Source organism: Hippopotamus amphibius, chromosome 17 (assembly GCF_030028045.1).
Source record: "Hippopotamus amphibius kiboko isolate mHipAmp2 chromosome 17, mHipAmp2.hap2, whole genome shotgun sequence".
Lineage (NCBI taxonomy): Eukaryota > Metazoa > Chordata > Mammalia > Artiodactyla > Hippopotamidae > Hippopotamus > Hippopotamus amphibius.
In genome coordinates this window covers 26,291,099-26,578,493 of record NC_080202.1, presented here as the reverse complement: position 1 = coordinate 26,578,493, position 287,395 = coordinate 26,291,099, and the positions used below count along the sequence as shown (strand labels likewise).

The following is a 287,395-nucleotide window of genomic DNA, read 5'->3' as shown; positions in this document are numbered from 1 at the left end:
CCAATGCAGGGGGCACGGGTTCCATCCCTCGTCGGGGAACTAAGATCTCACATGCCAAGCGGCAAAAATATAAATTCAAAAAACCCAAACACTTAAAAAAATAAAGGCAATAGCAGATCCCGCACAACATCCCTGAGTGGCAGGCCTTACTGAACCAACCTAAGCCCCCACAGGTTTGGTGGCAGACGGACTTTGCGTGTTGCTCACAGGATGGGAAACTGCATGCATGTGCCTCGAGTGGGCCTCAGGCTGGGTCAGCTCCAGACTTCATTTCCACCAAATGGTAACCTCGCTATTGGGTGCTGGACCGTGGAAGGGAGGGAGGGTGCAGGTCATTGCCAAGCAGTCTTACTGCTGGTCGGTCAGCCCACGTGGATCCGGAAGACATAAACGATGGCCCTTTGTTTCAGGTTCGTGGGGCATCGGCTAAGCTGTTCGGGATACACGGATAACTCGGGGTCCAGCTCCTCAAAGGACACAGGGCCCCCAGCCTCAGCTCTTGGCTTTTCGTGTCTACCCCTCTCAAAGCTCATAAGGAAAACCCCTCCATCTCTTTTGAGGCTCCTTCTTCTCTTTTTAGCCCATTCCCTTCCCCCTCCTTCTGGGTTCCATTTCTGTTCAATCCCTGGCCCATGTGTCAATCACAGGGTTCCCCTGCATTTGATGACTCTGGGACCGGAGACGGTACAAGTCACAAGCTTGGATCCTGGCAGATGGACTCTGCTTAGCAAATCTCTTGTGTGTTATAAGAGCAGCTCTGGTTTCTTCTCTGAGGCTTTAACACTTAAGAGCTGCATTTATCTACCTGTAAGAGAGACTTGATCAATGTGGCCTAAACAAGATGGAGATTTCTATTTCTCTCATGTTACAAAAAAAAAAAAGAATAAAAGATAAGGCAATCCAGAACGGATCTGGTAGCTTCCAGACTCCTTCTAGGCGTCTGTTCCCCCATCCTCAGCATGTTGCTTTCCAAGGCAGCTTCATTGTGGCTGCTGGAGCTCCAGCCATCATGTTTGCATTCCAGACACCAGGAAAGAGAAATAGCCAAAAAGCTTCCACTTACATCTCATTGGCCACATGTAGCTGTGAGGGAGGCTGGAAACTCATTTGTCAGCTAGACACACTGTCCAGGATCTTGATACTAAGGAAGAGTAGAATGGAGAGAGAGTAGAGGGTTTGCCACAGAGGCAATCAGAGCAGTGGTCAACAGAGGAGGTGCTGGAATCAGATGCCACGGGTTCAAATGCTTTGCTCCAGCTGTGAGAGCCTCAGCAAGATACCCAATCTCTTTGTCTTTCTCTGTCCTCCTGAATGTAATGGCAGTGACCATGGTACATTAGCAAAACTATTATTGTTTAATTGTTCAGAAGCTACAGTGCTCTGGTGCATGTGAAGTGCTGGTTACTGTTATTCCTCTGCCTGTAGTTACATTACTGATGCTCCAACTGTCACCCTGCCTGGTATCCACCTTGCCTGTCCGACCACAGAGAAGGAATTGTGCTTGGGGTCAGCCGAGAATAAAGGAGTAGACAAAGTCTGCAGTGCCTCTCTTATAATTTCTCACTCCCAGGGCCAAAGGAACTCAAGGCACTTTGGAAGATCTCTTCAACTGCCTCTCCCTCTTCCCACTAGAAGGGCAGAGGTGCAGGGAATACAAGGAAGTCAGGCAGAAGGATGCCGCCCAGCCCCCATCGTTTCTATGCATCTCAAGCCCCAAGTTCGGTATTAAAAATGTCAGCCTCCCACCTAGTCAGAGTCAAGCCCATTACGGGGGCTTGGGGCATCCACCTGACACTTGCTCCAAGAAATTTACAGAACAGGGGTCAGCAACTAGAGTCTATGGGCCAAAACCAGCCCAACATCTGTTTTGGTAAATAAAGCTTTACTGCCACACAGCCAACATAGCATTTCATCTTCCATATCATCTGTGGCTGCTTTTGCATTACGACAGCAGAGCTGAGTAGCTGCAACAGACACAGGTAGCCCACAGGCCTAAAATTCTTACTCTCTGACCCTTTCCAGGAAAAGTTTGCAACCTCTACCCTAGAAAGAGCAAAGAAACACATTTGTAAAGATTACCAGCAGGTGTACATACTCAGATATCCACTGAATCAATGTATGTAAAGATACAGAAATGGGCCTGGAAGAACTCAAAGCCAACAGCTGGAACTGGATATCTACATGGAGACGGGGGGCAAGGGCAGAATGAGGATATGGTACAAGACAGCATTAGTCTGATCTGTACCATTTTGTTTTACGAGGAGAATAGACTTGGGTAGTTAAAAACTAATTTTTAACAGAGTACATTGATGGCTGGAAAGAGGGTTCCATGTTTAACACTCAGAGACTCCTAATAAAGTATAAATTAATGTAACACTTTGGGAAAGCAATGTGGCAAAATATATCAAGAGCCTTAAACATGCTTGTATGCTTGGCCTCATAATTTCACTTCTGGGAATCCATCCTAAGGCTATAAATCCAAATGTCGAAAAATTTTATGCACAAATATGTCCATTGTGAGCTGACTTATAGTAGCAAAAGGCTGGAGCCATTTAGATAGTCAGTCATATCAGAGTTAAATAAATTATGATACATCATATGGTAGAGTATTACATAGTAATTAAAACAACGTTCACAACGAGTTTGTAAGTAACTTGGGGAAATGCAGAAGTGAGTGACTAGGACACAAACTTGAGTACAGTTTCATCACGCTGTATTTAAAAAAAACTAACATTATTACCTGGGCATCCGCAAATGGCAGAACAGTCATCTTTGGAGGAGTGGATGATTCATGTTTCTCTTCTTTATGCTCACATATATATCTTGTTTTCTAGAACATCCTGGTGTCATTTTCATAACAGGGAACATGTATATCATCTTAAACTACTGGGGCTTTTGAAAGATTCGTTGTAAGCCAAATGGATCAGAGGTTCCATGGGAGTAGAGAGGAGGAAGTGAGAGTTAATCACCCCATTGCTGTAGAGTCAGGAAAACAAAGGAGAGGAAGGGGAGAGATTTACACTCCACTCCACCAAACAGATAGGTCAAAAGCATGCTCTGTGGACGCAGCTCAACCAGATGCCACCTTCCCCTGCTCCATCCTCTGCTGCTGAGGACCTGGTAGGTGGGGGATTAAAGGGCTGGCCTCTTTCCACTCTGCGGGCTGAGGTTTCCATTTCCTCCAGAATCAGGAGTCAAGCTCATCAGCATCTCCTCCGTGGGTACCAGCAGAGAGGGAGGCAGAGGGCAGACAGGAAGCCTGGGCTGGGGGAGGGGAGGGTCCATTCGTTTTTCCCTCAAGGGGCCTCTGAGGGGCCTCTGAGGCACAGAGATCCCTGCCTTCCGGACATTTTCTTCTGGCTCAGACCCTCTGCCCAGTTCTGAGACTCCCAGGCACGCTCTTCCTCGTGTTCTGTTTTCTCTTAGCGGTAACTACATCTGTTTGGGCCTCTCTGCCCTTATCCTTAGAAAAAAGACAGGAAGATAATACCAAAGCTGAGTCCTCAGTCCATGCAGGGTTTTAGGAGGACTCCAAGGGGCCAGGTCTTCTTGAATGCAGAAAATGAGGCACCCATATGGGAAACCCCTCAGGAAACATCTATAACCTGGTTCCCTCCTGCAAATTACAATCCCTCCGCTTTGGAGTCAGATGGAACAGGCCTCAAACCCTGGCTTTCCCTGACTTAGCTACGTGACCTTAGGCAAGAGATCCACAGTCTCTGGGCCCCAATTGCTTGTCTGTAGATTAGGGTGGGGGGTGATCTTCCAATGAGAGTTGTGGGGAACATCACAAATGATTTTTTAACGTGCCCCAGGCAACAGCTGGCACATAATGGGCTCTCATAAAAGATCATTCTTATTTATCAAATTACATTTTTTGAGCACCCTGAAGATGTGAGGGGGCAGTGCCCTGGGCTTAGACACCAATCTAGAAAGGATGATTAGTCTTGTACCTTTTCCAAAGAAAAAAAGAAGCATAAATTTCTTTAATAATATCCAATGTACTCAGCCTTCAAGAAGCAACTGGAATAATGCAGGCCTGCACCCCACCTGCCATCTCCCCCACTGCCCCAGCACAGGCCTTCCTGAGCACAAGGGCCTGAAGCACTCCCTCTCTCCCTGGGACCAGGAGAGCAGTTACCATCAGAGCCATTCATTTGGTAATTAATCACGTAGGGACCTGTGACCCCTCTTCTACTGTGGTTGGAAGTGTTGCTTACCCCGTTCCCTGGCGCTGCACTTCTCACATGTCTGTATCTCCTGTCTTCAACTAGACTACAAGCCCCTCAAAGAGAAGGCTGCTTCCTCTACTTCTTGCTCTGTTTCTCTCTTCAGTAGGAATTGATACTTATCTGCCCCACATTAGATTTTTGTGTTTCTTCAGGTTTAGCCCACAGAAAGTACAGCTATACTTGGCTGGTGCCCGGTAGAATATTTGCATCTCTAAACACATCAGAACAGCCCTGCGATGGGCTACTTCCACAGGCGAAACGCGAGGAATCTACAGGTGGGGGCTTTCTGTGCCCCTCAAAGTGTGGCTCCCTGATTCTGAGCAGAGGGTGGGGGTGTGGGGGGTACAAAGCCAGTGCTGCCAATCAAGGGCTAGACTTGTGTCTGGGGCGATGCCAGGACACGGGTCGCTTCCTGCCGCCCACAGTTGCTTCTGGGGGTCCCGGGGAGCGGCTGCCCCAGGAAAGCTGGACTTATTCAGCAAGCGTGGGGGCCAAGGGGCCACGCCGCCACGCCGAATCTGGAATCGTTCAGAAAAAGGAGCATCCGGTTGTTCCTCCTCCTCCCTCTCATCTTTGCTCCCTGGTCTGGGCTTGTGGGTCCCCGAGAGGGCTGAGTGCAGCTCCCAGTGGGAGCAGCTGTGTCCCCGCCTCCCCCTGCGCCTGGGGCGCCTCTGGTCAGGGCAGGAGCTGTCACATGCGGCTGACAGCTGTGGAGGCGCCGGGGCTCAGGCGCCCACCACATGGCTTCCTTTTTGATTCTGGCCCTCCCCTGGGCTGGCTGCTCCTCCCCTCCCACCAGAGCAGCAAATGGCCAGTGGGGGTCCTTGGAGACCTGGCGGAGGAGGGTGGGGAAGGGTTAACAGCACCTGCTCCCTGTCACCCTTCTTCCCGTGACATTCATTTCAAAGTCACAGGACAGTGCCTCCCTCTCTTTGTTGCATCCCTGCAGATAGGGGAATCTGTCTTTCCCAACTGGGAATTCATACTTCAGTGGTGCTGGCGGTTGGGATCTCAGAAAGGAACTTGGGAAAGAAAGAGGGTATTTGTTGAGTGCCAGCCAAGTATCAGAGGGACACTACCCCAGGCTGGGCTAGACCCATTAGCCAGACTACAGGGCAGAGCTGGGGACCTCATCTTGGGTCCCTTCTCTTCTACCCCCACTGTTTTAACATCAATACCGCCCAGCCAAGGGCCAGCACCGCCCACCTCCATCCCACTCCTGCCCCAGGACCCATCACCGGCGCAGAGGTTTTTCAAGAATCTCCACAAATGGGTTCTTCCTGATCCTGCAAATTGGCTAATTAAGCAGCAGCAATGAGCTCTGATGGGGAATGAGCCGCGGAGCAGGAAAGCCAGGCTGGTCAGGCACGGTGGGTTTTCCTCTCGGCATCCCCGCAGTCTGGAGCGGTGACCGATTTTGTTCACCTCTCGTGACGGGAGAGCGCCCCCTGCTGCCGAGCCCAGCCCGTGTCGCACAGCCCGGACACTTGGAGCGCATCGTCGCGGAGAAGGGCTGCATCCGGGCAGAGCGGGCCATCCAGGGAGCTGCACAGCGGGCCTGGCAGAAAGAGGATGCCAGCTCTCCGTACCGACGTCCGCCTGCAGCGGCCAAGGCCTGGACCAGCCCCTCTTGGGCGGCAGTTCTCTAGCGCAGCGTGATTCAGAGTCTGGGATCTGGTTCAGAACCTGGCTCCAGGACGCCCTGCCCGCTGATCCTAGGCAAGTGGTTTAACCTCTCAAGCTTCAGTTTCTTCCTCATTAAACTGAGCTAATCAATAGGATGTATATCACAGAGATGCTTTAAAGAGATAATGAATGTAAAGCACACAGTCAGCTTTCAATAACCTTAACTGTTATTGACTCAGCTGACACCTCTACAACTACATGAGAAGACAAAAACAACAAGATCCCATAGACAAAAGCCAGGGGATTTGTTTTCTTTTTTCAAAGCATTTTCATCGTTAAATGGATCTGATCTAGCTCCATGGGCCTATTTGAGGGAAACAACTTTGCCTAAAGGGGAAATAAATGCCAGAGACATTCACAGAAACATCAACCACAAACAATTACTAAACACATTGATCAATGCTCCAAGCTGTACAATAAAGAAAAAGGAAAAAAAGTTATGTTTGGGGAGACTCTGGCCGGCATTGTCAATTTTTTCCACTTGGCTGGATTATAACCACTAACTACAAACATGCTGAGACATCTCCCATAGAGAAAATAAACCTGACTCCACATCTCCTCCAAGTTAGCCCCCCCACCCCAAATTTCTTTCCTTCCCTATATAACCAAACTTCTGGATATGCACTCAGGGACTCTACTTCCTCTCCTTCTGTTAGCTCTTGAACCCAGTTAATCAGGCATTGTGCTCACCGCTCACTCCATTTTACCTGCCCTTATCCTGGTCACCAGTGACCCTCATTCAGCTCAACCAGTGGTCCATTCTCAGGTCTCATCACTCCACCCTATAGTAACATTCCCCTAGTTGATGGACCCCTCCTTCCCCTTGGAATACTTCCTTCCTTCCACTGCCCCTGGTTCTCCTCCTGCCTCCCTGGCCAGTCATCTTTGGCTGGATGCTCATCTTCCCAGCCTCTAAATATCGGGACATCCTTAGCTCGGTGACCAGGCATCTTTCTTTCTTTCTTTTTTTTTTAATTATGGTACATCTTTATTTTATTTATTTATTTATTTATTATTTATTTATTTGTTTGGCTGTGTTGGGTCTTTGTTGCTGTGTACAGGCTTTCTCTAGTTGCGGTGAGCGGGGGCTACTCTTCACTGGGGTGCACAGGCTTCTCAGTTCTCTTATTGCACAGCACGGGCTCTAGGCGTTCAAGCTTCAGTAGTTGCAGCATGTAAACTCAGTAGTTGTGCCTTGCGGGCTCTAGAGCACAGACTACGTAGTTGTAGCGCATGGGCTTAGTTGCTCCGCAGCAGGAATCAAACCCATGTCCCCTGCATTGGCAGACAATTCTTAAGCCCTGCACCACCAGAGAAGTCCCCAGACATCTTTATTACACTGACTCTCTAGGCGGCTGCCACTAGCCCTGTGATGATGCCCCTCTCCCTGAACACCAGACCTGCGCATGCAGCAGCCTCTTCATCATCTCCACTTGGAGGTGCTATAGTCACCTAACTTGTCATGTCCAAGTGGAACTCCTAATCCCCTCTTCTCCATCTTTCCCATCTGAATAAATGACAAGTTCATGTTTCTAGATGCTCAAGAGAAAAACACTGTGGCCATCCTTGTTGCCTCCCTTTCACCCACACCCTATATCAGTCCATCAGCAAATCCAGTCAGTTTCACCTCCGTGATGTAACCAGAATCTGACCCCTTCTTGAATTCTCCACTGCTACCTCCAGTCCAAGCCACAGTCATCTCCTGACTGGTCTTCCAATTTCTACTCCAAATATTTCCATATCACAGCAGACAGAATCTTTTACAACAAAAGTTAAATCATGTCACTCCTTTGCTGAAAACTCTCCAAATTTCTCCGTCCTCACTAAGATTAGAATAGAATGGTCCACAGGACTGCACATGACCTTGCCCCTGGCTTGTCTTCTGACTTCACCACCTATCCCATGTTCACTTCACCTGGACCACACTGGCCTCTTGGCTATTGCTGGAATGTGAGGAGCATGGTTCTGCCTCAGGGCCTTTGCACTTACTGTTCTCTCTCCCTGGAAGGCTCTGACCCCAGGCCACCACGGAGCTCCTTCCCTCACTTCATTTAGCCTCTGCTCATCCTAGCAGAGAGGCCTTCCCCAATGACTCTAAATAAGACAGAAATGCCACTAACCCCTCCTCCTTACTTTGATGTATTCATTGTCTGTATCACCACTTGACATATAAATTTAATAGCTATTTTCTGTTTCCTCCAACTAGATGCTTGTTCTGTGGAGCAAGGACTTTGTTTTGTTCACTGCCGTATCCCCACCCCACTTCCTAGTTCAGTGGCCGGCACATAGTAGCTGTTCAGTAAATACGTGTTCACTGTGGGAATGAGTTCGTCCACATCAGCTACCCCTTCCTGTGATTAGGAGGCAAAAGACACAAGGTTAACCTCAGCCCTAATTCCAGAGATAGATTCACGGCCCTGGGCTTTGTCACCAGAACCTACTAGACAAGGCTTCATCTAGAACAGGAGCAAGAACACCTCGGTCTTCTCAGCCTCAAATATATTGATTATGTAAGGCTTGAAGATTCTAAGACAATATGGCCTCTTTCACTTCTGAGTTGGCCAGTTAGATTTTGGTTTTTTCCCTTTTTTCCAGCATAAGAACAGGGACAAACTTGTGAAATAATCCACCTCGGATTTTCTTCTGCTATATCACATCATCAGTCTCTGTCATTCATTGTCCCAGTGATACAATCAAAGAAATGAACATTTTGGATAATGCCAACTGGTTTACCTTCTCTAGCTTCAAATGTATGTTCCTCTCCTTAGCTCTGACTTATTCTTTCATTCAACAAACTTTTGGCTGTATAGATAACTATATGAAAGACATTTACCATTAACGTGTGAAACACTAAATATCGGTTTTTACAAGGTGAAAGGTTACTGGGGGGGAGGGGTGATATAAAAGGTGGGTTGGGGTGGGGCTGAAGGCAGCTCATCGGTTGGGAAGTTAATGCAATAGCGCAGGCAATACTCAGGCGGAGCGGTGGTGGGCGGCAGGGCAGCTGCTGTGGGGTGGACGGGACAGAAGAGAGGTCACAGGAGGGCAGGGAGAGGCGTGAGTCCAGGGAAGCTCCCAGGTTTGGGGCCTGGATGGCTGAACACCCAGGAAGATCGTTTGCCCTCCCTTCCTGCTTTTTCTCCCACACCTTCCAGCTCCACTGAATTGTCCAGTTTATGCACAGACCCAACCTATCAGCCTCATCACATGTCCATTCTGAGCCTCAGCATCTTCATCCATAAATGGGGGCAATGGTAGTCGTTTCTGCCTACGTGTGCAGTGAGGAAGAAACAGTTAATCTACGTAAAGGGTTTTGGAAGGGCCTGCGACAGAATGAGCACCGAGGGAACATTAGCGACAGTCACATCACCGTCGTGATCGGTGCCATTGTCACCATCAGCAGCAGCAGCACCACCCTCGCTTGTTTCCCCACCTCCTACCCTGAACCACGGTGCTCTTTTCTATCTCAAGGAGCCATCACTATGTTCTTGGGCTTTCTTCTCTAGACCGACGCACAGTCTAACCTCTTTTTCCAGATTCTTTTCTGGCATTCTTCAAGATGCCCAAATTTCTGTCCAGGAGGAAATTTCTGCCACAAGACTTTCACTCATTCTCTAAGTAAGTTGAGTTAAAATTGAGGATCCCTCCCTCAGCCCCACAGCATTCCTTTCCTTCTGCAGCCAGGGCCACTCTCCCTCTCCCTCGGGCAGCAGAACGAAGCAATAGAATCGGGACGGAAACTTCATCCCCCGGGCAGAGGGAGCAGGCGCTGCCAACCACCTGACGGCTCCGGTTGAAACCTGCTTATTTCTTTTTCCGCTCTCTAAATGCTCACAGATGTCTGTCTGCTTTCCTCTGTTATGTGCCTTCCAAAAGAGGGGGGAGATCAGATACTTGTAAATATTTTAATCTCTCTTTTTTTTCTTTCTCTCTTAGTATCAAAAGAAACAGGGGGTGGTGAGGGGATGTTTTCCTCCTTGCGGGTGGAGTTGAAGTTGGCAAAAGCTGAAAACAACTTCATTTCCTATCCTTGGGGGATAGGAATGGTGAATTAGCTGACCAGGGAATTAGCATGAGCTCTTAACCCCTTACTCGTGCTCCATAGACTCTGAGAAGCGTTGGAAGAAACCCAAACTAGACAGTCACCAGCATAGACACAGACTGAAGTAAGAACCAGGCAGGGTCCAGCATGGGCCGTTGGTTTCTGAATTGCCGCAGGAACTTTAGATAAGGGAATTGCCCCCAGGAGGAAAGGGCAGAAAGACCACTGGTGGCCTAAGATGAGACCGGGAGAAGGACAAGGGCAGACCACAAGCATATACGCAACATGGGGCTGCTTCACAGCGTCTTTCAGAAACAGCCAGAAGGCTTAAAATAGGCAGGGGTATAGTCACAGGTGTCAGAACCTTTAAAGTTTATATCTGAGCAGCAAAATATTTATTCTAGAAGGTGTGGTATATGGGACAAATCACTCCAAATTTAAAGACTCACAGCAGGACTCATGCAAAATCTTTGAAAAGCAAATTGGCTAAATGAGTCGAGCCATAAAAATATCCATCGTCTTTGACTCAGAAATCTCATTTCTGGGGTTGGATCGTAAGGAAATTGCTCCAAATATAGAAAGAAAAAAAAAGATGTTCGCTGTAGTGTTATTTATAATAGCAAAAACAAAGCAGCAAAAATGGAAGCATTCCGTCTGCCCATTTATAAGGGAAGAGTGAGAGAACTCTTCTGGGGGAACCATCTGGCAGCATGCCTCATGAAAAACACTTGATAACATGGAAGCATTTTATAACAGTTGGAAATGACAGCTACATAGAAAATTGTGTAGACTACACTTTCGACCATCATCACAAAATATGGGGACTGTAAATTAAAAAAAAACACACTAGTGGAATAAAATAGACAAATATGTATTTATGCTTGTGACTGGGTGATGGGACCATGATTAGATTTTTTCCTTTTTTTTTTTTTGTTTTTTGTTTTTGGTCTTTTTCTCCCCCAAGAGTTTTTATAGGAGCGTTTCACTTTTAAAATGGAAAATAATTATTGGTTTTCAAGTTAGAAAACCCACCAAGAGTTTTTGCTTTAACATCTAGATGAAAAGTTTTACATGGAAGCCACCTTTCCAGAATTTTTTTCATTCCATTGTTAGTGGTGTTAAAATTCTGTCACTCCAAGCATATTAACACATCTTTGCTCCCTCAAAATGCCTGTGTTCCCTTAGCTTCCACGCAGAAGTAATTGTGGTGTACACAGCGGAATATAGACCTGCTTACACAGGAAGACCCAGAGGAAGGTAAGATAAAATCTTCCACTGGGTGACCTGATTTACCTGACACATCGCGTTCTCCTGGTCAGATCTTGCAGAAGAACTGCCTTCTGTATCCCCGGCCAGCAGCCTGCAGAATGTAGATATGAGGGGACTGGAGAAATGGAGAAGGAGGAGGGTCTGAGTATGAGAAATCCTTCCCTTCAGGCCTGCAGAAACAGTCTGAGACCTGTGTGCCAGGAGCCACGGGAGGTGTCAGGCCTGGGCCTGCAATACCACTCAGAAGTCCCCACCCAGCAGCTGCTGCAGAAAAGAGAAACATAGAAACACCCGGCACTCACCACCTTGACTCCTAAAGACACAGAGCTGCTGGCAGGGAATCACTAGGCCGGTATGAGACAGGGAGCCCCAGCGGTGCCACGTGAGCCCCGGCTCTGAGTTCCTGTTGGAACTGGACTGAAGCTGATACCTTCAGTCAGAGAAGAATCATCAAGGCCCCCCAGGGGCCTGGGGTGAGTGAGCCCCTGGCAGGAGGGCATTGTTGCTTAAAGGGCATTTTTTGGCGTCCTGCTTGAGATAGCCTGTAAGACTTGCCTCTTAATTATGACTGTCCTATTTGTGAAAGTGAAAGGAACTTGTTAATAGATGCATAAGGAAACAAACAAAAGGGTGCCACCCTCAGAAGGCCCTCACTTTGTCAGAATCACCCCTGGTTTGGCAGTTTCCACATGGCTTGGAGGGTGCTGGGTCTCTGAACCCTCTGACTTTCTCCCGCCCCACACCCCTCCACATCCCTCCCATCCTGAACACCCACCCCACCTCTGTTTATGTACCTTTTGTTCAGCCAATCAAAGAGCTGGAATTTAACCCTGTGTACCCTTTTTCCCAGATTGAATAATTATCAACTCATGGCCAGTCTTATTTCACCTGCACTGCTACCATTTCCTCTGCACTGCTACCATTTCCTCCTTCCCCATCAATTGTTTTGAAACAAATCCCAAATGTGACATCCTTTCATCCATAAAGTGTTCATATCTAAAAGACAAAGTCTTTTGGAAACCATTGTCCCTACCCCCTGCTCAACTTTAAAAAGTTAATAATTCCTCAAGATCATCAAATATCCAAGGCAACGTTTAATTTTTTCCTGATTATCTCATACTTTTTCTGTCTATTTGAATCAGGATCCAAATAAGTTCCTTATAACTGTGATTGATGGCCATGTCTCAAGACAAAGAACTGAGTTCTGAAACCACAAAATCCAAACTTAGGTCAGCTAGCAGGTGACAGTCTCAGCGGATAGCAGTCATCAAAGCCAAGTATTCATTCATTAACTCATTCAACAAATATTTACCAAGGACCTCGGGCGTACCAGGCCTGTGCACTCTACTAGGATATAATGGTGGCTACGATCATGTCTAGAAACTGCACCATAGAGGGAGTCTGGTGAGGAAAGCAGACATAGGTCAAAGGTTTGCAAATACCACAAATAAATGTGGTATGTAGAAGACTGAGAAGTGCTATGAGGAAAGGTCCTACCGGCACCAGTAACCTGGAGTTTACATAGCTCTAAAGGACAGAACTGAGATCAACAGATTAAGTGTTGGGGAACCAGATCTGGGCACAGTAAAGGGAGGAATTAAAAAGTCACTGAGCAGGAAAAGAAGCAAGAATATGCAATCCATAGTGAAGAGAAAAACCAAATACCACCAACAGATCAAGAAATGACACAGATGATAGAGTTAGTAGACAGGGTGCTAAAACAGCTATTACTCAGTATGTTCAAGAAGGTAGATGAAAACGTGGTCATAAGGATGGACGTGGAAAATATTTTTTCAAAAGACGTCAAATTTTGCGAACGCTAAGTAAAAGAAAGCAGGAGTTGCTATAAAATATCAAAGTGGATTTCAGAGCAAGAATATTTGCAGGGATAAGAGAAGGGTCGTTTTATGCTAATAAAGGAGGAAATTCATCAAGAGGACATAATATTCATAGATATGGGGTTGGCCAAAAAGTTCGTTCGGATTTTTTTCGCATGCTGTTACAGAAAAACTTGAACAACTTTTTGGCCAGCCCAATATTTATACACCAGATAACAGAGCTTCAAGACACATGAAGCATAATGTCCTTGGTCACTGGCAACATAATTGGGTACATAGAAAATCAAAAAAGATACAAAGAATTATTAAAATTCATAAGAAATTTACTGGTCACTGAATACAGGATCAACATACAATGTTTCTCACTTTAGCCATTCTGATGGGTATATAGTGGTATCACATTGTAGTTTTAATTTGCATTTCCAGGGTGACATTTTAATATATTTATTGACTATTCAGAAATTTCCTGTACAAGTCCTTTGCCCATTTTTCTATTGGGTTGTCTGTCTTTTTTCTTTATTGATTTGTAGGAGTTCCTTGTGTATTCTATATATGAGTCCTTTGATAGATATACATTTGGCAAATATGTTCTTCCACTCTCTGATTTGCCTTTTCACTTTTGGTCCAGTTGTAAATTTACTACATCTTTTTGCTTTGCTTCCTGATTCTGGAGCTGAACTCTGAAGATGATATTTCCCCTTTGACAGCTGGCTTGATGATATGCTTTGTCAGTGGAAGAAACTGGAGGCTGGTTGCAGGGCTGGAAGATGAGATACTTTATACCCTCTGTTGTCCTAGTTTCACATGGAGCAGCAAACGGAGCAGCATATGTGGGCCCCGTGGGCCCCGGCTGTTAACCACAGCGCCGGGCTGCCCTTGTGGTTCAGGGACAAGCACTCTCCAGCTATCCTTTGCTGCTGTCATAGCAGACAGGGTGTTCCCGTGGCAGCCGTGCCCCCTCCTCGGAGGTCTAGATCTCAGCTGCTCAGGGCTCCCCTTCTAAGTTTTTTTTTTTTTTAAAGCTCTTTATTGGAATTTAATTGCTTTACACTGTTGTGCCAGTTTTTGAGGTACACCAAAGTGAATCAGCTGTATTTACACATATATCCCCACATCCCCTCCCTCCCGCCTCTCCCTCCCACCCTCCCCATCCTGGCCCTCTAAGGCATCACCCATCATCGAGTTTTAAGCTCTTTTCTTGTTCACTTTTCCCTCAGGCCCAGGTTAGTAGCTGCTTCCTGTGGTCACTACCTTTATTACATCTTAGCATTCTCCTTACCTTTACAAATAGTGACCACCCTTTTCCTTTTTTTTTTTATATTTTTGTATTAAATTTTCCTGTTCATATTGTTGGTGTGTCTCCCGACTGGCTTCTGACTTACACACTCCTGATAGTAGTATTTTGTGAATAAAAGTTCTTAATCTTAATGTGTTTTGACAGCTTTGTCGACAATCAATTGGTCCAACATGTGTTGGTCTAGTTCTAGGCTTTCCGTTATGTTCCATTGATCTACAGAGCTGTCTTTATACCAGGACCACACTGTCTGGATTATGGTGGCTATATGATACGGTCTTGAAATCAGATAGTATTAGTTTTCCAACTTTATTCTTTTCTCAGATTTGTTTTAGCTATTTCAGGTCCTTTGAATTATCATATAAAATTTTAGAAACAGCTTGCGGATTTCTATAAAAATGTCTTCTGGGATTTTAATTGGGATTGTGTTAAATCTATCCATCCTTCTGGGTTGAATTAACACCTTAACAATATTGAGTCCTCTGATCCATGAACTTGGGCTGCCATAACAAAACACCATGCACTGGGGGGCTTAAACAACAGAAATTTATTTCTTGCAGTTCTGGAGGCTGGGAAGCCCAAGATCAAGGTGCCAGCAAGGTAGTTTCATTCTGAGGCCTTTTCTCTTAACTTATAGACAGCTGCCATCAGGCTATGTGTTTACATGACTTCTTTCTGTCTATACCAGAGACAGAGACAGAGACAGAGACAGAGACAGAGACAGAGAGCGCGCGCGCACAAGAGCTCCTCAGTGCTGCTTCTCGTATGAACACTAATCTACCAGATTAGGGCTTTCTAACCTTATGACCTCATTTAATCTTGACTACTTCCTAGGAGGTCCCATCTACAAATACAGTCACACTGGGGGTGAGAGCTTCAATATATGGATTTGGGGTGTGGGGGAGAACACAATTTAGTCCATAGCAAACATCACATATCTTCCATTTATTTAAGTGTTTGTTGACGTCTCTTAACAATTTTTAAAACTTTTCAGTGTCTTGCACATCTTTTGTTAAATATATCCCTATGTATTTAATATTTGTGATGCTATTATAGATTATGTTTTTAAAGATTTCAGTTTCCAATTTTGTTGCTAGTATATAAACATACAATTTGGGAGTTCCCTGGCAGTCCGGTGGTCACGACTCGGTGCTTTCACTGCCGTAGCCCAGGGTTCAGTCCCTGGTTGGGGAACTAACAACCCACGAACCTTGCGGTGCAGCCAAAAAAATTTTTTTATTTTTATATATAATATACCTTGTATCCTGAAACCTTCTTAAACTCACTTTTTAGTTCTCAGAGCTTTTTTTAGAAAAACATCAGGTCATCTGTGAGCAGAGATGGCTTTATTTCTACCTTTCCATCTGTATGCATGATTTTCTTTTTGTTTGTTTGTTTGTTTTCCCTTATTACACGTGCTAGAACCTCCAGTTACAATCTTGAACATATGCGGAGAGAGAATTCATCCTTGCCTTTTTTTTAAAGAAGTTTTATTGAGATATAATTGACGTACAATAAACTGCATATAATTAAAGCGTACTATCCTTGCCTTTTTCCCTATATTAGGGAGAAAGTATTCAATATTTTACCATTAAGGATAATGTTAGCTATAGGTTTTCTTAGGTGCCTTTTACCAGGTTGAGGAAGCTTCCTTCCGTTCATAGTTTCTTTTTTTTCTTTCTTTCTTTCTTTTCTTTTCTTTTTTCTTTTTTCTTTTTTTTTGTGGTATCAGTTGCTTATTGCTACAATAATGCTGTGTAACAAGGAACCACAGAACCTCAGTGATATACAACAGTGCTCATCGCTCACCTGTATGGGGTCAGATGGAGGCCAGCTGGGCAGCCCTGCTCTTCTCGGTGAGGCTCATTCACATGTCTGGGAGTCTGGACTGGCCTTGGCTTGTTCCAGACTGTCTTTTTTTTTTTTTTTAATTAAGTATAGCTGATTTAAAATGTTGTGTTCATTTCAGGTGTACAGCAAAGTGATTCAGTTTTATATTATATAAACTGTGTGTATGTATGTGTGTGTGGTCTTTTTCAGATTCTTTTCCATTATAGGTTATTATAAGATATTGAATATAGTTCCCTGTGCTATACTACTGTATACTGTATACTGTCCTTGTTGTTTATTTATTTTATATATAGTAGTATGTATTTGTTAATCCCAAACCCCTAATTTATCCCTTCCCCCATTCATAGTTTCTTAAGAGAAACTATCATAAACGGGGAAATTTTGTCAAATGCATTTTTTTTGTTGAGATGATCATATAATTTTTTCCTTTATTCTGTTAATAAGTTTAATTACACTAATTGATTTAAAAATATTAAACCAACCATGAGTCCCTGGGATAAACCCCAGTAGGTCATGATGTATTATCCTTTTTGTATGTTTCTGGGTTTGATTTCCTAATGTTTTGCTAAGAATTTTTGCATTGATATTCGTGAGGGATACTGTTCTATAGTTTTCTTTCTTAGTAACATCTTTGCTTTGGGTATCAGGTGCTATCTTCATAAGATGAGTTATGAAGTCTTCTCTACTTGGGGGAAAAATTGTATATCACTCGTATTATTTCTTCCTTACTATTTTATATGACTCACCAATTAAGCCATGTGGGCCTTGAATTTTCTTTATAGAAAGGTTTCTCAAATTATAACTTTAACTTCTTTAATAGAAATAAGGTTATTTGAATTTTCTATTTCTTTTTGAGTCAGTTTTGGTAATTTGTATCTTTGAAGAAGTTTGTAAAGCTCTCTTTAGTTGTTGAATTTCTTGGTGTTAATCTGTTTATATTATTTCCTTTTTGTCCTTTACTGTCTCTAGGCTATATGGTGATGTCCCTTCTTTCATTCTTGGTGTCAGTAATTTGTGTCTTCTCAGTATTTTTCGTGATCATTCTAGCTAGAGGTTTATCACTTTTATTCTTTATTTTTTGAAATAGCTTTTATTTCCTTCATCTTCTCTACCATTTGTTCTCTCTTTTTTTAAGATTTATTTTATTATTTATTTATTTTGGCTGCATTGGGTCTTTGTTGCTGTGCATGGGCTTTCTCTAGTTGTGGCGAGTGGGGGCTACTCTTCATTGTTGTGCGGGCTTCTTGTTGCGGTGGCTTCTCTTGTTGCAGAGCACAGGTTCTAGGCGCGGGCTTCAGTAGTTGTGGCTTCAGTAGTTGTGGCTCTCAGGCTCTAGAGCACAGGCTCAATAGTTGTGGCACATGGGCTTAGTTCCTCTGCAGCATGTGGTCTCTTCCTGGGGCAGGGATCGAACCCGTGTCCCCTACATTGGCAGGTGGATTCTTAACCACTGCACCACCTAGGAAGTCCAACCATTTGTTTTCTATTCCATTTATTTCTGCACTCATCTTTATAATTTCTTCCTTCCACTTATTTTAAGTTTATTTTGCTTTTCTTTTTCTTCTTCTTAAAGTGGAGTCTTAAGTCATTCATTTAAACCTTTCTTCTTTTCTAATATAAGCCTTTAAAACTCTAAGTTTTTCTCTAAGCTTTGTTATAATTGCATTCTATTCAGAATATCTATAGATTTTCTATATTGCTTTCATTGTCATTCACTTCAAAATATATGATTTCTTCTTTGACCTAAAAATTATCTAATTGTTTATCAAATATTGGGGTGATATTTCACATATCTCCTTATCACTGAAATCTATTTTAATTCCATTGTGGTCAGAGAACATATTCTACATCATGTCAGTCCCTTTCAGTTTATTGACTCTGTTTTATTGCCCAGTATGTGGTCTCTCTTGGTGAAGATCCCTGTGCACTTGAAAAGGTGCTCTATTCTGCCACTGGTCAGGACAGTGTTCTATAAACATCAATTGACAGTGGTTGATAGTGCCACTCGCGTTTACAGAGCCTTACTGATTTTCTATTTCTTTTATCAACCACTGATCACTGCCAATTATTAGTTCTGTAAGTTTTGGGTTCATATATTTTGAAACTGTTATTAGATGCCTTCAGATTTAGTATTGTTAATGTCTTCTGTTTTTAAACTAGGTTTTCCCCATACAGCTAAAGCAGAAAACAAAGACAACAACCAAAAATACTTGTTACAACATTTTTTCATAAATTCCAATTTTTAAATAGTCATAGAATTGAGTAAAAACAGAGAAGAATAAAAATCAAGCACCTTTAGAGAGAGAAAGCAGCATGACCCTTTTAGAACATCTTTCAACATCATTTTCCATGAATATGATAATATCTTTTTATCACCAAATAATCATGAACATTTTTCTATACCATAATTATTCTTCAGTGTTATTTTTAGTGGCCATGTAATATTCCATATGGAAGACCATAATGAAATTAACTTTCCATTACACTTACAGTAATCTCTTTCATTTTAATCTTATAGCTACCCATTCACTGGAATCTCCTTTCCAACTTCCCCCTCTTTGTTCTATTGCCTTTCCTGTCAGTTTAGGGTAATCCACAGAGTTACTTGGATGAGTTCTCCACCTGCCTCTAAGATGTAGATACGCGTGTTTCACAACACAGGCCCCAGGTGGAACCCTCTGGTTGACCCCTAGAACTAGTCCTCCAACTAACAGCCATTTAGTCCATAAACTCTTCTGAAATGTTTGTTCAACCAATGCTGCATCTACCCAAATGTGCCATCACCCTGCTCCTCCAATACCATTCTAAACACCTTGTTATGGGAAGCTGACTTACTGATTTTTTTGTTAAGGTTGCACCCTTGCAGAGCTGTTTGGCCTCTGTAATGGACTCCACGGAAACCCTTCCTCTGTCCGCTCGCAGACCTTTCAGCAGGTCTGCATACCCACTGCCCCTCTGTGTGCTTTGCTGCTAACAGCTTGCACTGATGATTTTCACAGCATTGACCTTGGGCACTAAAACAACTTCACTCTGGGAATTTCACACTTTGCCCTGGGCAGCCTCTAGCCAATAACTAACTGATCTGAGAACATAAAAGCCCAGCTCTTTGAATTCAAGGTGGTCAGCTCTGCGTTCCCCATGGGATCAGGCTGACTGTGGGACCTGAAATCTGGCTTTCGCTTAGTTTCCTCCCCTTCCCTTCTCTTGCTCCCCTACAAATTTCTCCTGAGAGCAGTCCCTTTATAAATCACTTGCACCCAAATCTGTGGCTTAGGGTCTTCTTTTAGTAGAACCCAACCTAAGACAGCATGCAAATGCCACCCAAAGCATTACTCAAAGTAGGTTCCCCCCAACTCTCACCCACACTGCTAACCCCCACCTTACAAACCACAAAAAGCTGGTACCAGACTTTAAAACAAGTTGACATCTGAACACCTATGCTTGTACTGAAAAAATCATAGGGGTTTCTATTCTCTTTATAAAAGAATTCACAACAGAGTTCTAAATATAGGGAATTCCACTTGTGTGTTTAAAATAAAATTACAAAATTTGCCTCCCCCCCCCCCCAAAAAAACTGACCTAGGGCAACTTTTCCAGAAATAACATATCCTGTATAAAGCAGTGGCCCATATAACAACCCGATAACTGAGACTTTGAAAGCTCTCTCTGTGAAAGTGGCTTTCTCCTGGGGCCCCCTGGTAAGTCTCTGACTCTTTTCCTCAACCTCCTCGCTCATACCCTGAAGGAAGTTGCCATGGTGACCGTGGGCCAGTGACCTCTGGAGTAGTTTAGACTCAGAAGAAAGGGCTTCCGCTGGCTTGGCTAAGAAGCAGAGAGCTGAGATGCAAATGGCATTTTCCTCGGTCAATCGGGGCAAATATTTAACTAGTTTAGCCTTGGAGACATGAAGAAAGTGCTCAAACAACTTCAGATGCACTGGAGCTAACGCTGGTTTCACCCTGCTACCCAGGAGTAGAAGCATTAACAATATACCTCGCCCAGAGCCTAGTTCAGACAGATGCATGCACTTAAAGGAAGGCCATCTTCAGGGAGGCGGATTGGGACTGAATGGCTCTAATTAATTTATTATTGGAGTTCACTGGTACAAAGAGAGGGTCACTACATATGCAAATGATGCTGTTTTTAATCCCAGGACCTAACCGCACTTAACCAAGGAAATGAAAGCTATCTCACGTTTATCTAATTAGCTCATTCGAATAGAAGAGAAGCTGGGGAGGGAAAAATAGGCTTGAATTCAGAAATCCGCCCACATGAATCATTCCTCACGCCCTTAACAGAGACCCTGCTGAACTCTTTCCTCAGTACTTTTAAAAAAAATGTTATTAATATTTGCAATTACAAAAACGGTATGTGCTCATTGTAAGGAGCCTTCCATACCTTTCTTGGCAATGATTTAAAAAGACACAGCCATTCCCCATGGTCTCCCCCTGGCCCCCACTGTAAACTGCTCCTGCTATGTAACCTTATACCACGGTATCATGGGGATTCCTCCAGGTCTGCATATGTGCATCTAATTCATTCTTCAATGCCTCCATAATATTCTATACAAGTCTGTCCTATAATTTTCTATAACACTATAATTTATTCAACATTCACCTGTTGATGGACAATTCTGATTTTATCCATCTTTTGTTTCTATATAGTTACAATCTTGTATACATGGATATATCTATATACATAGCTATCTGTAGATATATATACATCTTACTGTATGTATACAATTTTGTATATCTTAATGTGTATATATATATTATATATACACATACTGATGTTTTTGTTTCAATAGGATATACATTCCCAAAATTGGAATCAAAGGATGTGTTCATTTTTACTTCTAACAGTCACCTTGAGATAGCTTTCCCAAAGGGGCTTAGCAATTCACATACCCATTAGCAATGCGTGAGAGTCCCTGCTTACCCACGTACTTGACAACACTGGATGTTATCAGTCTTTAATTTTTGCCAATCTGATGAGTGAATATGGTATTAATTGTTGCTTTGCTTTGCACGTCCCAGACTACAAGTAGAGCATCTTTTCAAATGTTTCTCAGCCATTTGTGTTCTCTCATCTGTGAAATGCTTGCTCCTATCCTTGGTCCATTTTTTTTGTTTTGTTTTGTCTTTTCCTTATCTGGTTATATATTAAGCATATTATTTATTGTCTGTCATAGGTACCATTGTCAGCCCTTTGACTAAGTGGGACTGGATCATTTTTGTCCCTTCCTTGACAGTTTCACTTGCGAATGTCAGCTTTCACCATTTTTTCCAAGCTAATGGACAAAGGCATGGGACTGGGGAGAAGTATGTCATGACGACAGATCAGAGAGGAGATTCAAGTGACCAGAGCAGTGAGCCTGTGCTGGGAGGCTGCAGAAACCAAGTCGGACAACATTTAGCATCTGTGATACTCATATCTGGTAGAGGGAGAGATGAATGGTTTTTCCAGAAGCCAATCAATTTCTGTTCTGCTGTAAATGTTCCTCCTTCTCTTAGAATGGGCCATTATCTAGCTCACCCCTACTCATCCTTCAAAATTCCGCCCAAACATCACCTCCTCTGAAAAGCCTTCCTTGACCCACCTACAAGCTGACCCAGAAGCCCCTCCCATGTGTGATTCTATTCTAGCTCTTGTTGGACCACATTATAACCCATCAATCTCCCCCTGTAGGCTGAGTGCCCCTTTACAACAGGACTCCTTTTGGAGCTCACGTCCTTCCCCAGGGTCTGGTACATTTATGAGGGCCCTGTTTGTTCAAAGAATGGCTTTGAACAAATCCAGCAAACTTTTATTCAGTACCACTGTTCCAGGTGCTGTGGGAGTGACAGAAGAATTATAACACATGATCCCTGATCTCAGAGTGATTAAAATCTAGCTGAGACATAAGAACACGCTAAAACTGAGACAGCAGCACGTGAAAGTGACCACGCTTAGGTAGAACATTATGTAATTGACACTCTAATTGTTATAGAAGGCCTGGGCTGGGGTGAGGGGGTGCAGGGAAGAGTTAGGGAGGACATGGGACTTGATCTGGATGTTTTTGATGGGAGGGTGGGATTGGGGTGGGGAGTAAGAAGAAATAAGGGCAGTCAGGCAGGGCAGCAGTGGGCAAAGGTGTCAACTGGGAAAGAGCACGTGGTGATTGTGAAGCAGCGAGGAGGCTAAAGGGACCAGGGCAGAGAGTTTGTGCTGGGAGGGGGAGGAGAAGGCAAGCACGCGGGACAGCATCTAGCTTCCCAGGGCAGAATTCCTGCGTTATTATGCGTGTGCACACTGCCTCCCCCAGACTTGCTGGCTGATTTTGGCTCTCTGCCATGTGCTCTAAAGATGTGTTCACATGTCTCTCTCATTAAATTGTAAGCTCCTGGTTTGGACTGTGGTTTGCAGAATAATGGCCACCCACCAAAAGATGTCTGTGTCCTAGACCCCAGACCTCTGAATATGCTGTATTACCTGGCAAAGCGGAACTGAGGTGGCAGATGGAATCAAGGTTGTTAATCAGCTGACCTTGACACAGGGAGAATAGCCTGGATTATCCAGGTGGGCCCAATGTGATCACATGAGTCCTTAGAAGTGGCCCAGGGAGGCAGGAGAGGAGAGTCAGAAGGAGCTGGGACTGTGGGAGAAGGTCAGAGCAACACAGTGTGAGAAGGATTCAGCTCACTGCTGCTGGCTTTGAAGATGGAGGAAGGAGGCCACGAGCCAAGGAGTATGGGCAGCCTCTCGAAGATGGAAAAGGAAAAGAAACCAACTCTCCCTAGTGCTTCCAGAAAGAAACAAATTCCTACTGACATCTTGATTTTACCCAGTGAGATCCATTCCAGACTTCTGACTCCAGAAGAGAATAAGAGAATAAATATGTATTGGTTAAGCCACTAAGCTGGAGATAATTTGTTGCAGCAGCAAGAGGAATCTAACTCGAGAGGGACCATGTCTTATCTGTATTTACATACTCACATAGCCTGGCTCGGTTTATGGTGGTGCCCAATAGATGCTTACTTAATGCAGCTGCATAAAGAATTCCTCCTGACTCCTGACTCCCGTCCCTCCCAGAAAACACAAAGCAAACGCTATCAAACACACCCCTGGGCTCAGCGCCACGTGCTCTAAGTCCATCTGCTCCTCAGCACAGATTTTGCTTTTGCTGTTATAAATAACACCAGAGCAAACATCTCCTCTGTTTTGAAACCATTCGCTTGCCCTAAGCAGAATTCCTGGGTCAGATAATGGACATTTTTTATGGCTCTTGACCCATTTAGCCAACTTATTTTCCAGAGAGTTCGAGCTAATTTACACATCCCCTTGTAATTAAACACCATCCTCTACCACAACTGGACCCAGCAGGGCCCTCATGCACAGCCTCCTCCCTGCACATTAAACTTGTCCCTGCTCTGATGTCAACTGTATAAATTCTTGCCCCAGAGACTCAAGGGGGCCTCCCACACGGAGCAGAGGTCCTGCTATGGTGGCAAGAGCAACTTCTCCGCAGCCACGAGAAACATTCCTTAGGGATAAGGCTGGTCCAGGAGGGAGGAACTTGACACATCCCTAGCTTATTTTTAGTCAGCAATTACAACAAAAGATTTTTTTAAGAGTTACAAGAAATGATCTGCCTGCGTTCGGAAAGCTGGTAATTTTCCAATGTCCCCAGATAGGTAGCCTGGGAATTGCAGCTGACTGACCCAGAGGGAGAAACTGGTTGATTTAAAGGTCTGGTTCTTTTTCCCCTTTGCAACCTACTGGGCATTGTGTTTGGGGTTTGGTTTTGTTTTTAACAAGTTTTTTGTTGATTGTGCTAATAAGAGCATCAAGGAAGCAAGAACAAGATTAGTCATTTTTCCACCTGCTTCCAGCCAGCAGGACAGAGACAGACCTGCAGGCTGCATCTTCCCTTAGGAATGACTACCTCCTGACTTTAGGGAAGAAAAAGTCCCATAAACCAAACTTTGCTTGTCTCTGCTTCCTCACTCACAGGAGTCTTCCTGGGCTCGGGTGTAAGGATCGCATTCAAGCCTGAGGAGGCCACCAGGGTGGGGCAGGCCTGCCAAGGCCTCCTAGAGAGTTTGGAATCAGAGGCTCCCGGGAAGGGGCCGTTCCTGTCTCAGGCTCGCTGATGTGAGCAGGCCGCCTGGAGGCTCCCCCCTCCCTTTCCGCTCGCCCTCCACTCTCTGTCCTCAATCCGGCCCCCATCTCTGGTGAAACAGGGCCTATGCAGCCTAGCCTAGGAGGGCAGAGGACTGTCCAAAGGTACCTTGGTTTTGCCTGAATGTGCTTGATCCAAAGCATGGGAAAAACCTTGGGAGTCTGGAGATCTCCACTGTAGTCTTGGCCCCTCCCCAGACTTCCCTTGTGACTTTGGGCCTCAGGTTACCTCTCTGTGAAATGGCCAAGCAATCCTGCTTCCCAGGGAACAAGCACATGCCCCAGGAGAAAAGAGCAACAAATGTTTCAAAATCCGTCCCTGATGTGGCTGCTGAAACAGCTCACAGAGCAAAGCCGTTGTCCCAGACCCTCCACAAGGCCTCTTCCTCCCGCTGCCCCTGCCCCCCACCTGCACCCCGACGACAGAGCAGCCGACCTCCAGCCTCCGGCGGGCCTCAGGCCACTTCCCAAGCCATAAATTTCCTCTGGCACTTTGAGGCTCCCCCAGGAGGATTCATGAGACCGCAGCAGGAAATGAGGAACATATTTTTAAATCAGAAGGGGAAGCGATGTCTTTGTGTCAGATAAGTGGCCTGGATCCAGGGCTGAGCGACGGTGGCGCATTTCCCCTCGCAGACAGCAGGTGCTCTTCTAGATGTGGTTATGGCAACAAAATAAATGATGGATAATTGCTTTTGTGACAACTTGCCAATTAAATTAGACTCAGCAGAATAACATAATGACAATTTGTTATGCTCCGGTGGGCACTAACATACCAATCATAATTAAATGCTATGACTGAAATAGAATACCGCTCGACGCAGGAATATATAACCCCAATTCCCTCTCCACGAAACATTATAGGTTGAGGCTTGATTTTAATTTCGGGAAGATAATGGCATTAGTGCATATCCAAGTGGGTTTGTGGAGAGGCCTGCGGTGAGGGGAGATGGGCCTGGGTGGGAAGACTGGGCCTGTAAGGAGATGCCCTGGGGGATGCACTCCAAGGTCAAGGGGAAGAGGGGAGTGGCCCCTGGTTGTGAAAACAGTGCTTCCTGGGCTGGAACTGTGCCTGGTCCTGTCCGCCCAGCTGGGGAGGCCCCTGCGATGACTCTGCAGTGACAGGGACTGTGTTGCAGCATTGCCAAGCCCCACTCCAGAATGTTCCAGGGGCAGGTTCTTGAATGAGAAGCCCAAGCTCACACTTTATGATAAAGGGGCGCTGAAGGTGTGCCAGGCATGGACCCAGTACTCTTCCCCCATAAGGCATTTTCTCCTTAACTAAAGTGAGGAGCCACCCTCAGAGAAGAGGGACTTACCCAAAATCACAGTTTGTCCATCCAAACCCAGATTGTCTGCCTTCAAAGCCCCTTTCTCCATGTTTCCACCACACTCCTCTCTCCTCGTACTTGCGAGCTGCACAAGGCAGTTAGGTCACTAAATATGAGGGAAGGAAACTCAGGGGAGAAACATAAAAGGCTGAGTGGAGATGAAATGTCTGCTCAGCTCACCTACCCTGTCATGTACAGCCCCACCTTCCTGGTCACAGCTGATTGGACCAGGAGGGGACAGCTGACCCAGCCAATCACATTCTCCCTCTGGGGAATTTGCAACTGAGCTACCTCAGTTCCATGAAATGGTCATGTGGGTCTCCCTCCCTTTGAATGCTATAATAGAATAGACTGGTGGCTTATAAACAACAGAAACTTATTTCTCACAGTTCTGGAGTGTGGAAAGTCCAAGATCAAGGTGCTGGTAGACTTGGTGTCTGGAGAGACCAACATCCTGGTTCATTGCCATCTTCTGGATCTTCTGCCTTACATGGCAGAAGGGGCAAGGGCGCTCTCTGGGATCTCTTTTATGAGGGCACTAATCCCACCCATGAGGGCTCCACCCTCATGACCTAGTCACCTCCCAAAGGCCCCACCTGCAAACAGCATCACTTGGGGGATTAGAATTTCAACAGATGAGTTTGGGAGGACACAATCCTTCAGTGTATAGCAACATCGATTTTATAAGAGCTTCTCTATATTATAACATACACACAGTACATGCAACACTTAAAGGCTATAGCTCAACTATCAAAAATTTGACCTAAACTGGATATTCTGATAATATTAATTATATATTCAAATTTTAATTGATGTATTAATCTCAAACCATTCCATAAAAGATTGGAGGCTTTTTTAAATCAAGTAACTATGATATTGTTTGCTTTTTTAAAGTTTAGAATGGAGTTCCATAGAGATAAAAAGGATGGTTGAAATTTCTCTCTTATTCTCTTAAAAATCTTTACTGAGCTTTCTTTTAACTTAATAATGTAAAGACAAATTATATAATACTAAAATGTTTAAAATAAAAATCCACCCTCATGAAGCCTACTCCTCAAGTATGACCACTCACATCAAGTTAGTGTGTATCCTTTCTTCCCTGCCTGCACCACTATTTGAATGTGAATATGGACCTGATGCACTTATGAATACGCTGATAGGATATTTGGGATTTGCTTCAAATAACCCATGGGGGGGGGTAGGCAAGTGAATGGGATGGAAAATGAATAACCAAGAGTTGAAAATTGTTGCAACAAGGCTTTGGGACTGGAGGGGTTTGTTATACACTTTATTTTTATGTGCTTGAAAGTTTCTAAAATAATAGCTTAAAATTTTAATAATTCTTTTACTATTTTAACTATTTAAAAAAATGAGGGACTCTCCTCATGGCACAGTGGTTAAGAATCTGCCTGCTAATGCAGGGGACATGGGTTCAAGCCCTGGGCCAGGAAGATCCCACATGCCACAGAGCCACTGAGCCCGTGCGCCACAACTACTGAGCCCATGTGCCACAACTACTGAAGCCTGCGTGCCTAGAGCCCGTACTCTGCAACAAGAGAAGTCACTACAATGAGATGCCTGCACACTGCAATGAAGAGTAGGTCCCGGCCTCTGCAACTAGAGAAAGCCCACATGCAGCAACAAAGACCCAACGCAGCCAATCAATCAATCAATCAATAAACCTTTTAAAAACAATGGACTTATACTTTATGTAATAATTTTCACTTTGTTTTTTACCTTAGCTAACTGCTTATTGTGGACAATATTCCAAATCTCTACAACACAGATCAGCCCTATTCTTCCTAATATTTCTTTTTTTTACTTTCTGGCTGCACCATGTGGTATGTGAGATCTTAGTTCCTTGACCAGGGATCAAACCCGCACCCCAGCAGTGGAAGCATGGAGTCTTAACCACTGGACTGCCAGCGAAGTCCCAGCCCTACTCTTTCTAACAGTTCTCCATTCTATGAAAATTCCACAAATTAAACTCTCTCACCCTGAAGGATTTTGCAGTGTTCTTCTACAATAATTAATGCTAAGTAAACCTACTTAGGCATATATCTCATCTCTCTTGAAGGAGGGTTTCTGTATGATAAATTTCTAAAAGTATAATTTCTGGGTCAAAGGGCAAATGTATTTTAAATTTGACTGATATTGCCACATGCTTCTTTTAAAATGTTACAACAGCAAAAATCAACAAGTGGGACTATTGGATTGACGAAAAATTTTGTTTGGGTGTTTCCATAACATCTGACATAAAAACCTGAACGAACTTTTTTGGCCAACCCAAGACATCAAACCTAAAAGCTTCTGTACAGCAAAAGAAATGCTCAGCAAAGGGAAAAGGCAATCTACAGAATGGGAAATTTTTGCAAGTCAAGTATCAGATAAGGGGTTAATATCCAAAATCTATAAAGAACTCATACAACTCAATAATACAAAAACAATCTGATTTTAAAATGAGGAGAGGAACTAAATAGACATTTTTCTGGAGAAGACATCCAAATGGTACAAGAAAAGATGCTCAACATGACTAAACTTCAGGGAAATACAAATCCAAACTACAATGAGATATCACCTCACACCTGTAAGAATGGCTATCATCAAAAAGACAAAAAATAAATGTTGGAGAAGATGTAGAGAAAAGGGAACACTGTTGGTAGGAATGTAAATTGGTTCAGCTACTATGGAAAACAATATGGAGATTCCTCAAAAAATTAAAAATAGAACTACCATAAGATGCAGCAATCCCATCTCTGGGTATTTACCCAAAGGAAATGAAAACAGGTTATCGAAGAGACGTAAGCACTACCACGTATATTGCACACACACAAAAAAGTTATAGCAAGTTTCAGTTTCAACTACGTATGCCTTTTTATCTGTATCCTTCCAAACACACAGTATTAACAATCTGGTTAACTTGGGTTGCCAGTTCTAACAGGGACAAATAGACTTCATTTTGCTTTGATTTATGTTGTGTCCAGTGTTGCTAACGTTGCACGTTTTTTCATGGTAGACATGCCACATTTATTCCTTCTTCCATGAATTGCCAAAGAGCCCTTGCTTGTTTTATCATGGTATTTCTTTCTCTTATTGATTCATAGCAGCTCTTTGTGTATGATAGATGTTAACCTTCTGTCTAGTGTATATGTTTAAAACATTTTCTTCCCATTCTTTAACTTCTGTTTGTGGTATTTTCGCCTTTCAGAAGTTGTGGTCATTGTTTCTTTTATATAGTCAGAACTGCACTCTTTCCCATCCATCTGCTGAGTTTCATGTCATGTTCAAAAAGGCCCTATATTTTCTTCTAGTACTTTCATAGCTTTAATTTTTATTTTTATATTTTTAATTAGTGTGGGATCTGTTTTGAGTATGGTACCAGATAGAGAACTAAATTAAAAATTTCCCTGAAATTCACAACCTATTCCCAACACTGACTATTTAATAATCCATCCTGTTTTCATTGATGTGAAATGCCATCTTTGTCATATACTTAATACCCATTCAAACACAGGTTTTTTTCTGATCTCTGTTGTACTCCTCTGGTCTAATTGCCTATTTATACCTACATTATGTTGTTTTAATTATTGTTGCTTTATAATACATTCGATAGCTGGCAGATACATCACATTCTGATATTTCAAATTTTGTTCACTATTCTCATGCAGTTATCCTCCCTGATGAACTTTATTTTCAAGCTGTTCAGAATAAAAACTTCAATGGGATCTGATTAGAGTTGCCTTAAGTACATGGTTGGGAAGGATGGTCCAAGACACTCTGGGTAAAAGAGAAAAACAAAAACTATCCATGGATGCCCACACATTCCCAGGATGCCATGGCTAGAATCCTGTAGGCTGAGTTTCAGTCCCAGAATGATCCTGCCCACACCCATGTCCTCCTCCACTCAGCATTCTCTCTATTCAACCATTGCTTTTTCTATTGGGCTCTAACTCTGATTTCTACGTGTATAAGAGTTATGTGTTTCTCTGTCCTTCCAACCACTTCTTGTTCTCCTAGCATGTTATGGTCATTCTATAATCTGCTCCCTCTTATGGGTGCATGGTCCCACCAACTGAAGCTGGCCTGTAGGGTCAGGATTAGACCATATCTTCGGTGCCATAATCACAGAAGGAAATAGGAATGTTCTGTTCTTCCCTCCTTTGACTTCGTTTCCATAATGCAGAGATCATGGGGTAATGATCACGGGCTTAAGAAATATTCTGGAGTTATGTTGCCCAACATTCCACCAGTTTCAGAAAGAGGCTGACTTCATGGTGACTGGGAAGTTTATTCTGATCAACCTGAAATTTTGACCATTTCCTGATATTAGATTTCCATGGGCGTTTGACAGGCCAGGACAAGGGTGAGGCAAGTGCCCGATCTGCACTTGTACAACCTTGAGAGTGAGTGATTCAAGTCTGGGCTCTATGTGCCTCACTTGCCTCACCCTCGTGCCAGGCCTGGAATTTGATCCCTGCGGTGGATACTGTGGTCCTCTGCCCAGACCCCGTCTGCACACATCCCAGCAGTTGGGACTATCAGTGAATGATGACTCACAGCTGCATCCCTCACTGGGAATTCCTCTGGCCACAGGGAACTGCCTTGCTCAAAATCACATCCCTTCCAGGGGGCAGCCTGTGGCCAAGGACTGGTTGAGGCAGGGATGTGAATGACCTGCCTTCATGTCCCTGAAGAGCTGCCCCAGCTCCAAAGCCTCAGTACCCACCACCAATCAGGGAGCACAATGTTTGGTAGGCCTTACTGTGTTCTGAGGGTACCATAGCCCATGCTTTCACCGGGTAACACAGAAGTGTGCCAGCTTGGAGCAGAAACCAGGGCAGGAAAGGGCTCTGATCAGGTTCAGACGACCCTGCCTCTTTCTCTATATGACCTGGCAGGCTCCACAGAACTAGAGGATCTGTGGTAGGAAAAGATGTCACATGGAGTTCCTGGCAAGCCCCAGGAAGAAAATAATATGATAGACCCCTACGGTTATGAAGCAAGACAGGACATCTGCAGGAAGAACTACACACCAATTGAAAAGCAGTTTCCAGATGTTACAGAACCTGGGAGAGATGACATTCCGACCAAATGATACCAAGTGACCAGACAGGCCACTAGAACTGCCCATCGTGAGCTTGGTTTTGTCAGATCCACCCAGTCACAGGCAGGCCCAGCAGCGATCATCCTAAGATGGAAGTGGTACCTTCAGGATCAGCACAAGTGAGCTGCAGGAACAGGTAGCCCAGATCCCAGATAGTGCACCGGTGTTGCCCCAGCCCCAGGCTTGTGGCTGCACAGGGGTCCTGTATGGCCAGCTGACAGAGGAGGAAAAAAGCCAAGCCAAGTTCACACATGGGTCAGCTCAGTATACGTCAGCGCGAACCACAGCTGCTGGTTCTCGGTGGAGGCAGAGAAGAACACGTTTGACACCCAGATGCGCCCCTGGGGCATTTCTTGGTGTTATCATACCCAGTTTTAATGATAAATGGATAAGAACAGCAGCCAAGGTGTGACACAAGTGTGGTACCCAAAGGCCCTCAGAATCCTCAGGAATGAGAGTCTGGGTCACTCCACCAAGCAAGCCACTTAGACCAGCACAGATGCTGGCCATGGGTAAAAATAATCTAGTACAGGTGGTGGATGAGGGGCATTTGAGTATCAGAGTCTTGAGATCAAATACAGCATCGGGGCTGCAGTTTGTCCCATTAACCCTTCTCTTGTGGGTTTCCCTAGGAAACAACCCACAATCCTAGAGAAACCACCAGAGATGGGGCAAACTTACTATGAGAAGCAAGTGAGTCTGAGCAGCTCAAAGGATGAACTGTCATGGATATTGTCCGCCAAGATCCCCCCCTTCAGGGCCACCCACCCGTCTCCCATCTGCTGAGAATATGGGCTGCTTATAGCTCAGGGCTTCATCCCTCACTGGAAATTGCTTTACCCAAGGTGCATCCTGTCCCTGGGATGGCCCTGGCCAATGACTGGCTGATGGGGAGAAGCAAAGGCCCAGCCCCCTTCCCAAGGGACAACCCTGATGGGCCATCTCATTTGCAGAGCTCCCCATGCAATTAGCTGAAGTCTCCGAGGCAACCACACTGGGAGCCTGGTCCTGCCTTCCTTGCCCCCTTACAGGTGTATCTCCTGAGAATGCTCCTAACTAGGATTTTGCATGCAGCTCTCCATCTCAGAGTCTGCTTCCTGGAGACCCAACCTAAGACATCCCCCAAGTGTAGGCTGAGATATTGGAAAACTCAAATGATGCTGACTTATTTCTTTGAAACAAGGAAACCCAACAGTTTCACAGCGACCTACTGAGCCTTGGATCAATCTTTAGGTTGGTTGCTTGCAACCTGTGCCCTCTCAGGGGTTAAAGGAAATTATCAAATTAAGAGAACGCAGCCTGAACCACACTTTATTGGTGACTTCCACTCCTGTGCCCTTCCTCCTCACTTGAAATCATACGACTCGGGAAAATTTTAACTACTAATAGTAAAGCCTTCAACAAGACAAGGACAAATCCAGGGACCTCTGTTACGGAACACAACCAAGCTTGTCCTTCCAAAGGGAAGGGAAGAGATATTAGCATTTAGGATGTCTACAGGGGGTTCAGTGCCATACAGGAATATTCTTAGTAAGTGACAGAGAAAAAAGTAGAAAACTGGCTGATTGACAGACAGCTCAATTTTTAATCTGGACATCTTTAATAAATTTCTGCAATGCAGGATTATCAATCTTATCTCACCTGGATTTCTACCCTTCACAAGGAGATGGCCTTGATTTTAGAGGCCAGAATAAGTGGCTTCTTTATCAAAAGGTTCCCTGTAAACAGCCAAGCCTGAGCAGCACTGAGCCAGTCCCCAGGAGCCAATTCTCATCAACTTTTCATGGTAAGGGAATTTTTCTGAGTAATTACACACAGGAGATCACTCTCTTTACGTAAAGCCTTCCTGGATTTAAATGAAAGCATAATGCAAATGCCAGCTTCACCTGGATGTGGTAATGCTATTCCGGGAAGTTAAAGTCACAATGGCAAGTGCCCTGGGTCAGCAGAGTGCAAAGCTCTTTCCATCCTGGATCTCATTTGACTCTTTCAACCCCTTGAAGCAGATGCAGTGCTGTTATTATCCCCATTTTGCAGATGGGCAAACCAAGGCTCTGGGAAATTAACCCATTTGCCCAAGATTACAAAATGTTGTAAGTATCAGAGCTGGAAACTCAACCCAGTCTGTCTGAGATGGAGCCCGTGTTGTTAACTATGATATTATACTCTGATATCCTAAGAATTGTTAGCAATGTCATCTATACATCATAGCATCACAGCCACTTACATTTCAGAGTTTAACACTCACGTATCCAATTTAATAGCATATTTTCTATGATGATTTATAAACGTGAGGTTGTATACCCCCCCTTTATTTGTGGGAGAGGGCTGTGGTATATCGTTTGTTGTCTATTTTCAAGATTTTTCAGTCAATTTGTCTGTAAGTACTTCTTACTTCCAAATTAATAAAAATTCAAATTATATTTTTCAAGTCACAAATAAGGGCCAAAGGGAAGTTCTATATTTGACATTCTTTACTGAAAATATACACACTGAGAATAAGATGATGTCTTTCCTAATGTTCCCGATACCAAGCTGAGTGAGATTTCCATATTGAATTCTGCTGCCCAGAATTTCTTCCTTCTTTGGGAGATGACGGTTGAGGGTGGAATGGGAGGGGAGAACGGTGGATAGACAGCTGCATATTTGCCCTATAACAGCGTCTCATTTACCATTTTCTGTGCTCTGAAGAGATCTTCAAGTTTGTCTTTTATTTATCTAAACACAGTAAGGAAGAAAAGTCATTTATTGTCTATAGTCTGATGGTTTTAAGATCTAAAGTCTGTACAGATCTGTTTCCATTGCCTGTTTTTGCTGCTTCTCACTCATGGCGTCAGGTTTCCTTGTGTGCCTGGTTCTCATCAACCACAGTCCAGTATTTTAAAAATTATTTATAGGGATAACATGAGGCGTAATGTCCAGAGATCTGCTTCTGTAACGTGTTGGAGCCATACCCAGTCTGGGCCCACCTTAAACCACATCCAAGGCTGAGACTTCCTGGAACCTGGGTTGTAATTCTGCATGAAGTGTACTTCACTTCCAGGTCACCCCGGGGTCCCCGCATGCTGTGGAGAGGACTGCCTTCCGGCCTCCATCGCCCTCTCTTCCAGTTGCTGCCAGGCCATCAGGATGAGAAACGCTCAGGGCGAAAGCAGCCCCTGTGCTCATTCACCTGTCTGGCTCCTATTCTTCTGTCTCTGTCAACCTAGTCGTGCTTACTCTCTTGCCAGCAATTTAATACTATTTAAGAAGACTTCAAAAACTATTTTATGCAGCTATTATAGTTGTCTCCCATGGGAGAGCTGGGCCAAATAGTTTCACCCACCATTGCTAGGAAGTCTCAACCTACAAGCTTTTCAAGAAATAACCAACTCAGACCAAATTTGAGACCCTACTAATACGGATGTTTGATTTATGTGTCTTTATATACAATAATTACTTCAACAAACGCATCCTGAATTGTGCTCACTTAGGTCTGAGGTCCACAGAGCACTGGTTTAAGGTCCTCAAAGGTGGGGGGGATCTAGAGGTGGGAGTGGAGATGGTAAGAGTTACCTAAACCCCCGAGCAGCTGTGCAATCTTGGCCAGTAATGCTGGCTCTTGGCTGGTTTCCTCATCTGGAAAATGAGAAGAAGAAGAATACTGCTTGTCTCACAATGTTGTCATACAGATTAAATGAGATTCAATAATACATACAAAGCCTTTAGCACAATGTTAAGTGTCCGAGAAACATGATTACTATTATTATTATCCCTGAGATGCTAATGTCCTCAGACACAGGCACACACACACTCACCAGACCTCCCCCTTCCCCACACGTGCACGCAGATCAAGGCGAGAACCACTGCCTTAGTTAATGATGATTTGAATAAATCACTCAGTTCCAGTGGTCTGGTTGCTAAGAACATCATTCTGAAGGCCTTGAAGCTAGGCCTCCTGGATTTTATCTCCCCTGAACTCATTCTGTGGCCTACAAATTGAAAGGATGGCAGTAACTCAGATGTGGGATGGGCCTGGAGACTCCCCCCAATAAAAGGTACCCCTGCAGCCTTGTGGCAAGTTGTGCTGTTGTGAGAAAGCAGAGGGCTGTTTGGAAATAATCAAAAATTCTCTCAGGAAGCCCAATTATATTTTTACATCAAGAATCAAAACGCTGGTGCTGCAGACTTCAACCTGTCATTCACAGAGCTTTTATCCTGTAATTAAGCCAGATCTGCTGCTGGGCTAATTCTTCCCTGAATGGCACCACCCTTTGAGCCAGCCCGTGTGTCGGCAGAAGACTTCACTCTGATGATCTATTACACCAATACATCACCGCGGTGAGCTGCCTCCTTAATGATTTATCCATAACACACCATCAGAGTGAGGCACACTCATAATATATTGCTCAATAAGTCTGCGGTGGCCAAGGGGGGAAGCCACAAACAGCGGCCGGGTCCATGCCCTTACATGGCTGGTGTCAGCGCTTGGGGCCCACGCTGGGCACTCCCTTCCTAAGCAAATGTTTACGTAGGTGGGAGGGCTTCCATGCCAATAAGCTTTTAAAACGTGAAGAACCATGACCTTAAGAAAGTCCTATAAATCCAGAACAGAAAAGCCCCGCAGTCAGTAGGGGGATCTACCCTCCTAAGCCCGTCAAATAGGCAGAAAGCATTTTCCTTAAGCTCTTACTCAGTAGAAGGCCAGGGCCACTGTACTGCACAACTCCAGGGGGTGCCGTTCACACAGCAGTCTGTGCAAATGGTGCCCCGGGGGTTGTGTGACAGGCAGCCTGAGCCACCCCTCGCGGCAGCCCTGTCGGAGGCCTTGGTTAAGAGCAGAGACTCTGGCATCACTGCCTCCTTTGAATCAAGGTTCTGGGAATAATGGTCCTACTTCATGGGGTTGCTGTGAGATTGTACACGAGAATGTAACCAGGGTACCTATTACGTAGTGAGCACTCAGCACATATTAGCCACGACGGACAGCAACCTTAACAGATCCCGAGAGCCAGGACACCTGCAGGTCCAGGGATATCAGGCAGCCCCTGTGTATTCTGACCTCCATTCTGTGGGGCCCTAATTCTTCTGTATTTAGATCCTGCTTCATTCAGAAGGAAAAAGGAAGATGAATGGACAAAAGAATGCTTACAGAAATGCATATGAGGATAAAAATGAGTAGATGGGGACATTTAGACAAAGGCAAAGAAAGATCAAGCAAAGCTGAAGCAAAAGTAGTGCACAAAACACCACCAAGAGTGGGCCAGGGTGGCAGCAGTGGGCACACTCGCCTACTAAGCACAACTGTTCTAGCAGTTTGGCATTGCCCAGAAAGCTAAAGACGGGCACCCCCTGCAGCCCAGCAGTCCCACTCCCAGGTATATACTTTAGCTCAGAGGACCTCTTTCTTGCACAAAGAAACATTTACAATAATGTTCCCTGCCACACTCCAACACAGCTAAAAAACTGGAAACAACTTAAATGTCCACCAACAGGTAAATAAATAACAGCCAACTCTTGAAGAATACACACTATGTACCAGGCATATTTTAAATGCTTCACATCTACTACCTTATTTCATCTTTACATCAACTCTATGAGGTGTGTGCTATCATTGGCCCCATTTTACAGCTGAAGAAACTGAGGCAAAGAGAAGTTAATTTACCCAAGGTCACAGAAATAGAAAGTGGCAGAGCTGGGGTTTGAACCTTGGCATTCTGGCTCCAGAGCCACGCTCTTGAACACTACAGCATCATTTGTCTAGTCTTATAATAGCGTACCACACAGCAATGAAAAGGGAATTAACTACATGTGTCAACACAGGTAAGTTTCAAAATAACATTCTTGAGTAAAAAGAATAAATTACAGAAGGATACCTATACATAGTATGAAACCACTTATAGAATGTTTTAAGACATGCAAAATAATATTGTGTGTTTGGGGGCTCCCCTGGTGGTCCAGTGGTTAAGACTCCGCACTTCCAGTGCAGGGAGTGTGGGTTCGATCCCTGGTCGGGGAACTAAGATTCCACATGCTGCACAGTGCAGCCAAATAAACATAAATGATAAGCAAATAAATATTGTGTGTTTGTTACAGGTGCATACATTGGGAGAAAATTATTTTTTAATTTATTATTTTTTTAAGTGGGAAGGATAAACACCTAGTCCAGGAAGCTATTTACCACCGGCGTAAGGCATCAGGGCTGGGTACACAGAGGGCTTCACTTGTGTTTTCTCAGTTTTGTTTCTGAAACTGAGTGGTGGGTATGTGAATGTTTGTTACATAGTCTCTGTAATTTCTGTATGCCTGGAACATTCCATAGTAATCGAGCGAATGCCATCATAAGCTCCTACATCAGAGCTGCATGTGACTGATAATTTAACTCTGAGTTTCCTCACAGCCAGAGCTAAGGGGGAAACTAAGATATCAAATTTTCCAAGACCACAAAAGTAAACTTTGGAACAGTGGTTCAGAAGAAGCACAGGTTTTCTTTAAATCAAGATGTGAAATTTCTCCCATGGGTCTTCAGAATGGAAAGATGGTTAGTAACATCCCTACAGAAGAAAAGTGAGGGGCACCATGCAATCATTTTCTAGCGTCCCGCAATGCGTGCCAGTGTTTCATGTCAAAACAGGACTTGGAAGAAGCTGCTCTGTGAGGACCCATCTCCATAGCTGGCGTCTGGAACTTTTCCAGAGGAGCAGGTCTGTGAGGAGCAAGAGGAAGGGACTTCCCTGGTGGCTCAGTGGTTAAGAATCTGCCTGCCAGTGCAGGGGACACGGGTTTGAGCCCTGGTCCGGGAAGACCTCACATGCCAAGGAGCAACGAAGCCTGTGTGCCACAACTCCTGAGCCTGCGCTCTAGAGCCTGTGAGCCACAACTACTGAGCCCACACACAGCAACTACTGAAGCCTGCGCACCTAGAGCTCGTGCCCCACCACAAGAGAAGCCACTGCACTGAGAAACCCGCGCACCACAAGAGTAGCCCCCACTCGCTGCAACTAGAGAAAGCCTGCGCGCGGCAACAAAGACCGTATGCACCCAATAAATTAAAAATAAAATTTAAAAAATATATAAGACATCAAAGGATAAATTAAAAAAAAAAAAGAGGGAAGCAGGCAAATGCTGGGGCTGGAGCCTGGAGGCACATGAGATAACCTTACCTGTGGGCAGGGCTCTCCCTCACGCTCCTGCTGCCTGTGCTGGGACCCTCTACCTGCGAGCCGGGGCAGCTGTGGCCCTGGGTCGGAAGCCTCTGCCCTTTGCCTGGTGCAGCTGATGATCCCTCTGACTCCTCAGACCCCGCGTCCATCCAGCTGTCTGCTGACACTTCTGATTCTTATCCTCATTTTACAAAGTAGAGAGTCGAGGCGGTTTTGATGGAACAAGAAATACAGCCGTATGCATTTTATGTAATGGTGATACTGTGATGTGTAACAAAAAATATGTATTGGTCTCTTTCCCCAGCTCCTGACACAGGGCTCCTGAAACCCTAGTAATTTCCAGGGTGACAGGGGTGTATTTTGTTCTAAGGAGGCGACTCTAGGTGGGCTCTTTGATGGCTCCTGGATGTGAGCCAGTCACCAGAAAGACCAAGCCACCATTAGAAGCTTGGAATTTTTAGCTCCACCCCCCATTCTCTTGAGGAGGGAGAAGGGCTGAAAGCGGAGTAAATGATTGATCGCGCCTATGCGATAAAGCTTCCGTAAAATCCCAAAAGTATGGTGTTTGGAATGCTTCCAGGTTAGTGAACACGCGGAGGCACCAGGAGCGTGGCGCCCTGGGGAGGGTACGGAAGCCCCATGTCCCTTCCCTGTACCTCGTCCTGTGCATCTCTTCCACCCGGCCGTTCACCTGATCCTTTATCACATATAAACTGGTAAACATTGTTTCCCTGAGTTCTGTGAGTCTTTCTAGCAAATTAATCAAACCCAAGGAGGGGGTCGTTGGAAGCTCTGATCTATAGCTGGTTGGTCTGAAGCACAGATGATAACCTGGGCTTGTGACTGGCATCTGAAGTATGTGTGTGTACATGGGAGGTGGGGGTGGGCAGTCTTATAAGACGGGGAGGCTGGACTCTTAACCTGTGGGATCTGATGCTGTCTCTGGGTAGACAGTGTCAGAACTGAATCAAATTATAGGATACTCAGCTGGTGTCTCAGCGAAGTGCTTCTTATAGGGGAAAACCTCCACGTAGTTGGTGACCAGAAGTGAAGTGTTTTATGTGAGTAGTAAAGGAAACTCACAGGAAGAAACACCCAGGAGGAAAGAAACACCCAGGTTTTTCCCTACATAGGAAGGTGTAAAACTGAGTTTTTCCCCTATAGTGATGCCCCAAAGATAAAGGAACCATATTAGTTTCCTAGAGCTGCCATAACAAACTGCCACAAATTGAGTGGCTTAGAACACAGGAATTTATCCTTTCACAGTTCTGGAGGCCAGAAGTCTGAGATCAAGTTGCCTACAGGGCCATCCTCCCTCGGAGGGCTCTAGGGGAGAATCCCTCCTTGCCTCTTCCAGCTTCTGGTGGTTGCCAGCAAGCCTCAGCACTCTTTGGCTTGTGGTTATATCTCTCCAATCTCTGCCTCCGTCTTCCCTCTTTGTGCGTGTCTGTTTCCAAATATCTCTCTCCTTATAAGGATGCCGGCCATTAGATTTAGGGCTCACTCTAATGCAGTATGACCACATCTTAACTTGATTACATCTGCAAAGACCTTATTGCCAAATAAGGTCACATTCACAGGCACTGGAAATTAGGATGTCAACATATCTTTTGTGGGGGGAGGGGGGGTTACAACACAACTCCACCCAAAGTAGAACCTTAATGAGTGTTACTATACAGAAGAACCAGGTGGAAATATACCACAATGGAAAGAAGAGAGAATCTAAGTTAGCTGAACTCTCATCTATCATAGCAGGAAGCCCAGACACTGTGACTGCAGTTGGTAAACAAGAAGTGGTGGTGTAAACTATGATTTCTGGGAAGATAATCACCCGAGGTACTAAAACCAGTAGTTAACAGTGGTTGACCCCAGGGACAGACCTGGGGTAGGAGGAGGCTAAGAGCCTGTTCAGGGAACTGTGGGGAAATCTGAATATGGACTGGGTATAAAATTACTTTTTTTGGCTTTTTGAAACTTAAAAGCTTTTGCACAGCAAAGGAATCCATAAACAAGACAAAAAGACAAACCTCAGAATGGGAGAAAACATTTGTAAATGAAGCAACGGACAAAGGATTAATCTCCAAAATATACAAGCAGCTCATGCAGCTCAATATCAGAAACACAACAACCCAATCCAAAAACGGGCAGAAGAACCTAAATAGACATTTCTCCAAGGAAGACATACAGATGGCCAACAAGCACATGAAAAGATGCTCAACATCACTAATCATTAGAGAAATGCAAGTCAAAACCATAATGAGGTATCATCTCACACCGGTCAGAATGGCCATCATCAAGAAATACAGAAACAGAAGCGAGAGAGTAGCACAGACATATATATACTACCAACTGTAAAATAGATAGTCAGTGGGAAGTTGTTGTATAACAAAGGGAGTCCAACTCGAGGATGGAAGATGCCTTAGAGGACTGGGGCGGGGAGGGTGGGGGGGACTCGAGGGGGGGGAGTCAAGGAAGGGAGGGAATACGGGGATATGTGTATAAAAACAGATGTTTGAACCTGGTGTACCCCCCCCAAAAAAATAATTAAAAAAAAAAAGAAAAAAAAAAAAAGATGATTGAACTTGGTGTACCCCCCCAAAAAAAAAAACTATCAACACATTAAACATATCTCCCCACCCCCCCAAAAAAAATAATAATAATAATAAAAAGAAATATAGAAACAATAAATGCTGGAGAGGGTGTGGAGAAAAGGGAACTCTCCTGCACTGTTGGTGGGAATGTAAATTGATACAGCCACTATGGAGAATAGTATGGAGGTTCCTTAAAAAACTAAAAATGGAACTACCATATGACCCAGCAATCCCACTACTGGGCATATACCCAGAGAAAACCATAATTCAAGAAGATACATGTACCACAATGTTCACTGCAGCACTGTTTACAACAGCCAGGACATGGAAGCAACCTAAATGCCCATCAACAGATGAATGGATAAAGAAGATGTGGCACATATATACAATGGTATATTACTCAGCCATAAAAAGGAATGAAATTGAGTTATTTATAGTGAGGTGGATGGACCTAGAGTCTATCATACAAAGTGAAGTAAATCAGAAAGAGAAAAATGAATACTGTATGCTAACACATACATATGGAATCTAGAAAAATGGTACTGATTTTTAGGTACTGATGAAGCTAAAGTACTTTTAATTACCATCCAATAGGCTTCATGATGGTATTGTGTTGATGTAAGAAAAGGTCTTGTTTTTCAGAGAAGCAGGCTGAAGCTTTGGGTGAGGGAGGTCATGCCTGCACTTGCTTCAAAATACTTCAGAAAAAATATAGACAAGCAAATATGGCAAAATATTAATAAAGGTTAAGTCTACATGATGAACATATGAAAGATCATTACACTATTTTCTCTACCCTTATGAGTGTTTCCATGATCAAAATTTAAAAAGTGAAAAGATTTTAAATAAGCATTTAGTAAGTCTTGGAATGTGCTTGCTCGCCCCAACTTTGAGGCTCTTCTCGGACACACAGACCCAAAGAATAGGCCTTCTGAGGTCCTGTAGTTCAACCCCTTATTTTACTAATGGTTGAAAAGGTTTAATGATTTCCAAAGTCACAGCCAATTAGCAGATGAGCTGGGGCTGAGCCAGCGTCTCCAGGAGCCTCAGCCTGTGCTCCATTTACTGTCTCAAGTCATCTCTTACCTCAGTTTTGGGCTTAAAGGAGCTATTTTTAAATGTCAGTAAGCAGTGGCGGCACACGCTGTTCTTTTTTTGGTTTGTGTTGTGTTGTGTTTTGTTGTTAAGGCAGACATCGCCTATGGGTCACTGAGTTCTCATACATACGAAATTTTGATTATACCCTGAAAGTTTTATTCTCTTCAACGTGACACTAAAGTACATTCAAGTCCTTTAGATCTTAAAGTAACCCCTTTGGGGTTTGGCAATGCGTGTGTCAGTTGAGCAATAGGCATCTGTCATCTGTTTGTCATAAATATTAATTATAAATGGCCAACAGCTCAGGGGAACAAAGTCTTGCAGATGACTTTTTTCCCAAATTCAACCTTCTTGACTTTACAGGTATTCAAAGTGATTCTTTTCAGAAGCCAGTCTCAATTTGATTTTGATTACTTCAGTAATCAAAAGGGAAGGAATAAACGGGTCCAAGCTTAAGAACATGCTGGACTGGAGGTCAGGTTGCCCAGGCCAGGAGAGACACGGCTGGAAAGCTGCAGGACTGTGGAATATCCTGGTGTCCTTATCTGCCTGGAGCTCAGGCTACCAGACCACTCCTACTCATCTGGCCTGTCCCCCACAGCCCCTTCCCCTTCTCTTACATCCCAAAGTGGGAAAGTGAGGGATGGGGCAGTGTTGCCAAAGACAGGTTTGCCTTCTTAGGATTTAATTTAGAATTCTTCTGAGATGAAGCCTCTTGTTCTAACCTCAGGGGCGTCACGCGTGTGGCTGGATGGGGAAACCCGGAGCCAGGACTCAGGCATAGTCACAGAGGCAAGCACGGCACCGGGCTTGGACCCTCCCTCTGCCCGGTCCGAACTGGAGACCCTGCCTTGCTGGGAGAGGTGAGAGTCAGCCGAAGGCTGGCAGCAGTGACAACACAAGTCCATTGTCCCTTGAATTATACCCTCAGGGGGCTGGAAGTCTTGAGGAGCCGAAGTGACACACATGCCAGGGCAGGCAGATGGATCCCAGCGGGAAGCCAGGCCTGGGGAAGAGGAGGAGCCCCAGGAGAGCGCAGAGGCCGCGCCCCTGCCGTGAGCTGGAGCAGGGCCATCCCACCTCACGTGGCAGGAGCCAGGGGGAGTGGGGAGAAAGCTCAGGATCCTCCTCTCGCGTGTTTAATATTCTGGAGATAATCCTGAGCATGTCTAGAGTTTAAACTGAGCATCTGGGAGGGGGTCTGCAGAACAGTGGGTATCTCCTGCAGAATTCTTTAGCAGGAGAGGCTGGGCATCCTCACCTGCTGCTCTGCGCCTCTCCTGAGGCCACAGTCCCCAGCTCTGCTCTCCTGGGAGGAGCCCAGCACTGAGGCTCCACACCCATTTCCATCTTCCCACACCTTTATTTCATGTAATTGTAGAAGGCTTGAGAGTTGACAAAGTTCTGCCACACCAGCACCTTGTTGGCATTCTGCCCCCCAAAGCATGCTTGGTACCAATACGATTATCCCCACGGTCTAGATGGGGAAGCATTCCTTTGTTCATTTGTTCATTCAACAAATACACTTTCGAGGACCCATTAGGCTCCAGACCCTGTGCTGGGACTGAATGTCCCAGCTTAGAAGGGTTAAGTGATCTGCCCAAAGCTGCAGTCACACAAGGAGCACCAGGATCTGAACACAATTCTTTGGACCGAGACCTCGAGAGGAAAGAAGCCAGAACTCTTCCTCCCAGCACACCTGGGTGGCACCCTAAGCCCTGTACTCCTCTGGCCTAGCATCCCGGGTGACCAGAGGCAGAGGGGTCCCACAACCCACCTGCAGACCAGCCAGGGTCAAATGAAGTGAGGGGGGCACAGGACAGGGGGAAGGACATGAATAGATCTTTCTGGCTCTCCAGACCTCACTGCCGTCCAACCCAGCAGCTCAGCCCTGGCACCCACCACCCCTGGGCCCTTCACTGGGAGGAGCACCAGAGGCAGTTACAGAAACTCCTGCCCCAGTTGCTGAGCAGCTCCAGGTCCCAGAAACAATGTCTCTGAGGTTTTCTTCTGCTGGGCCTCTAGGCTGTGACTCTCTGGCTTCCCTCCAGAGAGTGGAATGCAGGGGGGTACAGTGGGGAGAAAGAAAGGAGAAAAGTTTACCACAAGGAGGGCAGGGGAGCAACAATGAGGAAAGAAGGGACAGAAGGAATGCCATTAAGGCACCAGTTTCTACACACACACACACACACACACACACAATCTGCCTAAGACATAACTAAAGAAAAGCAAGGTTTTCAGTGAAACCTACCAGCATTGGGTAAGTTCCAACAGTGGACAAGTTCCCAGGATGGTCTTTGGTTTCCTCTTTTGTCTCTTTTGATTGATTGATCGGTTGATTGATTGGGTGCTGGAAGGCTGCAAGAAGATAGAGGAGATGGTAACGACTGGGGGGAAGGATTGAGAAAAGATAGATGGTTAAACAAGTGGCTGGTGAAAAGGTACATGACACCATTTTTTGTTTCTTCTGCACTTTGATCTAAAACACGTTCATCTCCACCCAGTGGGAATCAACCGTTGTGGAGGCCTCCAAGCAGGGAGGGCAAAGAACATCAGATTTGTTCACGCTCATTTGCTCCGTATCACAACTCCAGGAGGTCGATGTGAGTATTCCTGTTTTACAGATAAGGACATTGAGGCACAAGCTATTCATTCATTCACTTCCCTAATGTCACAAGACAAAGCAATCTATCAGGGTTTCAAAACCAGGTCTGTCTCTCCAAAGATCTGGGTTTTTTCCACTGCTCTGCGCTGCCCCCCTGCCTGCACCGTTTTCTCCCTCCACCCTCTGCAGCAAATTCGCAGATGTGTCACTGACTGGAGAAGGTTAGAGAACACTGCTCTGAACAGAGTCTCCAGGGGCTCAGCACCAGTTAGGTCCTTCCCCTTCTGCTCCTATTATGGTACAGACAGTGCTGTCCCCCCCCCCCCCCCGCCCCCCCCATAGGTCTTTGTCATTTGTCCTGTGGCCCATCCGCTCCCATTTCTACCCTATCCCAGGCACCCCAGGACCTCAGCTTCCTAAATCTCAGCTAGAACATCATTTTACAAGGACACTCACCAACCTTGAAAGGCAAGGTACCCCAAGGCAAGGAAATACGATTGTAGCCGATCGGCATGAGAGTACAGCGCCATCTAGCGGTGCTGGGGCCAAGGTCCCAGGCGGTGACATTTTCAAACAATCAATATCTCATTATTAACCATAATCACAACCTGTTTACGTTAGAAGAAATGTTCAGCAGCAAGGGATGCACATGCACTTTTCTGCATGTTTCAAGAGGTCTGCGATCCTAAATGCCACAATGACTATTAAACAGTGTCCTGCCCACGAGCAAACAGGAGGGAGCAGAGATTGATTGTATATCTTTTTCATCTAAGCTGCTCACCAAAAACAAAGCATCCATTGAAGCCACTGACCTTTCACTAACTGCTGGAAGGAAAATGCTTGATAAATAATAAATAGACCACTCCTGGATGTTGCTTAGAACCATCTTTTAATTAAAAGAACTGAGCAACTAAAACGTCAGGTGGCTGACATTTAAGTTCCAGTCCAGGAAAAGCATCAGTCGAGGGTAAAACTATACCCCAAATGTAATTTCACTGTCAGCTAGCATTTCACGAAAATCCCTTGTCTGTAATCTGCACCGATGGTGGGGGTGGCGGCCATGGCGGCGGCAATCGTAGGGGACATAGCACTTAACTTCCTGCCTCCTTTGCCTTCCCCTAGCAACCTTCTCATTTTCGTGCTGCAGCAACAGACACTTGTCTGGTTCAGCATCTCCACAGAAACTGCTCCAGTGCTGGGCTCATCCAATCAGAGACCCGCTTGCCACACTGAGCCCTACCTTAGGAGTGACAGGAAAGCCATTTCTTGTCTTTTCCACAGGAGGGCAGGTGCCCTTCCTCCATCAGCCAAGGTGACCTCAACCAAGTTGCTCACTGAACCTGCTCAGGCTCCACCTCATCGAGCACCATTAAAGGCACAAAACGCATGATTAACCCAGGCAGCCAGTCCTCCACCTGTTGGCTGTTCTGGAATAGAGCTCAGGAATATAGTGACCAGGAACAAAGTGATAACCTTGCTCCCCGCCCCCCACCCCGCCAACACACACACAACTCACCCTTCCTTGTTCCTCGCTCCACAGCGCCAGCCTTCCTTCCTTAGCAGAGCCACACTGTGTCGCATGCCCCAGCTCCTAGGTAGTCAGGGAAACAGACAGCCCGGTTCTGAGCCACGCTTGGTCAGAGCTGAGAGCCTAGGACGGAAAAGGCCACACAAAGCTAGTGTGCCTCGTCTGGATGCCCAAGAACAGAGGCAGGCACCAGTGCCAGCTTCAGAGAAAAATTGTATCATCCCACTTGAATGACTTTAAAAAAAGAATCTGTTGAGTGTTTTCAAGTGGCAAGCCATCATTTATTTAGGGAGAAGGTTATCATTCTAAGAAAATCAGGAATCCTTTGGAGGCAGTTTTTCTATAATACCACTTTCACTATCAGGAAACAGGACATTAAATGTTATACAGATGGTCCCCAACTTACAATGGTTTGACTTACGATTTTTCAACTTCACAATGGTACAAAAATAGGCATTCAGTAGACACCGTCCTTTGATTTTGGAATTTTGACCTTTTCCCAACATAGCAATATGCACTATGATACTCTTTTGTGATGCTGGGCAGGGCATTTCCCACTCAGCCACACAATCACGAGGGTAAACAACCGATACATTGACAACCATTCTGTCTTTCACTTTCAGTACAGTATTCAACAAATTACATGAGATATCCAACACTTTATTTTAAAATAGGCTTTGTGTTAGATGATTTTGCCCAACTGCAGGCTAATGAAAGTGTTCTGAGCACGTTTAAGGTAGGCTGGGCTAATCTCTGATGTTCAGTAGGTTAGGTGTATTCAATGCATTCTTAACTTATGATAATTTCAATTTATGATTGTTTATCGAGACTTAACCCCATCATAAGTCGGGGAAGACTACACAAAATTACAAAAAGATTTGTGCTTGCCTTTTAAGGACACACAATCAAGGATGAGGTCTACCAAAGAAAACAAAGGAAGAACTCTATAAAACCCGGTGAATCTGGGACCACGACCATTTACATGAGCCTCGCTATTTAAATGATGGAAGATGCAGGACCTGTTTCCTCTGCTGACTTTCTCATTCCCCATCCTGGCTCAGCCCCCACAGCCTGTATCTCTCTACCCTCCCCTTGTGGAGCTCATTCATTCTCCTGGCTTCAACGCTTACCTGTGCAAAGGTTTCCTCCCCATCTTCCGGACACCTAGCCCATCTTTGTTTGCCACTTGAACGTTGCGCCTTGACCTCTAACTCAGTACACTGAAAAGTGAAGCTCTCTTCACCTTGCTGTTAGTGATGTCGCTATTCTTCTGGTCACTCAGGTTTGCAAACTTGGAATCCCTGCCTCCAAGTGGGATGGCTGCAGACTCCTTGAAGGACATGTCTCCTCTTCCCTCCCTCCCTGTCCACTCCCCCAAGCCCCCTTCTTTATGTCACATCTGGGAGAATCTTCCTCTGATCTGACACTGTTTTCACTATGCATTACTTCCCTGCTCAAACTTCCTTATACCCACTCAACTCCTCTGTATAGTTACTGAGGCGACCATGATCTGATCCCATCCTATCTGTTCAAACTTGTTTACCACTGCTCCTCAAGAGGGTAAAAAAGGCACCTGTCACACATGCTCCAAGTGAGTTTTGCATTCATTATCTCGAGTAACTCTCACAGTACTAACCAGAAGCCAAAGAGGCAAACGTGATCCCTATTTTGTAGTCAGAGACCATGACAGGCATAAAGTCATACCAGTAAAAATTGAACAACTAGAACTAGAACCCGGACCTTCAGACAGTGTCCAGGTTCACTGTCACCTGGACACATGCCTTCCTTGGCTTCAGCTCAGCAAACTCCATGGAGGGTCTACTCCTGATTTAATGCTCAGTGCATACAAATAAGAATTTCTGCCCTTGTTCACACTCTGAACAGGGAGAGGATAGTTACCCCTGGCATGGAAGACCAGGGTCAACCAGGCAGGAGTACAGTGGGCCCGGGGTGCTGACTGCAGTGAGCGCAGCCTGGAAGGGTCTCAACAGGGATTTGCGACTCGATTCGAACGTTGGTGCGTCTTCCGAGCACAGACAGCATTTGAAAAGGGCTGTGAAGGCAGTTTCTAATCAGTGTGGTGGCAGGGAGGTGCTCCTGGCAGAAGATATAGCACGCACACTTCACCTGCCCTTGAAGGCTCTCCAGGCACAGGTCTTAGACTAGTCCAGGGCTGAGCACTCTCACTGAATCTCTACACTTTCGTAATTTAAAAGGATTCCTGTTCATCTTGTTTTGAAAGTCACTCTTATCTTCCCAACTAGATTTTAAGCTCCTTAAAGCCAAGAATGAGGTCACATTTCTACTGTCTCCAAACACTACAGGGACCTGGTGATGGCTTTTACCCACGCTGACTATGGGCAGAGTTCTAAATTCCCTAAGGAAGCTTCACACCTTTGACCATGTTTTGTTTTTTTCTTTTTAAAGATTCCCCATCCCAGCTTTCTCAGAAGCCTAAACTTAGGTCACCCACCTCCCAAGGAGCTGCCCGTGGGGAGGGGGGCAGCTACTCAGGGATCCTTCTGTTTGGGGCGCTGGGGCTCCTGGGTTCTCTCTCTGGCGGTGGAGGGGAGAAGGGAGAGGACAGAGCATGCTCCCAACCCAGCCCCGCAGCATGCAGACCTCTGCTCATCTCGTGACATCCGACCTGGCTCTTTGTGAACCGGCACCCGCCACCCAGCTGCTGCTGGTGACGCCCCGTTTTGATCACCGAGGTTCAACCTAAAGGTCTGCGAAGCGTCCATACAAAGGATCCCTGAGATATTAAGTGGAAAACAAGGTACAGAACAGTATCCATGTGTCCCCTTGTATGCACTCAAAATTATTTCTGGAAAGAAAGGGGGATAGTGGTGGCCTAAGGGCAGGGAAAATGGGAGGGCCAGAGGACACGAGTGGGAAGGAGATTGACTTTTCACCTGTAGATTCTGAACCCTGGACATGAATAACTTTTTCTTTATTTATGCAACAAGTAATTTTTGTAAATGTCTTCGTTACTATGACAAAGAAACCACCTTTTAAATCCCAGAAAGATAAGGTTTAGAGAGGTAATGAGTAAGCCCCGAGAACAGAACCTTCTCCTCCACCTGCCGAAGTCCTCCTCCCAAGACCTGGCCTGGTATTTGGCGCCCAATGGTTGCCTAATGTCGAATGGATGTAATTTACTTCCCCAACTAAATGTAAAGCATTTCCTAAACAAGAGGAACTGTAAAACAGTTATAAAGGTGGGGGGGGGGGGGACAGAATGGCTGAGAATGGCTTTTGCCTCAGGTACTCATTGACCTTCCATTACTGGAGCGCCATGTGCAAGGTGTACAGGCAGGGTGTGGGCCTCGCCCTTAACCTGCCAAGAGACAGAAGAGACTGTACACAAGGAACAGGAGAGAAAAGCTACACAAGTTTTACAGAAAGAAATTTCTGGAGCAGCAAATTACTGATAGCTGAAAACTAATAACTGAAGGGTGTTTCATTTAATTAGTTAAAGATAAGACAATGAAAAAAGCAGGAGAGCTGGTAAAAACCTGTAAGCTCACCCTGACACCAGGGAGGCAGGCAGATGCCGGTGGAGCGCAGCATCCCTCTTAGCAACCCAGTTACCTACAGAGGTAGCAGCTGAATTCAGTCTTCAGCTGCATGTGCTCATTCATTCACTCAGCAAATCTTTCCTGAGAAAGATTAATCAGGAAAGATTAAATCCATGAGATTATAGTTTTGGCCTTTGTCTATCATCAATGATAGGTCCTCACTTTTACTGCAAAGCACAACTCAGGGCTTCCCTGGTGGCACAGTGGTTAAGAATTCACCTGCCAATGCAGGGGACACGGGTTGATCCCTGGCCCGGGAAGATCGCACATGCCTCGGAGCAACGAAGCCCTCAAGCCACAGCTACTGAAGCCCATGCGCTTAGGGGCTCCGCAACAAGAGAAGCCACTGCAATGAGAAGCCCGTGCACCACAAACAAAGAGTAGCCCCCACTTGCCACAACTAGAGAAACACCAAATGCAGCCAAAAGTAAAATAAGCACCAGGAATTCTTTGTTTAATATCACCCTAACAGGGCTTCCTAGGTGGCGCAGTGGTTGGGAATCCGCCTGCCAATGTAGAGGACATGAGTTCAATCCCTGCTCCAGGAAGATCCCACATGCCGCGGAGCAACTAAGCCCGCGCGCCAAAAAAAAAAAAAAAACAAATATCACCCTAACATAAAAGTTCACATAACTGCTTCTTCAAACCATGATACAGGGCTTTATGACAACCTAGAAGTGGGAACCAAAAGAAGGCAAACATGATGCCTTAGCGATCAAGAAACATTTACACAGTTCAACTGTTAAAAATAGTACAACACTCATGTAGTGAATCCAGTTTGGATGTCAGTATACACAGTATACAAGTTCTTCAAGGAGGCGAGAGGCCTTTCGACTGTTCTCCAGGTGCCTCCAAATGCTGGGCCTGTGGAACTTCTTTCAGAGCCTGGTTCTCCTCCGACGCAGTTTGGGGTTTCACACCCATGGGTTCGGATTTCCGGGAAATGTGACTGCCATCCTGTTGCTTAAAAGTCCAGATATAAGTACGTCACACAGATGTTATCACTTTCACTCAATTAATCAGCTGAAGCTATGTGACTAGGCACATTCTATCACTATCAAAAATTTAACATTAATACCTCAGGTCAAATTTGATTACAACAAATAATAAAAATGATGAAAATCTCTATAGAACCATGATTTTAAAAAGCCCTCATGACAACTCACTTGTTCCAAGCAGCCGTCCTTACTGCAAAATTCTAGTCTATTCAACCTAACAGTATCTGACCTGGAGCCACGGCTGGGGAAAGAAAACCAAGCCTTCCTTTAACCTCTGACAAATGGACAACCAATCCTAGTAACAGTTTTGATAATAAAATACTCACAGTCCTTGCTTCTCCTACTCGTCTTAAAATGACACCTTCTGCCAGTAAAGCCTTCCCTGCTTCCACAAATAACTTCTCTTCATCTGTTTCTCCACATTTCTGTAGCTCAATGTACTTCTCCACAAACCTAGAATTCCAAGCAGTCACAGCTTCAGTCTGTATACTGAGAGTTTTCAAGACATGCTATCATACAGTACCAAGTATTCCCTTAAGGGAACTGCCTAGGGAGTTTGGGATTGACATGTACACACTGCTAGATTTAAAACAGATAACCAACAATGACCTATGGTTAAAACATAATAATAATAAATTTTTTAAAAAAGAGAGATCTTCCTAAAGGAACATCTTTTTCCTCAAGCAGAATTCAACAAAACTCCTCAAACTGACAACTAAATCCTAAAAAAAGAAAGGTAATCAAAGACTTGTAGAATGGCTTACCGCTGACAGGTAGACTTGAATTTTGGATTGAACAGATCAAAAGCTTTTTGACCAGATCCATAGGTAGAATAAAATTTCCTAGAAAATACAAAACAACACAATATAAATCTCAATTATAGATCGTGGCCAAGAATGGAACCAAGAATAACTGCTGGGCCCTGAGGAATTGAGTAGAACATGACCTACAGACCCTAAGCCAAACAGCTTTTCTTTGTTTTAAATAAGCAATGCATGCACATGGTAAATACGTCAAATGTTACAGAAAGGTCTTCTCCTCAGCTCTGTACCCCAATTCCCTAGTTCCCCTCCCGGTAAGCAACACTAACCAGTTTCCTGTGTACCCAGGAATGTTCTAGCAATATACAAGCACACATGCATCCATCGTTCCCTGTCCACAGCCATTGTTTAACTGCAAGGATAGTAAACACATCTTGCCTTTTTACTTAATACTTCTCAGAGATCATTTCCCATCAGTGCATGTAGATTGTTTCTAGTCCTTTTCTACTTTAGACAGTGTTGCAATGATTACCTTTATATTTCTTAGTGTATTCTGCAAATAAGTCTGTGGAATAATTTCATAAAAATGGTACTGTTGGGTCAAGGTGTGTGCATTTGTAATTTGGCCTTCCAAATTGCCAAAATGCTTTCCAAAGGGGTTGTGCCATACCAGGACTACCCATTCCAGTAAGGTAGGAGGCCTGTATTTCTCCATACCCTGACCAAATTATATTTTCCAACTTTTTGATCTTTTTCAATTTGACAGGTGAAATATTATAATTCATTGTAGTTTTGCTTTTCTTATGAAACAGATTGAACATCTTTTCATGTCTAAAAGCCAATGAATTTCCTTTTCTGTGACCCGTCCATGTTCTTTGCCTATTTTTCCTTTTGGTCTTTTTCTTTCTTTTTTTTTTAAGTAATTAATTACTTTTCTTTTAGCTGCTCCAGGTCTTGGTTACCGCACCCAGGCTTCTCTCTAGTTGTGGCGTATAGGTTTTTCTCTTCTCTAGCTGTAGCACACGGGCTCCAGGGTGCATGGGCTCTGTAGTTTGCAGCATGCAGACTCTCTTAGTTGAGGCACACAGACTCTCTAGTTGTGGCGCACGGGCTTAGTGGTTCCACAGCATGTGGGATCTTAGTTTCCCAACCAGGGATTGAACCTGTGTCCGCTCCACTGCAGGACAGATTCTTTACCACTGGACCACCAGGGAAGTCCCTGGTCTTTTTCTTATTGCCTTATAAGCAAACTTAACAGCAGTATAAACAGGAAACTAGCCCTTTGTCATACATGCTGCAAAACTTTTTCCCAGTATGCCAACTGACTTTTGATTTTGCTTTATGGTAGTTTTTGTGTGCAGAAAATTTTAATATTTTCATCTATGGCTTCTGGGTTTTTATATCATGCTTGGTAGACTTTTATCACTGAGATTATTTTTTAAATTATCCCATGTTTTCTTCTAGTATTTTTATGATTTCACTTTTTACATTTAGGTTTTGATAAACCCGGAATTTATTTTGTTCTTATAAGTTCTTAAAAATATCAAAAACACCAAAAACAAAACAAAACAAAAGCCAGAAAGATAAAGGTTCAAAAAACTATTTAAGTACAAGGTGTTATTATTTTGGCATTAACAATAATAAAAGAGGAAGCAATAAAATATTTCACATTCTCCAATGACCATCACCCAGTTCCACTGCTATGCACAAAGGAGAAGCACAAATGATTTTAATGCATACACGACCTTGAAAGCACCCTGACCAAGTGCATGCAATGGACCTGAGCAGAAAAGTACTGAAAAAGTATTTAATGCCCCAAAGATGTCTGAAAATTTCCAAGCAGAGCCAGAACATACTTCTTCTCCTACCTCAAAGGAGTGCTGTGGGGAGAAAAAGAAGATTCCTCCAATGAAAGGTGCCTGGACCTCAACAGAGAATATAAGGACTTAATAAATTGTTTTTTTATATCCAGGAATAGGGGTAAGAATAAGAGATATGTATTAATTTCAATTAGGCCCAATCTCTGATCTTAACATTTAAAGAGCTAAGAAACTGTACACATTCTGGATATTAAAAACGAACTGACATCAGTATTTGAGGGAAAAGGCTTTGTCTGTGAATTCCCAGTAAGCTGACCTCCTTGAGCCTCATCGTTCTCATGACTAAAATCGAGGCGAGGAGACCTATCTTGTGGGGTTAGAGAAAGACCTAAACGAGATAACGTTTATTAAAGGCTTAGCACAGTGCCAGCAGACAGATGTGCAGAAACAGGTAGCTATAATTGCAAACATCAATCAATTGCTGAGGTCCAGAGTCTACTTCTCCGAACTTCTGCTTCTCTCACATGGCGGGGGGAGGGGCACTGATTCCCTACTCTGGCTAGCTAGACAAGAACGTCTCCACAGGGCAAGCCCTGACTCAGTTCCTACTTAAGCTGCCAGTCTGCTGACTAAACCTTTCCTTCTGAAGTTCTGCTGCCTCCTGCCCACCATACGGGCTCGGCACTCACGCTCTAATCCGATCCTCTTGGTAGAAGATGTCCTGGACGGGAGATTTAGCTTTGCCGTATCGCAAGCGGGGCCTCCGGAAGACCGGCTCCCTCAGCGGGGGGAAGGCGTTATATACGTCAAACCAGAGCGGCTTCTCCTTCAACACCCCAGCCCGAATCAGGTCCCGCGTCCTGAAGAAAGGGTAAAGATCGAAGGTCAGTCGGTGACAATAGGCTGTCGGAGCCCCCGAACCAGCGCAGCCGCAGCCTGAGACACCGGCGGGGTCGCGGAGTCCGGAAGACAAGCGCAAGGAGGGCGGAGCAGGAGGTCCCCTACCTACAGGTGCGATGTTTCCATCCAAACCAACCTAACTGCTCGGGGGTCAATCCTTCCACCTTCTTACGTGCGTCCCACCCTCCTCGCCCCATCCCCTCCCGTCAAGGAAAGTACGAAGACGGTCCCAGGCCCATCAGCCCCTTCCTCCCTTCCTCCTCCTAGAGACGTCCACTCGGGGAACGGAGAGGTGCGATCTTGAACATGAGAGCTAAGAAATTCAAGGGGAGACGTAGTCAAGCACAATTCTTCAGAAATAAGAGAGAGCACAGAGAGGCCCAGCCGGGCTCAGACCCACCCAAGACCTTGGCCCACCCCGGCTCCGAGCACGCACCGCGAGAAAATGCTCCCCACGGTTTCCAGCCGGCTCCCCGCCATGATCAGCGCCTCGGATCCTGCGCGGCTCCTCGTACCGGAACCGGAAGCGCCTGCGGCAGGCAAAGCGGGTGTAAGTCGCGGGCCGAGCCGCGGATCGCTGTGCTACAGCCGCGGCCCCAACGGGAGGGCGGAGCCAGGCAGAAGCAAAGGATGGCCGAATCGGCGCGCCCTAGGCTGCATGCCAGGTTCAGACAGGAGCACTCGATAGCCTAGCCGCCAGGGAGGGAGCGAGCCAAAGCCCGGCAGAAGCAATAAATGACCGATGTTGGGGAGGGGTTAATTGTGGTGGTTGCTTTACACTTGCTGGCCTTACTTACTGAGCCAACTCAGCTCGGGAAGACGGGGCCGAGCGGAGGAAAGATGATGGGGAGGGAGGAGGGAGGTGCGGCCTAGGTCCTGGGGGAGCCAACTAGGCTAGGAATTCAGAAGGCAGAAATCAGAGGTCACGAGCTCTGGGCCCGGGCTGCGCGTAAAAACCAAGGCCCGGGGAGGGACGTCACTTGCCCAGGGTCACCCTAGAGCCCAAGCCGCCGTCCTCCGTCTCCTACGTTTAGCGCTCCCCACTAAACCCTTTGGCCCTGGAGCGCCACCTGCATCCGCTCTAATAGGGATGCTGCGGGCACCTAGTGTTTTCTCCCCGGGAGGCGTCGCTAGCTAGCTGCTCCTTATTGGAGCTTAAAAGTGAAAGTGTCCGGAACAAACAAATTCGCAGAAGGAAACTCAAAAATCTGGGGAAAGTAACCTCTTAGGATAACCTTTTGGCACAACAGTCATGCTTTGGGTAAAGTATCCCATAGAAATTAAAACATAATTTCACGATGGTATTTGTGCCGAGATCGTTATTGCAGCATTGTTTGTAATGCACCCTCCCATCCATCGAATGGGAAATGGCTGGAAAATTACGCTTCATATAATCCATGGAGTCTTATGCAGCTGTTGAAATGAACGAGCTAGAGCCATACGTATTGACCTAGATGAATGCCCGTGACTTATTGTTAAATGAAAAAGGAAGTTGCAGAGAAGCGTCTTTAATCAAGAGAAAAAAAAAAACTTTTACACGTGTTCGTGTTTGCATGAGGATAGGAACTATGTGGAAGGGTACCCAACGGCTGTGAACATTATCTCCAGTGAGATTGCAGGAGGGGGAGGGAGGACTTTTTTTCTTTATGTATCCCTCAGAGATTGGCCTGTGAAGAGTTTCTATTCATTTTTGAACTTTTTCATCCAGTGAAATCTTTTGAATCACATACACACAAAATATCTCCTGGGAGCCCATTATCTTTGTCAGCAAGAAAGAGTGTCAAGTCATCCCAGAGTCCCCCCTGCTCTCTGGGAGGCTGGTGAGGCAGAGGAGAGGGATGTCTGATGAGCAGTTACTGCTTGTTTGTGTTATCTCAGCGAATCCACACACCTACCCACAAGTGGCTGTTGTTTTCCTCATTATAGATGAGAATGTGAAGCCACAGGGGGTTAAGTAACTTGTCTGATAGGCAGCTGACAGAGCAAGGCTTCCAGCCCCTGCTGAACGCTTAGCCCTGCCTCTGGCTGGAGACTGGTGGGCTGAAGAAGTCAAACAAAACTGGCCCCAGGGGCAGGGGAACAGGGTGATCTGAGGCCGGGAGCTGAGAGGTGGGTTTCCCTGCTGCCTCAAGACCCTCTGGAACAGGGAAAAGAGAGCACAGCTCTGGCCACTGGGCCAAGCATGGAGTCCTAGGCAGGTCTACGAGACTTTGCTCTAGGGAGAGCAAACACACTCCCAGCTAAATATAGTCTTCCCAGGCTTCAAAACAAGTTTCTAATTCTGTCCAAGTCAGAGCTAGCTGCCAGCGCAGACCACAGACACACTTCCCTTCTCCCACTTGGGCCTGCCCTATAAGCCACTGCTGTTACCCAGTTACCACTGCTAAAGAATTAGAAGGGTTTATTCCAAGTTCAGGGAGGGGAGCCAAAGACCCAAGCCCTGGATGGGGGAGGAATTGCAAGCTGGCAGTTTTCTCTCTAGATCTTCTTGGGGAAGTCCCTTCCTCTTCTGAGCCTTCCAAGTGTCCCCTCCAACATCCTATTTCACGCTTCTGTGACTGAGAGCAGAATGTTGGTGGGTAGAGTAAGGGACCATGGAGAAGTGGGAGCAAGATGGACTGGGAACCCTCTGAGCCTGCAACAGGAAGTGTGCACCCCAGGGAGCAACCGTTCATCATGTAGGAGAGAGCTGGGGGCGAGCAGAAGGGGCAGTAGAGGTTTTCTATCGTCTCACCTGGGCCTCTCAAGGCTGCAGGAAGCTGATGCGCTCATGCCATGCACTGCACCAGGGACCTGGATTATCTCCTTCAATAGTTGAACTACCTGGGGCCATAGGTCATGTCCTGACAATCTTACAGATAAGGAAATAGAGCGTGTAAACTCCCCAAAAGGTCATATTCCATCCACTATACCACTCGGCCCCATTTCGTCCCAATGCATCACACTGTAGATGTACCCACTAATCCTGTCATCTTGGGCACTTACATAACTTTTCAAGCCTCGGTTTCCCCATCTAACATCTGGCAGTGTCAACTATCTGAGTGGCTTGTTGCCAGAGTAAAAGCGATCATTCATGTAAAGCACGAATCACAGTGCCTGTCACGTAGTAAGTGCTTGTGAGTAACAAACAAGTCTAATGGCTGTGACAGCATCACGTTTGCCATTGTGTCCTGTAACCCACTGGTTGCCACCTGGGACTGTAGAATTTTGATGATAGTTCATAGATTGCCTTAATGTTTTATTTTCTTATTAAATGATCCATTCATCCTACAAACATTTCGGCACCTACCTGACCCTGTGCTGAGTCCTGGAGAAGCTGGCTGTCCAAAGGGGGGATACAGAGAGGCAAATGCATAATTAATAAGTTATGTGCTGAATAGCTTATTGACTATTGGTTGGCTGGGGCTGCCATAACAAAATACCACAGGCTGAATGGCTTCAACGACAGAAATCTATTCTCTTACAGTTTTGGAGGCTGGAAGTCAGAGATCAAAGTATTGGCAGGGCTAGTTTCTTCGGAGGCCTCTCTCCCTGGTTTGTAGATGGCTGTCTTCTCCTTGTGTTTTCACACAGTCTTCCCTCCATGTGTCCGTGTCCTCTTCTTATGACTCCAATCATATTGGATTTGGGCCCAAACTAATGACCTCATTTTTACTTAAATACCTCTTTAAAGATGCTATCTGCAAACACAGTCACATCCTGAGGTACTGGGGGTGGGGACCTCAATGTACGAACTTTGGAGGGACACCATTCAGCCTACAACATTGATCACTAAGTGCTGGCACTGAGTAGCTTCCATTTGCCCACCCAGAGCCACACCCACTCTGTGTCCTTCTTCACCCTGCTCTGCACCACCTCCCCACCCCGAGGCTGACCTCTAGGACTGCATCCTCCAACCCCTTGCCTTCTGTTTCCTGTTGGGTTCCCATTGGTGACACCAATGGGAGGCATTGGCCAGGGACTGGGAAGAAGGAGGAGACAGAAGTCATTCCCACCCCTCCTCCCCATACAATCCAGGACCAGAAAGTCATAGCTCCGCAGGGTGGCCTCTTCACACCCAGCTCTCTCCCCAGGTTCCAGTCACTGTCTTCTCCCTTCCCTTCAGGCCTAGATATGGCCAACTGTGCCCCCTCTGTACCAGCCATAGGGTCTAGGCCATCCCTGTGGCTTCTCTACACTCTGCCCACATCTTTGTAAACAGTGCCCAGGAGTTTGTCTGACAAAAAGAACAGGAGCATCTCCAGTAGCGGAAGAGCTTTGGCAAGTGAAACCCCCAGCATGTTGATGAAATCACAAATACAGCTACTCACCTTTGGCACAGAGCAAGGATCAGGGAGCAGTTAGGTGTCGCTTTAAAAGAGAAGGAAAGCAGTAATATATATTCAATCCACAGGACAAGCCCCAGGGGGATGAAGGGCACGGAGGGAGGTCTTCAAGGAAGAGGCAGGAGTGCCCCCTCTCGCCTCCATGCTGTTTGCCTCCTGGCCCAGACCCTCCCTCCCTGGAGGCCCGCACTTCCTTTCAGCAGTCAGTTGGGAAGGTGCTTCTGCCCCAGCACACACTCAGCCAGACTGGATGGATGTGCCCCCAGGACCTGCTTGCTCCCTAAGCTTCTCGCTCTCACTTTCCAGGCCTGGTGTTGTAACTCTGCTTGTCTGAGTCCATTTAACTGGGCCTCTTTGAGGCAGCAACCAGGACTCTTATCTCTGCCTCCCCACAGTCAGCCTGGTGCTTAGCCCAGAGCTGGCTCTTAGAAAGAATTCCCTAGTTGAACAGCACAGAGAAATAAAACCAAGTTAGGGCAAATGAGGATGCAGTGATCTCAGCCCTCCTTTGCTGCCCTCCTTCCTGGAGGCCTTCCCCGGCTACACCCATAGGGACAAAGCTGTGGTGGAATGGAAGCACTCCGCCACCCCATCACACCCCTGGTCACTTCCAGTTTTGGCTGTCCTCTCTACCTCACTGATGGATAGATCCCTTTTATAAACCTCTGAGCCTCAGCTTTGTCTTCTGTGAAATGGGTGTGATCCTAGCACCCACCACATAGCCTTGTTGTAAGGAGTCAGTGGGTTAATACCTGCCGAGTGCTCAAAACCATGCCTGGTATATAGAGGTTGTTCAACAAATAGGAGTAATGATGATAACAATTTCTGACCATTCCATGCCTAAGAGCAATAGATCACAATGCATTTAATCACACCTACAACTGAATCACACCTAACAATTTTCAAGGCATTTTTCTCTTTTTTTTTTTTTTTTTCAGGGATTGAACCCAGGCCCTTGGCAGTGAAAACGTGGAGTCCCAACCACTGGACCACCAAGGAATTCCCTCAAGGCATTTTCACATGGCTGCCCATTCATTTCTTCAGCAAACAGCAGCCTTGCCCCCAAGAAGAATCCAGCTCAGGCAGAGGAGAGACAAGCACTTTAGCCTACCTGCCCTGGGAGGTCTGTATCACTGTGGCTCCTGTTGTAGCCAAGGAAACAGGAGCCAGCTAGGCCTGGCCTTTTGTTATCAGAATTAAAGGCCAGTTGGAACCACGCTGCGGAGTTTTCCCAGCAGAAGATGAGGCCCTTGAAGGCACACATTTCAGGGCTGGTGTAGGCCCTTCTTTTCTTCGGGAAGGCAATTTAATGTGTACCTGAAGCTCCTGGGGTTCTTGGAAAATGCAGATTCTGACTCATTGGATCTGGGGTGAGGCCTGAAATTCTGCATTCCTAAAAAAACTTCCAGGCTGACTCCAGTGCTGCTGATCTGCAGATAGAGTAATTTGACTCACCCAAGTTTGCCCCGAACTTTCCTGGTTTTAGCACTCAAAGCTCCACGTCCAAAGAAAGCACTCAGTCATGGAAAACCAGGACAGCTGGTCACTGTATCCACAGACCACGCTTTGAATGACAAGGTCAGAGCAAGGCAGGCTCATGCTGAGTTTGTACTGAGCTTCACAACTCCTCACTACAGAGTCCCTGGAATAATCCTCCTGTACGGATAAAGAACTGTGACTCTTTATAAAAATGAAAGGCAGGGTAAATGCTGGTTTTGTGGGGTCTGAAGCTTATATAATCTTAGTGGCCCTTTTAAGAAAAAAAATACAAAAATATCCTTGCTTTGCAAATTTTACCAAACATAAGACCATGTGAACAGAGTAAATTCCTCTGTCTGTTTGACTTCAGGCCAAAGAGGTGCCCTGGTCTTCCTTCTTGGAACATGGTGTTTGGCCCCTCAATGGCCAGCAATTGACACGTCTGAGAGAACCACCAGGTGGCAGTAGAGCTACACAGCCCCACTCAACACCCCCCACCACCACCCCACCAACAACTCCAGAAATTTCCAAATCTTCCTCCAGCTGGTCTAGCCAACTAATCCAACAAATATTAATCTATGCTGTGATAATGGGCAAAAGGGCTTCATGGGCTTCTCTCTCAATAGCATATTTGCCATTTAATGGAAATGATAAGAGATTGTTTTTAAAACCAGATAAAGAATGCTAATAGGTGACTTCCGGGCATGCTGTTGGAGACGTTTTTAAGCAAGTGGACTTCTCCATGCTCTACAAATTGCATTTATGCAGGGGTTGTAAGTCTTATCACCTCTTTCCCCACCCCAATATATAGCTTAGTGTTTAGGCACCAGCTCTGGAGTTCAGCTGCCGGGGTTCAAATTCAGGTACTACCACTTACTGACAGTGATACTGAGTAAGGACCTTAACATCTCTGTGCCTCAGTATCCTGATCTGAGAAATGGGAGTATTAATACTGATTTCATGTAATAGTTGTGGGATAAAATGCTGTGCATAAAGCACCCCAGAAAAGTGACTGCTATACAGTAAGCACTGATAAGCGGCTCTCAGCAGCAGCATCCCACACTTTGCCTGCCTGATTCAAACCAAGTCCTCCTGTGTTTCCTCCAACTTCACCTTCTACCTGGTAGAGTCTACCATGTGCTTCAGAAGAATAGAGGGAGTGTTGAGACCCCAGCATGGTAATAACCAGGCCAGTTCTTCTGGGCACAGCATTCCCCAGACCCATGAGCTCCTCTCAAGCTGGGACTGAGCTCTGAGGACACCAAAGTATACAAAGGGGGAGGGGCACTGGCTGGACTAGACTCCAGATAGCCCGGCTCAGCATTTTTGCAGAAGATAAACCTGCAGGTATCACCTCGTGGATACCAAGAGCCCAGGACTTGCAGATGAGCATGGTGAGAGGGTGGATGGCTGGGGCGATCACCTGGCCCAGCCTGACTCCTTCCTGGGTTCTCTACACACTGTTCAACCAGGAGCAGGGCTTCGTCTTCTGCACTCCTGTTGGACCTGGTAAGCTTTTGCCTTTTTTCCGCACACCCCCGTCTCTGCTTCCAATCACCTTCAGCCTCATCTACACTAATAGGCATAATAGTGAGTGGTTCTCAAACTTTGCCACATATTAGAATCACCTGAAGAGCTTTTACAATCTGATTTCCAGGCGAAATCCGAAATCAATTAAACCAGAATCTCTGGGAATGGGACCCAAGCATGAGAGATGATTCCAGTGTACGGCGAGTTTGAGAACTTACTGTGTGTACAAGACAACTGAGGAGGTTGTTAAAATGCACATTCTGGTGCAGTAGATCTGGAGCAGAGCCGGAAATTCTGTTTCTCACAAGCTCCCGGATGATACAGGTGCTGCTGCTCTGCAGAACTGTGGTTCTCAAACATATCGGAAGCATCTGATGGGTTTGTTCAACTACACCCCAGGTTCAGATTCATGAGGTCTGGAGTAGGACCCGATAACATACATTTCTAATAAGCTCATGAGTGATGCCAGTGCTTCAGGTCCATAGAGCACAGTGTGAGCTGCAGAGGGTATAGAGGACCGAGCACAGGTTTTGAAGGCTGGGCCCTTTTCTGACTTCACACCTTGCTAGCTCTTACCTAAGTGATTAACCTTTCTGAATTGTCATTTCATCATCTGTAAAGTGGCCTTTTTTTTTTAAGTGGCCATTACTGGGAAAGATTAAGTGGGCTAATATGAAACACCTGACAGACTGCTTAGTGTGGGCGTCCTCAAACTAGGTTGTAAACTTGATGGTGAACTTGAATTACCTGCGGTGCTTTCAGACAAACCAACGTACAACTGTTGATTTAATTGGTCTAGGGTGTTGAGCATCAAAATTTTTTAAACAACTCTGGTAATTCTACTCTGCAGCCAGTACTAGGTCCTGGCATAGCACCAGGACTCCCAAACTTTAGTGCATATTGGAAGCACAGACTGCCAGGCTGCACTTCCAGAGTTTCTGACTCAGTAGGTTTGGGGTGGGGCTGAGAACTGGCATTTCTAACAAGGTTCCAGGTGCTGGTGCTATGCTCAGGTGGAGGGGAGTTACACTGATCCACAGCTATGAGGAAAGAATAGGCAGAGCAGGGGTTAGAGGATAATCTTGGTTTGCTGAGGTCCAAACACCAGGTCTGGAACATCACTAGCTGTCCAGGAAGGTCAATTTACAAGCCCACCTCGGTCTACCTGGGCTGGGGGCAGGGCAGGGTTGGGCGTGGAAGCTTTTCATAGGTGAGGCAGGAGGAACCTGCATGGTTTATCCAGAAGGAGAAGGGCCACTGAACTCAAACGAGGCATCAGGGGAAGGGGAGTGACTTGGCCGGGGTGACTCCGAGGCCAGAAACAAGCTGTGTGGGTTGGAGCCACGAGGCAGGCCACAGCCCAGCACAGGAAGAACTCTGTAACCTTGAAAACCGCCCTGTCTGAAAAGGGCACCAGCTTCCTCCTTTGGCAGTGAGCTCCCTGGCGCAGGAGGTAGTTCAGCAAAGGCCGGGAGTGGGGAAAGCGAGAGAGGTTGGAAATGGAGGATCTCCGCGGGCCCTTTGAAGTCCAAGATTGCACATCCCGGCAGCTCCAGGCGGGCCGTTACTCCGGCAGCTTTCTGTTTATTTAGGGAGGGGACCGGCTGGAGCTTTCGCAACAGACGGGTGCTTCCCGGGCCTGTCAGCAAGCGGTTTACTTTCCCAGGCAAACAGGAAGGCGGGCAGCGCCAGCAGGTGGGCGAGGCTGCGGGCTGCGGCCCAGGTGGCACCTGAGAGCGCGCGGCTGCGGGGAGGCCGAGCCGGGCCCCGCGTGCGCTGCGGGCGGGGGGGGCGGAGGAGAGGAGGGTCAGCCCACGTGCCGCCACGTCAGAGCACCAAGAGCACACCAAGTCTTTATTACACGAACTCCTATGAAACAGCTCCAAGAAAAAACCCACACGTAGAACAAACAGAAACAGAAACACTGACAAAGCCACACACAGGAACGGGGGCGGGGTCCGGGGGCTCCCCCTCTTCTGCGCCCCGTCATCGAGGGCCGTCGGGGATGGGGAGGGCGGCCGCACTTCCGCACTCGGTTGGGATGCCGCGCCCGGCCAGGGCCCCCTCCGGCACCGCGGGGAGCCCGCCACGCCCTCATTATCTCGGGGTGACTTACAGCCACCAAGCCCCGCCAGGCTCGGCGCCCGCTCCCAACACCCCAGCGCTGTGCGACTGAGCTGGCTCCTGCTGGGGCCAAGCCTCGTGCCTGCCCAGGCTTCCCGGTTCTCCCGAGGTCAGCGCCTCCGCCTCTCCAAGGCCGCAGGGCCACAGAGGCCGGGCTGCCTCCCCCTCCCCCCTCCCCCCTCCCGTTGGCAGTGGCTGGTGCCTGGTCAGGTTCATACGACCCTTGTTTTCCTCCTGGCCATTCGCCCTCTCACTCTCGGCTAGAGTCACCCAGCAAGCCCTTCTGCCCCAGGGGCTCTGGCCTGGCTGGCGGCGGCATCTTCTTGCCCCTCAGTCCTGCACCTTCTCAGCGTTACTAAAGAACTGGCTCCTGCCCACCCTTGGTGACAGCAGAACTTCTAGTCCAGCCGCGGAGTCAGAGCCCCTGGAGACCCCAGTGTCGTGGGACTCCAGGGTCCCATCCAGAACTGGGTTTTGTCTTCTGCCAGAGTAAAGACTACCTCTGCCCAGCTAGACTCCTCCAGCTCCGGGGTGGCCAGCCTCCCCATCCCTGCTGGGGGCCCTTGCCAGCCCCCAACAGAGGCAGCCAGGGGGGCCCAAGCAGTCAGGAGATACCTCTCTGCAGTGGCCCATCACACCTCAGAGCGGGCCCAAGTGACCGCATAGCGCTCTCTGACCCAGAGCTCTGTGCACGGGTGTGCCGAGGGCCGGCAGCCCTGGGGAATGACTGAGGTGCAGGAGGCCATGGGAATAAAGGGCCCAAGATGCCCAGAAGGGAGCCGGGGATAGGGCAGGGGATCAGGCAGTGTCTGTGGCCCTACAGGAGGGGGCAGGGGTTCCCCCAAGCCTCTGGTAGGATCATCCTCCTCTTTTGGGTACTCCAACCTTTGCCAGTTTTCTGGGGTCTTTTTTCTTTTTTTCTTTTTTCTTTTTTTTAAGAAGAGGGGTTAGATCCTGCATTTCCACTCATTTCCCATAGAACAGCCTGGCTACAAAAGGGGCTGTGGTTGCCTCCACCCTCAGGTCCTTCCTCCAATCACAGCATGCAACTCCGAAGTTCTAAGTCCCTTGGAAAGTGGCAGTGGCTGGGCTGGACTGTGGCCGGAGAATCACTGGGCCTCAGAACTCAAGCACCATCTGTCCGGCTGCAGCTGGGCTCTTCAGCTGGGGGCCGGTTTGCTCTCGGGCTGCCTCCACCGGGTCAGATGGTCTCCGGCGAGGAGGAACTGCTGGCATCTGGCAGGAAAAAAGGGACGAGAGACGTCTTTTTCAATGGAGCCCAGGGGTCTTTCCTCACCACTGGTTCCTGGAGAGATGGTTTTGGGCAGAAGCTTCCAAAGACAGGAAGCCTCTCCTTTCCCCAGGGACTCTATGTCAGCCTTGGAACACTGCCTGGGGTCACACCCGCCAATCCAAGCTCCTAGAAACGTTCCAACTTGCAAAACAGCCTGGACTCTGGAAGCTAGAGGTGGAGTGGGGGGTCTGAAATGCTGGGGTGGGGAGTGGGGGGGGGCAGCAGTTGTCTGTGAAGGGCTGAGAGTTGTGCCTGGGTGCCTGGCCTGCTCTCTGATACACGGGTAGCTCAGCTGAGCTACACCAAGGGCACCCGTAGGGGCAGAAAAGTAAAATGGGATCAAAATTTGGCAGGATCCCCACACCAAGCTGAGGAGCCTTCACTCAGAAGACCCATTCAGAGAGGAAAAGAGAAATGGAACTAAAGTGGTGTCCTGGTGATGGGTGAACACAACAGGGGCGGTGAAGACACCAGCAGCTGTTACCCAGGTGATGAGAGTCTGCCAGGACAGTGATGGGAGGAATAAGGAAGAGAAATGAAATGGGGACATCAGGAGTGGGGATTGTCTGGCCTTCAGTGAGTTGACAGCCAGGGCTAGAGAGACCATCGTGGGTACCATAGCTGGGGCTATGCAGTGGATCTGGAGAACTAAGATGGAGATTCAGATTTGGGAGCCAACTGCGCAAAAGTACTGCTGCTGCTGTAAAAGAGGCTGGTGGCACAAAGGCTAGGGAGAGTGGGGAGTAGGGAGACTTAGAAGAGTGAGGCGGAGCTAAGAGGGGAGCTGGGACTGAGGAGCAATGGGAGCCCAAAAGTGCACACAGAATCAACGGCAGAGAGGAAGGGGACCCAGGATTCCTGGGGCCACAGGAGCCAAGGGGAGACGACGGGCACTGCATGCAGAAGACAGCACCAGATGATGCAGAACAGGAAAAGGCCCCGGACCTGGCAGGTAACCCTGAGTCAGTCTGGGGGTGGGAGGAAGGGCGGCCAGCCGGCAACGGGTGAAGGAGGATGCCACGTTTCTGCAAATTGGGTGCTGATGGAAAACACTGAGGTCTCTTGATTTTTAAGATGGGGAGGAAGAGGATGTAGACTTGAGGAAGGAGCGGGAAAGGGAAAAGCTGGAAGACTCAGGAGAGAAATAAATGATGAGCAAGCTCCTGAAAGGGGTGGCTTTGGGCTGGCACGTTTCCCCTGGGGACCAGTGGGAAGAAGGTGGCAGCGACACTGTGTAGGAGGGGGGTCCTTCCCCTGTCTGGCTTTATTTCAGCATTCCGGATACATGGGAAGTGTGGGTGCAGCAACGTGGGTGAGGAGAGCCTCAGAAGGGCCTGGTGGAGGGCGGTGAGTCAAACAGAGGTGACATGGAGGCCAGCCGCCCAGGCTGAGGGGAGAGGGCACCTGTACTGTTCCTGGCTCTGTCCTCCGCACCCTGGTTTCTCCCCTCCGCTACAGCTACCCTGAGGGTAGCAAGTATTTCTCCATGGCCTGAAACAGGGCCATACCTGCCACACCGTGAGCTCGAGAAAGCCCTGTAAGTGGCTGATCACTGGAACCAGGACAGTGGTAGGGGCACAGGGTGGGCAGGCAGCTTCCTGATGGGAGAGGGGCTGGAAGAGGGACAGTTCCATGGAGCCCTGGAGGAGGTGTTAATATTACCTATCTCTTCCCCAGGGATGCACCAAGAAAAGAAGAGGAAAAGCAGCCTGGAGGCCCAGGCCTCCAGCCAGAAACAGAGCTGCCTTGAGAGGGGCCGTTCCCTTGTCTTCTCGCCCACCAAACCCCAAGCAGGCGACAGGAGAGTCCCTGTGTGGACATGGCCGGGGTGAGGCCATCTCAGTTTTTCTTAAATTGTTCTCAGTGTGCTGTGTGCATCCTGGCCTCTCTTCTCAACCGTACTATAAATTACTCAAGGTCAAAGCTGATTTTTCTTTTCCTGCTCCTAGCATCTGCCACAGGCAGGTGTGATTATCTTTTGTCAAATGAATAAATAATGCAAAACACTAGCTCCCACGCAGAAGCCCACGTCCCCTGCCACAACAACGAGGGGAGAAAACGCGGACCTGCACCATCTAGTTGCCTGAGCCTGGTGCCCCTGGATCACAGGGCAGACAGCTGGGGGTGGGGCAGGTGCGCCTCCAGGCCTTACCTCTTACTGTCCTTCCCTGAGTGCTTCCTCCACCTTGGGCACCTCCTGTCGCCTTCCCCGGAAGTCTTCGTCTGAAAAGCAGAAGAAAGTACCTCACCCTCTACCCTGCGGGGCTTCACTCAGGCACGTCCCCCAGGCTGGGCAAGACAGCTGACCAACTCTCTCCACTCTTGTTTGCTGGGACACACGCCGATCCCCGGGGGTCTGGTGAGAGGCAGCAGGGCACAGTGCAGGGTTCGGACTCCTGGGTGCTGCTCTGTCTCTATCGATGAGCTCTGAGACCTTGGACAAGTTCTTCCCTGTTTCCTCATCTATCAAATGAGATGGGGACGTTGGACTGTCCAGAGGACCTCCAGGGCCCTTCTAGCCCTTGTTTCTGGATGTCCCCTGACCATCAGAGGGCTCCTCTGCTCTGAGGCATGAGGATCGGGGCTCAGCTGTGAGCCTGGGAAGGTCTGAGGCAGTGTCTTCTGGCCCCCATGCCTTCGGGAGGGACTGAATGAACACTGAAAGGCCTCTGGGCCCCAGAGACGAAAACGGCCCAGTGCTAGGTTCTCAAGGGGAGGCCCCTCCCTGTGGGTGGGTCTGTCTGTCCCCTCACACCCCAGAGAATATTCCCCAGAAAGCAGCACCCGGCACTTTGTGCTCCAGATAAAGATCTAAGTGGAGATCTTGACCCAGAGCACACCCCCTCCACCAGGGAAAAGGGGCCGGTCCCCCTCGCAGGAGTGGAAGGAAGGGAGAGGCAATACGGACCAAGTGAGGGGACCTATTTCCTTGGGTCATCTGCTCACCAACCCTGATGTGTCCCCCAGGTTGGCTGTCCCCTCCCTGGCAGGTGGGGTTCACCTGTGAAACACCCAGGCCCCCCTCTTAGAGGACCACCCGTCACAGGCAACTCAGAGCCCCAGCTTCCTTGCCCTCCCGCCTCACCACAAGCGTGGCCCTCCACGTCATCCAGGAGGTTGGCCGTTGACGCCGCAGCCCCCAGCCTGCCGGGCCATTCAGGAAAACTGTCCCAGGGATGGCTGGGCACGGCCGCAGTGCTCCCGGTTCTCCCCTTCCCTGGCCCTGGCCTCCTACCCCCTGCCCCAAGCCCAGGAGGCCTCCCCCACACCAGCCTTATCCCCCCAAACTCCCCAATACCTCCTGCAGGCTCCTTTTCTTGGGGTCAGCCGAGCAGCCAGGCTCTGACTCTCTCACCTAGCTCCCATCTCTGGGGACAGAGAAGGAACTTTCTCCCTGTTCTCCTTTGGCTGCTCAGCTTCTAACATCCTGGGCCCTGTCTAACAAGCATGGATAGGAATCTGGGTAAAATTGTGGAAAACCGTATTTTTACTGGAGGAACTAAGCGTGAGAAGCCAGGGCCAACACGCGTGAAATGAGGAGGTGGAAACATCTGTGGATCAATCCAACTTAAGAAGTTAGGGAAAGGTTTGCTGATTTCAGTGGAGGAACCAAGTTTTCTCCCAAGAGGCAGACGACGCCAGACAAAAAGCTAAAACGTAGTGGACAACTTCAGAGCCTACAGTGGGCCTGCACTGGCCTGCTCCCATGCCTGGCGGTACGGGTCAAGATGGGCGCCAAGAGACAGGGCGGAGGCAGGCTGGCAGCAGGGCCCATGGCGCAGAGGGGAGGGTCACGGGGCCCAGCCCCACTCCTGGGGGGGGTGCAGCCTCAGGGAGGCCAGCCTGGGCTTCCGGCGCCCTCAGCGTCCACCGCCGCCACCCAGTGCCAGGCTGGAAAGGATACGACTGATGCTTCAACAAGTGTTTCCTCTTGGACTTCCTCATCTTGGTCTTCTCCGAGAAGGCCCTGGCCAGTTCGAACAGCTTCCTCCGGGTGGCTGGGGGCAGAGAGACCTGTGAGCCGGCAGCCACAGCAGCAGGTAGCCGCCCCCCAGGACTGGGGCAGGTGGGCAGGCTGGTGGGGGAGGGGAAGAGGTGACAGCAGTCGCAGACGGGATCAGGCTGGTGCCCGGGCCGAGTGAGGCTGCCATCTCGGGTCGGCCTGCGGGGGCAGCAGCACAGGCCGCTGAGAGCCCAGCCAGGGACCGCAGCCAGCAGCCGAGATCTGGGTATTCCTTCTTCCCCAGCTGTGACAGACAGCTACGCATCTTGGCTTTCCTTCCTGCCACCTCCCCGTCTCCCCTCTGCACCTCCAGGGCTGGTTCTGGGATTTCCATGACTAATCTGAGATTTTCCCTGAAATGGAGCCTGAAAGGATGGCAGCCTCATTCACGCACGGCTGTGCGTCTGCAGGGAGGGGCGGGGGATGGGAAGGCGAGACCCGGCTGGCAGGACTTTGCGGGAAGGGGCCACTGACCCGGCAGCCCTCCCACCCACAGAAAGTGGACTGAGCTCGGACCTCCCCACTCAGTCCCACCCAGTCGAGCCCCCTCAAGCCGCAGAGAATGTGAACTCTACAATGGGGTGGGGTGGGAGGGTACGTCCAGTATATTATTATTTTTCTGCAGACAGCTGGCTCAAGAGGATTTAAAACTTAATTTGTATCCAGACTCAGCTGCACAGGGAAGTGAGGCAGGAAAGCTGAGGGAGCCAGCCCGTGATTAAAATGTCACTTCGGTTCACCAGGAGTCCGCTGCGCTACAATTCCAGGTGGCGCCCTCCCTCCCTCCCGGGAGGTCACAGGCCCGTCTTAGAAGAGCTGGGGAGGGGCGTGGGCTGGACTCACACTTTCCCATGTGTTTCAGCTTGTCCCTGAATAAGGCATCTTCAGACACAGCGGGGCTGGCGTCGCTGGTTCCTGGAAGGGGGAAGACACCTCTGAGGGCCAGCGGCTGCCCGAGGCCCAGGGTGGGGGCCGGGCTGTCCCCACAGGACGGGGGCTCAGCCCCACCCTTCCACTTGAGGAAAGGAGCAAAGAGCAGGCGTCTTCCCTAACCAGGAGGGAGCTTAAAGCAAGGAGGACACGGGGGTTCAAGGAGCGTTTCTTTCCCCGCCCAAGCCTCACGTTCCCCTTTTCTGCTCTGTGCGCGGAGGGCCGGCTCCCCGCGGGCTCCCAACCCTCCGCCCCTCTGACCACCCGCGTTCCAGGAAGGCCCTTTGGTAGCTTGAAATCAGCCGTGATGGGAGTGTTTACACCATGGAAGCTACCAGATGCTAAGCACTGGCGCTTCCCCTGCACCCCGACAGGCTGTTAAACATTCACCAGCACGTGGTCAGCCCGCCTGACGCATGAGAATTCAGGCGGCAACAGGAGGTGGCTGGGGCACTGAGTAGGCACCCACTGTGGGGACTCCCTTCTCCTTCCTACCAGGGCCTGCCTCTCCCTGACTCCTCCAGACACAGAGTTTCGGACTGGTTAGACCACGAGTAGGAACGAGCACGCGGCTGGTCCCAAAGTCAGAGCCCAGCCGGCCACCCAGCGTCTCCCCGCCCGCTCAGCACCCACTTGGGTCCCTCGCTGCCCTTCTAAGGGCCCCATGCTAATCCCGAGTCACCTTGCCTGCTAAGTCCCTGTGAGTCATTCTGATCCATCTCAGCGGTCCCAGTGTCCACGGTTAATTCGGGATCAAGGACAAGAGGCTGCCGTTAAAGCCCCAGAGACACATCTGGTGGGGCCTAAGCTCCCAGCCTGTGGCTTATGAATCAGGTCCACAGGGTTCTCTCTCTTCAGGCTGGGACCGGCCAAGCTCCCCATCCTTCTGCTCCCCTCCCCCACTCTACCACACGATGTAAGATCTGTTTCGGGCAAAAGCTGCAGATTCTTTCTCGGAGGCGGGCAGCCTGTGTGTGTGTGGCGGGCACTGGCGGACCAGGGGCCACGACGCACACGCACAAGCAGAGCCCAGAGATCAAGTGTGGAGCCGGGGCCTTCGGGTGTCCCCAGCTCCAGCTCGACCCCCGTGCATGCAGCCCAGCAGCCTGCTGTCCACCCCTGGCCCTCCTGCAGCCACGCAGGCGACTCTTGCTTCTCACCACCTTGTCCATGAAGCCTCTAATTCTCTTCCTCCAACACTAGGGCAGGGCCTGGCCCGTGGCAGATACTCCCCAGCTACTGAATGAATGAATCAACGGGTGAACTCTTCCCAGGTTGATCCTGCCCTTCCCCCCTTACATGTTTTTGCCATAATTAGCAGGTGTGTCCTCAGCTTTGCTGGTTCGTCCTATGTGTTTCTGGGATGCATCTCCCGTAAGCGCCCCCAGGGGCAGTGACCCAGTCTCTGAGTCCCTCCACACCCCACCCTCAACACCCTCTGGGACACCACATGGTGTGGTGTGTCCCCTGCTTGCCCCTGCTCCAGGCACCTCTAAGGAGTTCAGCCAGCCTGTGGGCGGATCCTGGGTGTGGCTCCAGCTGCTGGGTTGGTAAGAACCCAGGCCGCTGAGTGCAGGGGCCATCTCGCTTCTCGGTGAGGATGCTGGAGGGGCAGAACCCTCCCCTCCACCCGCTATCCCCAAACTCTAAATATGCAAAGCACAGCTGGGTGTCAGCCCCTACACCCTCCAGGCCTCTCTCTCAGGAAGGCAAGGTTACCTGGGACGGGAGAAGGAAAGTCAAATTCATTTCCCAAGGCCCCGCTGCTGGATGTAGATTTCTGGGACTCGTATTTCAGTCGATCTGGAAAAGGACCACATTCTGGTCAGGGAAGTCAGCTCCCACCCAGGGGCGGCCTGCACTGAGATACAGGAGGTTGTTGGAGGCCAAACCCCCAGCATCCCACACATGCACCCACGAAATATGTACACAGACGACACCTATGGGCTCTCAAAGGACCAGAACTCTCAAAGATATCGAACCCACTGCCCTGACAACCACCTGGAGTGTTAGAATGTCAAAATTAGAAGGACACTGAGATATCAGATAGTCCAGCCCTTCATTTAAAAGCAAAGGTCCCAGGACTTCCTAGAAGGTGGCGCAGTGGTTAAGAATCTGCCTGCCAATGCAGGGGACGCCGGTTCGAGCCCTGGTCCAGGAAAATCCCACGTGCCGCGGAGCAACTAAGCCCGTGTGCCACAACTACTGAGCCTGTGTTCTAGAGCCCGTGAGCCACAACTATTGAGCCCGTGTGCTACAACTACTGAAGCCCACATGCCTAGAGTCCATGCTCTGCAACAAGAGAAGCCACGGCACTGAGAAGCCCGCGCACCACAATGAAGAGTAGCCCCTGCTTGCTGCAACTAGAGAAAGCCCATGTGCAGCAACGAAGACCCAGCACAGCCAATAAATAAATAAATAAATTTATATTAAAAAAATAAAAACAAATATAAGGAAAGGCCCCGAGACCCCCAGCACCTTTGCTGCAGAGCTGGGACCAGCCTTGGACCTCCTCTGTCTCAGGCCAGACTTTTCCCTGCACACCGTGCTTCCTCCCTCAAAGCATGCTGTCAGACACAGACACACACACACACACAGACACACACACACACACACACAACCTCTCCCACAGCCCCCTCACTGTACCCCACCCCAAACACTCCCACCCTGAAGGGGGAAGGCAGCCAGGGTGGGAGAAATAGGGTCCTTGGCCCAGGGACAACTCAAACCCCCAAAAGACTCAAGAGCCCCTGCTCTGACATCCTCTGCTCAGGGAGGCACCCAGTCTGGCACCCACAGACCCAATCACTCTATCCCTGGAGCCCCAGACACACTGTGCTGAAGCCACTGCCTGGCACAGAGTAGATGTGCCGGGGTGGGGGAGGGGCAAAAAAGGGCACCGCTAAGAGGGCACCCCTCTCTCCTTCTGTGCCCCAGGTGGGGTGGTGAAAGGGGTGGCTAGTGACTCAGGTCCCTTTTGGCAGAATTCTGGGGCTCCCACCAGAATAACTCAGCCGCACAGAGGCCACCCTGCCCTCCAGCTCAGTGCCTCTCCTGAGCCCCAAGGCTAAAGCCAACATCACTCCCCCGCCCCCAGGCACCACCTCTTTCCAGGGCAAGGAGGAAGTCGCGGTTGCGCTGCAGCTCCTTCATGAACTCCTCATTCTGCAGGAAGAGCGCAATCCTCTCGTCCTCCAGGTACTGCTTCCAGCGGCTCTCCTGGTCCCGGGGCCCGGGCCCGGGCCCGGCCGTGGCGGGCAGGCCTCCCTCTACACTCGCAGGCTTGGAGCCCCCGGAGTTAGCCTGAGGAGGGGAGCGAGCACGTGGACGCCTACTCACAAGGGTGCGTGCTGCACAAACATCCACACACTCTTCCCAGGATGCTGTGGCTGCATCCCACCGCCGGCACCTCCTACCCAACTTCACAGGCCAGTGCCCTCTCCACTGAGGAAGCAGCGAGGGCTGAAAAGTTACCTTCCTCCCCATCACACGCACCCCTTGCACCCTCCCTTTCCTCCATCAAAACCTGAATAGTCCTGAAGAGTGATCTGCCAACGGCTCAGGGTCCCCAAACTCAAAGCTCTCCCTGCACCAGCTGTCTCAGAGGAGAACTCTCGCAAGGGCCAGCCGCTGCGGAGAGGCTCCCTGGACCTTTCCCGAGAGATGGAAGGAAGGGGCTCTGGTCCTCTGCTGTTGACCACGCCCGCCCACCTCCCTCCATCCTAGGGTGATAGCCGCAGCCAGAGGGCATCCTCAGGGCTGTCCCCTTCCTGGGTGGAAGAGGAAACCTCAAGGCCCAGACAGGAAATGAGGCTTTTGGTTCGCGATCTTTCCCTACACATGCAGGGCAGCAGAAATAGCTCAGCCTGGCCTCCAACAGGAGGGAGTGACACTGGCTAGTATGAACAGGGGGGGCCAGCAGAGCCGCTGCACAGGCCAGGGGCCGGGGGTCCCCCATTACCTGTATGCGGTCCAGCTGCTGGGGCAGGATGCGGAGAAAGTCTTCGGGAAGGTTGCCTAGCAGTGGGGGGTTCCAGTTCCGATAGCGCCTCTGGCTGGCAGGGGGCGCGGAGCTCAGCACGTTGATGCTGGAGGGTGAGAGGTGACACGCGGAGGGAAAAGTCAGGCCCAAACACAGGTGTCTCAGCCCTTCTCACCGGGACCCTGCCCCGATGGGCACTCCCGCTCCAAAGCCTCCCGTCGTGGCCTCCACCGCCTCCGGCACAAAGGCGCAGCCCTCCAGCTCCCCTTCTCAACCAGGCCTCGGCTGACCCCCAGCCTCTGGGCCCGGGCTCCTGCTGTACCGGATGTTCACTGCCTCCAGCCGCTCAGTGCCTTCCAGGTCTCTGGGCCTGGAGAGTTCTGAGTTCCTGGCGCTCGTGTGGGGCAGCGTGGATTTAGACCTGGATGCGCGGGTCTGGCCCTCATGCTTCTGTCCCCAGCACCTAGCACGACGCGAGCTCCTGGCTGCTGGGGGACAGGTATGCTCTGAGTGAACAGACACAGAGCTGCCAGCAGCCCAGCCCAGCCCGGTGGTTTGCTGGGGTCGAGGGACACGGAGCCCTGGGGGGTAAGCGGATCCAGGCTCCAGTTCCGGGGCAGCTGCAAGCCAGCCAGGTGGTCCTGGGTGAGACCCCTCTCCTCTGGGGCTCAGGTTCCTCATCCGCAAACTGCTGCCTCCCTTCCCAGGCGCGTGGGACCCCTCGTGCAGCTGTCTTAAACAACGTGCTGAAAAGGCACGTGGAGATGTGGGATTGGAAGGGTCCTTGTTCCAAGTGGCGCACGGGAGCTGCTCTCCTGGGCCAGGGCAGAGGCCAACACCGAGGCGGGGAGGAGGGGAAGGAGGCCGAGGCACGCGCCCTCCCTGACCCCCAGCCTCCCGCCCTGCCATCCTGGCGTGAGGGCGGCCTGGGGCCCAGCCAGGAGCTCCCCACAGCTCCCCCGGCAGCCTGCGGCGTGGCAACCGCAGGACACGTGTTCTGCTGAATCAGGGAAATGACACACAGAGGAGGCAGCCGAGGGCCGGGGCCGGTGGGGCCGCTCTCTCTGGGGCCTGGCTTTGATTTGGTCTCCAGCGCCAGGAATCCCGCCCGCCCCCTCACTGGAGGGGAGCTTTTCCGGGCTGCCACTGACTATGGAAACAACTTCCTTTCCTTTTCTATTTTGGGCGGGTGGCCTGGCGGTGAGGGGGAAGGGTGGGGGTGGCAGCAGACAGGATACCAAACTGCTAAGTGCGTGGTGGGAGCCAGGGAACCCCGGGCCCCTCTCGCTGTACAGATGCGGGAACGGTCCAGAGAAGAGCCTGCATCACAGCCGATTCCTGGGCACGTCTCCTCCGTCACGCCTCGCCTCCTGTCACTGCTGGCGGCTTCATTTTTCTCCAAGGGCCAGAGCGTCAGGGCAGTGGATGCCCCATCCCCCAGGGACTCAGGGACTCAGAGGACCTCCTTTGATCGACCCTGGCACCCTTCCTCCGGCTTCAGGGTCTTCATCTGGGACGTGCGTGCCCACCCCAATTCAGCCACACCCAGAGCCGCCCAGGAAAGCTGTGGAGTGAGATCCCCAGAGGTGCAGTTGGACCCCTCTAGCCATTCGTTACTGAGAACCCGGGGGGGGGGGGGGGGGGGCGGGGGGCGGGGAGCAAGGAGCGGGAGGCTGAGTGGCCCGTGCTGCTGCGCCCGCGGTCCTGGGCGAGGAGCAGGCCCAGCCCCTTGCCCTGGCACCGGCTGAGATGAGGTCAGCCCACAGCTGCGAGAGCCAGAGCCAGGGGGCCCTGAGCACAGGAGGCCCAGGCAACTCCACTGTGGTCAGAAAGGAATGTCAGAAATGAGCTGAGAGGCAAATAAAAAACTTCCAAGGCTGTAATTTCAACGACAGAACAGCAGGTGGCCTGTGAGGAGGGGTGCCTCTGGGCTTCAGAGCCCATCTTTCATTCAGGAAAGGACAGGCTGGCGGAGGGGAAGGAGAGAGAAGGCTGGGGAGGCACTCCTGGCCCAGAGCTCTGTCTCTGGACCCCTGAACTAGAACTTCATTCCCCATCAGACCCCCAGGCTTGCCCAGGGAATATCAGCGCCCAGAAGGATTTCAGCATAAGCCTTCCAGGCAAGATTTTGGTTAAGACCAGACACTGAGGCCCAGGTGGGGTCAGGCCTGTCCTGGGACACACAGGACAACACAGGATCCTCCTGGTACAGCCTGGGCCCGGGGACCCTGGCATTCCAGGCGTGCTCCTTTGGGATTGCCCCGCCTCTCTGTGCCCCAGCAGGGCCAGCTCCCACACCCTGCTGCATCTTTGGTCTCAAAGGCACCCCAGTGACTGCAGGTGGCAGAAGGCAGCCAGGCCATACCTGCCCCCAAACCCCCACTCAAATCTGATTGCCCCTGGCAGCCAGAGGGAGATTCTTAAAACACTAACCTGGGGACTCCCTAGGTGGCACAGTGGCTAAGAGTCTGCCTGCTAATGCAGGGGACACAGGTTTGAGCCCTGGTCCGGGAAGATCCCACATGCTGTGGAGCAACTAAGTCTATGCACCACAACTACTGAGCCTGTGCTCTAGAGCCCTCAAGCCACAACTACTAAGCCCATGTGCTGCAACTACTGAAGCCTGCATGCCTAGAGCCCGTGCTCTGCAACAAGAGAAGCCACCACACTGAGAAGCCTGCACACCACAATGAAGAGTAGCCCCCGCTCACCACAACTAGAGAAAGCCTACGTGCAGCAACAAAGACCCAACGCAGCGAAAGAAAGAAAGAAAGAAAGAAAGAAAGAAAGAAAGAAAGAAAGAAAGAAAGAAAGAAAGAGAGAAAAAGAAAGAACCAGAAGTTAGGCAGCTAAACGAGGGGGAGGTCGGGAGAACACTGCCTCTATCTGACTCCACAGCTAAGTTCTCTTCCCTGTATCCACCCCAACTCAGCAAAGCCTACATTTCCGGGTCAGGCCTCTGAACCTCAGGCAAGGCCAGCAACTTGTCCAAAGTCCCAGGGTGTGAGCAAGACCTCCTGAGGCTTCGTCTAGTGCTGAGGTCACTTTGCCCCCAACTGGGGCTCCCATCACTGGGCTACACTACCCCTGCCCTATTTTAGCCCATCATACCCAGAGGAGGGGAGGGAGGGTGTGGCTAGGATATCTATGCCAGGTTTATAAGGGGATTCTGTCTCTCATGGGCTCCACTTTCCCTTCTGAAAAACAGGTAGAACTACTCTGCCTAATAGAAACTGAACTTTTTGCAAAAGCATCTTGGGATATTGAAAAAAAATGTCAAAGGAAAATCATTTAGCCCTGGGCATCACGACCCATCCTGGGCTGCAAGTCCTGCCAAAACCTCACCCAGACCTATCTGCTTACCCCCGCCTTGTCCCCGTACAGCCTCCTGGTATCACTTGTGGTGAAGGACCTCAGCTCTGCTCCTGTCCCTGACTCCAAACAATGCTTCCTCCTCCCCCCATAACTTTCTAGGCCTCTATCAGCTTCAGTCAACGGAGGTTTTTCTCATTAGGGGGATGACAGGATACAGCAGGGAAGTACGTTTGTTGGCTTTGGAGTCAGAATGACCTGGGTTCAAATCCCAGCTCTGTCGTCTTAGGGAAATTATGAAACCTTTCTGAGGCTTAGTTTCCTCATCTGTAAAATGGGGATGACAGCAGTGCCTACCTCACAAGTTTTTAGATGGTTTGAATGCGATGGTGTAGGTAAAGAACCGTGTCAGTTTCAGGCATTTGAAGGGCACTAAGTAAATGGTAGCTGTTATTATTATCTATACCTGTATGATCACAGAGTCCACTGTGATCCACTACCCCTGTCTGGGACTCCCAAGATCCCCAGAAGGGAAGATCCACTGGAACAAGTCCCCTGTCCCATCTTGTGCTCTCCCCCCACCCCCATCCCATGCCTGAGTCATTCTCAGGACCAGCAGCCCTAGGACAAAGAGGCACCTGGGCTCCGAGAGCCCACCTCAAACACAGAGCCCAGAAAAACAAGCACTTCAGAGACCCAGGGGACCTGGCTGGCAACCAGCTTCATTTTAAACTTCCAAATTACAGAGTCCCTGATCTGGAAGACGTCTCCAGGGACCTAACAGTCTACTCTTCTGCTTCCAATTATCGAATTACCCCAGAAAAAGAGACTTACTTGCTCCCATTGCTTAAAAATCCCCACAACAATCCTAGAACAGGGATAGCAAATAGATATCCATTCCATCCGCTACTGACGACTGCCTGCGAGTGCTGTTTTGAGAAGAATTCTGAGGTTCTGTCTCCACTTGGCAGGAAAGAGCACAGTGATCAGTTAGTAACGCCTGCCCGGGCTCAGGAGGGGAAGTGTCACTACCCATTCCGTGTGCTTGGTACCCTCACTCCGCACCTCCCTGACTGTAAACTCCCAGAAAGCAAAGGCTGAGTCTTGTTTAACTCTGTGTCCTGTCTGGTGCTCAGCATAGCACCTAGCCGAGAGTAGGAATTTAGCGGATGCCTGCTCTTGCAATCCTTGCAGTTTGAAGGTTCTCCTTGATATCTAGCTCAAATGCCTCTTGCTGCCATAGAAGCCTGTTCTTGGTGGAACAGTATACTGAGCGGTCCAGCCAAGTTTCCCGTTGTGTTTGTACTCAATCCCAACGCCTGATCCCCTTCCCCATTGGCTTGTGCTCTGACAGGAGATGGATTCTTACCGGGGAGGTGGAGTGGGGGGAGCCAGAGGGTAAGGCCTGTCAAACACATGCATGTGATAGGCTGGCGGGGAGTACACAGGCGGGGGCTCCTCGTCGGAGCTATCCGGTTCCAAGGTCCTTTCCAAAATCTGTATAAGAGACGACAAAGAAAGAAATATTAACATCCTTCCTTGAACTTAAATAACATTTAGATGAAATCAAGTGTGGGCGAGGATGTATAGTAAGGGAACTCTGCTGCTGCTGGTGGGAGTGTAAAGTGATACGACTGCTGTGAAAAACTGTTTGGCTTCCTGTACTAACACTCAGCACACGGGCTACCTCTGAGCCCACGATTCCAACACACACAGCAGACGGGAAAGCACATGTCCCTGGAGGAATGCTCAGAGCAGCAGGAGCCATCCAAGTAAGGCTCAAAACCAGGCAAAACAAATTCACAGGCAGTGCAGTTGGAGCAGTGTGACCTCTGGGGGTAGGGAAGGCTGGGAAGGGGCAGGAGGGGGATTCCAGGCTCTGTTGATGATTCTGGATCCGGGTGCTGATGAAACTTCCCTGAGCCGCACATGTGGGACTCCTGGACTCTTCTGTCCGTGTGTTACTGTTGATAAATAACTTTAACGTCATTCCTACTTTCTCTCAAAGTACTTCCACAATGATTATCTCACCTGAAGTTCAAACAACTTGGCAAAGTAGGCTATGGATCATAACCCCCATTTCACAGATGAGGAAACTGAGGCCCGGGCTGGCTGATCAACATGTCAAAAGCCACACACTGTTTCTAGAACTGAGTCTTTATTGATTTTTTTTTCTAACCTCTTTATTGGAATATAATTGCTTTACACTCTTGTACCAGTTTTTGAGGTACACTAAAGTGAATCAGCTGTATTTATACATATATCCCCATATCCTCTCCTTCCTGCAGCTCCCTCCCACCCTCCCTGTCCTGGCCCTCTAAGGCATCACCCATCATCGAGTTGATCTCCCTTTCTTATACAGCAACTTCCCACTAGCTATCTATTTTACAGTTGGTAGTGTATATTTGTCTACACTACTCTCTCATGTCGTCCCAGCTTCCCCTTTGGCCCCCCCCAACCCCGTGTCTTCCAGTCCATTCTCTGAATCCGCATCTTTATTCTTAACCTGTCACTGGGTTCATCAGTACTATTTTTTTAGATTCTATATATATGAGTTAGCAGACGGTATTTGTTTTTCTCTTCCTGGCTTACTTTGCTCTGTATGACAGTCTCTAGGTCTATCCACCTCATTACATATAGCTCAATTTCATTCCTTTTTATGGCTGAGTAATATTCTGTTGTATATATGTGCCACATCTTCTTTATCCATTCATCTGTTGATGGGCATTTAGGTTGCTTCCACGTCCTGGCTACTGTAAACAGTGCTGCAATGAACATTACGGTGCATGTTTCTTTCTGGATTATGGTTTTCTCTGGGTATATGCCCAGGAGTGGGATTACTGGATCATATGGTAGTTCCATTTTTAGTTTTTTAAGGAACCTCCAAACTGTTTTCCATAGTGGCTGTATCAACTTACATTCCCACCAACAGCGCAGGAGAGTTCCCTTTTCTCCACATCCTCTCCAACATTTGTGGTTTCCAGATTTTGTGATGATGGCCATTCTGATCGGTGTGCGGTGATACCTCATTGTGGCTTTGACTTGCATTTCACTAATGATTAGTGATGTTGAGCATCTTTTCATGTGTTTGTTGGCCATCTGCATGTCTTCTTTGGAGAAATGTCTATGTAGGTCTTGCGCCCATTTGTGGATTGGGTTATTTGCTTTTTTGGTATTAAGCTGCATGAGCTGCTTATATATTTTGGAGATTAATCCTTTGTCAGTGGCTTCGTTGGCAAGTATTTTCTCCCATTCTGAGGGTTGTCTTCTTGTCTTGTTTATGGTTTCTTTCACTGTGCAAAAGCTTTTAAGTTTCATTAGGTCCCATTTGTTTATTCTTGATTTTATTTCCATGATTCTAGGAGGTGGGTCCAAAAGTATCTTGCTTTGATGGATGTCCTAGAGTGTTCTGCCTATGTTTTCCTCTAGGAGTTTTATAGTGCGTGGCCTTATATTTAGATCTTCAATCCATTTTGAGTTTTTTTTGTGTGTATGGTGTTAGGAAGTGTTCTATTTTCATTCTTTTACATGTAGCTGTGCAATTTTCCCAGCTCCACTTATTGAAGAGACTGTCTTTTTTCCATTGTATAGTTTTGCCTCTTTTGTCAAAGATAATGTGCCCATATGTGTGTGGGTTTAGCTCTGAGTTCCCTATTCTGTTCCATTGATCTTCCTTTCTGTTTTTGTGCCAGTACCATACTGTCTTGATCACTGTGGCCTTGTAGTATCGTTTGAAGTCAGGAAGCCTAATTCTACCAACCCCATCTTTCCTTCTCAAGATTGCTTTGGCTATTCAGGGTCTTGTGCGTTTCCATACAAACCGTAAGATTTCTTGTTCTAGTTCTGTGAAAAATGCCACTGGTAATTGGATAGGGATTGCATTGAATCTGTAAATTGCTTTGGGTAGGATAGTCATTGTCACAATGTTGATTCTTCCAATCCAGGAACATGGTATGTCTCTCCATCTGTTTGTATCATCTTTGATTTCTTTCATCAGTCTTATAGTTTTCTGTATACAGGTCTTTTGCCTCCTTAGGCAGGTTTATTCCTAGGTATTTTACTCTTTTTGTTGCAATAGTAAATAGGAGAGTTTCCTTAATTTCTCTTTCTGCTCTTTCGTTGTTAGTGTATAGGAATGCAAGAGATTTCTGCACATTAATTTTGTATCCTGCTACTTTACTAAATTCTTCTATTAGTGCTAGCAGTTTTCTGGTAGAGTCTTTAGGGTTTTCTATGTATAATATCATGTCATCTGCAAAAAGTGACAATTTTACATCTTCTTTTCCAATTTGGATTCCTTTTATTTCATTTTCTTCTCTGATTGCTGTGGCTAAAACTTCCAAAACTAAGTTGAATAATAATGGTGAGAGTGGGCACCTTTGTCTTGTTCCTGTTCTTAGAATTCTTTCAGTTTTTCACCATTTAGAATGATGTTGGCTTTTGGTTTCTCACATATGGCTTTTATTATGTTAATTTCCTTCTATGCCCATTTTCTGGAGTTTTTATCATAAACGGATGTTGAATTTTCTTAAAAGCTTTTTCTGCGTCTATTGAGATGATCATATGGTTTTTATCCTTCAATTTGTTGATGTGATGGATCACATTGATTGATTTGCATATATTGAAGAATCCTTGCATTCCAGGGATAAACCCCACTTGATCATGGTGTATGATCTTTTTAATGTGCTGTTGGATTCTGTTAGCTAGTATTTTGTTGAGGATTTTTGCGTCTATATTCATCAGTGATATTGGTCTGTAATTTTCTTTTTTTGTGACATCTTTGCCTGGTGTTGGTATCAGGATGATGGTGGCCTCGTAGAATGAGTTTGGGAGTGTTCCTCCTTCTGCTATATTTTGGAAGAGTTTGAGAAGGATAGGTGTTAGCTCTTCTCTAAATGTTTGATAGAATTTGCCTGTGAATCCATCTGGCCCTGGGCTTTTGTTTGTTCGGAGATTTTTAATCACAGTCTTAACTTCCGTACTTGTGATTGGTCTGTAGAACTGAGTCTTTAACTTGGACATGGAAGGGACTCTATAGCAAGAGTCCCTCCTTCAGATGCAATGCCTGCACACCCAGGTTGGATTCTCAGGGCAGAGAGCAACAAAGGGAGGGCCCAGGCTCTTCCTCCTGGACGCTTCGCCTCACCCAGGAGCCAGAGAAAGCGGCAGGAGAGGCCAAAGGCTGGGCAAAGGCCAGGATTCCTGCCATATGGACTGACCTGAACCCTTCCACAGAGGAGTCTGGAGCAGGAGGAAGCCATCAACCTGGAGAGCCCGGATCACACAACCCCCACCCCCCTCCTCTCCTCCCTAGCTCTGTGCCCATCTCCTCCAAGACCAAAGAACATGGGAAGAGCTTGGAGGTTGTCAACTGGCCCAAAATTTGAACCCCAAGTGAGCTGGCAGAAATCACGGCTAAGATGCCTCTGCACATGTGTGCCTGAGCCCAGCCACCCCCAGGCACCCAGTCTCAAAGGGACACCATGGCGGGTGGGCAGGGGGGTGAGTGAGCACGCACATGTAGGCATACGCGTGCGCACATGTGCGCACACACACACTGCCACACTTTGGAAGGCAGCTATGCTCACCATTATACCACCAACACACACACTGCCCCGCTCTGTACACACACAGCCAGCCTGACCCAAGGAGGCCTCCTGCTCTGGAATGCACTAACGTTCTTTCCCTTGAGGCGGAAAGTATTTAAACAGATGCTTTTGCAGAAAAAGAAGAACATAGCTGCTTTTCGGGCCACCGCTCTCCTAACCCCAAATTTCCACGAGAAAAACAGAGAGAGAGAGAACACTGTAAACTCCAGTCCTGTTCACGGACACACAACGGCACAACCTCTGGTACCCGGCACACAACTGTCCTAAGGGAGAGGGTTCCAAGCCGGAGCCTGTAGGCCAAACCCCTTCCCCTCGGTGGCTGGCCTGGCGGGTCCACACGGAAGCTGGTCTGAGTGAAATGGGTGAGGAGGGCAGAGCTCGGTAGGAACTGTTCCCTGAAGGAAGCCGCTTGGGGTTCCTCTGACTGTGGCCTGTAGCAGTCACCCTTCAGGCTCAGAGAGACCAGGCCACCACAGCTGCACAGGGGGGCGTCCCCGCCTCTCAGCCACTCCTGCTCCTCAGCACAGCCTCCTGGGGCTGCAGGAACCAGACGTTCATCAGAGGCTCCTGGAGCAGAGTGAGGAAACGCCAAGGAGGCAGACAGCAGGCCAGGCACACTCGGGAAAGGCTGATCCCTACAGTCTCCGGGGAGAAGTAACCCCAGCCATGCTTCTGGCCTCCCTCAACCCCTCCCCCAAGCCCACCAGCCACAGTGAGGTTGTTCTGGCTCTGAAGGTGCTGAAGTTTTTGGTTCTGTGGCCTCCTGGCTTAACTCCGTGTGGGTGATGGATGCCTGCCAGGTGCTCTGGGGGCCAAGGTCTGGGCCATTTACCTGACAGGACATATTTCTCTGTGGCAAGGATACCCCTCGGGCAAGCCCACCATCCATCAGACCCCGGAGAGGGGGCTTTTTCCAGTCAGCAGTTATTGTCATCCCAGCTGCTACTCATAAATTTTCTGCAGCACTTTCTGCTGGCTCAGGAATGGCCTGCCGACAGGCCCAGAGCTCCAAAGATGGGGGGCTGGGGAAACAGCCAAGGAGGGGTGCTGAGACAGGGTTTAATCTGGAAAGCAAGATTTTTAGAAAAACAGAAGCACACACAGTGCAGGCGTATCTAGGGCATCAGGAAAGCTTTGCGGAGGGTCACAGGGCTGTGGCTGTCACGAACAAAGCAGGAAATATGATCCTACCTGCCAGAACAAATGAGACTGTGGAAGGGGTCAGTGTTTGCAGAGAACTTTCCTCCCAGCTCACACTTAAAGGATGTATCTGCAAACACACACACACACACCTTTTCACAAAGAAGATCTGTTTTTTCCAAAACTCCCTCCGTTGGCTAATCGAGGCAGAGCCAAAGAGTGCTCTCCCAGGGAAAGAGACTAAAGAAAGCTGTGCAAAAACAGCAGCAACATTTATTCATTCAACAAACATCCCCAAGTGCCTGCTATGTGCAGTGACTGTCCTGGGTGCTGCGGGTGACACAGGGATGAGCCACATGTCATTCCTCCCAGAGCTTCTCCTCCACCGGGAGAGAGAACTCCCAGGCGGCACCCCTGCAGGAGGAAGAGCAAGTGGGCTTTGCCTTGCAGGATGCCTCTGATTAATGGAGAATGGCCACCTGCAGGGCTGTGTTGGGGACTCTGAGGCCACATCTGCGTGTACGTTTCTCACTGTAAACGGGGGTAGTAACAACGCCACCTCACAAAGTTTATGAAGATTCGATGAGATGATACATCTAAAAGCATGTAGGACGATGCCTGGCCCAAGCTGGACTCAGTGAAGAGCAGCGCTGAATCCGATCTGCTGGGTCCTTCTGTCCTGACCATGGCTGCTGTCCCAGGTGCCCCTGCAGGCAGTGACCCTCTCACTGAAAGGCTCTGGGTGCCCCCTCTATACCCAGCACTGCAGGTCCTGCTGAGACTGGGGGCCCAGGGGGGTACTGACCTCTTGGAGGGACCAAGGAGGCCTGACCACACCCAGCAGATAGGCCTGGATGCAGGGTGGTGGTTCCTCCGCCTCCAGCCACCTCCCTGGAGAAAGGAAACAACTGCGAGGGTATCCCTCACACCTCGGTCAGAGCAACTGAACTCACAAGTCTGAACTCACCCCTCTTCCGTGGCTCCGCACACTCTAGAACACACGCCACTCTTTCTCAGCCACAAGGCCTCCTGCTCTCTGCTCACTCTAGGATCCTGACAGAAGGTCCTGCTGCCAGTTCCCTAACAACTCCTGCTCTATTTCACCTCTGAGCCTTTGCACAAGCTGTTCCCTCTGCACGCACACCTTTCCTGCACTCTTCACTCGTCCTCTGGGAAGCTTCCTTCCTCTCTGCTGCTTCCATTTCTCCCGTCCTAGCACTCACCCGTCTGGGCTGCCATGGCCTGACACCTGCTTCTCGTCCCCACTGGACCATGAGCTCTGTGAGGGCAGAAACTCTGACTGGGCCAGAGTGGATACCTGGAGGTTCCAGTGGAACCAGACAGCTGCAGCCTGGAAGTGGGATTCAGCATGTCGGGGTGGAGCCCATGTGTCTACATTTCCAACAAGCTCCTTGATTCTGATGACTCCTGACCCAGGGTCTAGTACTGTGCCTGGCACAGCTCAGCGTTTGTTGAGTGACTGCATGATTTTTGCCCATAAAATAAGGTCACGGGCTGACTTCGGTACCGTTTCCCTAGGAGAAATAAGGCTGCTTGCTAGGTAGCACCCAGACAGGAGTATAACCCAAGTCCTCTAAGAGGTTCAAACAGTTGTTGGTGCCCCGGGGAATTATCGGGGCCGCGCCCCTACCTCCGGGGGGATGCTGTCCTCCGAGTCCGAACTGTCCTCGTAGACGCTGCCACCACCCGCCTCCAGGTTCATCTGCAGCAGCTGGTCGATGGTGGCGTCCACGGCGCCGCTGTTGGCGCGCAGCACGCACTCGATGATGTCGTAATCCATGTTGGGGAACATGGTCTTGAAGTCGTCCATGGCCTGGTTGAACTCGAGGCGGCGCACCTGGCGGGCGGGCCGGCTGTTGTTGAGCTCCTGCGAGGCCGCCGCGCTGCCCCCGGCCCCGCGCGCCCCGGCCGAGCCGCCGCCGCCGCCGCCGCCACTGCTCCGGCGGAACAGGCTGGTCATCTTGCCGAGCCGCTGGGGGAAAATGTTTCCCGCCGGCGCCGAGCCCCTTCCCCGGGGTCCCTGCGCCGTCGCTGCTCGCTCGGCGGGCTCGGGAAGCTCAGTCCCGCGACGGGCGGGGTCCCCGGGTCAGGAGACCAGGGCGCGGCATCCGGGCCTGGGCCGTGCGGGGCTGGGCGGCGGGTCATCCACACGCCGGGAGCATCCTGCGGCCGGCTCCACGGACCGGGCCACCTGGAACCGAGGGAGACAGAGTCAGGGGCGGAATGCAACGAACTCGAGCTCAGGGTGGCGACCAAGGGAGTCAGGGCGACCCCCGCCGCGCCCACGGGAGGCCAGTTTCTTTCTGCTTTGTCTCCAGCTGCGGTGATTAAACAGCCACAGCTCCTTACCAGTTAGCAAAGGCTTACATCCTATGTGTTCCCAGCCGGTTAACTCCTGACACCACTATGAGGTGGGTGCTAGTATCTCCCTTATGCAGATGGGAAAGCTGAGGCACAGCCCTGAGAGAGTGGAGGAGGCAGGGATTTGAACCCAGGACCAGGGCCCCTGAGCCACTGGTCTCAACCGCTACACACACTACCAAGGACTCTGAGTGACGTGACTTGGGCAGGAGGGGCTCTGTATAGGCAATGTCCTCCCCATCTGGTCTCCAGCCCCATCCAGTCTCTAATTTCCCCATCTCCCCCACATCAGGGCCCAACCATCACCACATCCACTTTGTGCAGAGCTCCACTAAACGTGCCACAGAACACGGGTGCCAGGTGCAGCCCACTCAGAACCAGGCCTGTAAATCACTTCCAAGATAGCATTTCTGTTAATGCAGGTCACTGAGAGTTTAATGTGTCTAAAAACATCAAGTTCTTTTTCATGCTTATCCCAAGGTGTACAGTAATTTTGCTAATTGTAGAAAAGTGACAGCTTCATTTTAAGGACTGTTCCACCAAAGGATATTCTTCAGTCCCTTGCTAGTACGCGGGGTCATCACATTGACAGCTGAGAGAGAAACGCTGGTGTGAGCAAATCCACTTGCAGCCATGATCTCAACAGTTAACCAGTGATGGAAGGAAGACCAGACCAGAGGGTGTGGAAGGTGCAGTGGAAGCGCCCCCGCCCCCCGCCACGCCCCGAGGCCAGAATACCACTGATTCCTTCTGTCCCGAAAGGTCAGTCCCCTCACAGGTAAAATGGGGCTTCATACTGTCCCCCAGTGCCTTCCAGTGCCACCTTCCAGTGCTGAGAATCTTATCTCCTTCAAACCTCCATCCCCTTTGAGGGATGGGGAAATTGTCCAGGGCTCCTGCTCTGGGGCTTGCTGGGTGGGTGTCTGCCTAGTCCCAGGGAGCCAGACTGTGTTCCAGAACAGGAAACTGGAAGCACATGGGCCCCAAACAGCCTCTGGACACTGATGTTACAGAACCATAATCCCCTCCCACCTCCAGAGAAAACCTGTTAACACACTGGTATGTCTACATCGAGATACTTTTTTCTATGCACATACTACCATATGTATGAATTTATTTTACTGAAGTGTGATCAAACCATAAATTCTACTGTGCCACTTGTTTTTTCCACTTAATAATTGATTGTAGCCACTTTCGCATGTTGGAAGATAGAGATCTACTTCATGACTTTAATCCCTGAGCAGTACTCTGATGACTGGGTGAGATACAATTTATTATCCAACCTCCTCCACCCCATCTCTTCCCAGAGAAGCAAGTTGCAGCTCAGAGAGGCTGCACAAGAAAGCACAGAGGAGTGATCTCAAATGCTCAGTCCAAGAAATGTGTTATGAGAATGAACACAGGAAAGTAGCCAAGTATGACATGGCCCCCCACAGCCGGCTTTAGACAACACAACCCCCCACTCCCACACCTCCCACCACCCCTGACACACTGGAAGGTCAGAGGATGCTGCCAAAACACCCTCCAAAGTGGGGCTCCACCCTGGTAGCTGCCTTTGTTCGGGGTTCTGAAAACTTGCCCTGAGGCTTCTAACAAGGACCTGAGGCCAGGAGGCCCCAGAAGCCAGCGCCCTGGGCTGCAATCTGCTATCCTGGTGTCATCACACATAGGGATCAAGCCACCTTCGCCCTCCCCCTCAAGTAATTTCGTAAGAGAGATTGAGAGACCCGGCTCTCACTTTGCCAAGGGTAGCCCCCTGGAGAAAGAGGCCAGGACCTGATCCACCCCTGACAGAGGAAGAAGGAGGAGGATGGGGTCCACATTTTCCCCATTAGCAGCCCTCTTTACAGGTCCCTTGGGCTCCAGGCCACTCTGAGTGTTGGGAAGCCCCCAAGAGGCATTCTTGCCCTCCTACTATTTAAGTAAGTGCCCTGACCCAGCCTCAGCCTCAACTCCTGCTCTGCCACTCCCTTGTCCTCTCTGTGCCCAATCCCTCACCTGTACGAATGGGGCTTCAATGAGAATGAAACAGGATAATCCTCAGCACAGTGCCTGGAACATGGTTAGCTGCATGACTGTTTTGTTGTCACTGCCCCAGAAGGCTGGCAAAGAGCCAGGAGCCGTTGGTACGCCAGCCAAACTGCTCCCAGAGTGGACAGGGTGGGGGATTCTAGGGGACCCTTCCAGCAAGTGGATATCAAGCCCCGGTCTGTCAGCCCTCGGGAAGGAGATACTGATGCTCACAGCCCCAGGGGAGGCCGGGCTGGCCCAGGTAGCTGCAGACCCCACAGCCCCAGAAGCTGCTTCCCTTTACCCCGGGTGCGAAGCCTTGAAAAGGGGCATTTGTGTGTCTGCCGTAACATGTAAACGCCGACATCTCTACAGCCTGCTCCACATTACAGATGAAGAGGTGAGACCCAAGACCAGAGGTGATGCCCAGGACACAAAGCCAGGAGTGGCAAAGCCTCGACTTTTTCATCAAAGGGTGTTTCTATGGATGAGGAGAAAGTGGCTCAGAAAAAAATAAGGGGAAATGCAGGAAAACAGGATGCAATGTACAGAAATGCCACTTTCACAGGACTCTGCAAGCACCCACAGACTCCCAAAGCCAGGCTGCCTGTAATTAACACCAGGCGGGGCTGTGAGGACCTCCACTTCTCAGAGGACCAGCCCCCCACCCCTCTCTGAGCGCAAGGGCAGAGGCTGAGGCCAGGGCTGAGGTTTGGCCAGCGTGGCTGGGAGCGAGGACTGTCTTCAGGGTCAGAGTCGTCCGTGCCAGGCTGCCTTCTGCAACCAGCACCGCTCAAATGAAAAGCAGTTTAAAACACATGAAAAAATTAAGGCAGGCAACTTAGGTTTACGAGCTTGTGCCAGGCACTTTCACATTTAATCTTTTTTACAACTCTAGAGATAGGTGTTATCGTCCCTATTTTATAGCTGTGGAAACCAGTTCAGAGAAGTTAGATGACTTGCACAAAGTCACACAGCCAGTATGCAGAGAGGCCAAAATTAGGAACCCACTAAGAGCCAAAAATGCCAAGTCAGGCTTGCAGGGCTAGGAGCCGAGAAACCTCAGAAAGGCTCAGGAGCCTGGGCACAGCCTGGCTGACATTCCAGCAGAGGAAATGTGACCCAGACAGCACGGGGTGGGGGGGGGTGGGGGGGGGGAGTCTGTTGGCTCTGCCCCAGAACTGGCTCTGTGACCTTGGGGAAATCACTCCTCCACTTCTCTGAACCCCGGCTACTGGCAGGGAAACAGAGGGAGATAACCCCTGACTTCTGAAAAAGGAAGTGAATTAAACCTGCTGAACCCCTTAGACATCTCGGAGGCTGACTCAAAGGCTTTCCTGAACTCCCAGGTTGTGAACAACCTGGGGATTGGGAAGCAGAAACCCCACACCTGTCCTCCCCCAGGTCCCAGGGAGCCAGGCCTTCCACCTCCCCAGAAAGGAATCCAGGCCTGGCAGCGGCGGCAGACAGCCAAGCTTCCCTCCAAGCATGCGTAGACAGCCAAGGCCTGAGTCACTCCCTGCCTGGCCCAGGGAGGTGGGCCAGCTGCCCGAGAGTCTTTCTCCCGACTTTGCCCAAGGTCATCCAAGCCAGTCTCCTGCAGGGCCAGGTGAGGGCCCACATAGTGGATGTGAGAGCCCAGGAGCCAGAATCCTGGGTTCCAATTCTGCCTGGGCCTGGTAAGGCTGTGTGACTTGGAGAAATTATTTCACTTCTCTGAACCTCAGCTTCCTTGTTTGTCAAGGTTGGGATAATACCTACGCGTAAGGGGTGTTGTGATAGAACTTACACAGATGCCTGAGCATAGGAAGCACCGACGAGACAGCTTGGTGTGGCCTCCGGCCCAGGTCTTGGCCCTTTTCCTGAGCTATACTCACACCTTGAGCAATCTTATCCAGTCCTATGGCTATAAATACTATCTACACGCTGAATATTGGCTCCTAAATTTCTCTCGCCCTCAGGTCTCGCAGGAACATGCGCTTCAACTCCACACTTGCACAGCCAACCTGCTGCCTCCACGTGGGTGTCTGACAGCAGCTCCAACATAACTTATCAGGTGGACAAGGAAAGAAGGGGAGGAAAGAAGTCGGAGCGCAGCAGCTGTGGGTTCCCTTCCCCTCTCTTCCTCCTCCAGCTTACCATGGCGGGGTGGGCGTGCTTTCTTCTTTTCTCCTCTACGTTCTCTTTTAGACCTCATGACAAACCTCTCATTTACTCAGGGTGTGCATTATTACCCCACTTCACAGACAAAGCGACCAAGGCCAAGGCAGCCCAGTGACACAGTTAAGATGCCCCAGCCCTCTGCCACCTGGCCTGAGGGCCTCCTCTCTGACACACAAGGCTGATGGCAGGCTGGTCTTCTTTCCAAGCCAGTGACAGCTCCAGAGTGCAGGAGGCTGACCCTCCAAGACCTGAATGGATAGTCTGCTGCCTCCAGGGAGGACCAGGACTCAACCCCAAAAGGTAGGGGTTAGAACTGGAGGCCTCAAGAGGAGGTGCGGGGCCAGGACCCCAGAGGTCCCACTGGCCAACACTTTTCTCCATCTCCCCCTCATTCTTCTGGAGTGACTACCCGAGGCCAGCTCTGTCCCTGCACGCCCCCATCTCCCGCCTCTGAAAACCCCCAGGGATTGGGACAGACCGGATCTTGTGATCTATCTGTAACTGCTGGGATCACAGCCTGCAGAGGGACTCGCTGTCCCTTCTTGCCTAAGATCTGGGCCCAGCCCAAAGGCACCGCCATGCCAGGCCACTAGGTGGTGTCCCAGGGCTCAGGCCACAGCTGCTCCCGGGAAAGGGAATACGGAGCCGCTTCTCTCCAAGAACTCAAGAATCAGCCCCACCCCCACCCTGGGGCTGACTAAAAGGGAGAGGAGCTACCCAGCCATCCCAGAGGTCTTAGGATCCCAGACTGGAAGAGTTTCCAAATAATTTATTCCCAAGGTGGGAAATACAAGGCACACATGCCACTAATTTCTATCCTGTGTCCTTGGCAGACATCACTAATCCACCCAGGTATTGTCCTATGGAACCCACAGCCTCAGAAGCCTTTTCAACCCAGTGCTCTGGGCAAGCCACCACCAAGTGATTAGAACTGGCAAGCAAGATACACCCTGCTTGCCAGCCCTTTCATTTCCCGTATGAGAAGACCAGGCCCAGGCTTATTTTGTCTCATTAGGAATCCAGGCTGCAAAAGCCAGCAGGGCCAGAATGAGGTCATATGACCCCTGGGATGCTTGTGTAACCATGGTTCAGTCCCCGGGAAACCTCAAGTGGGTAATGGCAGAGTTAATGGAGAGGCTGCTGGGCCTGGGGCAGCTGGATCCCTGTCCAATTGTCACCTCAGACGCGATGGGGGCAGGGCGCAGGGACGTCTGCCCGAGCTTCTTGGCTTCTGAGCTGGAGAGGCCCCAGAAGGGGAGAAAGCGGTGGGGACAAGAGACAGAGAGAGGCTGTCAGGGTCTGTGTGTGTGTGTGTGTCCGAGTGTGTAAGTGTGTGTGTACGTGTGTGAGCACCCAGCTTGGGGGGGGGAGGGTTATGGGATGGGGGGCAGCCCTGACAGAGGCGCCTTGTCCTCCAGTGCCGCACAGGCTTGTTTTCTTCCCAAGCTATTAATGTCACTGCAGCTTCAAAAGCCGGGTGACCTTTAAATGCCGAGCCTCCTGCTCTAGCCCAAGGCGCGGAAACGGCTTAATGGAAACTCAAACGGCCACAGCTGCTGGGCCGCAACAAAGCCAGCCTCATTCCCGAGGCGCCCGGAGTGGCTGGGCAGCCACACCTGTGCCCCCTCCCGGGGGAGGGGGTGTTAGGAAGGGCAGAGAGGACCCTCAGGCATGCCACTGGGAAAAGGAGCCCTGGCTGGACCAAAGAGGAAGAGGAGGACAGGACGAAGAGAGGGAGAGACAGACACAGTTCTGCCACGCCCGGCTGTGTGACCTTGGGTTAGCCACTTACCTCTGGGCCATATCCCATCAGTTAGTCCAATCTAAGCCTGGGGCAGAAAAAAAATCTGCCTCCCTCAAAAATATCTTTTAAAAATCTATAGAAGAGGGCAGGGTTGGGGGGTAATGACTTTGAGAGATTGGGATTGCCCTACATACAGTACTAATAAGAAAAAAATATCAAATGATACACTTTAAATGTATGCAGTTTATTGTATGTCAACTGTATCTCAATAAAAGTTCTTAAAAAAAATCTATAGAAGAAAAATTGGGAAAAAAAAGATATTTTCTTTCCTAATTTTTCTCTATTTCCACTTCTGTGGCCAGGTCTATAGCCAGTGGGGGCTGTTGGGTAGGGACTAGCGCAAGAGGTTTCAAAGGAAGTTAATAAGGTCCCTCCCCTATGAAAGGATTGGCCCCAGAGCCTCAGTTCTAAGGACGCCATTGTGCATCTTTGTTCCTGAGGCCCAGACATTGGGCTTGGCTGCTGTAAAAGGGCTGAGAAGTCAACTCTGCCTTTCAGTTGAAAAGGTCCAAGGTGAAACTCCTCGGGCATGAGGGGCGTGTCATTTGTTTGGCTCATCTTGGTAAAATGATGGTAATTATAGCGATAATGACAACATGACACTTAGCGCCTGCTTCTTTCCGTACCACCACTATTCCCAGTGCCTTATGCATGTTAATAACCCTTTTCATCCTCTCTATGGCCCTAAGAGGTACATATTACCAATGCTATTTCCACTTTATAGTTAGAAAAATGCAGCACAGAGGAGTCGAGGAACTTGTTTAAGGGCACACAGCTAAGTGGCCAAACTGACATTTGAGCCCAGGAGATCTGATTCCAGATCTCACACTCCTAATTCATCTGGCCTGACCACCTTTCTGCATTCCTGAAGCTGAGCACAGAGCCAGGCACACAGCAAGAACTCAGTAACTGTGAATTGAATTGAGTCCTAACGGGGCAGAGTTGCTCCTGGAGAGGCTGGGGGTGCCTGGAGCTCATGTCCAGGGAAGAAGGGAGGAGGAAGGAGTCTGCCCGCAAAGTCTACGAGAAGGAAAGACAGAACCATGGCAGTTTCCTTACAAAAACCTTTTCACCACTCCACTCAGGTTGTCAGTTGCCTGGGCAACCAACTGTTTTCCATCGCTACCTGAGTAGTTGGGACTATTTCTACAACAATCCCTCTTTCTCCATCAACAAACGCCACCAGCTCAGCCAAGACACTCAACCCAGGCGCCTGGGAGGAGATCAAACCTCGGTGGACAGAGGGGAAGCTGCTCCCCTCTGCCCCATGCGGGGGCTGCAGCCTTGGGGAGCCCCTCTGGGCTGGCAGGAATGTATTTGTACCTGGGACCAAGTGCAATGGCTCAAAGTGGGAGAAGGGGGCACTGGCAGCTCAGGTGCAAGGCAGTGAGGCTGGGCTGGCTCCAGGCATGAGCTCATGCTGGCCCAGGTCCAGCTCCTTGGGAAAGAGGGGCCAGCTGCCCCTCCCCGGGCCTCTCCTTCAGGCATTTAAGCTGAAGGCCCCTCCACAGGCTGGGCCTGCACGGTCTGGGGCTGAGCCCTGAAGTCTGGTCAGAAACAGGAGATGTGTCTGGGCCCCTGGGACAGGTGGTCAGTCAGTGATGCCACACAATTCAGTATCTGAGCATGTCCAGGGAGTCCAGAACAAGGAACCAAGATTGGGGGGGGGGGGGGATGCTCAGAGCAGAGAAGGGTCCTGGAAACAGGTGTCCCAGCTCCTGTCCCCTTTTCCCACACTAACACACCTTTGCACCCACCCACATATTTAATGGAGTACTATACAATGGTAGACAAAAATGAGGCATCTCTGTCTCTATGCCCAAGACCCATTGCTTCGGGGAACAATACATGTCATGGAACAGTGAGTATAGTCTCTATACTCTAGTGCATTATGCTGTGTATATGTCTGTACATATGGAGAGGGAGAGGGCTCTGAAAGGATTCATAAGAAACTGACAATATAGGTTTCCACTGGGGAGAACTAGGTCATAAGAGACAGATCAAGGAAACTTTTGTCTGTAAATCCTTTTGTGTCTTTTAAACTCTGATTCATGTTCATTAATTTAAAACTAAAATAGGGACTTCCCTGGTGGCGCAGTGGTTAAGAATCTGACTGCCAATGCAGGGGACACAGGTTCGATCCCTGGTCTGGGAAGATCCCACATGCTGCAGAGCAACTAAGCCCATGCGCCACAACTACCTGAGCCTGTGCTCTAGAGCCCACATACCACAACTACTGAAGCCTGTTCACCTTAGAGCCTGTGCTCTGCAACAAGAGAAGCCACCGCAATGAGAAGCCTGCACACTACAATGAAGAGTAGCCCCCGCTCGCCACAACTAGAGAAAGCCGACACACAGCAATGAAAACCCAACACAGCCAATAAATAAATAAATGAATAAATTAAAAAGAAAAAAAGAAATAAAAGTTTAAAACTAAAATAAGCAGGGACTTCCCTGGTGGTCCAGTAGTTAAGACTCTGCATTCCCAATGCAGGGGGCCCAGGTTCTATCCCTGGTCAGGGAACTAGATCCCACATGCTGCAACTAAGAGTTCACATGCTGCAACTAATGATCCTGCATGCTGCAAGTAAGACCTGGTGCAGCCAAATAAATAAATATTTTAGAAAATAAAATAAAATAAGCAAATAACCTATAAAGAATATAAAAATGATATCACTGCCAGTGATTTGCTATGTTATTTTTGCATATGCATATTATCTACAATGGACATGAATTACTTTTACTTAAATTAATTTATGTAATTTTATTGGCTGTGTTAGGTCTTTGTTGCTGTCGTAGGCTTTCTCTAGTTTCGGCGAGTGGGGCTACTCTTCATTGCAGTGTGCAGGCTTCTCAGTGCTGCGGCCTCTTGTTGCGGAGCACAGGCTCTAGGCACATCGGCTTCAGTAGCTGTCGCACGTGGGCTCAACAGTTGTGGCTCACAGGCTCTAGAGCACAGGCTCAGTAGTTGTGGCACACGGGCTTAGTTGCTCTGCAGCATGTGGGATCTTCCCGGACCAGGGATCGAACTTGTGTGCTCTGCATTGGCAGGCGGATTCATAACCACTGCGCCACCAGGGAAGTCCAAGAAGTCCAGTAATTAAAATTACTTTCTAATAATAGTTATAGCAAATATCTATGAGTACTATGTGCCACACACTTTCTAAGCACGTGGCATGCATTATCTCATCAAAGCCCCACAGTAAAGCAATTATTATACCCATTTTACAGATGAGGAAACTAAGAGTCAGAGAGTTTAAATAACTTATGTAGGGTCACACAGTCAGTGACAGAGCCAAAATGTGAATCCAAACAATCTGTCCCCAGAGTCCATGCTCTTCTTAACCTCTGCCTTTTACTGGTCTCTGATTTTAAAAAACCAAACCAAACCAAATCAAACAAAAACTGAATGATGATAGAAAACAATCTTAAGAAAAATGCAAACCACAGAGCCTCCAGGGTTTTAAAACTTTTGTAATCCTTCGAATCCCGACTCAATCCTTCCTGCCCGGAATATCTGGCCAAGCCCTCCCCAGTCCTGCCTGGGTGGGAACCAGGCACCACGGCTCCCACTGCTTCCCCAGCCTCAGCCTCAGGGGCAGGGCCCTGCCCACCTCCTGGTAGGGTTGCTGGGGACACAGAGGTTCCCGGTGGGCAGAGTGACGGCCGATGCCACAGCTGTTTCAGGGGTCAGACCACAGTGTGGGGAGCCCACCGGGGTGGCACAGGGTGGGGTCTAGCCAGGAAGCTCCTCCCGGAGGGGAAACCACAAGTTGGTTTTTACCAGTGCTGAGTCGGGGGTAAGAGCACAGCGGCTAAGGGTGGGCTTGAGTCCGGGGCCAGCCGGGGCTTCCACCATGATCACTGCTGCTTGGGTGCGTGGAACACCTCCGAGTGCGTTTCCTCAGGTGTGGATCAGGGGCACCTGTATCTCCTCAGACACGCTCCTGAGGGGGATCTCGTGCTCTCAGTCGGGGGCAGCTGTCGGTAAGACTGGAGTCAGGCCTGGCGTGATGACCTGGAATCCAGCCCCGAGGGGGAGAGTGTGCAGCGCGAAGGCTCTTCTCAGGGGCCTCCAGAACCTCAGGTTGGGTGCTCCAGGGTCCCTGCGTGCAGCCTCCCATTGCTGCAGGGGGCTGGGGCTGGTTTGACAGGGGCCTGTCCCCTGGGGAGGGGCCCCTTGCTGGGCAGCAGGAGCACAGGCCGAGTGCCCTTCTCAGAGTGCCCTTCTCAGAAGTGCTGCCTCTGGCAGCCGAGGAATGCAGGCCCAGGGCTGGGGCGCAGAGGCTTGGGGAGGGGCCCAGCTTCAAAAGAGCAGGCGGGCAGCCCGGAGGGCCATCGCCCCCCTAGGGCGTGCAGCCGGGACACCATCCGAAATTCCACCAGGCCCAGACAGCAGATGGGATTGTTTAGAGCCACTTACCAGGCCAGGCTGCTCCCTCCCCTCCCCACCCCCTGCACCCCCCCCACCCCCGCACCCCTCCTCTGCCGTGGCTGGGCGCCTGGAGGCCAGCTGCCCGGCATCCCTCCCCACCTGAGGCCCTGCCTCACCTGCAATGCTCAACGCCACGTACCCACGTGCCCACACATGCCCTCTGGAGATGCCACAGTTAGGAAGGCAGGAAGAAACCCCACGTTCTCACTGCCAGATGGTGTGTGTTGCCCGAGGTCAGAGCTCAGTGGCCACAGAGCTGGGGTGTGAACCCAGATAGTGGTCTCCTGGGCCAGCGACCTCCCCCCGTGTGGGGGCGCACCCCTGCGCCCGCATGTCCCACACACACCAGCTCCCTCACGGCACCGTGGGTGCCACAGCTGCCTCAGGCCCCCACAGCCACGGGCCACACTCACCTCCTTTAGATTTTCCTGACCCCTCCCACCCAGTCCAGGCACTCAATCCGCTCCTCTCCTCACTCAACTCAGAAGCTGTGTTTTTCCAGCCACGTTGTCCTACTACACACACACACTCGTGCGCACTAACCGCACCCTCAGCCTTCCCACGGCCCACCCTGTGAGCCCCTCCCTGCACTAGGCTGACAGCAGGGCCAGATGAGGCCCCGATCCCTCTCTCTCTTGCCCAGATGTGCCCAGAATGGTTTTTACAGAGTCAGGTGCACTGATGGTGAGGGGTGAGGTCGGGCTGACCTGATTTGCAGCAAATCTGGCCAGAACCAGAACCAGGAAGTGGCACACCCTGGCCAAGGCATCAGCTTCCTGGTTCCCTGCAGGACCAGCTCCCAGAGGGGGAGTGCAGGGAAAGGCCTCAGCCCACTGGGGCTGGTAGCCCTGGCCCTCAAATCTCACAGTCAAGGGAAGAGGGCAGGAGCTTCTGGGGGGTGGGGTCCCAAAACCAGCCTTCTTTGCTTCCAGGGGGCCTCAGTCTCCAACCCTAGAAAATGGAGAGAAAGGGCTTACTAGGTGGCGCAGTGGTTGAGAATCCGCCTGCCAATGCAGGGGACACGGGTTCGAGCCCTGGTCCAGGAAGATCCCACATGCCGCGGAGCAACTAAGCCCGTGCGCCATGACTATTGAGCTTGAGCTTTAGAGCCCGTGAGCCACAACTATTTAGCCCATGTGGTGCAACTACTGAAGCCCACGCGCCTAGAGCCTATGCTCTGCAACAAGAGAAGCCACGGCAATGAGGAGCCCGCGCACCACAACGAAGCGTAGCCCCCACTCACCGCAACTAAAAGAAAGCCCGCGCTCAGTGAAAAAGACCCAACACAGCCAATAAAATAGATAAATTAATTAATTAAAAAAAAGAAAAGAAAATGGAGAGAAAGAGTCCTTATTCAATCTGATCTTCCCCATCACTGAAACCTCCCAGAGATGCAAACACATGAGTGGGGGTGGGGGACCGATCAGGGCCAGAGAAAGGTACCACTGTGCTAGGTACAAACCATGATGACACCTCTGCAGAAGAAGGTGGCTGCATCCCAGTGCCCCAGGGCTGGAAGGACTTGTGCCCTTTCTGTAGCTACAGAACCAGAACCCTTGCCCTCAAATGACACCCTCAGCAGAAATCCATTCTATAAAGACATTAAGCAGAGGCCTGCCCTCCCCGCTCCCCCCAGCAATTAGTAATCAGAGAACCTGCCATTTACTGAGTGCCAGGCTGTGTTCCCATGCATCGCGTTTATCCTCACAATAATCTAGCACCGCAGACGATAACTTTCTACCATCATCAGAGCCATTTTACAGATAAGGACAAGGAGTCATCGTGTGTGACCTAAAGGTTGTCCAGGGCTGCACCACATCCAAATTGCATGGCCTTACAGGAAAGAGACCAGCGGGCTGTCAAGTCTTCTGACACACCAGTTATTCATATTTGCAACCTGTTTTAAAGCCTAGGTTTAACCAGAGCTGTTTGTGTCTCTGCCTGTTCCCCGCACTGCTCCCAACCTGCTCACGTGGCTTTGGGAAGTACGAATGTGATTTTCTATCAGTCTAAGAAGCAAATGTGCTTTGCATTATAGCAATGTATCTCAGAGGATGGCAGAGACCACCTTCACCAGACTCCTCTGAGGGGTTTGCTAAGAACATGTCTTCTCCACCCCACTATTAAATCAGAATTTCTGGGAACACAGCCTAAGAATCTGCATGTTAACAAGCTCCCCAGATAATTCTAACGTCCAGTAAAGCGTGAGGACCACTACCTTACAGAGTGATGCAGTTTGGAGCCCTATATGCTGATTTTTAGCTCCATCACTAACCAGCCAAGTGACCTTGAGCAAGTCATTTTGCTGCCTGGGTCTTCAGGTTCCCATCTGAAAAATGGGCAGAGAGGACTAAATGATCTCCAAGATCCCTTTCATTCTTGACGTCCCCTGTGTCTGCCCTGAGCCCCCAGATGGTTCACAGCTGTTTGAGCTGAGTTTCATGGACTGTTGAGTCCCTGGAACAGCCAATATACACTGCAGGCACACATTAAAAAGAACGCCTGTCTGGCTGATTTAGGGAGCTCTGAAAAAAGACCGTATCTCTGGCTCCAAGCCCTAAACAAATGGCTTTTGGATTATCCATGCCACCTCCCTGCTGCCCTGAATATCCATTTTCTTCATTCCAGCCTGAGTCAACCAGGATTCTGTGAACATTGGGTCTGCACACCTGGGCTTAATCAACAGTCATCCAACAAAGGCACTGCCAAATCACCGCACAAGCCCAAACTCGTGGCTGCTCTGTCCCTCCCGGGGAAGCCGCCAGCTGGGGATGTGGACCCTGCGCTCCCTTCCTCCCAGCGCAGGATGGGCCCAAGGGCTGGGTCAGAGAGAGGGTGTAGCCGCAAAGGCCCCAGCCTACAAGTGGGTTGCAAGTCACCCAGACTTAAGGGGTGTGAGGTGACAATGGGGAAGGTCCAGCAATTGCTGAGGCCTTTCAAAAGCAGCTGGACATTCCTTAGTCCCAGGGCTCCTCAATGAGCACCACTAAAACATGAGGTATTCAGCTAGTGCTAAAGCACTGCTTGCTGGCGGCAAACATGATTGACTCATCCTTCAAGGTTTATGAATCCTTGACAGAGGAGCCGGAGGGGTATCAGACCCATGGCCCATGGATACAGGATGAATTTGGAGTCACGCTACCTTCATGTGGGGGGAACCCATGTACGTGTGCAAACTAACCAAAGAGGAAAGACTGACAGGAAAGGCAGGAGTGAAAACCCAGCTTCCACAGTGGGAAACATCTGTGCATTACAGCCAAGGTCTGCAGATCCCAGCCGTCTAAAAATCCCAAAATAGATCATTCTCTCACTCTGAACGTGCTGACTGTCCCCAGATTGTACTTTACATGTGCAGAGCACTTGACAGTTTCCAGTGCTGGGGGCAAGTTCCACAAGCCCTTTCCATTCGGCCAGGCTCTAGGCTGGGCATGTGCCCGAGAGCAGGGGCTCACCTGGCCCCATGCTGGGCACTTCACCTCCATGGAATCCTCGCAACAACCCTGTGAGGCAGGAGGTGTTATCCTGCAGATGGGGAAACTGAGGCACAGAGGAATTAAATAACCTGCCTGCAGCCCCACAGCTAGGAAGTGGCCGAGTCAGGATTCTACGCCAAAGCCCATGTTCCCAAGCACTCACCGCACTGTCACCCCACTTATAATGAGGAGCCTCAGATCTCTGCATGGGACAAAGAGGGAAACCGAGACTCCAGAAGGGTTGGGAACATGGGATCACCCTGGAGCAGAACAGAAGCGACTGCACGGATTGGCTTGGAACAGGGACAGAGAAAAGAAGGGGGTGCACCCCAGCTCAGAGGTGAGAGGGCCGGTCCTGCCATGTGGCTCCTCTGCCACAGGGGTCCCAGGGCTGGCAGGACCCTCCCAGCCTCCGGCTCCCACCCCCAGCAGGGCCTCCCTGTCCGGCTCTGGCTCTGGGCTCTTCTCGTTGTGTTTCCATCCCAACCATACTATGCAGCAGCTGAGTGAGTCAGGCCCGAGAGGAGGAAGTGGCCACACTTGAAAATCATTACCATGCAGGGCTGAGCTCCGGCCTTTGTTCTTGAGCAAGGACTGTAGCATTTCACTTTCAGGAAGGAGCTGGGAGGGTGGGGCAGGCTCAGAATTGCACAACCGAAAGCACAGGCTCAGACACAGAGGTCCCACGTGGAAAGACTGCTTAGACGGCCCCTGAGGAAAAGTACAAGCAGATCCACGGCCCTCACACGACAGGTCCACACAGAGAGCGCAGGCCAACGCATCCCCTCTGCTTTTTAAATCAGAGAGGACTTCCAGCAGGGTTAAATCAGGGATCTGTTGTCAACTGGCTTCTAAGTCAGGGAAGCCAAGCAAAGGGAGGATGCGGACAGGCAGCAGAGGGAGGGTGGGAACTCAGGCCTCTGACCCTGACCACTGTGGGAGCCCAAGGTTGGAGAGGGACAATCCCCCCACATCTGGCTGGGAGGGGCAGCCCCAGCTCTGGGAGATGGCCTTCCTACATGCCCCGCTTCCCAAAACACAGCATCCCTCTTCCAACCATACAGGTGTCATGTGCCCCCCACAGCCACCCTGCCCAGGTCTCCCAGATGCAAGGAAAGCACAGCAAACAGCCCTCACGGGCACCCGCAGCCATGAGTGTCCAGGTAAACGTTTCAGGCCTGCAGCTCTTCCCTGAAGGAGTCACATCTCAGCCACCAGCACTGGTGGGAAAGGCTGTGAAGTGAATTAGTTAATTCTGGGACAGGGTGGATGAAAGTTGGAGAGGTGAGAGGAAGGGAAGGGAGAAAAGTCAGTCGACAAGGAGAGATCTCTTTTTAAAAACGTAATACAGAGAATTCCCTGGTGGTCCAGTGGTTCAGACTCTGCTTTCACTGCCAAGGCCACGGGTTCAGTCCCTGGTTGGGGAATTAAGATCCCACAAGCTGTTAGGTGTGATCAAAAAAATAAAAAAGAGTAATACAAACAAGAATAAAACACCCCCTCCGCTCCTCTCCCCACCTCGCAGGGGTCAGTCAGAGGCTAAGGTTTTACCCTGCTCCCCTCCTACACCTCGTTAGAGCTTAACCTCCAGGCCTTCAAGGAAATTGGTAGAAATGAGACCCTTGTCCTTCGTCAATTAGAAAGTAAACAGCCCTCTGGGGAGATCACCCTCCTCTGGGGGGCCCTCTCACACCCTCTGACAACCCCCTGTTCCCTTTGGGGGTGGCAGCAAGAAGTGGAAAGGAACCAACTTGCTGAGGGAAGCTGCCCGCTCCGAGTTGTGGGATGTCTGGCAAGGGCAGGCCACCCACCAGGTCCGGCTCACCCCCCTCAAAGCCTCTCTGTTTGTAAAGGGCTTTCGGGGACAGGAAGCAATAAACAGAGTCAAGCGGCCAAGATGCAGGGGCTGATTGTGCAGTTTATGGCTTTTCCAGGCCTCTTTGTACTCTCCCACCAGCTGCCTGGGGCTCTGCAGAAAAAGGTGCTGGCAAAGGCAGGCTGGTCCTTGGCTTGAAAGGTGGCCTCTTGCCAGGCCTAAGCTGGGTCTTTCCAAGTGTGTGAAGGGACTGCATGCCTTGATGGCCCCACAGGCTCCTTCTCAGAGCCCCAAAGAGAAACCCCGCCCGCCCCATGCTGCTAGCTAGCTCTCCTCTCTCTCTCCCCCTCTCTCCAGCCACAGCTCACCTCTCTGCCCAGCTCTAGGTTACTTCCTCACTCCAGAGGAGGCTAACTGCTGGAATTCCCAGAAGACAGCGTGCGCCAGGCCCGGCTGCAGCTCGGTAAGGCCAGGCGGGTGGCCCTCCTTCACAAAGCAGCTTACAGCTCAGCTAGTTTAGCCGCCCCGAGAGTAGAGCAGCTTGGGAAAAGCTGAGACTGATGGGGAAGGTGGTTCTGGGTTTCATGGCCTCCCCAGTGCCAAGGTCAGCTGGCATTCCCCACACAGGCTCCCATCTGGTGAGATGGTAGCCCAGGTGTGCAAAGCTGTGAGTGGAAAGGGTTTGTGAGAACTGTCTCTCAATACCCAGGAACCGATACATGACACAAGGTACAGCCACAGAATGGAGAGGCATGCAGCCTCTAGGTCTTCAGGTGCAGCATGCAATGACATGAAAAGGACCAAGTGACAGGGCCAGATGTCTCCTGCATTATTTTTGTTGAAATGTCAGAGTGTATGCTTGTATATTTGGAAATGCACAGGGAGGCGTCCAAGTGGATACACACCAAACACTAACTAGCAGTTGTGTAAGAGGTAGGGTTGCATGAGGGGTTTGCTGGTTACTTCGTGCACCTCTGCATCCTTTGAAGTTTTTATAATAAACATGCATTGTTTTTGTAGTTAAAAATTAAGAATTCTTTTTAAAAGGTGCATTGCAACGTACAATGTACAGCTGCTGTGGAAAACAGTTTGGTGGTTCCTCGAAAAGTTAAACACAGAATTACCATACGATCCAGCAGTTCCACTCCCAGGTATGGTCCCCAAAGAATGGAAAGCAGAGATTCAGATGTCTGAACACCAGTAACATTATCACAATAGCCCAAAGGTAGAAACAACACAGGTGTCTGTTCCCAGATGAATGGATGAACAAAATGTAGTCTATACATATTGCAGCCATGGAGTGTTATTCAGACACAAAAAGGAATGAAATTCAGATACATGCTATAGCGTGGATGAACCCCGAAAACATGCTAAGTGGTATAAGCTGGACACAAAAGGACAAATACTGTATGAGTCCACTTTGTGAGGTACCTAGCATAGGCAAATTCCTGGAGGCAGAAACTAGAACAGAGTTTCCCAGGGCCTGAGGGAACAGGGGGTTGGAGAATTATCGTTTAAGGGGCACAGAGTTTCTGTCTGGGATGATGAACAAGGTCTGGAAATGGACAGTGGTGATGATTGCACAACACTATATGCATACCTAAGGCCACCGAACTGCCACCTGAAAACAGTTAACATGGTCAATTTGATGTTCATTTTTTTGACAATGAAAATAAAGACACACATCAGGCAGGATGAGGCACTGGGTCGTAGAAAAGACCGCAAATCACTGGGCAGAAGGGGGCACTCCTTGGGCTGTGCAGAGAGGGCCACCAGCACACAGGAAATCCTGCCTGCACAGAGGGGCTCTGTCCCCATCTGCATGGAGTGGGCCAGGGGACAATGACAGCCCTGTTGATGAGGACTGTTCACAGGGTCTGCAGAGTCACACATGCCACGGGGCTGGGCTGGGGGGCTGGCCGTGCAGGGATACTCTGTGGGACATTTGGAGGAGCTGAGTTATGATACACTAGGAAACAGCTGTGAGGAAAGGTCAGTGTGCCAGAACCCGAGCGTACATCTGAGAGGCTCGCACAGGAGAAGCGGGGAGAGGAGCGCTGGCCGGCCTGCACTGCAGGGGGTGAGGAGGGGGACGGGAGAGAGAGGATGGGCAGGGGGCTGTCCTGGAGGGGGCTCTGGCAGGCAGAAACCACTCCTTCATTCATTCATTCAACAAACATCCCAGAGCACCCTCAGGTGCTAGGCGGTGGGAAAGTGGGGGCGAGGTGGGGAGGAGGGGACAAACAGCGGGTAAAGACCTTAATGCACCTTCACTCCCACCAGCCACCTTGCTCAAAAAATATACCCATATATAAAACAAGAAATTAAAAGCTGTTCCTCATCCCCGCCTTCTTGAAAAAAGGCAAAAATCCCTCTTACTTGAGCTCTTCAATCAGAACAGGAAATCAGATCACAGCTGTCAACACAGGCTGTCCCCCCACCCGCTGCCCCCATGGCTGGGCCTTACTGACGGCAGAGTGCCCGGGCTCCACCCCCAGCCACACCGGATTCTTTCTTCCTAAAGGGGAGGGGAGGGAGGACCACAGGCACACCCGGGTGGGAGACCCGGGATCGCGACCTGGGACCACTGAATCCAGACTCAGGTGCATGGCTTCCTGAGGTCTCACCCCGCTTATCTCCAGGTGTGCAAGGACACAGAGAGGCACGCATGGGGGCACATGTACGGTCAATGGCAGCTCTGCCTCACTCAAGATAAGCATATTTAAACAGCCGACTTTGTCATAAAAGGACCCTGTATCCAGGGCCTTCCTGAAATGTGTAACGTGTGTGTGTGTGCACAGAGGCAAGAGGGGAGCAGGCAGTTCTGAAATACCTCGGCCTGGCCACTTACAGGCTTCTCAGACGCCCGCTCCCTCCGGAGCTGTAGCGCCCAAGAAGGCAGCCACTCGTCACACGCGGCAAGATACATTTACAGTTTAGGTATTTAAAACTGAATAAAATTTAAAATTCGGTTCCTCGGTCACACGACCACATTTCAAGTGTTCAGTGGCCATCACGCTGAACAGCACCCATGTTAGCACATTTCCAGCGCTCCAGGGAGTTCTATCAGACAGTGCTGTTCCAGAACCAAAGGGGAGCCCTCCTCCTCAGCAGTATGAAGCCTGGGTGTACTGAAACTGGGGGACTTCGTTACGACGATCTGGGGGACCAAGGACTGTGGATAACTGATCTCCAACAGAAAAGCCCTTCCACATCCTTCTGGGAAGGGCAGGTCAGCGCAAAGACCTCCTTCTTCTGGGCCGGCAGAGCTAGGGGGAGTACTAGGCCCTCTCCCCACCGGTGACCTCGGCTTCATCCAAGATCAAAAATGGAGAAACGTGACGCCCAGGCAGGGCGAAGCAGGAGTCCAGCTAGAAGCCCAGGTCTGGTTTCAACACCTGCAGGGCCCTGGGCTCAAGGACCTGATTCAGAAAAGGTTCTCCCGTTTGCCCCGCCGGGACGAAGGGGGCACTGAGCGTAAGCAGCGCTCCTCCATCGGCCCCTCTCCTGGCTGTGCCCCGTGGGGGCCCTTGCATGGCCCCCTTGGGCTGCTCCAGAGCAACGGGAGGGAGTCAGAGGAAACGAGCAGCTGAGGCAGGGGCTACGTGTGTGGCGACGAGGGACGGCAGCGACAGGGCTTATTAAAGGAGAAAAGAAGAGCAACACCCGTTCCAGGAACCCAAGGGCGCAGGCTAAGGAAATGAACGGAAAGGGGTTCTGCAAACACAAAGACGCCTGGGTGCTTGAGCCTGTATCTTTGCACTAACCAGAAAGAAATTGGTCAAGGCACTTCCCGCCCCTGCAACACACACACCACACACGATAATAGAAAATGGCTGAGACGCCTTCACTCCTGACGTAACCAATCTCCTCAAGAATTTCCCCAGTTGAGTCAAAGGGGCATCCCCGTTTTTGCCACAGGCTGTCTCAGCTTGGCCCTGAAAGTCAACCAAAATGAGCTGTAAATCTGCCGTCTTTCCTGCAGGCCGCAGTTTGGGGGCTGGGGGTTGGGGGTGGGTGAGTGAGCAGTGGACCCACAAAGGGTAGGAACAGATGGAAATGAAGCCCAAGGGAGGACCTGTGAACAGGGGTTCTGATCCTGGCTCTTCCACACAGATTCCTTGAGCAAGTTCCTTTTTCCTTTTAACCTTTCTTTAAAAAATAAAGCAAATACAGAAAACTACACAAAATACACGTAAGTTTAATGAGTTATCGTAAGGCAAACACCTTCCAACCACTCATGTCAAGAAACAAAAGTCTGCCAGCTGCTCCAAAACCCTCTCCACGTGCCACAAGCTGCTTGCGTGGTAATCACTTCCTTGCATTTCTTAACCCTCCAATGCACATGCCTGGCCACTATACTTAAGTCTTGCATTGTTTGTCTTTAAAGTCTATTTTAATCTACAGGTTCCCCCTTCATCCCTTTTTTCCTTGTAATTTATGAGCTGAACAACCCAGGCTGTTTAACTACAGACTTCCCTACCATGGAGCAAGTTTCCTTTTCTCCCAGAGCCTTAGTTACTGCTTCCTTACCAGCGCCACCCTGCCCATCTTATGGTGCTCCTGTCACAATAAAAAGAGACAGCCTCAAAGCACCCCAGGAAATGCTCATGATATTTTGTTAAGCAAAGGATGCAGGACGCAAGCTGATACACATGATATGCTTTCAACTACATAAAGGAAAGATGCATAGGAAAAAAGAGCAGAAGGAAATGCCAACATATCAATAGTTGTCCTGGATGGTGGTGGAACTCTGTGGCCCCCTTTGCTTTCTTGTATTTTCCACAATTAGCATATAACAATGTGATGGGGGACAAATCATTTTTAAACATTTTAAAGAAAAGAGTGCTCTGGCAGTGTGGCACAAGGTCAAATGTGTCACCAGGCTTGTCCACTCCCCTGCCACGGGACCACTTGGCTTTGCTCTCTGCTCGCTCGGCCACCACCAACCCATCCAGACTCCTCACCCTGCTTCCCTTGATGCCTCCTGGCTGGTCGGCCCGTCTCCTTCCTGTCTCCTCTCTGTGCCACCAACAGAAGAACCTGTCTCAAACACGCCAGGTCACTTCCCAGCTCCTCCGTCTCTTGTGTAAAGATCAGACCCCTTCCTTTTTCTGCATCAGCTGTCACCACACTCAGTGAGCATCAGGGGTCACCTGCAGGGCTTGTCAAACACACGCTGCTGGGCTCCACCCCCAATGCCACAGGTTCAGGGACCCCAGAGCACAGCCTTCCGCGCCTCTCCTCTGACTTCATAAACAAAGCCTGTCCAGCTTTCAAGGCCCAGCGCAGGTTCCTCTTTTCCATGAGGCAGTCTCTGGAAACTTCAGCCGGTATCGATCCCCCTCTGCTCCTCCAGGTCAGCCCTAGCCCTCAAAGTGGATCTGGCAGCCTGGAAGAGGGGAGAGAGCACGGAGGGGCCGTGATGACAGGCAAGGTGGCACTTCCCCGTTTGCTGTCCCCCTCCAACAGGTCAGCTCCTCGGGGCAGCCTCGGGGAGGGACACTTCTCCAGCGCCCCCACGCCCGCTGGGGGTGCCCTGCACGTGGCAGGCAGACAGGCACCTCAGTGACATTCACACACACAGGCTTCTCATCACTCGCTCATTCATCCACCGTGAGGCAAAAAATGCTTAGTGAGGGCCTGCTGTGTTCCAGGATACACAAGATAAAAATCTCTTTTCTCCACAATGCACAAGAATGACAACAGCATGAGTTACGGCAGAAAGGGCTCTGTGAGGAGCCCTTCCAACTGCAGCCCTGGAGACCGCTGCGCACACACGACCTTGGCCCGAGAGGCAGGTGTCCGTGCCGCCGGCAAGCACACGCAGTTGTGGGCGCACCCCTGGGGCAGCCGTGGGAAAGGCTTGGCCGCCGGTCACAGGCTTCGTTGTCCCCCGGCTAAGCCACCCTGGAGTCGGGGACAGGATTTATGGGCAGATATTGTTAGGAGAACAGATGTCCAGGCAGGCGGGCAGAGCAACTGGGAACAATGGTCGTGACTGTGCCGGCCTGGAACCCACCGGAGGGAGGCAAGAAGACACTGCAGGGTCTGAGGCAGTAAGTGTCTGAGAAACAGACCCCCACCCCGATTCTTCAAACACCTGGGGCTCTGGACCTCTAGGCCCTCTGCCCAGCGAGACACTCGCTGAAGAAACCACGGACTGTGTGTGGCAGGTGCTGGCTTCGCTGTGACCTGGACAACGTTTACTTCTTTGTGCCCCAGTTTCACTATCTAATAACACCTTCTTAAAAAGTAGAAAAGCCCGACTTCCCTGGTGGCAGAGTGGCTGAGAATCCACCTGCCAATGCAGGGGACACGGGTTTGATCCCTGGGCCGAGAAGATCCCACATGCCGTGGAGTAAATAAGCCTGTGCACCACGACTACTGAGCCTGTGCTCTAGAGCCCGGGAGCCACAACAGGAGAAGCCACCGCAATGAGAAGCCCGTGCACAGCAACGAAGAGCTGCCCCCACTCGCCACAACTAGAGAAAGCCCGTATGCAGCCACGAAGACCCAATGCGGCCAATAAATAAATAAATAAATTTATTTTTTAGAAAAAGTAGTAAAGCCAAAAAACAGGATGATAGAGATCCCCATTGGAAAAATAAAAGGAGAGATTAAAAACAAACAACAATGCCCCTCTGTAAAAGTAAAAGGAAGTGCAAGAAGATTGGGCAGGGAAGATGCATTGATGCCTCAGTGGGGAAACCCTAAAGGTACTCGGGCATCCCTGGCACCAGGATTCTCAGGTGGAGGGGTGCAGCAGAATCCCAGGGAGCTTTTGAAAGCTCAGGGCCCTCTACTGAACCAGAATCGCCTGAGGTGCACACAATGCCCGTGCCCCAAGCCCCAAGCAAGTCAAAGAGGCTCAGGGGTATTCTGGGCTGCTCCCAGTTAAGAGACACTACCCCAGAGGTGGGCGGCAAATCACTCTCTAAAAGAGGAGGAGGGACAGTGGCTGCAGGGAAAACATTAAGGGAGCCGAGAGACCAGCTGGAGGTGAGAAGAAATGTCAACACTGAGGTGTCCTTCCTTTCTGCTCCCCACTCCAGAGATCTGGCCCTGGAGAGGAAATAACCTCCTCCTTGCACAGGCTGACCAGGCACCCACTGCTTCAGCCACACATGGCCGAGTCCTGGGCTGCTCCTTCCTCTGGCCGCCACACCATCCCAGCGCTTTCCCCTAGTCCTATGTTCTTAACGCCTCGGCTCTAACAGCCTCACCCTGACCAACTGCAATTTTAGGATTCAGAACGCAGAACTCCTCCAGGAAGCCTTCCCAGATGCACTCCTTGGCTTACCCCCACATGGCCTGGGCCTCACTGCACCAGCAAAACGCCAGCACAAGTCACGTGATATTGCAGTTACCAGTGTGCCAACTGGTATTGCAGTTACCAATGTGCCAGTGGGTGACCCTAACTGGCATTTTTTGGTCTTGTTCAGCTCTCTGTCCCCAACACCTAGTCCAGGGCCTGGCATAAAGCAGGCAAGCAATATATGCAGGCAGACCTCGTTTCATTACCATTCACTTTGTTGCACTTCACAGATACTGAGTTTTTTACAAATTGAAGGTTTGCGGCAACCCTGCATCAAGCAAGTCTATTGGTGCCATTTTTCCAACAGCACTTGCTCAGTTCATGTCTGTGTGTCACATCTTGGTAATTCTCAGCAGATTTCAAACTTTTTCATCATTATTATATTTGTGATGGTGATCTCTGATCAGTGATCTCTGATGTTACTACTATGACTGGCTGAAGGCTCAGATGATGGTTAGCATTTTTTTCACAGTAAAGTATTTTTTAATTAAAGCATGTACATTGTGTTTTATAAGACATAATGCTATTACACATTTAATACCCCACAGTATAGTGTAAACATAATTTTTATATGTACTAAGAAACCAAAAAACGTGTGCGACTCACTGTGCTGCGATATTCACGTCCTTGCAGTGGTCTGGAACTGAACCTACACTATCTCTGAGGTCTGCCTGTATATTTATGCTGATCAGGAGAAAGGGAGGGGAGGAACTTTTAAAGCAAACAACGACAAACTTTTTAAAACTCTAGGGAAGTTATAGCAAATATTTTCTTTAGCGCTGTCTATGTGCCACAGAGAAGCCTGAGACACAGCGAGGGAAGGGCGCCCACGGTGGCAGAGCTGGGTGAGAACCCAGGCAGTTTGGCTCCAGAGGCCCTGCTCTCAACCACTCTGCCATGGTACCTGTGGTTCAAAAGGGGAAAAAAGAGTGAAACCTAGAAAAAATAGCTCCCTCTGCAGCCTTTGCTCCTGTGGCTCGGGGGTCACAGCAACTCCAACGGTCACTCTTCGGACAAAGAGCAGCGAGGCACCAGGGACCCCGCTGCAGCCCCTGGGAGAGCCCAGGAGTCAGGGGTCCCAACTGGGAGCTCCCGGAGGCCCAATGAGAAACGGGGACAGGGCACTTCCTAGGTGGCGCAGTGGGTAAGAATCCGCCTGCCAACGCAGGGGACGTGGGTTCGGTCCCTGCCCCAGGAGGATCCCACATGCCGCGGAGCAACGAAGCCCGTGCACCACAACTATTCAGCCCACGTGCTGCAACGACTGAAGACTATGCGCCTGGAGCCCGTGCTCGGCAACGAGAGGCCACCGCAATGAGAAGCCCGCGCACCCCAAGGAAGAGGAGCCCCCACTCGCCGCAACTAGAGAAAGCCCGTGTGTAGCAATGAAGACCCAACACAGCTAATAAAATTAATTAGTTAATTAATTAATTAATTAAAAAAAAGAAACAGGGACAGGGCCGGTACCATCCAGGGCCTTTTTGCACCTGCCCCACCTGGCCCCTCTGGACCCAGGGAGAGACCAGTGAGAGGATGTCCCACCAGCCCAGGGGGCTTCATTCAGGAGAGACTATGAGGAAAAGCAGGACCCCTGGGTGCCATAAGAGTAGACAGGAAAGAAAACGTATTCAGAGTCAACCGGAGTGATTGAAAATGAAGCACACGCCAGGCACTTGGTGAGGTGTGTCCCCACAGGATTTAATTTTCACACCAACCCAACGAGGCAGCTGCTGCTCTCCTTGTCTTACCAATAGGAAACTCGGGCATTGTTCTGCCGGAACAAGAGAGAGAGAGGAGGCAACCCTCCCAAATCGGGTGTGTTTGGCCAAGGCTGAGTGGAGATGTAAGGATCTTTGGGTAAAGCATTAAGGATACTTGCTCTTTGTTCTCTTTCTTAAAGACAGACCAAATAAAATGGGATTTAGGTGGCACTCCAGAAGAAACTTTCTTGACTGCAAAGAGGTGTTAGAGAGAGCACTTCCCGGGAGAGACCCCTGAACACAGTGCATCACTCCAGCAAGCGCCTGTTCTGCAGGCAGGGGACTGGACCTCTTGACCTCTATCACCATGAGAGCATCAGCTAATGTACTCGGAGGTCTCCTCAGACAACTTGGCTCCAGCTCCGGTCTCGTGGGAGGCTTTTGGACAACACAAACCTGAGGTTAAACACATCCTCCGCTAAATTTGACAAGCAGATGGGTGGAAAGTTCCGATATTGAAATGAAGTGTGCAGTTGGCGGATTTAATCAGTGAGTAAAGCTGGCACGAGTGTGGTACTGATTGATAAAAGCCTACTGTTTCGCAAACCCTGACTTGTCTTTTTACCCCCAAGATACGTCTTCTGTTTTTCTTTGCAGTTATTAAATCTGTATGCATGGAATTTAAAACCTCTGCCATACACATATCCACCAATGGGCATTATTACCGTGTCGTGTAGAGGGTTGGTTGTGTCACGCAACACTCAGAATGATGTGTTTAGCCTTGTTTTTCCAGAGTTGTGTTTTTTCAGTCATTTCTTCAAGGGAAAGTAAATGACTTAGTTGGAGCAAAAAAAAAAAAAAAAAAGCCTACTGTTTCGCCTGTTGGAGAACGTAGCTCATCGAGCCAGCAGTGACCGAGATGACCATGAGAAGTGTGGCAGGCAACCCGCTCAGGCAGAAAAGTGCTCAGGAAGCCCCATCCTGCAGGGGCCACCCTCGCCCACTCGCTGCTGAACTGCTGGGAGGTCTGGGAGGACACAGCGCAGATGTGCTGTTGCCCTGGACTGCTCGGGCCAACGCTCTCGCCTTGGCCTGAAGCAGAAGTCTCCCTGCCATGAACAGCCTGGCAACGCAGGGCACCCTGGGCAGGAGGAGGGGGGCGCCTGGGGGCCTGGATCACACGCAAGATGCTCAGTCTAGTCTGGCGAGAGGCTCCTGATTCTGAAGGTTCATTTCAAACCAGGTAACCCACTGGTTTAAGTCAAACACAGAATTTACTATTCACCATAGAACAATCACATGACAGTGATTTTGCAGTTTACCCAGATGTGGGGCTTCCTTAAGGTAAAAGGGGTCACAGTACCAAAGAGGTTCAAAACCTCTCCCACCCTCTCCGCAGAAACCAAGGCCTGGAAAGGTTAAAGGCCTCGTGCAAAGTTCCTGCCAGAGAATCAGCAGGTGTCAGCTCTCCCATCAGCCTCCCGCCCCAAGTGGCCAGCAGCCTCTGCGAATACAGGGGGCCGAGGCGGCCGAGTGTCTGTAAACTACGGCACACTCGCTCCACCCGTGGCCTCAGGACGCACGAGGCACCACCACGCAGGTCAGGCCAGGCACGGGTCCCCAGCTGGAGAACTGACCATGGCTCCCCCACCCTGGGAGCTCCAGGCCACTGCAAGTCCCCCTGCGCGGCCCCCACCTTCCCCGTTGATCCCAAAGAGAGAACGAGGGTGAAGGGCAGAGAAAAACCCCCAGTCGGCAGGCATGGGTTCGCCCAAAGCAAAGGCAACACAAAGGCTGCGCCTGTTTCCATGGAGATGCGATTGGTGAAGCAAAGGAACAAAACAGAGCAAGAAACACAAACCGTCACCACCTTCCGGGCCAGTGTGATCGATGCTGTTGGGCCAGAGCCCTGACAGGAAGACATCGGAAGGATTAGAGGTAATCAGAAGACCAGCAGCCAAACCGGGAGCCCTTGCAGTAGGTCGAGAGGGAGGCAGCAGCTGCACCCCGCCCCCCAGCCCCCAGGTCTACGAATTAGCCTGGCCCCCACTCTTGAGAAAGACTGTGAACAAAAAAATCCCAAACCGGAGTCCAGAGTGAATGACTATTCCCTTTACAAAGGGATTCTCTGCTTGACAAAGGGATTCCTTGAAAGGGCCAGAGCCCAAGGTGGACAGGAGCATTGCTTTGTTTCATTATTGACTTCTCTGGGGCAGAGGAGGAGGAGGAGGAGGAGGAGGGAGTAACTTCCAGCTGAAAGTTTGTTAGAAAAGATGACCAGATTCCTAAGGGGAAGGCATAGAGGGGTGGAGACAAGCCTCTGCTTCTAAAACGTTTGCTGGGAGAGGCCCTCAAGAAATCAAGCCAGGGCAGCTTTCAAGCAGAAGGAGAGAGAGCCGAGTGCCCGCTGCCCGTCCCGCAGGAAGGGCACAGCAGAGGAGGCGGGCAGCAGAGTTTCCAGCAGGTACCCACGGGGTGGACCCCAGAGCCATCAGGCTGCGAGGAAGAGTGTGGACAGTAAGGGGCAGCCTTGTTCCCTGGAGCAAGAAGGCAGGAGGCCAGCGGCGGGCTCAGGGCTCAGCAGATGACAGGGGCTGCTCTGCCCTTTATCAGGTGACATTTATGAAGCGCCTCTCTGCACGTAGTGCCATCCTGGGGAGGGATGCCCTGCCCTTGGAGAGTCTCAACCAGGCCTTCACTCCACTCGGTCTTTTTCATAATTTCTACGGGGAACAAGAAACCAGCCTAACAGCAGCAGGAACATTTCCTGAGCATGATAACTAGCCATTGTCTCCTGGATCCCCTCAACCACCTAACCACGAGGGAGACATTATTCTTATTCCCGTTTACCCATGTGGAGACGGGCACAGAGAGGTAAGTAACTTGCCCGAGGTCACGAAGCTAGTAAGTGGCAAAGCCAGGACGCAAACACGGGTCTGCCCAACTTTAAAGCCTGTGAACACTAGGCTAAATGCCTGCCACATCAGCCCATTTCACAGACAGAGGTGCCGAGGAGGGAAGGCAGGCGAGTTGCACTGAGGCAGGGGGTGGATTCTGAGGACCAGCTCTCCGGAAACACCCAAAGGTTGTTTGCCTTGTGATACCTCCCCCTGGAAGGCCGGCCGGCTGTCTTGGTGGGGTACGTAGACAGCTCTGTGGCCATGAAGTCACTCACCAGGTCCGGGCCTCGGTTTACCTCTCTGCCATACACCCCTGCAGTGCGAGCTCCCCTGCTGTCTCCCTGAGAGAGAGGGATGGGGAAGACACGTGGGGCAAGGTCCAGGGTTGTCACCAGGAAGCCCACGGAAGGAACAGGCTCAGTCCCAGCTCCACCAAAGATCCACAGACCCACAGGTTCCAGAGAGAGCAATGTGATGTTCCCAGGGCCCAGCCCTGGGCAGCATCTCCAGGAGGCCTCTAGGTCAATGGTCTGCCAGCCAAGGTACATCTGAGGAACCTGGGGACTTCCTGACATGGCTGGCCTTCAGGGAATCAATTGCCAAAGGCCCCACTTCCCCATGGTGTCCTTCTAGTATACCGTTGTGCCGGGAACCATCAGAGCCTACCAGTTCTCTTTCGCGGTGGCCCTCCTCAACACTTCCCAAAAGAAAGGCCCATCTCCCAGCCATCCCAACTTTACCCTGGTGCTTCGTCCTGGTAAAAGCCACCAAACGAAGGGAAAACTCAAGAATGCAGCACTCCTGGGAGGAGTCTCCTGAGGATGGACACTGGGACAGGAGCTGGCCTTATTTTACCAAGACCTTCTCTAGATTATCTACCCATCTGTTTACTTTAGGGGTAGAATTAGGAAGCTGACACAGGGACACCTGTTTAACACACTTATTTGAATCAAAAAATGGAGTCAGACTTTTTCTAACACAAAGCATGCTTTGGCTGATGGTCTAACAACGAGGTCCAGCTTTGCCAATTAGGAATTACAGCAGACATTTTCCATAACTGTGTGAGCTGAGTTTGCCGTTCTAGGCTTTGACAAAAACATATTTGAAGTATATGACACACGATAAGCCTGGAAATACATTCTACTTACAGTTATGAGACAAAATTTTATATGTGAATTTTTAAATGTGTAAGGGGATACAGTTTTTCAAAATTCTTTTGACAGGTGTGGGAACAAAAAAAGTTTGAAGCCTGTGTCTTGACTTCCCTGGAGCCACACAGGGAGGCTGTCGCTTCCACACCACCCGCTGGGCCGTGAGAGTAATAGGTTCACAAGAGAAGGCGGCTGCAGTGCATTAGACCCAGAACCTGGGTGTAAGTTTATTTCTGCTACTTCTTAGCTGTATGCATCTGGTTAAGTCACCCAAACTCCCTGAGACTCGGCTTCCCCGTAAGCAAATGGGAATAATACCATATGAGACATATTAAAAATCCTGATGTGATGATGATAGCATTAAATGAATAACGGAGAAGTGCACGAACAGCCCTAAGTTGTAGCCAACCAGCAAGTGTTTGCTGTTTGGCTTGGACAACTTTCTGGTCTCTGTCTCCAGATGATACTAACAACTGATATTCACTGAGCCCTCACTGTGGGCCAGGCACTGGACCAGGTGCTTCCCAGGCCCCAGTTCATTTTGTCTTCGCATCAATCCTACGGTAAGGCATCATTCTTACCCCCCACTTTACAAGCACAGAAAGCTTACACACTTGCCCGGCTCACTCAGCTAGCAACTGAAGGCCCAGTGGGTCTATTTGGTTCCACAGCCCATGCTCTAAACCCTCCCCACTCAAAGTGCGGCCTCCCACGGGTAGCATCTGCACCAAATGGGACCGTATTAGAAATGCAGGATCCCAGGCCCTACTCCATACCTACTGAATCAGAATCTGCATTCTAGCAAAATCTACGGGTGATTCCTAGGCACATCCAAGCTGGAGAATCACTGCTCTAAACCACCAGTCCAGCTGATTTACATCCTGGTGTTATCTTGCTGAAGGTACTACTAGGATGTTTGCTTTCTCCACGTGTGCACACACACAGCTGGCAATTAAAACAAGCAGGACAGTTAGGGATTCCAATAACCCATCAGCAACACATGCAAAATGCATATTTTAAAAAGGGCTGGGCGGACTCACACCATCCACTGGTCAGCAGCTACCTCTGAGGAGTGGCATGGGATGTGGAGCACGGGTGGTAGAAGGGGGGCCATTTGTTTTGTTTTTTTCTTTTTTAGTATTTATTTATTTGGCTGCACCTGGTCTTAGTTGTAGCATGCAGGATCTTTAGCTGCGGCATGCTAACTCTTAGTTACAGCATGTGGGATCTAGTTTCCTGACCAGGGATTGAACCTGGGCCCCCTGCACTGGGAGCACAGAGCCTTCGCCACAGGACCACCAGGGACGTCCCAGGCCATTTGCATTATTTCATAAAAAGAAAGGAGCTGTATACGGGTCATACAATTTAAAAAAAGAAAGCAGTACAGTTCCCCGGAAGGCCAGGAAGCGGGTCTCTAGGAAAGTGTTGGTGGAGGAAAAGGGGTGCTGAACTTGGAGTCAAAAGACCTGGATTCAAGGCCAGGCTCTGCCCCCCATTTGCCTCGGGACCACGGGGCTCTCACTTGGCATCTGTGGGCCTGTGTTTCCCCCACTATAAATGGGGGTCGCCCCACACACCCTTCCAACCCCCCACGGCATGGGTGCAGGGACCAACCCTGCAGTGAAATGCACCAGAGGCCCGTGTGAAGGGCAGGGTGCTGTGGTTCTTGAAAGGAAAAGTGAGGAAAGCAAGCAGTGAAACATTCCCCTCACTCATTCCATTCCCCAAACACAGATAGTCCATGACTTTATAAGGAAGATACACACAGTAACCTGGATTTAGAGTCCGTGGGAGCCCCAGGCTGACTTTCAAATCCTTATTCGAACTTAAAAGTTAGGTTTGGATGTGGTTCAAAACGCAAAAAGAAACGGCTGTTTCTCAGTGTCTCGCCCATTCTCTTTGCTCCTCGCTGGGTTTCTCTGTAGGCTCCCGACTCGGGGAGGCTGTGTCTCAGGGTTCTGCGTGCGTCCCGTTGGGACACAGATGTTCCCCTCTGCTCTGCTTTCCATACATGGCCCCAGCCCCAGCGCTCCCTCCAAGCTGCTCTAAGAGTCCACAGTTTGGCTCACTCTGACCGATGCCTTAGTTTCCCCACTTCTATCTTAGAACTCAGATTTGCACAAGTGGAAAGAGCAGTGAGTCCTCCCCTAGCTTGTCTCATGGGAGGGGTGGAGTCTGGGTCCACAGGGATAAAGGGACTTGCTCAAACCCACACAGTTAGCTTAAAATAAATAGAGCTGGGTCGGGGTCTCTATGACCTTTGGAAATACCTACTTTTCCTTAAGATTTTTCCATGATTTCTTTGCAACGTGTCTGCCACTGACCTCACCCCACTCCCCTCATTCTAAGAGATGCACAAATCTGCAGACTAAAAGCTGCTGTGCTTTTCCTCCAACTGAATGATCCTAAAACCACACAGTCTGAAGGTATCATTGAAGCTGAGCCAGAAAAGAATCCCTTGACAGATTTTCCAAGGAGAACCAGGCCCTCCAAAACCATACTGAGCTTCAGTTGCACTGATGTAATGGCAAAGGAAGCCACTGGGCAGACAGTTTCAGCCCCGATACTCACATGGCCTTAGGCACCTGACCGCTCACCTCTCTGAGCCTCAGTTTTCTCATATGTAAGACAGTGAGGGATTCCCTGGTGGTGCAGTGGTTAAGAATCCACCTGCCAAGGCAGGGGACATGGGTTCGAGCCCTGGTCTGGGAAGATCCCATGTGCCACGGCACAACTAAGCCCATGCACCACAACTACTGAGCCTGTGCTCTAGAGCCCGCAAGCCACAACTACTGAGCCCACGTGCCGCAACTACTGAAGCCCGTGCACCTAGAGCCCGTGCTCTGCAACAAGAGAAGCCACTGCAATGGGAAGCCCGCTCACTGCAATGAAGAATAGCCCCCGCTCACTACAACGAGAGAAAGCCTGTGCGCAGCAACGAAGACCCAACGTGGCCAATAAGTAAATAAATAAATTTATTTAAAAAAAAGTGCAAGGACCGGCACCTTTTGGGTTTAGAAAGAAGGGTCTAGATAAGAATAAAGCCGTTCATACAGAGTAGGAGCTCAATAAACAGCAATATTACCATTGTGATCATCTCGCTCAGGACCATCCATCCCAAAGATAGGGGTCTGTCTAAAGCAGTTCTCCACTCCAGTCGCACATTAGAATCACCCAGGACAGTGTTTTCCTTCTTTGAAAATACTACTGCCCAGATCTTACCCCCAGTGATTCTGATTCAGTGGTCTGGATTAGGACCTAAGGAATCAATACATCTTTCACAACTCTCCAAGTGATTCTAGTGTGCACCTGTGGTTGAGAACTGTGCTCTAAATCCTTGCTTCTCAACCTTGAATGTGCACACAAATTGCCTAGGGGTCTTGCTAAAATGCAAGTTCTGAGTCCGTAGGTTTAGCATGAGGCCTGAGATTCTGCATTTTCAACTAGCCCCCAGGTGATGCCAGTGCTACTGGTTAATGGCCTCACGAGGAATGGCACCTAAAACTCCAGGTCTTGGGCAGATGGCTGGAAAGTTTATAAGATTCTTCTCTGGAAGTCTCAAAGGCCAGCTCTGTCTAGCCAGGCTAGAGCTCTCTTCCTCCTAGAAGCAGACAGCCAACTATATGACCTCAGACTGGGGCACAAGAATCCAGAACCAGAGCTTGTCCCCAGATGACTCTCTCTTTGGCTTCATGTTGTTGTTTTTTTGGTGGTGGGGGGTGAGACAGGGAGGGGCCTGCAGACAAGTGTGGCCACTAAGACGCACTAGCAAGTTAATCACGACACCACACCCTGCATTCACATGGACTTGCCTTTTCAACACCGTCCAAGAGAAAAGCCAGAAAGAAAGGGTCCTAGTTATTTTCACTTGGATTGGCGGGGTGTAGGAGAGCATGGCCCGACTTGGCAGGATGTCCCATCCAGAAGGAGCTGAAAACAATTGCGACTCTAGTCAGCCAGCCTCCTTTGATCAGCGAAGCAGGAAAGCTTCCTGCCTGGAGCTGGCTAGGTAAGCGCACAGTTGAAGGGAATCCAGGGAAACACGAGCAGGGAAGGGGCTGGGTGGACAAGTCCCTCCGGCTTTCAGGATGGTGCATTTTGTGACCCTGAACAACATCAACAAAACGACACTGCCTGGGCACCTACTATGTGCCAGAGAATTTTACAGAAATACTCTAATTTGATCCTCACATCAGCTTTGCAAGTCCGGCATCACTGCTTTCACTGTACAGACGAGGACACTGAGGGTCAGTAGATAAGTGACAATGGAAGTTAGGGAGGACAGAGTCAGGACTGGAAGCCAAGCTCAAAACCCTTAACTCCCTCGATGCCTCAACTTACCCTTTCACAAGGAAGGGAAAGGGGTATAAATCAACAGAGCTGAAAGTGGCTTTGGGCCTCCAGGAACAAAGGATGATGCTGATAAGCATCATGATTATTATTAATCATTATCCCCACCCTCATCAGAAGTGTAGTTAAGAGATACTGGGAGGGATGATGCTGATAAGCATCATGATTATTATTAATCATTATCCCCACCCTCATCAGAAGTGTAGTTAAGAGATACTGGGAGGGGATGTCCCTCCTAGCGCAGTGGTTGAGAACCCACCTGCCAATGCAGGGGACACGGGTTCAGGAAGATCCCACATGCCACGGAGCAACTAAGCCTGTGTGCCACAACTACTGAGTCTGTGCTCTAGAGCCCACGAGCCACAACTGTTGAGCCCACGTGCCACAACTACTGAAGCCCATGAGCCTAGGGCCCGTGCTCTGCAACAAGAGAAGCCACTGGAATGAGAAGCCTGCACACTGCAATGAAGAGTAGCCCCCACTCACTGCAACTAGAGAAAGCCTGCACACAGCAACGAAGATCCAATGCAGCCAATAAATAAATAAATAAATTTTTTTTTTTTTTAAAAGAGAGAGCTACTGGGAGAAAAGTTTGGTGTCTGTCCTGACGTTCAGGTGCCTAAGCCCAGACCCTTGTGGTCCCCAGGCCCTCTGGGGGAGGGTGACCTGCACCTGATGACTCCAGGGTGAGTACAGGAGGAGAAGGCCCGGCTGTGGGATACAGCCAGGGGCCAAAAACCCAACAGCTCAAGGACGGAGACCGAGCTGGATCACAGCTGTGTGTTCCTGGCACCTGGGCCACCATGCCAGGCCCAAGGCTGGAGATGAAACTCAGCTGATGCACCCATGGGCCCTGAGAGCCAACCTGAAGCTGTGCCCCATCGCCTCACCCCTGCATAAGCCACAGGGACTTCCTGAAACAGCCAAGGACCACTCTAATGAGTGCCCTACTTCAAGGACCAAAGGCCAAAGAGGTCACGCTGGGAGTGTCCGTCCCATTGGGCCCCAGGCCCCTCCTCCCAGCACCCTGGCAACTCTGATTAATGTTATACCCATACAACCCCAACAATGGCTCCTGACTGTCACGCTCCATAAAGTTCTGAGGCTTAAAATAAAGACAAGCTGGGGGTGGGCGTGGGGGTGGGGTGGTCAACAACAGGGAATGCGCAGGGAAGCAACAGTATTTAGCCACTGAGAATGTTTTAAAAGCACACCATTTCACTAAAAATGCTCATTCTACAGTGTTACATGAAAAAGCTACACACAGAAGTATGTAATCCGTAAGATTACAACTAATTTTTAAGAATCTATGCACATTAAAATAAAGAACAGAGGGAAATACAAGCAAATGTTATTGGTGGCACTATTTGAAGATCAGAATGATTATTTTTGTTGGAAATTAAGCATTTTCCAGTTTTTCTTTAATGAGAACGTAAACTACACAAAAGCAAAAGGAGCACATTCTTTTTTCTCTTTTTTTTTTTTTAAATTGAAGTACAGTTGATTTACAAGAGGAGCACATTCTGACTAAAGTCCATGTGTCTGAGGCGTCAGGATGAAGACTTGCTGGGAGGGCACAGCCCAGGCCAGGCAGCCCAAGGCAATGAGATGGAACAGGCAGTCCAAGGCCACGGGGCTGCGGTGCTCACGCCTGGGCCAGCAGGCCAGTGGGGGACTCTTCCCAAGGGGGTGGAATTCTCCAGGGAACTTAACGAAAAGCCCATTAGCCCTTAAAGTGCTCTAAAGGATTCTGGTGAAAGAGGCCTACTGAATCAGTCCAGTCAGGTGCTCTGCCCCAGGCAGGGAGGCAGAAGACAGCTGCCACTGAGGCTCCAGTGTCCCTCAGAGACCCCCGGCCGACGAGAATTCCTGCCTGTGCCGAAAAGCCCCACCAGCACAAGCATATAGAGAGCTGAGCTTCACCATATGGGGCTCCGGAGCCTCCTGGGAGTGCTGGTGGGAGGGAGAATGGCAGGTCCCTAAGCCCTGTGCAAATGTGAAGGAGGAAAGGGGTTTAAAATGAAGGAACGGACACCAGCTGTCGCCAAAACAACACTAATTACAGGGGCTGTGCCGCCTGAACCAGGCCGGGTTCTGCAAGCAAAGATCCTCCCAGGGGCCCGGCAGTCACCCAGCCGCCTGTGCTTTGTTGCCTTGTGGCTGGGGCTGCAGGCCTGTCACCCAGCCTGGCAGGGTAGCCCAGGTCCAGAAAGCAGCTTCCACTGGTCCTGCTGAGAAGTCCCTATCCCAGGGTCAGGTGCCTGTGCTGCGGGGCCAGGGCCAGGACACACTGGAATGTGGACAGGACTAGAGAAGCTCCTTCTCTGGAGATTTTAAAGATCTAAGCATCTGGAATACCACAACAGGAAAAGAGGACAAAAAAGAGATGTCCCTGTCCCTTGAAGCTGGGGAAGGGGCAAAGTCAAGTGTAGAGATTGGAAATGCAAGTTCTCTGGGGCCCCTTACTCACAGCTCACGGCAAGGCGCTCAAGTTCACTGTCACTGACGGCGCCCCCCTGCACGTCCTCCTGCTGAGACTGTGGGGCTGACTGAAAAAGGCCCACACTCAGGAAACCAAGGAGGTAGGAAGGGTCTAGGCTTCAGACCTGGGTTTTGTCCCTATTCGGTGGCTTCCTAGCTGTGAGGCTGGGGCCAAGCCCCTTCACTCCCCTCAATTAGGGGTAAGTGGTACCCATCCTCGCTACCACGTTGAAACGTATGTGATGGTATTTCTAAAACTATCAAATTCTAAACAAATAAAAGGTGTCACTATTAGTGCGGCATCATTATAAAGTGGGGGCATTTTGCTTCCCTCTCATGACAACATGCTAATTAGAAGCAAAAACAGACAGGTTAATTTTATTTTCAACCCCTTCACCCGCACACTCTAAAGCAGGACTGGATCGGGCTGCCTCAGGAACACAGCATGGGGCTCCTGAACCAGAGGGGAAAGGGAAAGACAGAAAGGAGTAAGCAAAACCAAAGAGAGAGGGAAGAAGCAAGAAGGCTACAACCCAGATTCCGGCCTCCTGGGAATGAGCCCCACATCCCTGGGAAAGAGGCTGAGATGAAAGGGAGGCGCAGCTGGGGGAAAACCGTGAGAACAGGACGCGATTGTTCGCCAGGACAGGCCTAGCAGCCACCCCTGCTTTGCGCATGAATGTAATTAAGGCTCGGTGGGTGGGGGCTGAGGTTTGGAATCCTTTAGCTCCTCGCCATTCTCCAGAGGCAGCTGAGCCCAAGCTTGGGGCTGGAACTGGGGGTGGCTCAGCTCAAAGGGGGCAGCCGCTCAGGCAGCCAGAGGCACAGCCCTCATTCCTGCCCAAGAGGCACTTCCTCCTCGCCGGCACTGTCCCTGGGAGTTCCCTGAAGCCCGGCCTCTGCCCTGACCCCAGTTAACACTCCCACTAATTGCTGGGGCTGCGGGATCCCGAAAGCCCAGGGAGCAAAAGAGCCAGAGTTAATTAAGGAGAGAAAAAAAAAAAAAAGAGTCTGCTTCTCCATTCTTCCTTTCCCTCCTCCCTGCTCCTCTGGGTCAGGCGTCTAGTTTCAGGGAAGCTCCCGAGGCAGGGATCTTCAGCCCACAGCCAAAACCAACAATGGCACATGGAAATTATTGAACAGGAGCAGCTGGGCCGAGCGGGCTTCTAGGAGCCTTGCTCCAAAGTCGTCCAACTCTCCAAATTCCCCAGAGGTAATGTTGACGGGGCCACTCCCCACCCATCCAAAGGAAAGCCTCATGGTCTCGGTCCAAATACTGTTTGTTCTCAAAAAAGGGCAGCACAAGTTCTTGCTACCAAGGAGGGATTCCTCCAGAGGGCAATGGGGCCTTTTGTAGGCTAAACAGTAATAATGCAACATAGGCGTTTACAAATAGTACCTCACCTAATTTCACAACCACCCTATGAGGCACCCTATTCTTGTCCCAACTTTATAGATGGGGAAACTGAGGCTCAGAGGAGATAATTAATTTACCCAAGTTCAACAAGCCAGCAAGCAGCAGAGGAACGATTCAGACCCCTGCACTTTGACTCCCAAACCTGCCACTCGGATATCCAAGTACACTAGAAACAAGCCTTGTGGAGCTTCTTAGCCAAGGGTCCTTGAGGTTTTGATGAGGTCCCTGGACCTCCCCTCAAAGACATCAAATGCACAATTTAATGTGCTTGGGTGTGCATGTACTTTTCAGGGTGAAGGAGGGTATCAAAGTTCTCTTTAGATTATCAAAGGGGTCTGGGACCCAAAAAGAGGTTAACAAACATGGCCAATGAGGTGATACCCCGATCAATGCCTTGCTAAGCTGACTCCAGAACACAGATCTTCTAACTTGAGTCCTCTGCTTTTTCACTTCGCCTCCTTGTTCTGATGAAACAACCAGGAGGGAAGCTGAATTTCTCCAGAAAGAGAGGATGCAGTGGCAGTTTAGAATTAGGTAATTTAGCACTGAAAATCCACCCGGCCTGCTTGGGAGAGGGTATCCAAGCAGTACACTGTGGGGGAGGGGAGGGAAAGGTGAACAGCTCAGCCCCGCGGATGAAAAGGATTTCCTACCCAAGTGTTTATTACTTCTTTCCATCGTTGAAAAACAAGTTCCAGCATTGTCCTAATTCTGATCCTCTGCTTTGCTTGGATTCACATAGAGGAAAATACATTACCAGCAGCCCCAAACTTTCAGAACTTCACATGGGGAAGAAAGTTTCTCTTCCAAAGTAATTTGCCACACTTTTAAAGACCACTGTCTATCAAAAAACAATGGTATCCCTTAGCTGGAGCCATTGTCCTTTATTTTCAGATGCTCCAAGACAGCAAACAATAACAATGGTGCTGCTGCCCACAACTGACAGCCAATATTCTCAAGCACTCATTCTGTGCTTCACCCACACTTATCGCATTTAATCCTAACGTCAACCCTATGAGGCCGAGGCATTATTCTCTCTGACTTACAGATGACAAAATTAAGACTCAGAGAGGCTAAAGAGCTGCCCAAGAACACACAGCAAGTAAGTGATAGAACCAGGATTGAAACCCCAGTGTATCTGACCCTAAGGATGGGACCCTAGACCAGGGCCACTAAAAGCAGGCCTGCAGACTGTTCCAAACCTGTTAGTCCTGGGCTTCCCTGGTGGCGCAGTGGTTAAGAGTCTGCCTGCCAATGCAGGGGACATAGGTTCGAGCCCTGGTCCGAGAAGATCCCACGTGCCATGGAGCAACTAAGCCCGTGTGCCACAACTACTGAACCTGTGCTCTACAGCCACAAGCCACAAATACTGAGCCCACATGCTACAACTACTGAAGCCCATGCGCCTAGAGCCCATGCTCTAGAGGAGAAGCCAGTGCAACTGAGAAGCCTGCACACATGACAAAGAGTAGCCTCTGCTCACCACCACTAGAGAAAGCCCGTGCACAACAACAAAGACCCAATGCAGAGATCAACTTGATGATGGGTGATGCCTTAGAGGGCCAGGATGGGGAGGGTGGGGGGGCGTTGCAGGAGGGAGGGGATATGGGGATATGTGTATAAATATAGATGATTCACTTTGGTGTACCTCAAAAACTGGTACAAGATTGTAAAGCAATTATATTCCAATAAAGAGCCTAAAAAAAAAAAAGACCCAATGCAGCCAAAAATAAAATAAAATAAATAAATAAGTAAATAAATAAATTTATTTATTAAAAAAAAAAACAACTGTTAGTCCTTGGCGAGATAAGTATGAGAAGAGAGAATAAGTAAGCATTTGGAGAAGTTTCCAGCAATTTGATATTGCGACCACATTCACGCATGTGACGGCAGACTTGCCTCTGAGTAGGGAAAGCATATGGACCAGTTAAGACTTGTGCAGATGGTCGTGCTCATTGGCCCACATATCCGTCCCCAAATGAATGAGATAAATCACCCATCCTTCACCTCAGCGCTTGAGAAGCACTGTCCTAAAGTTCTCTGCAAAGCCAGGCATCTGTGCCGCTCAAACGAGGCCACCCTTTCAGTTGCCCCCTCAGCGAGCAGTCTTCTAGCAAGGCGCTCCTCAGGCTTTCACATGCCCACAAACCATCTGGGGATCTTCTTACAATGCAGACTGACTTGGGCAGTCGAGGTGGGGCCCGAGACTCTCCATTTCTAACCAGGTGGCGTGGGTGCTCCTGGTCTGGGGACCAGACTTCAAGGAGCAAGTTTCTAACTGCACATCACACAGGGGCAGATAAGCCTGGTACTGGAAACTCCACCCGACAAAGCCAGCCAGAGCCCAGCAAAGGGCCCAAGAACAGGCTCACCCCTGGGACTGGCTGTGAGGAGGCAGAAGACCCTGAATGGGACCAGGCCCCTATCACAGGCAGTGCTGGCAACACCCCTTCCCCACCCCAGCCTGCGCCTGAGACACCAGGGGCCCTTTTTTCCTGAGTTGCAGAAATAAGGCCTTAAAGGCAGAGAAGAGCAGCTCTGAAGCATTTGCTACTTATAACCAGACCCGAGAAGAGAGGGTCTTCTGGCTAAACTGTGCTTCCTGCCTCAGCTATGCTCGTGCCACCCTGCGACTGGATCTCAGACAGTGATGCCCTGGGAGAATTACCACACACGCACGTTTGGGTCACCCCAGGAGGGCAGAAATGGCTCCTCAGTGGCCACTCCTGTGGCCAGAAAGGGTCACAAGCAGGGGAACTTCAAGGGGAAATGGTTCCCACTTCCTTCAGGTTACCTGTCCCATTCCCTGGAAGTTCTTGACCGTAGAGACTTTCCTCCTTATTACCAATCTGTCTCTCCTAATTCAACTTATGGCCCAAGGACTGAAGGACTATGTACTTATTAAAGGGGCAATTCACAGGAAAAGGCTCAGGTCTCCCACTCATTCAGGGATTCACTCTTTCATTCAAAAATATTTATGGAGCAACCGCCACGTGCCAGGTACCATGATGGACTCGACAGACGAGGGCCACCCCTTACTCTTCTCTAAGAAGTAGGGAATAAATGACCGAAGGGGCCAGGAAGCCACTAACGCACGCAAGGGGCACTGCATGTTCCTGCAACCAGAGGGAAGGCGAGCTTCTGCACAGGGGCTTTCACACATGCATGGAGTTAAGGAAAGTCAGTCCGAGAACGGGGCTGGGCACTTGAGGACGATGGTACCTGACAGGGGCTCCTTCACTTGACTCACAATAGGGCACAGAAAGTCCTGAGGGTTATTGACACACACAGCAAATGCAGTCAGAGGGGCTTGATGTCCAAACCAAAAGTGCCTGGACAAGACACAAACCCAGCTCTGGAGAGAATCAGGCTGAAAAACCAACCCTGGATCTTAGCTGGCTCTCACATAACCACGAGCCTCTTTCTTCTTTGCAAAACCAAACCGCATTCTCCTGCCTCCAAACCCTGCCATGTGCTATTTCCCTACAAGATGCTCTCACCAATGTCAGTAGTACCACCACCCCTAATTGTGACAGCCAAAAACATCTCCAGACACTGCCCATGTCTCCTGGGGGACAAAATCATCCCCATTTGTGAACACTACACTGGAGGGATGGCCTGAAATTTTGGCTGTGCATGCAAAACACCTGGCGAGCTTCTAAAACTCACCCACGCGTGGGTGCCACCCCACACACATTCTGAGTCCGGTCTAAGATTCTACAAGCAAACAAGAATGTCTGTCACTTTACAGGCCCTCAATGTTCCCTTAATGTGCTGGTTAATTCATCCATTAGACTGACTCTCTCCAGAAGCATGAACTACATCTTCTTTTTCCCTCTCTCCACAAAGCTCCAGACAATGCTGCATGCGGCACCTATTTTAGGCTAATCAGGAGAGTCTGGAACGTTCTTAAGCCCTCTCCACCCCCACTTCAGATGAAGAAGCCACTTCGAATGGCACCATCTCCACCAGATTCAATCGTATATGACGAGAAGAATGTACAACCTTTCAAACATCAGAAGCAGGAGGGGACGGAGGAGATGGGGCAGATGGGAACACAGCCACCTGATGTTGGTGTCCGTGTCCAACCTCTGAAGAGTCCCCCTTCATGCTCTCCCTTGGGTGTGAGGACCCTTAGCTAACTGGCCAGGACGCCTATGTATACTGGATCCCCACCCCCCGCCCCGCCCTCTCTTGACCAGAATGGAAGACGTGAGGCCGGGGGGCCGCAGCAGCAGCAGCAACTCCAGTCCACCTGACTGAACGCTCTTTTCCTCAGGCTGACCATGACTTGAAAATAAGTGCAGGCCCAGAATCAGCTCCTTCCTGAGACTGAAAGGCTAGGCTCTTTCCCCACGCCTCGCTCAGGGATCCCCCGGAGGATCTGGAGAGCTGATCCACAGAGGCCTGGCCAGCGTTAACAGCTACCTGACGTGGTCAAGTTCATGTCCTGCCTCCCTAGCTCCCCACACCTGAGGCTGCCCCCACGAGCCCCCTCTTCAGACAAGGCCAGGGAGAGATGGAGTGTCAAGGGAGATCTGGCTCTTAACCCCTAGCCGCCCTAAGTGGAAATGCATTCATCACTCACACATTCAGTGACAAACGTATAGAAGGTACCTTACAAAGTGATGCCGGTGCTTAGAGAGCAGACATGCCATTCGCCCCAATTTTTATACTTGGGTTAAAGACAAAATGAAGGGAGGGAAATCCAGAGGCCAAGCTCCCCCCAAAACAACAAAGGCTATTCAAGCTCCCAAGATCAGCTCTCTCACTAAAATTCACCGGCTAATACATAAGAAAGTAAATTGCCATGTGGTCACATTACATTTAATGAGTGACTCAGTATTTTTTCTGATATTTTCTTATTTGATTTTCATTGCCAAAAAGATGAGTGAGTCTTAAAGATCTGCTTCAGGTGGCCCTGGCTGGCTTGCTAAAATCCATCTAGGGCACTGATGCCTTCCATTCTAGGGCGCCAGCAGGACAGTGATTTTTTTTTTCAAGCTTCCCTCCCTCCCCTCAGTTACACACAGACACACACACAGCCTGTTGCCTGGAGACTGAACACATTCCTCATGCTTACGTCTCTTTTCATTCTCCAGAAGCAGGAGCTGTGGAAACTGGGGCCTCCAGGAAACAAGCCTGGGGCGGGGAAGGGGGGCACCCCGAGTGACATGTCCTCACCGACAGGCCGCCCCCTCCCCGCTGCCCCCTTTTCCTCCCCGGGTCTGAAAAGCCCGCTGGCTGGAACTGAAGGGCTCCCACAGGGAACAAGGCCCCCTTTGAAAGCCCATGTTGACCGCAGCCCGGCCGGGGTTGCCATGGCCACGGTCCTCCTGGCAGCCCGGAGCCGGCGCGGCGCTGGGACACCCGTCCTGACCCCCAGCCGGGGGACCCCGCGGGCCCCCGACACCCCTCTCCTGCCCCCGGCAGCTGCTGGAAGCGCCAGTTCTCCTCAGATCAGAAAACATCCTCCTGAAGGGGACGAAAGGGGATTAAGGCTCCGCGGCCCTCCCCCCTCCCCCCCCCCACCCCCAAGCAGGCGGGCGGCGCCTCCCTCCCGGCCCCGCCTCCCGCTCGCGGGCACGGGGACCCGCACGACTTCTTTACGTCCTTCGCTGTCGCCGCGCCCGGGGCCCAGCGGCCGGGGAGGGCGGGAGGGGCCGGGCCCGGGCTTGGCCTGAAGCCGCGGGCCGCCGGGTGGCGCAGGGACCGGGCCTGACGGCGGCGGCGGCCGGGCAGCTCCCGCCTCGCCGGGCCCACGTCCCGCCACGACCCGTCCCCCCGGAGAAGCCAGAGGGAGCCGGGCCTCTGAATAATTCAGCCCTCAGATTGCTCTGTGGTCGGAAGGGTTTTTCTTCATTTATTTTTTAACTCTCCAGGATCTGCCGTTTCACCATGGGAAGAAATTTAATCCCAAACCAGGATCTGGTTTGAGACCCAGGGCCTCCCAGGACTGCAGGGAAGGGGCCACTGAACTTCCAGAATCCAGCCAAGCGCCCGCCCAGCGCCCCGGCTGGGAAGTGGCTGCGGGGCGGGAGGAGGAGGCAGGCCTCCAGGGAGGGACTGAATTACTAGAAAGCCCCGAGCATCAGCCCCCAGACTGCCTCTCGTGAGCGATCCCCAGCCCCTTCCAGCTTCCTGTCCTCCCTCCCGGCTCCCCACCCACCCCCCTACAGCCCTCACCTTCACTCTCACTCCAGACGCCTGAGCACATGGTATGACCACGGGGCCACAGGTCCCTGGCATCGGCCAGCTTTGGCGTCCGTTAATCATATTAGCTGCTATTTTACTGAGCTCCCAATTCATATAACCCTAACAATAACCTTATGAGGCAGGTACAATGAATATCCTCCTTTCACAAGTGAGGAAACAGGCTGGAGGAGGTTAGGAAATGTCCCCAGGTCACACAGCTAGCAAGGGAAGAACGAGGATTCACGCCCGTCGGTCTCGTTCCAGACCCCATGCCTTAAGCCCCATGTTACGCGGACTGCGCACATGCTGCACACCCAACACCTTCAACCAGCAGAGCTAGCTCAGCCCGGACAGGGGAAGTGACTTGCTCATAATCACACAGCCCCCTGGGGCAGTGTCGGACAGGAGCTGAAGTGCCGTAATCTGGGATAACATCCTTTCCACAATCACCGTTTCAACTACAGAGGCATCCATATTTACACAGGTGAAAGCACACGCAAAGTAGTCCCTCTTTTACAATGTTATGGTCTATGGTCAAGCTATAAACGTCGCTTGACCCCTGGCAATGCCCCATGCTGGTCCTGTGCACTCCCTCCAGTCTCCGCTCCACACCCTCCCAACAAACAGCTCCCCTGTCTCCACCAAAACTTAAATTCTCTCCCACAGCAGTATAACCTCTCCCATCTCCCTTCAGGACAGTGCACTCTCCAAGATTCCTAACGAGAAATCCCACACCACCCCGCCAGCTCACTGGTATGCGGCACTTTATAGTTCTCAGAGCTCTTCTTACAGACATTATCCAATCAACTTGACAATCTTTGAACCAGGTAGGCACCAGCACCTTTTTGAGGACTGCCCCCAGCCCCATTCACAGGGGAAAGTCCCCAAGCCAGGTGGTACTATATGACCATGTGCCCCCAGCCGTCATTGATTGGACCAGCAGGAGACAGCTGACACAAATGGACCAATCAGATTCTTTCCTCAGGAATTTGCATCAGGGTCCTGAGATACAATTCAGTCTAATGGCTACTGGAAGGAGGAGGGGTATATTGGGGGGGGGGGGGGGTGGAGGACCCATGACATCTGGCACACATCCACAGAAGCAGTGGCATTCTGCAGTTCCAGGCACTTGGGAGGCCAGCTGTATTTCCTGCCCTTGATTCTTCCATTCCCCTGTGGCTTCAAATAGCTCAAGCTGGTTTCTGTTACTTGCAATCAGGAAAGTCTGAACTAACAGATGGGTTGGATAATTATCCTCCTTTTGCAGATGACGAAAGAGGCTCACAAAGGTGGAGTGACTAAATGAATATCACATGACCAAAATGTAATAAAGGAGAGGTTAAAATCCCTGCGATGTGACTCTCCTTCAATGCCATCTCTTGCCTCCTTCCCTGGATTAAAGAAAGTGGCAGGTGTTCCCTTCTTGTTAGTGTTTAAAAAAAAAAAAAAAAAGATAACTGAAGATAAGTGATTAGGCTGGAGGCACTCCAATGGATTAAAGCCAGAGACAAGAAATACAAAATCCTCTCCTTTGAAACCATGAAGACAACCCTTTGCCCCTCGACATTTCCCAGCATCCTTTGCAGTTAGGTTGGAGCCATGTGACTAGTTCTGGCCAATTAAATGCGCATATAAGTAACCGGTGTCAGTTCCTCGCTAAGGCAGTTAAAAGCCAGGGGCTGGGGAACTGTGATGGCCCCATATTCCAGATGGTGTGGCTACAGATGGAGGAGGACAGTCTAACCCATGACAGACTTTCCATGAGCACAAATGAAACCAAGATGGTGTCAAGCCACTGGGACATCTGGGTTTGATTATTATGGCAGCATAGTCTAGCCTCTCTCCTGACTGAAACACACAAATCATTCAACGAGGGCCCTTCAGCACATTTCTCTGGTCTGCAGGATGCTGTATTTGTTTGTCTAACATTCATTTGTTTAACAAATATTTCTAGAGCACCAAGACCAGATGCTGTAATGAGTACAGCCAAGAGCACAGTAGTAAAAAAAAAGACCCAACCCCTCTCCTCAAGATGCTCCCTATCTGGTGACCCACAGGCCCTACTTTGGAACTAAAAGGAGCAGTTCTCCACGTGTGAAAGCAGGACCTACCACCCGGCCACTGGCTAAACTGAGCCCCAAGAAAAGGTAAACTGCCAGGAGACAAAGACAGCTTGTGCCAGGGATTCCAGGAAGGTGGCGCCAAGAGCGAGCCCACACCAGGTTTTCACAGCCTGGGCTCTACCAGCTCCCCTCCTGCCAGCCATGTGGACACATCCAAGTGCCTCCCTTGCCCTGGGCATGAACAGAGGGGAGAAGGCCTCAAGAGAGCAGGCGGCTGGTAGAAAACAGGAGCAACAAAACACACAACTCATCCGCCCGTGCCCGTCTCTGTGGCAGGAGTATCTCCTCGGGGAACTACCCCCCGGCTTAATTTATTTTAGCCCCAAAAGTCCCCAGTAACTGAGCTTTTTTCCCCTGACCCCATGTAGGCGAGGGCCAACCAGAGAAATCATCACTCTGTCTTTTCCTGCCAAAAGCTAGATGAGAAGACAAGTGAGGCAAGCTGTTCACTGCACAGGGTGCCCAACCAAAGGGGCAAATGGGGCTCGAATCCAGCCTGTGCTCCGCTTACCAAGCTGCAGACCCTGGAGAAAGGGTCCCTTCTTCTAATTCACACAAAGGTGTCTGCTATATGCTGCGGCTGCAGCAGCACTGGAGCGGGGACTTCACAGGGAATGAAGAAGTTTGGTGATGGGTCCCTGGGAACGTACTGTACTGGCCTCTCTAAGTTTGGGGTATATTTGAAAATTTTTACCATAAAGTTGAAAACAAAACAAAACAAAACAAACCACATCTCACTCAGTAAGTGGCTGTATTACTTGGACATGTTACTTTACCCCTTAGCCTTCAGCCTCAGTTCTCACATCTAAAAAGACAATAATCCCTGGCTCATAGGTTTGGTACAGAACTAAATTAAATGACTGAAGGGAAACGCTTGACACGAGTAACTCCTCTACACATGGGAGCTATTAACAGTAGCTGGTGCTGATGGCCGGGGCAGGAAGGAAAATGAGGTAAAATGGGGGCAGCGGGGCCTTGTGGAGAAAAGCAACCGTCTGGAGAAAGTGTGCCATGAGGTCAGAGGGAGTCTGAAAACACGACCACCCTACTACCATTCCTAAACTGGGCTTGCAGGAGTTTTCTTGCAACCCCTCCCTCAGGTGGACTTCGCATTCCTCTGGGGACCCCAGCCTAAGCTCACAATCCAAATGACAGTCCACAGAAAGGTCACAAAGAGTGGCTCAGAAAAGGATGTGCCCCCCAGCTTCCTCGAAAACTCAGAGACAAACAGGGCGACTTCTGGGTGAGGTGGGGCAGGCGGGGAGGGCTCACACCTGGAAGGCTCCTGCGTTCTAAAAGAGAACAAGAGGTCCCCAAAGATGAACCAGGGCAATCAGGCATTAGCACAGCGAGGGCCCCGCCCCCTTCATGGGGTGGAGTCCAAGTGGCCATTCACATCCCTAAAGGTCAGAAACTCTGTCTGCACTGTTTAGTTGCATGTGATGAATTTTGACATTATTATCTTCAAAATTATCACTGCTGTGTATGAATTTCACCGGTGGTTTTCTATTTAAAAATGACACACCCCCAATTCACTTCCCCTTAAGGCCTATTCCTTCCCCAGAGCCTCACAGGGATGGAGAGGGCTGCAGATGGCAGTGGCGCAAAGCCGGGAGCCCTTCCGAAAGCCCCTGGGGGGACCTCACCCTTGGCTCGAGCCACCAAGACCCTGTGTGTCAGCCTGGCCTCTGCCCTGGGAGACCCACGCAGAAGACCTCTGGTTTCAGTCAAATGTCATCTCACTCACTTGCGCTCTCCCTTCTTTCTTCTTTTCCAAGATGAAAGCTAACAGGATGATTCTCTCGCCTATTAAGTCAACTCATGAGAAGAAAGGAAGTCACCCAAGTTCCCAATTCCCTCTCCTTTGAACACAAGCTACTCTGTGGCTCATCCCCATATGCATTTCATAGAAATGCAATAACAAAGAAGAATTTCCACTAAAAAGCCCAGCCTTCACCTTGCCTTTCATGTCTCAAGAATTTGCTATCCGTATCCGTGGCAGTTTTCTAAGTTTCTGAAGCTGTCACAGCTGAGGGCTGAGTTGGGATATAAAGACAGGCTTCCAAATAAAATGTGATAGGAGAGCAAAGAGGCATGTGGCCCTTAAATCCACAGCATGGCCCCTCACAGCAGAGAGTAAAAATCTACCCAGAATATGTCCTTCCCTGTCCCTGCCGGCTCTCTTCAGCTCTGTCCCAAACTTAGAAACAGCTGTTTCCCTATAACTCCAAAAAAAGCTCTCATATGCTCCATCTCCTCATTCTTTCCAGCACTGTGATCTGCACACTTAATCTACCTCCAGGCTCAGCTTATCTGTCCCTCAGCGCATCACATAAGAAGAGGAACAGTCAAAGAGTAAGAAGTACAACGCAACAACAAAGCCCTCTTGGAAGCACCGTCTACAGACTCAGCAGCCTGGCTTTCTGAGTTCAGGTCCCAGCTCCTCAATTACCTAATTGTGACCTTGGGCATGTTGACAACCCTCTGAGCCTCCGTCTCCTCATATAGAAAGTGGTAAATAATACTACATTTATATATACGGGGCTGAGTAAATAAATATATACTCTTAAAATGTACAGGAAGGTGATTGGCATGCAATAAGTACGTAATAAAAATGTTACTATTATTAGACCATCACAACCGTCTAGTGCAATAGGGATTATTATTACCAACTCTAGTTAACAGATTTGTTCAAAAGCCATTTGTTGTTGTGGGTACAGTAATAGATTAACCTCAAGAAAAGTACAAATTAAGAAATTAAGCAACCTGCTCAGAATGACACAGTCCATACGTGGCAGAGCTCAGACTGGATCTCTAAAATTGGACTTCAAATCTCACACTCACAGATTTCATACTTTAACACGCTCCCTCCCTCAGGCGTGGAAATTTGAGAAGTCCCATGGACCAGCATCAGAAACAGATTTCAATTCTATAAGCCCCAGAGAGTGGCAGGATCTCAAGGGAATGCTGCAGGATTTGCCAAACAAAATTAATATCCATTTGTTTTCATATTCCAAGAAAATATACCAAAGCGGCCTTATACCACCTCATCAAAGGTGCCAAAAGACCCCTCAAGGCCAAGGATCACACCCACCTCAACAATATTTCAGGCCCCCTCGGGAGGCTCCCGGGCTGTCAGCAATTTGCAAAAAAGGTCAGCGCAGATCATTTGGGGAGGCATTTATGCAGGCCTGGCCTTAAGACATGTGGACTTCTGCCAAGCCCGTCGTTTTTAAAAACACGCACTGTCTTCGCCCTTGATAAATAGCAGCCGGGCTACAGAAATATTTCCATTATACCCAGAAGCCTACTTGCCACCACAACTCATTGAAATGGATGTTTCCAATTTGAGGAGAGCTCAACAAAAATATCGAAAAACACCCCAACCTTTCCAGCAGAGGTAACCGTTCTGGCATTTAGGAAACCTCTAAACACTACTAAAGGATGTTTGTGGACACAGATTATTTGGGAAACATATACCCTCATGCCCAAAGTCTAACTATATCGAATACATGGATTGGGCCCATTTCTTCCAGCTCTATTACGAATGTTCATTAGAAGATTTCTACACAAGTACTTTCACCAGTGCTCTTTGTATATTTCAAGACTGTGATGAAATCATCTAATGGCCATGCTGAAGAGAACTGGGAATACAAAGACTTTAGCACTGTAGCCCTGGTTCTACCACTATTAGCCACGTGATTTCATGAAATGATAATAACAGCAGCAGCTGTAGCAGCAGCTAACATTTATTGAGAACTTATGATTTGCCAGGCACTGTGCTAAGGGCTTAATAAGTATTTGATCCTCATTAGCAACCATTAGGGGATATTATTACTCCCATCGTATGGGTCAGGAGACTAAGACTCAGAGAGCTCGAGTAACTCGCCCCAAGAACACAGCAGCAACTAGCAAGGGTGGATTCAAACACAGGCAGTGTGACTCGGCGTTATCTTAACTACATACCATAGTTCTTTTCAAGGTGCTTAATGACCCAGGACCACAAATTCCTCTAGGAGCAGTCTGGATGATCTTCGAAATCCTTTCTGGCTTTAAAATTCAGCGATTCTCTCTTTTAGAAGTAAAATGAATTTATGACTTTGAGAAATAAAATGCAATGATGCTCTAGCACTGCTAAGGTGGGATGAAACATCTGTGCCTGCTGCACCCAGATCCAGTCAGGGGAGGAAAAGTGCTGATTTTCTAGGATAATGATGCCCTGTGAAACCGCCAGACTGGCCCCAAACCATCTCAGGAAAAACGACAGCTTGTAGATAGCATCTTAGAGGATGCACTAACTTGCAAAAGTCTGCAAGTTCTCAACTAGCAGCTCTCAAACCTTCATTTCTCTTTTTTTTTTTTTTTTTTTTAAGGAAACTCAAATGCAAGAAGATGTAAGTTTTAAGGGTACTGGTACAAGATGTGTGTAGGCCTTGTGGCATACTTACACCTGGCTTTCCTCTCGGCTCTGCACCTGCTCATGGAAAACCCACCCCATCCAGGTAATCTCTATTTTACAGTTTCCCTATGACCTCTCAGCCCGTGGCTCAGGAGTCCTGTAATTGTGTGGAGTTTAGCCCGATGCACACCTGCTGATATCTTCACACGCTGCCTCCCTGTCCGTGGACACACAGATGCTCGATGGCTGCCTTCCCCGACTCCATCTCTGACTCATCTTCCTCCTCTCCCTGCTCAGCACAGGAGTTCCCTGCCCACCCACCTTGCCAATGTGGCAGCCAATGATGAGGCTTTCCCAGCTCACTCCTCCTCTCGCTCGCCCTAGCTCCCACTCCCTCTCTCTCTCTCTCTGTGCTCCTGGTACCGCCTGAAACCGAAACTAATCTCAGACCTGAACAAAGTGAAATCATTTCCTACGCCTGATCACCCTACATGACCACAGAGAACCTTCTCCTCATCAGAGCTCCAGATCTAGCGTGCTGGTTGCTGGGAAAAACAGAATTCTGCAGGTGCCTCCTAGAACTCGATGCTTCCTTAATGCAAAGGGAGGGGGAAGCAAGAGATCCTCCATAGGGTTTTCTGCTGCTGCTTTTCTTTTTTTTTTAATTTTATTTATTTATTTATTATTTTTGGGGGGGTACACCAAGTTCAATCAACTGTTTTTATACACATATCCCCGTATTCCCTCCCTTCCTTGACTCCCCCCACCTCGAGTCCCCCCCACTCTCCCCACCCCAGTCCTCTAAGGTATCTTCCATCCTCGAGTTGGACTCCCTTTGTTATACAACACCTTCCCACTATCTATTTTACAGTTGGTAGTATATATATGTCTGTGCTACTCTCTCGCTTCGTCTCAGCTTCCCCTTCACCCCCCGCCCCCTCCCAAACCTCGAGTTCTCCAGTCCACTCTCTGTATCTGCTTCCCTGTTCTTGTCACTGAGTTCATCAGTGCTGCTTTTCTTTAATTTGCGCAAGTCAATTTAAATTCACCCCAGGAAGTAAAGTTTACCACCCAGTATTTTAAATTCACTGCCCAGCATTGGTTTATGTTTGGCTCATTCTTAATCAGATTCTCTTCTGAGCGCAAGCCTTGTTCCCTTTTGGAGATCGCTGTAGCCATCTAGCTTGCTATGCAGCTTAGAAGGCTAGACCACATGCTTTTCCTCAATTCAAAAAAATGCAGCCTTTACCTTCATGCTGAGAACAACATCAACAACAAACTTCAACAAACACACGAAAAAAGCAAGTCACCATATATGAACGTAATGTCTGCCTTTGATACTTATTCAAAGAATTATGCATTTTGAGAAAAATCCCAAACTGTTTTGTTCATCACCCTTGTCCCCAGCATGCTCTTGGGTGCCTTTCTCCACTGCTGGGGGCATCGTGTAACGATTCAATTGTTACCTTAAGCAAAACAGAATTGAAAAGGTAAATGCACTGGCGCAACAAGTGTTTGGTAAAAGAGTAATAACTTTTGGACTGTCTGTTATTTACTCTTCATTCAACGAAGTTTGCTGAAGGCCCCGTAGGTATGCCTGAAGCTCTTTTAGGTACTGGGCCAGGAGCATGAATAAGATGACCGCTAGCTCCGACTGGGCCATTCTCAGAAACATCTTGTGAGTAGGAGCTGAAGCTTTTCTCTAGTGCCAACAAGCCAGACAAACGGTCAGCTACTTGCAGGTCTCCTGCAGCCCTCTTCATGAGGCGTGGACTCCATCTGGTAGGGCTGCAGGGTGCCCCCAGAATGCATCCCCTCTGACGGGGATCCAGGCAGGGCAGCACCCAGCTGTTGGGCAGAAATGTGGTTTGTGTCTTGGCTCATTAATTAAAGAATGAGCCACTTAAGGTGATGGCATTCTTCAGTCACTTTAACGGTAAAGTGAGGGGTTAGGCCAGATTTAAGCAACGTTCTAGCTCAACATTTCCAGCTCTTTCCCCTCCCATTGCTGAGATGACACAGATCTCAAGGGGCCTCTACTTCACCTTCCTGTCTCCAGATGAAACCTCTTAAACCACAAAGAAAAATGGAACTTGTTCCCATTTCTAAAGACCTTTGGGGATGGCCATTCCCCTCCACTCCTGTGAGTCACTTGCTCTCACATCTCACATCCTATCTGGAACATTGTCCTCAGACCTTTCTTGAGTCCTTCCCCTGCAGTGTACGCTCACTTGCCTCTGGTTCTGTTTCTAAGCACGGAGAGACAAGAGTGAATCACTGTGTTCTGAGCAATAACTCTTACAAAATTTTTCTTTCTTCTTCAGCATGTTCACTGCAGGCAATATAGGAGGTGACTATTAAAAACCACAAAGGCAGCAAGGAAGCCAAATAAAGCAAGGGTATTGCAGGATCCAGAAAATCCAACGCTTAGTTCTACTCAGAATTCACAGAATGGGAGAGCAATATACTCTGTAGCCAGATCAAAAGGCCAGGGGGCAGCAGCCACCTTTACCCTCACTCTGCTCAAGTGCCCCCTCCTGCAGGAAGCCCTCCCTGCCCCAGCTCCTCTTCTGACTGGCGAAGCGTCCCCTTCTTCAGCGCTTCATCTCAGTGCAGCATTCGCCATGGCAACTGGAATTCGTAGCTGACATGTTTGTCCCGCCAACTAGACTACAGGCATCTCCCAGGCAGAGGTCATGTCTTAGTGACCTTTGTACTCAGGGTCAGGCCCCAGGAGAGTGTCTGGCACTTAGCCAGTGGTTCTCAGGAGAATGTGCTAGGCTGAACCCTCCAGGCGCGTCCCAATGATGCTTGAAGGTAGCAATATCATCGCTTCACGCAGAGCATGTAAGCCTCGAATCCCCCCACCCACCATCCCGACCTCTCAACCCTTGACTCAGTAGGGGTCTCTCTCAGACTTTCTCTAAAGATGTAAGCTCTGTGGCCAGGCCCCTTGGGTTCAAATCCTGCTCTGCCAGTCTCTAGCCATGTAATCTTGGACAAGCTATTTAACCTCTTTATGTCTCCATTTCTTCATGGAAAAATAGATATAATATCTCATAGGATCTTGTGAGGATTAAATGAGCTGACCAGTGAGAAGCACTTGGAACAGGGCCTGACCCATAGCAAGTGAGTGCCAGAATTACTATTTCCCAAGCCTCCTGCTTCACAGAATCCCTGATCTGCCCCCAGCAGCTTCCACTCTTGACTGACTTTGGACCTGCCCTCCCCCCACTAGACCCCCTTCCTCCAGGGCCCCTCTGCCCGTTCCTCCAGGACCAATATTAGCAGTCATCTAAAAAGCCATTCAACCCTCTTTACTGATTATGATCCTCCCCCCACCTCACCCTCACCAGCTTAGAGGGCACATTCTCCAAAGAGAAGGGAGAAGAGTTGGTTCCACAGCAGGGCCACGAATGCCGCGTCATTAGCCCCCAACAACGCTTCTTTGTCATCACCCTTGACATTTCAGCCTCCTCATCTCCCCACTGTGTGGTCCCCTCTGCTCAAAACTTAAGTCTCACCCCACCCCATCCCACCCCTCCAAAAGCCAGCCTCAGCCTCTACAGTTTTTACCAAATATTTTCCTTAACAATAAGAAGCCTCAGCACATTAGCACCCAAGTGCAGAAATAATAATGACAGTTTCTGCTCTAAAAAGGGCATGCTCTTTGTCTGGCATAGGTCTCCTTTCATTTTTTTCTAAAGCTGAGAAACTGAAGCACCTACCAAGTCACAGAGCTGGGATTGCAACTGGGAATATGTATGTAACTTCAGATCCTGCACTCCAGACCACTAAGCTATTATGGAAATAGGCACAGACTGGCCAGGTTGCCTCCTGGGGGTGGAGGTTAGAGGGATTTGGAACCTTTTTATCCCACCAATCATTCCTCAGTGCATTTCACATTTTATGAAAAGGGAGTTTATGTTGACAGGCACTGTTATTGTATTTATCATTTATGACCTGTTTTAAAGATAAGAGCAATAGCTGCATTATTAGGAGTCCATTATATTCGCTGACACATCAGAGATGCCTGCTGGGAGGCTGAAAGCAGAGAGCATCAGAGAAGAACTGAGTGAGCTGATACAACCAGCATCCTCAACTCACCAACCTGTGGCAGCTGGGGCAGCAGCCGAAAGACAAGTCCTGGTCACTGATGAATGTGAATCTCTAGTTACCGCCGCAGGACCCTCACATCCCATCCCACCAACACAACTTCCAAGTCCCAAGTCAGGGACCGCTGGACCACAGCATCTCCGAGACCCTTTATGGTTCTCACTTCTTAAGTGTAAGAGCCAACAAAACGGAGACATCACCTCCTCCAGGCCACCTTGTATAGTCACAGGTGACCCCTATCTGACTCCCAGCTTCTTGCCCCCAAGGCTCCAGAATACTCCTGCCTATGCTGCTGATTGCCAGGACCAGGGAAATCCATCAAGGCAGAGTAAACGTAGGAAGCTCTAAAGGAAGAAACAAGTCTGAGTGCTACTATATGCTCAACACTGTGCTTGCTAGTCAACCAAAAATCTCCATGAACTACCATTGTCTGGGGGCATTTGAACCTAAGAAGGGCTTCTCAATACCAAGCAGAGAAGTCACAGATGGAAGACCCTACTAAAGGCTCTTCCAGATCCCCAACAAGTGTAGATGCCACCAACACCTGAGCAGCAGCCCAGGGCCCAGTGAGCTCTGGCTAAGAAAGAAAAGTCAGGCCAGGTCTCCTTGCGGATGCACTGGGGATGGTGACAGGCATGCCCTCTGGCCCCCACTTGCCTAGTCCAGAAAGATCACAACCTACAATACCTCAATCTCGGCCTTGAACAACTCTGCCCAAAGACCTCCTCAAAAGGGGGAGTGTCTTTCACACAAATTTTCCACTGTAGCACCTTCCCTCACCTCAACCCTGTTGCCCCAAGAATGACTGGGGCTCTTAAAGCACCTGGTTCCTATTCTGCTGAAACACCAGCATATCCATCCCTCACCCTAATCCCTGTATTTACCTCTAATTCAACAGCTCTGTGGCCAGCAACATCAGCCCCTGGAGAAGGGCCACCCCATCGGCCCCCATTCTCTGGCTAGCTGTAGGGAGCCGGGACCTGGTCCAGAGTTTCCAGGTCTCCATGGCCACAAGCCCTGGGGTTGCATCGGAAGGTCATGAGAAAAGCTTTCTTGAGAGGTCTGCTCTTCACACCCTGGGACTATTCACTGACCTGACACAAAGGAGGGAACTATTCTGCATGGCCTAGGCTGGACCACAGGCTCTAGATCAAGGGTCTTAACAGGGGTCCCAGTTCCAAGGGGCATAGTGACCTTCTGATACTGCATACAAAATGTGTCCTTACAAACATCCATGTATCAGAGGGAGGGAGAGGGGAGTTAGAGCTTTCACCAGATTCTCAAAGGGGCCCATTAACCCCAACTGCTGGCCCCAAGGCCCACCCCACCTCCATCATATTATCATCCCTAGGCCATCCTAGTTGCCCAAGGTCTCTCTCCTATTTAAGGATGTGCCCAGGCCTGAGGGCCCACTCCTGATCCCCTGTCTCCTGGACTGGGGTGGGGGTGGGGGTTTCAAACCCAATCCCCCTGCACACACCCTCCAGCTTCCTCATGACCTGAGCCAGATTTCTCTCTCCATCCCAGAGATGCCATCCTCCATTCAAACTGAGGTCCCAAAGGCCCTGACTGCCAACAACAGAGAGGGCCCCATTTCACACTTAATCTCATGGGGCCAAATCTCATGGTGAGACGACTTCCTTCATGAGAGAATTCTTGGTGTCCCTCACCTCCTTCAGGCACCCCTGGCCAGCTGCACCCAGGCTGTAAAGATGAGCACGTGTGGCAAAGAAAAGAAATTAGAGTCCCAAGCACCTCCCCAAGTCCTTCCTCCTGGGCCAGGTGGCTCAGGGTGTTGCAGGAAAACCAATAGGAAGGCTTACTCCCCGCGCTCTGCGATGCTCCTGCCTGAGGGTCAGGTGGGGAGTGAGATGGTCTTGTAACCTATATCACCTCTAGGACAACTTACAAATTCCCAGTCATTCCCCTCACCTTCCACTCTCACCAAAAAAAGGAAAATCTAAAACCGCCCTCCGCTTCCATCAAATTCCTCTGCAGGAATTTCATTTCAGTATAAATTTCGTGGAACTAAAACTTCTTTTAAGGGGAAACGAACCCGCCCGTGCTAGGTGTAAGAAAACAATGCAACCAGAAAACGAAGACGAAAGGATGAATGGGCGCCAACACCAACCCCCTGGAGCGCAGCGCCCCGGGCACTCAGAGCAGGAGGGGCGGGGGAGCAGGGGCGGGGACAAGGCCTGGTGAACTTTCCCTGGCCGAGCCGCGGGAGATGCGGCTCCCAGGGGACCGGGTGGGACCAGAAAGAGCTGAGCCGACCTGTGACACCGGCGGGGGCAGGAAGCGAACCTCCCCTTTTCCTAAAAGGGGCTCTGGCCCCGGCAGGCGACCCCCGCCCGCCCCCCCCGCCAGCCGCCGCCAAGCAGCCAGCGGCCCCCGGCCTGGGCCAAGCGGGGAGGGGCGCCCACACAAAAGGGGGAGCGGCCGCGGAAGGGGCTCCGGGCGGCGCCGGCTCGCCGAGGCCTCGCTCGCTGCCCGCGCGCCGCCCGCCCGCCCGCGACCACCCGTCTCCCCGCGCGCCCCGCTCCCAGCCCCCAGGTGCCCGCTCGCCCCGTGCGCCCGCGGCCCGGGAGGAGGCGGCGGCTCGGGAAGGACGCGGGGCCGGAGCCGCCGCACGAGGCTGGGGCGGCGCGGGCTCCCGGCAGCCGCGGCGGCCGCCCCAGGAATCAAACTCGCGCCCGCCCGGCCCTCCCGGCGGCGCCTCGGCGACCGGGCCCGGGAAGGTGGGGTCGGGTCGGGTCGGGTCGGGTCGGGTCGGGGCCGCGCGCGGGCCGGGCGGCGCCGGCGGGGAGCCAAAGGAGGTCTTACCGAGCAGCCGCGCGCGCGTCCGCTCCCCGCGCGCCGGAGGGGCCGGGGGCTGGGGGAGGGGCGCGATCCCGCGGCGGCGGCGGCGGCGGCTGGCCCGGCGCGGCGGCGCGGCTGGGGCGCGGGAGGCGGGGAAAGCCAGGCGCGGCCGGCTTCCTAGCGGCGGGCGGCGCGAAATGCAGCTGTCCCTGCGCGGCCGCCGCGGGGCCACAAGCGGGGCCGCGCGGGGAGGAGCGGGGCCGCGGGCGGGGCGCACGGGCCGGGCCGCGGCCCCCAGACCCTCTCCGACGGCGACCCCTCGGAGAGAGGAAGGAAGTGGGATCGGGGTCCGCCAGCAGCGCAGTCGCGGGGCCGGGAGGTGGGGGGCGCCGGGCGAAGACGGGGCGGATCCCCGCCGGACCCCCGCAGCAGCCGCGGAGACTCCGGGCTGGAGGGCCGGAGGGCGTGAGCGGGCAGCCTCGGTCCCGGGGCAGAGCGGGCGCGGGGCGTCCTGCCCCACCCTGCTCGGGGAACGATGCCGGGAGGGCGCACCGGAGAGGGTGGGGAGGGAGACCCGAGACCTCGGCCGGGGTAGGGGGTCACCTAAGAGCGGGACTGCCGGAGACGGTGCAGAATGTGGACGCGCATCTGGGGCCTGGGACAGCTGTCGTGGAGGGGAGGGCGGCCCCCGGGGAGTCAGGGCTCAGGAAAGGAAACAGAATAAGGGGTTGAGGTCAAAGGAGATGGTGGGGAGGAGGTCAAGAAATCAGTTACTACCCATTCACACCATCAGACACTACCTGACGTCTCCCCATCTCCTTGCCAACATACCAGGTCACTTCAGGGGCGTCTGAGCCCTGAGAAGATCTCCCACAGAAGAACTTATTTAATAAATGGGAAATCAACTTTGGCTTTTCTTTTTCCACGTGGTTTAGTTTCAGACTCCAATTGAGCGGTGGGTAGGTTGGGTCAGGTGGTGGGTGACCTGCCAAGCCTCCTGCTTTGAAGAGGAGCTACCTAAGGAAGGGATGTGAGGCTGACAAAGGCCAACATGCAGTTCCAGCTCTGCCCCCAGACAGCTTACCAAGCGCTTGCACCCTCCTCCTGGACAAGCCTGCCTTAGAGACCCACTTGCCCATCTGGATACAGATCTTAGGGAAGAGCTCCCTGTCCCCTCCTCCCCTGAGGGCTTGCAGTCCCCTAGCCCTCAGACAAATCAACACGCTCAGCCACAGAGATATCTGAAGGTAAAAACCACAAACCAGAGTGCCCCAGACAACCACGTGTTTCCATCATTTGCATGTCGAGGGTAAGTTTCTTCAGCAGGTTGGGAACCTGGGAGAGGGAGAAACCTCAGAACCACACCCTCTGGGGAGGGCCAGCATTAACTGGCGTGTTGAGTTGAGCTCCAGGGCCAGGCTCCCAGACGCCTTCGGGGATCTCCTCTCTCCCTCCCACCTCTCGCCAGGCGCCTTCACTTGGCAGCACATTCAATTTCAGGGGCCCTTGAAACGGCAGGAGGTGGTCCCTAGACCCCAGCTTAAAGATCCTTAATCTAGAGGGTCTGACCCATGCCTCCCTGCCGCCTGTCTCCTTTCCCAAAGTGGTAACTGAGAGCTCAGGATTTATCCTCCTCACTAGATTATGTTACACTTGCTCACAGTGCAGTTCATCTGCCACTTTTCTGCTTACTTGCAAGATCCTTCTGCAGTTCCTCTCCCTGTCGGCTTGGCGTTTTGGAGCTGGGGAAATGCATCTGCAAACTTGGAGATTTCGCTGTTTACACTGGGAGGCGAGTGCTCACAAAATCTTTTCATATATTATTCACGTAGTCATCAAATGAAACCGATCATTGTAATGGATGCTCTTCCTTGAAGAACACTTCTTAGGCGTTGGTAACATACTCTTTCTTTCGGGGCTGTGTTCCTGGAAGCTTTTTCTCAGACTCCTTCCCTGTCCTCACACCCACTGGGTAACCTCCCTCACTCCCACCACCGTGTCTAAGCTGAATGTTCCCCAGGATCCCAGGCCAGCCCACCCTCCTGGGCTCCAGCCCCTCACACCCAGCTGCCTACAGAGGCTCTGCACCTGCAAGTCCCTCCGACACCCCAAATGCAAGGAGGCAAGAGGCCCAGAGCATTTCCTTCCCGAGCCCCCTCCTCCTCCCTTACTTTCACAGCTGGGACCCTGTCGGCAGCCCCCCTTCCCCAGCATGTATTGGTGATTGAGTGCTGGTCCTCCCCACCCCCCACTTTCCCACTCCCTTACTCCGTATTTCCCTGGCTCTGCGCTGGTCCAGGCTCCCTTGTCTCTGCTCATCTCAGAGCTTGTGACGTCCCTTTGCTTTCAAGCCCAAGCCTCCTGCCTGCCTCAGGAAACTCTACCAGTCCTTTCTCTCTCTATACCCCCCCACCCCCGCTTCATACCTTCAAACACTGCAGAATGTGCCCTAGTAAGAAACCCTTACCCCAACCCTGCCCTGCCCTCAGGCCATTGCCCTATTTCTCTCCTGCCCAGTCATCAGGAGACGTCCTCTAAAAAGAAACCTTACATCCTCTCTGCTTCCTCAGCCCCCATTCAGTTCTTGAAATCCAGCTTTCTTCCCCATGGTAACAAGAGACACCTTTCCACAGGAGGCACCAGCAACTCCCAGTCATTTCAGCAACCCACGGGCCTCCTCCCCACCTCACTCTTGGGCCCCCTTGTCACCTGGGATGCTGTTAACATCTCCTTGAGGTGACTCACCCCCAATGCCTCCTACTCTGTTGATTTTCCTACCAACTCCTTCATTTTTTTCCCCCTTTGGGCCGCACTGCACGGTTTGTGGGATTTTAGTTCCCTGACCAGAGATTGAACCTGGGCCCTCGGCACTGAGAGCGCCAAGTCCTAATCACTGGACCACCAGGGAATTCCCACCAGCGCCTTCACTTTGTCAGCTCTCCCTGCCCCAGGGCCTTTTCCAGGGTACAGTGCTATTCCCTTTTCCATAAATCCCGCAGTTCTCAGGGCACCTTCATGGAGGGAAGAGAGCAGAGTGGGTACCAAGCCCTGACCACCCCACCTGCTGCTGCATGGCTCTGGGCGGGTTACTTAACTCCCTCTGTGCCTGTTTCCTGATTTGTATTTGAGGCTCACAACAGTGCCTGCCTCAAAAGATTGTGATGAGAATTAAACAAATTCCAACGTGAAGTGCCCAGAACAGTGCCTAGCACCTTAACTGTTCAGTAAGTGCTGGTCCTGGTACTGACAGCAAGTGTGCGGATGGCCTCTTCTTGCACCTGCCCCCTCTCTTGAACTCCGCGTTGGACAGGCTGCAGCACAGCCACCTCACCTTCAGCACGGCAGGTCTGGAACCCTTCATGTCCACAGCTCTTGTGCCAGAATTCTCTGTCCTGGAAGAGGGCACATCCCATTCACCAAAGCCACCAACTTCACACGCTGCCTTCCTCCTCTCCCATGTTCACACCCCTAAGTAAACTCGGGCAGTGGGAATGCAGAGAGGGCAGAGTCCAGAGAAATTCAGGAAGGCCACCGGGTCCCCTGTCTTTCAACCTGTCCTCCTCAATGCTATTTTCTAAAGCATAGACTGGTGACGTCTCTGCCTTGTTGAAAAGATGTGGATGACTCCTCAGAGTTAGGAGAATGAAATTTAAATGCCTTAGAGAAGCCCTTCCCCCAACAGGACATTTCCTTTGGGGAGTCCCCCAGCCCAGGACAAATGCCAGGCCCGGATGGTGACAAGAGCCTGTGGCTGAGGTTTGGGAACCAACCACATGGTCGCAACCATCAGGAGACCATTTTCCCTCTTTGAACCACCAAAGGCAGCTTAACAAGGCCCAAGGTGGGAAAGAAAGTGGTGTAAACATCCAGATAATTTGTGTAATCTTATCCCTTTCTTCATCTTCATGGATTTGACCAAGGAACTCAGAGAAAACTTTTAAAGAATTTGCAGTATCACTTTGGGATTTTGGAAGAACACACGGGTGAAACACGGAAACAATGGCCCCCAAAATGAGTAAATGACCCCCTTTGAGGACGATAATTAAATGGATGCCTATGGGATTGCCAGACTCACTGCTACCTGAGAGGAGGATTCCCTGGGACCCTCACCCTTTCCCCTGCCAGTGTCACACCTGTGGCACTTCCTTTGAACCCTCTTGCTGTTGTGTAACTAACTGCTCCCATGAAATCCCTTTGTCCATCCTGCCAGCCTCTGTGAGCTCCTGGGAGGTAGGGGGTGTCTTCTGTCTCAGTACCCACACCTCCCAGCTCAAGGCATGGCTGGCCTCATGAGTGAGTAAATATTTGCCGAAGGAATGACTCCTGACAGGCGGTGAGACATGCCTGGTTTGCCCTTACAAAAACCATGTGTCTTCCCTTGACTGGCAACTGTTTATAAGGCTCCAGGGGCCCTGCCTTCCTGTACAGAGGCTGTCAGCTTGTCCTGTGCAAGGCGGTAGGGTGGAGATTAGATGTAGGTAAATGGAACTCTGTGCAACCATTAAAATTATTTCTAAAGAATATTACGTCTATTAAAATATTCAAAATATATTATGGGAAAGGAAGGCTACAAAACAGTATATGCAATATGAGGCTATTTAGCAATTTTTATTTCGTCATTTATAAGCACAGAAGAAAATATTCCAACACGTTAACAATTGTTGGATGTTAACAATTTTATCCAACTTGGTTGCATAAAACTCGGGTTTTATCTGTTTTACTGTGTTATTCATATTTTCCCAGATTTTTCACTTTCTGTATTGAACATACATTCCTTTATAATCATATATATATATGTAGCCTTCAGGATCATTACGTATGGGGACTTTCCTGGAGGTCCAGTGGTTAAGCCTCTGAGCTTCCACTGCAGGCGGCACGGGTTTGATCCCTGGCAGAACCCTGGCCAGGGAACTAAGATCCCACATGACAAGTGGTGTGGCCCTTCCCACTAAAAAAAAAAAAAATCATTATATATGATTGGAAAGAGGAAAGTTAAATATAAGTATCTTTCCTCCATAATTTTGTCTGACTCTTTCAATCCAGGTACATGGCCGTTTCTGCTGACTTCCCGTGTACCCATACTGAGACCCCAAAGATGAACAATATGTTGCCCCTCTTTACCTACCCCCACCAATCTAAGGGCAGGGTGGATACGGCGCAGCTAGCAAAATATACAAGGCAGAGTGTGACACTTACTAAAATCTAGGTGCAAGCAGAGGGCTCTGGCGCTGCCCAGGAAGGAAATGGTTAATTCTCATGGAGGACTGGTCAGAGAGGGCAACTTTGAAGAGCTGGCTTTTGCGCTGTACCTTGAGAGATGAAAATGGTTTTAACTGGGGATAGGGCATTCCCATCTGGGAGCACAGAGGAGGGAATGTTGAGGCATATTTGGATGTGGGTGGTAATGTAGCAAAATGAAGCTGGAAAGGCGAGGCGGGTGTGACAGTGGGTGGCCCAGAACACCACACTAAGGAATCTGCGGAGAAGGCACAAGCTTGAATTTAAACATAGAATATTAACATTTATTTTTATTTTCTTGACAATACCAAGAGTTGAGGCAATGAGGTCCCCTGGTCCTGCACCAGACCAGCTCCTGGGGAAAGCCAGCCTGGAGTTAAGCATTTGCTACGAAACATTCACAGAGGTTAGAGGTTCAATCCCAGCTTGAAGCAGCAGATTCCTTCTTCCTTCTAAACTCCCTCTAAACCCCCTAAGCACATCATGGTGGCTAAGCGCCCAGACCTTCGTGTCAGTCAGACCAGGGTCCAAATAAATCCCTGCTGTTGCCGTTTACAAGCTGGGTGAACTTGGGTGAATTACTTAACCTCTCTCAGTCCCTCATCTCTAAAATGATAAGAATATCAACTTCTTCCTCACTAGATTAAAAATAATAATAATAAATGATAAATTTTCTTGACCATTTAAAATGTCTGGCCCTGTTTGAAGTACTTTTGCACACTTTAGATCATTTAGTCTTCAGAAAAACCCCAAGGGGCAGGTGTTATTACCATTTCTATTTTACAGATGTGGACACTGAGACACAGGGAGGTCAAAAATATTCCCAAGTTCAAACAATAAGTGATAGAACCAAGACACAGACCCAGCCTGTGACTCCAGAGCCCATGCACTTCACTATACCCCTGGAGACAACAATTAAAATAATTATAAGTTAAACCCATAGTGCCAGTTAACATTTACATTGTTAACTCACTCCTCAATGGCCCTGTGCTAGGTACTACCATGAGGCCCTGTTTACAGACTAGGAGACTGAGGCACAGAGAGATTAAGTAACTTGGCCCAAGTTTCTTTGCAGAGCCAGGAGAGAAACTCAGATGGTCTGGCTGCAAAGTCTGCTCCTCGTCACTCTAATACACTTAATGATGATACCTGTTTACTTAGTGTCATTCTTTTAATTCCAAGAAGGCTTGCCTGTGATCAATTTCATCCAGATGTTCAGATCTGGTTCTCTCCAGTGATGAAGATCCATGGAGTAGGTTGGGGGTGGGGCAGGATGATATTCCTAGGGGACTTGGGGAGCAGGGCCGCAGGTGGAGGAGGCTTTGGGCCTTGCTGTCCTGGGGAGGGCACCTTCATGCTCCGGGGGAGGAACCCTCTGTTGCACCAGTAAATGGCCAGGAAAGGAAGGAAAGGAAGCTAGCACTACCTCCTCAGCCCCTGAGCCGGGCTCTGGGCACTAGGAGAAATGGCACAAATGTCTTATTCTTTGGTGGAAGAGCCTCCCTGAGGTGACACTACAGCTAGTTCCAGGGTGGTGGGTGGAGGACCCTAAGGGGCCGAGTGATATCTTGGAGGGAGATTTCACTCACCAGGTGTCTCTTTTAAAAACGAAGACAGAAACCTCTCCCCAAGACAGGGCTGAGTCCCTTAGGGCAAGACAACCCTGAGGCTATGACAGGACTATGTTCCTAGGGTCCAGACCTTCAGCCCAGGTCCCAAACTTGAGGCTGCAGGGCCTGCTTCCTTTGGGGCAGGAGGAGGTAGAGTCCAGGGCTCAGTTCAGCTCCATTCCCAAGTCAGGGAAGTGTCACATGATGGTGGCTGGTCAAAGGAGCAGCACAGGTGGTTTGACAGCATAGAGGGGCACAGCTGCCACTGCAGGGCAGCTTCCCCGGAAGGCAGAACTGAGAGTTAAAGGAGCAGCAGGTTACACTAAGTCATTTACTTATGAATTCATGGATTCTTCCTTTCTTTAACGAGTTCATATATATTTTTTTGTTTGTTTGTTTGTTTGGTTGGTTGGTTGGTTTTTTGGCCGAGCTGTGCAGCTTGCAGGATCTTAGTTCTCGAACCAGGAATTGAACCCAGGCCACGGCAGTGAAAGCATCTAACCACTGGACCATTATTTATTTTGATGCTTAGATTGTCCCAGACTTGACCATTTGCTGGCTCCTGTGTTCTTTTGATACATTCTCATCTTTTTTGATACATTCCCATCCTGACTTTCTTGTGCAGAGATGTTTCCACCATCACTGTGAAAACTGTATCAGACCATCAACAGATGTTAAATCAAGGGGGAAATTTTGATGAGGAACAGGAAATGTGAATGGTCTTAAAGTGTTTCCCCACAGACTTCTTATTAGTTGCAAGGGGGAAAACAGTAATTATACAATGGAGAAACTAGGCAATGCCTTGACCGAGTGATCTAAAATAACATCACCTATGAGAGACAGAGGGCCATCATGTACTTCTAGATATGATATCCTGAGGACACATTGCCTCAGCAGTATTGCAACTGAGAATGCATAATCTCATTTTAATCGTGGGAAACATCAGACAAACACAAAATGAAAAATGTTATATTAAAAAAAAAAGCAGGGGGCTGTATTTTTTTTTAAGGCAGCTATATAAATGGTCTAGACTTAAGGAGACTGAAGAGACACAGCAACTAAACGGGACACCTGACCCTAGACTAGACCTTGTCCTGGGAGTGAAGATGCTGTCAGGGACATAATCAGATCATAATTGGAATATAGATGGTAGATTAAATAAAAGTAGTTATAAGTGTAAATGTATAAAGTTAATAACTGGACTGTGGTGTAAGAGTTTATCTTTATTTTTAGGAAATATACACAGAAGTACTTAGGGTAAGGTCCATGATGTATAGAACCATGGAATGGTTCAGAAAAAAAATTAGATTGAAAGAGAGAGCCCATATGTGATTTAAGCAATGGATAAAATGTTAGCAATAGGTGAATCGGGGTAGAGTATACAGGTGTCCCTTGCACTATTTTCATTTTTGCAATTTTTTATGTTTGAAATTATTTCCAAATAAAAAATTTTCAAAAATGTTCCAGGTTCACTTTGTGTTTTCCCTGCCCAAGCTCTGCAATCAGCTTTTTCTGCAGAGGAGCCTAGTGAGCAGGAATATTTAACCACATTAAAAAAAAAAAAAAAAACTGAATGAGAAGGAAAAGTAATCCTACCATATGGAACAGCATGACAGAAGGCAAGGAAATGTGAAATAGAATTGTAGATGATAGAAAGGACAGGTGCTGGAAAAATGGGTCTTCTAAAAAGCTGACCCAGCATCCCAGGATAAGCCTCAGTCTCACCCCCGGAGAGGCAAAATGCACCCCCCCCCCCCAGCTTCCTGCAAGCCTCTCCCCATTCATTGGCATATGTGTGATTTGGTAATGTCATTTGGAAATACAATAAACTGACAGATTCGGCCATCCTTCAGGGGGCCAACATTATATTGGGAGGCACGTCATAAGACTTAATTTTATCTATTTGCATAGAATGTGTACAGCTATTGTGCAGAGTGTAGAAAGCGAAGCAGCATTGGGGTAAGCTTCAGTCAGAGTGGAGCAGAGCGCCCCGTGAATGAGCACCCTCATCCGACCAATCAGAACACAGGAGACCTCAACCAACCCCGGCTCCGCGATGCTCTAGTCGGGGCGGGGCTGACACTCCCAGAGCTGTTTGCCTCCCCGCCCCGCTCTAACCCGAGTCTTCCCTGAGGGATGCGGGCGCGGGGTGGGGGGTAGGTTGCGGGTCGTGGAGACGAGGCTGGCAAAGTAGATTGGGCCAAATGGTGGAGGGCCTCGGATGCTAGGCCTGGCGGTTTGGGCACCATAGTAGGTTGACTGACCCAGCCCTGACAAAACCCAAATTTGCCGCGCGCTCTGCGGGGCTCCTCTCTCAGAGCGCTGAGTTCAGGACGTCTTCGGTTGAGCAGGTGGAGATGATGAGGGCTGATTCAGGAGCGAGAAGGTCTGAGAGGGATGTCAGGCTTCTCTCCCACATCCTGCCTGGGTAGGTGGTGGCGCGTTCCTTTTCCTCTTGGGAAGCAAGGAGGTCAGGCCCGTGCCAGGCTAGCAGCGAGCTATAAGAACTAACTCTGTCAGGCTGGTGAGATTGCGGAGGGAAACTGTACGGACGACCGCTCTGGATATAGTGCATGTTGGAGAATGCTGACTTCTTTGATAGGCACATATCCTGACATTTTCCAGGTGTCCAAGACTGGTGATTATTCCCTCGGTGTGACCTGAGCCCTCCCTGCCACATATCTGGCAGCCTTCAATTAGCTGCTGTTCAGATGTGTCTCCCATCTAAATTTCTCATTCCCAAGATGAGGCTCTGGTTCCCATGCTGGATTAGGTTGGAACAATCATCATCTTTACAGTTGAGGAAACTGAGGCCGGAGAGGTTACATATCTTGCCCAATGTCACGCAGTCCAACTGGATTTACACACCCTGGATTTACACCCCAGCCTGTAGGATTCCAAGCCCCTGCTCTTGATTGCAACCCGGTATTACAGCACCTCCCAGCTGCCCCTTATGCCAGGTCTTGCCCTGCTCTGGATCTTCTGGGGGCCTCACTTACCTGTTGCTGCTGTTTCCAGCCTTGGTACTTGGTGCCTTGTGTTTCTTGGGACTCATTGATACAAGGGCAGGGCAGCAGCAGGTTGCCATGGTCCCACTAATTTGGAACCAGAGATTTAGGGGATGTGGCAAGACATCTGGAATATACAGTCCGACTTAGGAACTAGCCTCCCTCCTGTGGGGCCCTGGACTACCTCCATTTTATTTGGATATCTCCTAATTCCTCCTGTAGGAGGAATGAACCAACTGCCTAAAAGATACAGGGAAGGTTTCAGAGGGAACAACATTTAAATTTGACTTTGCAAGGTACCTAGGGGTTCACAACAGAGAAAATGTATTGGAGGGCTGCTTGTGGGAGAACATTCTAGATCTAAGGGACAGACTATACAAAGGTTCTATCTCCTTCCTCTTTCCAAAACTCCACCCTCTCCCCATTCTTCTCCCTCAGACATCCTTGACAGCCAGTTTCAGGTGTTGACAAAGCGGCAGAACTTCCCTTGTGTGGGACAGGCCACCCTGGAGTCAAGGCCTACTCTCTTGAGATGAAGCTCTAGGATTCCAGGAAGGGGGACCCCTACTTCCTCAGCTGGAAGTGGCTTATGGGTCCCCACCACAGGGGGGATTTCCCTACTAATCTCCTGAATCTTGCCTGTTTCTTCAGCTACTGATTTTGTCCTTTTTCTGGCTAAGAAGAGCGTGTCTGCTTTTCTGCCCATTGACTGGAGCTGAAATCATCATGGCTGGCTGAGAATAGCAGCCTGTCACAGGGTCCTCTGAGTAATCACGTCCAGCCCAGGGCAGATGCATGAAGAGGGGAGGGGGACAGGGTGGGGATGACACCACAGGAAGCTCTAGGACATTTTCTCCAAAATCTCTCTCTCCCCCTTCCCTGAGCCTCTTTCTAGCCTCCAAGTCCCCCTTTTCCTGTCTCTCACCTCATAAGCAAAAGTGATTTCTCTCTGGCACTTTCCCCACCATTAATAAAGCGAGGAATTTCTTGGCTCATGAGGAAGGGCCTTGGGGATCCAAGCTCCTTCAAGCCTGATCTCTGAATGAATTTAGGCTGACTCTGTAAGGACTGTGGCTTTGGTGGCCCCCAATTGCCCCTAAAGTTGACAAAGACGGCTTCCTGTCCCAGTCTCCGAGGCTGGCTCCCCTCTCTGTGAGCAGCCTCTGGAATTGGCATATCTGCCCCCAGCCTTGGACCTGGGCACTGACTGCCAGACAGAGCTGCTGGACCAGTCACTGGAAGGGCATGCTCCTTCCATTCCCCTTGGTCTCCTCATCCTCTCCAGCTGCTGTGCCAAAGGATTGCTCACTGGCAGAATGGAATGTTGTTCTCAAATGGCCATCGTTAGCCTACTAGTTTTTGCCCAGGCTCTTTATAGGTGTATTTAGGGAAAAAATGACATTTGGGTGGAACGGCTGACACAGCCAAATGAGGTGGACCTCACTTTTCTGAGAAAACTCCAAAACAATGTAAATTTACAAAAACATTCCAGAGAATTCTCCCTCCATGGTTGGCAGTTACAAACATCAGAAAGGATTCACTCAAATAAGAAGAATGACTTTAAGCTATTCTTCTATGTGTTCTTCAAAGAGACATTTAAGCGTTGGGATGTCAACTTAAAGATCACCAGGGATGAAGAAAATTTCTGAAATTATGATGCAAGTCAGTGGTGATACAGAATCCGAAGTGTGAAAACCCGTTCCCTTACCATGACAGGGCAGTTTTTGTAAAGGGAAGAATATTTGACCCTCATGGTCCAGGGCCAAGATCTGGGTCAAGTGCCTGTCTGGGAAAGGGGAGAGCTAACTAGTCAACCCTTGATGGGTTGGTCCAAGGGGAGGGCTAGATCACACAAAGATCCAAAGCAGAGCCCTTGACCCTCCCTCCCTTCCTTCCTGGGAACTACATGGGCCTCTGATTGCCCAAAAGTGAGCAGCCAAGAGAAGCCAGAGTCCAGATCAATGCACAAACTCAGTCAGCATTCAGTCCTGAACCATAATGCACTGATCTGCCTGGCCCCCTACTTTTATAAAACAGGAGGAGATTATCCAGTAATCTGCCAGGGTCAGATCAGCTGTGGGGGAGATTTATAGGCCCAGACAGGGACAAATGGCATTCTTTCAGGCCACAAGACTCTTTACGGAGGAAATGGAAAGAGTGCAGGACTGAGGGCCAGATTTATTAAGCCTGGAGGGGAAAATGATTACCATTCCGTGATCACATTGGACTGTCCTTTAGTCCAATACTTGAGGATACTACACGGAAAACCTCCCTCTACATCCCGAACCCCGGTCCCTTCAGAGAGGACCAAACTGCAGGGCCCCTTGAGAAGAGTGGAAACACCTAGACAGCCAGGACTGTTAACTAGCAACTCAGTGAAATAACACTTCCCATTCCAGACAAAAGTAACATAAGGAACTCTTCTTCCAGCTCTTTTCACTGAGCCAATAGAGAGACTAAAGCAATTATCAGAGGAAGTTTGGAAAGCCTCAATTATATATAAAACAGATGTAGGTAACCAAAACTTTTCTTTAAATGGTGTCAGATCCATCTTGATTTGCTGTCTGGTGATACTGTCACTTGGGTACTTGTCACCTCTCTCTTAACAGCCTCCTTGGAGGCAGCAACCATGTCTTAATCACCTCTGTATGCCCTTTAGTGCCTACAGTGCCTGGCATATCATTGGTACTCAGTAGACATCTGATGAATCTAGTTGAACACAAATGGACAGGCGACCCAGCCTAAAACCCTTTCCAAGTAAAGACACTGGGTTTAGAGCATGAGAAGAAATGTTTTAAACTCATCTCCTCTAAGCTTTACTCAAGCTGACTGGCGGAGGGACTTCCCTTCCTGGTCACATTTCTGGTGCATTTCCACCCTCCCTTCTCAGTGGTCAACCTAGCCTGACATTAGTCCCTCTCTCTCTCTCTCCAGCCCAGTATCAAGCTGTGTACACCTGGAGAAGCAGTGCTTCAAAAATTTCCCTATCATCATGGTGAACTGGTGAAGCTTCTGAGGTATTAAGCAATCCATCATAACATTTGTGACCGGTTAACTTTAATTTGTCAAAATAAATCTGCAGTTTTTGCATGTTAGTAATACAGTGCTGGTATTGACAGGAAAAATCATCCATCTGCTTACATAGAAACCTTCGTTTAGGAGCACACCTTAGGAGGGAAATGGATACACAATAAAAGGCAAATGCAGGCCAAGCAGCGAGCCCTAGAGCATAACAGGCTGGATGTCAGATTTGAGGATTATCTAATACAACTGTTTTAGCTGCCAATCTGATAAAGGGGAAGCTCTCAACCAGGTTACAACCAGAAGAGAAAAACAAACTCTCTGCTTTTTTTGTGAGCGGTGGCTGTCGTGCCTTCAACACTTGGTTGAATCAGTTCATCAGCATCAAAACTCAATTCCAGTTCCAAGACAGGAGAATTTCACACCACAACCTACTCGGCCCCCGCTTTCAGTGGCCCACTGCCACCCCCGTCCTGCCAACTCTCTCCCTCCCAAAAGAAGACACGACGTGGCTTTATTATTGCAGACAAGCTTAAGTGAATAAAGAATGCATACAAAATAGCATTTTAACTGAAGTCATACAATGAAGTCTCACTCCTGTTTATTATACAATGAACTGATAAAGCAATCATTTCTAGTATATATCTTTTTTTTTTTAAAGAACTAATACTTTCAGGGTTCTGACGACCACACTCTAACCTGGGGGTAGGGTCCACACCTGCCCCCACTGAGGACTGCCCCTTGGGCCATTGTGGAGGAAGCCTGGGCTGTGGGCAATCACGGAGGACTGTGATTGCCAGCCGAGCCCGAGAGAGACGGCAGGTCCCAGCAGGCAGAGCCAGAACCCGGTCCTGGGGCTGCATGCCAGGAAATGTGGGCTTTCTCCAAATGTGGACACTACCTGCCCAATCCAGGCCTCAGCAGGGCCACGCATGGGCCTTCCCTACACGAGTCCTTCCAGTAGTCCACACATAATGCTCTACATATTAAAAACAAACCATCTTGGTACTGTGGGTAGGAACAGTTGTAACAAAGTCATAGCTACATATTTTTCTCTACATTTTGTTTATTGAGACAAACTAATTAAAAGGCACAAACATAGGGCATGTTTACATGGACATTATAACAAACATATACATTAAAAGTGTAGGAATGTGTTGCCTTCCTGCTAAACAGAAAGTTCCTAAGCTTTTATATATACAAAAGTTGTACAATTTAATGTCCTAAAGTACAAAAGATCATTTATAAAATTATTTTACACTAAGTACTATTTATTTTATTTTTTTTACTACGTAGTTCAACCCCCTCGAACTGTTTTGTATAATGACACACAGAACCTGTCCCTGATGTAGGAAGTCTGCCTCAGATGCAAGGTATTTTGATGCTTGAACTGACATAGTGGGGTATAAATGGAAGTCATCCAGTTTGATAGTCAGTCCTGCACACATTCTGCAAGATTAACACAACTAATGTCCATTTCTCTTAACTGCAAGATTGAAAAAGGAAAAAAACCAAAAACATATTGCAACTTAAAAAAAATCACAGCGTCTTGGTTTAAGTAACTTTTTTTAAAAACACGATGCTTTAAAAACATAAATGTGTGGCATGATGGTGTAAAGAGTATCTGTCTCCCTAGCTTTTGGTTTCTACTTTATGTACAGAGATAAAACATCCTGCTAAGAAACAAAACGCACATGTCTTAACATGCACAATCATTGCTGAGTTTCTACAGGGAGTGCAGACAGCTGTATCCCTGAAAACCCCACAAAGCTGATACAAGTGTTTTCTCAAAGAAAAAAAAAGTGATGTCCATATTTACAAAGTTGAACAAATCTGCACAATACTTAAGAAATGGAAGGAGAAATTAAAAAAAAAAAGATACACTCTGCTTGTTCTGAAGGGGCATACTACCTAGTTAGTGGTTAGAATAAAAACTGTATACAATTTAATATAAGACATAAACTCTAGTGAGCAACTAACACATTTTCCCCTGTTGAAACATCAACAGGCTCTGATTGGGAGAGAGAGGGGCATATCACATCCCAGTGCCTCCAGCGTCTTCCAATTTAAAGCAATATATTTTAACTGTTCCAAAGTACTCCTTGACCCCTTAATAGGAGTCCTATTGGCCTCCGTTTGTTAGGAGTCTGCCTGTCCGCACACTTGACTTCTCTGTCAGCTGCGGCCTTTTCTTACCAAAACACAATGTGTATATTTTGGTTTTTTTTTTTTTTTTTTTTAATTTTTTAAAAAAGTCAACTACAATGCTATATTCCATCAGGATTAGTATGCTGAGCAATATTTACATCTCCAAATATCAGGTCACAATCCCTATTATATGTTGAAGTTAGAATGATAAATTATCATATGCTTTGCATATCAGAGCTGGTATCACCTTTCCCATAGGGAATGCTGCCTGAAATTAACATATTCCCAAAGGTAAAATGCATATTCTCTGAAATGCATTTTATTATGACAATGCATGTATTTACTCATAAAAACAATAAACACAGATACTTCTACACTAGCTCTCAATCCGTGGATTTAGAACTTCAGGTTAAAATCAGCCATCCACCCTGTATATACGGGGAGAAGAGTTCTGCTAGTGTTTAGAATAAAATGATTTCTTGGGATTAGAAACAGTAATGCTGCTTTTTAATTTTGAAATGGGTTTTACTTTTTTATGATTGGTTTTAATTCTGGCATTTCATCTTGCCAACTACTATCCTGTTTAAGCAATGCTGTCAGCTAAAAGGAATTTCTGATTAAACTAAAGTGGTCCAGTGATAAGTGACATACACACCCTACTTTGAACAATCTCAGCCAAATTGGAGAAAATGCTACTACACTATTATTAACTAATGTAATAAAATCTCCCAATTTCATGGTTTACTTTCTGCTTTAATAAACTAAAAGTAAGTTGCTGGTAAATATTTACTTTAACCCATATTTTAATTTTATAATACTGTTTACCAAGGTGGTGACGTAGGCAAAGCTTGGGGTAAGAAAGGCATGCTCTCTACAGGCCTCATTGCTATATTGAGAGGGGCAGCTAATGTCATAGGCGTGGGCAGGTTCATTGGAGACGTGATCGTGACAGGGTGTGCTATATTCACTGGGGCAGTGACGGGGGTGGGGAGGTTGACTGGGGTAGTGAGTGTTAAAGGAGAGGTCATGGATAATGGACTGGTTATAGTTACAGGGTGCCCTATGTTCATTGGGCTGGTTATGTTAACTGCACTTGAAACATTTACTGGACTTCTCATGCTCATTGCAGCTGCCACTGTGACTGGGTTTGACATAGTCCCAGACGACACAGAGGACGTTATATTGAATGGAGTAGTGAGAGTCACAGGTGTCGTAGCAGCCGTGGAGGTTTGGCACAGGTTAGCAGCTTCTAAAATAAGAAGACAAAAGGGCCTTTAGACTCTCAAAACAGTGAACACAATTCAGTTTCTGAATTAACTTCTTTTAATTAAAAAGGACAAACATTTAATAAACTAAATTACAGTTTTCTACCCTGTGGTCAACAGGAAAGGAGGATCCTTCTGAGCACAAGACTGGGGGCCAGGAATCCCAGCGTGAGAGCAGATCTCTTTTCTGATGCTGTGCTTTCCACAAGGACTGAGGCAACTGGCTTATTAGCCTTGGTGCTTTTGGTTTTGAGTTTAGATTTACTCACCTACCTCACACTGATGCTGAAAGATCAGGTAATTTCTGCAAGGCACTCTGGGGGAGCAGAGCCATCAAGCAGGGCTAAGTATTCTTACTACCATATCATGTAGTTCCTCTGAGTTCTAAAGACTTTCCGGGGAAGAGCCCAGCACCGGCAGGCCAGGCTAGAAGAGCTTATTTACACAGAGCTGGGCCAATGGTTACATACTAACAGATAATCAGAAAAATCTTCTCATAAGGCACACTGTAACTAGCAGAGAGAGGTGTGTGTCCTTGATGCTAGTACTCTAAAGCCTTCTCAGAGGTGAAGCCACATTCTGTTAAGGTTTTAAAAATCCATTAAGTAGGGATGGATAAACAGCTATTTTAATATCATCTGTTTATCATTTTAGTTAAATAATCCTGTTGTTTCTGGTTGTTTCTTAACGATGCTAAGAAAGAACAAGTATCCCTCAGTAGGTTCTCCTCCCCACTCCCATTTCTTTTTCTCTTTCTGAGGCTAACATAATCACCTACTTTATGCCTACTGTCATTTAACTGTACACATTACACACACTACCAAAGGGGAACTAGCCAGGCTAGGAGAACCTGCAGTCAGTTGGGGGACTGTTATCAGCAAAGCCTGGGCACTTCTTAAGGAAAACTTCCCTCCGGGTGACACCCCTTACCCCACCCCTCAACAAGACTCAGCACCACCTGCTGGTGTGTCAGAAAAGAGCAGTAAGAAGACAGATGGGGGTGCTGGCTGTGACTTGGCTGTCAAAACGGAGAAACCCATTTGAGACTAAGATGGAGGTCTGCCTGCGTGCCACATGTGGTCAAATCCCTCCTGTGGAACCTTGAGTCAATGAGCAGCCCCTCCTTGATCAGCATGATGTAACCTTGGCATTGCTCCATACTCCACAGCAGGCATTCCCAAACCTGGCTGATGATCGAAATCATTTATCTAGGGAGATTTTTTGGAAAAAAATTGCTTCCCAGGAAATTCAACCTTGAGATTTAGATGGAACCTGGGCAATCTATATATCTAAAAAGCGCCTGAGTTGATGTTCTGATTGTCACCCAGGTTTGGAAACTTATCTTATTTAAGCTCAATATTTAAAAGGAATGTGCTGATTCAAGTTCACGTTTTCAGGTCAGGAGTCTCTTCTCCCCCAAAATGTGACATTTACTAACATGAACACAGAAGTTTCTAACATCGGTGGTTGTTGCCAAAGAGATTCATGCTACAAATGGGAAAACAATAGCATTTTGTTTCACGGAGATCAGAAGATGAGCTAAACAACTGAGTCTTACTGTGCAAGCGCACTGAGATACAATACCAAACAGAAGAGTGCAGAAAAGAGAGAGAACGAGGGAGAAAACCAACTCACTTCTGAGGTGACGGTAGCATTGCTAAAAATACTCTCTTCCTGTGTTCACCAAGTGAGTTTTCACTCCCCCATGTGCCATCTCCCCACCTCCCCTCCCACGTTTTCTTTTTAATCTAACCCTATCCTTTTCTGTAACTTAAACACTTTTACTCTTACTTCTTATCTGAGTAAAATATCCTTCATAATATACTTTCAACCCACTATGCAATTATCACAGCATATACACATATATAGATTTTTCTCCCCCACCCACCATTCTCCACCCCTTCTCCTATCACAAAACATTTTATCAAAATAATGACAAATATTCATTTGGAAGACAGGAATAAGCAGCACCTGAGGCAAAGTGGAAAGCCTATCTGAACAGCTGCATTCTTTTCCTCCAATGCCAGTAGATGTATGAAAAAGCTATTCCTTTTATCTTTTTCCAAGTACAGGATGTTTAGAAGGGATCTGAGGAAGGAATACCTGCACTACATGAAAGCAAAGGATTGAAGAAACTACACAGCAAAGGAATTACAACAGAGCCTACGGTGCAGGGGATTCCTTATGAATTTAAAATAAAACAGTAAGACATGACAAGCGCAGGAAAGGAAAAAAGGAATTTAGGAATCTGTCCTGTGGCTGATGATACACTGACAAAATGATTTAAATGAAATGGCTGCACAACAGTCCAGAAGCCAAAGCTACAACTACTAAGTTAAAAAGTTATATTGAAAATTGATACCCAACTGCTTCTTTGTAAGATACGTATGAGAGAAAAGCAAACCATCCTCAATTTTAGTAACAATTATGGTGAAGTCATTAACACCTGAAGTACATACGTGTTAAGCTAATGCTAGCCCCAGTGACAGACTGGATGAGATTAAGGGTGAGACCGAGAGAAAAGACATCAGCATTACAGAATCTGAAATATGTAATCACTAATACAATTCAGAAAGAACACTAAAGAACAGAAAATAGCACAGCTGTGAACTTATGTACACACAAGGATATTTCATCTACCTTTAAGAGTGGGAGTGTTTTAGAGAGAAAAAAAAGGAGCCTTTAATGCATGGAAGTTGACAAAATAAGGAACTCTGAGCGTACACAGCAAAGGATCAAATTTGGCTCCAAATTTGTAACAAAAAGTAAATCAAAAGAAAGAACATGACAAGAAATACTGAGAATTTTTATTTCCTTTTAAAAAAACTTCTCTGAAAGCTTCGCAGCTTTGTTGCTAATAACTTACCTTTACCAGATATTTCCCAGCATATAGCATCTCCATAAAGTGTTTCCATAAAGCTGAATTCTCTAAGTTTGGCTGTTTTATTTTGTTACTTGGCAGACTAGATGAAAACACTTCTCTAGCCATACTATGAGCACTGGGCGCCCCTTCTTACCTTTCTTTCTTGCTTTGACAGCTTCTTCCCAGAGTCTCAACGTCTCTACCTGCTTCCCTGGCCAGCTTGTCACGTGTTGTTGTTGTTGCTGCTGCTGCTGCTGCTGCTGCTTCTGGTTGCTGGTCTCTTCACTCATGCACGCTACTCCAGAGACACACCAGAAACACTAATTTTACCTTGAAAAAGTGTGGCTATGTTTTCAAAATCCGAAACTTAGATACTTTGACTCCTCATGCCTCTATGATCTTTATCACCTGACTGGATAGTTTTCACTACAGTACATCTTTTGTGTCTCCACTGGTCAAAATAAATAAATTAATTTAAAAAATCTAAAGAGCTAGGGAAAATCAACATAGAAGAATTCTTTGCTACATTAAAAAGCAAGCATCTTTTAGAATGGAACTGGGATAATATTAGCATGGAATAATTAACGCTCATCAAAATATCCAATCTACGTAGTTACCTGACCACAACGATGTACAAGTACACTTTTGTAAAGTTAAAAAAGTTTGACATGCTAAATAATAAACCCAATGTACTTACAAAGAAGCAAAAACGAATGAGATTAAAACACATTAACCATTCTTTCCCATTCACTTTTGGCCACCTATTTTGAGAATTTGACGTTTCTGCTGCATAAAGTACATATATAACAGAATACAGAATTAGGAAAACACTTTCTTCTGGTGGTTAGGGAGATCTTAAAGAAAAAGTCTGCATAAATGCAAGTATTGAATTTTAGCCACAAGTCCCTGGAATATTCTATCTTCAACTCTCAATTTAAGGTAAGCAAAGCTTTTAAACATTCAAATGGATACGATATCCCTTTTCTCTATAGATTTGGATTTGAAAAGTAAAATTGTTTAACACTGCTTTTATCTTTAGGTTATTAAGAACATGTTATTAATACAATCAGGAGTTAGGAGGCACTCGTGCTTAAGAATCTTACTAACATTAAATAAAAACAGTTAAAATTGCCTGACATAAGATGTAGCTTCCTAGTACAGCTTCTGCTGCCACAATTCTGACACACTAACGCTTTTTATTCAAACCCCATAGAAGAAGGGACACACTGAAAAACAGCTGCAGGGAAACTGTTCTTCTAACATGGGTGTTATCAGTAGACAGCACAGGATTAAAAGCAAAATTCAGTGTTGTCTGAATACATGCATATGAAGTGTATTTCCAACACTAACATACACTCTCCATTCATGCGTATTTGCATACTTTAGTAACAGGAGGAAACAAATAAGATCAACATTAATACAGTCCTGAGAACGCAAGTGAAAATATCTTCAATATGTTATAAAAAAAATCTAGATTCCATCAATCTGAAACGCAAAAGAATACAATTTGAAGTGTCACCTACTTTTACTGATGCCTTGTTTACATGTATTACAGTTGATACTTTGGCTCTGCCCATGTGTCTTTAAGTGGCTGGTGATGTATGCTGCGCTCAGGAGCTTCCCACAGATGTTACAGGATACCTTGCCTTCGTGGCGAACCATGTGTGTCCGCAGTCTGTCTTTGGTGGCAAAGGCAGCAGTGCACGTCTGCATGAGGGAGGAAAACTTTTTTTAAATATAGACTATCCTGTTCTACTCATTTTAAAGTACGTTATATTCTAGGTATTACCCTACCCATGTCAGTAAGCAGACTGAGCTAGCTGAGTTTTAATAGCATGTGTTACCTACAACTGTACTCATAATAAAGTACCTGGTGAATTTTGGACTCTTACACTTTGAGCGGAAGAAAAAAATATCAAGAGTAGTGAAAAGATGTGAGCTGTGGAGTCAGTTAAACTTGGATTTAAATCCAGCTCCCCGATTCACTAAACAGTATAATACTTAGCAAGTTACCTATCTGAATTTATTTCACCTGTAAAATGAAGATAATACCTACCTCACAAAATTACTGGTGGATTAAGAACCTGGCCCAAGGCCTCATAGCAGGTACTCACTCAATGACACTAGCTTCCTTCCTCCAATTGGATTTTTCTCAGAATTCAAATCACTTACTTAATAAAATCAGTCATTAACAAATTTAACTGAAAGGAGCACAAAAAGACTTCCAGCAAAAAACCAGAATTACTGACACCTAACACAGTCATTTCATTTAGCAATATTCTTAACCTTTCTATTACCACAACTTATGTCATTAGAAAATGCTCCAATTTGGCAATAGCAGGCAGTGAGGGGTAACATTTGGGGAAAAATTCATATTTTCTTCGATTACAATTTAAACAACCTCAACCATCAGCCCAGGAATTAATTTAAAGCACTTCATTTATTCATTTCAAATACACAATGATCTCTGTAAGACAATAAATTTTTTTCTTATAACAATAAATACTGTTGCCCAGGGAAAAGGAAATGTAGCTTAACAAAAAACATTTACATTTTTAAATGATCATGCCTCACAGAGACAGAAGCTGTCATTTATATTTCACAAAACCAAAATTCAAATGGACCACATTTACTCAAGTCAGTGATTTTAAGACTATTCAAGAAAGGTGAGATTTGATCGGCTCAGACCTTCTGGATAATGTGCATTAAGTGCTACACTAAGGATAAGTCATTTTAACTCTTACTTGGCATTTGAAGGGTCTTTCTGTTGAATGGACATGTTTTACGTGACAGCTTAAGTGGTCAGGCCTGTGAAAGAGAGAGTTTCAACAGAAGATGTAATGGAAAACACATAGAGAAATGCTACTTACTGTGATGTTTACATGCTTGGCAGATATGGGTGGGGGACATTTTTAAAGAAAACTAGCAGAATTACCAACTCCCCCACCCCCCAGTGCAAGCCTCCTTACCTCTCTTACCATAAACAAAAGTCTTAGTCCTTTACCTGTTAATTTTCTCTCCTAGTCAACACCAAATCATATGAGGTCTTGATTCTTTACAGTTACAAAATACCCAAAGTTTAGTCCTAACACTTGCCAGAGACAACTGCTAATATATTAACTTTAAAAGCCTTTAAAAATGAAAATTTGTGAAATGTTAGTAACCACAAAAAAATGGGGGAAAAAAGCTCTCTTAAAAGTTTTAGAAGTATCCAAGGTCATCCCAACTTCCAGGATACGCTTCTTTGATCTGTACAGTGAACCTCATGTCTAGTCACCCAAATGAATTGAAAACTAATGGTTTTGCAGTGATAAGAAGTACTGATATGCTGAATGAAGGCCTGAGTCCACCAAGGCACTTCTTAAATAAGTTAATCCCTATGTCACCACTTGTCAACCACACCAAACTGGAATTAGACCTGGAGGTGTAAAACTTTATGTCACCAATCTTCTCTAATAACACAGGCCTGCACATATCTATTCTCACTTAAACCTTCTAGATCACACAGAGATTGTCCTGATACCATAATGAAAAACAAAACAAAAATAAAAGCAAAGCAAAATGCAGTACCTCGAGAAGCCTTTCCCACAAACACTGCATGTATAGGGTTTGGTGATGCCTCCTTCATGAGACCTCACATGGTAAGTCATCCGGTCCTTCCTCTTGAAGCGCTGATTACAAATAGGACACTCGAAGGGCTTTTCGTCCGAATGGGAGAGCTTGTGCCGATTGAGGTGGTACACATCTCGGAAGGCCTTCCCACACATCTCACAAGCATGGTTCTTCTTGACAGGCTTACTGGGTTTCTTGACAGACTGGGTCACGGGCATAGCTGTGGTGCTGGCACTGCTGCTGGGGTTGGTGCCCGAGGAAGATGTAGTGACTGTTGACAAGATGCCTGCAATGGTTGAGACCAACGAAGTTCGGCTGCTGTCCCCAGCGATGGTGGAGATAAGGGGAACCACCGTGGTGGGGGTTTTCTTTGGCCGGGACACCAACTTGATGCCTGTGTGGCAGGACTCGTGGCGCCTCAGGTGATAGCTGTCCCTGAAAGCTTTACTGCAGTAAGTGCACACAAAGGAAGTTTTGGGTTTTTCTTTTTTAATCCCAATGGCATCCTTTAATGTTTCTGGAGCAGCCTGAGGTTTCTGAGTTATTGGTATTGGAAGCAATGGTTTCTGATCAGGGGGCTCCACAGCAGAGCTCAGGAGGGGCAGCAAGCTGTTCTGTGCTGCCTGCTGTTGGTGATGGGAGGCTTCATGGGCCTAAAACCAAACATTTACACTTCAGAAACTCAGCCTCTCACAATGACCTTCAAAATTCAACATGCTTCAGACAACAGAGACCAGAAGAAACAATCAAGGAGCCTGTAAGCTACTCTCTGCAGCAGAGATCCAGCAACCACCTAGCTACTCTCAGAGCTCCCAATACAAAGCATTAAAATCACTGCACAGACACAAAACTTTTGCAAATAAGTTGTGGACAGTGATCTTGCTTTCAAACAGCTGACTAAGCTACACAACACCGTGGTTCATAAGGGACACACCGGCTGATGAAATGAGTCTGAACTAGTCTGTCAGTGCTGAAACCAAGTTTAAATAACTTGTCAAAAACATTACACTCCAATAAGTAGCTTATTGCAGTAATGCACAAGCCACACACTCACACACATACACATATAGACATGTAATCATCTATTTGTCTATTTTACCTACGAAAAGAAAAGCACTACGTCTCTCCCTTGCCATCAGAAACTCCTAGTGACTGAGGAAAGAGGCTGTTGCTGAGTAATACAAGGACTCTAGTTCTCTGAATACATATGCTAGTTGTTAAGTTTACTTTTCAAGTTTTCACTGAACTCTACTAAAAGTTCTGGGTGAAATGAAACTTGCTGTTAATCAACCTGGAAGGCGCCTGTGAAGACAGCCCCCAGCAAACACCTGTCAGTTGTTTCTCAGTTCATTTAATCTTACGCTAGAGGTCTGCATCCTTTAGCAACACTAGCTGTTCAAACCCTAAACTAAGACTATTAAGAGAAAACAAACTATAAATAATTTAAATTCCTTTCATTTTCATCTTCTTCTAGCAGTTGTAGGTCTCATTAAAGTACTGGACATTTGCTGTTATAAAGTGCCTTTCCACTCCAAAACTGGGGGCAGGACACTGTTTGGAAATTTTCTTTAGCTGCACTGAAACCAAAATTTCATTGTGGATCAGGTTCTTGGTGTTTGAGTAGTTACTCTCTTGGTTTTGATTCTTTCAAAATTCTCCATACCTCCATACTGATAAACATTTAGGAAATGATGGAAAAAAATTCCTGAAATAGTTCTTCCTAATATGTTGGACTTGATCAACATTATTTTTGAAACTCCTGACAGTGAGCCTGAGCCCCTATGCTTGAGTTTTGTAATCCTAAAAGGATACAAGCACTCAGAGGTAAGAGTTCCAAGTATTTTAAGCATGCAATGTCCTAGGAAGGGCCCATCCCATCATCTTAGACACACTAGACACTTATTTACCCTTCTTACTCTATAATCTTAAGTTCTACAGTTCACTCCATTAAGGAGAAAAAAAACATGGAGACAGACAGACACACTCACACAGAGCTTCTCTCCTGACGAGTAAGACACACAGCTCCATGTTTACTTGATAACAGCACAACAGTTAAGCCTAGAGCCAGACTTCCCTAAATCATCAGGAGGTGTCACATCCAGAGTTACCACTTTCAATTTAATAATTCTGACTGAATCTTCCTTTGAGTCCTGGAATTACTCACAGAAATTGTGTGCTTACTTATATCTTTCTGGACTTAGTGCTCACACTGATTTACAGTCCACTTTTAAATTTAACTTATGGAGCTCCTGTAATTGTCAGAGTCTTAGAAACTTTACAGAATTTGGACTCTAATCTTACCCCCTTTCCAACCTGGCTGTAGGACACCCAAGTTTCCATACAGTATACAAACGGTTAATAGCTGAAGATAGCTCAAGATATACAATTTCAAAGGCTGACAGATCAGATAATAGGGAATGCAAATCTTCGGACAAAGTTCAGACTTATAGTGTTTAGAGGCATTTTTCAATTCTAAACAACCATTAGTTCAATGGAGTACTAAAAGCACTTACTGCCATTTTACCGATTCAGATGTCTGTGGCAACATAAAGTATTTTTACAGCATTGCTGAAGCTCACTCTCACACGAGGGTCACACCAGGTCCCTGCTTCTCGGGTGAAATGCTGTAGAATGCCTCGACCACTACGGGAATTACTCTCTGAGGATTCCTAGGATCCCCACACTTCTATATGAAGCCTTCTAAGAGGGGAACTGGGTTTTCCCAACTTGTTCTCTGGGGGAGAGACAGAGTAAAATAACAACCATGGCCTGCCTTCAGTTATGTGATTTTTAAAAATATATAACTTCTGGGTAGACTTTTATTTGACTAGCATCAACAAACCAAAGTTTTAATTTTATCTCCCATGTCTTTCAACTGCAAGGCTTTTTTAACCCTGCCCAAGCTTTCCTTTTTTCTGGGGCTGGCAAAAAACAAAACAGAAATGTTATTTCATCACCCAGGATGGTAGGATATGCCACCCTGAAATCTCCAGTGCCAGAGGGTAAAAGATTTTGTACTGAAAGAAATTAGCATCAGTGAGTCATATCTTGAATGTCCTGTTAGGAGAATCAGCCATCAAACATTTTAATAGCTAAGGCTTTCACTTTCCACCAGGTTATTTGGAAAGCAAGCAGGTATTAAGTTGTTTTAAAATATAAATTCAATAGGATGCTCCAGGAAACAAAGGAGAGAGTTTAACTCTCCATTTCCCCAGTGAAAATTACTTAAAACTGGAACTGAGTAAGTCTATTCATACCTTTCCAGAGAAAAGACTGAAATATTCTCTTTACCCATTCAACTGTCCTCGGCTCTAAATTATAAGTTTTCCAACAATTTTCACTGCACACATTGCCAAGCCCAGGATCAAATATTAGCTTTCACACTTCTCCATCAGGTGGAAAAAAAGATTTTAATAGCTGAAAAAAATTAAATAATATAAAATCTAATTAAAAAGTTGATCAATAAATGCTTGGCATTTGCTTTCCCCAGGAAAAGAATAATAAAATTATTCCAAAAGATTTTTCAACTTGTTTTCCAAAAATTAGTTATGGGATTTTCCTTTACATAAAGAACTCCCTTTTTTTTCAATTTCCATTAAGAGAGAGCATGTTTAATATGGTAAATCTAAATCACTCCTCATGTGAAAAATCACTGCGGTGGCCCATTAATCCCATATTTTAAAATGATCATTTGAAAGCTTTTTCTAGAGGGTATTTGCCACCTTTACACCAACCTGGATGCAAGCTAGTTATGTATCATTTCTTTTCCAATTATTTTTAAGTTGACTTATCACATTATTAAGCTCATCAAAGCACGTTAAAACAATACTATATCACAATAAGGGCCAAGTTAGCGAATTCCGTAATTTTGAGTATATTCAATTTTAAGAAGTATGTTCAATTTTAAGAAGCCCGAATACATTCCAACAATTACTTGAAAATCAAATTACATTCGAAAGAATATGTCTTAAGACAATAAACCATCTCTACACAATAGGCAATGTTTGAATTATCCAGTTCCTTATACTGACTCCACTGGGATGGGTCCAGTGGCTGGGAGGATTCTTTTTGAAAATTCTGCATCCGTTCCTGGTTAGTGCCAAAAGGTCTCAAGTGCCCAAGCTACGCGTTTGGGATTTCACGAAGTTATTCAAAGAAGGAAAATAACTGAGAGAGGCGGGAAGAACGCACTTAAAGTGACGAGCTTCCTAACCTCCTCCGGTTCCGAAGTTTCCCCGTGAGCTCATTACTACTGCCCACTGTTTCGTTTGCAAACAGAAACGAAGCGGGGGGAAAAATAAGTTCTAGGTCTTCTAAATAGGGATCCCCACCTCCAGCGGGCGAGCAAGAGGATTGCCAACGTATCCGCCACGGTCACCTTCAAGTTTCTTGCAAAAAGTGAAGACCAACACCCCACGAATGACTCATCTGGGGGCTTTGTAAGCGGACTTTGTTTGCTCTCTCCACTTGCTGTCTCCCCCACTTGGTTGGAGGAAACGCTAGAGGTGGGACGAGAGAGAAACGCACCCCGGGAGAAGGTGGGGCCTCCCGGAGTCCCGGCCCCCCCGCCCCCCTCCCCGGCCGGGGGATTCCCCGGGCTGAATGGGACGGCGGGAGAGCTGGACAGAGGGAGAGGGTGTCAGCTGCCAAGGCTCGGCAGAGGCTTGGGAAAGAAAACACGTAAATCCAGTGAAAAAGTTTGGGGAGGGGACACACATTTACAACACCCCCCAACTGGGTAAACGTGAGGGGGACGGCGGGAAGGGGGAGTGGCGGGGAGCCCAGGGATACCCGCTATTCGCGGGGACGTGCGGGGAGGGGGGGGGTGTCAGAAAGTCAACACACACACAAAAAGAGGAGGTGAAAAGAACGGAGAGCCAGCGAAAGATGGGTGAAGTGGGGGGAAGTGAGTAGGACCTGGGGACCCCCCTCACCCCACGGTGCGGGCCCGGGCCCGGCGCGCCGTGGCCGAGCGGACCGCGCTACCCAGCGGCCCGGCGCCCTCCTTTCTCTGGGCCGCGGGTGGTGACAGCGACCGGCCTCCTCCCTTCCCCTTCAGGGCGGGAGGGAAGGGTGTGTGCGTGTGTGTGCTTGGGGGGCCCGGGGGTCACCCCGAGGCCTGCTCTCTCCCCCGCACCCCGTGAGGCCGCCTCCTTTCACCTCAGCAGCCCCGCTCCGCCGGGGCGGGCGGGCGGAAAAACAAAGGGGGATTAAGGCCGGGCCGGAGAGCGGAGCCGGGAGGGAGGGGAGGAGGAGCGCCCGCCCGCCCGCCCGCCAGCCCCGGGCCCGGCCCCCCTGTCCCCCCCGTGTCCCCCCCCGGGGGGGCCCCCAGTACCTGGAACAGAAACGCGGTCCAGTTGGCCTCCATGGCTGCAGCGGCCGACCCCCCTCCTCCCCACTCCCCCCGCTCGGGGAGCCTCCTCAGCCGGAGGAGGCGACAACAAAGCGGCGGCGGCGGCGGCGGCGGCAGCGGCAGCGGCGGCTCCTCAACATGGCAGCGCCGAGCGCGGCCACTTCCGGTAACCTCCGGGACGCACCACCGCCGCGGCGAGCGCGGGCGGGGGGGGAGCCCCGACCCGGCCGCCGCCGCCCCCAGTGGCCCGGACCCCTCCCGGGCGTCCCCGCGGCCGGCTCGTCGCCTCGGAGCTCAGCCAGTGCCCGCGGGCGGTGGGGTCAGGGCCCCCGCGGGGGGGCTGGGGTGGGGCCGGGGGCGGGGATGGGGCGCGGCGTCCCCCCCCGCGGGGGTGTGTGGTGCTGCGGTCCGTGGCTCAGGCAGCTGGAGCAGGGGGAGCTCAGGAGAGAAGATGGAGGACGCCAGGGTCTGGTGCTGGCTCGCTGGGCACGGCCGGGCCGGCTCCCGTGACTCAAACCCGGTGCCTGGCAGCATCGTGTCCCTGTCAGACCCTCAGTGGAAGGCACAAGCCACGGCAGTCCCCGGGCTCTTCAGACCCTTTTGCGTAGCACAGCCTCTACCTCCAAACTGGGGGAAGCCCCTTCGACTTGGCGTGTTTCTCCCTTCTGGTATTTCAAACCAGCGAAACCTTCCGCACTCTTGCTGTGATACGCATCTGAGTGGCCTTCCAACTCAAGCAGGGAATCCCACTGGGGTGCAGCCTCAGATCCTCTCTGTGCGGAGGGAAACACTTCCCACGCGTAGAGGTGTCATTACTGGGTTATTCTTGGGTGAAGGGCTGAGCTTCCCCATCCTCCTCTGAATTCTAGATATGTGATATTCTACCGAACACCCCCTCTCCCGCCAAAAAAATTTTTTTTCAATTAAAGAGAAAGCATATACAAGAAATTGTTTTAGTCCTTTAGTACATTCTGCTTCCTCATCCCCCCAAACAAGAATCGAACTTCTGGTTGGACAGCGTCAGATGTCACTGAGGTGACCCCAGCCTCTGCAGTTCCAAGTCTTCCGTGTAGGCGTCACTGCTACTGGAACTTTGTATGATAATGCCCTGAACATTTCCTATCCATTCTTCACATAGAGGTACGTACTGGGAATATCAGAGACAAGCTATTAGTAAACAAGTGCCTCCAGCCCAAGAAGTCTCCTGTAGTGGGAAATGAGGGGGTAGGCTCTATCAGTGATACTTTTGTAAACTCTGGTTTTAAAAAATTCCTCAAATGGTCACTATTTCAAGACTTAAACATCTTGCAAAACCGACTCTCTCTTATCTCATCCCCTTCATTTATTCTTCTTAAGTCACATTCTAATCAAGGTCACCATCTCCAACTTCCCCCATACATACACAATAAATAATACGGCTGCAGAATTCTATTGGTAAAAGAAACTGAAGAGGTATAGTAATTTGACAGTCTATGTTTCCTTTCCATCCACTACACATGTATACCCCCTTCCCACACTTTCCTTCCCTCAGTCACCAGAATGAACGGGCTGGCAAACGTTGGTCTGGTTCCTTTTAAGAGATGATTCCCTACTGGACACTGCCTGGAGGCCTTAGGGACGAATGAAAAGTTCTGCAGTTTGGATCAGTGGCAGAAGCAGGTTAACACATCTGGGAACCAGTCAGCCTAAGACAGGAGTGGACAGAAAATGATGAATAGTTTCTGATTACATTCTTCAGCTAAACTGCTACAGTGGCCCCTATGTCTCCTATAAATGTCCATTAGTCTCTTTTGGAAAGAGAAATAAAATGGTTCAGGAAGCCTAAGTTTATATATACATATAAGATAAGGAGAGAACTAAGATGTAAACCTAAGGAATTAACTAGGTAAACTAAAACCTTTTTGCTCTGACCTCGGACACTGCATAGTCTTTTGTTTTCATTCAATGAATGGAAGGCTCTGCTTCTTTCCAGTCTTAAAACACATTGACTTCAAGTTCTCTGTAATACATCTCCTCAGTTTTTCTCCTACCCTTTAGAGCCTCTCCTATTTTGCTGCCTTTCAAACTGTGGTGAAAATGAAGCTTCAGGAGACTAGTACTTGATGAAGAGCATTTTTCTAATGACAATATTGCTGGACTGTCTTGAACTTCTTTTCCCAGGATCTAGAAAACCTTTCTCTAGCAATCCTTCTCACAACGTCTGGAGAGGGGTTTCCCCACTACCACAAAGTAGAGGTCAAGTGAAAACACTCCAGTTCTCATTGCTGAAGAGCTGGGATTCAGAATTACCACTTTTCTTGAGGTAAATGGCTACTTTTTATCTCTATCCATGAGATGAAACCAGAATTCCTGATTGCTCCAATTTTCCTTTCCTCTTAAAAAGAAAAATTAACCTTTTAAATTCAGATGAAATTTTAAATCTTAGGATATTTTTCAGCGAAAACATCCATAAGTTTGGAACGAGTACTGAAAAACAATCAGCTCCAACTGTTTTGAGAATATAATAAAATTAGGAAGACCAAAGATTCCATTCTTAGGACAAAATCCTTAACTGCAAACAAAATGAACCCCTCCTCAAGCCTGCTTCCACAGACTATACTGGGGTCCAATCAAAACACTAGCAATGTCTAAACATGCTAAATTCATCTTGATTACTGTAAACAACTTTCAATGAGTGAATCTGGGTTACCTCCAGATATGATGAATAACTGAAATGTCTGGAGTCTAAGCCAAAAAAATACATGTGCCTACATCCATCCAAATAAAATTCAAATTCTCTCCCCACCCTGTACAGGTTCTTCTTTCCCACCTCCTCTGCCCCAGTGTGTATAACCTGTCACTTAATCTTTCAGGCCTCAGTTTCCTTATCTGGAAAATGAGGACAAAATAAATACCTATCTCACAGAGATAGGATTGTAGACTAAATGAGAAATGTGTATAAAAAGTTTAGAACATTAGGTGCTAAGTAGGTATTTTTATTGGTGCTATTGAGCGGTTCTAGGTTAACTCTGGGTCTGGGAACCCTGCAGAAGAGCTCTGAGCTAGTTCTTACTTTCTCTCAAACTAACAGGTATTTCCCCATGCCCCATCCCCCTCTCCTTCAAAGAACCTTAAGGTAAATAGCCAAAAGGCTAATGACACATGACAAAGGAAGAGACCTACTAAGATCAGCATTTCCAAAGACAACTTTTAGCAAACACTAGAAAGTAACAGGATATCTCCTGCCCATTTTGGAAAGGATTTTAAAATCCTGTGAGTAGATTACGGATTAAGATTAGATTCAGAATCCTAGGAATAGAAACCATCTCTGCTATTGTCAATTATTTTTCCCAAGAAAGACTGCTCAACAAACCAAAACCAAATCAAATCCAAAACTTTCCAGAGACCATTTAGTTAGAAGCAGCTTCAAATTGGCAGTTAATGAACTAACTCTTCATGCAAGAAAGCTGGAACTGACAATTAACAGATCTACTAGTAAAAAGCAAGACAGCAATATTTAGACATAACCAAAAACATCAGCCAGTGAGAACTGTTACCCTTCATTACCAGCATCAATGCAATCGAGGAGAAAGGATGCACACTCTACCAGACCAAAGAGAACACCCCCCCCCCCACCCCACCACCACACACACACAACATGCCAGAAAAAGACACAAAAACAAAACAACCAAGCCTCTCTGGGAGGAAAGCAGAAGTAATCTCCCCACCCCACCTCCCCACACTAAGTGCTTAAGCCAATTGCCTGTGGCCCATGTGGTCAGAAGTTGGGTTTGTGTTTCAATTTTACTACCTAAAGTGTCCTCACTAGTTATTTCTGTTTTACTGGTAAGGTGAGGAAGCCGAAACGATGAAGTGTTTTTTTTTTTTTCCTAAATACCTATTAAGTTCCTTGACAGCTGTAAACAGTCACAGAGAACAAAGGGACAGGGAGCAAATGTACCCATTTTCCTAGTAGACATTTAGTTCAACTGGTAGTTGAGGGTCCTTAAACACTCTATTGTTTCCAAGAAGGGCGGTATACATACCCAAGATGCCCCAAACATATCCAAAGCCATGGAAACATATTTATCACCTTAAATCTTTTTGAAAGGAGCTGCCAGAAACCAATGCTTAACCTATCAGTTTCTTCCACAAAGTATTTGAGTAGAAATACCTTCCGTTTTACAATTCCTGAATGTCTGACAGAGGACATCCAACAAATAGCAAGCAAAACAGCACAGGACACAAGAAGAAAAGAAACTAAGACAGGTCAAAAATACACCAAGTAAGAAATTCAATACAACTGGAAAACATACTCTCAGGCACCAACATTTCTGCTTTGGACACCTGTTCCTCCCTGCCCTCAGATGCCCCAAGCCCAGGGTAATGGCTGAGCTTGAAAAAAAGTTGACACTTAACAGGTCACGCAAACTTCGTGGGCCTGAACCAAACTAGAAAGCTTAGTTCAGTTATATCATGCTAATAGTCAAAAACATAAATCCTTACATAAGCAGTTATTCTGGTACAAAAGAAAAGCTCTTTTCAGTGGCTACAGCCTCCACCCCAAATATATTCCACTGGTTAAAAGAGAGATGTAATGGCACTAAACAGCATCGTGCTAGTAGCCATCTGCATTACCAGAAAAATGATTCATTTAAAAAAAAAATTAGTACTTGTCAATGCCTGTCCAAATGTTCCTGTGAAGAGTGGGGCAGAACAAAAACATACATATATGAAGTGAATACTCTTTACCCAAACTCCCAACAGAAACACCTCTTCAATTTCTTCTTCATGTCAGACTTGAGGATACTCCAGAGTTCAAATAGGATTCTGTTTCTCAGAAGTCTCCAGAGTTACCATATTAGTACATGCAGATCCTGTGGCTCCCTCTTCCTGAGCTGGGGCTCCTTCCTCTCCCTTTCATTAGCCTAGATAAAAAAGCCTCATTGGGTCAGTTTGATCTTCGACTGAGGATCCCTCCATCCCTGGTAGTGAAGGAAACAGGAAATAATGAGATGAGTGTTGAGGAACTTATGCAGTTCCCTGGGTGAGGGATGTGAGCAATGATCTAAGACACTGATGTGACGTTACAAGACTAGTTAGCCTAAGCTTTAGGTAGGCTGCTCCATTCTAGACAGCAATACCAAGAGATGGTAACACAAGGCCAGAACAGCATAGGATGTGGCTAAGGCTCCAGCGGATAGACTTGCTTCTTGACTCTGAGAAGTCTGAACTAGAAGCTGCCTGAGGTTCTACAGTCAGTCATCTGGTCCAGGCATGTAAACAGGTGCAGGGAACCTGGTAAGCTGGTTATTAAAGCTCTCTACAGGGACAACAGCTGTACTCGGCATCTACTCCTTAAACTGTGTAATAAAACATCAAGCTTACCTGCTATCCACAAATACTACTTGAAGCATTTCACCCTTGGTTGCCTGAGCAGTGGCAGCAAGCCCTTTGCTAGACCTGAAGAGGACCACAATTCCTAGAGAGCAGGACAGATTTTGATTTGATGAACAATTTACTATGGTACAGGGAAGATGGGTCAGATTCAGAGCATCTAGATTTTTCCTCTGAAGTAATTTTAGTCTCTTTAACAAAGCATACAAGGCTCTACTCAACTAGTTGACAGAACTAGCTCTTTACCCCCAAGGCCTGACCCTGTCCTCATCCTCTGCTAGCTTTCTGTTTTACTGACCTTATATAAGTCCCCCCAACTCCCAGCTGTTTCCTATTATTTTTCCAGCTTCCTCACTCCCCCCCAACCCCCAAACCTCTCATCTCACTTTCTCTCCCCTTTCATTCAGCAGTGAATGCTCAGAGAGCAGATGGCAAGTACTCAATTCAAGCCAGTGAAAATGCTTCCTGAGCATCAGGTAAAAGGCAATCCAATCCCAGAAACAAGAATCCTGGGGGTTGTGATACAGTCTCTGCCTTTTAGTAATTTATACTTTAGATGAGAAAGGCATAATATGCTTATTCTTCACATATGGAAGAATATCTTCAGACCAATTTATTAAAACTAGATTAAAAAATAACTAGTTTATTATTTAAGTTACTAGCTATGCTTAGTTATGCTTCTTAGGGAGAAGAGGATTTTTCTTTGTTTGCATCAGAATTGACAACTTTTATTCCTAATTTCTCAAGGCCTTACATAGTACATTTAGCAAAACTCATGAAGCCTTAGGAATCCCCCATGTATGTCCTGTACACAAGCTCATTTAGCTGAACATCAGTTACTCTGATAACTTAAGCAAAGCATACGGAAGGATCCAAGTTGGTACTACAATCTGTGATTAGCCCTCTTCCCAGAAAATAGCTGAAAAAATTGAAAGGAAAGCTTGACTACTAGAGGTAGGTTTGGGATTTGTTCCACAATGACCTTAAAACCACAGGAATTTTGGGATGGAAATTTACCTGGGAAAACAGGGAGAGTAGAGGGAAAAGGGCACTCCAAGTCCAACAGCTCCAATCAGTAAAGTTTAGTCTCTCCTGGTTTCTAGCCCTGGTAAACACCAGGTCCTAGAGATATCACATGGATGATATCTAAAGAGAATCAGCTCAGATACAGCCCCAAATTCAGGCTGTGGTAATTCCAACCTATTCAAGGTTTTGAAAGGCCAGCCAGGACACCCCACGGACTGACTTCCCAGTTCATAATGGATTCTAATCGGTTTGAAGACAAAACAAAGATCCCCTAACGTGGATTCTCTCCTTAGAAAAATGGCTCGTGTGTAGAACTATGCCATAACTATCATCCGATTTCAGAAAACAAATATTTATCAAGCATCTATTAAACACCAGGGACTGCACTAGTCAGCCACTGGAATACTTTTAACAATCTCCTCCAGTAGAGAAATCAAAACTTGAAAAGAAATAATTATAGAACAATTGGATGTTTATACAAAGTGCTTACAAGAACACTGGGAAGGAAAATTTTAAAGGGGCTGTTTGCTTTAATACTAAAGGAGACTACACCTCGTTGGTTCTCACGTAAGTATAGCTTTGACACTGAAGATTGTCGTCTAGGGTTGCTGAATATCAAAACTAATGCTTAAGAGGCTGTATGCTCAGGGCTAAGTGTAAGGCAGACTGCTGCTGCAAACTGAAAAGTGGGAAGTCAACATGCATTGGCTTTTCAAACTGGTAAAACAATTCAATCAGGTTTTGTGTATCGGATCTATTTTGCTAATACAAATTTGTGTTAAGTGTATACTCAGCTAACAAAACAAATGCATGTTTATAAACATTTACCCATTCTCAGGATCTTTGTAATGCTACTGTCCTTTGTGGGGCTGCAGCCTTGTAAAGAGTGGCTAGCCAGGCTCTGGCCACTGACTGACCTGCTGTCCTTTCTGTGGGGCCGGCCTGACCGGAAGGGATCAAAAGAGGGCAAGGGCTTCTCTGATGCTGGCTGTGCACTGCATACTGGAAAGCCAGGCATCTAAGTACCCCCACTTTCTTGCTGCTGGGCTCTGGGCCATGGGCACTGTGACAAAATATCAGCTTTGAAACAGCCCCCAACTCGGATAAGAACATGGATCAAAAATAGCACCATGGGACACCCTGGTGGCATCAGGTGGATATTACAGGTGGTGATCACGGGTCAAAGGTTTATCTTACCCCCAACAATCTCCCTACTGGAAAAAGAAGGCTGTCTTTAAAAAAAAAAAAAAAAAAAAAAGGCAACATAGTAATAAAATAAACCAGAATTTGTCACTATTAGACATGGATTCAAGTTCTGGGCCTGTCACTTTTACATCTCTGAGCCTATTTCCTCAAACTCCAAAACAAGGCTAGTAACATTTGAGAATTAAAAGGAGTCAAAGCACTTCATAGAACAGCTACTTCCATTAAGAATGATAAAGTATTTGTCCTATGTCCTTGCATTTTCCCCTCCAAATTTCCCATTGAGAAGCTAAAAGGGGCACAAACCCTTGAAGTCACTACTTTGGAAATAAGCCCACTCTGATTGGAGGACCACACTGCATATCAGATCTAATCTATGCAGTCCACCTGCCGAGGATTTCATAAATGTATTTATCCATAAACATTTATTAAGGTGTGTACTAACATACTGAGCATCTTGGAAAGTGTCAAAAAGTTATGTCTTTGCTCTCTAAGAGTTCACCATGTAGCTGGGGGAAATAAAACATACATGTTAAAGAAAAGCAAAGCAGAAATACAGTGCAATTAGTCCAAGAATGCTTTTGTCTTTAGCTGATCGTGAAGGGATGGAAGAATTTTTAATGGCACAGGAATGTAAGTGCTTGTACGATTTGTGCATGTCTGCTAAACGTTCGCTGAGTCTCTTGGCTTTGAGAGAACTGCTTATGCTAGTTGATCCTCTACCAGCCTAAACACCAGGGTCAGGGTCCTGGAGCAATGTTAAGATTCCCAAACCAAGGAAATAATATACCATCCAGTTTCTTCACTCTATATAGGAATCCCTTCATGGATAACTACTAATAAAAAAAGAACCAAAATAATTCAATCCCAATGAGAAATCTGTAGAAATGCTCATTGAGGCAGGACCACTAAATTCAGAGATAACTTAAGGCTTCTTCTTTTAAGAATCATGCTTAAGAAATACAGAAAAAGGAGACCCAGGAGAAAGCAGCGAGAGAGGGAACTCCTCTGCTCTTTTAGGAAACAATGGCATCGATTCTTGAGGATCTGTACTGAAAAGTGTGGCTCATCTAGCAACAAAACAACTTTCTTTTTGACTCTGCAAGATTTTGGGGGCAACATTTACTTTTCAAATTATACTTAGCTTAGGCTAGCATTTAAATTACAGTTGACTCTTGAACACAGGCTTGAACTGTGCGGGTCCACTTATATGTGTCTCTTTTTTTCAGTACATATTACAGTACTACACAACCTGCAGTTAATTGAATCTACAGATATATAACTACAGATACAGAGGCCTGACTGCAGTTATTTGGAAATTATACACTACGTGGAGGATCAGCACCCCTAACACTGGCATTAAGGGTCAACAGTATTTGCGTTTCCTAGCTCCACATCTGAGGAATTAATTGATACAATATCAGGATTATTACTTTCTCCAATAATCTATCCAGTTAACCAACAGTTTGTGAAATAGGTTTCTATAGCACTTTTTGAAGAAGTACTGAGTTCTTTTTCTTGTCAATCAACATTTACTAAACTGTGCCAAATGGAGGTGCGAGACAAATCCAAATAGCATTTTGAAGAACTCTATCTGGCAAGTAAACATTTGGCTCACTAGCAAATGCAAATACGACAAAAATTCCACTGGGTAGAAAAAATTAACACAAAAATTTCAACAGTAATAAGATAAAATTGTGAGGAGACTAAATGCATCACAGAGAGCTATTATATGGGTTTAGAAGCTTGCTTTCTATAGTTTCAGAAACTAAATTTAACTTGATAGTGATAAGGATTTGAAGCTGCAGGGTGACTGCTAATAAAAGGATAGGAGAAAAGTCTGAAAACGTAAATGTAGAAGTAAAAAACAAGCATGGTCAGTAAAATATTTACCAGATCAGAGCAGGGGAAGATATGATTGAAAATGGTGATAAATTGTAGACTATGACTCACTGTTTCATACTAGGGGAGTAACACTGTTTTAAGAACAGACTTGATGGCCAGGATGTAGATGGGTAAGCAAAACCAGTTACCTGGTTTTTCATTACTTTAGTAATGAATTTGGGTGCACACACAAGGGTGCCAGTATGGCAAATGATGATGGAAAACAAACCCAAACAGCATTTTGAAGAACACTGTCTGGCAAGTGTTCAATCTAGCTCAAGTCATAGATACAATGGCACTGTGGCTAAGAACTAGTTACATTAAGTCACAGAACTTGACTCTCACCCTGCTGCATGTTTACTACCTAGTTTTAGAGGACAAAGGAGTCATTTTTAATTTTTTTTGTAGTCTGCTTGCTGTACTGCTAACAAACACTTTACATTCCCAGTTTTATGCTACGGATGTCACTTTTATTTTGTAATTCAAGGTAAGGAAAAAAAAAGTCTCCAAAAATTGTTAGAAACATACCAGGATGGAAAATGTCTTAATGTTACTTAGCTTCTTCTTTAAGTATCAACTGAATGAGGACTTATTTCAAACTTGGAAATAGAAGAAATTGAGACTCCATTTACCAGTTACTTATTCAAGATACTCAGAAAGGGAAGAAAATAATTTAAATTTCTGTTTCTCTTCAAAGCAACTGAATTGAGTGTCTACTCAGTGCACAGCATTGTGCTATGAACCTGGGAAGAAAGGGGAAGAGAGGTTAAGGTTATGACCTGTTACAAAAGAGACATATATAAACAACTGATAAAGGCAGACTGGCTTAAATTTTAAGACACGGTAGAACAATACTCTTCAAGAACAATGAGGAAGGACCAACAGTGCTTATTCAGTGACTATAATGTGCCACACACTGTCTTGGTTCCTTAGAAAATAAAAACTCATATATTAAGTAAGATGAGGTAGATAAGTGTCCAGAGCAAGCAAGGTAGGGACATATGCTTAACAGACATACACAGTCTGTGCCTACACAGTATGATGGATGTTAGTTTTCAGAAAGGTGACTTTGAGGTATTATTCAAGGTATGTTACACTTCTATGAATGAAGAAGAGATGGACGGCAATGCAGGAAGAAGAAACAGTAGGACCAAATACAAGAAATGCTGGAGACTGCCAAGTTCTGGGTTACAGAGTATATTGGGGGGAAGGCTAGAAATGAGACGAAAAGGTAGGCCAGGGGCCAGGTTACCAATGGCCTCAGATTCAGCCCAGGACTTTCAAGTCCTAGTTAAAGGCTGTAGGTTGTCTTTTGTTCAACGGATGTAGCAGTGCATTCCTAAAAATTAAACCTTAATAACCACAACATGAAAGGTTATCCCGAACTTACAAAGGCTCTCCCAATACCCAGCACTTCAGGGTACAATTCTGCCATGCTGTCTGGCACTTAATCTCCAAGTTTAGCCTCTTTCTTTTACAAAGGGAATTCTAGGTTTTCATTTGGGCAATTTAGGATTTCCAGTCTTTCCTCACAAGTTAAATTAAGAAGATAACAGAGCTAACATTTTTAGAATTAAGGAAAGGCATAATCTAGTGTACTTTCAGTACTCTGAATCCAATTTGCAGCAAGGCTGCTAGTCAGCAACTACCTTCTGTAGCCTCATTTGCTACATGAAACGCGAGTTTAGTAGGCAAAGTAACCTCTCCTGTGTAAACTTGATTCTATTGTCTCTTCTAGAATACCTCTGGCCTCTTTTAGTGTTTTATCCTTCAAAGCAGACAAGTTTCTTAACATTTGTGTTTTAAGGCAAGTGCTCTCATATTGGTATTGACTAAATTGGATCAAGTGGGCCTAAAAAATTTTAATACAATATTCTTAGTGACAATAAACAAGAAGCTTATGTCCTTTACATTTTTGTAATGTAAAGTTGGGAGGGGGAAGTGGGAATGATAAATGCTTAAGTGTTAGTCCTAATAATTTTCAGCTTTCTTAAAATAAAATGGCATTAAATAAATATGTCAAGAGAAGTCTGTACTGACTTCTTGATCACAAGATACTCTGCCTACCGAAACAAGGCCTGCAGAACAGAAACATACAGCCAACCTGATGAATAAACAGGGTTTTAAGGCACACTAATAATCATTAAAAATCTCACTAATGCCAAGGATTGGTATCACTCCAGAAAGTGTTTCACACCATAAAAACAAATGACAGAAGTTTCTGAAATCATATCCATTTTTATATGACCAATTTTATGGCTGTATTGGGGTGGGGGAGGGGAGCAGGGCACACATCTACTCCTTTACCCAATTCTTGCACTTCTGGCCTTACTATTCCATACCTGGATATACAAGGTAGGCAGAAAAACATGCAGATTCACATCTTCAGCATTTTCTCCTAAGTCCCAGAACCTAGCCTGATTTACAGAAGCTTGGTACTCAAGTACTATTCAATCCCTATATGAAAAGGGAAGAATTTTTGCCCAACAGATGGGGAGGCAAAGGTAAAGTTTCAGGGAAAAAAAAAAACAGACCAAAAAAAACTAACTTTGGAGCTGATATATAGGAATAAGATAGATTCCACCTCCCTGTACAGATTCTTTACCCTAGGGTATCTCCTGGTTGATTTTGTACCATAGCTCCCTCTAGTGACTAAGTGAATTTCCCTAGCATTTACTCAAATAGGAGTGGAATACACCACTGTTTTTAGACACTTGGGATCCCTACAAAATTAATGTCTGTTCAAAAGTGTATTTGGTGAGACAAGCAACAGCTAAGAGAATTCAGCACCACCAAACCAGCCCTACAACAAATGCTAAAGGAACTTGTCTAAGTGGGAAACATAAGAAAAGGACCTACAAAAACAAACAAAAAAAAACAATTAAGATGGTAATAGGAATATACATATCGATAATTACCTTGAATGTAAATGGACTAAACGCACCAACCATAAGACACAGACTGGCTGAATGGATACACAAACAAGACCCATATATATGCTGTCTACAAGAGACCCACTTCAGACCTAGGGACACATACAGACTGAAAGTGAGGGAATGGAAAAAGATATTCCATGCAAATGAAAATCAAAAGAAAGCTGGAGTAGCAACAGTCACATCAGAGAAAATAGACTTTAAAATAAAAAATGTTACAAGAGACAAGAAAGGACATTACATAAAGATCAAGGGATCGGTCCAAGAGGAGATAACAATTATAAATATATATGCACCCAATATAGGAGCACCTCAATACATAAGGCAAATGCTAACAACTATGAAAGAGGAAATGCGAGGCAGAAATAGAGACACAGATGTAGAGAACAAACACATGGACACCAAGTGGGGAAGGCAGAGAGGATTGGGGGGGAATGAATTGGGAGGTTGGGATACCAAATCGTACACTCTAAATACATGCTGTTTATTGTCTGTTAACTGTAGCTCAATAAAAGTTCTTAAAAAAAAGTATATTTGGTGAGGATGAATACAGCATTCTAGGAAGGCTCTGTTTCCACTATCTTCACATTGATAATTCTATCGATTAATTGTAAAAGGAGTTAGCCACTGGCCTGATGGTTGAATGTTAACTCCTTTGAACTTTTTTTTAAGAGATGAAGATGAAACACCCAGGATCTACTTTAACTGTTTGTTCTGTTTCATTTGTGTTTTGCATACCTAACAGCCAGCCTCCTTATGGCAAACGCATGCATGATTTTTATCTCCCATAACCCAGCGAGGCATCTATTTTAAAATGTTTATTATGAGATTACTTCTGCCTAAATTAACTTCTCTGTGACAAAGACTACAAAAACACCAAGAGATTTTTTATAATAGAAAAAAAAATCCTTTTCTCCATTCCTACAAAATCACAACTACATTCAAGGTTTTTGTCAGGTAGAGCTTTCAAAAGTCAGCAAGAAGCACTGCCTACTCCCCCCATTTCCCCCCAAGTTCTCAATCACAAGAATAAGCTGGTATAAGTATACTGTAACTTCTTGGATCTGTATTTCAAGCAAGTTTCTGCCAAGATGACTATTTATTCAATAGACAGTCACAAGGGACACAATGAATAGATGTTTCCTTATCTCTTTACTTCATGCCAATCCCACCTTTTCCTACAGGATCAGATTGATCAATGTTCCTGTGAAAAAAAGTACCAGAAAAAATTACCCCTAGATAGAGCATTCCACTGTATAGGATGGGATGGCAGAATATTTCCTTTAATGGAGTACAACTGTTTTGAGTCCACCATAGCAACAGAATATAAAGAAATGTGAGTCATACCTTTTCTTGTGGCTGCTTCAGCCTAAAAAGATGGGGAGCTTACAGCTCAATTAATAAAGGATCCACAGTAACCCGTTTTTCACTCACATGCTAAAACTACACAGAAACTTTCGTTGTGTATTCTGTAACAGTTCTACAATCCCTTAACCTGAACTCTTTGGGGCAGATGTATTTGAAATTCAGAGCTTTTTGCACTTTATAATCATATATATATATATATATATATATATATATATACATACATATATACCCTTTGTCACATAACACCCTCAGCAAAGCCTATGGCAACTGACACGTCAATATTTCTGCAGGAAGACAATTTAGTTACACTAAGTGGAAAACAAAGGCATCGATTTTGGTAGTGTTTTACATTCAATTTGCTCAACAAAAAACTTTTTGGAGTTTTGGGATAAGAGGTTGTGAACCAGTTTTCTGCCTTTGCATTCTTCATACCGTGATAGAAATAAGTTAAACCAAAGGATGATTATAACAGAACTTCAGTCTAATACAGTTTCTCTCCTTTTAATACTATTTATGGTAAATACAGACATATAACTTATTTCGTTTGCAATTTCATTACAACTTCATGTACAAAGTAAGCAAAAAGGCACACAAGAAATTCATCTTAACAGAAACTTTGAGGAAAAAAAAATTCAAAAACCCCCAGCCCTAATGAGCAAGATATATTTCAAAGACAAAGTTAAAACTCTAGAATCATATTGAACTTAAGCACTACAATGAGGGGATACATGAACACTCCAATTTATTATAAAACTTAAGGGGAAAGACATTTTAAATAAGGGAAATCTGTTCATATTCCAGAGTATCTTCTTTAAATTAATAAAATTCAGATCCCAAACAATTAGGAATCAGAAAATGTGTTTCTTACCTTTTGTTTCCAGAAGGATGTGGGCTGAACAGCAAGGTGGGTTACTCAATCTGACGTTATGAAAAATAATTGCTTCTTAGAGACTTAAGTTTTTCCTTGGTTAGAAAATAAACTAATTATAGGCTCCCTACAATATCTAAGGGGACATAAATAGGGAGAAAAGGGGAAAATCCAAGACAGCTTTTAGTTCCAAAAGGGTGTGACTTTCTTCTAATAGCTGCTAATACAGGTAGAGGTTTAAGGTCTATTTTCTAAGACTGAAAAACAAAGTTTGCATCTCCCCTTAACAGCATTTAGCTGTCTTACTGAACTGGAAAATCTGCACCCCTCTACCTTTCATACACAGTTAAGTCCTCTCTAATCTTAAACAGCCTATACATCAGGGAAGTAATACTTTCTATCTCATTTCAATCTGCGGTTGGAACTAAAACTTTTAGTAGAGCACTTCCTTCAACTTAGCTTTAACGCACTAAACTTTGACTGAAGGCAATTTTCATTTTGGTCCTATTTGCAAAAGAGTCAATGAACACAAATGAACTCTGGCTTGCTCTAAGTCTAGCTCACATTAATCTTTCCAAAATTAAATGTCATGAAAAAATACCAACGTATATTCTACAGATGAAACAGAACTTGCTTTACATATTAAGTCTGCTCTGTAACAGTTTTTCTGAATTCTTACTTAACTAGTTACTCCCTTAATGAAACTATAGCAAGTGTTTTACTTACTTAAAATTGAGTTCTAATCTTGGACTTACTATCCCTTCTCTTCTTGACATTCCACAAGGTTCATTTAAATGTATTGGTTGGGTGACCTTATGCAAATCTTTGGGCCCATTTTCTCCACTACCAAGATTATTTCTAGTGGTTCCTAGGTTTGAAATTACATCACCTGAATAGCAGTCTGCTTCCAATTATAATTTACACCCAAGGGAAATGTTACGACTTAGCTATCTTTGGGGTGCAGAAAGAGTGGTTTGCTGGTTGTGACTAGCTATCAGGAAATTAGAAGAAAAAGATTGGAATTCTAAGTAAAAATGCCTCCCCCACTGCCAAGTTGAAAATTTAGCATCAAGTAAAGAGGCTATCAAGGGGCTGTCAGTAAAGATACAAAAATTAGTAGACTACAAGGTGTAATCACTGCTTTTGGTATGTCTGGATACAGAATAACTTTATGCTTGAGAAGACTTCCAAGGCAAAATTCTAAATGCCCAGCTTTTTATTAGCAATGATTCAAATAAGCAGTTAATCTTCTAGTCTGCTACTCACATTTCAAACAGAAAATGTGATTTCTGGTAGAAATTCTAATCTGTGCTGAATTTAATACTTACCAATTTTTCAGATGAGTTTAATCTCATTGAGAAACTCAAAGGCTAACACCAACATTAATTTACTAGTCCTCACCAGATTTTGCACAAAACCCTACGCTGTCTAGATGATAACCAAAAATAAACATCTATAAACTTGTAATCATTTTTAAATCAAAGCTCTGAAGCTTATCCTTCAGAGACTAGATCACCCAAGTCATTACATACACAATTGCCTTATTCTCACTTTTTCTTATTTTCCCCTCAAGACTTTTACAACAATTAACAGTAAGAGATGGCTAATATCATTTATTTGAAAATTCCTTTCAAGAATCTTTAATTTACTAACACATAAGCACAAGAATCAGAATCTTACCAATTTAAAGTATTAGCTGAGACTAGTCAACCAGTAAAAAATCTTACAAGAGGAAAAAGGACAACCATGCATAGTTTTTTAAAAAATGTTTATTTTTTTCAAAGAAAAATGGCAATAGCCAATTGGAAACCTACTTATTCTTCAACTCCAATTTTGTTTTCTTTAAATTTAGAAGTGACTTACTGATTTACTATTTTAAACAAACCCCCCCTTTCCCCTTTAAATGTTTACCATCTACTCGTGCTGAATCCTTCCAAGGAGATTGCTCCAGCGTATATCTCCAGGTCCTCGCTTTGCTCCTTTTACCAAAAAATGCAAAACACAATTCCATCGTGCATCTTAAGGGCTCCAATCGTCAAAAATAGGAAAAAAAAAAATCTTTGGAATAGCCAATTAAGTTGAATAAAAAAAAAAAAAATCCACACGAATGCGGTTTGGTTGGGGCAGGAATCCACTCCTATGTTCCTGGTAATCTGATCCCGCTCCATGAATCCTTGTTATTCATCCTCCCTATCCTATCCACATTATGATTTGAATCCAATGATCCAGCTCCAAGGATTGGGATCCAGTGAGCCCTCTCCAATCCAAACCTTTATAACCAGCAAAACCAAAAAAGAGGAGGCAAAATGTTAGATACTGTAATCAAAAAAGGTTTCTGGGGAATGATGAGTTATGTCTGTCATCAGTTTAACAGATGTACATCAATAACTATCAAATTCCCCAAAACAAGTTTCTGAATGGTGTTCAGATAAATTTTAGAAACTTAATCATCATAGAGACTAATTGGAAGAAGCATTTTATATTTACAGTTCAACTGATAATGCCAACACTTGTTACTGTACAGCGTATTACAGGTTTTGTGGTTGCAAAAAGTTATGTAGTTGAAAAGTTTACTGGTATTGCTACCCACCTAAGTCTAAACTAAATCTAATGCTCCCATCTGTAATTTAATTGGTAAATTAAAGTGTTTTAAACATGAGTCAATTATGAATATTAGTTTAAAGGGGAAGGTGAGACTTAAAAGTATTCCCAACTATATTATCTACACCAATACGTTGGAATTCTATATTTTGCTTTCATTTTGTCTTAAAAAAAAATGAAGTAGCAACGCTATATCAGTCACACAGAGGACATGCAGATTTAGCAGTATTGATATTATACTCTATCTGGTTGGAATTAAAGACACCCTGTACCCACACGTACACCAACAGCAGGTCACACATTAACAGTTGTAACTAAGCATTGTGACAAATTAGCCAGTTCTTCCCACATTAGTCCCTATTAAAACAAAAAAGGGAAGGGAGCAAAATAAATTGTTACAAAATGGGCAAAGTAATTTTGCCACAATTGCCAAGGTTTAAAGAGCAAAGCAATTGCAGCTAAAGGTAACTGCATAAGATGTTTGCAAGTGTTTTAAGGTAGGTGTATATAATCATTTTAAACCCTTGCCTTTTAGTATAAGGTCAATACTGCCAATTTCATCTGTGACAATAGCACTTGGAGTCATACCATTGCCTCCATTATTGATCTGATCCTCCTCAATCCTCCTTTTGACAATCCTAAAATGATTGAAATGTGCTCCACAATCCTTAATCCAAAGCATTCTTAATCCATCTCTTCAGATATGTCTACAGAAAGACACATGAAAAGCAAGATAAACATAAGAACTTCCCCAGGTAAGATAACCACAAACACCCCCAACATCCCAGTTCACACAAACCAGAGCAGAACAGACATTTACACAGTATCACAGTCTGAAGAGCATGGAGAGTTAACTAAATTTAAACAATCCTGTCTATGACATCACTTAAAATACAATTTATCAGACATGAGGGGAATGTAGATGTTAGGAGCAAGGGGATATTACACAAGAATGCAATTCAACACTTTAGCCCATTCTGAACAAAACAGTTTGAATTAAAAAATGAAAAGATTGTACTGAATAAAGGAAAACTGTATACAACATGGGTTCTACAAAAAGTGTCACCAATCATCTTTATGTACGAGAGCGAGATCTGCTATGACGGGGAGAATAGCGTGGTGATCCTCTGCTTCTCCTTGGGGAATAACTGCGACTCCTGCTGTTGCTTCTGCTACGGCTTCTGCTACGACTACGGCTTCGAGATCGAGATCTTCCATAACTTGGACTTCTGGGCCCATCAACTTTAACCCGGATGTAGGCAGTTTCTCCCTATTGAATAGACAGAACTTTCGATTGAAAGATCTAAGCTTTCACCTGTCTTCAGGCATGCTGAATGAATACAATGTAACTTAAACCAGAGGCACTTTACTGGGTTTATCTGGACACCCTTGCCTGAATCTTACCTTCAAATTCCAATGTTAAGACCACTGTATCCAATTCTGGCCAAAGAAAAGAATAAGTGTATAACCTACCTCATGAGATCTAAACTTAGTGTTATCCAGTTTTCGAACTGCATAGGTCATATCTTCTTTCCGTACAAACTCCACGACACCAGTGCCATCTCGGTAAACATCAGCATAACATACATCACCTGCTTCACGCATGTGATCCTTCAAATCCTGCCAGCTTCCACTTGGAGGCAGTCCTGAAAAAGTTATTTTTTTTTTCAATACCAATTATCCTATATTCCACATTAAACTTAACTTTAAGTAACATTACAACAAAGATTACTTTTAAATGAACGACAAACCTTAACATCCTAGGTTAAAGAGTTGTTAAGATTCTGGAAATTAAGAGCCCAAAATTATTTACAAAGTAAGATCTTCATATTCTAGGTACTGCAGTCTAATTTGGCAAATCTCAAATACAGTAATCCTTGTTTACTAAGTTCACCCATGAGACTCAAGTAATTTAAGACGTGGCATGAAAACCTGCATTTGTCAAACTAGTCATGCAAGGAAAACTTTCAAGTGGTTTCCGTCCCCTTTCATCAACCCGCACGGAACGGTCAACTCACCAGAGACAACCACTCTGTTTTCAGAACGCCTGGATGGGGGGCCATAGCGGCCTCGGGGAGCCCCGCCACCTCCACCCCCGCCGCCGCCTCGGCCGGTACCGCGGCCGCTTCGAGGAAACTCCACCCGCAGACGGTATCCATCGTAATCATAGCCGTCGCGACCATACACCGCGTCTTCCGCATCCCTGCGTGATCATGGAAAGCAAAGGGGTAAGAAAAAGGGCCGGGAGGGGCGGCTAAGTCGGTCTGGGAGCTAGCTGCCCCCCGCACATGCGCACCGGGGGTGGAAGAGCCCACATGCGCTGCAATAATAGGAATGGCCCCTCCCCCACCCAGAAGCACGCCAGGCTCCCGACCACTACAGCAGCCCTCAGCGCCTCAGTTTCCCGCTCCGAGCCTGCGAGTCGGCTCTGGAGACGTCCGGGGGCCCAGCCATCAGAGAAGCCTCACCGACTCGGCTCCTCACTCCACTCCTGCATGAGCGGTTCGTCTTGCTCCCAACCGTACAGCCCACGTCCCCATTCTCTATGTGAAGGCCTTAGCGCCTTCCCCAACTACTCCAACCTATTTCCTCAAGGCCACAAGACCCTGGCCGCCTCACCGCGGGTCCTCGAACTCAACGAAGGCGAAGGGCGGCCCTCCGCGGCGGTTCTTCAGATCGATGTCGCGGATAGCACCGTATTTGTAGAACACGTCCTCAATGTCCTTGGTTCGGATGTCTGGAGGTAAGTTCCCCACGTAGATGCGGCAATCGTTGTTCCCTGCCGGCCCACGAATCACACCACCTCCCGACATGGCGGCGACGAAAAGCGCGGACTCAAGAACAGGCCTTCCCACCAAACCTAGCGAGCAGCAGAGCGAGCCCGCAGCGACACCACGTCTCTCGCGGCCTCTCCAAAATGGCGCCTTTATCAGCTCGGCGCACGGATATGGGGGGGAGGGAGGAAGAGAAGCGGGAGGAAGCAGCTATTCGATCTCACTACGCACGCGCAAGAGCGTAACGGGTGCTGCGAAAGGGACGCTGGCGCACGCGCGACGTCACCCTCCGCGCGAAGGGAAAAAAAGTTCCCGCGTTTCCGATTTGCCGAGAGATTTGCGAATGGAGTGACCCGCTGAGTGGGAAAGATTAAATACAGAGCCCTGGTAAAGGGGGTTATTAATCTCTGTCGAGTCCTAAAGAATAATCATTTTAACCAGGAATGGGTCTTTTAAAGCAACGGTGCCCTGGAAGGATTTGGTGAAACCTAGCCTAGAGCTTTGTCCCACCATGCTCTGCGGTGTTAACGGCCTTTGGCGGGAAAGACTCCCGGGGGCGGAGTCAAAGGGGGAGGGACCGGGCGGTTGCTCCGGAAACGGGGGCAGCCTTGGACGTTTCCGGGTGCAGCCCTGGAGAGTGCGCCTAGATTGGGAGTTGAGTTGGTGATTTAACGCAGAGCCAAGCCGTGACTTTGTCTTTCCTACCCGTCTCCTGCGAACCGATGGTGCGCTGCTCAGACAAGTGTCTAATGTAGGGGAACCCAGCTTAGATTCCTTAGTAAATATTCTACGCTAAGTACCGTTCCATCTTCGTTTCAGAACCGAGTTTTGTATATAGCTCAGTTCAACGCTCCTTGTGCTAGCGGCGGTGATTCGTGCTGACCAGCCGCTGGTGGTACCTGCCAACCAGGGCCCAGACCTCTGCTTCTCTCTTTAATCGCTCATCGCTAGGCCTAACGCAGCGGAAAGGTCCAGCGAAGGTTGCAGAATAAATTGTCCCTGTTATTTCTCCAACGCCTTTCAAAGAACGAGAAAAAGCGTGCCTGCCTCAGTGTATTGCACAATCCTGAAGTTCCTTCCTTTTTTTTGAAGTCATTACCAGGCCTCTCAAGTAATGTGAATGAACACAATGAATGTGTGAGGACTGCTGTGACCACTGGAGACCACAGTTACTGCTCAGGACTGGTCCAGGGAGATAAGAACTTTTTACATTTTTTCCACATCTGAAATCTGGACTTTTATATAAAATGCTGGGATTTCTAAATATTAGTGATGAATTAAAATAAAAAAAAAAACAAACCCTGCAGTCATAAATATGCTGAAAGAGATCTGCACCCTAAGTGTAAGGTTGATTTTCTTCATATTATGTATTTATTTGCAACAGCCTCTCTCCCCAGGGGTGTGAGGCAGTTTACAGAGATACCATAAAACATTACTAAAACTGGACGGAGAAATCATGGGGAAAATAAGGGAGGAGGATTAAAATGAAGTTATTGATAAGGTTAGTACACAAAATGCCTACAGTAAGAATCTGGTGAGTTCCTAGCGATGGACTGCAGATTTGTCTCTGGCCGTCCCGGAAGTCACAGTAAAGAAGGGAACACAATATGTTTAAAATGCAAAGTGCCTTTGAAATTAAAAAAAAAGATTGTTTAGGAGAAGAGCATTTTTTCAGTTCTTAAAGTTAATTGAATGTATTTTACAAATGTTTCTCAGTAATCCCAAAATACAAATTTAATTTGCTCCTCAACAGGTCCATAGAGAATCTTTGGTAGGCCTTGAAATCTCTGTGGTGGTTTCCAAAATTATGTGTATATATGTATGTACTTTTTTGTCTGTTCTTTAGATCATCCTTCAATGACATATTTTTAAACTGAGCTTTCAGTTTAAGAAGAGAAGGGCCCTGGGACTTTCCTGGTGGTCCAGTGGTTAGGACTCCTTGCTTCCACTGCAGGGGGCATGGGTTCCATCCCTGGTCAGGGAATCCCACATGCCACGGGGCAGCCAAAAAAAAAAAAAAGAGAGACAGAGAGAAGACCCTGATAATTTCTAAAATGAGAAGCTGCCCAAAAGAAACACTATTTCAACAGATTTATTCATTTTCTAAGACTATCCTACTTGGTTAGCAGCAGAAGAGATGAGAATTTTTAAAAAATTGTAGGCGTATCATGTATTGGTTCTTACATTCAATATTTATTTACTGAGCACATTTTCTTTCTAACTTTATCCATCAATTTACGATTATTCAGGTTCATCTTCTGTTGATTAATGTTAAGTCAATAATAACTGAAGTGATTTAAACATAGGTGCTTTTAATTTCAAGGCATTTTCATTCCAGAAAAATAAGAAAACCATGAATTTGCTTTGATTTATTCTTGTCCAATTTAATGCAGTCATTTCTGAGTTTGTTCAGTTCGTAGGAATACAAGGCAAAATTTAATATAGAGTGAATAGGACATTCATGTTTCTCTGTCAGCCTATTTTATTGTATATGAGTGTAACCAAATGATAGGTTCTGGGGTCTATGACAAGGTCAGGGTGTAGCAGGAAAAGTCTGGATGGCCGTTTACCAAGGTCTCCTAGGATGACATTATCTTGGAGATTATTACATTTAAGGGTGTGATCTTATACTATCAGTGTCCCACAGAGTTTATTGGCATGTTTTAGTCCACAAGAGTGAAAAAACAAGAAAGCACATAAACCAAACCATTTGTTCATTTGTTAGGCAGTGAAGCAGATTTATTTTTAATAACTGGGATGTTCAAATTGTACACACCAAAAAAACTTTTTGTTAGCTGTGGAAAGTAAATCAGGCAGTTTGTTAGTAAATGAGGAATCAAAACAAAATGAGGTGAATCATTTTGAGACATGTCTCGTTCAGATCCTGGTGAGACCTGGAAAATGATCCCTGCCCACAACAGAGTGTACCTCTTTGAAGACAGGAAACTTCATACCCTCTGGATTTTGTATCTCTGTTCGCTGAATAGTGCTGACTGAGTAAAGGTTGGCAATTCTCTTTCTGTAGGCTAATCTTCATGCAGACTTTCTCTAAACAGTGTACTAGACCGTTGATTAGATCTTTGCTGACCAGATTACAGCCACTTCCTTTTGCCTCCTGAGATTATATCCTCGTCTTAGGGGTTTAGCGTGTTTCTAAACTCCTCAGTTAACACGTTCACAGACAGTTTTATGGATTGCTCTCATAACCAGCTAATTTATTAAGTATGGATTTTACCAGTTTGTCTCAGAAGCTGCCTAATTTTCAACACTGTTGCTGTATATGTAAAGTTACTTCCTCAAAAAGAAACTTTTTAAATGGTTTTGATCCAATCCAGTAAGTATAAACTAGTGTCAACACTATACTGTACCCTGAAAATAATTATTTGGGGAAAAAAAGGAAAAGAAATTCAAAGAGTTAGTTACCATAAGCGTTGAAATCACAAGACTCACTTTATTTCAGTGTTTTTCCTAGCACTTAAAACTCTATGCCTGCGGTGATAGTTATACAACTCTGTAAATATACCCAAAATCATTGAACTGTACAAGTAAAGCAAGCGAATTGTATGGTATGTAAATTATAAATCAATAAAAAAATTTTTTAAGTGACTAGGGAAAAGATATCTCCACAATCAGCAAAATCACTCTTCAGTACCATTCCCCTAAAGGCTTTTTTTAAGACTTGGAGGTATTCTAGAGTAATTTGCACTGAAATAAGGCTTCCCTAATCCAGAAATTCTGTTTTCAGTATTTGTGTGTCAATCCCTACTGTCATTTATGGGGATAACTGTTAGTTTTACTAGGTAAAGAGACATAAAGATTAGGAATACTTAATTTGGCTGTGAATAGCAGTCACCTCCAGAAAGAGTTCACTTGCGTAATTCTCTATTCCCTTGTTCCACTTATTTTAGTGATTAATATTCTTTGAAAAGGGAAGAAATATTAGTAGTGTATCTTTTTGTTTCATTTATTTTTGTCTCATCTTCCCTAGTAAACTATGTTGAGGACAGATTGCTGCTGTAACTCCCTTTATTATCAGTAAATTTTCTGTTAAAATAAATATTGACTATTCACTGACTGCTCTTTGAAAAACATGGGACTTTAGATGAGCAGGATGTTGTTTCTATGGAAACTGTATCATGTTTCTGTCAGTGGATAGACACAATGGGTACCAGGATTGTTTTTCATTTCACAGTGTAATAATGATAGCCACTTTTCAAGCCCAAAGAAATCATCTAATAATATAGTCTTGGTAATCTTATTTTAGGACTGGCCTCCCTCATTCTTTGATTCTTCTTGTTTTGTTTTTGTTTAATTCTGCGCATCTTTATTGTCCCATTATGGATAACAATAGTATATGATTTTCCTGGAAAACAGCTCTTAAAATGATCTATTACAAAGAGATATATTTTCACCATGTCTCCTTCTTCCTATTAATATTATTATTCCCTCTCTCCTTCTTCCTGCCTAAGTTTTTTCTCTTAAAAATTAAAACTCCACATCATCATATTGTACATTTCTTAATTGGAATAAATGGCTGTTTAAAGAATTATAATAAAAATATGGCAGATATGCTTTAATAAAAATGCTACCTTTTGGGGGCAGTTTTATAGTGCGAGTCCTACATAAGTGTTATCTGTTAGTAGTAGTAATGATGGTATTATGTGTTAATACTGCTGTCAAGTATGTTAGAAATAATTTCAATAAAAAAATTTTTATTTGAAGTTTTGAGAGTGTGACTTTTTTTTTCCCTTTATTGTTTTAAAAGTTAGATTAGCTGAAAACTCTCAGAATTGCTTTTCTAAATTTGCTTGCAGAGTTGGGTAGTTGCAACATAGACTACATGGCCCACAAGCCTAAAATATATGGCTCTTTGCGGAAAAAGGTTGCCAACCTCTGGCCAAGAGGGAGAAACCTGCTTTTGTAATTTTTGCTTAAACCTGATTTAAAAATTCAGTTTTGTCACGTTCTCTCTCTAGGTGTTTTTGTTGGGTAATATATTGTTAATGGTTGTAAACATAAGTAATAGACTTTTTCAAGTGATATGTTGCTTACACATGCTTCAGCAGCCATTACTACAGTTTAATGTGAAGGTAACCTGCAAGCCTGCTGCTCTGCTCTGGCTGGCTGCATTTTTTTTTTTTTTGGTAGTCTCGCTGACTCGAAGTTGCTTGTCGTAAGCGTGCAGATTTCTGTAATCGTTCTTTTATTTACTATTTGTTATTAATTAATTAATTAATTAATTTAGGCTGTGCCAGGTCTTAATTGTGGCATGCATGCAGGATCTAGTTCCCCAACTAGGGATGGAACCCGGGCCCCCTGCACTGGCAGTGTGGAGTCTTACCACTGGACCACCAGGGAAGTCCCCTCTGTAATAATTCTTGCATTGAAGTAATGTTGCATGCAAAGAATCCATATAGGTTTTGTTCTAAGTAAGTATCTATTAATGTTCATTCATTATGGAATTTGTAGATGAAATTTCCAAAATTTGAAGATTGTGTTCCATAGTTCTGGGAGCCCAGCAGCTTTCAGGCCGATGCTAGTACCGCACTCTGGCCCCAGAGAATTACTAGATGTGGATACCCGGGTAGTCTACAATCTACACCCATGCCCATGGAGTCCTTCCTTGTCTGACTCCCACCTGCCTCCATGTGGTGAGGAGCTCACCAGCTACAGTTCCTTCCAAGTTAATTTCTACTCTTCGTAGAATCCAGACTCCAGAGAAGGGAAAGTTCTTTCCCTTGATTCAGAGTCTCCATTTGCTGTCTTGGGATCTATCTTTATATAAGACGATTGAGAATGAGAATGTTTACTTTTAAAGGAATTTCCTCTCTTTTTGCAGGAATGTAACCTTTCCCTCTGCCTTCAACAGAACAATTTCATCAGGTCCTTATGGGCCAACATTGATACATTTTCCAAAATCTGGATTGTTCACAATTAATACCACAGGTAGGACCTTCTCACTGCATTGTCAAGGTTGAACCTCATCAGCCAAACATGATGCAGTACATTTTTCTTTTTCCAGTTCCAGTTCTCCTGGTAAGTGATGAAAAACAAGTTTGAGTATCCTTTATGTGGTCTTCTGGATCTCAGTTTCTGATATAGTGCAAGCCACAGCTTAAATAAGAACATACACATCCCCATAAAAAGATATCTACATCCATATAGAGATAAGTATTTCTATCTATACACTCCTAGTTCCCCATAATAATTTTGCAGTGGTGTAGCATGTGTTTGCCAAAAACAATGATTTAATGCCCAAGTATTGGGTTGGCCAAAAAGTTCGTTCGAGGTTTTCTGTAACATCGTACGGAAAAACCTGAACGACCTTTTTTGGCCAACCCAATAATATATTCAACTTCTCAGTCTAAAATATCTGCAGTCAGAAAAGAGCTTTCTTTGTAATTTTTCCCAAGGTAAGTGGGTGTTATTTTAAATTTGTGCAACTGGAGAGCCCCATTAAGTAGGCTTCCTAACACAAAAGAAACAGTCTAAAGGATTATTCATATCTTCCACCTTTATAGATACAGTAACTGCTTATCACCTTAAAATGTGCTTTCCTAGCTTCAACTAAATCCAGGCTTTATAGACATTTCTATAAATTATTGGCATTTCTGTTAATGTTTTATCAAGTCACAATTCTAGAACCTTTCTTATAAATTCTTAGTTTGCAAGTATACATATGAATATTTGGGGCTCTAGTTACAGTTCCCATCTGACAGTGTATTCTTTTGTTTGTTTGTGGGCTTAGTAGCCCCTCAGAGTGTGGGATCTTAGTTCCCCAACCAGGGATTGAACCCACGTCCCCTGCATTGGAAGGCGGATTCTTAACCACTGGACCACCAGCAAAGTTCCCTGACCGCATACTCTTAAAGTTCTCTAATTGCCCTTAGAAGGATATAATTGTCTCTCTGCAGTCAAGGAGACTGTCTCTCCACCTCTGTGACTTTGAAATGCCACCCAAAAATAGCCCCCTTTTGATATGAGCTGTATAAATAGGGCTAGACCAAGCTATTTGCCATCTCCCCGCAGATGACTTATAATTTGGTGTCCCTTCAAACTGATACTCTTTAGTTTCTCAACTATTATTTAAATAGGAGATTTAAATAATTTTCTCAATAAAACAACAACAACAAATCAGAATATATTTCTCTAGATGTTTATGCACCAATTTGTCTGCAACTATTTGAATGCCAAAGCCATGCCCTGACAGACTCAGGGTCTTCCCTGCAGAGCTTCAAGCCCTTTTGAGCCTTTTAAATAAAAGTAAGTAGTAGGACTTCCTAGGTGGCACAGTGGTTAAGAATCTGCCTGCCAATGCAGGGGACACGGGTTCGAGCCCTGCTCTGGGAAGATTCAACATGCCACAGAGCAGCTAAGCCCATGTGCCACGACTATTGAGCCCATGTGCTGCAACTATTGAAGCCCATGCGCCTAGGGCCCGTGCTCCACAACAAGAGAAGCCACTACAATGAGGAGCCTGCGCACCACAATGAAGAGTAGCCCCCACTCGCAGCAACTAGAGAGAGCCCGTGTCCAGCAACAAAGACCCAACACAGCCAATAAATAAATTAATTAATTAAAAAAAATAAATATATAAAAGTACGTACTTGTTTGGGGATGGTATAAAGTAATAGAGGCTCTCACTAAGCATGATTTTCACTGTACCATGTTATTAAAGTGGCTTTCAAAGTTTACACCATTGTTTTTACACCAACCAGCTTCTGTTAGTAATGCTTCAGTAATAAAACAACCCCCCAGATCTCAGGGGCTTAACAAACTAGAGAAGGTTTACTTCTTGCTCATGTTACTTATTGGCAGCCAGGGGTAGGCAGAGGCACTTCTCTGCATACCTTATTCAGGAATCCGGAAATCTGGTGCGGTGGAAAGATATACTTTGAACAAAATGGGTTTTTGTTTAAATCGCCTATCGCCTATACCATTTACTATCTGTGTGATCTTGCATAATACCTTAACATACTTAAGCCTCTGTTTCTTCATCTATAAAATGGGGGGGGGGGATAATAATAATACTCCCAGGGTTGTTGTGAAGGTTAAATGAAATAATGTGGAAATCAACTAGCAGTAGAGTGCTCTGGGCACAGGTTTTCAGTAATTAACACTGGTTTTTATTCAGGCTCTAAACAACTATGGTCTTAGATTTTCAATGTTTTTGGTTCAGATGTTGTTCCACGTTACTCCTCTTTGGAAGAAGGAAGAAGTGAGACTCAAGTGAGTCTGTCTTGGGACTAACTTGATATTGTGGATAGACAGCTTAGTAGAAAAGAAAGTTGGCGGTCTTGCCTAAATTAGATTTTGTTTGTTTTTGTTTTTGAGAGGGGAGATATGGCCTATGCTGGAAAGAAGTTGAGAAATCCTCTCCATGTATCACACAGAGAAACAGAAGTGCTCCTGGCCACGCAGGACACACCCTCTAGTGCTATCCAAATATGTAACTAGAGGAAGTGTGATGTAGCTCTTTTGTCTTTCTGTGTTTGTGAAGCATGTCTCCCTTGTGGAAAAGCTGACCGGATGATTCAAAACTCCCTGATCAATGTAATGCTTTTCTTTGTTTCTCAGGGCTTGTCTTTTTTTCTTTTAACCAACTAGTTGGAAAAACATCTTAGGTTCCCCCTTGCTAATCTGGTGTGCTGGGCAGGAGCCTGTTTTTGGAAAAGTACAGACTTTGGAGTTAAACAGATATGAATTTGAACCCTGACACCTCCACTTACTAGTTGTATTACCTGGGGCGTCTAAGTTCATCTTCTTTTATTCATTGATTCATCTATTTGTGTATTCACTCTCATTCAGAACATTTCTGGAACACCCTCACTGTCCTGTGGGTACAAACATAAAGTCACGTGACACCTGCCCAGGACAGTTTGCCCTCGGTCTACCACAGTAGCCTACAAACTTTCCTGACCATCAATAGAACATTTTTGAGCACAAACCCTTCACATATGTACATTTTAATATATTGCGTACGTGACTTCTATACAATTGTGCACATAATAAGACATTTGATTTTAAAATGTGTAGTAGTGTCTCACATACCCCCTGGGTGCGTACACCCAATTTTAGGGGCTTCTGGCCTAGTGGTCAGCTTGTCTGAGCTTCACTTTCCTCATCGTTAAAACTGTGATGATGAAATCTTTCATGGTATTGTTGCTCACTCATTCTATTAACACATTTCATTGAACGCTCTCCAGTGCTAGATTCTGTCTGAGGGACTAGAGATAGAGTGTTAAATGTCAATTGTATTTTTTACTGTCTAAGGGGAAACTTCCATTGAGGGGGATACTATTATACCTACTTATGTTTTCATTGATATTCAATACAGTTGGCCTTCTGTATCTGCAGGTTCTGTATGTGCACATTCAACCAACAGCAGATTGAAAATATTTGGGAAAAAAAAAATTCCCAGAAAGTTTCAAAAGCAAAACTTGAATGTGTTGTATGCTAGTGACTATTTACATAGCATTTACATTGTATTTACAACTATTTACATACTATTTGCATTGTATTAGGTATTATAAGTGATGGAATAAAATTATTTTAAGGCAGGACAAGAGAAATTAAATGTAAAATTCTCTCTCTGCCTGTTTGAACCACTATCCCGCTCCCCTTTAGCATGCATTGTGCATCTTCATTATACATTAACTAGATCTCCTTAGAAGACACAGGAATGCCTACTCACCAAAAAAAAAAAAAAAACCCAATTTCCTCCTGGCGCCAGCAAGGTAACTCCTTAGGAGATAACATTCCTTTCTCAATCCTGTAAGGTGTCACAATAACCCACTATTCACATTGTTGGACTGTGCAAACTGTCAATGTGTTACTTTGATGTATGACCCTTTGTCTCAAAAACTTATATAACTGTGCCTTGACCTCTAACAGGTGAAACAGTCCTCAGAGCTTTCAGAAAGACTGTCTCCTAGGTTATAATCCTCAGGTGGCTTGAATAAAATTTTCCTTGTTTCTCTTAGATTGCCTATTGATTAATTTTTTGTTGGAGATTTAAAGTATATGGGAGGGGGACTTCCCTGGTGGTACAGTGGTTAAGACTCCATGCTCCCAATGCAGGAGCCTGGGTTCCATCCCTGATCAGGGACCTAGATCCCACATGCGTGCCGCAACTAAGAGTTCTCATGCCTCAACTAAGGAGCCCGCCTGCCACAACTAAGGCCTGGTGCAACCAAATAAATAAATAACTAAATATTTAAAAAAATAATAAAGTATATGGGAGGATATGTTTAGATTATATGCAAATACTATGCGATTTTATATAAGGAATTGAGCATCCACAGATTTTGGTATCCACAGGGAATCCTGGAAACAATCCCCTGCAGATACTGAGGGATGACTGTATATCAAAATTCTTAAGTTTTAAAATCTAATTTTTTCCTAAACTTAAAAATATCTTGATAATTATTAATCTAATCATACATTGTATAATGGTAAGATCTATTATTTTAACTTATTCTATGATTAATATTCAGTTAATACCTACATTTAAAAGATTCAATCCTCAAACATTTAGCAATTATATAAGTAGTTCATCAAATTTTATTAAATATTTGAAGTACACATTTAATATATCTGATTCAAACACTTCAAAGTCTTTTTTTTTTTTAAGATTTTTTTTTTTTATGTTGACCACTTTTAAAGTCTTTATTGAATTTGTTACAATACTGCTTCTGTTTTATGTTTTGTTTTTTGGCTCCGAGGCATGTGAGATCTTAGCTCCCTGACCAGGAGGGAACCCTTACCCCCTGCATTGGAAGGTGAAATCGTAACCACTGGACCACCAGGGAAGGCCTCACTTCAAATTCTTAACATTAGTTCTACATTAGTTAGGGTTCAATGCAGGAAACAGAAACACTCTAGATGTTTTAAGCTGAAAGGGACTAAATACAGGAGATTAGGCACTTACAGAACTGTTGGAAGAAATGGAGGAGTGGGCTCAAGGTGGACCTCTAGGTGTGACTCCCAGAACATTGCATAACTGATCTCTCAAGAATATTGCTTCCTCTGCCACAATCAGGAAAGTGGAGATCAGGAAGCCAGAACCTGAACGCTTGAGCCAAAAAAACAAAAACAAAAACAAAAAAACCCAACAAAACTTGGCACACCGCCTAAAATGCTATTCAGTGATCACAGAGCTGCAGTAGCCACCACCACAGTTGCCTTGTCACTGAATTGTGCTATCTGCCACTGCTGCAATTACTTCTCAACACCCAAGAAGCTGGGGACCGGACACTGGCAACTCCAAATTTTACCAGTGCTACACCCTGCAAAGTGTCAGGAAGATGGACCTTGCCATACTCCTATCTTCTGACTTATGTGATCATTGTTGCTCATGTGTATAATGTAATTCCTCTAAGTGAATTGAAGCCTCCATGAGGAAAGGTGTCATGATTTCTTTTTATTTTTCAGCCTGTAGCACAGGTACACAGAATTTGTTCAGCAAACATACACTGATGCTTGAGTATTCAGTACTCAAGATATTTGGTCTTGTCATTTTGGTGCCTTGGTTTTGATTGATTATTCTAATCTCCCATCTCCTTCAGCTCAACTTCCAGTGTGCCAACCTTAAGCAACTGAGCATGCACAGTAAGTACTGTTGAAGAACTGGATCACTTCCATGGGCAATTGGTCATCCGTTGTAGACATTATTGTACATCCACTGTAGACGTTATTATGTGGTTATAAAACATCTGCTGATAATAGATGTTTAGTAGTGGTTGTCTACAAAAGAAGAGTTTTATAGTTTGTTATATTAGGGTACCAGTACATCTAACTTCATTTATACACAGAGCCCTAACTGCACAAATGTGTTGGGAACAGTGCCCATATATAACACTCATGGCCATCGTGCAAATCTAATAAAAAGAAAAATTTCCTAAGGTAACACTACTCACCAACCCAATAGTTACAAAATTTGGGACTTCCCTGGAGGTCCAGTAGTTAAGACTGCACGCTCCCAATGCAGGGGACCCGTGTTCGATCCCTGGTCAGGGAACTAGATCCCACATGCTCCAACTAAAGACCCGGTGAAGCCAAATATTTTTTAAATATTATAAAATTCTATTTAGAAAATTAACCAAATTCTCTTCAACTTTCAGATTAAAATCACAAATATGAATCAAAGCTTTTCAAACAAATCATGATTCTGGAAGACTTCTGATTTTAAGATGGCAGAGTATAGACATTTCTGTCCCATTCTCATCTGAAAAAATACAAGTACAGAAATCAGAAATGCAAACTCAGTTTTTTATGAAACTAGAAGACATCTGAGGCCTTAAATCATACATGAAAGTAGAAAGTGGAAGTAGAGGGACTTCCCTGGTGGCACAGTGGTTAAAAAAAATGCCTGCCAGTGCAGGGGACACGGGTTCAATCCCTGGTCCGGGAAGATTCCCACATGCCACAGAGCAGCTAAGCCCGTGCGCCACAACTACTGAGCCTGCGCTCTAGAGCCCATGAGCCGCAACTACTGAGCCCGCCTGCTGCAACTACTGAAGCCCGCACGCCTAGAGCCTGTGCCCCGCAACAAGAGAAGCCACTGCAATGAGAGGCCCGCACACCACAAGGAAGAGTAGCCGCTGCTTGCCACAACTAGAGGAAGCCGGTGTGCAGCAACGAGGACCCAACACAATCAATATAAATAAATAAATAAATAAATAAATAAATAAATAAATATATTAAAAAAAATGAAGTACTGAAGCACACTACAACGTGAATGAACTTTAAAAACATTATGCTAAGTGAAAGAAGCCAGTCACAAAAGACCACATAACATATAATTCCGTTTATATGAAATGTCCGGAATAGACAAAGTAGATTAGTGGTTGCCTAGGGTGAGAGTTGGGAGAAAATGGTGGTGGGGGTATGTGGCTGCGAATGGGTATGGAGTTTCTTTTGGGTGGGATGAAAATGCTCTGGAATTAGATGCTGGTGGTGGTTGCACAATTCTGAGAATATACTCAAAAACCATTGAATTGTACAGTTTTAATTGTACATTTAAACATTGAATTGTACATCTTAATGGGTAAATTGTATGATATGTGAATTATATCTCATTAAAATTGATATTTTATTTTATTGACATTTAATTATTGGTTGATGGTAAGCATCTTTAAATATTGATATTTTAAAAAATGCCATCTAGCACTGTGCCTGGCCCATGGCAGAGACTGAAATAAAAGTTCTTTTTCACTTTTCTCTTCCCCAAATTTCCCTACCCAGACACCCCTGAAAGACTTCCTAGATTTTTTTCACCTCTGACAGGATTTTTACCTACCACTCACTGTCTTAGAAATTAAGATTTTCTCTTTTCACACAAATACCACACCGTTTAGATCTTCCCTGTCCCCTTCTGCTGCCTGCTGTCACCCTGAGAGTAACTTCCTAGGATAGGACAGCCTTAGATGGCACTGATTTGATGGCTCAGGGGCCAGTGACTAGCTTGAAGCAGCTTTATAACCCAGCTTTATAACTCCGCACGGGCTGTATCTGGGCCCTCCACTTCTGAAGCCACTACATAGCTCTAGCTAGAGGTTTCCACAACTCATGCCGGCCTCTCCTGCTCCTCTTTCTCTGGTCCAAGCCAGACCATTTCTCCCCTCAGCTCCCTTAATCAATGACAAAATGCTCTTTCTCTCTGCATGTTAATTCAAACAAAACCAAAACCCACCAACAAAACCCAGTAAATGTTAGTTTCTTCATAACTCCCTGAAACGTGATGGAGAAAGATTTCCCCAAGTCTCCAATTCACCAAAATCTCCCTGAATTAGTCCTACTGTTGGCTTGATGTTCCTCTTTGGGGTTTCTTTGCTTATCTGTACAGAGAGAAGAGTTCAAGGGTGAATGGAATCCAGATTCTCTGAGGCTACTCTATTTCTTACATTTTAACTTTACCTACACATAAGCCTTTTCTAGTGGCTGCTTGTAATAACTCATCATGCTGCCCCCTGTATGTTACTTCTGATTTTTATAGCATTGGTGCTAGAGGGTGCTTTGGAACTCATGTTGAAAGCAAAGAAATGAGAGCAAGAATTAGTACCTGGGCCTCTGTGTTCTCTCTCTGCGTCCTCTCATTATCCAATCCTACTCTCAAGAGCACAGAGCCAGGTGACCTTGAACCCTTGGTATCATAATCAATCTTATTGTAATATGAACCACAAGGGCCAAGCACAGTGCTAACAGCTTCACATGCATTATTTTATTTAATTCTCATGATAACCCTATTGTTACCTCCTCTTTTATAGACAATAAACTGAGGCACCAAGAGGTTACGACTCTAGTCCAAAGCCAATCAGCAAGTAAAATAGCTGTCTAGCATTGGTACCCAGAGATGCCCAGTCCTTAATGCAAATGTTGCATTTCTAGGGACTAATGTACATTCTGATGATCCTAGTCCATCTGAATGGGGTTCTCAAATGGGAGAGGAAGGAGGATAGGCCCTGTGACCCTTGATACCCAGAATGGGACCAAAACAGTCACCTAGCAGCACAGAAGCAGGTAATCCTAACATCTCTTGGCCAGGTTCTTGGAATGTGGGAGTCTCCAGCCTTTCCTGAGTGACGAAATTTTAATCTGGTTTGGGTTTTGAAAATATCATTGCAACTAACCCTTTGCCCTCCTCTCCTTTAGAATCGTGTTCCTGTGGCCCCAAGTGAACTCAGAGCCTTTTGTGTCCAGTTACAGCTTGGCTAGCAGAAACTTTAAAATATCTGAACCATTTGAAGGGGCCTCAGGTCAAGTTGTTGCCATAAAAACACAAACACTGGGACCCAGAAGATACAAAAAAGAAAGACAAAATTTCCTTTTCTGGTAGAGCTGCTCATAAAAGGAAAACAAGCTCTTTGCTGCCCAAGAGAGAAAAAATGTATATAAAGAGTAACAAAAGAGATGTAGTAATTGTCACGGGATTTATGTCAGGGGGGCCTGGAAATTACCTGAGAGTCAGAGGGTTGCTTAAAAGCAGGTGAATCACTAACTCTGGGCTAGAAACAAACACACAAAAAAGTCCAAATCGTTCAATCTAATAATTTAAGACAGAAAAAAAGGAGGCCTAGAGAGTGAGGTGTCTTCCTGAAGGTCACCCGTCCGAAGAGAGGTAGTGGCAGAGCCAGAGGCGGTGGCTGGGCCTCCGTTGCAGCTACTGCCGGCAGCTCTGCCCGCCTGGCTGAGGCCCGGGAAGCCCGTGAACTGGTGAGATGGGAAGCGCAGGGCATCTTTGGGGCTTAACAGAGCAGTGTAGTTGCCGAAGAAGGTTTGATTGGGAGAAAGCGCCACCTGAGTTTGAGAAGGTGGGTGATTTGAAACCCTTCTAGGACTCGGACTACAGCCTGAAGGCAATGGGGGATCCAGGAGCACACTGAGGAAGGGGTGAGGTAAAAATGGGACCGACGGGTGTTAATCTGGTTGTGGCGTGCAGGCTGCATTTGAGAGGGATATTTTAAGGCAGGGAGGCCAGTGGGGACACCATAGGGAAGGCGTGTGCTAGAAATCCTAGGGTTTTATGTTTTACTTCCTAATGCTGCGTGTGTGTGTGTGTGCAGGTGCGTGTGTGTGTGTGCGTGTGTGCGTGCGTGTGTGTGTGCGTGCGTGTGCGTGTGTGTGCGCGTGTGTGTGTGCGCGTGCGTGTGTGTGTGTGCGTGTGTGTGTGTGTGTGTGTGTGTGTGAGAGAGAGAGAGAGAGAGAGAGCGAGGTCTCAGCCTGATGCTCAGCTAGAACTCAGACTTGTTGGGACTTGACCAGGGAACAGGTTGGGCTGCCATCCAGAAGCACGACCTCTAAGCTCCTCCGGTAACTTCCAGCCGGTCCATTTCCATCCTCCCTTGCCCACCTGTGGGCCTCCCTTCACCCCAGGCACTCACTTACAAAGACGCCTATTGATGATACATTGTAAACAAAGAAGCAAGTGGCACCAACAGCTCAACAGGACTTCCACCCAGCCCAGAGAGGAATCCCTCCCATCCCGACCAATGGGGCAGAGTCTGTGCTCCCGGCTCCTCCTGCACAAGATTTAGCTCACAATTCTCCAGACTTCCTGTCCAAGGGGAGCCGGCGGACCCTCAGGGTGTCCTCAGAACAGGCCGGTGGTGTTCCACTGGCTGCAGACTGTGCTCGTGGCGACCTTGGGTACCAGTCCCCCCAGCTCCACCCTGTAGAGTCAGGCAGCTCCTGGCCGGACACTCCCCTCAGGTCCCTTAGTGAGAGTGGAGACTGGTCTCTCATTGGCTTCTCTCTCCCCAGTAGTCAGTCTGAGGAGTGGGGTCTATTTACAAGTGGCATCACTGTTTCTAGGTTTCTTAGGAAAGCAATTTAACAAATCAGTATATTTTTAAATGGAAGTATAGCTGATTTACAATATTGTGTTCGTTTCAGATGTACAGCAAAGTGATTCAGTTATACATACATATCCATCTTTTATGCAGATCATTTTCCCTTATAGATTATTACAAAATATTGAGTACAGTTCCCAATCAGTATATTTTTTTTTTCAACATAACGTCTTCTTGTGGTTGGTTGGTGGTTTGGTTTTGTACGTACGTATGTACGTACATACGTATGTATGTATGTATGTATGTAATTGGCTGTGGGGTGTCTTTTTTTGCTGTGCACCTGCCGTCTTTGGTTGTGCTGAGTGCGGGCTACTCTTCATTGTGGTGCGCGGGCTCCTCATTGCCGTGGCTTCTCTTGTTGTGGAGCATGGGCTCTAGGCGCATGTGCTTCAGTCGTTGCAGCACATGGGCTCAGTAGTTGTGGCTCATGGGCTCTGAAGCGCAGGCTCAATAGTTGTGGCGCACGGGCTTTGTTGCTCTGTGGCATGTGGGATCTTCCTGGAGCAGGGGTCGAACCCGTGTCCCCTGCATTGGCAGGCGGCTTCTTAACCACTGTGCCACCTAGGAAGCCCGTCAATCAGTATATTTTTTGAACAACTGTTACATTAAACAAGCACAGCTCATGGGAAGTAATTATAAAGAACTTAAGTTTGATCTCTCATTAAGTCTTTGAATTTGGTAGGGCAGCTGCGTCTGCTGCACCTAGGTAAAAATTCAGGCAGGCCCTGTGACTTCCTTGATCTTTCTTAGTCTGTATTCCCCATAAGCCTGAACACAGCCACAGCTCAGTGTTTCAAATGTTCATATCATCATTAAAATTCCCAAATGATGTAAAATTAAGGCTTCCCCCTCTCCTTCAGCCCAGGCTGAACACTTACAGTCGACAACACTTCTGTCTCTCCTCCTTCCATCCTTTTAACTGTGAATTTTGATGCTTACAGTGTTGGGGTGGGAATAAGCAGGAAAGTTCACCCTTGACTGGTGCAGGGTGAGAATCCGGCATTGATGTTTTCTGGGCTTGACAGGTGTTTACAGCTGACTTTGGTGGATACTTTATGTCCCCTCCTGTCTTAGTTGAGGCTGCTATAGCAAAGTATCATAGACTGGGTGGTTTATAAAAACAGAAATTTATTTCTCACAGTTCTGGAGGTTGTAGTCTGAGATCTGGAGGCCAGCAGGAGTGGGCTCTAGTGAGAGCTCTCTTCTAGGTTGCAGAATGCTGACCGGTCTCATTGTATCCTCACATGGCAGAAAGAGAGCGAGATATCTCTTTGGCCTCTTCTTCTACTGACAGTAAATCCCATTCATAAGAGCTCCACCTTCATGACTAACTACCTCCCAGAGGTCCCACCACCTAACAGCATCACATATGGGGTTAGGATTGCTACACATGAATTCTGGGGGGACACAAACATTCAGCCCATAACATCTCCATTGCTGGGGACCTGTCACGTGCACTTCTTTAGTCTGGGTGATGTACCTTCCTCAGGCTCATCGCTTACTGCTTCCTCCATCCCTAGGATACCTCCAGTTGGTCCTGGCTGAGATCTCTTTGGCACTCTATGCTGTCCTCTTGGATAGGATCTTTGACTATTCTAGGCAACCGTCTCTCTCTCTCTCTCACTCACAGCTCTCACCTTTGCCCCAACAACTCAGCTTGAGGGATCTCAGTTCCCCAGCCAGAGATTGAACCCAGGCCACGGCAGTGAAAGTGCCAAATCCTAACAGCTAGACCACCAGGGAATTCCCCTGATTTCTCAGTCTTGACACCTCTGAGACAGGGGGTGGAGTGGAATTCATAATACAGCTTTCTCCAAAGAAATTCTCATCTAAAATCTTACCCTCAACTCTTTTGTACCTTAAATAGTCTTTGCCATTTACTTTGTAATCCTGGTCTAGCACTTCACTTTGGAATTTGGTATTTATTGTGATTCAGCTGCAACTTCTATTTTAATATCTGCTTTCATTTGATTTAGGATACCTCTTGAACCAAAATTCTTCTATTATCTGAATCCTGAGCATTGATATGACATTTACGTCTATTTTTCAAGTATAAGGTACTGTCTACCATTTGGATGTATTTTCGAGACCCTGCCTTTGTAGATCCAAATCTGGATTCTAGGGAGAGAGGGGGCTCTAATTAAAAAGAAAGAGAGGCAGCGTTTCAGGTGAACTCTGTAAGGCTGTGGGGGCATTCTTGTGTGGTACTCTAACTCCAGAGGGGAGTTGCTGTCCCTCCCTGCTTTCTAGTGTCTCCAGGGTGTAGTGTGAGGTGGTGGAGCAGTGGTAAGGGCAGACTTCTTCAAGGGCAAACTGAGAGATCGCTGGGGACTCCCTGCAGGATGAGGCAAGAGCCAAAGAAATCGAGAAACTTGGGCAGTACATGAGCTTGAGCAATTTACTTCTCGGAGCCTTGGTTTCCACATGTGTAGAATGAGAACAGTAATACCTATTTTCCTCACAGCTGAGATCCTATGAAGTGCTTTCTAATTTGAGAAATGGGTCATGAGGGTTGGGAATAGGGACTTGTCAGTAGGCACTATTGAGTCCCCTATCCGAGTCCACGTGGACCTTGATGTCAGGGCCCGTGTCATGTTGTTTTTCTTCTATCTCAACATGAGTACGGTTTCTTGGACGGAATGGTGGTGCTGTTGGCCCGTGTCTCTTTGGAACGTCTGTGGTGTGGATTTGCTCTGCAGAGCGGCCTGTTTATTTCACACGTGCTCTCCATCAGGCCGAATCCGGAGAAAGTGAGTGAAGGACCAGTGCTTCTCCAACTTCATCACATGCCAGAAAACCCAAGCCAAAGCCCTTTAGTGATTTATGTGGTTACTTACGTTAATTTTCCAAGATATTTTTTGCAAGATATTGAGCCCAGTTCTCTTTGCTCCTACCTTTGCTGTGATGCCAATTCTCATTTCTGAAAGATCTTTCTTGCTTTCCCCCTTATTCTTTCAATAATGTTGTTTTCATCTTCACTTACCTCTGGGTTTTTGGTGTGCCCTGTGAACCGTATTCACTCGCTCAGACAGGGGTGTGGAGGAATCGTAGACCAGGAAAGCCCAGCAACCACCAACTAATGTTCAGGAGCCTTTTGTTTTGTGATTACTACAATTGTTGCCTAGTGTAACAGTGAGCCATTAGCTGGGTTTGCACCCCCTATTAGTATTACTCTGTAATTTAATCACAATTAGACTCCCAGAAACATAGACATAGGAAACAAGTAGGCAAAGGAGGGAGATGGCGGAAAGTAATAGCAATCAGGGCCTTTCATCAAACACACTGTCTTCCAAAGTTGCAGGGCCAAGGCAGAGTGAGGTTGGAGCTTGGAACAAGGTAATTGGGTAAATGATTAAAAGGACTTGAGTTTTACTGTCTGGCATTGAGGTTGGGGTCTATGAACACTGATCTCACGGGCTGGGCTGAGCAATGTGTTTAATAGCAACAGGGACTGAAAGAGGTCTTGAAAGATGACCCCCTGTCCCCTTCACCTTCTCTCCTTGGGGTCTATGGGAGGAAGGTCCCAGAGGAGATTTTTCTTTATCTTACCTGGTTTCTGCCCATGGGTCCCAAAGCAAACCCTTATGTGTATGTTGGAACCAACCTCCTTTCTGAGGGGCTCACAGAGGCCCAGGCCTGAAGATGACCATTCCCGTTGACTACGTGTCCTACTGGGGAGTGTGGATGCAGGCAGTGTATACAACTAGGGCTGGAAGTAGAGGATTGCGAGGTAGAGATGTGCTTGGGAGGAGTGTCCTTAGATCCTTCCAAGGGACTGTTGTCCTCCTCAGGCTTCAGAAACCTGGGTCGCAGTACAGAAGGGAGGAATCCCAGCATTTGAGTGTCCAAGAATCCCAGCATTTGAGCACCCAATTATATCAGTCTCCTCCATGGGACTGATCCAAGAAGAGTCAAGTGTGAAAGTTCAGCCCAGCCCAGTCCTTCTTCATTCTTCAATGACAGCAGCCGCCTTTGGCCAAAGTCAAGTTGTTAAGGGCAGAGTTGGTTGAGGGAGCTGTGGAGATGTGGCATGGAGTAGGGGGAGACTGGAGCAGAGCAGGTTGGGCAAGAAGCTGTGAGCCCAAGCAGCTGTAAGCAGAACCATGACACACTCTGGAAGACTTCTACTTCCCTTTACTCTCTCTACTGCTCCTCTTCCCAGTCAGGAGCCCGTCCCCCTATAAATCCACTCTTGTACGTATTAGGAGATGTTTCTGGTATTCCAGAAGTTTCTGGAACCCGAAGGCTCCTTTCCTCCAACCAGAAGACAAGACGTAGGTGCATGGGAAAAAGGACTTCTCCCTTCTTCTGACTTTCTTAGCATCAAATTCTTCACTTCTCATGGTAACCTTGTGATCCTAAGTTGGGGGCTTTCCAGGACACTTCCAGTTTTAAATATTTTATTCTATTGTCCTCATACGTACTTGTGAGGCCACATGCCCTGAATTTGTTATGGAAAAAAACTGTAAGTACAATCTTAGCTCAGAGCATTTCCTGTCCAGCTGAATCTATATAAATCTTGCCCTTCCCTGGTACCTAGACATAGAGGCATTTAGGAGATTTGCTGGAATCCCAGCTAAGGAAAAGATAGCTTGTGCGTTGCTGTAAGAGCAAAGGATAGGTGATCTCCTGTATTTTGAAGCTTGATTCTGAAGCCCCAAAAACTTATGCAAAACCCACCCTCATGATGAACAGAGATTCAAACTTGTTTCACCTTTAAGCCTCAGATGTGGCTATGTGGCTTCAGCTTTTTAGAATTCTCTTTTCCACTAATTCCCTGATAAAAATCATTTAAGAGGGAATGGAGTCTTTATAATGAAAGATGAGACTTAACTGGCCTCTTCCACCTGGGGCACTGTTTTTCACACAAGTTTTTAACTGTTTTTCACTCTCAACCCACTGTGGGGTCACGAAATCAATTCATCAACAGAACATATCAGAAAACATTACACTTGATCTGGATAAGTATTGTTTCCTGAAACTTTTGTTTCTTCTATCTACCTATATGTATGTGTCTTGGGTCACTATGTAGAATATATATATATTTTTTTCCTTTGTGGATCACAGTAAAAATAAGTACAAAGGACTTCTCTGGTGGCGCAGTGGTTGAGAATCCACCTGCTGGTCCGGGCAGAAGCCACATGCCATGGAGCAGCTAAGCCCATGTGCCACAACTACTGAGCCTGCGCTCTAGAGTTCATGAGCTGCAGCTACTGAAACCCGTGCACCTAGAGTCTGTGCTCCACAACAAGAGAAACCACTGCACTGAGAGGCCCATGCACTGCAACAAAGAGAAGACCCCATTTGCCAAAGCTAGAGAGAGCCTGCGTGCAGCAGCAAAGACCTAACACAACCAATAAATAAATAAATAAATAATTTAAAAAAAAAATTAGTTCAAGACTACCCTCCTAGGAGAGGTCGCAGGGTTCACACTGAGACTGGAACTGCTAAGGCAGACCCTCCCGCAGAGCTGGTGCCTTAGGGAAGGAGAAAAGAGTAGCTGGCTGCTGGGGGTGGGGGTGGGGGTGGGATGGGGTGGACGATGGAGCCTGACCAAGGGCATGAGGACATGCAGTGCAGAAAGGAGAGAGGAAAGGGCTTGAGTAGAAGCCCACTTCCCATCCCCTCCGCAACAGCAGCCACAATGCACCAAGTGCCAACAGCACACCAGGCACTCTACTAAGTGCCTTAACTGAGTTATCCCTTTCAAGTCTCACCACACCCCATAAGGAAGATGAGTACAATCATTACTGTCCCACTTTATAGATGGGGAAACTGAGGCTCAAGAGGTTAAATAGCCTGAGGTCACCCAGCTTGTAATTGCAGACAACTTAGTCTCACACTCAGGTGTGCCTGACTTTTCAGCTCAGGCTCTCCTGTAGCCACAGTAAGCGGTTCCTCTTTGGCCTAAGAACAGGAATTGTTGTTGGCCCAGGATCAATGATCCATGTAGGCCAGCCACGGGCCTTGTCCCTGGGTGCAGGGCAGGCAGGGCCAGGAAGCAAAGGCGCCCAGGTTTTGGAGCCCAGGGCCAGAGGCTGGTGGCTGTGAGGGTGGCAGCCCTCCCCCAGGCCTGCCCCTGCTTCCTGCAGGCTGCAGCTTTGCCATCGCAGAACGGCTAATTATAACCAAACAATGAGCAATCACAGCCTGCTGGCAGTTTAGCTCTCGTTAGAGGCCTGGCAGGCTTTTCACTAGAACTTCCCTGCCGCCTGAAGGCGGTGGCAGGAGCCCTAGGCTGCAGCTCCCTCCGTTTCTGCTCCTTCCTCTCTGAGCCAGGTCTGTCCAATTCGGTGGGTGCTTCCTTAGCTTCTGAGGTGTGCAGGCTGTGTTCAGTGCTGCAGGGGGTTGTCAGAGGCAGAACTTTGTTCCTGCCCTCAGTGAGCTCACCATCCTCCCAGCAGTCTATTGATCAGAATCAAAAAAAACCAGGCCCATTTGAGCCTGACAGAGAGGAGAGAGGTTTTGGACAGCTTTGTGTCCTTGGCTGCAATCTCTCTGAGGCCCTTTCTTGGGTGCAGTGAGAATTTATTTCTGCCCTTCAATAATGTGGGGGCACAAAAGCACTCGCTCTGTATAAATAATCTTCAGTGGTGCTCATTTATTTCTACAGGATGTCCCAGGGAGAGAACTCTTTCCAAATCTTGGGACATGTAAACCTGGGCCAACAAGAGAGACGCATAAATTCACTGTAGGCCTTGGAACCAGGGAGTTTCTCAAACGCCTTTTTTTTTTTTTTTTTGGCCTTGTGCACGCACACACGTGCAGCTTGCAGGATCCTAGTTCCCTGACCGGGGATTGAACCCAGGCCCCTCAGCAGTGAGAAGTTCTAAACACTGGACTGCCAGGGAATTCCCTCCAATGCCTATTTTAAGGGCTTTGGGAAGGGTAGGAGGGAATAGCCTCAGATTGTGAAGAATCTGCCTCTGAGGAAATGTACACTGTATACTGTTCCTGGGCCACACTTCAAAGTCCTTCAGGCTTATATTTTGCCTCTTCAGCCCTCTTCACCCTTCTTGACATCTGACTTCTTTCATTATTCCTGCTTCCATAGCTGCTACCAACCAATCACATTAAGGTCTTTGTTGAAAATCCGTCAAGATAGTATTCCTCCAGGAATCATCATAAAAGTGAGAGATACTTGGGTCCTGATCACTGAGGAATCCCTAATGCCTTTCTAGCAGATGCCTACTCAGAGCAGTAGAACATGGTCCATGGTTGTGGGGTGAATGAGTGAGGAGCTGGGAGGGACATGAAAGGGCATCTGGTCTTCATTTTCCAAGTGAGGGTCTAAGGCCCAGAGGTAGGGTGACCAACTGTCTCAGTTTGCCCAGGAATAGGGGATTTCCATGACATGGGACTTTCAGTTTTAAAACCAGACAGGCTGATCACCCTATAACGGGCTGGGATGAATAAGCCCATGTGGGCAGAATAGGACGGAAAGAGGACTTGGTCAGATTTTGTTAACCAGAAGGATGGTAAGCATCTTCCCAGAGGCCTGAGGGAAGGCAACTCTTTTTTTTCTTTAAAGATTTGTTTATTTATTTTTATATATTTATCCACCTTGGGTTTTAGTTGCGGCATGTGGGATCTTTCATTGAGATGCGCAGGCTTCTCTAGTTGCGGCCTGCAGGTTTTCTCTCTCCAGTTGTGATGCGCGGGCTCCAGAGCACATGGGCTCAGTAGTTGCGTCAAGTAGGCTTATTGCCCCACGGCACATGGGATCTTAGTTCCCTGACCAGGGATCAAACCTGCGTCCCCTGCATTGGAAGGCAGATTCTTAACCACTGGACCACCAGGGAAGTCCTGGGAAGGCAATTCTTAAAAGAAGAAATAGATATGGCCAATAAACACATTTAAAAAGTTTGAATTTACTGGTAATATCGAAATACAAGCTAAATCAATTTTCACCTATTTGTCAAAAATTTAAAAACATATAGGGAATTCCCTGGCGGTCCAGTGGTTAGGACTCTGAGCTTTCACTTCGGAGGGCACAGGTTCACTCCCTGGTTGGGGAACTAAGATCCTGCAAGCCGTGCAGCATGGACAAAAAAAATTTTTTTTAATTAAAAAATACACACACACACACACACTGGGAAACCAATACTCATTCGCTGCTGGTAGAAATAAAAACTGTTTCGATGTTTCTGGAGGACAATTGGTTAAAAAAAAATGTTTTTAAGATATCCATGCCCTTAGACCAAATAATTGCATTTCTTAGAATCTGGTCTTAAGGAAATAGAGATACGATCAAAGTTTGAGTACTTATTTGTTCATGACAGCTTCATAATAAAGTCAAATTGAAGGCAACATAAAATTTCTCCTTGGGAGGCCAAATGAAAAAAACAAATTCCTTTTGACTTTTAAGCAAAGCAATTCAACTCTCCTTTTGTTCTGCCCTGTACTTTCAGATTATGCCTAAAAGCCTAAATTTTAGACTCAAACAATTCTTTCCAAAGAGGAATTTTGCCGTTGGCCCTTTAAATATTATTTCCAGCCACTCTTGGCTTTCACCAGTCCCATAGGCCAGCAGTCCCCGACCTTTTTGGCACCAGGGACCGGTTTCGTGGAAGAATTTTTCCACGGACTTGGGGGCAGGGAGTGATGGTTCAGGTGGTACTGCGAGCGACGGGGGCAACGGGGAGCCATGGGGAGCCGCAGGTGAAGCTTCCCCTTGCTGGCCCGCCGCTCATCTCCTGCTGTGTGGCCTGTTTCCTAACAGGTCTCGGACCCATACTGGTCCACAGCCTGGGAGTTGGGGACTCCTGACATAGGCTATGCCAGAGCATTTTTGGCTGTAAATAAGAGAAACCAACTCAGATCATCTCAAGAAGAAGAAGAAAAGAATGGTAGCAGATATTGTTAGCTGGGGGGGATCCAGGCAAAGCTGCCTTAGTGGAGCCCCAGGGAGGCTTCACTTAAGATCTTCTGCTCCTTCCTGGGCTCTTTCTCTCATTTCACAGGACTCTGAGTCTGAGTCCCTCACTCTGGCCCTTTCTAGCTGTGTGCCCATAAGCAAGTTACTTAACCTCTCTGTACCTCAGTGGCTTCATCTATAACAAGGGATTATTAATACCTTATACAGCACTTATTACGGGGTAGGCTGTGAGCATAATAAAATGTATTTGGTCTTTGTCCTTGGTTCTGGTGCAGAGCTCCTAAAACTCATGGGATTTCCTGCGTGATAGTAGTGTCTTTTGTTATCCATAATGAGCTCTTTTTGACCACATGTGTTTATGCTAATGAGATGACTCAGGGTGAAGCCCCTAGATAGCTTCAAGAGGGAGGCTGGCCACGAGAAAGACCTAACAGGTAACATTAGAGGATGGGAACTTTCAGTCCCATCCCCCAATTTCCAGAGAAAGAGGAGGGCCCAAGATTGTTCTAGATAAAAACTCTTGAACAACAAGATTCTCAAAGAGCTTCTGGGCTGGCGAATAATACATCCACGTGCAGGAAGGGTGGTGCAGCCCAACTCCACAGGACAGAGGCTCCTGCATCAGGACCGTTCCGGACCTACCCTGTGTACCTCTTCATCCAGCTGTTCATTTGTATTCTTCACTCAATAAATGTAAGTAAAGTGTTATCCTGAGTTGTCTCTCTAGCACCCCTACACTTGGCATCATTCCTGCTCCCTTCCCTGTCTACTAGACGAGCTCTCCAACACTCTGCCTTTCCATTAACTAACTTCCCTCCACCTCAGTCACCTTATTCTGTCCTATGATTCCAGAGCTTGTCATCAGCACCAGCTGTGCCAAGTCCAAAAATCTTCATTTCAAGCAGCTCTCTCTGGCCACTACCTCATATATGTTTAATTTGCTTCCAACTCCTAGATTCTTCCACCCCCTCAGTGACCTCTCTGCCATTCAGTGATTCTCTAGTCCATTCATTCATCCCTCTAGACCATCAGTTCTCTCCCTTCTCAGCTTCGAATTCATGGTCTGTCACAAGAAATTCACTTGCATATATCCTCGTCCTTTGTAATGACATTGAACTATGTCTGCAAGTTCTTTCACACTTGGCATTAGTCTTCTTGGGCTGCCATAACAAAATGTCATAGAGTGGGTAGCTTAAACAACAGAAATTAATTTCCTTGCTGTTCTGGAGGCTAGAAGTCTAAGATCAAAGTTCTGGCCAATTCAGTTTCTGGTAAAGGCCCTCTTCTTGGCTTGCAGAAGCAGTGAGCTCTCTGTGCCTCTCTCTTTTTTTTTAATCACTAAGAAAATGTTAAACTTTTTTTCTTCGTTGTTAATTTAGTTCTAAATATATTTCTTTTTAAAAAAGATTTTTATTTTATATTGGAGTATAGTTGATTAACAATGTTATGTTAGTTTCAGAGGCACAGCAGAGTGATTCAGTTATACATATACATTTATCTACTCTTTTTCCAATTCTTTTCCCATTTAGGTTATTATAGAGTGTTGAGCAGCTATGTCTCTTCTTATAAAGACATGAATCCTATCAGATCACAGTCCCATCTTCATGACCTCATATAACCTTAATGACTTCCTTAGCGGCCCCATCTCCAAACATAGCCATGCTGGGGGTTTAGAGCGTCAACACATACATTTGGGGGGGGGGACACAAACGTTCAGTTCATAACAACACTGCTCCCTTTAAAAGGCAGCATCTAATCCCCCTCCCCTTGAACATGGACTGAACTTGGTGACTTGCTTCTAGCAAATAGAATGTGACCAAGCAATGCCCTGTGACCTGAGTCTAGGTCATTAAAAGACAGATTCTGCTTAGTTCTCCCTCTTGGACTGCTATCTCTGTGAGAAGCCGTATGTTATGTTGTGGAGACACACGAACAGCCTGTGCAGAGGCTCACACAGAGAGGAACTGAGTCCGTTTGCCAATAACCACCTCTGGTTTGCCAGTCGTGTACATGAGCTTGGTGGAAGCAGATTCTCCAGCCCGAGTCAAGTTTTCGGATGACCATAGCCCTGATAACATCTTGACTGTGTCCTCAGAACTGCCCAGCCAAGCTGCTTCCAAATTCTAAGTTCTATCTCTCAAAAACTATGAGATAATAAATGTCTATTGTTTTAAGCCACTACGTGTTGGGAAAATACTTTTAACAACAATAGATAACTAATACAAGCACCTTGACCTTCTTCCCTCCCAACCTGTGGGCCAAGCAAAGCCCCAACACTGGTCAAATCTAACTTTCACCTGTTCCACACCTGTATTCCAGCGCCGAACGTGGCTGGAGAAAAGCACATGACTGTGCTGAAAGCTCTCCCTCTAAAATCATGGCCTTTAACCTCAGGAGGACCATGTTGTTGGCCTGCAATCCTACAATCTCTCCCTAGGCAAGTCACTGTCCTACTCCTTGTGATAACTGTATCACACTCCTTCCTCTCCAGGCCTTCACACAACTCTCCCTGCTTCTCACTTTCAGCCAATGATAACATTTTTCCCCCACTGAGAAAATAGAAGAAATCAGAAAAAAAATCCTTATCATCCCACCACTAAAAATACCAACCTCCAGTATCCAAGTCTTTTACTCTGCCCCCATCCTCTTATGATGGATGGACCATCCATGTATCTATCTGAGGCCAGGCCCTGCCTTGGTGCACTGGATCCCTTCCCTTCCTGCTTATTAAAAGGCATCACTCCAGCAATTATCTGCTCTCTCATATGCACTGTCAAATTTTCCCTCTCTAGTGGACCATTCCCATTAGCATACTAATGGGATATAACTCTCATCTTTAAAAATAGAATCCTTGACCCTACTTTCCCCTCCGGTTATTTCACCGTTTGTCTGTTAAGCATTCATAGCACAATTTAAAAAAATTATCTGGACTGTTTCTATTTCCTCACCTCCTATTCTCTGTCACACACCTTCCAATCAGGCTCGTGTCCCTGCTATGACAGTGAAGCCACATTTATCAAGGTTTCCAGGGATGTCTCTGATGACAGATTCAATGGTCAATTCTCTGCTCTTATTTGACCCATCAGCAACAATTTAAGTCATTTGATCCCTCACTTCGTGAAATAATTTCTCAGTTGCTTCCAGAGTTTTCCAATCTTCCTCCTACTTCACCAGCTGTTCCTTTCCATTTTCTTTCCTGGATTCAGCATCCCCATCCCCCCACCCCCCCCACCCCCACTTTCACAAGTTCTAAGATTGGAGTGCCCTAGGGCCCAATTCTTATCTATCCTCGCCCCTCTTCCTTTCCTGCCCAGCCCTTCTCCTCTCAGCCCTTCCTCTGGGGTGGCTTTTCTAGCCCGATGGCTTTGAACACCATCCACAAGCTACAGACTCCTTGTTTATATCTCTAGTCCAGAGCCTCTCCCCTGAGCCCAGGATGAATAAATGCAACGTGTGTCTTCAATTCCTCCCTTTGTGGCATGTTTCTCCCTACCTCTCTGTGGTTTCACTTTCTTCTCTTCATATTCAGTATATTCCTACTCAAGGGTAACTGGTAGGATTAAAACATTAACTAGTGTTCAGCAGTGCCTTGCATACAATGGAAATATTCATCAAATGTAACAAAATGATTCCTTTCAGGGCAATATTTACATTTGGCCTAGTTATTTACATTTGGCAAAGTTATACCTCTTTACTGATGAAATTTCAGGTACAGGCAGATACGGTTTCATCCTAATCAGGCCTGGGATGGAAACGAGGGATGCATGTGGATTTTTTGGAGTGGGAGGCTTTTTTCAGAATAGTTCAGATCATGGGTGATCACTGACTCAGTCTTTCTGTGGCATGTACTTGGCTTTTTTGGTCTTGTGGTCAGGATAGGGTAAACTCTCTGGGTAGTACAGTAAAGTCCCACCGTGAATTTTAGTGGTTCCTGTCTGGTAGGGTAGTCCCATAGTTAGATCACAATGGTGACAAGCTATGGATTCATTTTCCACTGAGCTTTTCATTGAGACACTGCTCTTTAGCCACTGACTAAATCCTTAACTTGGCCAAAAATGGTAGGTATTCCAGACCAAAGATACAAGTTAGACCTTGACATTTGGCTGAATCATTGTTGAAAGCTTTGCATGTCAGAACCTCCATAAATAAGAGTGTAATCCTTCCTCCCTCCTCTCTCCACTTCACAATGATAAGGTGAGACTCCAGGAGGTAACAAGGCTGTGCAAGTTAGGGGCACTGAATCAGTCCACATCCTGTCACTCCAGGCGGTGAGGAGAGCTGGATGAAGGAGCTGGTTACAGGGTTCAGAGGAACGACAAGAGTGAGGAAGCCAGGGAAGGTGGTAACCAGTCCAAGGGACCAGCAACGACAGGGACTCGCTACCACCTCCAGGCTGAAGGGGAAAGAGGGGAGTAGTGACCAGAGCCCAGGGGCAGCTGCAGCTAGGAGAGAGCCTGGGGTGGGAGCCTGTGCCAACCGTCAGCCCAGCAAGTCGGGGAGCTGGCAGAATAAACATCCTGACCTTCTCCTTCCCATCTCTTGTCAATGCCTCTCATTGGCCAAACCCAACCAGGAACCAGAGGGCAAGGGAGCCCCTTGGTATAGACCACACAGGTCAGCCTCCGGGATCTCAGAGCAGGGGCGAGAAGGCTAGAAAGTGGAGCTGAAGGAACCAGTGGAGAATATCCTGCAGACTTGCTCCAAATAGCAATTACAGGAGTGGAAGCCATGAGAATGTAACGTTCTCCAGGTGGATGGTTCATGATCCCCCCAGGACCCAACAGCCAAAACCACTAAAGCTGATGTTCTACTACAAGATGGGGTATGTGATGGTTGATATTATGTGTCAACTTGACTGGGATAAGGGATGCCCAGATAGCCAGTAAAACATTATTTCTGGGTGTGTCCGTGAGGATGTTTCTGGAAGAGATTAGCATTTAGAATCAGTAGACTGAGTTGAGAAGATCACCCTCTCCAGTGTGGGTGGGCATCGTCCAATCCAAGGAGGGCCCTAATAGAGCAAAATGGTGGGGGAAGGACGAACTCCCCCTCTCTCTTCTTGAGCTGGGACGTCCATCTTCTCCTGCCCTCAGATGTAGGAATTCCTCATTCGTGTGTCTTCGGACTCCAGGACTTATACCAGTGGCTCCTTGGATTCTCTGGCCTTTGGACTTGGACTGAATTATACCACCAGCTAGCTTTCCTGGTTTCTGAGCTCACAGATGGCAGATCATGCAACTTCTTGGCCTCCATAACCATGTGAGCCAATTCCTACAATAAATCTCACATATATGTATACACATATATATATAAAACACACACACACACACACACACACACACACACACACACACACACACACATATATATATACATCTCCTAATAAATCCTATGGGTTCTGTTTCTCTGGAATACACAATATTAGAATAATCTATATGTATGTGAGACTGGAAGTCTGTTTCCCCAGTAATGCCTATGGGACAGGGACAAGGGTTATTGAAGTGTGTGAGTACTCTAAGGAGAGCTCTGGCTCAGCTTTGATAAAGATCTTCTGGGATGTAGAACTGGAAGAATGAGTGGGAAGAGAGCCTGGAGGAAAAGGAACAGGACCTGACACAAAAGGCTAAATCACCCTCCATAATAAAGAGCTCCGAAAGAGGGGAGACATTTGAGTGCTGGAGAGCATGGGAGATTTTGACACGCAAAAGGCCCTTGAGAAGCTATGGATGTGAGAGAAGGGAGGAGAAAGAGGGGCTTTAGAAAAACTTTGCAAAGTGTTTATATCTCTTCAAAAGATATAAATAAATAATTGGAGTTTGTTTCTTTTTTTAAATGACTTTCAGTTGCTGAGACCTGTTTCTTTATATGAGCCCCAACCCAAGCAGAGCCAGAGCCACACGGGACCTGTAGTATTGGAGTTATACCAGAAGACTTCCTGGACGGTTCTGGCAATTGAGGACTGGCCAAAACCATTCCACATACCACATTCTTTTTTTTTGGGGGGGGGTACACCAAGTTCAATCATCTGTTTTTATACACATATCCCCATATCACATACCACATTCTTGATCCTCAGTGCCGTAGCACACAAGCCCGGACACTTCTGAGGACTCAGCTTCATTCTAAGCTGTCGTAACTTACACAGGATCACTGTAAAAGGGAAGGGATGACCATTTTACTCTTTTTGTAGAGGCCAAGAGGATAAACACATCATTCATATTCATCCAAGGCTTTTAAGGAGGAAAGAGGCATCCCCAGCTCTTTGACTCCCCGCATTCCACTCAGCTGACGGGCTGCAGATTCTTTTGCCTTCCCTTTCTAGAAAGTGAAAATCCATCTCCTCTTTCTTTCTTGAGAAGGCCCAGGCTTTTGCCCAGGGCCTGTGCGGGACAAAACCAGAGACTGAGCATTTATAAAATCATTTCTTTTGAGTCCTTCATTCCTTTCTTGAAAGCAGTTTAAATTGCAGAGGAGGCTAAGCCCAAGGGCTTGGGGGTCTGAGCACTGAGGCAAGCCATCTGTACCATGTTCTGAGTTCCCCAGCCGGGCAGCTCTCCAACGACAGAGGCCCTGATCAGGATGGGATGTTTCCCAATGTGGGCTAATGAGATGTGGGGAAACGTTGACTGAGGGGTTCTGGAAAGAAGCTTCCACTTTCATTAATGGGAACTATCAAGAAAGCAGCTTGCTCTCTCTCCCGAGAGGGACTGCAGGTACATCCAGCTTTGGTTGCTGCTGGTGACCATGCTGCAACTTTGAAGCCTGAGAGTCTTAGGATGAAGTTGACACCATGGAGGAGGGTGGTGAGACAAAAAGAAACAACACAGAGCAGAGCAGATGAACCAGATCTTGCATAAAGCCCACCTGCCTCAGACTTTGTTTTACTGTCGTGGGCCAATAGATTCATTCTATTGTTTAAGTCAGTTTGAGCTGTGTCTTCTGTTATTGCAATAAAGGTCATCCATCCTCCTGATACCTAATGGCAGCTCAGATTTCTACTGCAGGCTCAGGAACGGGGAGGCACAGCCTGGTCTGAGAAGATCCTGTCCTGACACAGGTGATGTGTCACTGCATCACTGGGTTTTAACCCTCTTTCTTGGGGAGGGAGGGAAGGCCAGGCAAGTTCATCTTGTAGCTTGGGGTGAGGGGCTGACGTGTTAGTCACTCAGCAAAGACATGGCTGAAAGGAAGCCTTGTGTGCTTGAACGTGACCCTCTGGAAGCTCAGAGAGCAGACCCAGGTGGGGTAGGTGTTCTTTGCCTGGGGTTCCTGGACTCCTAGGAGAGGTGCCAGAAAGTCCATGAAACCCTGAAACTGTATGGGAAATTTTGTGTGTGTACACTTCCACCAGGTTTTCAAAAGGTAAGTATCACTGCTCTATATTTAAATTGCATAAAGCCCTCTACTCCCTTGCCTGGGTTTCCCCTTGTTGTAAAGCAGGAGTAACTACTTCTCTTCCTTCTTACTCTCCAGGAGGGATCACAGATGATAGATAAACCTATTAGATAGAAATTTAAAAAAATTATCAGAGGCTATGCAAAGCTATTGGGAGAGGAGAGCAGCAGGCAAGTCCTGAAGAGAGAAAGTCCATCTGGACATGAAGACAGTCATGAGCTTAGGTGAAGGAGAGCAATGAAGATCAGCCCTGCCCTCTCTGTGGGAAATCCAGGTACACGGATACACATGAACACGTACCCACAAGTACCCACGCATGCCATGCACCACATGTGTGTATGGGATAACTACATTTGCATTGTCTTATGGCTTTCAACGGGCACTTCCATAACACTTGCCTCAGACAGATCATGGGACCTAAGTCTCACATGTTTCCCCTGGGGTTTAGACAGTGCACTGCTCATGGTTCTTCAATAAATGGTGATGCTGCGACCCAAATTCAGGTGTTCCGTTTCCTCTCCTGGGGCTATGCCCTCTATAGTAGTGGTTTCTAAACCTGACGAATCAGCAGCAACACCCAGACGCTTCCCTACAATGCAGAGTCTTGGGCTGGGCTCCAGCCCTGGAGACTCTGATTCAGCATGAATTCAGGACCTGGGTCCCTGCATTTTTGGAAGCATCCCAGGTGAACCTGAACACTACTTAGGTTTTTGGACCAGTTGTTCTATATAAACAGCACTGTGTGTGTGCATACTTGCACACAGGCACGCATGTGTCCTCCCACAGGCAGGCCTTGCAAACCTGTAAACTAGGTAATATGTCTTGGACACCTCTCATCTCCTCTTTTAGGGCTCTTCTACCCATTGGTCATCCTTCCCGATGTCTCATGGTTCTTTTGCTAACCCCTCATCAGATGGTAGCTTAGTCCATTTTAGGGGTTGGTATATTGTCACAGTAGATTCTTAGGGGTGGATAATCATTCAAGTTCAAAAGTGGTAAATCTCCAATGGTGGCATTTCAGGCTTTGAGATGGGCAAATGGATGTGGGAAATGTTTTAGGAAGGAGAGATATCTTATCACGCTGCATGGTGGTTGTGTATTTGCCATGAAAGCTCTCCACCACAGAACTCCCACGTGTATATCATATGCTTGCATGTATCCTGTACAACTATAATGCCCGCAAAACTCACAAAATAAAAAGCAAACACAAATAACAAGCAGGTGGATTTTTAGAGCATGCAAACTTTTTAGGGAAAAAAAATTATGACGGCATTTTCAGTATTGCATCTCATCACAAGGAATCCTCTTGAAGCTGGAAGAGAGGCAACCAGAAACATGAGTTTGTCATGGAAACTCTGACAGGGCTTCAGCAGAAGGCTGCTCACAGGTGCAGCTTAGAATGGTACAGCCTCTCATGGCTTATTTACAACTCTGCACACTGAATGAATTCTCTTTTCCTGGTTCCTGGCCCCTGGAAAGTCAGCTGGCCTTTGGGAACCTGGGGGCTTCTTACCAGGAAGGTAGCTGTGTCTCTCTTGGTGGTGGTTTTCAGATTTTTGGAGCAGGAACTAGAGGGGGATCTTAGGATTAGGTTCACATCTGGGAGAAGGGCTCCTGGAGGGAGTAGAGAAAGGAGGGAAGGAAGGAAGGAAAGAAGGAAGGAAGGAAGGAAGGAAGGAAGGAAGGAAGGGAGGGAAGGGAAACATACTGATTCTAAATGCTAAGTGCTTCTAGTCCTGGAAGCTTAGAGCATCATCTTCATGTCTTTATCACCATCAGCTGTAACCCAGTCAGTTATAAAAGGTCATTTCCATGTTACAGGGAAGGAAACAGGCGGGCAGCACCCAGAGTGGGAGCTTACACCTGCATCCTTGGGGAGACTTGGTGGCTGGGTGGTATAAGGATTAGGAAGCTGACCCTGAACCCACCACTTTTGTGGGTTCAGGGTCAGCAGGGCACAAAGGCCTTCCCTTGACAGCAGAGAGAAAGCTGGGAAGGCTGTGTAGTGACCATCCTTGGGCCTGTCGAGGGGTAAATGACTGACCGCAAACCCTGTGCTGTGGGCACTGGGTCCCTGAAGATATGGGCTCTCTCTTCTTTGTTTGTTACTTGTGGCTCTCTCTTCTTTTAGGCTGGGCCCCAGGACCTGACAGGAGCCAGAGAAAGCCATCAGCTGCTTTAGGGAGCCAATGGGCAGGGCCTGAGGGGCTGGTAGGGGAAGGTTGGGAAAGGGAAAAGGTGGCTTCTGCCTGGGGGAAGTTTCCATTCTGTGGGAAAAGTGTCATCCCTTAGGGGCTCCCAACCCAGCACAACAAGAGCTCTGCACAGGAGGAGAGCGCGGGAGAAGGAGGAAAGAAGGCACAGTCCATGCATTCCAAGAGCTCACAGTCCGGAGAGAGAAAGACCAGTTTTCCCCACCCTGGACACAGCCTGCCCCACCCCTGCCCCACCATCTCAGGAATTGAACTCCCCACCTCTGCCCTGGACCGTGGGCAAGAGCTGGGCTGAGACAGACCCCCAGCCCTCTCCTGCACACGTACCTGGCCTCAAAGCATCCTCCTGTAACCCTTTCTGCCAGAGCTGCTGTTCCCCCACCGCCAACCCCCAACCCCCACCAGGTATGCAGCTTTGGCCAGTCCCAGCAGCTCTGCTGGGAGCCTGGTTTGAATCAGGGCTGCTCCGTTCGGCCCACCTTTCCTGCCCCACCGGGAGCCTCGGGAGCTTGGGAGACGTTCCAGGGCTGGCTCTGACACGAGCGCTCTGCTGCTCAGTGCGCCAGGCGATCAGAGCTGAGTCCTCTCCGTTTTCCCTCGGAGGTGTTGATAGTAACAGCAGAGCAGAGCTGCCGAGTTGGCAGGAGAGCAGAGCGACAGTGCACTGCGGATGGAGGGGGCGGGGAGACGCAAGCCGGCGGAGGGCTGGGCCAGCGCGACAGCTTGTTTATCCTGAGATCCAAAGGGTCCCTCCAGCCTGGCAGCCAGCACCTTGCACAGGAGGGGAGACTACGGAGGCAGGTGGAGGCCCCAGGGGTGGCCTGGGGTGGTGGTGCGGGGTGAGGTGTCTGGGAGACTCCCAGGTGTGGGTGTTGCCAGAGTCTGCAGGAGGGACCTTCTGCCTGGGCCCCGAGGCAGCACAGAGATCCACCTTTGTTCTGGCTGTGGATGAAGCGGCTGTGGAGTTTCCAAACAGAAATGGACCTGGGGTGGGGAGCTGGGGAGCTGAAGCTGCTACCTACCAAAGATGACCTTAAGAGGTTACCAATGTTGTCAGTCAAATGGAACTGGGGCAAGTCATTTGGCTTTGAGCCTCAGAGATCAATATTTATATACTTCAGAGCTTCGTGTGAGGCTTGAACACAGCAGTAATAGCAATGACTTATCTACAGCTTACTACATGTCAGGCACTGTTGGAAGACCTGTATGTACATGAATGCACTTAATCTTCCAATGACTTCATCAGGTGGGTGCTATTAGTATTCCTATTTTATTAATGAAATAACTGAGGCCCAGAGAGGTTAAGTGACTTGCCCAAGGTCACAGAGCTGGTGAGTCTCAAAGCTGGGCTTGAGCCCAGTCTTGTGTCTCTTAGGCCACGTTCCAGCCCTTATACAAACTGCCTTCATAGTGCAACAGAGTTCTCAGCGCAGTGCCTGGCACAGAGCAAGTGCTTGATAAATGTGAGCTCTCACGTGATTCCCCCAGAGCAGTTCCAGTCAGGGGATCCAGGCTCCTGACATCCTCCCCAGGGACTCCATGGGGCCCTAAGGTTGTCTTCCCTTCCATCTTTGGTCCTTAGTACCTTGCTTATCCTAGGAGGGAAGATTCCTCCTTTGGCAGGAGAGCCGCTGGCCTTCCCTCTCCCCTCCTCCCGCGTGCCTGCGCCTGCCTGCCTGCCGGAGGCAGAGCAGAGCAGAGGAATTCTCAGCTTCCTCTAGTTACCCTCAGCCTGCAAAGAAAACATAGTCTGCTGTGTCTGCTGCCAGCTCCTCTCTGGTGACAGCCACAACCCATTTGCTCAGCGCCAGCCCCAGCCTGTGCTGTGAGTAGAGCCGGGAGCTGGACCCCAGTCTCCTGCAGGAGACCCTGGGCCAGTCACTTTAGGACCGGGCCTCGGGGCTTGGTCAAAGGGAGAGGCCTGGGCCAAATGATTTCTTGAGACCCCCTTGGCTCTAAGAGCTTTGCCTGAAGGTTGGTGTGCTGCATTCGCAGCCTCTCCCTAGGGTAGGAAGCCTATTGTATAAACATGTTCTCCATACTTGACTTGGGATGGGAGAGGGTCATTAACGCCACCTTGCAAATTAGTAACCAGCTTTCCAAGACAACTAAACTGTGCTGCTGGCCACCCTTGCCTCTTAGGAAACACCAGGGATTGAATCCTTTGCCACTTTCTGGGCAGCCAGATCTGCCTCCAGTCGTCAAACCAGAGCCAAGAGCCTGAATTACTCACTGCTTCCCAGGCCTGAGCTCCCCCGGGAAAATTAAACCCCAGCTATCGTGGGGGAAGGAACTGCAGAGTAGATGTCTCAGAGCAACACTGTTCTGTTTACGTGTGCTGGGCAGCATTGTGGGTACGTTGGCTACAGACGCACATCCTAATTTTTTCCTTCATGTAATGACTGCTGATAGGAGACCAAGTGGGGCTGGGAAGCTGGGGCTGAAATTCTGCTGTGGATAACTCAGGAGGAAATGAAATACTCTACATTTTATGCTTAGAACAGAGAAAGCAGGGATATGATATCTACTAGTTGGAAACCTTTAATTAAAGGAATGTTCAGTCTCCGGGGATCAGTTGGAGCATAGTGGCCAAGAATTATGAATAGAAAAGCTGTCACAAGCCTACAACTCCCTTCTCTGCACCAACTACCCAGCAGCCCCTAGGCATCTTTAGGCCTGGGCCAGGGAGCTGGATGGGAGACGGAGGCACCGAAGCAGCGAAGAGGTCCTGAGGTATTGCTAGGCGCACAGAAGGCAGTTTCATCACACAGGGCTGACCACTGCCTTGGTCTTTGGGGTCCAAAATGTTTCTTTTTAAGGGTTTATAGGTGTTTATTGTACTGTTTCAACATTTTGTAGATTTTAAAATTTCCAAAATAAAAGTAGAACAAAGGTAAAGGCTATGGATAAATAAATACAGAAACTAGTGATAAAAATCATCAACTATATACATACATACTTTTTTTTGTTTGTTTTATGGGATTTTTCTTCGTTAAAAATATTAGAATTTTTTTTCTTTTTTCTTTTTTGGCCATGCCACATAGCACATACGATCCTAATTCCCCGACCAGGGATTGTGGAATGCGTGCCCCCTGCAGTGGAAGCAAGGGTCTTAACCACTGGGCCACCAGGGAAGTCCCCAACAGTACCAAAATATTGAACTAGCTTTATTGGAGACTTGCTTTTTCCTAGGAGAAGAACATCTGTTGTAACAGAAGTCAGAGAGAGAAAGGACTGCTGTACAGTCATCTTGTTGGCACATGTCTGTTCTGTAAAGTTACGCAGGTCTTTATCCATTGCTTCCAGAGATGCATTTACTCTGTCCGACCCGGAGGGGCTCATTTACAGTGGATGAGTGGGGGGTATAGCGGGGAGACCCCAGAGGAGTGGGGAGCCATTCCCTTCCTCCTGCTGCTGATTCAGTTTTGTGACAAGCAGCAGTCAGAAGAAAGGCAGAACGTCAGGCAAGGTGAGAAGCAAAGAGCTGCAGCTGAAAGAGAAGGGGGGTTTTCTGGGGGTGAGAAAATAAAAGTAAGAGCCCCAGGGGACTAGGAGGAGGAAAACAGCCAGGAGGAGGAGGGCCTCCCTGGTGGGGCTGGCAGGCATAGGGCACAGGCCCCAGCCTTGACCTTCTTGGATGTGGTGCATGGCAGGCCAGCCTGGAGGCAGGGGGATGCCCAAGATGACGTGTAAGGGTTCCTTTCCTCTGGAGGCCTCTGTAGAAATCCAGAATGGGAGAGCAGACGTGGGTCGAGGTTCGTTTTTCCTGAAGAAGCCCTGAGCTGGAGATAGGATGCGTTGACTCTTTATTTATTTATGAGGCTATCGATTCGAATGCAGCTTTTCCACAGGATCCTGAGGTCGCTGGAGTTGGGAGGAGAAACCTCTTACCGGTTAGCTTCCTTTGCCCTCTAAATGCCAGGTGCTCAGATAGGCTGCCCCCACCCTCCCTTCATTCCCCCTCCTCTCCTCACCGCTTCTGGCCTGCACCCCTGTGCACTCTGAGCGTTGGGGGCTTCAGACAGCCCCTCTAGTTTCCTCTTTTCCGCAGGTCTGGCTGTTCTGGATTCCTTCCAATATTTAGGACATACTCCAGCCCTCCCCCCACCCCACCCCCAATCCTAACAGCAGGGCATAGCTTTACTCAAGTATAGATGTTAGATTTCCAAGCTATAAAAGACCTCTGAGATCCTCCCAGCAAAAACCGTTCGTTTTACTGAGAAGGAACAGAGGCTAAGGGGAAGTAATTTCCCCAAAGTTGCACAAAGAGAGCGGCACAACCTGGTCAAGGATGAGGCCAGGCTTCCTGATTCCCCTGGCAAGAACCCTTTGAGCTGTGCTGCGTTGCCTCCCAACCTGGCCCCTCCACCCAGAGAGGGGGGTGCCCCTGAGCTGGGACTCACTCTCTGGGACCTTTGACCCCTTTTGCAGTCTCCCAGCAGGGCCTCTCCTAAGTTTATTTTGCACTTGATGAAATCTTTGCTCTCAGTCTGCCCCACTCCAAAATAGGATTGAAAAGGTTCTATATAACCGCAGAGGAAAGTAGAGGCTGGTGTTATTGACCAGGAGCCTGCTCAGCCTCACCTGGCCTTAAACACCCTACATTCCCACCTCCCTCCCCATCGGCCACCTTTCACGAGGCCTTTGCCAGCCTTTGTGCCCCAATGTTAGCCTTCAGGTGCGCAGAGATGCCCATGTCTACTCACCCTTGTGAAAGAAGATGGCTCCCCTCCCGCGGCCTTGATTCCAGAGCTCAGTCTTCCAGAGAGGCAAAAATAGGCCTTTCTAGGTGGGTAGAATCCAGGAGATAGGCCAATACTACACTAATCCCAAGGGGCTGGCTCCCCATCTTTGGAGACCTTGAAGTTTGGCCCAGCTGAACGTGGCTCTAAAGATGAGGATCATTGCTCAACTCCAGGTGGGCCCTCTGCCTTCTTAAGGCTGTCTGTGTCGTTGTACTTCTCCTTGGGTTCATTCTGGCATTCAGTGTTCCAACATTTAACCCTAACCTGATTTACTGGCCTCATCTCCTCTTCCTTCCCTTCTCACAGGCTGTACCCAAAAGGAATTTCATACAAGCACCACATTTTCTTCCTATGACCCAATTGTTCTGGAATGCCCTACCCTCCCACTCCACACATGCAGAAAACCTGTGTTCTAAGCCATTTCCCCTGATTCCAGCAGCTGACATCCACTGAGCTCTACCAGGTGTCAGGCACTGCATTTTATCTTCGCGATAACCTAAAAATTCTCCCCATTTCCCCTAAGTTACACAGTCAGCAAGTGGCAAAGTCGGGATTTGAACCCAGGCCTGGGGTCTCCGGGGTCTATACTTTCAGCCACTACACTTTATTACCTCTTAAGAAGCAGAGACCCTTTCCAAAATGATCTTCCTCTTATCTAGGATTTTATCTTCATTTTCCTTTTCTGGCATCACTTTTTGATTTTGGACTGTGACTACTTAGATCATACGCTTTCACTTCCTCACTAGACTGTGAGTCTTCAAAAGCAGGGCCTGGGTCACATTTGGTGTGTCCTCAGCGCCAGGCCCAGTACTAGCACACGGCAGGGGGCCATTAAATCTGTCTCGGATGAAAGAATGAATGCAAGACCGAAAGGATTTGAATCGTAGTGAGGGCTAATGTCTGCCCACCGTGGAGCAGGGCGTTGGAACTCACTTTTCTAAAGGTCCCAGCTTCACATTTCCTTTTTAAAGGCACCATGGGAAATGAAGGGAACGGAAGCGTTTCATAGATGAGTGAGAACAGGAATGCAAACCCCTGCACGTATGTAATTACATAGCCTCTTCGTGCCGGCTGCTGCTGGCAGCACGCTGGGGAACGTGCTCTCAGTTCTCCAGGTTGGGAACTGCAGGTACTACCGATTGCTTTGTGTGAGCTGATGTGGCTGTGAAAGGAAAAGAGAGAAGAGGATAATAAAACCAGGGAGCGATGGCTTGGCCAGGTGCAGGGTCTGCCCCTAGAGCGAGGACCTCCAGCGTGCATCCCACTGGGTACGGCGGAGGGGACTCTAGTCACCCTTCCTGTGCCAGACTCTTTTGGGATCAGGGACTCCACACGGAACAAACAGCCCAGGGTGGGGTCGTCTCTGGCTGGGTTAAGGGCAGGATCAATCCACTGGGAGTCCTAAGGTGAGAAGGGGGAACAGGAGGCTCTTGGGTGCAAGGCACTGGGCAGAGGACCTGGAGTGTGCGCATCATGTACAAAGGGTGTGTGTTCGTGTGTGCCTGTGTGTTCATATTTGCCTGAATGTGTCAGAAGCAGCAAGGGAACCCAAAATGAGACGGTGCTTCTTTCAGGCCCCAAGGTTAGGGACCCACCTGGGCACACTTTCTCCAGGCTTCTGTTCAAGACGCAGCTTTTCTGGTCCAAGTTTAGGACAGGCAGATCAGGCGACTGGGCCATGGCTTGGGAGGGTGGTTTCCACTCTGCCTTCCTATAAACCCACTTTTGTCTTCAACTCTGGGTCCCCATCCCCGTCCCCTTCACCTCTCAGTCTCCTGAAAGGAAATCTCCACAGAGACGCTCACGCTTCATGAACAACACGAATTCCCCTGGTGCCTGGCAAGCAGACACCCTCCTCACCTCCTCCCGCTATTCTTACCCACCCCACCCCCGCCCCAGCCCCAGCCAAGAGGACACTCATCTCCGTGAGAATGCCCAGCATAGCTCCTTCTGAAAATACTGGGGACATGCCGGTGGGGATCTTTCCTGGGAGGAGAGTCCGTGTGGTTTGCCCTTGCTGGGACAGAGGACGGCGTCGTGGTGGCCTGGGTCCCCACAAATGGGCCTGTGCAGGCTGGAACACAACCGAAGACCAGGCCACATGTTGCAAGTTTCCCTTTGCCTTACCTCCCAAACTGGGAGCTTAACAGTCATGGGGTGGCGAGACTTAGAAGTCATCTAGTCTGGCCCTGCCCTGTTTATCTGGCTTTAGGGTGAGTCGTTCATTGATTCAGCACACGCTTGTTGACTACTGACCACGTGCCAGCTTTAGGTGCTGGGGATACCACGGTGAACACAACAGGCACATATCTGATCCGTCTGGAAAGGACACAGTTAGTGGGTACAGTCATTTGGGAGTGGGTAGGGTGAGGTCAGGATAGAGAAGTAATGGGAGCTCAGAGAATCGGGTAGCTGCAAAGAGACACACCTAAGCCGAGGCTGGAAAGATGAGTGGAGCATTAAGCCACCCAAGAAGGGAGAGAGCGTTCCAGACACAGGGCCCAGAGGCTAGAGAGCACCTGGTACATTTAAGAAACTGAAAGGACTGCAAGGGGCAGGTGGAGGGAGGGAGGATGCCATAAACGATGAGGCTGGAGGGCCAGGCATGGGCTGGGCCATGGAGGGCTTGAAAGCCATATTGAGTGGGAGGAAGTTTAGCCTAAAAACAATGAAAAGTTTTAAGATGTGCGACATGTTCAGATATGTGTTTCAGAAAGATGCTTTTTGCTTTTGTGTGGAGCAGTGCTATTTGATAGATATATAATGAGAGCCACAAATGTAGTTTTAAATTTTCACACCAAAAATGTGAAAAGAAACAGGTGAAATTAATTTTAAGTAATATATTTTATTTATTCCTATATATCAAAGCTATCATCATTTAACAGAAAACTTAACTTTATTATTATTTTTTTGGCTGCATTGGGTCTTTGTAGCTGCCCGTGGGCTTTCTCTAGTTGTGGTAAGCAGGGGCTACTGTTCGCTGTGATACGTGGGCTTCTCATTGCGGTGGCTTCTCTTGTTGCCAAGCACGGGTTCTCTGAGTGTGGGCTTCAGTTGTTGTGGCGCATGGGCCCTAGAGCATAGGCTCAGTAGTTGTGGCGCGTGGGCATAGCTGCTCCACGGCATGTGGGATCTTTCTGGACCAGGGATTGATCCCATGTCCCCTGCACTGGCAGGCAGATTCTCAACCACTGCACCACCAGGAAGTCCAAGATATTTTACCTTTTTTTCCACATTAAGCTTTGAATCCAGTGTGTATTTTGCACTTACAGTGCATCTCAGTTTGGACTAGCCACCTTTTGAGTACTCAGTGGCCACGTGTATTTGGTGGCTACCATGTTGAACAGTGTAGATGTAGAGAATGCATTTGAGAGAAGCAAGAGTGGTGAAGTTGTTGCAGGTGACCAGGAGGAGGATGGTGGCTTTGGGATAGAGACAAAGGGACAGATTTCAGAGATATGACTCCCAGGCTGTCATACCAGGCTTGGACTTAATACCTCTGAACTCCTTTTATCTGAAAGAGAAACGAACTCCTATCTTGTTTGGGCCATTTTACTTGGGGTTTTCCCTCTACTCACGGCTGGACCTAATTTTAACGAAAATAGCATCTACATGGAGATGTGCAATGGTCAGTTAGATCTGATGGGTCTAAATAAGCAGAGAGGACTGAGAAAGCTACACAGAGATTTGGGGGTTCCCAATCCGTATTTGGTCCTTGCAGCCTTGGCAACATATGAGGTCTCCAAGGGAGGATGGTCTAGTAAGAAGAAGAAAGGATCTAGAACAGAACCCTGAGGAACACCAACACTTAGGATGGGCAGAGGAAGAGGAGCTTGCTGGGAGGACTGAAAAGGAGCAGCTGAAGTCAGGGAAGTGCTGCTCCATGGAAGCACAGGGAGGAGAGAGTCCCAAGGACGGGGTGATCAACAGGGGTAAAGACTGCTGTTTCTGCTTGCTTCTAAGGGTGAGAAAGCCACCAGGGAGCCTGAATAAACCAATCTAGGTTTCTGTTGTGGCCCCAGACTCCAACAAAGGCTGGTCATGTCATCCGCCAGCTTGATGCCCTTCTGTGGGTCCCAAGTGTTTTTTTTCTTTTTTTTTTGGGGGGGTGCTGCATTGGGTCTTCATTGCTGTGCATGGCCTTTCTCTAGTTGCGGCGAGTGGGGGCTACTCTTTGTTGCAGTGCACAGGCTTCTCAGTGTGGTGGCTTCTCTTGTTGCAGAGCACGGGCTCTAGATGCATGGGCTTCAGTAGCTGCAGCACATGGGCTCAGTAGTTGCAGTGAGTGGGCTCAGTAGTTGTGACATGCAGACTCAGTAGTTGTAGTGCATGGGCTTAGTTGCTCCATGGCATGTGGGATCTTTCTGGATCAAAGATTGAACCCATGTCCCCTGCATTGGCAGGCAGATTCTTAACCACTGCGCCCCCCGGGAAGTCCTCCAAGTGTTTTAAGGACAAAGTTCTGGTTCCTTAGCACATCCTTTAGGTTCCTCCAAAGTCTGGCCCTAGCTTTTCAGTCCAGCCTGTCCCTTCCCCAGCACTCTCTGTTCCTGCCAGACCTGGCTTCTTACCACTCCCTGACTTGGCTTGTGTGCTTCTCTCTGACTGAAGAAACATCCCTCCATCCCTCCTCCCCCCCGCCCCAATCCTGCCATGCTTCAAGATGGACCTCAAATGCCATCTCTTCTGTTCCCTGACTCTTCCAGACAGATTAACTCCCTCACCCAACCCCAGCCCTCCATGAGCATTTTCCCCACTCTCAATCACAGCCCTCATTGTCGTCTAGCCTGTGTTACAGTTGGTTGTGTACATGTGTGCCTCCCCAGCTAGACAATGAGGTTGGATAATCTGAGGCTGCTTCTGGCTACTCATCCCTATCCCTCTTGGTGCCTCCCACAGAGCTCATAACAGATGTTTAAGAAATGTTTATGGATGGAATGGAACTGTTGTCCCTCACAGCCCCCAAGTAACGATGTAGTTTCTGTCTTTGTCACATTACTCCCGGGGTATGAGGGAAACAGTAAAATAGAGAGAACCCTGGTTTAGAGGGAAACAGACAAAGAGTTGAGTTTGAATCTAGCTGCTCAAAGGAATAGTCCTAGTCTGAACTTCCCCTGACCCAAGCAGCTTGTATCACCTGGGTGCTCAAGAACCACCTTATTAACAGAAAGGCAACAGAAAACACGTCAGTGAAATTAAAAGTTGGTTCTTTGAAAAGATGAAGAAGATTGACAAATCTTTAGCTAGACTGACCAAGAAAAAAAAGAAGACTCAAGTTACTAAAATCAGGAATGAAAGAAGAGATCTTAAAGAAATAAAAAGGGGCTTCCCTGGTGGCACAGTGGTTAAGAATCTGCCTGCCAATGCAGGGGACACGGGTTCAATCCCTGGTCTGGGAAGATCCCACATGCTGTGGAGCAACTAAGCCTGTGCACCACAACTACTGAGCCCACGTACCGCAACTACTGAAGCACTCACGCCTAGAGCAAAGTGCTCTACAAGAGAAGCCACCGCAGTGAGAAGCCTGTGCATTGCAACAAAGAGTAGCCCTTGCTCACCACGACTAGAGAAAGCCCGTGCACAGCAATGAAGACCCAATGTAGTCAAAAAATTTAAATAAATAAATAAATAAATTTAAAGAAAAAGAAATAAAAAGGATTATACAGGAATACTATGAACAAGTATATGCTATGAAATTAGATAACCTAGATAAAATGGACAAATTCTCAGAAAGAAACAGACTGTTGAAACTACTTCAAGAAATAGATAATCTGAATATAACTAAAAGAAGTGAAGAGATTGCATTAGTATTTTCAAAACGTCCCACAAAGAAAAATCCAGGCCTAGATGGCTTCACTGATGAATTCTACCAAATGTTTAAAGAATTAATGCCAATCCTTCACACTCTTCCAAAAAATAGACTAGGAAGGAACACTTCCAACTCATTCCATGAGTCCAATGTTACACAGATACCAAAACCAGACAAGGATACCAAAATAAAACTATATATCAATATCACTTATAAATATAGATACAAAAATCCTCAACAAAATACTAGCAAAATGAACCCAGCAACATATAAAAAGGATTATACATCATGACCAAGTGGGATTTATTCCAGGAATGCAATATTGGTTTAGTATTTGAAAGCCAATGTAATGCACCATGTTAACAGATTCAATGAACCAACTATATGATCATCTCAATGGATGCAGAACAAGTATTTGAAAAAACTCAATACCTTATTGTGATAAAAACATTCAACAACCTAGGAATAGAAGTGAACTTCCTCAACTTAACAAAGAGCATCCACATCTAACATTAGACTTAACAGTGAAAGACTGAAAGCTTTCCCCCAAGATCAGGAACAAGACAAGGATGTCTGCTCTCACCAATTCTATTCAACATTATACTGAAAGTTCTAGCTAAGACAATTGGCAAGAAAGTGGAAAGAAAAGCACTTGGGTTGGACAGAAAGAAGTAATACTATCTCTATTCATGATGATATGGTCTTGTATTAGAAAATTCTAAAGAATACACACACACACGAAACTATTCGGGGTTAATGAATGAGATCAGCAAGGTTACAGAATACAAAATATAATATACAGAAATCAACTGTATTTCTATACACTAGCAAGGAACAACCTGAACATGAAATTAAGAGAATAATTCAATTTACAATAACATCAAAAAGAATGAAACACTTGTTAATATGTTTACAAAAAGAAGTGCAAGGCATGTACACTGATAATTATAACATTATTGAAGGAAACTAAAGAAGACAATAAATGGAAAGAAATTCCATGTTAATGGACCAGAAAACTTAATACTGTTAAGATAGCAACACTTCCCAAATTGTTCTATGATACAATGTAATCTCTATCAAAATCCCAGCTGATTTTTTTTTTTTACAGAAATTAGTAATCTGGTCCTAAAAGTCATATGGAAATGTAAGGGACTCAGAATAGACAAAGAATCTTGAAAAAGGTGAACAAAGTCAGAAGACTCACATTTTCAGATTTCACAACTTACTGCTAAGCTACGCTAATGAAGACAGTGTGCTACTGGCATAAGGATATATAGACCAATGGAAAAGAATTGACAGTCCAGAAATAAGCTCTTCTATTTATGGTCAACTGATCTTTGTTTGCGTGCGTGTGTGTGTGTGTGTGTGTGTGTGTGTGTTGTTTGTTTTGCTTTTTTTTTTCTTTTTTTTCGCTGCATAGGGTCTTAGTTGAGGCACACACGGGATCTTCGTTGCAGCATGCAGGATTTTCCTTGCAGCATGTGGGCTCTTTGCTGCAGCACGTGGGCTCTTTGCTGCAGCACGTGGACTTCTCTCTAGTTGTGTCTTGTGGGTTTTCTCTTCTCCAGTTGTGGTGCGCGGGCTCCAGGGCGGGTGGGCTCTGTAGTTTGCAGCATGTGGACTCTCTAGTTGAGACACGTGGGCTCAGTAGTTGTGGTGCACAGGCTTAGTTGCCCCATGGCATATGGGATCTTAGTTCCCTGACCAGGGATTGAATCTGCACGCCCTGCGTTGCAGGACGGATTCTTTACCACTGGACGACCACAGAAATCCTGGTTAAGTGATCTTTGACCATTTAGTGATGAAAGAATAGTTTTTTCAACTAAAGGTGTAGGACAATTGGATATCCATATGTAAAACAATGAAGTTAGACTCCACCTCACACCATACACAAAAATTAACTCAAAATGGATCATTTAGAAAGAGCTAAAACTCTTAGAAGAAGACATAGGACACATCTTTGTGATCTTGGATTAGGCAATGATTTCTTTCTTTTTTTTTTTTTTAAAGATTTATTTATTTATTTTTTAAATTAACTAATTAATTAATTAATTTTTTTTTGGCACACGGGATTAGTTGCTCCGCGGCATGTGGGATCTTCCTGGAAGCTGGGATCGAACCCGCGACCTCTGCATTGGCAGGCGGATTCTTAACCACTGCGCCACCTAGGAAGCCCCAGGCAATGATTTCTTAGATATGACATCACAAGCACAAGGGACAAAAGAAAAATTGGCAAATTGGTCTTCATCAAAATTAAAAACTTTGGTGCTTCAAAGGTCACTATCAAGAAAGTGAAAATATAATCCATAGAATGGGAGAAAATATTTGTGAACCATGCCTTTGATGACTGTCTAGTATTCAGAGTATATAAAAAACTCTCACAACTCAGTAAAAAGACACCTAATTTTAAAAATGAGAAAAGGATCTGAATAGACACTTCTCCAAAGAAAATACACAAATTGCCAATAAACACATGAAAAGATGCTCAACATCATTAGCTACCAAGGAAATACAAATGAAAACCACAGTGAGATACCACTTCACACACACTAGGCTGGCTGTAATCAAAAAGACAGATAATAACAGCTGTTGGTGAAGATGTAGAGAAATTGCAACCCTCACACACTGCTCGTAGGAATGTAGAATGGTGCATCTGCTTTGGAAAACACTCTGACCATTCCTTGAAAAGTTAAGCATAGGGTTATCATAAATCTCAGCAATTCCGTACCTACGTGTATATCCAAGAGGATTGAAAGTATGTATCCATACAAAACTTGTACATGAATGTTTACAGAGCCATTATCCATAATAGCTAAAAAGTGGAAAGCTGATGAATGGATAAACAAAATATGGTATGCTCGTACAACAAAATATTAACCAGCCATAAAAAGGAATGAAGTACAGGAACTTCGTAGGTTGCGCAGTGGTTAAGAGTCTGCCTGCCAATGCAGGGGCACCAGGTTCAAGCCCTGTTCCAGGAAGATCCCCTACCCCTAAGCCTGTGAGCCACAACTATTGAGCCCATGTGCCGCAACTACTGAAGCCCGTGTGCCTAGAGCCCGTGCTCCACAACAAGACAAGCCACTGCAATAAGGAGCTCTCACACCACAATAAAGAGTAGCCCCCGCTTGCCACAACTATAGAAAGCTCGTGTGCAGCAGCAAAGACCCAATGCAGCCAATAAATAAATTAATTAATTTAAAATAAAAAGGAATGAAGTACAGGGTCATGCTACACCATGGATGAATCTTTAAAACATTATATGTAGTGAAATGAGACAGTTGCAAAAGACCATAACCATATATTTTATTATTCCATTTATGTGAAATGTCCAGAATAGGCAAATCCATAGAGACAGAAAGTAAATTAGCGGGGTTTGAGGGGAAATATAAGCATGACTGCCAATGAATATGGAGTTTGTTTCGGGGTGGTAAAAATGCTCTAAAACCACTAAATTGTGTACTTTTTTGGAGGGGGGACTCATTGGGTCTTCGTTGCTGTACGCGGACTTTCTCTAGTTGCAGCGAGCTGGGGCTGCTCTGTTAAGGCTGAGGGCTTCTCAGTATGGTGGTTTCTCTTGTTGCAGAGCACGGGCTCTCCAAATGGGCTTCAGTAGCTGTGGCTCACAGGCTGAGTTGCTCCATGGCATGTGGGATCTTCCTGGAACAGGGATCAAATCCATGTCCCCTGCATTGGCGGGCAGATTCTTAACCACTGCGCCACCAGGGAAGTCCCTAAATTGTGTACTTTAAAAGGTGAAATTTATATGTGAACTATATCTCAAAAAAGTAGTTATATATACATGTATCAATATATATAATTATCTTACTATGTTGAAATGTAAGGTGGGCCTCCATTTCCTAATGGGAAGGTAAATTTTTTTTTCCAGCTGGAATATATCACAATGTATCTGACAAGGAAAGCGTTTCCTCCAAAACTGTCCTCAGAAAGTAAGGCAAAATTGTGCAGACCTCAATTTTAGAGCTCCTCTCATCATTTCCCACCTCACTCGAAGGGACTAAGGGTGAGAGAGCACAGTGTATGTTTTTATGACCTTGGGGATGAGTATCTTCCTCATAAATAACCTTAGCTCCACTCCCGAGGTTCTCCAAGGTAGTTATCTGTGGTTTCTGCCTGCCCAGTACCCACTCTCTTGCTTGTTGTAACTGCATGCAGATTTTCCTTCTGTCAACTATTCGCCTCCCCCCACCCCCATCTCAGAAGGTCTATCAGTCAGGCTGCCCTTTATTTCCATGGACAAAAGGTGGACTTATGAGCCAATCTGTCCAATCAGATGTCTTCTTTGGGAATTTGAATCAACAGTGGGGTGACTCAAAGAAAAAGCCAGTGATTCGCCACCCTGGAATGCCCTGAGGAAACTGTTCTATGGTTCCCACTCCCTGGAGTCAGGGGAGCTGTTCAGGTCCTGTTTTTTTCTTCAGATGTTTCTTGCACCCAAGAACCCTAACTTGGCCTTTTGGATACTCAAGGGCTGACACTTTCCATATCATTGTCTTGGTTCTCCCACAGCAGTGGCAGGGTTCCTCGGGACTGTCCAGACAATGAAGGAGGAAGACTTCTAAGTCATAAGGAGTCATGACCTAGAAACCACTACTTCCACTGGAGCATCTTTTCTTTAGTTCCTTCTTGGCGACCATTTGCTTTAATATTTTAATTGAAGCTCTAGACATTAATTGACTCTTAACTATGTCAAGTTGCTTTGTTAGTTGAGGGAAAAAAAGATGAACAGAATTATATCTCAGCTTTGGTGGGTGGTGTGAGTGTAGAGAAATGCTCTTTGAATTCTGACCACGTGGACAGGCAGAAAGAATAGAAAAGGGGCATTTAAACGTGGCCTGAGGTTGAGGCTCCCAGCCTGAGAAATTTCTCTCAACCACAGGGAATATGCCCGTTGGGATGGGGTATTGAAATAAGAGAATCATACACGTTGGGGCTGACAGGGACCTCATAGAAATGACTTGACTACAGCCAAATTGGGCTTAGGCCTTCTCCTTTGACTCCCAATCCAGTGCTCACCTCACTAGCTCCCAGTCATGTGGTTGACCTTGGCTGGCTCCTCTAAGCTTCAGGGGACTGCGGAGGAGGAGGGGCAATAATTGGGGCTTGGTAAATGGTTGCCTAGGGAAGTATGTCTTGCAAGGCCACCCAAGAAATCAGCAATGAACTAGAGCAAATTCCAGTAGTTCTAGTCACATTGTTTCTTCCTTAGTTTTTTCCAGTGGGGACTTGGTAGTAGGGACTGGTACCAGGATTTGCACTGCAATGTTAGTGTCAGTGTGTGTTCCCACCCTTTTCCATCCTCCTAGAGCCCTTGAAGCAAGTCAATAGCAAAAGGGCTTGGTGAAATGACCTCTGCCACCGCCATGGTCTCTTTTCTGTAGGTGACCTAGTCAGCAGGGGTTGGAGAGCCTTGACAGTCTTTACCTGTAAGGTGTAAGGATATCAGGCAAATACCCAGAGACTGTGAGAGGGAAATCAATTCAGAAATCAGGCCCGGACTTTCCCCAGGGCTGACAATGATTTACCTTAGCTAGCAACTTGCACTGGGCAGAAAAGGCCTAGTGTAAATAGGGTGCATTGCTGGTTCTAGGGAAAGAGACAGAAGAGCCTGAACAAGGTTCTTTGGGTGGAGAAGAGATGAGGTGTGTCCTTCCAAAATGTATTCTTCAGGCATTAATGGGCACGATCAGTTTAACTAATACTTACAGGGAATTTCCCATATTCCAAGAGCTGTGTCAGGTTCTGCAGCCCACACATAAATGTGATTCCTGCATGCAAAGAACTACAAATATAAGACTGACAAGTTTAATAAAATGTGGCATGTGATAAGCCCTGGATGTTACCAAAACATAGAGGAGGGGTATGCCTCCCACCTGGAATCAGGGAAGGATTCCTAGAGGACAAAGCGTTAGCCAGGAAAGATAACCACAAGCCTCACAGGCAAAAGAACCACAGAAACAAAGGTGTGGAATCTGGGTGTGGGGGAAACCACAGGCAACAGCTGATGGTGTTACTAGAGCCTGAAGAGGGAGATGGGAAGTCTGGGGAGATAAGGCAGAGAGGCCTGGGTGGGGGTGGGAGGGGAAGTAAGTTATGGGAAAGAGCTTGGGTCTTTTTTCTGAGCAGGGAAGAGGGAAGTGCCTGGGAGATTTGCATTTTAAATAAATCACAGCACCGTGGATTTGGGGAGGAGTTAAGAATGGGGGCAGGGAGCCTACTGGAAGTGATGATGAGTACCAGATGCGGGGTATTCACAACGAGAATGTGGCACTCCTAACGTAAGGGACATGGACTGGAGAAACGGCCAGGAGGTGAGTGATGATGGAGATGTGGTAGGGAAGGCAGAGACACAAATCTAGAGGTTTCTGACTTGGAACCTGGGTGGATAATGGGGCCAGGAACTGAGATATGAAACACAGGAAAGGGAAATAAATCTGGAAGAGAGATGTTGGTGACGGCTAACATTTATTAATCACTTATATGGACCAGGCATTGTGCCAAGAGTTTTTCATGGATTTTCTCATACAGCTATAAAGTAGATATTATTATTCTCAATTTATAGATGAGGAAAATGAAACTTTGAGATGTTGAATAGGTTGGCCAGATTTACACAGCTGGTTGAGTGATGGAAAGAGGTTAAAATCCAGGCATTATGGTGTTTCTCTGGTGGTGCAGTGGTTAAGCATCCACGTGCCAATGCAGGGGACATGGGTTTGAGCCCTGGCCTGGGAAGACCCCACATGCTGCAGAGCAACTAAGCCTGTGCGCCACAACTGCTGAGCCTGTGCTCTACAGCCTACGAGCCACAACTACTGAGCCCATGAGCTGCAACTACTGAAGCAAGTGTGCCTAGAGCCCGTGCTCTGCAACAAGAGAAGCCACCGCAATGAGAAGCCTGCGCGTTGCAACAAAGAGTAGCCCAGCTCTCTGCAACTACAAAAAGCCTATGAGCAGCAATGACAACCCAATGCAGCCAATAAATAAAATAAAGTTAATTAATAAAAAATCAATAATTAATTAATTAAAAATAAAAAACCAAAACATCCAGGCATTCTGGCTCCAGGGCCATTGCTCTTAGTGACCAGGCAGGATATATGTATATGTGAAGAGTCTGAAGAGCCTGTGGGACATCCACAGTGGAGGTCTGGAATTTAGGGAGGCCATCAAGGCTCAGATCATGGTATAAACTACTTATGTGGCTCACACTGTCCTGGGGAACCCTCAAGTTAAATAAGTAGCCAGTGGGTAAGGGGCTCACAGATGAGACAAAAACAAAAAGTCCAGCTGATTTTTAAAACTAAAGACATGGCTCTGCTACCTGGGCAACAGAAAACTGGACAGTCACCAACGTGTAGTTGCATCAAATAGAAAGGTCCACCAAGTTAAGCAGACATACTAATTATAATAGTTACTATGTTGCATAGTAATTATCCTAAACTGTAAATAGTTTACATAAATAGTAGTAATTAGTATAGCACAAGTTTCCCAAACTGTCCTGTGGAATAATAGTTCCTGGAGATGTTAATAAATGTTTGGATAAAAAAGGTCTTTGGAGTCAGATAAGCTTAGGAAATGCTGGTATAACTTACATAGGGCACCCAATGCTTAGTTTACTGTTTAATTTTTTCTCTGTCAGGAGGAGGATAGTGGAAAGGCTAAAAGTGTAGGCACTGGGAACAGACAGCCTGGGGTTAAATACTGCCGCTGACCAGCTGGGTAATTTTGGGCAAGTTACTGAAATTCTCTGAGGTAGCTTCCTCCTCCCCATTTGTGCCCCGCCCCCCATTCATTCACACTGAGGCTGACATCAGAATACCCTTGGTGTGAGGGGATACCACAGGCCTTGCCAATTTCTTTCAAATCTCCTGATTAAGGTTGAAGATGATAGAGCAGGCTGGGAAAGCATAAGTGAGAGGGGATGATTTTCTAGGTTTCCCCTGACTCATAATGAATGCTAAATTATGATGCTCCTAATCAGAGCAGATCAGGGCCAGAACAAGTCTGACTTCCTGACCATGGTTTGGGGCAGTGAAGGGAAACTGAATGAATGGAAGCTGTGTGGCCCAAATGCTTTGCTCCCAATAAAGACCTTCACCACCCCTTTAGGTAGATATTTCCTTTGGGAAGAAAAGAGCAGCTACCTCCTGTTCTCCTTCGTAGGTGGGTGGGGAGGCGTGGAGGGCAGGCACCCTCTCAGTGTGCACAGGCATTTACACACACACCCACAAACACCAGGGGGACTGCTGCCTAGAAGCACCGCTTTTCAGCCTAGAAGCCAGGTCCACGCCTGACCTGTGGTGGTCTGGCAAGTGCTCTGCCCTCTCTGTTCCTTGTTTCTCTCCTTTATGAGGTGAGGAATACAGACGGGGTGAATTTTAAGGCTCCTGGCTGTTGTGACATGCTTTGGTTTGTGCCTCTAGGGGATTCTATTCACTCCCCCTCCAGTCCTGTCTAACCAGCCAGGTAGGGCCGACTGACCAGAAACGGCTTCCTCTCATCTCTCTTCCAGGGGCATGTGGGTCAAAGACAAACCTCTGCTCTCACAATTGTGCTTAGGGTCTGTCTCCATCGCTCTTGAAGACAAACAGCAGCTGGGGCCCCAGCTGGGCGTTTAGGTCCTGTGGCCTCGAGGCTCCGGAACAAAGGCAGAGCAGGACTGGGAAGGGGCCTTCCCAGAAAGTGAGGGGAGGGGAGCCCTGGGGCCGGTTAAGGCTTTACCTCTTCGTAGGGTTGGCTGTCCTCTCCTTCCCACAGTTGTGGGGGGAGGGAAGGGGTCCTGTCTTTTCCTCTGAACCTGATGACTTCACCTCCTTCCCCGTCCTCTTTCTAAGGTGAGCATCTCTACCCCTTCCCCATTTGCGCCCAGGGTCTGAAATCTCCATCCCACTCTCTTTATTTTTCTTCGGATTGGGGTCTTTACGCCCCTCCCTCTTTTTCTCTCTCTCTCTGAACCTCGCCTCTTTATTCCTTTTTAGGCCTGGCCTCTCCAGCCCTGGATAGAGGGGTCTGTATACTTCTTTTTTCTCTTCTTAAGGCCACGTCTCCCTCCCCCAACCCTTTCCCGCTCCCCCTCCCCACCCCCTCCCTCCGCCCCGAGGCATTGTGGGAGGAAACAAGATGTGGGGCGAGAGCGGCGCGGGGAGAAGCCCGCAGTGCGGGGCCGGACGGGCCCAGCCAATGGGGAGCGCGGACGGCGGCGCGCGCGGCGGGGGGGCGGGGGCGGGGCGCTATTTCAGGGGGGGCCGCGCGTCTGCCGAGCTCAGCGGCGGAGCGGAGCGGAGCTGCGAGGCGCTAGCGCGGAGCAGGCAGGCAGGCGGGCGGGCCGGCAGGCGCGAGGCGGAGCGCGGGCGGCCGGGGAAGCTCGAGGGCGGACGGCGGCGGCCACGAGCGCTCGGCCCGGGCCTGCGGGAGCCGGAGACTGCAGCGGCGGCAGCTGCTGCCAGAGGAGCCGAGGGGACACCGCCCTGCCCGCGCCCTGCCTCAGGCCATCGCTGCTCCCCCGGGGCCCAGCGCGGACTCGCCTCCTTGAAGGTGAGCGGTGGGTGGCGGCGGCCCGACGCGCGGGGTCCGGCCCGGAGGCCCGGAGCAGGGCTGGCCTCGGCGTGACGCCCCCGGCGCCTCTCTTGCCCAGGGCTGCGCCACCCTGTGCCCTCGCGACCCCGGGGCGCGGCCGGGCCTCCCGCCCCCCGGGATCTCCCGGCGCGCACGGAGGCCCCTGCTGTCGGGGCCGAGGGAGAGCCGGGGAGCGGGCTCGGGCGTGACGCGGCTCCTCCCGCCGCCACTCTCTGGGGCGTCCTTCCCGCAGCGAGGACGCCCAGTCACTCCGGCGCTGTCGTAGGCCGGGCGGGGGAGGGCGGCCGGCCGGGCGGAGGTGCGGGGGGAGGATGCTTTCTCATGGGCCAGGTGCCGGCCTTCGGGACCGCAGCCCTCTGGAGGATGGGGTGGTGGAGGGCGACGGCCCCTTGGGGATCCGGAGGGAGGAAATACAAGCGTTTGTGCGTATTGGGGGCTGGGGAGGGGCGGGTCGTGTGTTTCGGAGGCTTGGTCTTTTTGTTGCAGGGCCGGGGATAGAGGAGGGTAGCTGTCCTGGAGTGCCTTCTTCGCTTTTCAGAGGAGCCCCTGGCTCGTGACTGAGGCAGCTGGCCTGGGGCCCTCTGATCATCCTTCGGTCTGGAGGCCCAGGTCCCTTGCTGCCTTTTTCTCCCCCCGCCCCCCACGGGGGAGGGGCTACGGTGGCCCCTCCTTTTCCTTTTCTCACTGGCACCTTGGACAGGGGAGGCTGGGGCTAGGCCTCACCTCTCAGACGCCTGGGGGGCCAGGGGTGAAGAATCGTGGCATTGTAGTCACAAGACCAACGTTATGTAACTGCAGGCTCTCCTGGAGGGTAAGGTGGCTTTTAATTACTGTGACAAAGTTGTTCCTTTGGACTTTGGGGATGAGGCAGTGGAGCAGGTGAGCTTGCTGGGAAAACGGGCGCTGATTTCATACTTTAACCAGGCCCCACCCCCACCCTTGGATTTGTAAACAGTGCCCCCTTCTGAGTGGTAACCTGGGATAGGCCACCAGGTGACACTAGTTTTCTTCACACTTAAGGAACCTTACAATAGAACATTTTCTGTGCCCTGCTGTTGTACTTTTGCTCAAACCCATTGAAGTTGCTGCATTTATCTTATTTCAACCATTGTTTTTTAAAAAGATGTTGATTTGCCCCAGGTCACATAGCTAGGCCTTGAACAGGGTTCTCCTGACCTTTTCCCCAGGTGGTGCTCACAGATTCCTATTGAAACTCTGACTTTTTCTCTCAGGAGTGTGGGTGCGGAAGGTGCTGGGGCACTAACTCTTTGCTCTGCCAGCCTTTGCTGAAGTGGAACCAGCCCTGCTTAATTTGCCAGTGGGAGACAAAGGTGCCCTGGATGCAGTAAAGGGCTGTCTGGCAAGCAGCTGGCATGCATGCGTTCTTTGCATCTGGTGCAGGCCGAAGTAGTCATGAATTCTGCTTCCCTTTTCAGCCCAGCCAGCCCACAGGCTAGTGTGGACCCAGGTCAAGGTGGCCTGAAATGATACCAGGGATCTCTTCTTGAGCAGTCAGTTCCCTGTGTAGCTTTGTATCAGAAAGGGCTGGAACAACAGCATCTTTTATCCATTGGGCAGGCTACAGAGCGCTTTGGGGGAGTAGCACGTGGGGTGGGGGATGGATTATTACTACTCTGTGTGATGGAACTGTGGTCAAGGACAGAGGATAGGATTTTGCAGTTCATCTCTATTCCTGCAAAGCACCTCACAGGCCATAGCCTGCTAGGCAGGCTCTGGCCAGCCCTCTTGGAATTCCTGTCATCCTAGGAAGGGACCATGCAAGGTCAGCCCTGGAACTCTGGTTGCTATAGGATGAATGCAATGGCTTAGATAGCAGGGATATGAAACAGTGCTGTTAAAATAATAATTCTTTACCTTTTGTTGTCTCTGTCACCACTGGGCATTGATAGCCTAGGGCTTGGCAGTCTTTTTCTGTGAAGGGCCAGATAGTAAATATTTTAGGCTTTACAGGCCATATAGTCTCTTACAAGTGTTCAGCTCTGCCATTGTAGCGTGTTCCTCTAAAACTATTTACAAAAACAGGTGGTGGGCTGAATCTGGCTAATGGAACCGAGCACTGTATAGACTGTCCTTGTTTGCAGTGTTCTCATACAACCTTAATTAATCCTTATAGCAACTCCTGGTAGAGAGCTATCCTCATTGCTAAAATAGAAGTAATCAAATGCAGAAAGGCTAAGTGACTTTTCCAAGGACCAGAAGTCAGCCTAATTCGTCTTTCTACTGTGATACTAATGATATAATAATGGTCATTAAATCAAGGGCTTATTATGTTCAGGTGTCATACCACCTGGTTTACCCTCAGGTTAACTCAAGTCCCTATTTTAAGATGATGAATGAGAGCACAAAGTTTAACTTGCCCAGGGACACAGCTGGTAGGTGATATAGTGTAATATCTTGGCTATTGGTGCTATTCAAAATATTGGAAATAGATAAATTTAGAGTTGGAAAAGTCTCATTTTACATATGATAAAAATTGATGGCTTATTGTGTCTTTTTAACTATTTACCTTGTGTTTCCCAGACTTGGCGACCACGTCTCTGCTAAAATTTTAGGAGCTCCCTCTTCTAATGCCTCATGTCTTGTGTTTTCTATTGCCCTCACCTTCTGTGCTCCCCTCTCCCACCGAGGCCCCACACCTAGCTGGTAGTGTTCATTGCCTGGAGCATGGGATTGCAGCCTCACCTCTCTGCTTCTTCTGCAGTGTCACGATGTCTGACCGGAAGGCAGTGATCAAGAATGCAGACATGTCTGAGGACATGCAACAAGATGCCGTTGACTGCGCCACGCAGGCTATGGAGAAGTACAACATAGAGAAGGACATTGCTGCCTATATCAAGAAGGTGTGCTGGGAGAGCTGTGGCTGGTGGTCAGGGGTAGGGATGGATAGCTGAGCCCCAGGGAAGTCTGGAACTGGGGACATAGGAAAGTAGGTATATTCCATGCAAACAGAACCCTAGGAATTTGCAAAGCAGATAAATTAGGGAATGATTCTTATTTATGAAAGCATTCACCTTAAAAGTTCTTAATAGGAACTCTGCTGGGGTGTGTGTGTTTACAGATTATTATGTGACTGCAAAGCAACGGGGAGAGAAGCTTCAGGATTAAATATAACTGTCCCAATTCAGAACTATTCAAAATGAAGATCAGGGATGTTTTAATGGATAATATAAAATCATATACAAATTTTCAGGGAGCTTCATCTTTTAAAGTGGAATAGCCATATAGTAATTCTCACTATATAGGAAGTTTCCTTTTCTTCTCCTTAAAAGGACTCACATGGGGAGTTCCCTGGCAGTCCAGTGGTTAGGACCAGGCACTCTCATTGCCATGGCCTGGGTTCAGTCCCTGGTCAGGGATCTAAGGTCCAGCAAGCCGCGATGCATGGCCAAAAAAAAGGACTCACTAAATCATCCCCTTCTCCCTATCTTCTTAAGGAAAGGGTGGGCTTGAATATATATATATGTGTGTGTGTGTGTGTGTGTGTATATTTGATAGATGAGCATTATTAGGGCAGTAGATTTAGTCCCTGAAAAATTCCTGAGTGAATGGGTGAATGAGTGTAGTTGACATATATACAGTGAGAAAGCAGCTGAGCTAGAGATGAGAGGTGGTATCCAGGGTCCCTGATTCCCAGTCAGGATCCGTGTCCACTGGCGGCATAGGCCCAGGCTGATATTCTCAGCTCTGGTATCCCAAGGATGCCCAAGAGCCATGGTATGCTGCTCCATACACGTGATAGAGTGTCCTTGAGTTTTACAAAACTCTTTCCTGCCCATGTAGGCGGTATAAGAAGAGGAAACTGTGGAGTCCTGAGAGACTTTTTCTTTCTGTTTGTGTAGCCAAGGGGTGCAGAGCTGGCAAGGCTGCTAGGGGTGCTGGTTCCTTGTTGAGTGATGGCTTTTCTGTTCTATTCAGGGAGAGAATGTAGAATCCTGGACTCTCAGGGCCAGAAGAATCCTTAGATTATATCTGGTCCTACTTTCTTGTTTTGCTGATGGGGGGAAATGGGGAAGCAACTATGGCTTTCCTATGTTACGCAGAGTCTACAGTCAGGAATAAAGCTGGGTGTGGTGACCCATGCCCTTTCCATTGTTTCCTAATGCCTTTTGGAGTCATGCGGTATGAGGGCTGTGAGGAGGCTAAACAAGCTATAGGTTGAGAACCTGGGGTCCAGAGCCCCAGAGTTGGCAGCATTGCTGGGCCTGTGGTGGAGGGCTGCTGTCCTTTCACAGCCATGACAGGATGCATCTAGAACTGAGCCATCTGTTTCCTGCTGGGTCCATAGGGTGGCAGTGCCTGTCTGATTAGGTCATAAGGATTTCCTAGCTGGCTTTGATGCTGAACTTGTACCCCTAAGAGAAGTGAGGGAATTGCCTTGATCTCATGGCTGAGATCCTTGTTCTGGTGCTTACAGCCCACATAGTGCTTGGCACACTGGAGTGTCTTTAATGTTGGCTTACATAGAATTGCTTCCTGGTACTCCTGACGTTTGTTCCCCATTTTGCTCTAGTGCCTTGGTTTTTGGCATTTGGAAATGCTAGTTTAGTAATATGAGAGGTGGCAAGTGGCAGGTCAGGGAGGCTTGCTCCTCTGTTTTACTCAATGCTGTGTGACACTGGAGTGGTCCTTTATTCCACTGGCTCTTCTGATTCCCTTGCTGAAGAATCACAGGGTGGGTTTTTGAGTAGGGTAGCTAGAAGGACAAGAGATGATCGGGGTGTAAAGTGCTAGAGAGAAATAGTGGAGCCTTTGTGGTGTTACATAATTAATGAAGCAGTGTCCTAGCCAAGCTTAGAACCTGAGCTCCTGAGGTTCAGAGAACTGAGGCCACAGATTGGGGGTGGGGTGGAGGTGATGGCTAAACTAATCGGACTCTCATTCTGATTTCTCATCCTCCAGCTGTCCTAATCATCCTTTTTCTCCTTTTTAATTCTTCTTTTAGGAATTTGACAAGAAATATAACCCTACCTGGCATTGTATCGTGGGCCGAAATTTCGGAAGCTACGTCACACACGAGACAAAGCACTTCATCTATTTTTACTTGGGTCAAGTTGCAATCCTCCTCTTCAAGTCAGGCTAGGTGGCCGCAGTGAAGGTGTCAGTGGCGGCGGCAGCGATGGCAAGCAGGCGGTGTTGCTGGGACTGTTCTGCACTGGGGCCAGCATCAGGATGTCCTCTCCAATGGCTGTGCTACTGCATGGACTGTATACTCGATTTCATGTGTATGTCGCAGTAAACAAAACCAAACTTCTTTCTGTTTAGTTGCCTGGGGAAGAAGGCTGCTTTATGTTTATTTTTCAAGACTTAAAATTTTTTTTTTTTTTGGTTGTATTGCACTAGGAAATCTCTCCCACCCCTCCCTTTTCTCTTTCTCTCCCTATACAAATAAAAAGCCCTCAACAAAGCCTGTAAGACTAGGAGGGCTAGGAAAAGAAATAGGTTTCTGGAGGTGGAACTAAAACTGTGCAGCTGCCTCTTGGTGGTGGATGCTGCTTTGGGAGGGCCAGGGAGGCTGTGGGGTGGGGGGGGGGGGTGGGGGGGAAGGGGAAGACAGTGATAGGATTGGCAAGGAGAGAGGGATAGGAAGGAGGGTAGGGGGACTGATATAGTACCAGGGAGAATATTCCACTGAACTGTGATTCCACGGCTTGGGGCAGAGGGTGGGGTGGAGACTGAATTCTTTAAGGGGCCCTGAGACGTGTTTATCTGTGGTGTGTGGGTGTGGGGAGCAGACTTGTCTTGCTGTCTTTGTCAGAAGAGTTTCTAAGTAAGGGCTGTGTCTTTGTGGATTACCTTCTTTTATTCTTCCTGTCAGAGCTCATGCTAGGAGGATGTTGAGGGTAGGATTAGCTTGATATTTTTTTTTCTCTTCATTCTTCTCTCCTTCTGTCTGCTCCCTGCTTAGCCCTCGGTTTTCTCATTCCTCTGGAGTTCTCTTAGGGCAGCCTCTGTTAGTTGGCTGGCAAGGGAATTTCTGGTGACTAGTTCTTAGTTAGGTCTTAGCAATCAAACCAAATCAATGTGTCCCTTGATTTTCCTGTGTATATGTGTGTGTGTGTATCTTGGTTTGGGGTATAGGGGAGGGAGGGGCAGGACTGTGGAATCTCTAGGGTGTATGGGTAGATAAGTGGGCCTTTATGTTAAAAACCTCTGGGGGGCATCTGTTTTGGGGGTGAAGACGAGTGTCACCCCCCTCAGCCGTCTGGCCTAAACACTGCTTGCCCTATGGCTGTCTGCTCCCAGGAAGGCTTTAGGAGGATAGTCCAGGATGAGGTGGCCATGCTGTCACGCATCCTGGAGCTGGGTCTCAGTGGAGAGGGAAAGTGACTGTGGATGGTGGCAGCCTCCTGTGGGAGGCAGGGATGGAAGTGATAAAGGGCTGTTGAGGGGCTTTGGGGGAACTTTGGAGGAGGTCAGTCTTGCAGTGGTGAAGCCAGGAATTAGGGGATGGAAGCAGGGCTGCTAGTGGGACGAGATTCCAAGGGGAGTGCTGGGGACATCTTGTCTGTGGATCAAACAGGGATGGGATGGGGGATGGGTTGGGGGGAGTCATTGCTGGTTGAGCTGTTGATTCTTGTAAATTGCATTAAAAACTCTCATGTAGGGTTGATGCTGTGGGGGTGGGGGTTGGGATCCAGCTCATTCTCTCTTTTCTTTTTTTCAAATCCATCCTAGGGGTTGGTGGGGAGGCAGGAAAATGCTCCCTTCCTAAGCCTTTAGTGTGTGCTGAGCTTTCTTTTTGATGCTGACGGGAGGGTGGGGACTGGGATGGGGAGTGAATTCCCTATATCAAACCCTTTGGTGGGCACAAGACTGAATGCTTGATTTTAGGTTTTATTTTTTTATGAATGTCCAGATCTGTTTCCCCCTGCCCTCCCAGACTTGTGTGGCCAGTTGGAAATGTCTGGTTTGTGTTCATCTCCCTCATTTCCGGAGCAGGGGCTGAGACCCCGCCACATCTCCTATGCTCTGCATCCACGCCTCTTTTGGACATTAAAGGTTGATTGATGCACTTCTGAGCTGTTTGGGTTTCTTTGGGGGTAAAGGGGATGGCCTGCTGGCAGTAGTGCCACACATGGGTGGGTGGGTATCTAGGGTGGAGTAGAATGGGGGCTAAAGAGATACTGAATCAGGTCTTAGTTAGAGGGCCTAGGCTTGGGCCCTTTAAGTGGAGGAAAATAACCAGCAGCACTCACCCACAAGATTTCTAGGGTCATTGGTGGAGATGGTCTGGTGAGTGGCATTTTGAGTCTTCCATATAATAGGGTGCTGAGACCTGGAGACTGTGTCTGTTAGCTAAGTCCTGCTCTAGCCACTCAGGAATGGAGAAGCTGAGGGTCTTCAGAAAGATGGAACCTGAGTGGTTCTCTGACTCCTGGGTTATCCTGGTTGTCCCACTTGGGGCTCCTGCCCACAGACACCTGGAGAAGTCAGCAGAACTGAGACACTTCTGAGAGTATCTGCCCACCCCTGTGTGCCCTAAGCCATTGATGTCTAGGCTCATGGCTACATCTTGTGGCAGGTGTTTGGGAGCAGAGGTGCTTTATGCTCATTTCTGCTGTCAGTTATTCACTGAAAAACATTTCTCAGTTTTTACTCTTGGGCCTAGGATGCTGTTCACATAGAACAAGACAGGGAAGTTCTATTCTTTCATGGCAAGTATTTTCTAGTGGGCAGAGCAGACACACACATTGAGAAGCCAATAGTGATAAATACTAGCAAGGAAGTAAACTGGGCAATGAGCTATTGATGCTGGAGGGAGGTAGGTCCGGTTCCTTCACATAGGAAATTGGTGGGCTGGATCTTGGGAGAAAAACCTCCAGGGCAGTGAGGTCCTAAGGGAGTAAGACAAGGGGCTCTAGAACCTCAACTTCTGTTTCTGTCTTTGCTGGTATGAATAATTAGAGCTGGAGCTTTGGAGGAGAGTGAGGCCACTGTCCACATTTTATCTGTGATGGGTGCCTCTAGGGTCAAAACTCATCTTCCTGTCCTGATGGGAGAGGTGGTCCAGGTGGCATCTGTGGACAACACTCCTGCACAGGTAGGTACCTGGTGCTCATCTAGAAGGTTAATGCTGCAAGGCTTCCTGATGAGCCCCTATCCATGGGTCCCAGCAGGGGCAACATGGGAGGATGGACTACAGAAGGGGCTATGGAAAGCAGACGGGAACTCTGGCATAGAGGAATGCAGCCACTGTCAGAACTGTGGCCAGGCAGAGGAAGCAGGCCCATCAATGTCCCACCTCTCTTTTATCCTGTTCTCCAGTCTTCTGGGGGCCTTCTTTTGGCTGAACCTAACAAAAAGGCAGGCAGATGGCAAGGCTGACGCAGGGATGCAGTCTGTAGGGGTAACCTCCTTTCCCCCAGGAAACGTAGCAGGAAGAAGAGTGGAGAATGAATCTAAGAGGGGCAAACCAGACCAGCATGGTAGGAAGTTCTCAGTTGCCATGGGCAATGTGTCTCTCCCCAGAAATCCAGTGTCCTCTAGCCTAGACCAAAGGTGTGGCTGTCTCCTAAACTATCCCCTTACCTCCAGTTGGCTCAAACATCCTCTTATCAGAGGGGCTGCTGACACCCTATAGGAAATAGTACCACTCCCCATCACTGTTAACCTTACCCAGTTTAATTCAGCTTACCATTCATTTACTTATTGATCTCTCACAAGTAGAATATGTGCTTCTTGAGAGCAGTGCCATTTTCTGTTTTCTTCACGGCTTCATCTTCAGGTACCCAGGGCAGCATCTGTGCTGTAGGAATTGCTTGATAAATGTTGATTGGTCAAGTGAAAAGAGACTTCAAGCAAGCATGGGCAGCCTGGCTTTTCCTGAAGAGACTCTTGCTTTTGGCTTGACTCCCGCTTGCTGGTCAAGCCCTGGAAAGGTGTCAGTGTGTCCCTCCCCAAGTGTGTTCATGCCTTAGCCCTTCTTCCTTGTCAGCTATGGGAGAATGAAAAAGTGTGTTCGTAAACTACATTTTATTTTTAAAGCATTTCAGTTTCTGTCAGGGAAACCTCCAAGCACCCTGCTGAGTTAGACCGCAGCAGTCAGCCACATTTTTGCATAAGCAAACTGAATCAGAGAGGGTGAGTGACTTGCCAAAGTGCACATAGCTGCTAGCGTTGCTAGTGCCCAGACGCTGTGGTGCGTAAGGGCTGACCTGGGTTTGACAGCAGTGGTCTCACGGATACTCCTCGAGATTTAGGCCCAGCTCTCTGAGCTTAGGAGTGGATGCCCTGTTCACTGATGTTCCCTTTCCTGGGCTCTACGTCAGCAAAGACAATGAGGATAACTCCCAGGCCCTCCCTTCTCCTCACTACTCCTGTCTACTAAGCATCGGGGAGCTGCCGCTTCCTTCTTGAGGTTTCATGAGAGGGGTAATGAGTTTATTGGATTTAGGAGAGAGCAGACCCCCAGAGTTCTGACCTCTCAGGCTTCCCCTGAACTAAAGGCATAGCTTCCCCACCATTCTGGTAATAAGCAGTGACCTATCATCTGTTGATACCTGTATGTATATCTTCGTGACACAGTGGTCTTGGTGTCCCAATATAGAGGGGTTCATAGGACAAGGTCAAGGAGGACCCACGTCCTTGTGCCTCTCCTCCCTTGCTTTGTCCAAACAAAAGTGCGTAGTGTTTGTAGTGAGGCTGCTGGACATTGCTGTTTTGAGCTTTAGAGAGAGGCCAAACATGCAAAAACAGTGTGGTGTTGTGGACAGAAGTGGGGTTGAGTCCCAGCTCCTACACTTAACCACTGCATGAACTTGGGCAAGTCATTTGAATCTGAGGTTTAATTTCTTCATCTGTAAACTGGGGATAATACTATCTACCCTAAAGGCTGGTTGTGAGGATCGAATGACATCTTGTGTGCGAAAGTGCTTTAAAATTGGAACATGATGGTGGTGATGAAGATACCAGGTTCAGTATCAGTGAACCTGGGGTCAGTGATTGTCAGAGGTGGTTATTAGGGTCAGTGTTGATAAATCTTGGGGAAAGAATAAAGGATTCTGGGAAGTCAGGCCCCCCCGAATCTCCCCTCATATCTCGTACTGGCCTTCTCCCACATTGTCCAATTTCACCATAGAGAAAGAAATTAAGAGCCAGACAGAGAAAGAAACTTATTTAAGATCTCATGGATGTCTGCGATAATTGGGATGTAGAACTTGGTCTCCTGACTCCCTGGCTGGTCTGATCCTGAGGTGGTGGAGGGGACTAACTTATCACTAGGTGCTAAGCCCCCTACTGAACTCTGAAATGCCCTGTACTTGGTGATGGTGGACAATTCAGTGGGTTTTTTTTTAAAGCATATTCTAAGAGTTTTGCAACCATCACCACTATCTCATTCCAGATCACTTTCATCACTCCTCAAAGAAACCTTGTACCCATTTGCAGTCGTTCCTTGTTCTTCTTTCCCCCCAGCCCCAGTAATCAACTAATGTATTTTCTGTCAAAGTGAATTTGCCTAGTCTGGACATGTCATATAAATGGAATCATACAATATGTGGCCTTTTGTGTCTGGCTTCTTTCACTTAACGTAATGTTTTCAAGGTTCATCTGTGTTGTAGCATTTATCAGTACTTCATTTCTTTTTCCGGCCAAGTAATGTTCCATTGTGTGGATAAATCACATTTTGTTTATGTATCAGTTGAGTGACTTTTGGGTTGGTTCTACTTTTTGCCTGTTGTGACGAGTGCTGCTATGAACACTAATGTATAAGCTTTTGTGTGGGCAGAGGTTTTCGATTCTCTTGGGGTATCATTTTTTTTAATGTCAGTTTACTTTTCTATTTTTAAAAAAATTTAGATTGATATTGGCAAATTTTTTCTGTAAAGGGTCAGATAGTAAATATTTTAGGCTTTGTGGGCCATATGATGTCGTGTATGTGGTGTATGTGGTTGTTCGATTACTTAGCTCTGCCACTGCAGCTTGAAAGCAGCCACAGCCAGTATGTAAACAAATGAGCGTGAAATGTGTTCCAGTAACACTTTAAACAGGCAGTGGGTTAGCGTTGGCCTGTGGATTACAGTTTGCCAATCCCTAATTTAGATGATAGATTCACATAATCCAACATTCCAAAAGTACAAAAAGTGGAAATTCTCCTTCCCCCTCCTGTCCCTGAGCCACGGAGCTCCCCTCCTTAGAAGCAATTACTATTACAAGATTCTGTGTCCCCTTTCAGTGACAGTTGATAATGGGTATATTTTTAAGTGGCTGTGTAGCGTTCCAATGTGTTACAGATAGTTTAATAAACATGAAAGGACTAACAGATCTGAAGGCATGCCCTGAAAGACAGAACCCTATTCTAGGAGTGTTGCCCTGACTTGCCCACTTGACTCCTCCCTTAGAATAATCCTTTGAACTCCTGGAATTTGCCCAGGAAGTTTGGGGGTATGCCTGATGAAGATGTTGGGTGATCCCTTTAGGATCAAAAGCAAGCTCTAACTCTCAAGGGATGCAAGATTTTCTTAGGTGGCTTTTGTAGCCGTCAATTCCATAGAAAGAGAGAGATATAACCTGTGGATATCTGTGCTTGCTATCTATCTATCTATCTATCTATCTATCTATCTATCTATCTATCTATCATCTATCTATCATCTATCATCTATCAATCAGTTATCTAGCAATCAATTTACCTATCTATAAGTCTATCTATCCATCTATATTTATTGTGAGGAATTGGCTTTTGCAATTGTAGGCATCAGGTAGCCAAGTCTGGAATCTGTAGTGCAGGCCATGGGGAAGTTCAGGCTGGAAACTCTTCGGCAGGAGCTGACACTGCACTACACAGGTGGAATTTCTTCAGGGTAAACCTCAGGCCTTTCAATTGATTGGATTAGGTCCATCCAGGAAATTTCCTTCACATAAAGTTAACTGATTGTAGATGTTATCACATTTACAAAATACCTTCATAACAACACCTAGATTAGTGTTTGATTAGATATCTAGGTACTAGAGCCTAGCCGACTTAACACGTAAAACTTATCACCACAGACCACATCTGGTCAACCTGGCACCAATACACATCTCCTTAAACCATACTTAATCTCCAAATAAAGACAATAACAAAGTCATTCTTCCACCTAGTGTGATACAATTAACCTGTGTGCAGCTGAAAATGTGCTAACCCTTTCCCCAGAAGAAGAGGCAAAGTCTTTGGATGATGTTTATTCCTCTCCTTGATAATCCTGTAACTTCAATAATGTAAAGGTAGCTTTTATTAATATATTTTATATTAGATGACAAGGGGATAAGAGAGGGAAGAAAAAATACACAAATAAACATATTCACAATAAAATAAGGAATAAATACCCATAATAATACAGTCCTGGGACTCCCTAGCTGACGCAGTGAATAGGAATCTGCCTGCGAATGCAGGGGACACAGGTTCAATCCCTGCTCTGGGAAGATCCCACATGCCGCGGAGCAACTAAGCCCGTGCACCACAACTATTGAGCCTGTGCTCTAGAGCCTGTGAGCCACAACTATTGAGCTCGTGTGCCACAACAAGAGAAGCCACCGCAGTGAGGAGCCTGTGCACCATGATGAAGAGTAGCCCCCTGCTCACCACAGCTAGAGAAAGCCCATGTACAGCAACAAAGATGCAATGCAGCCAATAAATAAATAAATAAATAAATAAATAAATACAAAATACAGTCCTCATTTCTGAAATTGGTCAGGTGGTCATAGCTGATATTCATAACTACCTTCTTCTACTACCCATTCCATATTTCCTTTACCCTCAGCAAGGACCTCAGTGCTGGTTGTGGTTCTTCTCCTGGTGGGATGCCCCTGAACATCCATTCTTTTTTTTTTTTTTTTTTTGGCACACGGGCTTAGTTGCTCCGCGGCATGTGGGATCTTCCTGGAGCTAGGATCGAACCCGTGACCTCTGCATTGGCAGGCGGATTCTTAACCACTGCGCCACCTAGGAAGCCCTTTTTTTTTTTTTTTTTTTTTTTGAACATCCATTCTTGAACGGTCTGTGCCATCAGAAGTCTTGCGTGAATTGGGTTGTTATAGCATTCCATTGGCTTTAGTCACAGGCTATGAAGTACTAGCAGATGCCCTAAAGGATCTCCTACATTCCAGACATACCTCCTACATTCCACATTACCTCCATTATGTGTTAGCAACCCACTTTCCCCTTGGTAGTCAGAATCAATCACCCCAGCCAGTACAATAACTCCCATTTTTGCCTGTTTATTCAGAGGAATGAGGAGTCCAAAATGGAGGTGGTAGTCTTAACTTCCAATTCAGTGGAATCATCGTTGTGTCTCCAGGTGGAAGCATTCCTCCCTTTGGAATGAAGACTTCTAGATCAGCAAGCATAAGATTGCAGACATTGGAAGCAAAATTTTTCTAATGAGTCACTGGGGTTAATATTGAATGCTGCCATTCCATTTCCACTCCTTGATTCCTGGAACCATGAATCCTAGCTGTGGGAGAAATAGCACCATATATGGAACACTGATTCAGGTACAGTTTCCTGAAGGCCATTGCCCCAGCTCTATAAGGTGTTGCCACCTCGCTAGTTCTGTAACTGGATCTTCAAATGTGGTTCAACCTTCCTATCAAGCCAGCTACTTCAGGATGGTGGGCAGTATGGTAAGACCAGTAAACCCGTGAACATGAGCACATTACTGCACTTCAAATGCTGTGAAGTGAGTTCCTTGACTAGAAGCAGGGCTGTGTGGAATACCATGATGGTGGATCAGGCATTCTGGAAGGCCACAGATGGTTGTTTTTGCAGAAGCATTGCATGCGGGGAAAGCAAATCCATATCCAGAGTAAGGACAAAGCACTGTCCCTTCCATGATGGAAGCAGTCCAGTGTAATCAACCTGCCATGAGGGAGCTGGCTGATCACCCCAGGAAATGGTGCCGGGTCCCAGTGTTGGTCTCTGCTGCCGGCAGATTGGGCACTCAGCAGTGGCTGTAGCCAGCTAGGTCTTGGTGAGCGAAAGAAGTCCATGTTGCTGAGTCCATGCATAACCTCCATCCCTGTCATCTGGCTACTCTGTGTTTTTGTTTTTCTTGTCCTTTTTTTTTTTTTTTTTTTTTAAAGATTTACTTTTTCCATGAATTCCCTTTGTTTTTTGTTTTCAAACTTATTTTTGTCTGTGTTGGGTCTTGTTGTTGGGCATGGGCTTTTCTCTAGTTGTGGCGAGCAGGGGCTACTCTCCGTTGGGGTGCGTGGGCCTTTCATTGTGGTGGCTTCTCTTATTGCGGAGCACGGGCACTAGGCGCATGGGCTTCAGTAGTTGTGGCCCGTGGTTTCTAGAGCAGAGGCTCAGTAGTTGTGGCACACAGGCTTAGCTGCTCAGAGGCATGTGGGATCTTCCTGGACCAGGGCTCGAACCCGTGTCCCCTGCATTGGCAGGTGGATTCTTAACCACTGCACCTCCAGGGAAGTCCTGGCTACTTTGTTGATAAGCCAGTGGGCGATGATGGGGTGGCTGGTCACCCTATCCACTTGCTTACTAAAAGCCTCTGTGGAGGTCACCCTTTGGTGAGCACTCACATGGGACAGAAATATCTCCACATTCTTTGCCCATTCAGAGAGGCCTGGGACCTAGATTCCTCCTTGTTACCAATTTTCCAGTCATGTTCCTTCCAAGTCCCTGGCTATCTAGCCAAACCACTGGCCACAGCTCATGGACCAGACTTATGCCTCTGGCCATTTCTTTTCAAAATGAGCAGTCAGGTGCCCTGATCAGAGTTCTGCCCACTGGGAAGATTTACCTTCACCACTGTCCTTCGGGATGCTCTAGAAAGGGGCTGTAGTGCTGTGGCTCTCCCCTTTTGGGGGGTGCCTACATATCATACAGAACCATCTGTGAGCCAGTCCTGAGTCTTCTCTTCTTCAGTCAACGGGTTATAGGGAACTCCCCCTGAGGCCACAGGGGCAGGCTGGGAGAGAAAAGGTAACGTGGCAGGAGGAGGGACTATGGGTGTTTGGGCCACTTCATACCAAAGAAAAAGAACTGAGATGTATATATTTATATATATGTGTATACATACCCAAACCATATACATTCATACATATATATCACTACTGATAATATATGAGCAATAATATCAATATATGATTCTGAGAGGTATATTAGGATATATAATATATTAATATATGATACATTCTCTCTGTATAAAGAGAGTTACTGTAAGCACTTGGCTTATGTGTTTGTAGAGCCTGGGTAGGTAAATTTGAGATCTGTAGGCTGGCAGGCCGGAACTCTGATAGGAACTGAAGCTCTGGTCCACAAGCAGAATTTCCTCATGCCTTTCAACTGAGTGGATCAGGCACACCTGTATTACCCAGGATAATCTCCTTTCCTTCTTTCTTTCAAATGATTGTAGATATTAATCTCATCTACAAGACACCTTCCCAGAAACACCTAGATTGGTATTTGATTGAATAATTGGGTACCATAGCCTAGGCAAGTTGACACCAACAGAGTCTGTAAACTGAGAAAATTGTAACTTCTCATAGAGGAAACCAAACATGTCCAAAGAGGCAGGTCATTTTTAAAAGCAGTTTTATTGTAGTGTAATTGCCATACAATAAATTGCATGGATTTAAAGTGCACACCTTAATAAGTTTTGACATATGTATATACCATTAAAACCATCACCACAATTAAGATAAGAAACATTCCGGGACTTCCCTGGTGGTGCAGTGGTTAAGTATCCTCCTGCCAATGCAGGGGACACAGGTTTGATCCTTAGACTGGGAAGATCCCACATGCTGTGGAGCATCTAAGCCTGTGTTCCACAACTACTGAGCCTGCGCTCTAGAGCCCATGAGCCACAACTACTGAGCCCACGTGCTACACCTACTGAAGCCCACACGCCTAGAGCCCATACTACGCAACCAGAGAAGCCACTGCAATGAGAAGCCTGTGCACCGCAACCAAGAGTAGCCCCCGCTCACTGCAACCAGAGAAAGCCCACGCAGCAACAAAGACCCTGTGCAGCCAAAAAAAGAAATTAAAAAAAAAAAAAGAAATTATCCACTCAGGAAAAAAAACGCCACAAAACTTCTAAAAAAAAAAAAAAAAGATAAGAAACATTTCCATCACACCCAAAGTCTCCTCTTAACCCCTTGTACTCCTGCCCTCTCGCTTCCTTGCCTCCCTTACAGCCCCCATCACCAGACAACCACTGATCTACTCTATGTCACTCTAGATTAGTTTGCATTTTCCAGAATTTTATAAAAATGGAATCATACAACGTGTACTCTTTCGGGGTCTGGTTTCTTTCACTCAGCATAATTATTTTGAGATTCATCCATGTTCTTCTGTGTATCATAGTTTATTCTTTCTAATTGTTGAGTAGTTTTCCAGTGTATGGATATGTAAGATGTATTAATCCACTCCCCAACTGAAGGACATTTGGATTTCCATTTTGGTGATTACGAATGAAGCTGCTATAAACATTTGTGAACAGGTTTTATGTTAATGTTGGTTCTTATTTCATTTGGATAAATAAGAGTGGGATTGCTGGATTTTATGGTAAGCGTTTACTTTAAAAGAAACTGCCAAACTACTTTCTAGAGTGGCCACACCATTTTACATTCCCACCAGTGATATATGAGAGTTTTGTGTGCTCACATCTTGTTAACACTAGTTATTGTCAGCTTTTCTTTATTAATTTTCACTTTTCAAATAGGTTTATAGTGATAGCTCATTGTGGTTTTGATTTACATTTCCCAAATGACAAATGATATTTTTTCACATGCTTATTTATTACCTGTATATCTTTGCGCATGTTTTTATTGGGCTGTTTGTTTTCTCATTGTTGAGTTTTAAAAATTTCTTATATGTTCTGGATACAAGTCCCTTTATCAAATATATGATTTGCAAATATTTTCTCTTAATCTATGACGTCTTTTCATTCTCTTAATTGTCTTTACAGAGAAAACGTTTAAAACATTTTGATAAGTCTAATTTTTTTTCTTTTTCGCATAGTGCTTTTGGTATATCTAAGGACATTTTTGTGTAGCGCAAGGTAACAAAGGTTTTCTCTTATTTTTTAAAAATGCATACATTAAAAAAATTTATTTAGTTTTGGCTGCGTTGGGTCTTCATTGCTGCACGCAGGCTTTCTCTAGTTGCAGAGAGCAGGGGCTACTCTTCATTTGTGGTGCTCGGGCTTCAGTAGTTGTGGCATGCAGTCTCAGTAGCTGTGAAACACGGGCTTAGTTACTCTGTGGTATGTGGGATCTTCCTGGCCTAGGGCTAGAACCTGTGTCCCCTGCATTGGCAGGTGGATTCTTTTCTTTTTTTTAAAGTGTACAATTTGATATTATTTTTCTTATTAGTAATGTATAAATGGCAATCCCAATCTCCCAATTCATTCCTCCCCAGCACTCCACCCCCACTTGGTGTCCATGTGTTTGTTCTCTACATCTGTGTCTCTGTTTGTAGCAGGTGGACTCTTAACCACTGCACCACCAGGGATGTCCCTCCTATTTTTTTTCTAAAAGTTTTAGAATTTTACATATAGATATATAATCCATTTGGAATTAACTTTGTAAATGATGTGAGATATGGATCGTGGTTTATTTCTCTTCTCTTCTCATTTCTTCCTCCCTTCCTCCCCTCCCTTTGAGTATTGTCTCCTTCCCAATTGTTTCTTCCTCATTTTTGAAAAGACTCTCCCTTCTCCACTAAATTGCCTTTGCACCTTTGTAAAGATTCAATTGGCCATGTCTTTATTTCTGGACTTTGTGTTCTGTCCCATCCATCTACTTGTCTATCTGCCTGCCAACACTGTACTGTAGCTTTATAGTAAGTGTTGAACTTGGGTAATGTAAATCCTCCAGGGTTATCCTTTTTCAAAATTAATTTAGGTATTCTAGTCTCTTTGCCTTTGCATTTAAATTTAAGAACCATGTTATCAATATTAACAAAATATCTTTCTGGGATTTTTGTTTGGATTGCATTGAATTTATAGATCAATTTGGAGACAACTGACATCTTAACAATATTGAGTTTTCTGATCCATGAACCTGGTATTTCTCTTTTTTTGGTCTTTGATTTTTTCCCATAACTGCTCTGTAATTTTCAGTGTACAGGTTCTGCACATATTTTATTAGTTTACATCTAAGTGTTTCCTTTTTCTATGCTATTGTAATGGTACTATTTTTTCATGGAAATGGTGTAGAATTTTTATTCTGTTGCATTTATATATTTATTTATTGTGTCAACAACATTAATTATCATAGACTTAAAAAACTGTTTTGTTATCTAATAGAGATGGTTATCTGCATTATCCTTCAGAATATTTTAGGTGTTTTGCTTGTTTAAATTTTTCTTTTTTTAAATTTACTTTTTATTTTATATTGAGGTATAGTTGATTTACAATGTTGTGTTAGTTTCAGGTGTACAGCAAAGTGGTTCCATTATACATATATCCATTCTTTTTCAGATTCTTTTTCTGTATAGATTATTACAGAATATTGAGTAGAGTTCCCTGTGCTATACAGTAGGTCCTTATTGATTATCTATTTTATATATAGTAGTGTGAATATGTTAATCCCAAACTCCTAATTTATCCCTCTCCCCCACCTTTCCCCTTTGGCAACCATAGGTTTGTTTTCTATGTCTCTGAGTCGGTTTCTGTTTTGTAAATAAGTTCATTTGTATCATTTTTTTAGATTCCACATAAGAGTGATATCATATGATACTTGTCTTTCTGACTTACTTCACTTAGTATGATAATCTCTAAGGCAACTTTAAAAGAATGTCCACTAACGGATGTACAGATGAAGGCAAGTGGTATATCCATACAATGGAATTTTTTTGGCTATAGAAAAGAATGGAGTATGAATTCATGCATATAACATGGATGAACCTTGAAAATGTTATGCTGCATGAAAGAAGCTGGACACAAAAGGTCACATAAAGCCTATGAGATAACAGAAGTTTATTGTTTTAGGCCACTAAATTTCGGGGTAATTTGTTACATAGCAATAGATAACAAAGGCAGTGGATTCGTAAGGATTAGTGTGGATAAGGGAATGTGTGTGAGATGTTTAACACACAGAAGGTCACCATGATGAACGGTGGCTCTCACGAGTGGGAAAAATGTCCTCCAGTTCCGGAGGTTGTCTCTTGTGGGCAACCAGGGATAAGGAGAAGGGTGGGTGCAGGCGCAGGGCCTTAGCACTTGCCCCAGCCGGACAGAGCCCCCTCAGGTCACTCTCTGCCTGCCCTGGAGGAAAAGGACACAGTTACACATACACTCCCTTACTCTTTAATCTATATCTACCTCCCTTAGGGTGCTATCACTTTGTCTGTTGAATAGAGTTATATAAATACTCATTACACACTATGTAACTAGCATGTAACTTATAATTACTTATGTAACTAATATATACCAGCTATGTAAATAATCTTTAGTATTTATATGCCTTGTCTCATTTATTTTTGCACATCTAACAGTGCTCTGCACACAGCAGACACAGTGCAGATCTGCAAAAAGAATCCATGAATAATAACGTGGGGAATTGCTATTGAACTAAAAAAGAATGACCCACGTATATTGACCTACCTCACTTCTAGGGTCCATCAGAAAGGGGTGTGGGCAGGAAGCCATAAGTCCAAGGATGGTTATTGCAGCCTTGCTTGAAATGGTCAGGAAGGAAAACTTGGAAACAACCTGACTGTCCATCCTTAGGGGAGTGGGTGAGTAAATTGTGTCCCAACTGTATTCTGCAACGTCACGTAGCTCTTCAAAAAGAATGAGTTGAGGGCCTATCCATTGACCTGAAAAGTTAAGATGTTAGGTGAGATCAGCATGTTCTTATGCTGTCAAGTGATGACCAAAGCACCCTCTAAATAGGATGCGTATGTTTGGACACAGCCGTGTTAGTATGGAGACATGGGTAGAGAATCACATCCGTGTAGCTAATATTGAGGGAGTGGGGAAGAGATTAATCACTTATTCCTTTTTTTGGCAGGAGGGGTATTATAAAATTCTCATTGGATGTAATAAACATGTTATTTTTGTGATTTTTGAAGAGTTTAGTAAAATTCTAAAGGAAACCAATGGTAAGATCTTAGATTTTTTAAAAATTAATTTATTCGCTGTGTTGGATCTTCGCTGCTGCACATGGGCTTTCTCTAGTTGCAGAGAGCGGGGGCTACTCTTCATTGTGGTGCGTGGGCTCCTCATTGCGGTGGCTTCTCTTGTTGCAGAGCACAGGCTCTAGGCGTGCAGGCTTCAGTAGCTGTGGCATGTGGGCTTAGTTGCTCTGTGGCATGTGGGATCTTCCTGGACCAGGGCTCGAACCCATGTCCCCTGCATTGGCAGGCGGATTCTTAACCACTGAGCCACCAGGGAAGCCCAAAATCTTCGACCCTCATTTGCCTGGAGGTGGATCCCAGATGTTCTATTAGTGAGTCAGGTGAACAGAAGAGGGATCCACTTCACCCTCAATTTTAAGGTTCACCACCCTCTTGCCTTCTTGAGTGAACCAGGTGAGAGTTGCCCATCTTCTACAGGCAACCTCCTCTTAGCCTCAAAGCAAACTCTCCCCGTCCCTGCCCCCAACAGCAGGGAAGGACTGGGGATGAAAGGAGGGATTGCCTCCCCGCTGCCCTGCACCCGGCCTGGGAGTGAACTCTTCCCTGTTCTCTCTTCCTGAGAGCTCCTTCCCAGCCAGAGAAAAAAATATCTGTGACTATGGCCCCTTCTTTGAGGGAAGGAAGTATGGTCAGCGTTTCTCTAAACTGACTGCGTGCTCAGTCCTTTTAAAGGGAAAAACATTCCCACGGACTCTCAGTGTTGACAAATTAATTTCATTATAATATTACTTAAGTATGTAGAAGCATACAACGAGGTATAAATGTATGCTTATAGCTCTTACGTGACTATGAAACCCAAAACAAATTTACAAATTAAATCCAAGCAAAATTACAAAATTTCTAAAATTCAAATGAACGATACTAATGTTATTTTTTTCTTTCTATACCTAAGTCATACTTCCTGCCAGGAATGAGCGTCCCCCAGACACAGCACAGGCTGGCCTGCCATGCTGCTCTGGGGTGTGCCAGGCAGATCACTCACCTCTCCCTCGACTTGCCTTGACTTAAATCTCTATAAATTTTCCCTTCTGACAATGCATCTTGGGGTCTTTTGACTTTCATATGGTGTGAGTGCATCATTTAGTGCATCATTTAGGTACCAGGTCTATCTCTTTTTTTCCCCTCTCATTGGCTCTGAATAATTAAAGTAGCTGAAGGCACCGGAAAATACAACCAAGGACACTGAAATTGGGAGGCAGCTGTTAGTTTTAAAGTAGCCATTCTTTAAAAAAAAAAAAAAGGTATCATTGTGACAATAAGAATAGCCCTTGAGGGCATTGTGCTAAATGAAATGTCAGACAGAGAAAAATAAGTGCTGTATGAGCTCACTTATGTGTGGAATCTAAAAGCCACTGAACTCATAGAAACAGAGCAGAGTAAAGGTGGCCATGGGTTTGGGGGGGTGGAGGAAATGGGGATATGTTGGTCAGAGGGTACAAACTTCCAGTGATAAGATGATTATAAGTTCTGGGGTCCTAAGATACAGCTTAGTGACTACAGTTGACAATACTGCATTATAATACTTGAAAGTTGCTATGATGGTAAAACTTTAATGTTCTCACCATAGCAACAGCAACAACAACAAACTGGTAACTGTGTGAGGTGGAGGATGTGTCAACTACCTATTGTGGTAAACATTTCACAATATATACTGGTATCAAATTATCACATTGTGTGCCTTAAACTCACACAATGTTATATGTCAATTATATCTCAGTAAAGCTGGGAAAAAAAGTGAACAATAAAACACAAAGTGAAAAATTACTCTAGTGAGTTCTTGTATCTCCATGAACCCTCAAGTTAAAAATGCGCTGATGTAGGGAATGAGGGGCAGACTCAGAGGCTAGGGACCTCATCTTCAGATCTGCCCATCAGCAGTTGTGTGTACTTGGGCAGACAGCCTTGCTAAGCCTCAGTTTCCTCATCTGCAAAATAGAAATAATAATAATAATACTCTTCATGGCTCCTATGAGGATTAAAATAAATGAAAGAGTGCATATGAAAGTGCTCGACAACTTATCAAGATCAATAGAAATAGTTTACAAACATTATTCTTAGGGACAGGGCTCAATGTGCTTCGGAGTCACCTTGTGACTTGGCTAGGTCCCTTGTGGCAGCCTCAGGTTTTCCATTTGTAAAGTCGGGATAAAAACTATTGCCTAGTGGAGTAAGGGATGATGTGGGCAAAAGCACTTCACCTACTAATTCAGCAGATGTTTGGTGAGAACCTGTTTTGTGCCAGGCACATAGTGTTCTTCCTGTTTCTCTCTGGGCTTCATTTTATATCTATAAATTGTAGTTTTGGACTGAACGCTCTCTTTGGTCATGCTACACTAGCTTAGCCTTTGGTTCTCTATCTGCAGTTACAAATCAATCAGTCAATCAATCAATACTTATTGATCATCAATCAAATGCCCTATGCTATGAAGTCTACAAAGATGGGGAAATCAAATCAATATTTACTAAGCACCTGTTTCTTACTTTTTTTTAAATTTTATTTTATTATTATTTTTTTAAATAAGTGGCTTTCTCTTTTTTTAATTAATTAATTAATTAATTTATTACTTTATTGTCTGTGTTGGGTCTTTTTTTGCTGTGCGCGGGCTTTCTTTTTAGTTGCAGTGAGTGGGGGCTATTCTTAGTTGCGGTGCGCAGGCTCCTCATTGCCGTGGCTTCTCTTGTTGCGAAGCTCTGGGGCTCTAGGCGCGTGGGCTTCAGTAGTTGCAGCACGTGGGCTCAACAGTTGTGGCTCACAGGCTCAATAGTTGCGGCACACGGGCTTAGTTGCTCCGCGGCATGTGGGATCTTCCTAGAGCAGGGATTGAACCTGCGTCCCCTGCATTGGCAGGCGGATTCTCAACCACTGCGCCACCTAGGAAGCCCCTGCTTCTTCCTTTTATCATCTCTGAGCATTAGCCTGCCTGGCTTTTAAAAGAAGGGTTGTAAAGTAGCTGGCATAGTGCCAGGCACATTCCCTTAATATTTAGTTTCTTTCCAGAAAAGTCCCAATTCCTTTTTTTTTTTTTATCTTATTTTCCTCTAGGTGTCACCTGCCCAGCTACTTTTATCCAATCCCCTTTTAATTTAGAATTGTCCTTGGCAGCTTGTGATTCGAGTGTAGAGTTTTGGAAAGGAAGGGCCATACCGTTATCCTCTGAATTCGCTCCGTGCTAGCTGGTTTTGTGCACACCATAAATGCGGTTGACCGCGCACGGAGAAGCAGCACCATCTTCTGGCCTAAGGCGGTAATGCTGCACTGGGGTGGGTGAGGAAGAGCTAGTTCTACGTGCAAGAAACCTCTGGAGAGAGGCTCAACCAGAGGCTCCTTGTGTGTGTACGCGGGCGCGCTCCATCTGTGGCAAAAACCACTCTGCTTTTCCAGCGTTGCCATTCGCCACATCAGAGCATTAGCCAAAGGATGATTGAGGCATCCTGGCCCCTGGAATAAGAGCATTGCTTTGAGGAATCACCCCTTCCTCCCCATCGCAGGTGGGTGAATCAGGCTCAGAGAGGTGAAGGCTGGCTCAAGGTCACCTTGCAAGATAGTGGTAGTACCCAGACTGGAACTGAGCACTCCTAACTCTTCATTCAGGACTTTCCCCAGGGCTCCAGCCAGAGAACACTTTCATCCTGAAGGCTGGAGTATTTGGCTTTTAAAAGCCATAATTTCTTTGAATGACATGTGCAGTTGGGGAAAAAATGTTTGGTTATTCATGGTTGCAGATAGGGAGTGAGGGTGAGGAGCTGAGAGAAATAGCATTTATTGAGCATGCTGGCACTTTATGTGTGTTATCTTAGACTTTACTGTCTATATAATGGGGATAAAAACCTATTTGAAAGGGTTTTAACAAATAAAGTAATAGAGAGGACTTCCCTGGTGGCGCAGTGGTTAAGAATCCGCCTGCCAATTTAGAGGACATGGGTTTGAGCCCTGGTCTGGGAAGATCCCACATGGTGCGGAGCAACTAAGCCCGTGCACCACAATTACTGAGCCCGCACTCTAGAGCCTGTGAGCCACAACTACTGAGCCCCCATGCTGCAGCTACTGAAGCCCGCGCACCTAGAGCCCATGCTCTGCAACAAGAGAAGCCACCGCATTGAGAAGCCTGTGCACCATAAAAAAGAGTAGCCCCCGCTCCCCACAACTAGAGAAAAGCTGCACGCAGCAACAAAGACCCAATGCAGCCTAAATTAATTAATTAATTAATTAAAAAATAAAGTAATAGAAATGTCATAATATATGTAAAATGTTTACATATATGTAAAGTTGCTGGAACATAATAAACACCCCTTAAGTTTCAGGTTTTGTGTCAGATTTTCTGGGTTGCAGTGAAGTTACTTAGACGCAGTCTGATCGTTTGAGATCTTGCTTTCATTAGGCAGGTCTGGAGGAGTGTTCTGTCTAGGACTAGTTATCCCCCACTACTGAGGCATGACCTTCCTGAGTATTCCACCCAATGCCCTGTGGTTTGAGTTTCTACAGACTGGCTGGGAACAGCAGCCCCCATTTCTGGCTCTGGGTGGGTGTGAGGCACTGTTCTGGCATCCTTTCAGATGAGTCTTTCCCTGGCCTCGGGTAGTTTCCTGACACCAATGCGCTGATACCCTGCTGCATACTCGAGGGCAAGCTTTGCAGGTCCCTAGGGTTCTCTCCATGAGCAGCTCTCTCCTCTCCAGCACTCTGTCCTGGGAACACCACCCATCTTTGTCTCCCCAGGCTCTCAGCTATGTCTCCTCAGCTCAGGCTCCATCTGGGCCCCCTCACCTGCACTGAAGCCTGGACAGTGAGCTGGGGCGATCTTAGGGCTCACGTCATTTGTTTTCCTGTCTTTTGGGGATCACCACCCTTCAGTACCCACCCAGTGTCCAGCATCTTGCTTGATTATTTTGGTTATTTCAGGCAGAAAGATAAATCTGATCCCTGTTACTTCACCTTGGGCTGGAGCATAAGTCTATAAATTAGATTTTGCTGCATGACAAACCACATAAAACATAGTGGCTTAAAACAACCATTTATTTGCTCATGACCCAGCAGCTTGGCAATTGGGCTGGGCAGTTCTGCTGTTTTGGCTGGGCTAACCCATGGGCCTGCAGTCAGCTGTGAGTCAGCAGGTGACTCTGCTTCCTAGGCATTTGCTGGCTGTTGACTGGAGTGATGGGGGCACTGGGTCACATGTCTCATCATCCAGCAGGCTAGCCTGGCCTTCTTCTCACGGCGTCTGGGTTCCAAGAGCAGGAGAGAGCAAGGCCCCATGATTCAAGTCTATTCTAGCATCACTTTTGCAATTGTCGCTTTGGCCAAAGCAAGTCACGAACTCAGAATCAAGGGCTTAAGAAACAGACTCCACCTCTTGTTGAGAGGAGCTACGAGGTCACATTGCAAAGGCCTGGAGGGCAAGAAGGTGTACCATTTTTTTAGGATTAGTCTATCAACAGTTATTATTATTTCACTTTAATCCTCACAGCAAGCTAGGAGGTAGATCTTACCATTGACATTTTACAGATGAGAAAACTGAGGCTCAGAGATACTGAGAGAGTTGCATAACATCTCATAGCTGCAGAAGGCAGAGCCAAGACTTGAGCCAGGGTCTGCTTGACTCTGAGCTCTTCCTGTAGCCACTGCCTCATGTGCTTGGTGTGGTGTATGCGTGTGCATGTGTGAGACTCTGATTAGGTATATCTGTGTTCACCATCATCAATTGTTCATCTCCCACCCTGGTCCCTGCTGCCCCACGGAGCTGCCCATGCCCTGGATCCTTCCTGATACTCCCACTTTCCCTCCCCAAGCAGAAGGCTCCGGCCTGCACCCCTCCTCCCCGCCCCGGCCCTCTGGGCTGATGGATGCTTGGGAAGGGACATCTGTGTGTCGGTGCAGTGTCAGTTTGGAGCAGCTCGCAGGTGCTGTTTACCTGTCTTCCCACCCCGCTTGCTTCTCAGTTGGTTGGTCCTTCCTCTCCGTGCTACTCCAAAAGCCTCCCTACCTCTGTGGTCTCCTTTGTCCCCATCTTTCCCTCAGGTCGAAGACAGATGGGCCCATGTCTGGTCCCACCACTCGACTGTCATCAGACCTTCAGTCTTCTGATTTTTTTTTCTAGATAAAAGCTAAATTTATTTTCCTGGCACCCAAGCCCTCCATGATCTCATCCTAACCTATTTTCCCAGCCTATTTCTCACCGCTCATGGTTACTGCCTCCAAAATGTAGCCAAGGGCACTGTGGCTTTGCCCTCTCTGGATCTGGCCCCTGGATCGTCCTTCTCCATCTCTCCATGGCCAAGCCTACTCCCTGTAACACCTCCTTGCTCTAGTTTATGTGTCATGTCTGATCATCCCATTCAGGCTGTAACCTCCTGAGGGAAAACAGACCTTGTCTAATTTGTGTTTGACTAGTCACAGAGCCTTCTGTGGTGCCTGGTACCCAACTGGTGTTCAGTGAAGTGCCCCAGGGAAAGGCAATCTGGGAGACTTGCCGCTTTACTTTCCACCCCAGGGAGGCCCCGCTGCTGAGTTCTGTGAGATAGACCTGTGTCCTCACAGTAAATTTCCCTTTTCTGCCCAAGATAGTTTAGATGAGTTCCTGTTTCTGGAAATCAAGAGAATCTTGGTCAGGATAGGAAGAACGTGTGATATTTTCGTTTTCCTTGATTGTATTTATTGGAATCTTGAAAGCCTTAAACACAAAGATGAGCTTTAGTGGTGGAAACCTCAGGGAGCAGAGGCAGTTAATATGAGAAGATGCAGTATTTGGGGATTAGAAGGGTGTGCTTTGCTGCTCCTCAGATCCTAGTCCTCAGGGGGCAACTTCTCTGACTGCATGTATGGCTGGTTCAGGGGCAGGAGAGGGGAGGTGTTTCTAGGGGTAGTTGAGACAGAGGCCTCAGGGGACCACCAGTTGGCTCCCCATTTGGTAGATTCCTGGTGCTTCCTTGGGTTACACTCTGAGGGGAATTGCTTCTGTGACCACTTGACCACGGCCTTGGTTTCCAGTTTGGGCCTAAACTTTGCCTTATTGTGACAAAAGCAGGTCGTGCTGCAGAAGAAAGCCCAGGCCCTGGGAGGGGATTGGGAGCATTCTCTGTTTTTGTATGGTGCTTTCAGCCCAGAGACGGGCACAGAGAACCTTTTCCAGGCCCCCCTGCAATTCCAGCCCAAGATCGATGTCCGGACAAAGCAAGTGGAGCTCTGGTGGCTGAACAAAATCTGTGGGCTCTACAGCAAGGTCAAGTGCACCTCATGACCTTGGGGTAGAGTACAAACAAGGCTGTGTGAATGCATCAGTGGGGTGGCAGAGAAGTGGGCAGGCCAGGGGGCAGTACCTCTGGCTGGAGTACCCACAGTGCTGGCCATCACACATTTCTGTTCTCCCCCCAGGCACACTTGGAGGCGGGTGGACCATGCGACTTGCTGTGGCTAATGAAATGTGAGTGAAAGTGACATATGTCCCTTCCAGGTGGAAGCTTTAAGAGCCAGCGCTTGAGTTGCCACATCCCCTGCCCACAGGCTGTGGTCAAGATATATGAAATTACATTAGCCTGGATTCCTGAGTAATGACTATAAGCCAGATCTGCCCACCCTCCCATGCTGACCATGAGATTTGGGGTTTATTTGTTACAGCAGTATAACCTAAACTGTCCTGAAGATATAACAGGGGAGCCAGGATTTCAGATGCCTAAGGAAGGTGGAAAGACAGCCTCAGTGTGTTTCCTGGCACGTGTGTCAGCCTCAGAGAAGGCCTGGAGGCGAGGGGCCTAAGAAGACAGAGACCGCTTTTAGGGGCTCTGCCTCTCTCCAGCTGACCCTGGTTCCCTGGATTTTGGGGATGGTGACACACTGACTATTCCCCCAGAATGCAAACATGCTCTCTCTCCACAGACCTGGATCAGAATCTTGGCTCATGTACTCACTAGCTTTGGCCTTTGGCAACTCACTTTACCTCTTGTGAATTTCACTTTCTTTATTTGTAAAATGGAGTGAGGAGTACCTACCTTGAGGATTAGAGGTGACACACATAAGGCACACCTCTTGTCCTGTAGTAGACAGCCATTTAATGGCTGCTGATTGTTTTTTTCTTTTCCTCTATCTTCTGTCCCTGGAGGTGGTGGATGGGTGGGGGAGAGGATGGGCCACAACCATTTCAGACTGCCGTGCCCATCCACCTCAAAATTCCACTTCACTTCGCTCAGCTGCCTCTGCTAGTGACGTTGGCCAAATACAATCATGAAATATGGACCATCTCAAACAGATGTACGGTAATAAATCTCCCTAGATCTGCCTGAGTGTGTGTGGGTGTGCATGTATGCAGACGCACGCATGCACAGGAAACTGAGATCAGAGGAAGTGATAACTTGAAATCAGCAAAAAACAATTGTTTCTAGAAAAACTTGCACCAGCTTCTCCGGAGCTTGAAGGCAAAGGCAGGCACAGGCCAAGTCAGAGAGCAACAGGCCTAAATCAGGTGATAGTAATGACAGTGATGGTGGTGCTGATGGTGATGATGGTGGTGGTGGTGGTGATGATGGTGGTGATGACGGTGATGATGGTGGTGGTGGTGGTGATGATGGTGGTGGTTGTGGTGATGGTGGTGATGATGGTGGTGATGATGGTGATGGTGGTGATGATGGTGATGATGATGGTGTTGATGGTGGTGGTGGTGATGATGGTGGTGATGACGGTGATGATGGTGGTGGTGGTGGTGATGATAATGGTGGTGATGATGGTGATGATGGTGGTGGTGGTGGTGATGATGGTGATGGTGGTGATGATGGTGATGATGATGGTGATGGTGGTGGTGGTGGTGATGATGGTGATGGTGGTGGTGGTGGTGATGATGGTGATGATGATGGTGTTGATGGTGGTGGTGGTGGTGATGATGGTGGTGGTGATGATGATGGTGATGATGGTGGTGGTGGCAGTGATAGCAATGGAGATGATGATGGTGGTGATGATCAGGATGGAGAGGATGATAACAGCTACATGTTTTGAGCACCAGCAGATGGATGTAAAGGTTCAGAACAGGGCTCTGATGTCAGGAAACCCTGAGTTTGAATCCTGTTCTGCTTATACCTGAGTTGGCATATTGGCTAACCTCTCTGTTATTCTTTGGTAAATGCAGAAACAGTGGTCCCTACCTTTTAGGGTTGATTTGAGGATGGAAGGAGATAATATATGAATTCTTAGCACAGAGTGCGGTTCATAGTAAGTACTCAATACTTGGTGACTATTGTTAGTATTATTACTCTCTCAGGCTAGGTATTGTGTTAAGCACTTTACATACATTTTCTCCTTTGATCCTTTCAAAAAGGATGTCACAGTAGTATTATTATCCTCATTTTGCAGGTGAGGAAAGAGAGGCACAGAGAGTGCAAATAGCTGACCCAAAGTCACTTAGCTTGTAAACAAAAGCATATATATATATATATATATATATATATATATATATTTTTTTTTTTTTTTTTTTTTTTTGGCCTGTGTTTGGTCTTAGTAGCTGTGCATAGGGTTTTTCTCTAGTTGTGATGAGCAGGGGCTACTCTTCATTGTGCTGCCTGGGCTTCTCATTGTGGTGGCTTCTCTTATTGTGGAGCATGGGCTCTAGGCACGTGGGCTTCAGTAGTTGAGGTGCACAGACTCAGTAGTTGTGTCTCACGGGCTCTAGGGTGCACAGGCTTCAGTAGTTGTGGTGTGCAGGCTTAGTAGTTGTGGCTCTCAGACTCTAGTGTGCATGCTTAGTAGTTGTGGCACATGGGTTTAGTTGCTCTGCAGCATGTGGGATCTTCCCAGACCAGGGATGGGACCTGTGTCCGCCGCATTAGCAGGTGGATTCTTAACCACTGCACCACCAAGGAAGTCCCTAAAAGCATAATTTGAACCTTGGTCGAACTTACTCTGAGTCTTGACATAAGAGACTTACTCTTATGTCTAAAGGCTTTTGATGTAATAAAATCTTTTTTATTACATCAAAAGATTGAAAACATAAATGTCCACCAGTAGGAAATTGGTTAAACAAGTTACAGGACATCCTCACAATATATGAAGCCATAAGCAAAGTATTTAGGAAGATTTTTAAATATATAATTATGGGAATAGAGCATAGTGAAGAACAATGCATAGCACATTACCATTTCTGTAACAGGAGGAAATTATTATATAAATGTATGCATTTACTTATATATGTACAGGATATACAAGAAACTGATGACAATAGTTGCCTATTAGGAAGGGAACTGAGTGACTGGAGGACATGGATGAAGAAGACTTGACTATATATACCTTTTTATACTCTTTGCATTTTTCCATGTGGTTCAGAGATGGCCTGTAATTCACATGTAAATAATCAATGTGGCTCCACTGACTTAATTTCCAACCATGCTTTTCCACTCTCAGCTACACTGGGCTCTTGTTGTTCCTCAAGCACTTACTATATGATATCTTGCTCAGGAGGGTTTTCTAAGCCTGACTTGGAAGAAGAGCATGCATTTGATCTGCTAGGTACCCATTACCAGCCTTGACTGGTGCCCCTGGAGGAACTTGCTGGGTAAGGGTTCGGAGCGTGTTTGGGCATCTGTGGCTGCTTGTCACTGTCCGTGGTCCTGAATATCATCATTGCTCTTTAGGATATGACTTCTTCTAACCCAGAGACACTATTAACTCCTCTGGAACATTTCTCAGAGATCCCGAAATAGGTAAGGAATAAGAAGGTGGAGGAAAATAGAAGAAGTCAAGGGAGAGAGCAAGAGTGAGCAAGAAGAAAATATAGATGCTGTTAGAAAGGCACCATCCCAAAAAAGTGCCAAAGAGTTTTGGTTTTGAAATATTTGTTTCCCCCATGAAAGAAATCACTTTAGACTTGCACAATGTCCAAAATATTGAAAAGATGAAGAATGTGGAGAAATTTGTACACCAACTTAAGCAAAGTGGATGAGTATGGATAAGATTGGGAGAACAATATCAAGATGGTTCAAGTGAAGTGATATCAGTTTTTATACTGAAGAGCCCATAGTTTTTATTTTCTCATCACATACTCATTATAAAATCAAGCCATATGAAATTTACATATTCATTGCATATATTATGTATTTTATATGTTTATAATATGAAATACTACATATGTTCATACTATATATATAAAATTTTATAATATATATCATACATAAATTATAATGGTATGTAAGATATTTAATATTACATGTAATGTGTAATATTCCTAATTATATATTCATTATAAAGTTAGACCATGTAAAAAAATTTAAGATGAAAGCAACAAACCATCCAGTTATATCGCTCAGAAATACCATATTTCACCAAACCTAGGTTTTGATTCTTATTTATTTATTTATTTATTTATTTATTTATTTATTTATTGGCTGTGTTGGGTCTTCATTGCTGTGCACGGGCTTTCTCTAGTAGCAGTGAGCAGGGGCCACTCTTTGCGGTGTGTGGGCTTCTCATTGTGGTGGCTTCTCTTGTCGTGGAGCATGGGTTCTAGACGTGTGGGCTCAGTAAGTTGTTGCTTGAGGGTTCTAGAGCACAGGCTCAGTAGTTGTGGCACACAGGCTTAGTTGGTCTGTGGCATGTGGGATCTTCTCAGACCAGGGATTGAACCTGTGTCCCCTGCATTGGCAGGTGGATTCTTACCCACTTTGCTACTAGGTAAGTTCCTAGGTTTTGATTCTAGGACAAACCAGTTTTTGTATAATATAAAAAATGCTGCTAATTAAACCATGACACAATGCTGTTTGTCACTTAGAATTTTTATTGAAAAACTTTTAGACTTTTTTGTTATTTATTTATTTATTTATTTATTTATTTATTTATTTAATTTTTAAGCTCTTTATTGGAGTATAATTGCTTTACACTGTTGTGCCACTTTTTGCTGTACAACAAAGTGAATCAGCTGTATTTATACATATATTCCCATATCCCCTCCTTCCCACGACTACTTTCCATCCTCCCTAACCCACCCCTCTAAGTCATCACCAATCATTGAGTTGATCTCCCTGTGTTATGCAGCAGCTTCCCATTAGCTATTTATTTTAGATTTGGTAGTGTATACATGTCAATGCTACTCTCTCACTTCATCTCAGCTTCCCCTTTGCCCCCACCCTGTGTCCTCAAGTCTATCCTCTACATCTGCATCTTTATTCTTGGCCTGTCTCTGGGTTCATCAGTACCCTTTTTTTAGATTCCATATATATGAGTTAGCATATGGTATTTGTTTTTCTCTTTCTGGCTTACTTCACTCTGTATGACAGACTGTAGGTCCATCCACCTCACTACAAATAACTCAATTTCATTCCTTTTTATGGCTGAGTAATAGTCCATTGTATATATATGCCACATCTTCTCTATCCATTCATCTGTCAATGGGCGTTTAGGTTGCTCCCATGTCCTGGCTATTGTAAATACTGCTGCAATGAACATTGTGGTACATGTTTCTTTTTGGATTATGGTTTTCTCTGGGTATATGCCCAGTAATGGAATTGCTGGGTCATATGGTAGCTCAATTTTTCATTTTTTAAGGAACCTCCATACTGCTTTCCATAGTGGCTGTACCAATTCACATTCCCACCAACAGTGCAGGAGGGCTCCCTTTTCTCCACATGCTCTCCAGCATTTATTGTTTTCCAATTTTTTGATGATGGCCATTCTGACTGGTATGAGGTGATACCTCATTGTGGCTTTGACTTGCATTTCTCTAATGATTAGTAATGTTGAGCATCTTTTCATGTGTTTGTTAGCTATCTGCATGTCTTCTTTGGAGAAATGTCTATTTAGGTCTTCTGCCCATTTTTGGATTGCATTATTTGCTTTTTTGATATTGAGCTGCATGAGCTGCTTGTATATTTTGGAGATTAATCCTTTGTCAGTGGCTTCATTGGCAAATATTTTCTCCCATTCTGAGGGTTGTCTTCTTGTCTTGTTTATGGTTTCTTTTGCTGTACAAAAGCTTTTAAGTTTCATGAGGTCCCATTTGTTTATTTTTTATTTAATTTCCACAATTCTAGGACATGGGTCACAAAGGATCTTGCTTTGATTTATGTCATAGAGTGTTCTGCCTATGTTTTCTTCTAGGAGTTTTATAGTGTCTAGTCTTACATTTAGGTCTTTAATCCATTTTGAGTTTATTTTTGTGTATAGTGTTAGGAAGTGTTCTAATTTCATTCTTTTACATGTAGCTGTCCAATTTTCCCAGCACCACTTATTGAAGAGGCTGTCTTTTCTCCATTGTATATTCTTGCCTCCCTTGTCAAAGATAAGGTGCCCATATGTGCGTGGGTTTATCTCTGGGCTCTCTGTTCTATTCCATTGATCTATATTTCTGTTTTTGTGCCAGTACCATACTGTCTTGATCACTATGGCCTTGTAGTATAGTTTGAAGTCAGGGAGCATGATTCCTCCAGGTCTGTCTTTCCTTCTCAAGATTGCTTTGGCTATTTGGGGTCTTTTGCATTTTCATACAAATCATAAAATTTCTTGTTCTAGTTCTGTGAAAAATGCCGTTGGTAATTTGATAGGGATTGCATTGAATCTGTAAACTGCTTTGGGTAAGATATTCATTTTCACAGTATTGATTCTTCCAATCCAAGAACATGGTATGTCCCTCCATCTGTTTGTATCATCTTTGATTTCTTTCATCAGTGTCTTATAGTTTTATGCATACAGGACTTTTGTCTCCTTAGGCAGCTTTATTCCCAGATATTTTATTCTTTTTGTTGCAGTGGTAAATGGGAGTGTTTTCTTAATTTCTCTTTCTGATCTTTCTTTGTTAGTATATAGGAATGCAAGAGATTTCTGTGCATTAATTTGGTACCCTGCTACTTTACTAAATTCTTCTATTAGTGCTATCAGTTTTCTGGTAGAGTCCTTAGGGTTTTCTATGTATAATATCATGTCATCTGCAAAAAGTGACAATTTTACTTCTTTTCCAATTTAGATTCCTTTTATTTCTTTTTCTTCTCTGATTGCTGTGGCTAAAACTTCCAAAACTATGTTGGATAATAGTGGTGAGGGTGGGCACCCATCTTGTTCCTGTTCTTAGAGGGAATGCTTTCAGTTTTTCATCATTGAGAATGATGTTGGCTGTTGGTTTGTCACACAAGGCTTTTATTATGTTGTGGTAATTTCCTTCTGTGCCCACTTTCTGAAGAGTTTCTTTTTTTTATCATAAGTTGATGTTGAATTTTGTCAAAAGCTTTCTCTGCATCTATTCAGATTATCATATGCTTTTTATCCTTCAATTTGTTAATATGATGTAACACATTGATTGATTTGTGTATATTGAAGAATCCTTGCATTCCAGGGATAAACCCCACTTGATCATGGTGTATGATCCTTTTAATGTACTGTTGGATTCTTTCTGCTAGTATTTTGTTGAGGATTTTTGCATCTATATTCATCAGTGATATGGCCTGTGATTTTCTTTTTTTGTGACATCTTTTTCTGGTTTTGGTATCAGGGTGATGGTGGCCTCGTAGAATGAGTTTGGGAGTGTTCCTCCTTCTGCTATATTTTGAAAGAGTTTGAGAAGGATAGGTGTTAGCTTTTCTGTAAGTGTTTGATAGAATTCACCTGTGAAGCCATTTGGCCCTGGGCTTTTGTTTGTTGGGAGATTTTTTTTCAGAGCCTCAATTTCAGTGCTTGTGATTGGTCTGTTCATATTTTCTGTTTCTTCCTGGTTCAGTCTTGGAAGATTGTACTTTTCTAAGAATGTATCCATTTCTTCCAGGTTATCCAATTTATTGGCATGTAGTTGCTTGTAGTAGTCTCTCATGATCTTTTGTATTTCTGTAGTGTCAGTTGTTACTTCTCCTTTTTCATTTCTAATTTTGTTGATTTGCATCTTCTCCCTTTTTTTCCTGATGAGTCTGGCTAATGGTTTATCAATTTTGTTTATCTTCTCAAATAACCAGCTCTTAGTTTTATTGATCTTTGCTATTATTTCCTTCCTTTCTTTTTCATTTATTTCTGCTCTGATCTTTATGATTTCTTTCCTTCTGCTCACTTTGGGATTTTTTTCTTCTTTCTCTAATGGTTTTAGGTGTAAGGTTACGTTGTTTATTTGAGATTTTTCTTGTTTTTTTTTTGAGATGGGATTGTATTGCTGTAAACTTGCTGCTTAGAACTGCTTTTGCTGCATCCCATAGGTTTTGGGTCATGGTGTTTTCATTGTCATTTGTTTCTAGGTATTTTTTGATTTCCTCTTTGACTTCTTCACTGATTTCTTGGCTGTTTAATAGCATATTGTTTAGCCTCCATGTGTTTGTATTTTTTACAGTTTTTTTTCCTGTAATTGATATCTAGTCTCATGGCTTTGTGGCTGGAGAAGACGCTTGATATGATTTCAACTTTCTTGAATTTACCAAGGCTTGATTTTTGACCCAAGATGTGATCTACCTTGGAGAATGTTGCATGTACACTTGAGAAGAAATTGTATTCTGTAGTTTTTGGATGGAATGTTCTATAAATATCAATTAAGTCAAGATGGTCTAATGTGTCATTTAAAGCTTGTGTTTCCTTATTTATTTTCTGTTTGGATGATCTGTCCATTGATATAAATGGGGTGTCAAAGTCTCCTACTATTATTGTGTTACTGTTGATTTCCCTTTTTATGGCTGTTAGCATTTGCCTTATGTATTAAGGTGCTCCTATGTTGGGTGCATAGATATTTACAATTGTTATATCTTCTTGGATTGATCCCTTGATCATTAGGTAGTGTCCTTCCTTGTCTCCTATAATAATCTTAAAGACTAATTTGTCTGATATGAGTATTGCTACTCCAGCTTTCTTTTCACTTCCACTTGCATGGAATATCTTTTTCCATCCCCTTTCTTTCAGTCTGTAGGTGTCCCTAGGTCTGAAGTGGGTTTCTTGTAAACAGCATATATAAGGGTCTTGTTTTTGTATCCTTTCATCTAGTCCGTGTCTTTTGGTTGGAGCATTTAATGCATTTACTTTTAAGGTAATTATTGACATGCATGTTTCTATTACCAGTTTCTTAATTGTTTTGGGTTTGTTTTCATAGGTCTTTTCCTTCTCTTGTGCTTCCTGCCTTGAGAAATTCCTTTAGCAATTGTGTTAAGGCCGGTTTGGTGGTGCTGAATTCTCTTAGCTCTTGCTGTCTGTAAAGCTATTGATTTCTCCATCAAATCTGAACAAGATTCTTGCTGGGTAGAGTATTTTTGGCTGTAGGTTTTTCTCTTTCAAGACTTTAAGTATATCTTGCCACTTCCTTCTAGCCTGCAGAATTTCTGCAGAAATATCTGCTGTTATCCTTATGGGTTTTCCTTTATATGTTATTTGTTGCTTTTCTCTTGCTGCTTTTAATATTTTTTCTTTGTGTTTAATTTTCATTAGTTTGATTAATATGTGCCTCAGTGTGTTTCTCCTTTGGTTTATTCTACATGGGACTCCCTGCGCTGCTTGGACTTGACTGACTATTTCCTTTCCCATGTTGGGGAAGTTTTTGACTATAACCTCTTCAAATATTTTCTTAGACCCTTTCTCTTTTTCTTCTTCTTCTGGGATGCCTATGATTCAAATGTTGGTATGCTTAATGTTGTCCCTGGGGTCTCTGAGACTGTCTTCCATTCTTTTTATTCTTTTTTCTTTTTCCTGCTCTGTGGCAGTTGTTTCCACCATTCTATCTTCCAGGTAACTTACTCATTTTTCTGCCTCAGTTATTCTGCTGTTGATTCCATCTAGAGTATATTTAATTTCAGTTATTGTGTTGTTCATTACTGTTTGTTTACTCTTTAGTTCTTCTAGGTCCTTATTAAATATTTCTTATATTTTCTCTATTTTGTTTTCGAGATTTTGGATCATCCTTATTATCATTACTCTAAATTCTTTTTCAGGCAATTTGCCTATTTCCTCTTCATTTATTTGGTCTTGTGGGTTTTTATCTTGCTCCTTTGCATACAAGGTGTTTCTTTGTTTTCTCATTTTGTCTAATTTATAGTATTTGCTGTCTCCTTTCCCTATGCTGCCTAGTAGTAATTCCTCTTATTTCTGTTATCTGCCCTCTGTGGTGGGGTAGGTACAGTGTCTTGAGCAGGCTTCCTGATGGGAGGGTCTGGTGCCTGGTTTCTGGTGTGTGGATCTGAGTCTTTTCCCTCTGATGAGCAGGGCTGTGTTAGGTAGAGTGTTTTAGGGTATCTGTGAGTTTAATATGGCTTTAGGTATTCTGTGTGCTAATGTGTGGGTTTGTGTTCCTGTCTTGTTTGTAGTTTGGTGTGAGGTATCCAGAACTGGCAGTTGCAGGCAGTTGGGTGAAGCTGGGTCTTAGACTCTGACAGAGGCCTCTGTGAGAGTTTTCTGCAGTTAATATTCCCTGTGGCTGAGGACTCCCTAGTGGTCTAGCATCCTGGACTTGAGGCTCCCTCCCCAGAGCCTCAGACTTGACTTCTGATTGAGGAATCCAGACTCCAGAGGTCGTTCATCCTGGCTCAGGCTCTGAAGGAATATAACCAAAGTTTGCTCAAGTAGGTTAATCTTTGCTATTCTCTATCATACATACTGATATATCCTCTGCTTCTACAGTCTGCTAGCATGGGGTGTGCTAGTTCCTATCTCTAGAGGTCTATGAGCTTTATTTGAAGTCATTTGTGTGATTAGGCTAGTTCATCCCTTCATTTCAGGGAAAGATGCAAGTTTCTTCTTCTTCCACCTCCCCTTCCTTCTTTACCCTCCTTTTTGTCTTTTTGTTTCTCCTCTGAACAGAGCCTTCTAGGTCTCTTACCTGCAGGAGCTGTTCTGAGGTGCAGAGGGGAAAGAGGATCGGATCTCCAGCTCTTCATTCTTTTAAAGCCCCTCTGGTTGTTCTTATGAATGTTCTTTGAGCTTCTTCTTCATTTAGTTGTTGTGTTAACGCAAATTCATGTGCCTGACACAGAGTGAGGCCAAACAATCTGAAACATCGGAGTTTGGAGCAGAGAAAAGTTTATTGCAAGGCCATGCAAGAAGATAGCGTGGCTCCTGCCCTCAAAAGCCCCGAGCTCTAGACTTATTTAATCATGTATTTTATAGTATTCTTATGCAAACATGAAAAGGAAAATACATGTGAAATAAATTGAGCAATATATTACTAAACTATCTTCACATCTAGGGTTCAACTTTTCTGAATCACTTTTTTTTTCGATGAGAGGCAGTGATTTTATTCAACAAATTACAATTAATGGCTGTGAATTTCTTTTTTTAATTAATTTATATTGAAGTATAGTTAATTTACAATGTTGTGTTAATTTCTGCTGTGCAGCAAAGTAACTCAATTATACACATATATACATGCTTTTTTATATTCTTTTCCATTATGGTTTATCCCAGGATATTTTTTTGACTTTTTAATTTATTTTATTGGAGTATAGTTGTTTTATAATGTTGTGTTATTTTTGCTGTACAGCAAAGTGACTCAGTTATATGCATATTTATTCCTTTCCATATTTCTGAAACACTTTTTGACTCTAAGTCTTGTGTATATGTGTGTGTGTGTTTATCCTTTGTGCATAAAGAATATAGGCGCTGCAGCGTGTCTTAAAAGAGCACTCACCTATCGTCCCTGGACTTTTCTTCCAAAGCAGTGATACCCAGCTGTGCATTTTAATGCTGGCACTTTCTTTATCTTACCAGAAGGTGTCAGCAGTGTCAACTATTGTACTTCACTCTTGGCACCTGTCCAGCAGCCATTGCATGAATTTACTATATTTCAAAGTTGCTTACATGTGAAAAAATAAATCTGTATTTTAGAATGGATGAAAACAGAAGCTCTGATAAACATGACTTCAAATATCTTCCTATGTTTATATAAAAAAAGAATAATGAATGAAGTGACAGAATGTTTCACATAAGGTTAGACAGAAATGATATTGTAAAAGTTGGTCCCTATTCTATATTTTATCAATATTTAAGCTCAATTTTTAATAAAATTCAACACAAGAGAAATTAAAGTAGATCTGAAGAAAATTCTGTACTTTTTTTTTCCTTCACAGGAGATATTAATTACTAAAAGATCCCCCAAGGATAAAGAAAAATGATTATGAAAGCCACAAAACCGTAAGGAGGTTAGAGTCATTGATTTTTCAAACCTCATGTTTCAGTTATAAACAGTATTGATTGATTCCCTGCTATAAAAGCTGAGGTGGTTAGCACACTATTCTTCCTCCTCTCTTTATTAACCTCATAATTTGTTACTTCTGTTGCTTTTCCTTTCATTGGGTTTTATATTATTTATCAATATATTGTGTTCTGTAATCATAAGTTCCATATTATATAATTAAATGCATCTGAAGCTGATTGCTTTAATAATCATGAATAAAACAAATAATAATAAGGGCTAGTCTAAGCGGTGGGATAGGGAGGATGAGAGGGAGGCTCAAAAGGGAGGAGATATAGGGATCTATGTGTATGTACATATAGCTGATTCACTTTATTGTACAGCAGAAACTAACACAAGATTGTAAAGCTATTATACTCCAATAAAGATGTATAAAAAATTTTTTTAAAAAGGGCTCATCTTTTTTTATACTGTCTTCTTCATCCTTAAGTTCTTTTGATTTTATAATTTTTTTCAAAGTAATATATGCATGTAATTAAAAAGTCAAATTTTACCACTTGGCTCTAAATGAAACAGCATTTCTCTGCCGCAAGTCCTCACCCATCCACATCTCACTGCTCCAGAGCCCCACCTCCTACAGCAGTCTCCTTTGCTATCACATACACACCCCAAAGGGTTGACTTCCTGCTGTTGAGGGCAGTTGAGGCTCTAAGTAATTTACTGGGCCCTCATCCTAACACATATGCATACACTCAACCTCTTCTCATCCTCCACATAGAATTATCACCACTTTCCATTGAATCAATATCCACATTACACATATGACACCTGGATTGGAATTTTTTTTTTTGGCCATGTGGCTTGTGGGATCTTAGTTCCCCCACCAAGGATTGAGCCTGGACCCTGGCAGTGAAAGTACAGAATCCTAACCACTGGACTGTCAGGGAATTCCCATGGATCATTTTTTGACACTCCTCTGTATAACTTTATTTATAGTAATAGTAATGAAATAAAACAAATTAATAACAAGGGCTGGAAAAGAAACACAGAGTAAAAATTTTCTTTTATTGAACTTCATGTGTATAATGCCGGTAAAAAAATTTAAGTACAAAAAGGAAAAAATAATCACTTGAATCTTGTGTTGTTTCTGGTATAGGTGCTATGGATACACCAACTTGTATTTCTTAAGATTTTTAACATTTATTTATTTATTACATTTATTATATTTACTTATTTGGCTGTGTTGGGTCTTCTTTGCTGTGCATGGGCTTTCTCTAGTTGCGGCGAGCAGGGCTCTTTGTTGTAGTGCACAGGCTTCTCATTGTGGCGGCTTCTCTTGTTGCGGAGCACAGGCTCTAAGCTCATGGGCTTCAGTAGTTGTGGCATGCAGGCTCAGTAGTTGCGGCTCTCGGGCTCTAGAGTTCAGGCTCAGTAGTTGTGGTGCATGGGCCTGGTTGCTCTGTGGCATGTGGTATCTTACCAGAGCAGAGATCAAACCCATGTCCCCTGCATTGACAGGTGGATTCTTAACCACTGTGCCACCTGGGAAGTCCCTCTTAAGATTTTTAAAATTAACTTTATGCAATGTTAAAGGCATTATATATTTAAAAACAGACCCATACATTACTCTTTTACATTTTACTTATTAATCCAGAGGAGACTGGATTAATATTGTTTCATGTTAGTATGGGTACCACATTTCAAGTATCTTTATGAAATTCAAAATAATTATGAACTGAATCAGTTGCCAGTTTCACAACAATATTACAAATGACTACAAGTTCTTCCAAGTTCCTGCAGGACAAAAAAAATCACAACTATTTAGCTAAGACTTTTTATGTCTACATAGCAGAATTTTTCTTGAAATATAGCTGACAATATTATGTTAGTTTCAGGTTTACTACACCATGGTTTGATATTTGTATACATTATGAAATGATCACCATGGTAAGTCTATTAACCATCTGTCTCCATAAAAAGTTATTACAATTTTATTGACCAGTCCTTATGCTGTATATTAATAAGTACATCTCTGTACTTATTTATCATATAACTGCAAATTTATACCTTTTAATCCCCTACATCTATTTCATCCCCACCCCCCTCCTTTCTGGTAACCACCCATTTGTTCCATGTATTTCTGAATCTGCTTTTGTTCTGTTTTGTTTGTTTCATTTTTTAGGTTCCACATATAAGGGAGATCATGTGTTATTTGTCTATCTGAAATCTCATTTAATATAATACCCTCTTGATCCATCTGTGTTGTCGCAAATGGCAAATTTTCATTTTTTTGTGGCTGATTAATATACTATTGTGTATATATACCTCATCTTCTTTATCCATTCATCTATAGATATACACTTAGGTTGCTTCCATATCTTGGCTATTGTAAATAATGCTACAATGAACACTGGAGTGCGTATATCTTTTCTAATTGCTATTTTTGTTTTATTTGAATAACTACCCAGTAGTAAAAGTGCTGGATCATATGGCAGTTCCATTTTTTAATTTTTTGAGGAA

At 46.8% G+C, this 287,395-nt stretch overlaps 5 protein-coding genes and 1 long non-coding RNA gene across 16 annotated transcripts; 1 reads left to right on the top strand and 5 right to left on the bottom strand.

Moving 5' to 3' along the window:
- Positions 1 to 33,336: 33,336 nt before the first annotated feature.
- Positions 33,337 to 43,982, bottom strand: LOC130839666 (uncharacterized). Its single transcript, XR_009049868.1, has 3 exons — positions 43,890 to 43,982; positions 34,363 to 34,425; positions 33,337 to 33,525 (listed from the first exon to the last, which is right to left on the bottom strand). It is a non-coding gene; the product is annotated as an uncharacterized LOC130839666 (long non-coding RNA).
- A 6,006-nt stretch (positions 43,983 to 49,988) lies between these two features.
- Positions 49,989 to 54,438, bottom strand: MRPS23 (mitochondrial ribosomal protein S23). Its single transcript, XM_057716757.1, has 5 exons — positions 54,268 to 54,438; positions 53,621 to 53,791; positions 51,115 to 51,192; positions 50,677 to 50,803; positions 49,989 to 50,315 (listed from the first exon to the last, which is right to left on the bottom strand). Exons 1-5 carry the CDS (start codon positions 54,309 to 54,311, stop codon positions 50,163 to 50,165), a joined length of 573 nt encoding a protein of 190 aa, XP_057572740.1. The 5' UTR covers positions 54,312 to 54,438; the 3' UTR covers positions 49,989 to 50,162.
- An 8,561-nt stretch (positions 54,439 to 62,999) lies between these two features.
- Positions 63,000 to 142,740, bottom strand: CUEDC1 (CUE domain containing 1). 4 transcript variants are annotated; one of them, XM_057716398.1, is made up of 13 exons: positions 142,619 to 142,697; positions 95,703 to 95,899; positions 85,211 to 85,771; positions 78,180 to 78,307; positions 73,478 to 73,604; positions 72,621 to 72,819; positions 71,236 to 71,319; positions 69,430 to 69,501; positions 68,488 to 68,581; positions 67,669 to 67,727; positions 66,891 to 67,046; positions 66,736 to 66,806; positions 63,000 to 64,525 (listed from the first exon to the last, which is right to left on the bottom strand). In XM_057716398.1, exons 3-12 carry the CDS (start codon positions 85,538 to 85,540, stop codon positions 66,739 to 66,741), a joined length of 1,317 nt encoding a protein of 438 aa, XP_057572381.1. In that variant the 5' UTR covers positions 85,541 to 85,771; positions 95,703 to 95,899; positions 142,619 to 142,697; the 3' UTR covers positions 63,000 to 64,525; positions 66,736 to 66,738. The 4 variants fall into 4 exon arrangements, with proteins under 4 accessions (XP_057572381.1, XP_057572379.1, XP_057572382.1 ...); XM_057716396.1 differs by lacking the exon at positions 95,703 to 95,899 and having other exon boundaries at positions 142,619 to 142,740; XM_057716399.1 differs by lacking the exons at positions 95,703 to 95,899; positions 142,619 to 142,697 and adding an exon at positions 106,610 to 106,627.
- A 13,779-nt stretch (positions 142,741 to 156,519) lies between these two features.
- Positions 156,520 to 171,004, bottom strand: VEZF1 (vascular endothelial zinc finger 1). Of its 6 annotated transcripts, none has more exons than XM_057716169.1 (7): positions 170,695 to 171,004; positions 167,873 to 168,093; positions 165,318 to 166,012; positions 164,492 to 164,555; positions 163,271 to 163,472; positions 161,902 to 162,045; positions 156,520 to 158,868 (listed from the first exon to the last, which is right to left on the bottom strand). In XM_057716169.1, exons 2-7 carry the CDS (start codon positions 167,876 to 167,878, stop codon positions 158,441 to 158,443), a joined length of 1,539 nt encoding a protein of 512 aa, XP_057572152.1. In that variant the 5' UTR covers positions 167,879 to 168,093; positions 170,695 to 171,004; the 3' UTR covers positions 156,520 to 158,440. The 6 variants fall into 6 exon arrangements, with proteins under 6 accessions (XP_057572152.1, XP_057572154.1, XP_057572148.1 ...); XM_057716171.1 differs by having other exon boundaries at positions 161,902 to 162,042; positions 163,271 to 163,454; positions 170,695 to 171,000; XM_057716165.1 differs by lacking the exon at positions 167,873 to 168,093.
- Positions 171,005 to 187,119: 16,115 nt separating this feature from the next.
- On the bottom strand, positions 187,120 to 190,905 carry SRSF1 (serine and arginine rich splicing factor 1). Of its 3 annotated transcripts, XR_009049999.1 has the most exons (5): positions 190,591 to 190,905; positions 189,990 to 190,174; positions 189,445 to 189,617; positions 188,560 to 188,678; positions 187,120 to 187,640 (listed from the first exon to the last, which is right to left on the bottom strand). XR_009049999.1 is itself a non-coding variant. In XM_057715888.1 (4 exons), the coding sequence occupies exons 1-4, from the start codon at positions 190,782 to 190,784 to the stop codon at positions 188,640 to 188,642; spliced, it is 591 nt and encodes a 196-aa protein (XP_057571871.1). In that variant the 5' UTR covers positions 190,785 to 190,905; the 3' UTR covers positions 187,120 to 188,639. The 3 variants fall into 3 exon arrangements, 2 of the variants coding, with proteins under 2 accessions (XP_057571871.1, XP_057571870.1); XM_057715888.1 differs by having other exon boundaries at positions 187,120 to 188,678; XM_057715887.1 differs by having other exon boundaries at positions 187,120 to 189,241; positions 190,591 to 190,904.
- Positions 190,906 to 245,404: 54,499 nt separating this feature from the next.
- DYNLL2 (dynein light chain LC8-type 2) lies at positions 245,405 to 252,761 on the top strand. The gene is made up of 3 exons (XM_057716106.1): positions 245,405 to 245,686; positions 248,451 to 248,589; positions 250,692 to 252,761. Exons 2-3 carry the CDS (start codon positions 248,458 to 248,460, stop codon positions 250,827 to 250,829), a joined length of 270 nt encoding a protein of 89 aa, XP_057572089.1. The 5' UTR covers positions 245,405 to 245,686; positions 248,451 to 248,457; the 3' UTR covers positions 250,830 to 252,761.
- Positions 252,762 to 287,395: the final 34,634 nt, after the last annotated feature.

Coding starts and splice junctions, on each gene's coding strand:
- MRPS23 (XM_057716757.1), bottom strand. CDS start 54,311: ATGGCGGGGAGCCGGCTGGAAACCGTGGGGAGCATTTTCTCGCG. Junction 53,792..54,267: donor GTGGGGAGCATTTTCTCGCG/GTGCGTGCTCGG, acceptor CCCTTTCTTCAG/GACGCGGGACCTGATTCGGG. Junction 51,193..53,620: donor CAAGAGGATCGGATTAGAGC/GTGAGTGCCGAG, acceptor TGTATTTTCTAG/GAAATTTTATTCTACCTATG.
- DYNLL2 (XM_057716106.1), top strand. CDS start 248,458: ATGTCTGACCGGAAGGCAGTGATCAAGAATGCAGACATGTCTGAGGAC. Junction 248,590..250,691: donor TTGCTGCCTATATCAAGAAG/GTGTGCTGGGAG, acceptor TTCTTCTTTTAG/GAATTTGACAAGAAATATAA.
- SRSF1 (XM_057715887.1), bottom strand. CDS start 190,784: ATGTCGGGAGGTGGTGTGATTCGTGGGCCGGCAGGGAACAACGATTGC. Junction 189,618..189,989: donor AAACAGAGTGGTTGTCTCTG/GTGAGTTGACCG, acceptor TAACTTTTTCAG/GACTGCCTCCAAGTGGAAGC. Junction 189,242..189,444: donor CTAAGTTTAGATCTCATGAG/GTAGGTTATACA, acceptor TCTATTCAATAG/GGAGAAACTGCCTACATCCG.
- VEZF1 (XM_057716165.1), bottom strand. CDS start 170,727: ATGGAGGCCAACTGGACCGCGTTTCTGTTCCAG. Junction 163,473..164,491: donor AAAGACCCTTCAAATGCCAA/GTAAGAGTTAAA, acceptor ATTTAAAAAAAG/TTTTCCTCCCTCATGCAGAC. Junction 158,869..161,901: donor TGTCAAAGCAAGAAAGAAAG/GTAAGAAGGGGC, acceptor TTCTTATTTTAG/AAGCTGCTAACCTGTGCCAA.
- CUEDC1 (XM_057716396.1), bottom strand. CDS start 85,540: ATGACCAGCCTGTTCCGCCGGAGCAGTGGCGGCGGCGGCGGCGGCGGC. Junction 68,582..69,429: donor GCTGAAACACATGGGAAAGT/GTGAGTCCAGCC, acceptor CTCTGCCCCCAG/CCACCCGGAGGAAGCTGTTC. Junction 67,047..67,668: donor CGTGGAGGGCCACGCTTGTG/GTGAGGCGGGAG, acceptor CTCATTTGATAG/ATGAGGAAACAGGGAAGAAC.